Source organism: Tetrao urogallus (genome assembly GCF_951394365.1).
Source record: "Tetrao urogallus genome assembly, chromosome: 19".
NCBI classification, from domain to species: Eukaryota; Metazoa; Chordata; class Aves; order Galliformes; family Phasianidae; genus Tetrao; species Tetrao urogallus.
Genome location: NC_136832.1, coordinates 4,844,932 through 5,054,673, shown reverse-complemented (window position 1 = coordinate 5,054,673; position 209,742 = coordinate 4,844,932). Strand labels below are relative to the sequence as shown.

At 49.1% G+C, this 209,742-nt stretch overlaps 4 protein-coding genes across 4 annotated transcripts; 1 reads left to right on the top strand and 3 right to left on the bottom strand.

Annotated features, from left to right (window-relative positions):
• Nucleotides 1-67: 67 nt before the first annotated feature.
• On the top strand, nucleotides 68-21,535 carry SLC25A25 (solute carrier family 25 member 25; the record flags this gene model as incomplete). The annotated part of the gene is given in 13 exon segments (XM_079544529.1): nucleotides 68-158; nucleotides 161-654; nucleotides 16,758-16,884; nucleotides 16,973-17,060; nucleotides 17,520-17,555; nucleotides 17,868-17,932; nucleotides 17,935-17,978; nucleotides 18,698-18,856; nucleotides 19,607-19,759; nucleotides 19,869-19,976; nucleotides 20,199-20,366; nucleotides 20,769-20,919; nucleotides 21,351-21,535. Coding segments are annotated over 13 exon segments (1,869 nt in total).
• Nucleotides 21,536-25,048: 3,513 nt separating this feature from the next.
• On the bottom strand, nucleotides 25,049-27,743 carry LOC306953720 (alpha-1-acid glycoprotein 2-like; the record flags this gene model as incomplete). The annotated part of the gene is made up of 6 exons (XM_079544692.1): nucleotides 25,049-25,153; nucleotides 25,761-25,864; nucleotides 26,640-26,750; nucleotides 26,930-27,003; nucleotides 27,086-27,225; nucleotides 27,618-27,743. The coding sequence occupies 6 exons, from the start codon at nucleotides 27,741-27,743 to the stop codon at nucleotides 25,049-25,051; spliced, it is 660 nt and encodes a 219-aa protein (XP_079400818.1).
• Nucleotides 27,744-28,664: 921 nt separating this feature from the next.
• Nucleotides 28,665-30,056, bottom strand: LOC306953801 (alpha-1-acid glycoprotein 2-like; the record flags this gene model as incomplete). The annotated part of the gene is made up of 6 exons (XM_079544792.1): nucleotides 28,665-28,736; nucleotides 28,810-28,910; nucleotides 28,999-29,100; nucleotides 29,183-29,253; nucleotides 29,692-29,834; nucleotides 29,934-30,056. 6 exons carry the CDS (start codon nucleotides 30,054-30,056, stop codon nucleotides 28,665-28,667), a joined length of 612 nt encoding a protein of 203 aa, XP_079400918.1.
• Nucleotides 30,057-32,984: 2,928 nt separating this feature from the next.
• On the bottom strand, nucleotides 32,985-157,413 carry COL27A1 (collagen type XXVII alpha 1 chain; the record flags this gene model as incomplete). The annotated part of the gene is made up of 61 exons (XM_079544868.1): nucleotides 32,985-33,131; nucleotides 33,786-34,004; nucleotides 34,740-34,849; nucleotides 35,021-35,189; nucleotides 35,452-35,517; nucleotides 35,722-35,748; nucleotides 36,084-36,119; nucleotides 36,473-36,490; nucleotides 36,747-36,782; nucleotides 37,409-37,462; nucleotides 37,881-37,943; nucleotides 38,569-38,622; nucleotides 40,343-40,450; nucleotides 41,505-41,612; nucleotides 41,980-42,087; nucleotides 42,166-42,219; nucleotides 43,737-43,790; nucleotides 44,731-44,784; nucleotides 45,445-45,498; nucleotides 45,658-45,714; nucleotides 50,187-50,240; nucleotides 50,391-50,444; nucleotides 51,692-51,799; nucleotides 52,133-52,186; nucleotides 63,683-63,790; nucleotides 65,243-65,296; nucleotides 65,654-65,707; nucleotides 66,437-66,490; nucleotides 68,187-68,240; nucleotides 68,949-69,002; nucleotides 69,209-69,253; nucleotides 69,411-69,455; nucleotides 69,811-69,864; nucleotides 76,177-76,230; nucleotides 78,230-78,283; nucleotides 79,298-79,351; nucleotides 81,870-81,923; nucleotides 87,534-87,578; nucleotides 88,942-88,995; nucleotides 89,942-89,986; nucleotides 91,782-91,835; nucleotides 92,155-92,208; nucleotides 93,793-93,846; nucleotides 93,990-94,043; nucleotides 94,328-94,381; nucleotides 100,015-100,059; nucleotides 100,463-100,516; nucleotides 102,262-102,306; nucleotides 106,073-106,126; nucleotides 114,954-114,998; nucleotides 116,194-116,247; nucleotides 117,942-117,986; nucleotides 119,810-119,863; nucleotides 120,697-120,741; nucleotides 125,008-125,061; nucleotides 126,566-126,619; nucleotides 130,243-130,296; nucleotides 136,815-136,868; nucleotides 144,385-145,820; nucleotides 150,956-151,026; nucleotides 157,358-157,413. The coding sequence occupies 61 exons, from the start codon at nucleotides 157,411-157,413 to the stop codon at nucleotides 32,985-32,987; spliced, it is 5,238 nt and encodes a 1,745-aa protein (XP_079400994.1).
• Between the last annotated feature and the right edge of the window lie 52,329 nt (nucleotides 157,414-209,742).

The following is a 209,742-nucleotide window of genomic DNA, read 5'->3' as shown; positions in this document are numbered from 1 at the left end:
GCCCTGGCTCCCAATCTGATTGGAGCGGTTGTGCCTTTACCCTCGGTTACGCCTCAACGTTTAGCCAATGGCGTCCTGCCCTAGGATCTTGTACCGCCTTTTTCCGGCCGCGGCGGCGCCGCGTTCCGATTGGTGGAGGGGAAGGCGTCTGTCTGACGTCACCCGCCCACTCGCCGGGTGCGCGTGGAGGCCGGGCTGTGGGCGGCGGCGCGTTGGCCGGCGGGGGCCGCTCCCATTGGTCGGCGGGGGGCGTCACGTGGCGGCGGCGCCGTGTGGCGCGAAGGCGGAAGCGGTCCGCGTCGGTTCCTCGCGGCGCCGGTGGCGGAAGCGTCGCCATTTGCCGGCGGCGGGCGTGAGGAGCGGGCGGCCGGCGGGATCATGCCGGGGGCGCGGCGCTCGTTGGCCTCCCCGGTGGTGAGCGGCGTGCTGTGCCCCTGCGGCTCCCCGCGGGCCGCCGCCACGCCCGGTCCTGGCGCCGAAGGGAGCGGCGGCGGGTCCTGCGGAAGAGCGGTGTGCGAGGCTTCCGAGCAGGATCGGCGGCTCCGCGCCCTGTTCCAGAAGTTGGACGTGAACCGCGACGGCGCGCTCTGCATCCACGACCTGGCCGTGGGGCTGGGCCGCCTCGGGCTGCACCGCACCGAGCTGGACCTGCTGGTGAGCGGCGGCGCCGGGGCTGAAGCGGCGGGGGGGGTAACGCTGCTCCCGGGCCTCGGCCGGCCGGGGCTTGCGACGGCGTTCTGCCTCACCTGGGGAGGGCCGAGAGCGTTGGTGCCGTGCGGCGCTGTGCGTATTGGGCTCCGAGCTTCGGGGTTCGGCACGAGCAGCGTGGGTCGGAGCCGCGCCTGCCCTCGTGTGCGGCTCGTTGCTGCGCGGTGCCTCGGGCGCAGGGCCGGACGAAAGCCGAGCGCTGTCGGTACGCGTGGCTGCGGCCGGGGTTTGGCAGTGCACGGCACATCCTTCCTGCAGGAGGGCGGAGGGCACTGCTGAGTCCCTGAGAGCTGACCCAAGTGACAGCTGTCACTGCTCCCAGAACCGGGACAGCGTACCTCCTTTCAGCCCCTCTGTATGCATCCACCCATCCCGAAGTCGCCGCTGCCTTTCCAACTTTGGCTCTCTGAAGCCTTGTTTTCTAATAAGTGCTTCTTGGTTGGCATCTTCCTCCGGAACACTTTGGCAGCGTGAGCATCGTATGAGTGATTTACTTGTGCTGCTTCTAAAAATAACATCAGTGCCATGGTGATTTTCTACAGTGTGCACTTTGGTAACAGGACCTGACTGTGCCCCATCAATCATCTGCGTGCCCGTGAGATGCTGACTTGCTGCCACCCATGGGTGCCTGATCCCTTAGTTCTGGCAGCAGGCACTCACTTGCTAGAACATCCTGTGCTGATGCCCACCCATCTCACTTGGCATTCCCTCTTCTTTCTGAGCCTGTTATCTAATACCGCCTGAAGTTTTCCAGGCTGGGAGGATGCTCTGCGAAACAAAATGCTTTCTTGCTTTCCAGCAAAGCTGCTCTGCTTGCTGTGCTGCAGGAGCAGCAGAGAAGAAACGTTCTGCAGGGTCTGGAGCTGCTCTGTGCAGGGGAGGCACTGTGGACAGCAGTGCTGCTTCTGTGAGCCCTCAGCCATCGGGATTGTTCCTCAGCACTTTGCTTCCTCTGCTCACTGTTCAGCTGTGCAGGAAGCAGCTGGTTGGATAAAGAGAGCTGATGGGGCACTGCTGGTATTGCAGGGTTCCCTTCAGCAATGTGACAATTAGCATTTGTTAAGAACTAAGGATGCAGAGTTCAGGACTCCAGTTTGATTTGTGAGAGCAGCCCTTGGAGAGCTGGCTGGAAAACCTCTGCCTTGTGTCATCTTTTAGGGAAGATTGAATAAACTTCCTGTTTCCCAGAGAGTTCTATTAATAAAAGCATTCTTTTTTCCTTCTCTGTCCTTAGCCAATAATGACGCTCAGCAATGTGAAGTCACACTCAAGAAAAGTGTTTAAGGATCAGGGTGAAAACGCAGTGTTCGAAGGCCAAGTTAAGCATAAATCACATGGGTTGTGAGTAGTAAATGACTGTGGCTCAGGTACCTTGTATCTTTCTGTGTCACAGTGCAGTGTGCTGGATGTGGGTGCAGCCCTCCTGCCTTGTAATGCCATGTTGTCCACAAGCTTTACTGATCTCTTGGTGTCAGTTGGCCAAAAGTTCTTGCGGCAACAGTGATTGTTTTGGGCTGCAGCTTGAAAGGAAAATGAGCAATGTTTTGGCTCCTCCAGAACCTGGGAGTTCTTACTGAGATAAAGCCCTCTGCAGCACTCAGAACATCCCTGCCTCCCCAGGGGCGGCCTTCAGCATGGCCAGAGCAGGCAGCCACACATCCCTGCCTTTTGAGGTGGAATTTGCTGATGTCATCAGCGAGGTTTTTTTTTAAATTCCTGCTGTTATCTTGAAGCTGTTTTACAAATACAGGGCAGTGAGCCTTCCAGAGCACCGCTTGTTTGAGCTGGTTGCACAGAGCAATTCGCATACCTCACTTTGCTTGAGCAGTAAAGTGATAACCATGTGAACAACATTTTACAGGCTTCCTTGTCCTGCTGCATAAAGGGACGTTCTGCTGCTCAATTACATCTGCCTCTGGAGCAGTTGAGCTCATTTTACTACTTCCTAAGTTCTCCTGAAGATATCTCTGTAGATTTATGGAACTTGAAGTATGTGTTTAATGGAAATAAGGGTCGTTGAACCGGAACTGTTCTCTGCTTTTTATCTGGAGATATCTATGTGATGTAGCTGAAGGCTGTGTAGTCAGAGTATTTCTGCATGTGCTCATGTGATTGTTTTCCTGCTGACCCTGACCTGGAGTGCTGTCTGGAGCTTCCCTGCTGCTGTGGGCTGGGCAGCTCTGCCCTGGTGCAACTCATCCCTGCTGCATAGAGACAGCGGAGTGCAGCCCCTTCACAGAGCCGAGCCCCTTCTGGGGGACTCTGAGTTAAGAAACAGAGCAAACATAACCCTTGTTTCTTTGCAGCCATAACGGTCTGTGTGCCTTTGCTGTAACTGGGCTCTCCTCCTTGGCCTTGAGATGCTGTTGTCTCCTGGAGCCATGCAGATGGCTGCCCCTTGCTTCCTGGGTGTCAGCTCCTCCATCTCACTGCTGAAATCTTCACGTTGGCTTTCATCACAATGTTCTTTGCTTATTATCTCCTCTGCAATCTCAAAGCTCTATCCACTCAAGTTCTGCTTTCACCTGTACTGAAGGACCATAACTGTGCTGCTGCAAAGCTTGCTTGGCTCTGGGCTCCTCTGAGCAGCTTTATTTTTTGGGATAGCCCTTGGGCTGTTCCAGCTGCTGGGGAGCACCGTGCCCTCCTGGTCCCTGCTCAGTTAGCTCTGTTGCAAGTGATTCTGTGACAGAAGTACTCTTCAAGATTGTAATTGATATGATAGAAAGATTCAATCTTATTTCTTCACTTGATTTTTAGTTTAGACTCTTTATTTCTGTAACTGTTTTACTCTCTGATCTTTTGACTGCTCTTTACAGTGCATAACATGCCATAACTCTGAGCAACTGTACGGGACTGAGAGGGCCATTCCTGTGCAGTGCTTTCACCTCATTCCTACTGTCAGTCATCTGGAAATAGGTGACCTGAGTTCTTAGTGAGTCACAACACCCTGCTTGTGATTAAAAATGAGCAAAACTCTGTTCTGTAATCTAGACCAAACTATCTCTCTGAAGCCATACACATTTAAACAAGACACAAACCATAAAGATGTGCTGAACCCTGTTGGGGCAGTTGGAGGCTTGTAGCCAGGCCCTTGTAATTAATTGTTAAGGGTTGAGCAATATGAGGTCATAATCAAACAAATGGAGCAGTGTTACAGTCTGAAATTCCAGCTGATCGCCTTCCTGCTGCTGAAAGCATTTGCCAACAGCTCCCCAACCACCCACCTTTTACTGGCTGATCCTGGAGGACTGAGTTGGATGTCTTGAGCAGTCTGCAGGCGATTGCAGCTAGCGTTATAACACGTTAAATAACTTCAGATGTCTGTGGGTAACGTCCTCTTGGAACAGGGAGCAAGGAAGATGACGTTCGTTTGCTGCTCCGCAGGGAGCTGGGACCTGTTGCTCCTTGCAAGTTATGAAATGTGTGGTTTGAGAGCCTTGTTTCCACGTGTTTGGGAAATGTGCTGCAAGAGCAAAACCGTGGGTCAACGATTTCACTGTAGATAAACCCTTCGAATCTGTGGCAGGCACAGGAGTTGGTGGGCATTCAGTGGCTCAGATGCGCGGAAGGCATGGATGCATGCTTTGAAATCCAGCAAATGAGTTCCTGGCAGGTGCTGCGGGGCCTTGGGAGTGGTGTAGGGCAGGCTGGTGCCTGTGTGACTGGTGTCTGCTCACCAGGCATCGCAGTGCAGTCCACTGAGAAAGGCTGGAAGCGAGCTTGGGGTGTAGATGCATGCAAGGGGAACTCGCTCTTGCTGCGCCACTGCTCATTTCTGTGCGTGTAAACCTCAGCTGTTGCTCTCTGGTTGTGTACCTGCAGGACAGACGTGCAGCCCCTGAGAGGTGTGACCCAGCAGTGTCCTTCCAGCATGGTGCTTTGCCTACCTGGCAGCTCGTGGGTTTCTTTAGCTGGGACCTTTAGCCCAGTTATGGCCGATAAGGGCTGCAGGATTGCAGCCGGGCTGCTGAGATGCAGACACAGCTTGGGTTTGAGCACACTGATGGTTAGCACTGGTGTGATGAGACGCAGCCTTGCAGAAGCACAGGGCTGCGTTCTGCTGAATTCCTTGGGAAGTATAATGTGAAATGTCTCCTCTGGATCCGGGCATTGACTGTGGCTCAGCTCAGGGAGGGGGAAGAAAATGGAGTAGTTACTGAGAGATAAGAGCAGGTGGAAAAACCCTGAGCTGCAGAGTGGTTGGTGGGAGTTGGCTGGTAAAGAAACAAAGGCCAGTGACAGTTCTGGCCGAATGTGAGCCGAATACTCGAGTGGTTGACACGTGTTAATGAAATAGCACCAGAACTGCTGTGAGGACTTGGTGTCCTGCTCACAAGCCCTGCAACGTGGGGAGCGCTGCAGTTCTGTGCCCATAGTGTGGTGTGGTGCTGGCAGGGGGGGTGGGGGAGGGAGTGTTGCCACAAGTAGGTCTGAAAGAAAAATGGTAAATGAGTCTTTGTTCTTGTTCATGTCCTATGGCTATATTTGTCCCTCTGACCCTCTGAATGTGGGACATGAGCACGCTTTAATGATGCCCCAGACTTTGTCTCGAGTGAAGAAAGCAGATGCACCATTGCTATGGGACGGCAGTGGAGGTGCCTTCGTTTTCCTGCATTCCATGTGGTGAGCTGAGGCTCCAGGCAGGAGAACTCTGCTTTAAGAGAAATTGCTGAAATTGTTGGATCGTGAGGTGCTGGAAAGGCGAAGCTGTTTGGTATGCGAGGCCACATTGTGCACAGAGCCCAGGCTGGGGGGATCATTTCCCAACAGCCACTTTCCTGTCACTTTGGTACGTGGCATTCTTGTCCCTTTCTGATTTCGGGGTATTACAGATGCCCTTTCTCTTGCTCAGCCTCCATGTGATGGAACCCAGCGGTTGGTGTCTGCTTAGCACTGGTCCCATTGCCCAGTCCGTGGGCTGGGGCAGCTGGTGGCTGTGCTGGGGTTCCTGCAGAGAGGTGGCCAGATTTTGTTGCAGCGCTCTGTTGTGTCACCTCAATAAATCAACGTGGCTGAATGTCACCAGACAGCTTAATTATTTAAGCAGCAGCAGCCAAGATGTTTGGCAGCGCGCTGTGAAAACCCTGCGCAGCGTTTCTGGATTTTATTTCAGCTCTCTTAGAAAAAGTAGAATATCCTTACGTGAAGTCTTGTCTTTCAGGAGTGACGTTTGGAAAGATGAGAACTGGGTGTATGAGGTCAACCTCGGGTGCCACACGCGCCGCAGCCCCTGCTCGGGTGTCCTGGCAGCTCCTCCTGCCTGCTGGGGTCACACCAGGATCCCAGGAGGCGACCGCTGTAGCAGCTCTCCTGCACCGGGGGATGGGGATTGCTGCTCCCATCCCTCTGCCCCTTCCTCTTCACCCTCCCTCCTGCATTTTTTATGTGTGAGCTAGTTGTCTGCTCGGATTCTTGCTGGAAAACGCCTTGTGTTTGCTCAGGATTCTTCCAAGGGCCATCTGAAAGCAAGTATCCTGAGGCTGGGTTCTGCCTGGTGCCACCAGCATGAGGGGCACGGTGCCTGCCCCAGAGCTGAGCTGCGTCTGCAGGATGGGGTCAAAGAGCTCACAAAATACCTTGGTTTTGCTACTCAAAGAGACTTCCCTTTGCCAGCTTGCAGTACAAGGAAAATACTGCTTCAGCTAAGCACACGTCATTCTTTTTGCTCTTTCCTTTCTCCTTTGTCTCCATCTGGATGGATTGCATGGCTTCATTGCCCTCTTCTCCTCTGGTTACCCAAGGACGGCCCACCTCGGTGATGCTGGGCACAGGGCTCTGCTGTGGGCACCTGCTGCCTGCAGGTCACTCCTGCAGCTTCCCCCTCTTAAAGATCTCTTTGGTTCTTGGAAACAGCTGAAGAACCGAGGGGGGTGGGTTGGGCGGTGTGTTTTGGTGTGACCTGGGCTCGTGATTTCTAGATCAAATGAGTGTCTGTTCCTCATCTGTTCCCCTGCTCTGGTTCAGGCTGGACCCGACCTGCTGAGTTTGTTGCACCTTTTATGTGTGAGCGGCTGGCTGCCTGGTGCTGTCAGTGGGACAACACTTGCGTCCCAGCTCCCTGCAGGGAGCAGCTGCTTTGCCTCCGGCTATCATCATCTCTCCATTAGTCGCTTTATTGTTCTGACCTAATAAAATTCCTCACTTGGTAAAATAAATGCTTTTTTTTTTTCCTTCCCCTTTCTAAATATGATTAGAAAAGGCTGTGCTCTCCAGGAGCCGTGTGGATTAGCGCGGTGGAAGAATTCCTCTGAGGTTTCCTTCAGCAAGGACAAAGGCTGAAGAAGTGTTGCTGTGTTTCTGCTGTAATTGCACGCTAGACATGTATTTTCTTGCACAAATTACTATTTTACCATGCAAATTCTGCATGAGCAAAGGAAGATGGGGTCTGTGCCACGTGTACACCCCAAACATAAGCGCATACATCACGGAGAAACTCAGTGGTTGTATCCCACGGTGTTAACTGCTCTCACAGGTCTCTGTGTAGCAGCTCAGCACTGTGATCCTGAGTCCCACTCATCTGCTTTGCCCTCATGTCTTCACATCTGTACTTGCTGTGGGTCTATGGGCTGAGCTCCTGGAGCATCAGTGTCAGAACAGCTCGCAGCTTCTTGGCAGCCTGTAGCCTTAGGCTACTGAAGGCTGATTTTGATGAGCTGTACCAGTGCAGGACATCTGCTTTGTTCCTCCTTGTGGTTCAGTGAGAAACTTTAAAACATCACCTTAAAGGATCAGGATGGCAGTGTGGGGGATGGCACAGTCCAGAGCGGGGCTGTAGTCTTTTATATTTAAACTGCATTTTTTTCCCATTAAGTAACGCTGAAGCGTATTTGCAGAAGAATTCTTTCTTTTATGTGAAGTCTTCTGTGTGCTTGTCTCTTTTTCCATTACTCAGGTTGGTGAAAGGAATTCGGCACTCACAAGTTCCTGTAAGTGTGACGCTGAGTGTTGTCCTAAAAAACGGGCTGCCTGCAGCTTGGAGTTCTTCCAGTTTGGGCACGTACTTCCATATCTAATAGCTGTAAGACACAGGTTCTCTGTGGGCTGCTGCTGTCAAAGGTTAAGAAGTGGAAGCAGTGGTCTGGCAGAGGCCCTGGAGCTCACTGTGGGCAGGAGCCTCAGCATGGAGCTTTGCTTTGTGCTGCTGGGACCCAGCAGGAGAGCAGCGGTGCTGTGCAAGCGGGCTGTGTAATGCCGCCTCCTGCAGGTGTGGGGATGGGTAAAACCCTCGGGCCGCAGAGGAAACTTGAATCACAGAATGGCTTGGGTTGGAAGGGACCTTGAAGATCATTCAGTTCTGACCCCCTGCAGCATGGAAGGGCTGCCAACCTCTAAATCAGGGACCAGCTCAGGTTGCACAGGGTTCCATCCAGCCTGTCCTGGGCACCTGCAGGGATGGGGTACCCACAGCTCTGGGCAACAGTGCCATGACCTCCCTGCCCTCTGGGTGAACAATTTCCTTGTAATGTCTAAATTTCCACTCTTTCAGTTTAAAACCATCCCCCCTTGTCCCATTACTGCCTGCCCATGTAAGAAGTTGATTTCTCTCCTCTTTATCCGCTCCATCCAAGCACTGGAAGGCTGCAGTGAGGTCTCCCAAGAGCTTTCTCTTCTCCAGGCCGAACACCCCCGTTCTCCTAGGAGAGGAGCTGCACGGCGCTGTGTACTGATGGATGTGTGCATCGTTGGGCCGATCGGCGACAGTGAACCACAGCCTATCGGCCCTTGCGCACATGAATGGCCGTAAACGCTTTGCAAGCTCGTCGCTCTGAAAGCCAAATGGCAGAAGCATAATGCAACACCAAAGAGCTATTGTAGTGGAGGATGAGACTATAATAGAGCGGAGAGAGAGGGTGCAGCTCGAGGTTAATTCAGCCGCGGCCAGGAAAAGCGCTCATCCCCGCAGAGAACCATCTGCTGCCCGAACAAAGCCCCGCCGCGGAGCCCTGGGATCGGAGCGGCGATGTGAGCGATCGGAGCGGCCCCGAGCCACCCCGGGCCGCAGCCCTCCACCCTCCGGCGCGCTCCCCGCGGTGCCGGCGCGCTCCCGGCTGCGCGCTGCTCGCCCCGGAGCCCCGCGGCGCTGGGAGCGGCGATTGGCTGCGCGCTGCTGCAGTGGGGCACAGCCCGGCGCTCGGCCCCGTGTGCTGTCGGGACCCGCCGGCTCTCTGGCAGCGCCCGGTTTGAGCTTTCCTCTTTTTCTATCTTAGCGTCCTCCAAAGCTTTGCTCCTTGGAGCACGGGAGAGCTGGCGCTTTGTCTCGTTGCCGTCGGAATTGTGAGGCTCTTGTGCGATGAGCTGCTTGTCAGGCCGGGCACGACTGCAGTAGCAACAATTTCAAAAGGCAGGAAGCGTCTGCGGGAGCGGGGCTGCGCACAATCCCAGCCCGTGGAGTCGCCGGGTTGGAGCTCCCGCTGCCTGCCGTGCCGTTCCCATCCCGGTAGCGCAGCCCGGGCGGCTCCCGGCACACCGGCTTTGCTCGCCGGAGCAGCGATGCTGCAGAGCCTTTGGCGTTTTCTATCTAGCTTCCTTCCCGGGGCCGCATGCCAAGGTCCTGCTGATGGAAAAGACGACGAGGCCAGAAACGCCACCCCGCTGCCAGGCCCCGGGGAGAAAGGGCCAAAGGTGCTGGGGAAGCCACAGGACAGAGGGACTGACCCCACTGAGAGGAGACCAACTATCCTACTGGTGGTTGGACCCGCAGAGCATTTTCCAAAGGTAACGGGACATCCTGAGGCCGGAGCGCATGGTGTGCGGGAGCGCGGGTGTGCAGGGAAGTGTAGCTGCTGTGTGTGTGTTTTGGGAGGGGGTCAGCGATAGTGAGTGGGGTCTGATGTGTTTGCATGCTGGAAGCAGAGGGACCGAGGTAATGACTGCAAAGAGGTGATGTGACCTTGCAGACATGGTGTTCTACGGGGAAAAAATGAGGAGTCTATGGGTCTAGAAGGTGACTTGCAAGCAGTGTAACTCAGAGGGCTGGCAGTGATAGTGAAGGTTGGTGGGGAGTCCTTGAGCTACACCAGAGACTAGTAGAGAGTCCAACAGATCCTAAAATCTCCTGGTCAATCCCTGGTCACTCCTCATGGCTCCGTAAGGAACTAGTGTTATTAGGAGCAAACCAGTACTTGGTGTATGGCTGGAATGGCACAGCCTGCAGATGGCAATGGCTGTCCCACGGGAGTGAGTGGCATAAGGAAGAGACCTAAATCTGTGTGAGGATGGGAACTTCCCGGGGTGGGGAGGTGGTGGGTGCGTGCAGTTGGCAGAGGATAACCAGTAAGGCTTTGTCTGGGGGGAGGTGAACAAAAGCAGCTCAGTTCTCTGCTGGCCGCGTAGCACGGTGCTGGCTGACGGCAGCTCCAGGTTATCCTCGAGGAGGAGGGAATGCTGTCTGTGTCTCCTGAGGATGATGCAGTCAGCTCTGACTTCATGCGGGTTGTGACCAAGGGTGTGAGCTGAGATTATTGGGGAGGGGCTGAGTGATGTCCCCTGAGCAGCTAGGAGGGCTGCAGCACGCAGTGGGGTGACTGCAGGATGCGTCTGCTCGGGCAGGGAATCGGTGCTGCTGTGGGATTGCTCTCTGAACTAGGGAATGGACACGGTCAGGTTGCAGGAGGGCTTAATGCCCTTTGCTGATGCTTCAGAGGGAAGCAGCAGGGTGGCATCTCTGTTCCTGCAGAGCAGAAGCCACTCCCTGCCTGAATCTGGCTGAAACATCTGCAGGGACTTCTGCCTTCAGCCCTACTGATAGCAGCTGGCACCGTGCATCTCCTCCAGAACCTGCAATGTGCACTTAGAGAAGGAGAGGACTTTTGTGTGCAGAGGTCGAAGAAGGACAGAGGCTCAGGACTGAAGGAGGCTGTGGTGAAGGAGCAGGGCTGCAGATCTCTGTTCCCTTCTGAGGGAACAGTGCTCCTTCAGTCCGGGAGAGCCCATCTGTTCACACCTGCAAATGGAGCTCTCTGACACGGGGAGGGAGTTGATACTGATCTCTTGCCTGTATGACCCTGAGAAGCTTTGTTGCATAGGAACCCTAAAATTGGCTAACGCAGAAATAGCTGAGGGATAAGGATGTGATAAAATGGAGTTATTGCAGCTTAGGAAGTAACTGCCCATCTGCTGGGAGGTTGTGGCTGTGTAATTTTAGCCTGCCCTGATTGTGAAGTGAAACACTGAGTAAAGCTCTTCTGCTGAGGATTATGGAGATCTGGTTTACCTTGCACTGCAGACCAGCTAATGCTGCATCCTGTCGCCGTGGCTCAGCTGACAGCCAGTAACTTGTGAGCTTGATGATATATCTGTGCTCTGATTGCCCATCAAGGAGAAGCACTGCAAAAAGCCCAGAACAGCATAAGGGATAGATGATAACTCACTGTGCGAGCAACCTAATGCTACATGGTGTGTAAAGAAATTGGGGACTCATGGTTTCTGTTCTGCCATGGAACGCCGTGACCTTGGGATAAGTTAGCTGGGTGCCACGTTGTGCTGTCTGAGCTGCTGTAGGTGTCTGCTGAATCATCCCGAGCACTGCCTGACACTGCAAGCAACGTATGTGTGATCGACCTGGCTGGGGAGGCTTCATCCCAGCCCTTCTGCTCGGGGTGACTCCGCTGTGCTCCCCCTGCAGGTAACGGTTCCGATGAATAGAGAAGAAAATGCTGATTGAAAATGTCCCGTGTTGGCTCGGGGTGTGTGTGCACAGGACAGGGACGGCCTGCCCCTGATGTCACCAGGTGGACTTGTAACTTTGGATCTGTGTGTTGTCACTGCACAGCTCACCCCTCCTGCTCACCTTTACAGCACGTTCTGACGTTGTGGGTCAGCCCTTCCTGGCCGTTCCCTTCCCCTCGCACGGGTTTGGCTGACCGCCGCTCTGTGCTCTGCTGGGGTCTCTTCAATGATTAACTCCCCTCCTTCCTACACAAAGGGTGTCTTTGTGATTTGTGAGAACCTTCTGTCCTGGACAATTAATTATAAGCTAGCCTCCAGAAATGACAAACACCAAGTCAGCAGGACCAGCAGAAACTTCCAGCATAGGTGCACCTACCCAGCAGGCTGCTCTGTCTCCAGAGGAGGATGTGAGCTATGTGACTGTGACGCGTGCTGGCACTTGGTATTTTTAGAGTCCTTTTTTTTTTAGCAGAGTAAATTCAAAATTAAACAGCATCCTTGTATGGCTGCGTCCTCCCATCTTCGGGAGGTACCTTCTGGAGCCGATGTAGTTCAGCAGTGATGAAGCAGATGCCTAAAAGAGTAGAAATGACTAGGAATGTCAGCGTTGGAACAGCGGGGTGTCGTAACTCATGCAACACTTAAACGAGAGCCAAATCCTATGAATAAAATGGACAATGAGTTTGCAGGGTTCTTGACAGCAAGAAGAGCGAACATCCCATAGAAGGTGTGCATTTGGCTCTCCTGCAGCTGGAGGCATTGGTGAGGCTGCGTCCCATCCACGGCCACCCGCAGGTCCTGTGCCTGAGGCTCCGTGGCTGTGCACGTGCTGGGCCCTGGGCCTGCCTGGCTTTGAGCACTTCCAGGTTTACCAGGATTATTACGATTATTATTTTTGATGAAACCTAAAAACCTGCAAATGCTTTTTAAAATTCCCTTCATCATTATAACCTGAATTGCTGGTATAAACTTCACTTGTAATCCATCTCTCCTTCTCAGCTCCCTCTCCTGTAATTAATACCCTGTGTAAATCAGCTTTCTTAACATCATTACCTCTCTCCTTTCCTGTGACGTAGGCAGTAGGCTTTCTTCCCTAAAATGTGCAGATTCTACCTTTTGTTCTCGCTGCCAACTGGAGATGGAGTTTATTAGGAAAATCTGCATCATGTTGGCATAGCAACCGAGCTGCCAGCAGCTCAAATAGTGATGCTTGGCAACTCGTGGGTAGGAGCACGGAGGATCTCGAGGCTCGGTGGGCAAATCTCAGTTATATTTGTTCCTTTGGCACCCGCACGTGGGGTGGGGGGCTGCTCTGGGTGCTGAAGGCATTGATTTTGTCCGTTCCCCTCCATAGCATTGCAGTCGTGGGTGGACGCTGTGGGTTGGCGTGCAGTGAGCTGTTGCAGCTGATCCCTAAGAGGATCTGAAGCCTGAGAAGATCCGTTGCCGTGCGGGGACGTCAGCAGGAGCAGGTTAAGCCTGGTTAGGTAACGCGGTGGCAGGTGAGGTGCCAGAAGGGCATGGGAAGCCTTCACGGTCACGGCTCCCAACGGCACCCTGCTGCTGGCACCCCGTTTTAGTAAGCCTTAAAATAACCCCTCTGCTCGAACATTCCCACTTCAAGTCACTGCTGTGCGGCTCCACAAGCAGCTTGTTACAGACCTCAGCTTTCTTTACTCCTAAAGGACAAAATACCCTGCATGGACACCCCAACCCCAGTGCACCGAGGTCCGAGGAGGAGCACATGCTGGACTTTGTGCTGGTCGGCACTGTTTGAGCAGAGCAAACACGGGATAATGTGGCAGCGGCCGGGAAAGCAGTTAGCAGGGCTGGCTGGAACCAGTTTGACAGTCATGCTGTGTTACCTGGAGTGCAGATGGCATTGTGGTGTTTGGAAGCTGGCTAATGGCTGTGTGCTCTTGGGGCTTCCCCGTGCGACAGCTCCTCTGGCAAATATCAAAGCTCGAGCTTCGTTGTATGGTTTATGTTGGCAGTTGCAGCTCTGCATCCTTTGGTACTTTCGCCCCAGAGCTGGGTGCTATCCCGTACATTGAGTTCCACTATGTGCTCCAAAGCCTGTAATTACGTGAAGTGATGCATGTGCCACGCTCCCTCCTTTGCTGGACTTGTTATCCGTGAAGCCCAGACAGCTGCTTGCAGGGTGGTTACATCCACAGGGGCAGGAACTGGAAAAGGTGGTTCTGCCCGGGCCTCTGTTCTCTGTTAGGCCATAACCAACCACAGTGCTTAATTGTCACTGGGAGAGGAGGGAGGACAGGTGGGGGCTGCAGCTGCTGCGGAGGCTGGGCTGGGAGCAGCTGGGGCTGTGCTGGAGCTCTGGGCACGGCTTGTTTGATGGCAATCCTCTCAGCAACACCACTGAGTTCTGGAACGGCTCAGTGACCTCTATAAATGTGGGATTCCAGAGCTTTTCCTTAAGCCGGACGTTCCTGGGAATTCAGGAAGAGGAAGGTGGTGAAGCCTCTCTTGTCTCACGGAGGCAGAAGCGGTGCCCAAGGCCCTGCAGAGCAGCAGGCAGACCTGGGGTGAGATGGGCAGAGGGCAGGGCCAGCTCCAGGGGCACCGGGAGTGTACTGGGAGCCCAGTGCCGGTGCTGGAGGCCTCGTGAGAGGCTGTTGGCAGCCGTCTCCATTGGGGAGGGCCGTGGCTGCTACCGCTTGCCTTTTAAGTAGAAGGGCAGGGCTTGAGCAGCCAATCCCACTGGAGCCGGGGAGCTCATAGGCATGTGTCATGAGACACGCCGGCATTTCCTTCCCACCACGCACTGAAATTAACGCCGGGAGTCTGTCGGCGCTGCGTCCTTCCTGGCCTGTCCGAGCAGCGCAGCCGAGCGTGGGCCACAGGAAGATGCTCTGCCTCTGTCTCTATGTGCCAGTGCTGGGGCAGTCGCAGGCAGAGTTTGAGTACTTCGAGTCGAAGGGGCTGCCGGCCGAGCTCAAGTCTATCTTCCGCCTCAGCCTCTTCATCCCCTCCCAGGAGTTCTCCACATACCGCCAGTGGAAGCAGGTATGGCTGTAGGGGGAGCGGGGCTGAGCCCCTGGGCTGTTTGGGGTGCCGTGAGCTCCTTGGGGCTGCGTTGGATTTGGGGCTGCGTTGGATTTGGGGCTGCGTGCCGCTTGGTGGGGGGCTGCTGTGAAAGCACACCTCATTTTGGTTCTTTTGATTCCAATCTGAGAAGAGCCCACCGCTTAAACCGATCGACCTGTTTAAATAGGGAAAAAGGGGTTTTCCAAACCCTCTGCTCATGCTGAAGGCTTCATATCCTCTTCCTTTTCCTCCCCCGCACGCCCTGTGACGAGATGAGTGGTTTCTGCAGCAGCCACGTGTTGCTGGCGCGGGCTGTGCAGGGTGTGCTGCTGGGAGCTTGTGCAAGAGCCTCTCCATTCTATCTTACAGCAGCTGAGTGGGCCTGCTCTGCCCTGTGCTCTGCCCTGTGCTCTGCCCTGTGCTCTGCCCTGCGCTTTGCCCCGTCCCTGCACACCGTTTCCCAGGAGCTGAGGCTGAGCTGCTGAGCTGGCTGGCCTTCTTATGCCTTTGTGCAGGTGCACAAATGGAGATGGCTTTTAGATGTGGGGGGTCCCGTGTGTGCTGAGGGCATGCATAGTGCAGGCGCACAGAAACACTTGCAGTGAGCACCACTGCCAGCCAGCCGATCGCTATGCTGAGATGTCATCCTTGCTGTTAAATCCAGGAGCTGTGGGCTGAGGTCTGTTCGCCTCTCTTTGCATTCTTGTCCTTTACACATGTACAAGAACCCCTGCGGGTCGCTGCTCTACAGGGGCAGTGTATTTCCTGCCCAGGGCGGCAGTGGCAGCGTGCAGCCTCTGATGGCTCATTGCACATTGCTGCTGCTGGGGAAGCAGAGAGGTAGAGCACAGTTGCACAGTCACATCTCTCCTGCAGCAAACGCCTCTGAATTATTTGTGACTGTCAGCTGCTGGGGTTTGCCAGCGAGAGGGAAGCCCTGATTCAGCTGTCGGATGCCAACCCGCTGACATGTGAGAGGTGCTGCTCTATCTTTAGCCCACAAGGTAGATGTGGGGCCCTGTCTGAACTTTACAACAGTCATATGATAAATTGCAGATTAAGAATACTGGGCACACCTCAAAGGTCAGCGCAGCTGGGACGGCGCTTTCTTATTTAAGGCTGATAAGATGGTTAGAACTAATCCTCATAGCATTAGGGCTGAAAGGACAGGACGTGATGGGGTGAGAGGAAGACAGATTTTGAATGGTGAAGCATGTAGTCTTGAAACCATTGAAAACAGCATTGAAATACAAGCTTAAGGCTAATGAAGGAAACCAGTGTCCTTGGGCTGGGGAGATGCCACCATAGGCTTCAGAGGTAATAGATAAACCTGAGCAACCTTGAACAAAATACTGTGATTAGAGGGTTGGCCTTGGTTTGAAACCTCTGTGACAGCTCAACTGCCGCACACCTAAATGTTACAAGAATTACAACCAAAACGTAGGTGATGAAGTGCTCTGAGTCACACCTCTTGTAGTGTCACTCCCTGACCCGTGTTGAAAAAGACTTCTAGGCTGTCAAGGGCAAGTGACCAAGCAAGAAGGGAAATGGGAACTCCCTGAGCTGCATTCTTGCAGCCTGGAGATCACCTCTGCTGTCAACAAGTAGCCACGTGCCCTGAGATAGCTCAGTTCATCTGCCGTTGCCCCATGCTGCAGTGAGTTAATTTGTCGTTACCTCGTCCCTAGCTGTCTGACACAAGCTGATCTTGATGTTGGCTGTGTCCTACCTTCTCTTGTTCTATATGCATCTCGTGGAAACCTGTATAATTAAAGCACGTAGCTCCAGGGTGCCTAAACCAGTTCATAGGGGTTTTTATCTTTGCTGTGCCCACTGGGGCTGGACAGGCTTTTTCTGGTTGGAGTTGGTTCTTGCCAGGGATAGCATACTTCTTTAGGGATCATATTAGGCATGGCATTCTTCTCCTGTTCAGGCTTATTTTTTATTGCATCAACTTTGGCAGTTAATTTTCTATGCAAATGTTGTTGCCTCACACTTAGACCCTAAGGAGGCTCTCAAATTATGTTGTGTAAGGTGTTGATCAAGATAGAGGACTGCGATTCAATAATCGATAGTTGCAGAGTACCCCTGATAACAGTGTGAGGCATTGCATTTGGCTGACTTTGGAAGGCAGTTGCCTGGAATCAGGTGACCTTTCTACTCTCCTGCTTTCCTCGAATTTCCTGGGGGAAATTTCATAATTGTCTGTTGCTTTGTGAGGGGAGGAAAGCCAAAGCAATTTAGGAAACGATATTTAATTACGGTGGAGGAAGGGGCAGATCGTCAGAATGAACAAAGGAACTGATGTTTTTTGATTGTCTCCTCAACAGAAAATTGTGAAGGCTGGAGACAAGGACCTGGATGGGCAGCTGGACTTTGAGGAGTTCGTTCACTATCTCCAGGATCATGAAAAGAAGCTAAGGCTGGTCTTCAAGAGCTTGGATAAGAAGAATGATGGTAAGCACCTTTCTCTTGCTCGCAGACAGACAATTGCTTGCTTCAACTTGTCATACAAGTACTTGAGCTCAGTGCCGTCTCTCTGCAGGCCGTATCGATGCCCAGGAGATCGTACAATCTCTTCGGGACCTGGGAGTCAAGATTTCTGAACAGCAGGCTGAAAAAATCCTGAAGAGGTGAGGGTTCAGCTGGTTGTTGTGTCTTTCTGAGAAGATCTTCGAGTTGAGAGAAGGAAGCGTGCGGACAGGGAACGTTTCTCCTCTTTTCTGCCCTGTATCCACTTCCTGGAGACTTCAGCTGCTTCCTTTTGCCTGTTACTCTTTGTTTTGATTTTTTTCCAATTAAATAACACTTTTAATGCTGTAATTTATTGTGGAGAGTTGCTGTAAGAATGTCTTGCTTTGTTGGTCTTTTGTGGGGAAGGGCTTGCACCTGAGCTGATGGCATTTGTTCCTGTCTGACTGTCCTGCTGCCCTGAGCTTGCTGCTTTGAAGAGGGAATGTGCAGTTGCCCTTTGGAAATGCTGAGTGCGTTTTGCATGTGGCACTAACATGTTAACAACCACTTATTTGTGCTGTTTTTTTCCTCTTTCTTTCCTCTGCAACCCTCCCTCTGTCTGTTTGCCTGTGTGTCAGAATAAGGACGGGACACTTCTGGGGTCCTGTCACCTAGTAAGTATTTTTTTCCCTTCAGTTGGGAAACTAGTTGGCCTGACTTTGATAGGAGGGGGCACAGCAACTCCTGTGGTGCAGTGAAAGGGGAAATAAGGGAGAAAAAGAGGGAGGCCATGTCTATCTCTCTGCAGGTTTCAGTGTGGAGAAGATTTCTTGGCTTTGTCTTGTGTCTCTTTGGAAGTCTTTCAGTAGTTGCTTTGCAAAGCTTTTTTTTTTTCTTTTTGGTGTAGGTCTGAATAATCAAAGGGAAGGGGAGGAGAGATTTGTCACCCAGTGGGAGTCTGTACTCACTAATGATAATTTTTTTAGCATGGACAAGAATGGGACGATGACAATTGACTGGAACGAGTGGCGAGATTATCACCTGCTGCACCCGTGGAGAACATTCCTGAGATCATCCTGTACTGGAAGCACTCCACGGTAGGTTTCTCCACAGCAGCTCCTGGTCTTTTCCCCGGGTTCTCAGTGAAAGCCATAACCCCAGGGAGCTGCTATCAGCAGTCTCTATCGTTTTCTTCATGGTTCGATTGCTGCTTTGTAGCCCTTGAAGCCCAATTGCTTCCTGTCCTGTCCCTTTATCATGCCACCCATCACTGGCATTGCTTCTGAAGCCTCTGGCACAGGTGATAACAACTGTACATTCTGCAAGGAGATGTATGTTCACTTGGCTTGTACATCTGAGAGCTTGTACCAGCGGCCAGATCCTGCCAGCTTAGAACCTGTTAAGACTGGAAATGGACTTGACAGGCAGCCGTCCTTCCTGGTGATATTTCAGTGTGTGCAAATAGCATGTAATGAGGTTCCAATGAGGCCCAAGCTGTGTCCTTGTACAGCTGCCTACATCTTTTTTAAAACTTCATAGATACAGCTGATCATTCTGTTCATTACTGTGATCCAGTGTTTTAATGAAGACAAATGTGTAGCAGTTCCCAGCTTCCAAACAAATCTGCTAAACCTTGAGGTGGTGTAGCACAGGCAGTCCCAGCGGCAGACACAGCTGTTGGTGGTTTCAGATAAGCTGCTGTCATGAAGTACTGGAGATGCTTATTCCAATACTTAGTGCTGATAAAGAGAGGTAAAACTGTAGCAGTTGTGCTAGCTGATGAAACAAATCCTCAACATCATCTGTTCTTTTGCAGATCTTTGATGTGGGAGAGAATTTGACCGTCCCTGATGAGTTCACAGTGGAAGAGAGGCAGACGGGGATGTGGTGGAGACATCTGGTTGCAGGTGGGGGTGCAGGTGCCGTGTCCAGAACCTGCACAGCTCCCCTGGATCGCTTGAAGGTGCTCATGCAGGTATGATGGAACAGTTCCAGTTTGTTTGAATAGCCTGAAGACTGATCCCCTTAATGTTCTTGCCAGAGTGGGATCGAGGAGGTGATCACGTTCATTAACTTGATATAGCACTTTGGCTAGGGTCAGCCATGTAGCTCCTATGTTGGTATTTTGGGAGTCTTTTTGGGTGATTTGAGTGGTCAAATTCGCGTCAACAAATTATCCTTCATCGACTAGAAAAGATAGAGAGACATTTTTGGGAGGTAGGCATGTGAAAACTGTCAATAGTTGGAGAGTTTCGTGGTTCAGAGCACTGGATGAATTGGATTTTTGTGAAACAGGTTCAAGTTGTGGGTGTTAAGTGGTTGTAGTGGTGAACTGACAGAGCTGATGTTCCATGCAAGTATTGAGTGTTACAAAGGAGTTACAAAAACCCAGTTTCAGTTTGCCTCCTCACTGTACCTGCTCTCCAGTCATCTGGGAAGTCTGTTCTGTGCAGCTGGCCCTGTGCTAGGTATTGGAGATGGCTGCTTAACCTTTCCCCCCATTTCAGAGGAGTGTATTGATTAGATCCGTTAGTTAACATTGGACTTCACAAAGAGGAAGAGAAGCTTGCTTTTCTATTGTAGAAGTTATTGAGAGGGGATTAAAGCCTTGGCAAATCTCCGGGTAAATAAAAAAAGTGCCCTTTTGTCCCTGGATTACAGAAGAACGTAACGCTGTCGTAATCAGGACTGGAACTAATCCAGGTTCACTCTCTCTCTCTCCCAGGTCCATGCCTCCCGCAGTAACAACATGTGCATCATTGGTGGTTTTACTCAAATGATCCGAGAGGGTGGCACCAGGTCACTGTGGCGAGGGAACGGCATCAACGTGCTGAAGATTGCACCGGAATCTGCCATCAAGTTCATGGCTTACGAGCAGGTAAGGGAAAAAGCTTGGGAGGAATCTTCCTCAGCGGAAGGACGAGCTGAAAAGCGTGGCTGAGGGAAAGGCGGTGAAGCTCAATGTCTGTCTGCCTTGGCTTCCACAGATCAAGAGGTTCATTGGTACTGACCAGGAGATGCTGAGGATTCACGAGCGGCTGTTAGCTGGCTCTCTGGCTGGGGCCATCGCACAGAGCAGCATCTATCCGATGGAGGTGAGAGCACTGGCAGTGCAGCCCCTGCAGGGTCATGGGAGGGAGCCAGGAGGAGAGCTGATGTCCTGCCCGTAGTTCTGAGAACTCGTTAAGCAAGCTGATACCGAGTCATGCTGCTCACATGACACCCCTGCAGTCCTGACCGTCCTGGCTCTCAAGAGTTGCATCTTTTCTCCTGTTGATTCTCCTTAGATCTTAATGGCGTTCATTCTTGTCTTGTAGGTTCTGAAAACACGGATGGCTTTGAGGAAGACAGGACAGTATTCAGGCATGTTGGATTGTGCCAAAAACATCCTTTCCAAGGAAGGAATGGCTGCCTTCTACAAAGGCTACATCCCCAACATGCTAGGAATCATTCCGTATGCTGGTATTGACCTGGCAGTGTATGAGGTATGGAGCTGTTAATGCTTCTGTGGGGCTGTGCTGCTTGTGTAGCTTTATCAGTCAGACCAGGCTGTTACTACAGGACTTTAAATAACTTATCAAAGCTTTTCTGATCAGCCTTAAGGGGCACACATGAAGTGTTTTAGTCAAAATGGCCTAAAAGATAATCCAGTAAGATGGTTTTCCTTTCATACTTGGCACCATGCTTGATGCCATGTTTCTTTTTTGAGAGAATTGCAGCAGCAAATTTTCATTCTCCCAGGCCCCTAAAGGGGCAGTAACTTAAAAAGATCTGAGAAGCCTGGCTGATATTGCACGTACCTCCCTGGGCCTTTGTACTAGATCTTTTATGTAACTTGTTGTTCTTCTGATTGCATCTTCACTGCTAACATCCCTTGTTCCCTCCAGACACTGAAAAATGCCTGGTTGCAACGCTATGCCGTCAACAGTGCTGACCCTGGAGTCTTTGTCCTCTTGGCTTGTGGCACCATATCCAGTACCTGCGGGCAGCTTGCCAGTTACCCCCTGGCTCTTGTGAGGACACGCATGCAGGCCCAAGGTGAGAACTTGGGGGAACTGTGTGTGGTGTGTGAGCTCCTGCCACGGTCTCTGAGCAGGGTAAAGGTCCTCCGGTGCAAACATTGCGACAGCAGCCTTAACCGGCCGTGTGCCGAGCAGAGGGCCGCGTGCCACGCTGGACGGCGGACTTTGTGCTGTCCTCTGGACTCAGATGCTTCTGGGACAGAGCAGTCCTGCTTTCCTCAGCCGAGAGGTTTGGGCTGGTGGCATCTGCAGAGCAGTTTGGGAAGAGGGCTGTGATGTGCAGCGCAGCCGTGGCTCGCTGGCGAGTTAGCTGTTCTCCTCAGAGCACCTTTGGTCTGTGAGCAGCCGTGGGAGGCGCGTGATGCAGAACTGCCCCGTGAGACAGGCGTCGGCCTCGTGTTTGTGCGGCACAGGTCGCCTGACTGACGGCGGCTCTTTGCGTTGCAGCTTCTGTGGAGGGCGCTCCCGAGGTGACCATGAGGGGACTGTTCAGACACATTCTGAAGACCGAGGGAGCGTTTGGCCTTTACCGTGGGCTGGCCCCTAACTTCATGAAGGTGATCCCAGCCGTCAGCATCAGCTACGTGGTTTATGAGAACTTGAAGATGACGCTGGGCGTGCAGTCACGGTGACCAGGAGATGCCGAGGACTTGGAACTCTGAAATCTTGGGGCGCGATCCCAAGACGTGCAGTCATCTCTCATTCTGTGAATGTGTCGACACTAAGCTGACTAAGCAAAGCTGTGAAATCTCTGATAGTTTGTGAGTCGGGAAGGGGAGGGGAGGATCTGGTGTCCTTTGCCATCGTGCTGCTCGGAGCTCTGCAGAAACCATCACGTGGTCCTTTCTGTTGGGCCTCTGGGGAGGCTGGGAGCTGAACTCCTGTCCCAGTCTTAAGGCATTTGTTTGAGGTCAGTTCCCAGCAGTATGGCAAAGTAGCAAAGATTTGGGGAACAGTCTGCTTTCAGCATATTCGTGTACAGAGCTGTTTGCCTGCAGATGAGCACCTTCTGACTTGCTGGAAGAGCTTCTTTTTCCATTCAGTTGTTAACTTCCTACCTGTTGTTCAGATTTGTACAAACCTTGTGGAGGAGCTGCTGCCACACCAGGCTTGTCATTATGTTTACATATATTCCTTTGGGTAGGAGATATTCATGTTCTGCTTCCAAGACTTGACATGAAAAGTGATTTTTTTGAACTGTTCTGATTTTGAGGGCTGGTGGGCAGTGGTTTATCCAGTCAGGCTGAATGTTACTTAGGCCAGCCTGATGAAGGATTAGGATTATTTATTTTTTATAGATTTAAGTGTGTCTCATAAATCCACTAACAAGATGCACTTACTAACAGAAGCAGCAGCCTAGAGCCTGCATGCCTGTATCCTTTGCATGCCAGACTGGCTTGTCTTATACTCAGCAGGAGCTTGGAAAGGGGAAGGCTGGAGAGCCCTGGGTGGACTGGCACCTCGATGCATGGCTTCAATGGCTAAACAACTATTCCACAGCTCCTGTGCAGCTGTGCTCCCAGCACGGCACGAGAGCCCCTGTGCAGCGTTGCACGGACCTCTGAATTCCATTCTGCCTGCTGCCCAGGGTGCCTGATGGACCTTTCCAAGCCCCGTGCCCGTGCTGCTACCAATCTCTTTAGACCTCTTTGTAGTTTGCTGTTCAGGTTTGCATTAGCGGGATGGAGTCCCCAAGCCAGGAGTCTGTCTGCCACGGGGGGGGGGCTGCGAGGGAAGGGCTGGTTGTCACTGGGAGACGTCAGTTCAGTCCTGAAAACACGCTTGCTTTCCTTTCAAAGGGTGCTTTTCGCAGGGCTAAGGGAAAGAGACGGCTTTAAAATTTCTCTGTGTTATGGGCTACTTTAGTGGATGGGATCTGGCTGCTGAGGCCTGGGAGATCCTCATCCAACTCTTCGTTTTGGGCGAGATGGACCACCGTTGCATTCCACTGTTTTACTGCTTAAAGCATATTTATTTTGTATTTATTTGAACAGATTTATGCCAGACTATTTTTATAGACTTGTTTAAATATTGTTACTGTGCTTGTATTAAAAAGTTCTCTGTCTGTTTTCATACATCACACAGCTGAGTGGCGGGGAGGGCACTGAAGTCGGTAGCGTCCCTTATGTGGGGCACTCAGCTGCCTTTCCCCAGCGTGGGGTTGTTGCTGGAGGACCTCAGCCCAGAGAAATGCTGTAGCAGGAAGCCATGGGAGAGAAGGGAGCTGGTGAGGAAGGCAGGGATGAGGGCAGAGGGCGCTGCGGGGGTCGCCTTGCTTGGCATCGCCTCCACGCGTGGCTGAGAGGGTTTGGGGGGAAGTTGGGAAAGTAGGTGTGTGCATGTTGGGTGTCACAGGGGCTGAAGGAGAGCGATCCTGGGAATCTGTGAAGGGGGAGGAGGGAGAAAACTCGGCGACTGAAGAAAACTTTCCATTGAGGTGGGAGGGAATTTGCCCTGGGACCCGAGGTGCTGCAGTTGTGTTTTGGGTCAGCAGATCCTGCTGCTGAGTTTGGTTCATGGGGAGTCTTTCAGATGAGGCTCTGCCCTGACAGTGCTGTCAGCATCAGCTGTGTGGGAATCCCACCAACCCACATCAGGGGTTAAGAGTTTTTTCACACCTCCCTCTTTCTTTCTTTCTTTTCTTTTTTTGTTCTAAGATCTATGGTAAATTTTTGCAGTGGCTTCTTCCTACCAGTGTGGCCTAATGAGACAATGAATATCAGAATGCAAAAATCAATGCAAAATGACAACTGTCTTTGTAGCTGTAACCACAAATTGTTATAATGCAAATCTAACTCAGATTCTTCATGTAGGGAACAGTCTGCTAATAAAGGTCTGTCAAAGAGACCCCTCGTGTCCACGTCTCTCTATGAAGGGTTGGTGCTGCCTGGGATCAGATTTTTCCTCCTAAGGATGGTTGTCACCACGGATGCTGATGGTGGGAGCAGTTTCCCCTACAGGGACCTGGGAGAGCAGAACTCTTCCTGACGGAAAGAAGAGTGGAAATGAGATTTCAACAAAACCAATTAATGGTGGTGAAGGGTCAGACGTGGGTGCTGTCAGCTTAGCTGTGCGCTGCTGGGTTTTGCTCGTCTGTTCAGTGTGTGCACTCAGAGGGAGATGTGGGAACTGTGCAGTGCGCCTGTGCCCATGGAGGAACCAGGCTTTAGAGATTGTCAGAAGAGGTTTTGTTCCATTTCTGTCTTAAACAGTAACCACCTGTGAGCTGAAAGTGCCAGGAGCCCTCAGCTGGCAGCGCGAGTGGCCTCTGTGCCCAGCAGTGTGCCGCTGGGCTGGGTTGGGTTGCTTCCTGCATCTCCAATTGCAATTCAAGGCTCTCACTCATCCATAAATCTACTTACCAAGTGCTGCTCTTTGCAATCTGAGGACTGCACTCCGTGATGTCACTCAGGGTGTCCTCAGGGCACCTGGCAGCACCCACTGCCCTGCGCTTTGGCTGCCGGACTGCAGCAGGGTGAGGGTACGGCTGGTGGGCTTGTGTCAGCAGAGCGTTGGCAGCGCCCTGCCCTGGGACCAGGAGTGGATCTGCTCTTCTCGCTTCTTAGAACACTTCCAGCCCGGTTTCTTTTAGTGAAGGCTCAATAGAGCAGCGCTGCCTTGCAGGGCAGAGACACCCCAGCGCCGCAGCGGGGGGCAGGGCAGGGCTCTGCTGTTCCGCGTCCTTTTTAAGGAGATATTTTCAGTGCTTAATTGCTGCATGAGAGCTGAGCCTCAATTACCTTCCAGCTCAGCCCTGGCCTCGTTTAACCTCCTGCTTCCAAAACCACGGAGCAACCGTGCTGCCCGGGGGGGATGGGCTGCCAAGGCTGCACCCCGGCGCTTCGCCGTAACGCACCGAGCCCTTTTTGGAGAAGCGAAATCCCGTGGGATGGGTGAGATCCGCAGCCGGGCACAGCCTCACGAGCGGGCGCCGATTGCCCTCTCCTGGTCGGCCACCACCCTGCATGGATCTGCTCAGCCCGTGCCCAGCAGCGCCCGCCATCACCCACTGCCGGCTCCGCAGCCCTGCTCGCTGCGGGACGCCTGGTCCCAAAGGCCGGGACAACGGCACGCAAAACAAAGCAGATGCTCGGTTCGTTTTTGCAGGCCCTGCTCAGGTGGCGCTACAGCTCTGAGCAAAGCGTTTATTGCCGCAGGCTACCCGTCGGGGTGCTCGGCAGGGCCGTGCCTTGCGCTCCTCCATCCTTCCTTTCTTCCACCCTTTCCTTTTCTCCCGGTTGGCACAGCTCCTTCAAAACAGTCACCGACAAAGGGATGAATGGAGCTGTGCATGGCAGAGGTCACCCAACCCTCTGTGTTCCTCTGCCCTCATATCCCACACCTGTGCTGATTTCCCCCCACCTGGGCCTCTCTGTGCATTTTTCATCTCACCCAACGCTCTGCACTGCGCTGACCCCTCCGTGCCCCCACATCAGATGGGTGAGAGCTGTGCACAGCTCCAGGTGCAGCCCGTGGAGCCCCACCGCCCTCCTGCTGTCCCATTGCTGCCATTTGGCATCGTCCACCCACAAGTCTCCCTGCGCCCCCAGCTCCAGGCAGGGCTTCTGCTGGGAGAACTGGGGTGCACTGGGTGCAGCTGAGTCCTGCAGGAAAGGTAGGGAGGAGGCTGGCGTGTGGCTGGGCTGTGCTGGGGTAATGCTGGCATGGGTGCTTTGTTATTGGGTGGAAAATGGAAGGGAGAAACTCTGTTTTACAGAGAGCAGGTGTGGAGCTGGGCAGGCAGCAGGAGTCCCTTTGGGGGCCTTCTGATGTCTGGGGGGCTCAGGACTGGGGTTGTGGCCACGAGGAGTCTCAGGGCACCCAAACCATTGAAGCAAGGCAGTGCTGAGGACGCACCTTCCTCCACGGCGCATAAACCACAGCCCCTCTGCTCAGCCCCAGGTTCTCTGCATGCTGTCCCAGCTCGTCCTGCTGCGTGCTGCTCACTGTCCGATTGCGGGCTGCAAGGGCAGAGGGTTTGTCACACATCATCCCTGCCTGCATTTCATCCCTGTGCTCCCACAGATGCTGAGTGTGAGCCACCCATCACACCCAACCCTGAGCATCATTTTTTTGCCTTTTTTAACCCTCCATGCTAACTGTGACCAGTTGCACAGAGCTCACTGGTGCTGCTGGGAGGGATGCGTGCCTCAGGCAGGTGTAGGTTTGCCAAATGGGGCTTTGAACTTTCTGAAGTAATGTCTCTGCAGTTTAAAAGAGTAGCAGGGGTCTCTGTTGGGGGAATCTATGGGGGGGACTCAACTGGGGAGCTACATTGGTGATCTCTATGGGGGTCTTATTTGGGGAGCTTACTTGAGGGCTCTACTGGAGATCCCTATTGGGGAGCTCTACTGGAAGACTCTCTTGAAGGGATAAATCACAACCTGGTGTGCCTCCCTATGGGGCCATAGTGGGTGCAACCAGCTCTGCCCCTGCTGGTGCTTCTCTGCACTGGGAAGCAAATAGCAAAAAATCCCAGTTGGCTTGAAAAAGATGGATTTCACAACAATATTGATAGCAAACTGTGTGTGCTTCCTGTTCTTTGCAAATAGGTTTTGTCTTTAAAATCTAAATCTTTGAGCAGAGAGCGAATTAATGGGATGTTGATATATTCCTGCGATCCTTGTGCAGAGGACTCAGGAAAAATGACAGGTTGCTGTTGGAGCTGCTGTGGGTTTACCTGGCAGCTCTTTGTGTGCAACAGCTTTAGGTCACTCGAGGATGGGGTTTGCATACCATACAGATACAGAGCTGAATACGTTCTCTCCCTGTGCACATGGTGCTGGATGAGCAGAGTGTCCTCAGAGCTGAGCTTTGTCACCATCCCCAGGATGCGCTGCGTCTTGGCTTTGAGACAACAGAGCGTTGGGAGTGAGAGCAGCATCAGTGCTCTGAAATATGTCACAGCCCTCCCCGAGGGGTTGTGAAATGATTCGAGAAGCAACGTGGCCCCTTCCATCCTGGAATAGACGTTTGATTCACGCCCTCCCAACCAACGCACCCAGCCACGGCCCCACAGCACTCACCGTCCTTGAGCAGCGCCGTGCCGTTGGCACCGAGGAGGATGGAGGTGGAGTTGTTGGAGAGGCATCGGCCACCCCTGCAGAGAGCGGGATGCTGGAGCACACGCAGAGGGAACGGGGTGGGAGGAAAGGACTGGGGATGGAGAGCGGGTGCCTCACGCTGCCACGTGCTGGGTGATGAGCAGCTCCTGCCCGCTGCTGGGCTCCACACGAAGGTGGCCGTGATCGATGAGCAGCAGCTCCAGGAGGTGCTGGGGGAGCTGGGCAGCCCCGGCCACATACTGCCACAGCCCCAGCAGCTGTGGGAGAGGTGCAGGGTGCGTGGGGGGGGTCCCTTCCAGTCCCCCCTACGTAATCAATGAATATAAGGATGCTATAATTAAGAAATACACTTTAGGCTAAACAGGTTATCACCCTAAAGAAGAACGGGTGGAAAGCTTACCTTTACCCTAGGCTTGCTAAGAAGACTCCAAGAGGAGCAATCTCCAAAAGAGACCCTTCCCCTCTGGCAGTCAGCTCTTAAATGGGCTGTAGGAGAGGTGCAGCCAGGCTCCACCCCTCCCAGCAGCACAGGAGAATTGCCTTCACCTGTGCTCCCAGGGCTGACTCAGTGCTCGCCTCAGGCAGTCAATCAGAGGTTCAGGCTGCGATTCAGCAGTTCCCACACCCCCTGCACCCAGACCCTCCTTACCCACGGCATCGTTGTGTTGGCCAGGCTCGGGGGTGCTGTGGGTTTGTGGGGAGCGGCAGCTGCAGACAGCAGAGCTGTGAGGATGAGGATGAGGATGAGGGTGGTGGAGACGCTGGTTGGTGCCATGGCTGCTGGGGGGAGAAGAATGAGAGAAGCCGCCGTGCGGACGGACAGATGGACGCTGCTCCCTCAGCTGTTTGTTTGCACGGCAGGGCCTGTGATGCAATGGCGCTTTTCGGGGAAATGGCCCTGGTGGGAGCCAACCCAGCATGGTGCTATCAGTGGCTGGAGGAGGGGAGTGGGGCAAAGCACTTCCTGCAAGGAAAGATGAAATCTGACCTAAATTTCCCAATTTCAGCCAATGTTGTTGCTCTGCAAATGAAGAACTGTGCTGCTTACTGGAATATGGAGCATAGGGAGCTGCCAGCTCTGGGTCTGAGCCAAAATGGTGCTGGCAGGGCTGTAGGGGCTGCCCCAAGCAGGGCGTGTGTGCTGGGGACTCATCCTGTGCCTGAGTCCCAGCTGGAACTGTCAGCTCCACCACTGCTTCTCCTCACAGGTTTTCCTTTGTGTCTGATCTAAACCTGAAGGGTAACCCCATTTATCCTGCTCTTGGTCATGGCTGTGGGGCTCAGTAGCTCCTGTCCTGCTCGTGGCCCCCCACATCATCCCACATACCCACTAGATTGGACGCAGCACTGCTTTGGTGCTGCTCATGGAAGCAAACCCAGGGGTTGGATCACTGCCTTCCTGAGCCATGGCCCATTTTGGTGAGTGTGAGCCATCCATCCTCAGGATTTTGTCTGATTTGGGGCAGGGATGGGGCCCAAAGCCAATGCCGGTGCTGCCCACCCACACCCATCCCACACGTGGGCACAATGAAGGTGAGCGCACGGCAGGCAGGTGTCACACACAGCTTTATTCCAGGTCCACGTGAGAACAGAAAAGCAGCAAATTCCTTCTGCGAAGGGCATCGTGAAGACGTTGGAAGACATAAATCCTCATTGGGCCATCCCTGGCAGAGCGGGGCACAAGAAGGATGTGGGCTCACCCCTGCTGTGGCTCTGCGGTGGCTGTGCTGCCTTCGCCCACCTCCTCGCCAGCTGCAGGACAGGCATCCTGGGGAGGGGGCACAGAGCTCATTCCTGCACTGATTGCCCCCACAGGGAGCCCCGTGCCTGCAGGGCCGTACCTTGGGGGAGGTGATGAATGCCTCCTCCAGCTTGAAGCCGTGGCACCGCAGTTGGGCTTCAAATTCCTCCAGCTGCTCTTTGGTCACCTTGGGAGTCCGTGCTGTAGGAAAAGTGGTGTAAAAGCAGGAAAAAGGGGAAAATGAAAGGGTCTGTGTGTGTTGGGATGCTCGCCGGCTCAGTGTGCTCACCTGAGAGGCTCAGGCCCACGTGGTTATCCTTGAAGTGCTTCAGGATGAACAGGTCCTTGTCGCTGTGCATCAGCTCGGCCATGGACACCTCCTGCCCCTCCTCTGGAAGACAGAGGGGCCGTGTTCCCGTAAGGCAGCGTGGTGGTGGTTGGGGGATGGGTGTCAGGAGGGGCAGCAGCTTTACCGTGCACCAACGTGGAGTTGTGCCGGAAGACGTGGATCTTGCTGGTGTTCCTCACCACGCAGGTTTCGTTCCTGGGGAGGCAGAAGGTGAAACAGGACTCAAATCACTCCATGTATATCTAGAAGGTGTGCCGTCCCACACACACTGCAGCCTCCTCGGTGGGCTGGCCAGACCACTGCCACCTGTCTGTTCCCTGCCCACAGCTCAGGGGTGGCTCTGACCCGCTGCCTGGGAGCATCCCATCCCACCCCATCCCACCCCATCTCATCCCACCCCATCTCATCCCACCCCATCCCACCCCACCCCACCCCACCCCACCCCACCCCACCCCACCCCACCCCACCCCACCCCATCCCATCCCATCCCACCCCATCCCATCCCATCCCATCCCATCCCATCCCATCCCATCCCATCCCATCCCATCCCATCCCATCCCACCCCATCCCATCCCACCCCATCCCATCCCATCCCATCCCATCCCATCCCATCCCATCCCATCCCATCCTTACAGCCTCATGATTTCCGTCACGTTGAACTCATCCTCATGCCTGCCAGGGAAGATGGTGTAGGTCGCGTACTTCAGCTCCTTCATCTCAGCCACGTGCGGGGGGTACTGGGAGGCACCCATGATGTACACCCAGTGCCCCAGCAGCTGCCGGCAGAGCAGAGCAGAGGGTCAGGGATTGCAGATGCACTCCTGACCCCAGTTTGGGTTTGAGGGCTCCCAGGGACGGAATGCAGCACTTCTTACCCTGTGCACTGTTGCATTGTCCATTTCGGCGGGGACGAGCGGGGCGCAGGTGGGGGAGTTGGTGGCGTGGGCACGCACCAACCCCATGGTGAGGGAGAGGACAGGGATGAGGAAGGCCAGCATTGCTCACAGGGGGGCTGTGGTGAGGCTGCAGTGTGGGTGGGATGCTGCTGCGCGCTGGCACTTATATACAGCCCTGCCACAGCCTGCGTGCTTATTTAACCACGGGGCTGTTTGCTCAGGCATGAAGCAATAGCAGTTGATGGGAACTAAACTGGCAAAAGATTGCTTTCTTCTGGCAGAAAAGATGAAAAAAGCTGTATTTCACCACCGGGGACTTTTGTTCTCAGAAAGCATAACTGATTGGGCAGGCGTCGGGCCGAGTGCCGCGGGTTGGTTTGTGCAAGGCGCTGCAGGGCAGTGAGTGCCACTGAAGGCGTTGGTCCGTGTCCTGCAGTGCCTGGGGCAGACAAACACCCATCCTGGCACTGGTGGTGGCACAGCGTGGGGGCTGAGGGCTGTGGTTTGTTCTGCCCAGAGAAGAGGAGGAAGAGGGGGTCCTGGTGGCAGCACGCAGCTCCAAACAGGGATGGGGCCCGAGGGGATGGCATGGGGCTGCCGGGGGGGGGTGAGGAGGGGCTGGGAAAGGCTGCATCCCAGAGAGAGGTGAGCACAGCCCCGATGCTGGAGCTCAGGGAGCGTTGGGACCCCGCTCTCAGCCATAGGGTTGCATGGTGCTGTGTGGAGCCCTGGGTTGGACTCGGCGGTCCCTATGGGCGCCTCCAACTTGCAGTGTTCTATGATCCTGTTCTGTGAATCCTCCTGAGGGAGGAGAACTTGGGTTTCGGTCAGCTTGGAGCCATTGTGGTGTGATGCATGGTTCACCACTGAAAAGGTTCGTCTCTTCCTTTCTCCTTGCCTTCCTTTCCCCTTTCCCCTTCTCCTTCCCCCCTTTCCCTTGTTCCCTTCCCCTTCCTTTTCTCCCACACTGTGTCAGGATGGGGATGAGGATGAGGAACGTGCTGATGGCCACGGTAGGGGCTCACCATCACTTGATTGGGATGGAGGATTTTGGGGCTCCCTTGGCCGCTCACAGCAGCACCCACACCCCCAGCAATAGGGCATCGCTGCTCCTCGCACCCACAGCAAAAAAACCCAAACAAACCAAACCAAAACAACCCAACAACAAAAAAACCCATAAAAGTCCCATATTGTTGCCTCAGTTTTAAATATTTATTTAAAGTCCAAATTAAAAAATAATTAAAAAAAAAAAAAAAAAAGAGGAGAAGGAAAAAAAAAAAAAAAAAAGCATTAATGAGAACAAAGGGTAACTGCGGGCTGGAGCAAACACAGCACAGCGGGGTGAGGTATGTGAGATGGATCCTGTGAGCCTCAGCCGATGGCTGCTGGCCGTAGGAAGGGGACGCACAAAGAGAGACACGCATCCATTTTCTTTTTTCTTTTTTCTTTTTCTTTTTCTTTTTTTTTTTCCTCAAAAAAATAAAATCCATAGTCCTTAGGAGACGTGAAAACCCCAAACGGGCGCTGAAGCATTTCCGATACAGTACAGCTCCGAGTACATCAATATTATTCCTTATATAGAATTAAAGATTACCATAATTATCCTCTTTAAAAAAAAAAAAAAAAATTCCTCCAAATTTACATACAGAGACTAAATTTCTACACAACTTAACAAAACACAACCCCTGCGAGCCCGGCCGTGCTCTGAAACAAGGCATCATGCTTTCAGATGTGGCAGAGGGGCCCGGACAGAAGGGGAGCAGGGCTGGGTTTTACACACGGGCTCAGAGCTGCATGCGTGGCTGCGGGTCAACGTCAATACAGCAAAGGAGCTCGGGGGCAGCTGAGCCCACGCAGCGAGGCTTCACCCTACAGCACTGCAGGTGAGCTGCAGCCCTGCTGCCCAAGCGGAGCAGTGAAGTGCTGATTTAAAAACGAACAAACAAACAAACGAAAGGCAGATTGGCTTTCAGAATCGTCGCCTGAAAGGTGCACCTCGGACGCTCCGAGTTGTTGCGCAGCATTGGCACCCATGGCAATGGAAAGATCCCTTTAAAGGTGTTCCTGTGATTTAGCTGTAGATCGTAACCTCCTCTCTTCCTAGAGAGGTGGTCCTACGGGCTTTTTTTTTGGGTCTGTGGCAAGCCACTGTAGCACCTTCACAACCTTAAATAAAATCATATATATAAAATAACACACTTTTTTAAGAGCACCAGAGATTTCACAGTGAGAGGTAGAAACAAATCAGACGAGCCCATCCTCTCTCTCTATTGTAGCACCAATCTCTTCCCCTCTCCTCCTTCCATTCCCCCCTTTCAGCTTTGGGACTCTCCCCCACCCCAACACCATGCACATGAGAAGGGACGTTGGTTCAACTCATCCATGGAAGGAGCAACTTTAGTTTTTTCCTTTTTTTTTTTTTTTTTCCTTTTTTTTCTTTTTGCTTTAAATAATATTTTATATATATATATATATATATATATATTTTGTTTCTTCTAATATTGCACATCAAAATGGTTCCGGTGCGCAGAGCAGCCAGAGTCGCATTGCAGCTCCTCCTGGGAGAGCCCGGCCATCCAGGAGGCGCCCAGCTCTGCGAGGGAAGCCCTATCATCTCTGAATTACTTGTCAATGGGAAGAACATTTGGTAACTCGGGAACCAGGTAAGGCAAAAATAGGGGGGGAGGGTGGGGAAACCACATGCTGCGAGTTGCTTGAGGTTTCTCTCAACGTTTTCTTCTTTGGTCATGGAAAAAGCTTTGTGTGTGGAACCGCGCGACACCTCGTCCCCTGATCCCTTTGCACCGGTCACGTCCCAGCTGACACCCGCTTCCCTACGTCCTTCGTATTCCTCCTTTCAACAACCTGCTGAGTTCAGTAGATCACGGGTTGTTTGAGGCCTTGAGCCAAAGGCTAGAGCAAGAGTTGACCCAAAAGATACAGCCCAGCTGTCCTTGCTGCAGAGACCCTGTGTAAAGACATAGGCCAGAAGTGGGGTCAAAGCCTTGGAGCCCGGGTTGATGGCATTGCTCAAAGGAAGCACACGGGGCCGACCTCGAGGTGATATTGCTTTCCTGGCTCGGATGGGGGAAGGTTGTAGATGTTGACGATCGGCAGCTGCTGCGTGTCCTGCGTCCGAAAGGAAAAGAGAGTCCGATGCCAGCGTCCATCCTTGATCTGCACAGGGGGGAGGGAAAGACAGACAGAGCTGCTTAGCTGTGGGACAGATCTTACAATCAGACCATTACTGAGGTTGGAAAAGATCTCTAAGAAGCCCAACCACCGACTCATCCCTACCCGCTATGCCCACTGGCACAGAATCACAAAATCACAGACTGGCCTGGGTTGGAAGGGAGCTCAAGGATCATGAACCTCCAACCCCCCCACCACAGGCAGGGCCACCAACCTCCACTGACACGTCCCTCACTGTCACATCTACACAGCTCTCCAGGGATGGTGATCCCACCACTCACTGGGCAGTCTGTGCCACTGCTCCTTCTGAGAAGAAATTCTTCCTAATATCCAATGCAAACCTCCCCTGGCTCACCTTGGGGCCGTTCCCTCTTGCTGGAGATGATGAGTTTCACTGTGCCATACGACTGAAAAGCCCTGAGTAGGCCTAGTTCAGAAAAGCATTCTGGGGAACACTTTCTCCTGGCTGAGTAGAAGGTAACACCTTGAAATAGCATCACGGAAGAGGTCACCTAGACCCTTCTCCCCCTTTTTTGCAGGTGGCCATGGAATAAAAAGCACTGGCACAATCTCAGCCTTGCTGTGTGTGCTGGGTGGGTTCAGCCTGGCATTTCTCTCCTCTCTTTGGGCACAACGTACCTTGCAATCATCAGCTGCCACCTCCGGCTTGAGCTTCCCCTCTGCCTCAAACATTTGCCCGTTCCACGCCTTGAAGCGCACGGCTTTCTGCGAAGGTTTCTCAGCAGAGCCCTCCCTCCAGACAGAGGTGTTCAGGCAGTGGATGGTGATGTGCTGCACCACCTCAGAGCTCAGCAGGCGCAGGAAGTTCATCTGGACTCTGCCGATGTCAAAATCCAGCTGCAAAGGTGACAGGGGTGTTAGCAAGGCTGGGAGAGAGAACGGTCCTTCAGTGCAAGGGCAGAGGTGTTCCCTGCACTCTGTGAGTGGCCACGCATGGATGTCCAAGCCCAGAACTGGTTCTGGTGTCAGTATGGGCAAGAAGACCCAACACAAAGTTGAGCTGGATTGTTGTCATGAGGAGGCAGCAGGCCCTTTATTTTTTGCAATAAACACGCAAGCCCTTAAGCAGGAGGAAAATGATGAGTGTTCTGAACGTGCTCTGGGCACTGCAGATGGACCCAGATATTGCTAGGGGTATTTTTTGTTACAGGTACTTTCCCTGAGAAAAATCCTGTGGCTTCACTTTGGTGGACACTTGTGTATTTAAGCTGACCTCAATTTTTCAGGCAGTAGAAAACAAACGGCAAGAGTGACCTGAACATAAATTAATCCAACAAAGCCTTTGGGAGCAGCATGTTTGCTAAATTACCGGCCTCTGTTAAGGTTATGGGTTAATTAAACACTACTGGAAACGTACTGCTCTATCTTGCAAAGAGTCAACAACACCATCTTAGGTGTGTTTTTTAACCTCATGAGAGCAGTGCTGAAGGCCAGCAGCAGAGCTGTGCTCACTGCCACCAGGATAAGTGCTGTTACAGTGGTCACCGTCCTGAGCTCTGGCAGAACTCAGCCGTGGGTAAACATTTCATGATGTGTGTATGGGAGATGCTGCACAGGAGGAGCTGTGTGTACCTTGGAGACCGTGATGGGGCTGAGACATGTCTGTCCACCATTGGTGAAGTTGCAGATGACTTGTATGGTGTCTGAGGAACAGCCGAGATTTGGGTCGATCCAGTAGGTACCTGAGGAAAGGGAGGATGTGGGGATTAATGAGAACACTCAGTCTTTTCTGTGCATAAGCAACGACAAGCTTTGGTTTCTGCATGACTGCCCTCAGCCCGGGGAGGCCATTTGGGGCCATGTAAAATGGTCCTAGGGAGGGATACAGCCTTCTTGTACTCAAGGCTTCCTACCATCCTTCATCTTCTGTTCACAGTTCATGAGGTCTCGGCAGATGCGTGCGGGGTTTTCCTTGGTGCCCAGGGGTCTCTTGATGCTCTGAATGAGGTTGCTGAGGTAGTGTAGAGTCTTAAAGATCTCCCCTCCATGGTCCAGCATGAGAAGGTCTGGATGTTGGTAACCCTGGAATGAAAAGGAGGCACCTGGTACTGTAACCATTGAGGGTCTGCATGGGGAACTGGTGAAATGCTGGCAAAGTCATGAAGTTTGGAGCTTCAGAAACAAGGAACGCAGCAGAACCACACCCTTTAACCTGGTACTCCACAAAAACAGCAGACAAATTGAAGCTTTGCATATAGAAACTTCAGGCAGACAGAAACTTCAAGCAGACAGTGACCACCTACAGCCTCAGCAGAGGCCAGGCAGTTTGACAGAAGCCCCGTACCTCTGTCTTGAGCGCCGCGTTGGAGTCCATCAGTGTCTGGAAGGCGGCCCCAAAGCCATCTTGTTGCTAGCGTGGGGCAAAACAGACTGTGAGAAGCTGAGCATGGCCTGATGCAAGCAAATGCTGCTTGCTCTAGGGTTGTGATTCAAGCCTTGCTCTGCTAATGCATCTCTTGGTGGACCTGAACGTATGTTTTCAAGGTCCCTGCAGCGCCTGCCTCTGCACGACTTACTGCCATCATTAACAAATGAACAGAAAACAGCAACTTACAAACGAAGCTGAAATTCCTGGCGGTCCCTAGAAATCAAAGCAAAAAAGGGGCATCAGCTGGAATGCTGGGCAGCCACTGCTGCAAAGATATTCATTGATGTCCTTCTGAAACCCTCTCTCCCCTGGGGTCCCTCAATGCAGAAGAGTGAGACAGGCAACAATGCTGTCTCTATAAGATATTTGGAGATGGTTTGGACCAAAGCATGAGAAACACTGGTCCATTCACACACATGCATTTTTGCATACGGGGAACGGGGCTAAGCTGTAATTTTCAGTGAGTGAGCAGGCCCTCTGGAGGGTATCACTGCAGTAATTGTAGCTTGTTTCAATAATGTCTTTGAACTCTTTCCATGTATACGTACCGGAGGGCCAGGCTGTCCTCGTGGGCCTGGAGGACCCTAAAGACAGAGTGGCATCAGTCAGTGAAATGCTTTCAGTTTGTATTTCCACTCCTTGTGGCTATCACCAGAACCGAGTCTGTTCCCTGCTGAAATCCCCCCCATTTTTGGTGTCCCATAACATCCTCTCCCCCAAACACTTCAGAAGACTGCCCCGTTTCCTCCATCTCCCACCTCTGGGTGCACCTCTCTGCACCTGGTTCAGTCCTGCTGTGTCTCTTGTTCCCAGCCCTTCATTCTTTAAGCATCATGTTCTCTGTGTTAACAGTCACCTCCCCTCCAGTTTTATATTTGCTAGAAGTAACCGTTTTATTTAAATAAGAGATATTAGAAAAAGTGATTTAAAGACTCACCCTTGGGCCCTGAAACCCCTGTAGGGAAACAAACAAACAAACAAACAAGGGAAGAAGCAGTCAGAAGATGTTCAATTCTAGAAAGAAATCTCTCAGTATGACCATGTGCAGGAATGACCCCTGGTCATGCAATCTGGTGCCAAGATGGCACCTCGGTTCTTGTGGTACCAAGGAGGATGAGCAATATGTACCCAGTGTAGATGTGAGCACCTTGCCCACAGAGGAACCCAGTACCCAAGAACAGAGCTCCCTCCCAGGCAAGGAGCTCACTTACCACGTCCCCACGGCTGCCTTTGTCCCCCTTCGGCCCCTGTGAAAGTACACAAGATGGCTGTTAGTGACTGCAAGCTGTGCTTCTGGATGCTGTGCTGCTCAGAAGCACCTTACAAGGACCCAGCGGGACTGGGCTCATCTCCCTGGCTTTCCTCTCTGCCAACTCTGCCTCTTTGTGCTGAGCTCTACGTGACTTCATGCTCACATTGTTATGAAGCCCTGACCTGAACTGTAGTCTGTGGCATTTGGAGGCAGGCAGAGATTTTCAGCACTTCCCTGAATCCAACTGTGTCCAGTTTAGCACATTCATCAGATTATTTTTTTTATTCTTCCCCTGGGGGCTCCAATGCTGAGTTCTTTGGCAAATCCAGTGACTTGCTTAAAAAAACTGAAATCACAGTCTTGTCTTCCAGTCTGATCTCATCTATCTATCTCAAAACTTGCACTTCAATACAGATGTTCCTCACTTCTAAGCTAATAATCCCAACTACACATGCAGCTGGAGACTAACCCTTAACTAACCCTTAAGCTGCTCGTCTTAAAGACCATTTTGTTCCCGTCATCACAGAAGGACTTGGGATTTACTGATGCTGGCCTCAGGCATGCTGGATCTCAAACACTGCCATCTAAAATCTACAGGCAGAAGAAAAGGCAGATACTCACCAGGCTTCCCGTGGGACCCAGAATGCCAAGCGGACCAATAATTCCTTCTTTTCCCTAGAAAAGACAAGCCGTGCATCAACCACCACTTGGGGATGGAAGGACACTGCAACTCTGCTGCTTCTCAGCAGCATGATCACGGTGTTTTCTGTGGCTGAAATAAAACACAGGTCCACAGACAGAAGCCCTCGCAGTGTGGTTGTCACAGCCCATGTGAGGCCTCAGAAATTCCAGAAACAGAAGGATTTTGGCGTAGCTGGAGTGATCTGCAGCAGTCCTTATAGAGGCAGAAGAGGCCCGTGATCACACGGAAGGTGCAGATGTGCTCTGGCAGCACTATGGCCACAGATTAATTGCAAGGCACCCCTCAAACCAGACTATCGTGCTCATTATGGGAGTCTGCAGCCTTACAGATACACAGGATGGAGGAAGCAAGAAAATCTTCCCAAACCAAACATATGGAAAAATCACTCACCATGAGGCCAGGTGGGCCACGTGGTCCCTGAATGCCTTTGAAACCAGGGTCTCCTGGTGGTCCCTGCAAGCAAAAATGAGGTGTCAGAGCCCATTAATAAATGTACCCCACGTTGATGCTCTGGCTTACAGCTCTAGTATGTGGGAATTGCAAGGTCCCATTCAAAACATTCTTTTTCCACTCCTGTTTTGCAAGCCCTTTACTTTCTCCAGAAAACAGCCCGGTTCCCTTTCCCCATCAAAATTATATTTTGGCCAAATGAGCCCAAATTTCCAGTCAAGTCTCTCAACTGATGATTAGTGTTGGAGAAATGAACTCGTGCCAGTGAGCGATGTGGCTTAGTGGGCATGGTGGTGATGGGTTGATGGTTGGTTATTTTAGTGGTCTTTTCCAAGGTTACTGATCCTATGATTCTATGATTGAAATATGTTCAGGTGGGGGGGGGTCTGTAGGACATCCATTTTCCATCCGCAGCGTACCCACTTCAATAGAAATAGGTTTTATCAGAGCATATGTAAATGCATACCTGAGGATTATTTGAAGATACATACACTTCACAAAGTTGGAATCACAATTGGGTTTCAGTAGTTTCTGCAGAGCTACTGCCAAATAATTTTCAATAGGCATTGCAGTGTCTCCTCCCAGCAAAGAGACTGGGAAGCCAACTGGTCACCAGGTCCCCTCTTACCTTTGGCCCAAAGATGCCCGCAATCCCTGGGAATCCTGCCTCCCCAAAGTCTCCCTGGAAATAACAGCCAAGACAAACACAAGAACAAAGAACAGCAGTGAGCTCGTGCTGAACCGGTCACGAAGACACGCCAAGATTTCAGCAGCTTCAGAGAACGAGAAATCCATCAGTATTCCTCAGTCTAAGCAGGACTGATGAGAAAGAAGTATGAGAGAGCTCTGAGGAAGGCATCACACAAACACAGGGTGGAAGCAGCTCCAGAACATCTCACAGACTAAACCTTTCTGCCCCCAAGATGAGAGGCACACCTACAGTATTTCTAGCACATGCTTGGCTAGCTTGGAGGGCTTGGAGCACAGTCAGCAGAAGCAGGATGAAGAGCTTCTACTCTGAGATTGACCCTAAAGTCCATGCTCCAATCCCATTTTATTTCCAATACCAACTGGACTGCCCTATGAAGGACAATTTCAAATGATGCTTATTGGTGCTGTCCAAAGGAGTGTGTGTTCCTACAACATCACCTCCCATTTAAAACCATGAAAACCATACAAATCCCAATTCTTTTCCTACACAACACTGCAGGATTTTGTTGTTGTTGTTGTTGGTCCTTAAGAAAAACAAAATATTTGCAAGACCATCAAGCTTGGATTAGCATACAGCCTGCAGTCTGAGAATAAAGAGAAAACACTGGGTAGCACGTCCTTGCATAAACACCCTCATTTTACCACGTTTAAGATGCAAGTCCTGTGAGATTTCTGGGTTTCTCAGCTATCAAAATGCAAAGTGATGCAACACTAAAAAAAATGGGACGGAAACATTGGCCAGATGATTCATTCACAGCCACAGGAACACAAGAGATGGAAAAGGCTCCTTTGGCCTCTCAGCTGGACTATGTGACCCATGCTGGATTGCACATTATGGGATGTTTTACAGCGTCTTGTTCAGCCCAGTTGTAAATGACTCAAGTGATGGGGTTTCCACTGCCTCTATTACAGGGCTATGCCAGAGTTAATCTACAGCCCTTACTGTTAGGAAGCTTTTTCCTGCCATGACAATGAGAAGCTGCTTGGCAAGAAAGGGTTTAGTTGGTCTTGGTGGAGTGTTAGAAACTTTCCAAGCACACAAAGTGGTTTAACTGCCCATTTATGGATCCTGGAAAGGAAACAGGCTACTAAGAGAAGGACTATGGTCTTTCCTGTGTTACAAGAACCAACAAGCCTTCTTTCTGGAGGAATTCAGGGCAGAAGTAAGTGAGAAGTCAGAAAGGTTTTAGAGCAATCTAAATGCCAGACAGTCACCTTTTCTGAGGGGACCTGGTCAATACTGATGCAGCAAAACAGGCAACAGTAAAACTGGGCAAGGGAACTTGCCATGTGCAGGAACACGAGGCAAAACAATGGTGTTGGTGGTTACCTCTCCGTGGCTGGAATTCTGCTGCCAAATGCTGGGCAATCCCACCAGCACAATGAAAAACCACAAAGAGTTTGGAGCCTGCCCTGGAAGTAGGTATGCTCCTCCCTCAGCATGCTCTGAACCCACAGCTCCACCACCCTCAAACCTTCGTGGTGACGCCTACATCTCCTGGGTGTCCCTATGGAGCTGCAGCCCCTTCCGCACCTTTGGCATGGTTTGCAATGGATGGGTCGTTTCCCATGGTAGGACTACCAGCACACGTGGTGGCCAAATCATAACAACAGGCATGAGGGTGCTGGGAGCAGTCACAGGGTTTTGGGGAACGCAGGCTGCTTAGGGGTCCCTGCCAGGTGCTACTCACAGGCTGGCCTTTGGGTCCTGGATCGCCAGGGCTCCCTGGGAGGCCCATTCCTCCCACTGATCCTCGCTTCCCTGTTTGGCCGGTCTGTCCAGGCAATCCTCTTTCACCCTAAAAATAACAGAATTCAAGTAATTCCAAAGGACGGGAGCTAAATATAACAACGTTCAGCTGAAATAGCCATAGATGGAAAGCTGGGAAAAAGTGGCGCATCGGGATGAGGAATGTGCCTCCATTATGAGATGCCTCAGGTCTGCAGGGGCAGATGGGTGCAGGATGGTGGCATGGCAGCAAAGGTAGTGGGTGCCCGGCATGGTTGAGCAGGAGGACAAGGGGCAACCGATCTCCCAAGAGGATGAGTGTGGCATAATTCCACAAGGACCTCTCTGGTCACTTCTGGAAGCAGCTTGTTATTCTACCGAAGGCAGCTGGAGGGCAGCAAGGGACAGTTTTAGGAGTGATGTGCTATAGGAGGCATAGTTTAAATCAGTCCTGATAGCCTCTCCAAACCCCGCTGGAGTTTTCCTAATTGCAGCCTCTTTTTACAAATGGCTGAATTGCTGTTGGAATGGTCAGATCCTGCGGCCCACCTGGACCACTGCAGGGACCAGTAAGAAACCCCACTGACGTTAAAGCAGCTTTTCCCTGCTTCCACCTAAGGCAGTGCCTGAGTCACACTGGTTCCAGCAATCCCAGCATGATAAATACGTGACAGAAACAAGCTGCACAATTTTCCTGCACCATTCAGGCTTTGCAAGGCAGCAGCTGAAGGGCATCCACGCTTCAATGCTCATTGTGGGTCTCCTACAGGCAGGCTGCAGCAGATCCCTTGCAGCTTCTCTAAGGTCACATTTCTTTATCCAGGTTTCTAATGAAAGGAGTTACGGCGTTCGCAATGTGGGTACAGATATTTGTACGTTCCTGAGCTGGGAGAACTTTGACAAAGACAGAAAGCTGAGATGTTCAGCTGATATGGATGGATGGATGGATGGATGGATGGATGGATGGATGGATGGATGGATGGAGAATCAGCTGCTGAGCCTCCAGCTAAGTGAAAGATGGCAGCAGGAACTCAGGCTTTGTTGGACCTTGGTGAATTCAAGCTCTAGATGCACCAGGCTAACAGACTGCATTGCTCACAGCAGTATCTTGAGTCGAAACTCACCTTGAACCCTGGTGGTCCCTGTGCCCCAGGCAGTCCTGGCACGCCGGGGTTCCCTCTTTTGCCAGCCATCCCTGTTACTCCTTCTTCCCCATCATCTCCCTGCTCTCCCTAGAAAAAAAACACAGGAGAGGTTATGAAACAAAGCGCTCTCTCCAGCTCTGCACATCTTCTACGGGCATGGAGGAGTGGTATGAATCTGCCCTCAGCCAGCAAGCATGCATCTGGGCGTGGGAGGACTTGCAGATACGTGCATGCAAGAAGCTGTTTGTCAGACTGGATGCATTGGTTTGTTTACGGACTTCACCAGGCAAAGGTAAAGTGAGACACAATGAGCAACATATGATCCTCTCTGGGTATATGGAAACTGGGATATTTGTAGCTGGACTACATCCATTTCTCCTACGTTACCTTTTGGTTTTCCAGCTCTGAAGTTGCACTTGCTATTAATGCTATGAGGTTACAGCTGCAAACTCACCAGCACCCCAGGCACGCCATCCTTCCCAGGCACTCCATCCACTCCAGGAGCACCCTCTTGGCCCTGCCTTCCCACCACTCCTCGAGGACCAGGTAGCCCAAGGATGCCCTAAAATCACAAATATGTCAGTGATGGGGCTCCTAGACAGCATTTTTGGGGCAAAAAATGGATTTTTTTTTAACCTACCGGTGAGCCTCTGCTCCCTGCACTGCCTCGTGCTCCTTGCTTTCCTTTTTGACCCTGCAAAGAAAGAAATACATCTAAAATTGCAGCAGTTCCAGCACAAGTCCAGTTGGGCGCCTGACTTCAGGGTGTGATTTTGGATAATGGTTGGAAAGAGTTTTATAAAATGGAGATTCATAAAGTCAGTTGCTCCAGCACTGGAGAATGAACTGCTATTTGGTTTTATTACAAGTGATTCTTCGTATGCCTCGAGAGTTCTAGGGCAGGAATGAATAGCTAGAAGGCAAGGACCTACATTTTTCCTAATACAGAGCAGATGAGGACAAATAAAGCAGGATGAACTCGAGGGAGGACTCAATGCACTGGCAAACATTAGAACAAGATGCTCGAAACCTGCATCCTCTGTCAGCTCATTGAAGCACAGCACAGACCCACGGCACTGGCAAGTCTTCTGCAGGCACTCAGTGAGAGCATTTCTTTCCTAAGCAGCTCCCTCTTATTTTGGAGAGTTAATGGAAATGAAAGGGGTATCTTATGTCTGAAATTTGCAATGCTGCTTTGTGAATAAAGACATAAAAGAAATACTCCTGAGGGTTATTAGCTGTAGAATGGATTAATTTCTGTGGAATGAATGGAAAACTCAGCCTCATCACCTTCACTAGGACTCTCTTAGTCAGGTCACGCATTAAAGCACTTTCAAACTGAAGCACTGCTTTTCCTGTGCACTGTTTCTCCATCTGCGGAGGACTAGGCAGGACAGCTACATGAAATTCATACTCCTGGGGGTGCTTCCTCTGCTATCCATTACTCCCAAAGGTAGTTCCAGGTCATCCAGCGCTAGGTAGAGTTCATTAATCTCATCAGCTGGTACACTCCTTGCCAGGAACACCTACTGCAGACCATCTTCTGCCATTATCCCAGTGGGGTCGGATTAAAAATCCTGACATCTGCCATCAGGGAACAGGAATTTGCTGAATATTGAGGACACATACTTACATTTTAGCAAATAAAGGCCCTATCTGTGAGAATAATTAGCATGCTGTCATTACAACCAGATGTGGAAGTCAGAGTAGGTACCACACTGAACCTCAAAGGAGCTGTGTGTGCTGTGTTTTCTTGCTCAGTAAAGGCAAGAAGTTAGAAGGTCTCTTCCAGGAAAGAGAAGAACAATATGGGCTCTGAATCTGGAAAGTTTCAAGCCAGAAAAGTTTATGGTTCAAGTGAAGGAACTTGCCTGGCTCAGATCTCCTTAGGGGCAGACCAGCTAGCTGTGGCTGTAGCAGCACATGCAGGGTTATGGGAAAGAGAAACAGTGATGGCCATGACCAAAGACGTGCCCCAGATTCACCTTCCATTTGGAGCTGCTATTGTCTTGGTCCACTCCAGCTCCATGAAGCCAACCAGCCATTGGGGTTGGACACTTAAACGCATACTTGCAGCCCTCCCACTAGGGCTTCCCACAGTCTTTCAAGGTACAGACCTTTGGCCAAATCACACACAGAACATTCGAGTTCTCTTAATCAGACATTTTCTTCAAACTTAGGATGCTACAAATCCACCCTGCTGAAACCTACCACATCACCTTTGGATCCCTTTGCTCCTGGCTGGCCTGGTGGTCCAGGATTCCCCTACAAAACACAAGCATGAAAAATCTGCTCGAAATTCTCATCTGGCAATATCTTGCATGAAGTAGAAAGAACAGCATTTTTTTGTGCCCTAACAACACTGACCGTATGGAAACAATTCACGGGAACAGCCTGTGCTCAGACAGGCCTCCTGGGGGAAAGAGAGCAAGGAATTGTCTCCAGAGAGCATTTAACAGGGTATCAACTGGAGAAGAAGCAGCGCTACCCCCTCACTTGGGTGGTGCTCATGTTTGGGGAATTGGTTTGCTGAATTCCAGACCGTGCCTGGAAAACCGTGCTGAGAAGTGAGGAGGAAGGAGCCTGGTTTGGGAAAGGCCCTGCAAAAGCTACGTGCAGAACGAGTGCTCCATACGGCGAGCACATCCCCATACTGGTACTACCTCTCTTCTGCATGCTGCAGCCCTTTCCTTGGTTTGGCCTGGATGTCAGACATCAGGGAGCAACCCTGATGGAGAAGTGAAGCAATTCACCATCGCACATCCCTCCATCCCCCATCCCCCATGCTTTCATCCCTTCTTCTGGCCTTCTGGATTTTTGTGTGCTGAGAGGAAATGCTATGCAGGCTGAATGAAATGGCCCCACACTGGAGCAGCTCTCCTCAAAAGCACCATTTCCAAGTGGACCCTTCCAGCATCACGGCCATCTTGCACTGCTCATCTCCTAAGCTTTCAAATCCCTCCTGGCCTGTTCAGAAATACTGTTCCAGGGGTAGGCTATTGGGGGCGCCTCCTGTTCTATCACCTATTTTTCGGTCTCAACACATGGCTCAAATTGTCCATTTCAGAGGTGTGGGTTATGGAAATGCACACGCTGCATGTCACAGCTCAGCACACATCCCCTACTACAGCCCTTCCTACCCTCCTGCATCTGTTTTTCACATGCATGTGACACTGTTAGCTTACAATAAAGCAGCATTTCTTACAGGTAAGCCTTGCTGTCCAGGTTTTCCTCTTTCTCCATCAAGCCCTTCTTGGCCCTTAAATAAAACAAGAGAGGGAACATTTGTTTGTCCTCAGATATCTTTGTGGCAACGATGAACAAACACAGCATGCAGAGCAGGGCAGGGGAAGGTAAATATATCTGCATTCTGCTAATGCACAAATGTTGAAGCTCATGGGTAGTGTACATGCTGCTGTGGATGCACACTGGAAAGAAGTAGCTCAGAGGAACTGCTTGTCACTGTGTAAGCAGGAAGGAGTATCTTCTAATACACACAGCATCAGTTTAAGCTAACAGTTGTAGGCTGCTGTCCTACGAAATACAGCAGCAACAGTGCTGCTCTGCTGGGTTCCTGGAATGGGTTGCTCTGATCAATTACAGCAACTGGATTTTGGATGGAGGTGAGAAAGCCCATAGAGCCTTTTCAGATCAACCCCAGTTACGTCCCACATAAAGGGAATGCTCACAGCTCTGCTTTTGAGAGAAATCCTGTTAAGGTTTTGGAAGCTTCAAAATATCTAAATTAACAGAGATCTTCCTGTGAAACAATCTGCAGCCATTGGCACATCAAGTCTTGAGTTTTGTCTGGCATTACATGACCTGTCTCACACACACCTTCTCCAGGGTAATTTCCTTGATAACCACAAACCTTCCCAAGACAATCATTTCTGAATCACATACTGGGAATACGACTCACAGGATAACCAGGGTCTCCGGGCTCCCCTCGATCTCCTCTGTCACCAACAGGACCCTGCAGCAACACAACAAAGGCATGAGTTAGACGTTAAAAGTCCTGTTATCTGCAGAATCTCGATGCCTTTTGTATATTGCATAAGTAAAGAAGCAACTCAGCTCATCCCCTGGCAAAACCCAGGCCAGCATTGATTAGGGAAGGGATTTAATATCTTACTCTGTCTCCGGGTGGTCCCTGCGGGCCTTCCACCTTCCCGTCATCACCTTGTTCTCCCTGTGAGTGAAAACGCTGTCATTAACAGGCTGCAGCTGATATGGCAGATGCTTCTGTCTAGACCTGATCCAGTTTTCTCATCTCATGGGCCTCCTCACTCAAAGTCTGTGTCGATTTCACCAACTTTTCATCCACACAATGTCAAAATTATCACTATTATTTTGTTTCACGTCCTCTAGCATGCTGACTGTTCATATTTCTTCCCTAATTTCTTTGCTGGTGGTTTCTGCCCAGTCTAACCATCCTCCCCAAGGAACGAGGTACGCAGAGTTATTCTCAACAATTCCTAACGCGAAGCAAGAAGCACGTAATTAGGAAAACATGGGAAACAGTTCTGCCTCTGAATTTTATCACCAGCAGTCAAACCAAACTCTTTAATCAAGCACTTCTCCAGTCTCACTGAGTGCAGCCATGACTGCCATGGGAACAGCAGTGGTCTGGTTGGGCTCCTGCCTTCTGTGACCCCACCGTGGGCTTCTCTGATCTTCTCTCACCTTCGCCCAGGTGAGAGGGTCGGTCCCTTACACGCTAATTGCATGAGCATCTCTGCTCAGTGATGGCACGGCTCCCAGCAGGAGCCCAGAGCTCATGGTTTGGGCTGGCAGATAACTGAGCTCTCCCTAAAATATCCACAGAGAGACCCCTCAAGGGTCTCCACACAGAGGCTGCATTTCAAAATTCAATTGTGTAAGTCACTTGGGGTCACGGTGCTCTGTTTGCTCTGGAGTTTAGCTCAGACATGGCTGTTTCTTTGCTTCCCATAGAAGATAGCTATATTCCAGCTCCTCTGGTTTTTGGCTGCTCCCTATCGCTGTGTCTCTGGCACTCTGGCTCTTTGGGACGAAAGCATCTCGCAGCTCCTTTGATGTGCAGCTCCTGGAGAGAGGAGGGCTGGGGGATTCTGGCACCGTGGATCTGCCGTGTTTGCTCTGCGCGGGGCTCCTGGCACCTTCAAAGCCCAAGTCTACATGGCTATGCAGAGCCATGTTTCCTTCAGGCTCCTGCAATCCTCAGCAGCTGGATCACCCTTTCTGTGTATTTATGACTGCCTTTGAGTTTCTCTCCACTACTCTCCTCTTCTGCTGGTGTTGGAGCTGCTGATGGTAAGGATACCTGTGAAGTCTGTCAGTGGGAATTTCTCTGGGAGGTGCTTGGGTGCTTTGCTTATACGTGAAGTTTGGCAGTAACACAACTGGAGCAGTAAATAACCAGCAGGGAGAAAGATCTTTCATGGTGATGCCAAGGCTCATTTTCTTTAGGAACTGGGCACACTCTTTGGAACCAGAGCAGTACCACTCCTGAGAGATGCCGAGCCACTCTGACTTCTCATGGGGCTGAGCACCAAGCCTGAACTTTGCAGCTTGACAGAATGAGACTCGAGATTTGGCAATCTCTTGCAGTTAACCCCAATAGGCAGAAAAGAGCTCAGTACATCTCTCTTCGTTACGTGCTTGATGACGGTGGCATATTCTTCCTTTGCTGCTTCCAAATTTGTTGGATGAGCACTGCCAGTAACTCCCAGGTGGTGGTTATGCATGGCCATAACAGATCACGAGATGGGTGGTGAACCCCAGTCTTCTTGGAGGAATGTTGGTAAATGAAATATGCACAGAAACTGTGCCAGAATGGCTTAAAAATATACTGCTGAGCAATATGGATGGAGAGATTTGGGGGCAGAATAGAGGAAAAGCAAAGCAATGCCTAAAGACTTCTGCCAATGGTTTCCAGTGCTAAAGAACTTGCTGGGTGAAGTTGGCAGCAGAAGTCCTGGCAACTGGTTCACTTTCAAGCCACTATCAAAGGAGTGCAGGAGAGAGGGGAAACAAGGACACCATTTCTCAGGTCTCAGAAAAGAAACCAAACCAATCCCAGCAGACATGTTATGGTACAGCAGTCTCGGCACCAGCAGGATGTGAACACCTTGCCATGCAGAGCCGAGGTGGCTGTGATGAACTCAAGGAAGGCTCACAATTCTGGGCAGTGCCAAAACTCACAGACTCTCTCCCCAAAATCCGAGTGGCAGTTCTGTGTCTCCTTGAGTCTAATTGCCACTTTGTGCTTTGTCTTCAGAGAAAATCCTGGGGCAGTGGTCAGCTCTAGGGCTGCGAGACAGAGCTCCTCCACGACTTCCTGATGCCTCAGCTGCTCGAGAGGGAGATGAAAGGTCTGCACTAATTCTTTGGAAAGTTGCAGTGAAAAAAAGTTAGAGTAAAGGGCAGCAAAGTAAACATGTTGGGATACAAATGGAAAATGCATGGAGAAGAAGGGAAGGCTTGTTATTGTTGGCTTTCGTCCCAAAGTGAGATACGCCAGTTTGTAATTTTTAAAAGGATCCCATCTGGACTGCTTTAAGCAGCTGCCAAGTGCAGGCGTCTGCTCAGAGCAAGGCCTCTTTGAGGAGCTGTAAATGTACTAAATGTGGCCTGGTAGCTGGTCGGGATGGCACAATGCAGCTGCGTTTGCAACAGTGCCTTTCTCCACCCCATTTGCTGCTCTGGAAAAGAGAAGACCTTCCCCACCATTACGTATTCTTCTTCTTCACAAAAGCTACACTTAAAGCATAGTTTGAAGCTCACAGAGCGGCCACAGTCCTATTTCCATTTCTGCTCCTGTTCTCAGATTCAGGCTTCCATTTTAACGTTCAGACGCTTGTGTGAGGTCAGAGATGTCCGAAGGGAAGAAATCTGTCCTTGGGCTGGGATCAGCCTTAGGAGATAAGAAGGAAGGATGGGTAAGAAAACTTCTAGGTGCAAGTTTTGTGGGGCAGCTGGGTGGTGCAGCAGGTGTTGCTGGAGGCTGAGCAGGTGGCACCGGGCTCTTCTGGTTTGGCTGCAGCTGGCAGCCTGCAGCCCTACCATCCTGCAGGGCCAGGGTGAGATTTGGCTATCAATGGCCACAAACAGCTCTGACTGCTCTCAGCAGGATGCTCTGGAGTCTTTGCCAGGCTTCAGATTGGAAACTGACAATTAGAGTTTGTTTACTCATTCTTGGATAAGCTGTTACATGCTGCTGCTGAGCTCTGACAATAAAAGATCCACAATGATGGTAATAATACAAGTCTCATGTTTGGGACGATGGCTTTCAAGAAGATGGCACGTTTAAAAATGTGCAGAGATCAAGAAAAGAAAAGCAGTAGTCAAAATTTAAGCAACAGATACATATCTGCACATCTCTTCCTGCTCTAAAGCCAATGGTGACTGTGCTTTTGGTAGTCACAGCTCTCAACTTTTGCAGGATGTTCAAGCGTCAGTAGTGGGGCTGTGAGAAGCCTCTGGCCAGGCTGTCAGCTGGACAACGTGCTTGGCTGAGAGCCCTTGCATCACCCCGGGCTGTGCTTGGCTCCCATGAGTGTACACGGGCACGCTGCTGCAGGAGGCAGCAGTGCTACTGGGGAGGGCAGCATGAGAAGAGCTGGGGGTAGAAATCCAGCAAGGCAGTGATAGAGACGTGGATGAAGCAGCAGGAAACGAGAGAAAAAGCAGCATGTGCTTGTGCCTTAAGCAAAATTGCCGAGGCGGGGGATGTGTGATAGTGGAGCACAACAGCTCGCCCTGCCACATCGCCCCCTGGCCACCAGCACGAGGAGTCTGAAGGCAGAGCAGTGCGACACCCTGAAGGCAGGGTGTCCTGACACAGACACGATGCACGCGGAGCCCCGGCAGAGACGCGCCCTCGGGATCTCTGAGTCTCACTGTCTCCTTTTGCAAGCAGCAAAGCTGCTGTTTGCGCACGTCCGTCTGCAACCACCCGCAAAAACTCTCAGCTGCAGTGCTGGGGAGGTGGAAAATGAGCAAAATGAATTCACACATCTTTCCGTTTCCCTGGGACCCCGGCACTGACCGTTCCCAATCTCCACCACCTCCCTGCCCCTAATGGGGGAAGGAGCATTGCTGCTGCTACCGCGGCACGTGAGGGGCTCCAGCAGCACCGCGCGGCCAGCTGGGTCGGTTGGCCTGGGAGCATCCAGCCCTGCCGACAGGAAACCATTACAGCGTGAGTCACTGCTCCAGCCTGAACTGGTTACGGCCGCGCTGACTCAGCAAAAGGGGAAAAACGCAAGGGGAAAGCCGGTGTGCAGAGAGAGCTCTGAGTCAGCCCAGCGCCCCCCGGCGAGCCCCTCGCTGCAGCTGGGCTGAGTCACAGCAGCGAGGAGGAACGCGGGGCAAAGGCGATGGGGATCAGCTCTGCTTTGAGAACCTCCCCGGCTGGCTGTAGCGTCGGTGGCAGCAAATCAAGCACACACGAACTTGGAGATGTGGGAAATCTAGTGCTGAAGATGGCTGGGGCGAGACCCTCTTTCAAGACCAACACCGGCACATGTTTTCTTTGCTGCGGGATACAACCATTTCTACCCTTGCCCAGGCTGTGCAAGCCTCCAGGGGCCAAGCTTTGGTGCTGATGCTGTAATGGTGATGCTGCAGAGCTGAGCAGTGCTGGTTTTCATGCACTGCAGAGCTGCTTTGCTGCCTTACCTTCTCACCCTTCGGCCCCGGTGGTCCAATTGGCCCTGGTGGTCCTGCGTGTCCCTGCAGAGAGCAGACAGTGCGTGAGGAGACAGGAAGGAGCAGTCTGAGCCAAAGTCCTGCTTGGATTTCTGACATAGCCACATGCTGGAGTGGTACATTTGTTACAGCTAAGAACTGTTAGGAGATGGAGGATGAAAATGAAGCTCTCACCTGGTAACCTTTCAAGCCAGGCTCCCCCTGAGCACCCATCCTTCCTGGAGCACCCTGCAGAAGCAAGCAAAGGAAGAACCATGAGAGCAGCCTGCAGGCGTAACCCACAGGCGTGGGATGCACTGGGTATGAATTCTTCATCTGCCCTTTTGGACATCTTTATATCCAGATTAGCATTGTGCTAGGGAGTCCACCAGTGAGACCAATCCCATGCGTGACCTAATCCTGAACTGCAGGGAGGAAACCTTTCGGTGTGGGTTCTGAGGGCAGGAAGGGAGTTTTCTGGGTTGCGATGAGGGCGTTGCAAAAGCTCTTTGTTGCATCTCTATCAATCTGCACAAAAAGGTTTAAGCCAGATCATCAGATTAAAATGGATTGCAACCTTTCCAGATAAACCCATTTAGTGTGGAAGAAAACCCTTTCCTCAAGACAGGCTGCAGAGACGTGCTCAGTCCAACGCACTGCTGCTCAGACACTGCTCGACTTGCTGTGAAATAATCCATGGAGATGTTGCCAATGAGTAGAGAAGACATATGGGGTGGACATAATTTCTGATGCAGGAAAACACTATCAGCAGAACCCTTATTCCATCATTCATTTGCTACTGTTCTGAAACATCACCACCATTCCTAGTTCATAAGTAACTCCTGATTTACACTGAGTTCAACCAAACAAAGTGCAAAAAGTTTCCTTACCAGCCTGCAATACATGAGGAGGTTCTTGTTACTTACTGCTGCATAATGAATTCATTTGTTTCACATAAATTAACTTTCTTCCCTCCCTGTCATACTACTGTTGCTGAAAACCTCACCTTCAGGCCCCAATTCAAACTCTTTCCCATGCTATATTTCCTCTTGTTGCAATTATTTTAGATAAGTAGATCAAGAGTGGGTGTAGAAACAGGGCAGAAATCCAAGGCAGAGTTCCTTCTATCAACACAGTTTGACTTAAAAGTGCACTGACTGTGCAGTCTCAAAGGGAAATATCTTAGCAAAAATAGCTGTCAGACCACTCCATTTACAAGCAAAAATCCCCAACATTTCATCCTGTCTGGGGAATTGTACAGAACCACCACAATGCAGTGTGAGCTGGGGTCACGGGGCATCATTGCCACCATCATGGAGCCTCTCCTCTGCTGCTCAGTGCAAGTGTTATGCTCTTTCGGTCTATTTAACATCTGCCATCATTTCACTCCCTCTGATCTGAAGGCCCTGTTGGGCTCTCTGCTCTCTAGGCCCACGCCCAGCACAGCTAACCACATTTCTGGTCTTGTGTTCAACCATTTGCAGAGCTCTTCTCACCATAGGTCCCAGGGTACCTCGGGATCCTTTAGGGCCTTGGTTCCCCTTCGGCCCCTCCTTCCCTGGAGGTCCTGTCTCGCCAAGCTGCCCCTGGTAGCCCTTGCTGCCCTGCAGAATGAAAGCACACAGGTTAACACAGGACAACACAGCTTCTACAGACAACTACAAGGGTGCTGAGGCACCAGTGTGAGGGTGGTGAGATGCTGGCACATCCAGAGGAGTTATGGATGCCCCATCCTTTGAGGTGCTCATGGCCAGGCTGGATGGGCCTTGGCAACCTGACCTGGTGGAGGTTGGTGTTCTGTTCATTGCAGGGGGCTTGGAACTAAATGATCCTTAAAGTCCCTTCCAACTCACACCATTATATGATTCTATGATCAATGATGAGCAAAGAAAATGAGATCCAGAGGAGGAACTGTTATCAGTGGCAGATGTTCTTACCTTCTGGCCAGGCTTGCCCTTTTCCCCCTGTTTTCCTGGTTTCCCTTCTGGTCCCTAGGGAGTACAAAAAAAAAAAAAAAAAAAAAGCTATTGGAATGAGAAAGCAGATAAATCCAATCCCAACCAGCACGCCGTTCACTTTGCTGGTGCACGCAACCCTAACAGCATCCTTACCCATCCTGTTCTACTCCCAAGGGAGCCAACAGGGTGGGTAGGCAGCAATGCAGGCAAGGACACAGTTCCCAGGTATTACAGCATGGCCAAGTTCATCTTTGAGTTGCTCCACCACATGGATGAACAGGAAACCTCGTGGCTTAGAGGAGGACAGATCTCTGTGCCCAGTGACTACAGAACATTGCTGCAAGGAGATGTTTTTCATCTGCTCATATCAAGGACCTGCGGGTGATGGAAAGCCATCACATGTCTGTCCCTGAGGATGCAAAAGGGGAATTTCAGTACTGTTCAAAACATGGGAGCCACGTTTCCTCTGACCCCTACACAACTCTTCCTCTGGCCCATGAGCAGGGCAGCCATCTGCGCACTGCTGCTCACAGAGCCGTACTGCTCACCACCAACTGATGCACTGAATTGGATGTCAGTACTCTGATATGGCTCTAGAATAATGGCAATGCAAATACTGCTTAAGCAGCAATTCTTTATCTTCCGTCTGCAAAAACAGACAGTTGTTTCATTGTCTATCTAGCTGTCATACACAACTTTTTGATTACAATGCAAAAGCTCTCCCTTTATGCTATTATTGCAATAGACAGCACACAGAAATCACAACATCCTGATCTCAGCTAGAAATAGGTTGGGATGGGAAACTTCAGGTAGGAGCCACAGTGCTGAGAGAGATGCTGGCCTGTTTTGTGCACCTACATGGGTGCCTCCATGCAGCAGACCCTGCCAGCCATCCTTGCAGATGACGTGAGCTGTGGCAAGCACAGAGTTCAGCACACTCTCCTGAGGGAGCCCAGGGAATTTATTTTTTCAGTGTTTGGCCCCGCTGGCTGCAATGCAGACAACATATTTTGGATCTGGCTGAATCAAGCAAAAGCACCACTGAAGAAAATAACTCATAATTTTTGGCAATCGTGACGAACATTTCAACAGCATCTACACACCAGTGCAGCATCTCTCCCTCCGCAGGGTCGGGTAAGGCGTAGTGCCAATCTCTGCTGATGTTGCAGAGAGCTATTGGTCTCTCAGGTGAACAAAAGCAACTTACAAATGCAACCATGCCTGAGGGGTTCTGCTCCGATCTGAAACATGGGCCTCCTGAGTGCCGGCTCTTAACACAAAGGAGCAATTCAGGCTTCTAATAGCCCTGAAGAATCGTATCACTCCTTCACCTCCCCAGAGGGAATAGCTCCACTTTCGGTAAGCACCTCAAGTGCACACCTTGCCAACACCTCCAGAGCTTCACAAAGGATGGTTCACAAAGGATGGGAGGACTCCACAGGTCCTGTTCTTCTCTTCCATTTTGCTTGAGGCTTTGTTTGCTGTTTTCGTGCTGCCCTTTTCCAAGAGGACACTTTTGCAATTAGTTTCCCACAGGCGATGAAGTGAGGGTCACCCAGAAGTGAGGGTCACCCACATGCTGTACACTGATGAGCACAAAGCATCCTCACCAATGGCAGCATCCAACTGGGCCACCCCTAGCTCATTGTGCAGCCAACCCAACACGGGACGAGGAACCAGACACCCAACTGTGCCATGTATACATCACTGGATATATCAGATAGCTACTGGATATTATATATTTTGGGTATATATATGTCATTGCACAGCTGACCTTCTCTGCACCAATACTGAGATGCTTATTGGCCTGAAAATTTGGAGACTGAGTAGCAGTATCACTCACAAAACAAGCCGTGAAGAGTAATGATGCAACTGAGATTTCTAATTAGTTGCATCATATTTTTTCTTCATGGAATGGGCAGTAAGATTTTTTTGGAATTACAGGCAGTGGATATTTCTTGTGAATTGGAGAAAGCCCATTTTAAGCTAAATCTGTTCCTGGCCCTGGTGATGGCTGAGTTGCCAATCTTCTCCAGCAGAATAATCCTGCACATTGAGATGTGCTCTTGAATCGCTGTGCTGCAAAGGCCCTTGAATCAAAGACTTCCATGTTACTTGTACTTGCCTCCCCAGGATCAGGGTGTGTTACACTTTGAACAAATGCAGGCAGCAGTGCATGGATTGGATGAACCCCTTATAAACGTGCAGGGCAGATGGGCCCTTTGTTCCTGCAGGAGGTCACAGGGATCCCATAGCCAAATTGAAGGGGTTGTTTGTTGTACAGCCTGGTTCCCACTCCTGATGCATCTCCCATAGAAGCCATGACTGAAATTCGCTTCTGCCCTGCACCCAGAATGTCTTTGCTTTCTGGGAAGGCAGGTTTGGACCTTCACTCTTCCTCCTAAGAGACATTTCCAAATTGCTCCTAAAACCTGCATTCAACGCTTGAATCTTGAAGTGCAGATATAGGACTAGAGTCACATGGGAGAAGGGAAAAGCAAAACGAATCCCATCTTCAACAGCCCAAGTCCTGTCCACAGCATTAAACTCGTCCACAGGAGACTGTGCTGTGTTCACACAGGGTCTTGCTGTCCCTAGTTGTTCCAGACCACCTTTCCATGTTGGTGGGGTCTCAGCACAGATATGGGCTCTGATAAACTGCCTGGTGCTGCAGTGACCTCACTGCGCAGGGATGTTCACCATCTCCAGAATGTCCTCCTGACTCCTCCAGCTGGGATGTGCTCCTTCTTCATGGCTGGGAATGAAATCTTGGCAATACCTCTGCCTCTGGTCAGCGATAGCCGTGAGCCCAGCTGTCACTTGTGGTCAACCAGAAATCATCCCATGAGGCTCTCCCACCGAGCCAGCTCTTGTTGAAAGCTTTGCTGGTATGAATAAATGGGTTCAACCATGCTGGCAACACTGGCAGCAGAGACATGGCTTGCAGATCCTGCAGTCTCAGCCACCTCCTCAAATGGAGCAAGCTCTATCAGCTAGGGATATTTCCATGCTCCACCAGCACTGCTTTCTAGGACTCTGGCCAGAGGAGCTCTGCTGGTGAGCGGGAAGCCTACCATATGTCTGATATTCCTGGATGTGCTTTCTCCAGCTGCACAGGAATTTAGCCCAGATGAATGTAGAGACAGCTCAACATTTGCCTGGGGTTCCCAGAGATGTGGTATCTTTCCTTGTGTTGTTCCTGATGCTGAGGATGTTTGTTGCAATCCCAGATATGTCTTGGTTTGCACAGTTCCAAGAAATCACTGCACTGACAAATGGCAGGGACACACAGGCCATGGCCAGCCCAAAAACCATTTGGTCGCCTTCAAAAAAGGTCAGATTTCCCTTTTTCCCATTCTTCTGACTCATTTATCCAGGAATGGAAAAACTGGGGCCAGAAGAGGGGAAAAAAACCCAACACTGATAAATCAAATTCCGTAGGACAGAATTTGTTCTGAATGCATTCTGTGATTCGCGCAGGGTCTCCATAGCCTCTCAGGGATCTGGCACCTTTTGGTGCCTATTTCATTGCAACGTGAAGTTTCCAGGCTTCCCACTGTCCTGAGCAATGAGGGGCGGAAGATGGAGAGGAGTTTATACATCAGAATGATTCATTCCAGGTTCTTTTTGCTAGATTCAGATCAGCTGGGTTAGCGTGCCAAGGCACTAAACACTTGATGCCTTTATTTTTGAGGTTTGTAGACATTTTGTTGTATGAAAAAGCAAATCTTCCTTCCAGGCTTCTTCCGTGAGCAAGATTACTTCTAAATGGTGATTTTGTGTACTGCGCTCCTCATTAGAGAAGCATGTTAGTTCCATCTGAAGATAATGGTATTAGTGACGAGGAACAGCAGAAGGCAGCAGTTGTAACAAATTCACATGCCTTAAGGTATGCTAAAATATCCCAGGGAAGCAAAATTCCATTGCCAGCTTCAATAAGGACCCACTTCTTTAAGGTCTTGTAGTACAGCATGAGACGATCGCCTGTGGCAGAAGCCGAATGATTTATTTTTCAATGCAAATTGATGAGTTTTTAAGGACAAAAAAAAGGCTCTGGGCTGCTGATGGCCTTGGCAGCAATGTCGGCTCTCTCGCACAGCACAGTGTTAATGCGAGCAAACAGATGCGCAGCCCAGCTTTAAATTCTCAAGTCATCAACAGTTGAAATCTATGTTACAACAACAGCACAGAGAAAAACAAAATAAGGAAGTTGAATGAACTGCAGAGAGATATGCCCCAAGCAGAGCCAAGCAGGGCTCTGCTGCAGACCCAACTTCCCCTACGCTTTGCGATGCTCCGCACATACGCAGGGGTGTCAGGAAGTGATCTCAAGGACAGCACTCACCAGCCTGGTTGGAGCCAAGGAGCACCACGACTCCTGGTTCTTCAGAGGGCAACTTTCCTTTTTTTTCTTGCAGATCACAACTGGAAGAGAGCATGGTGCCTGGAAAGACACCTTCCCAAATCCCATCTCGGATGGGTTCAGCATTACTTGATGCTGTTATGCAGAATGCTTCCAGATGTTTTGCCTGTCAGTAAGTGGAGGTCTGAGGTCACTCCTTCCTACCAAATATGAGGCAGGAAGAAATAGAAGAACCAGAACACAGCCAGTGAGTAAAGAAAAGAAAGTGCCAATGGTGATGGGAAAGATGGTGATAGTTGGAGGCACTGGAAGCAGGAAGGGCAGAAAAGCTAAAGCGGTGAAGGTAGTAAGCATGAAACATAGGACGACCATGCCCATATTGTTCAAGGCCCAGCCAGCCAGCTCATTTAAAGGGAAATGAAAAAGCCCCGTATCATTTCCTACTGCTCAGCAATGTCTCCATATGAGAACCTCTACTTAATAAACTTTGATCGAGAGAAGCCTGCCCCGTATAGGACAGTTCACAAGCACTCAGGAAATTAGTGGGATTATTGGGGCCGGGCATTTGAAGACATAAATGTTTTGGATTTATAAGAAACACATTTCCTAATCTCTATGCCTAGCCGTAGTTTGAAAGCGGAGGAAACACAAGAAGCAGCTCCTGAATGGGTATGGGGAAAGAAGAAAGACTCAACTATTCCTGAGAAGAAAGACCTGATTGTATTGCAAGGTTCAGAGGGCTTTGCTGGGAGCACTGGGAAGCAATGGGCCATTGGCTTGCTTGCAGAAACCCAAGTGGTGAGTGCAGGTACAGCTGGCTGGTTGACTTCAAAGAGAAAGTGAGATGGGGAAACCCTACAAGAAGACGTTGGATGGAGAAACTATTCTTAGCATTGCCATGATCTTCTTTCCAGCTGAGTTCCTCAACTTAGAATACGGAAAGCAAACAAAAACCTTGTACGCCAACCTCCCTGCTTCAGAGCGAGTCCTTGTCTGTATGCAGACACTGCTCCAAAATATTCAATTTTTGATTTTCTGGATGGGAACATTTATTTGACTCACTGTTTTCTAAGCAGTCGTAGCATAAGGTAGCAAAGAAGATTGTGCACAGAGCTGTGCTCTGAGTTGCTCTGGTTTGGGCCAATAGCTCTGAACTCCTACTCATTTGTTGTCTCTGGAAGAGCCTTTTTTCCCCTTTCTTCCTCTATTTCCACATCCCTAAGGCAGCCCATGAGACAAAGATGGTGCCTTGATGGATGGATGGGGGGTGCAGGAGAAGTGCAAGCCCTCAACCACCGAGCTTGGAAGCTCCCACAAAAGATGTTATCAAAATGCCCCAAAGAATTGGCCATTTCGGAAGCTGACAACCAGGAAGAAAGCAACAGAGAGAGCACTCGGTCAGCATAACTCCTATTTATGACAACGAGCACTACTCAGGTCATTTTTCCTTCCTCAAACAACAGGGGTTAACATCTTCCTTCTGAAGGACACAAACGCCCTGGGGTTGTGGAAGAGGAGGGGAATGAAATCCTCTCTCTTGCAATAAGGAGGGGAATCTTGGAGTAACTGCACAAAAAGCGCGTCTCCTTCGTCTGAGTCAGGAAAGAAACCGTGCCAAGTCAATGGGATTTATTTCAAATTCTGGCTCATTTCAACTCCTATTAACTCTAAATGAGGACCAGCTGGGAGCAGCCTCCTTCCCAAGCGGCAGAGGCCATGCAGCGCCGACCAGCACGCATCCAGGACCGATGGGATGCAGGGATGGCTGTGGCACACTCTGGGGGGCTCAGAGCATCGGGTGGGCTCAGCCATAGCACCTAACTATAAATCTTCCAAACAGCAAAATCCACGTACCTCCCCATCAAAAGGGATGTTTAGATTTCCACAGAAGACAAACCTGGGGCCATTGGAGAAGCAGCTGTTACTAGAGCTAAAGAAGGACTGCAGATGAGGGCAGTGTTGCCCTGGGATTGCAGCACTGTTCCCAGAAGGAGAAGGAGAACCTGGGGGGAGCTCTTCACCAACCCTCGCTCCAGCCCGATTCAGAGCAAAGGGCTTAAGCACGTTTACTTCACTCCAGAGCTGCCCCATTCTCCTTTGATTTTTGATGCAGCTCAGCCAAGGACAACCCCATGTCCACGAGTTTAAGGGGCTTCTTCCAGTAGAGGCTCCATGGACCAGTGCACAAACCTTGACTTTACCAGGAAACAACAGCTCAGCACATTATCAGAAAAACCCCACAGCTTCCTGTGTGGACAACTGAAGCTGAAGCCAGAAGTGATTCCAGGACCCAGTATTTTCAGAAAGCTGAGTGCCATGTCACTGCAGTGGTGCTGCCATCTGTGGCTGAGCTCATGTGTTCACAGTGAATGGCTGGACTCCATGAGAGCAGAGCAAGGAGCTTTGCTGCAGAAAATCTTTGAATCATGTTTTCAGTGGCAGGAAACAGAAAAGAACAAAGAGCAAAAAACCACTCTGGGACAAATTCGGCTGTAAGTGCTGTTTGGACAGCTTTATACTAGAGCAGTGTGTTGGATGAGAATTAGCTTCTGCCCAGCTCACTCAGAAACCAGTTCATCTCAGCTGTGTCCACAGTGCGGCGTTTCTGGAGAAAAAACATGAATTCAGAGCTGAAGGTCCATCCTGAGCAGCACATCTTCCTTCCACTTCAGGATTTTAGCTTGTAGATGATGGGGAAACAAGAAGAGCATGTGTAAGCCAACGGGAGAGATACTGTCCTCAGGACACCACCCAGGGCTGTGCGTGGGGAGTGACACAGCTGAGCCCACGGGGCTGCAGCCAGGAGCCACGCATGTTCCCGGTGCTTCTCAGCTGGAGAGTGGCTTTGCCCTTTCCAAAGCACTCTGAGTTCCCTCAAAAAGCCTTCTCAGATCTCCACCCTGGTCCAGTTCTGTCACTCAACATTCTGGAAGAGCAAACAAAAGCACTTTGACCATGTCACACCCGAGCAAAGGGATTTACCAGCCCTCGGAGCTCCTCCGGTTTGTTGATACACATCTGCACCATACAGCACACACAGCCAGATTTGCTCTGATGTAATTGTTTATGGCCATTTTTACCACTGGAGCATCTGGCTCAAAGCTCTCTGCGTCCTGATGTGGCTTGAATGACACTGCAGATAGAATTTCAGGTTAAAAAGGAAGTGGGAAAAGAAAAGAGCTCAGCTCCTAATTTTGCTGAACAATGAGGGATTTTCTTATTTCAGAGCATGTTGCATTTCATTACCTACAGGCTCTCCAATTGCTTTCCTGGAACTGTAAAAACCTTGCTATCAGATGTCGGCTTTGTATGACAACCAGCACATTATGAAAACCACAGAGCGCAGCCACGGAGCAGCTGGAAACCCACCGCCTGCCTCCTGCCAACTGGCCTGGGCCCTTCGTGCAGCCAGCAGCGGGTCAGTCTGCACTGCTGGCTGCAACCTCTGCTTCCTTTCATGCTTTATTGTAAAGCATGCGATTGTCAGGCAGTCAGATCCTTTGGAAATGCACATTATTCTTCAACAACGCTCAACACGCCCAACGTTGGTTGGGTATTTTGGACTGCATGGCACTGTTCCCCTTATATGATTACCAGCTATGATGAATTAGCTTTTCATTTTGGTGAACTACACGGGTGCTTGCACTGCTGATGAACACCCTGCTGGAGCTCAAAGAGCTGCTCCATCTTTCATGCATCCCCATCCTGCCTTGCTGACGCTGCAGGGGACAACACCTGCTCCTCTCACTGTTGACCTGGACCTACATCTCCAGTCTCCAATGGGGGATGCCCAACCTGCTGCTCTGCAAGGGGAAGAGATTACCACCTCCTTGTTGTTCTCACTTGGTCAATCAGAGGTCAAGTGGCCAAGTCTGGAAGAATCAAGATGAAGTGACAACAAAGAGTAGGCATTAGAGGAAGTGGGAAACCACTGCAAAGAGATATCAGGTGGGACAGGAGCTCAGAAGGGATGCACATCTCTGATGGAAATTCTGAAATCTCAGCTGGATCCTGCACTTAGCTGTACGTTGGTGTTTCAGATGCTTTGACTCCTCCCTCCCTACCAGAGGGACAACTGGCAGAAGCAGGACCTAGAGCTGAATGGAGCAGTGTGAACTTGGACAGTGTGACCAAAGATAGAGGATACTTGTGTGTCACAGCTCCAGCTGCCTCGAGCCCTGCCAGCCACAGCTGGGAGACTCACAGGCCATCTCCGTTTGTTTGCTGAAATCCACTGGCTTTGAATTGTGCACAAACTATCCCTGGAGACTCAGTTGGGGCCTCCCTGCTGCTTTTGTTTGGGATTTAAAAACCGGATTGCTAACACGGGGGATGGCTGAGCCAAGTTCAAGCTAATGATCTTTGAAAAACGTTTCCTGAGCACCCAGGGAGGCTTGGGTGCACTTGGTCAATAATGTACCAGCTTTGGCATGGCTTCCTGGAAAACACAACCTTGCTCACAAAGCCAGACCTGTAGGACCAATTGCTGGGTGAAAGCCTCTTTCTGCACGACCCAGTAGAACTGCATGGCTCAAAGCAAGCTCTCTGCCTCTTCCCATTTCTCTTGCTGCTCTGTCGCCAAGCGGTGTGTGAGTTCCTACAAGCCCAGCCAAGTCCTACCTGCTCTGGGGCCACGTGAGGAACTGCCAACACCAGGTCTTTCCCCCGGGCCAGTATGTGCAAAGCAGGCTGAAAATGTACGGCCAGATCCTCATTTCCTACATGTGTCCAGAGCATACAATGCTGGAGAGCCTTTTTCCTTTAGACATAAGCAAGATCAAGATGAAGACTAAACATGCCCTTGGTGTTAAGGAAAATTCTTCAGGAAGTGGTTTAGCTGTAGTGGTTTGCAGAGCGAGAGCCAAGCCAAGGTGCTGGAGAAGTTTGTCTATGGCTGTGCATGAGCATCATCTTCCTCGAGCCAATATGAACCTCTTCCAGCAGCAGAAGGTGAGCTGCACAGCCCCACATGCAGGTCAGTTGGTTGGCACAGTGAACCAGCTGGATCCTGGCGGCCCTGCCACTAACAGCACGGAAGCATTAACATCTCCACTATCACCTCAGTAGATGAGCAGGGTATCTCAGCAGTACTGGAGCAGCTCCTTGCAAATTCTGGTCAGGAACTGGTCACTGTGCAACCTTCGCATTTGCCCTTGTGTGAACACGTTATGGTTTTTCCCCTGGTTAGACTTTTCTTCTCTTTCTCTATCAGCCTTGAGAACGTCCATCCATGCCTGGATGGTGGTTGTGGTGTGCCTTGAAGAGATTGGTTTGATTTTTCATTACAGCTTCCATTCCTCACTTGGAAAGGAGTGGGTTGTAGGTATCACTAGTGGTTTGCATCTCTGATCCATGAACTTGGCAGAAATTTAAGGAAGATCCCACTAACACTTTCACACTTTGGTGGTGATGGATCAACAGTTGGACTCAATGATCTCAGGGGTCTTTTCCAATCTTAACAATTCCCTGATTCTATGACTTCCTCCATGGGAAGCGAGGATGAAAAACTCCAAGAAAGGAGAAAAAAAAAAAGGAGAAAAATTATTTGTACTTCTGTCAGAGGACTTCCATCTCTAGATTACCTCAGCAAGCATGGAATAGCAGCCTGTGCATTAGGTAATGGCCCGACGCTTGGCAGCAGGCAGCGCTATCTGGAGCCCTGTGGTCTCTGAAAGTCTGCTCGAGTTCAGACATACGGATATACAAAGGAACATATTAAAATAGTAGATGGAAATATAGCACTTTGCAGTAAAAAAAAAAAGAAAAAAAGGAGTGATTATGAGCGGGAATCTTGGCTCCGTGGACTTTTTTTTTAAATAAAACAGAACGGCATCATGTTCCCAGGGACATGCTGGCAAACAGTCTGCGAGAATCTATATTTTATGTGCTATAACTTAATATGACTTTTGCATGATTTTAGCACTTTTATTGGTTCTTAACTGTGCACAATATAAACACGTGGAGCTGCCAGAAGCTGTACCCACCCTGCTAAGGGCTCCCTGCGGGCTGTGGATGCATTTGGGGCAGGATTACAGCCTTGTCCTGCATATCTATGGAGTTTCCACCTTCTAGTCAAGTCAGTGCTCCAATTCCCCATCTCAGCCCCAAAACAACACAAATCCAGCCCCTTTGCTGCCTCACACTTTTCTTCTTGCCTTCCTTTTAGCCAGCCCCAACATCACCAAAGGCACAAACGATGTGCTCTAGCATTGAGCACCCACCCCATGCTCAAGGGCACTGCAGGAATTACGAGAAACAAATCACTGATAGGCTCCCCACTTTGGGTAGAAGGATCTGGCTTTGCTGCAGAGCAGCCTGCTGGCACTGGGCAGTGTTGCTCCACACCTGGTACCACTAAAAGAGCCCCAGGCTGGATCCTGCCCTACTCCTCCAAACAGAAACGAGTGAGGGCAATTCAGGAACGAGTGAGTGATCCACATTTTGATGACCATCCTCCTCCTATTTGCATGTTCTTTTTTTGCAAAAACAGTTTACTGTGTGCCAACACTTGCATCGAGTCATATCTTGGACAACATCCTGTCCCAAGCAGTGTCCTGGTTCACTGCCTGCATCTCCCACTCAATCTGCCCCCACATGTTTTGCTGCAAGATGGCATGTCTTGTCACAGAGTATTAATATCAGTGGTAATGGCTGTCCTTGCAATAATAAATAAAATGATGACTTAAGAAAAAGCATATTTTGCTTTTGCTAGGGTTTCAGTGCATTCCAGCTTCCCAGACACAACACTGCATGCTTTCATTTGTGCCATAGCTGCAGAAGGCTCTCAGCCCTTTGTAGGAGCTGGCTGCCTTCTGCAACCCAGGGCTCACTGTGTGCCCCACATCTGAGCAGGGGGACACAACAGAGAGCCCACACTGCACATCTAGGCCGTGCTTCAGCCACGAAGGTGAAGCTCACCCTACACACAACGGCTAGAGACAAGAGCACAAAGCACTCGTTGCTGACCCCCCTGGGGGATCACCCCCAGTTTGGGATCACTCAGATGGCCCTATGGAGAGGTGCAGGAGCTGTGCTGGGCTCATGCACCCACCCAGCTACCTGCAATACACACAGGCTGCCTATGCAGCCAGGAGGAGAGCTCTAGGTGCTCCAGGAACCCCATGGACCGGCTGGCAGAGGTGAGCAGGATGCTTTCTCAGACTCACTCGGACACCTGTGATGCCGGGATATCCAGGAGGCCCTTCTTTTCCCTTCAGCCCTTCAGTGCCTTTTTCTCCTTTCTCTCCATCCAGGCCTTGCTCTCCTTTGTCTCCCTGTGGAAGAGAAGAGGTGGGAGTTTGCATACCCACACAACACATGGGTCACCATACATGGCTCTTGAGAGGAAAAAAAACACACTCCATAATTAATATTTCAGGAGTCCGGGAGGAAAAGAGACTGCAAGCAAAAGGATGAATGAGGATGAGTCATAATACACTTGACATTTAACAAAATGAGCAAAACCATGTTTTTTTAAAAAAATCTCTTGGCTGGAGGAAGAGGAACTCCCCCATTACATAGGGAAATGTGAACTTTGCTTCTCCTGCAGTGAGGCCTGAACCTCCTACATGAATGAGGCAGTGAACAAGATCTGAAAGAGTCCCCTGCCTCACCCAGGAGCCCCGCATTCCAGATGCTAAAGACTGAATGGATGTGATGGGCTTGTCTGGAGGGGCACCTGGCTCTTGCAAGGGCTGGGATCAAAGTCATGAAACTGTCACCTTGCCCTGAGAGGGTCTCGTGGTTGGAGCAGTGGATTATGGCAAACCTCTGCTTCTCTGCTTTTACAGCTGATGGCACATCTCATGGAGATGATGAAAAGGGCCAATTCAGCCTTGATGCCAGCACTGACAGCCAACTGGTCGTGGTGGCTTTGTTACCACTGTGCTAGAGCAGAGCCACGTCTCTTATGGTCACACCAACATCTCTGCAAGAAGCAGTGGCTCTTCTGCTGCCCAGAGACACGTTCAGGTTCGACTAATCATCTCCAGATATCCTTTCCAGTCCTTGTGGTTCTGTGAAACCTGGTATGGTTCAAGAGCTCTTAGGATGGCAAGAGAAGTCAGAGGATTCGATTGTCTTTAAAGGTGAATCTTTTGGTCCAATGTTCAGAGATAAGCAGAAATGAAGACATATGGCAAAGCTTAATCAGAACAAAGCAATAAAGTGCATTGTTGTGGGACCGGCTGCTTTTTCTTTCCATGGAACAAAACAGTTGGCCTGTTTGGAAAGGCTGGCTGTGCAAGGACAGAAATGGAATGCTGTTCCAAAGGCAAGGTAGCAACTCACAGCAGTTAGATAAAGAGAGCAACGCAAGCTCTGAGCACCTGGGACTTAGCCAGGAGGAATGGGATCCAATTTCTTTCCTTGCAAACAATGCTCTGGTCAGCAGTACAGGGGGCAGTGATGGACAATTTTTCTGATTTCCCCTGCCAGGCCCAGGAATTTCTAGTTAGTTGGAAAGTTAATCTGTAAAAACTCAAATAAAACAGACGAATTGTTGGAAACTATATATTAAAGAAGTTGACCTTTTTGGAGATTTGATCATATGCCAAAAATGTGGGTAGAGGAGTGAAACACGAGGAGTCCATTATGTGTGTCTGCAGAAAAAAATATCCTGACTTCTGATTTCTAAATAAATTAAGCCATCAAAGAGGCAAGGGGGTAAGGGAACACTGCACCAGAATTCCCTTCCTGCTGCAGAACCTATACATCCCAAAATTTACCTTGGCTCCATCTGGACCAGCTGGCCCACTGTCCCCTTCCAGCCCCATTTCTCCCTGCAAGACAGAAGCAAGTCACATTAAGCTGTGCCCAAACACACTCTTCCCCCATGCTTTCATCAGATGACTCTTGATCTTAGCCTGAGAAGGGACAAGAGCCACAGCCAGCTTCAGGCTCTGCATTCATCCCCACTCCCTCCCACAGAGCAGCCAGTGTCTCCCTACTTGGTGGAGCATCGCGAGCTCAGCTCAAGCCAATGGGCTCCATGGGGAAGGCAGAGACTCAAGCAGGGCTGGGAGGGTTATGGGATGCCTGGGAGAGGGGCCTATGTCCACAGGCTGTGGGTGAGGAGGGACAAGAGCCTCTGAGGAGCTGATGAGGTGGAGAAGTGCCACCAGAAGGTGGGTACTCACTCTTTGACCAATGAGGCCTTGCTCTCCAGGAACTCCCAGCTGGCCAGGATCACCCTAGAAAGAAGGCATCACAGACAAGGAGATGAGCTGCTTACTGATGGTGAGCATAGGGCACTGAATGCCTGTCGGGGCACTGAGGGGTGATAGAGGCTGCAGGGCTCTGGCAGGGGTAAAGAGGTGCTTTATGCAAACCATTGTGACCTGTTCCACTGATGGTGTGGAGGGACAGCCAAGTCAGGATGCCATAGACATGCTAGCTCTGGTGAAGCCTTGGAGGATTTGCCAAGGAAAAAGAGGCAGGGGGTAGGGACTGAGGAACAGCATAGAAGAAATCATATTTAATCCCCACAGAGTCTGCTCACAAGCTCTCTATGTAGGAGCAAACTTTCAAACCAAGCACTAGGGGGGGACAAAATAAAATTAACCTCCCTGTGAGCTGATCTGCACAGGGACCTTTATCAAATAAAGAGATGTTTTCTGAAAGCCTTTCCGTGTAGACAAGAAGGTGCATTCATGGCCCTGAAGCAGAGCACCCTCCCTCATAACCACTGAAGGAGCTCAGTCCCCACAGAGCTGAGGTTTGGGAACTGGTGGGACTTTGTCTGAGGGTATTTTTACACTTGAGACCTCGGCTCTTCTTGTTCCGTGTTGGAAGCTGCCTACATCTCTGGTCTCAAGCACTTCCTTCTCCACTCAGACTTGGGGCTTATGACAGAGCTGAAATTCATTGCCAAGCTCCTTCTCAAGCTCTGATAGGGAAATCGCACAAAGGGTTTTTCTTACCTTCATGCCAGGTTCACCTGGGAGGCCAGGTTGTCCCATTGGGCCAGGCGGTCCCTGTGAAAAAAAAAAAGAAGACAGACAATGAAAAAAACCTTTGTAACCAAGCAGAAAACAAGATCAAAGACATTAATTCCTTTAGCAGAGACCTCCCGGGACAGCACAGCCCTGGTTGCAATGCAATCACCGCCCGGAGCTGGCTCAGGGTATGCAGCATCAAAGAGGCACAGCCTGGCTCCTGCGAGGGCTCTGTTCATCTCCCACGCCCCCATTCTCCCCTGTAACTCCTTCCAGCCCTCTGCTTGCTATGGCTGCTGATCCTGGCAGAGGGGCTGGCACCCCACTGACAGCCAAAACCTATGGGAAGGCATGCAGATAGAGGGAAGGTGTTCTTCCTTGATGTCACAGCTTTGCAACAGTGGGGCCACTCAACATCTTTGGCACCAATGCCAATTGAGAGCTTGAATCTTTCTACATTTTCTACTACCCTGGGAAGAATGACAATCCGTAAGACAAGACCAAAGCCTGTCTTTAAAGGATTCCAGGGAGTTATTTACTTAGGATATTTGCTTTCCAGGCAGCACTCTCCTTACTCTTTGCAGTATGGAATAAAGGAAAAAAGAGCACATAGTCAAAGAGAGCACTCGGCTGCCCAGGGAAGAGAGCCAGTTCCTGGCTTGCTGCAATGGATTCAGGCAGAGGAGGGAGCAGGGTGAGTGTTGGGTTTATTAACGAATGGTCAAGTCACGCAATGAGAAAATTCGAGCTCCAATGAAAGCAAAAATCCTGCTTTGGTTTCTCCAGAGGTGCCAGTGCAGAGAGAGGCTCCTGGAAGAGACATAGATTTGAATAAAGCTCTGTACTTTCTTGGTTGGCAGTATCCATAGTGGCTTGGTAGCAGCTTTCCAGCTCCCCAGTGTGGTTTACCATGCTCAGAGCCCGCTCCATCCAGTCTAGCAGCCATGAGAATGGAAACTTTCATGACTCATACACTTTGCAGTAGGCTGTATTAAAAGGTACCTTTGCTGCTGTTTTCACAACCAAGTGAAACATCATGGCTGCTTTACAGTTTCCATACAGGGATGTATGGAAAGGAGCTACCAAGGGGAACTGGTACACTCAGACAAAAATGCTGATATTTCATGGAGAATCAAATAGAGCACAGTCTGTAGATGAGCCAGGGGGAAGGCATGGGGCATCTCCTGCAATCCATCAGGACACTGTTCAGCAGCTGCTGCTGCTGCTTTGGTTATGGTGTGTTTGTGCCATTGCTTCATGGCAACAAGAACCCAAAAAGCACTGTCAGCAGCAAAGGTGTTTCTCAGAGCTCCTTTCACTGCCTGCAGTGACTTGAGAAGGGACTACCTTGGCCCTCCACAACTGTGCCTCGCCAGTGAGCAGGACAGAAAATACCATTCTGAGTTTGAAGGCTACAGTTTGTTCCGGGCTCTGTATTGTGGTATGGTGTGGTGGTAAAGCCATGCCTGGGATGTGTTTGTGAGAGCTTTGAAATGTTGCCCTTGTTGTGAAGATGGGGACGCCCAGATACCAGCTGTGTGTCTATGGCCTGAGATGAGAATGATGTTTGAATTTCTGTCTCTCACTGTTTGCTTTGGAAGTTGAAATTCAGCCTTGAGTGAAGTCTTTCTTGCTCATGTCCCTGGGTGTGGAAGTTTGCACCTCTGTTACCTCTGTCAGAAGGTGCCTCTCTTTAGGTGAAGGAAAAAGAAATAAGAGCCAAGGCCAGACCTACCTTATGGCCCATTTCTCCCAAAGGTCCAGGTGGTCCCTGTGGTCCTTGTGGACCCTGGAAAACGGAGACACAAGGTCCTTCTCATACAACTGTTTTTATTTCTGAAGGGCACCATTTCCTGTAAGGTAAAACACCGGTTCCCTCCCACATCACAGCAGAACTATGGGCAGCAAGATGGAAAGACCATAGTGGGTGTACTGAGTCACCATAACAGTTCAGAAGGCCCTTCATCTCTCCCCCACCTGTAACAACTGCAGTTGGTAACCTGGAGGTGTCTGGTATGCTTTCCTGTCTCTGTCCTGATCCGTCCCATAGACACAGATGGCAGGAGATAACTCTCAGCCTGCTTTAATGGGGCCGTGCCCTTCCCCAGGTCTGTGTCTTCATCTGACATCTCCCAGTGCCTCCCCCAAGGCTGGGGACTCACTTCTGGCACTGCAGCCTCCCTCCTGGTCTTCACCCATCCCAACTCTCATTACATCTGACTCCATCTCAGACCCAACCTTGCCTTTCTTGCCTCCATTTCCTCCCAAAATCCAGCCTGCTCCAACACTCTCCATGCTGAGCCATGCCTCTTTTATGCTTTTCAGGGATCTGACCTCATCTTTTCTTGTGCCTTGTAGGGCTCTAGTCAAGTCTTTCACATCTCTGACCTCATTGCAACTGGCAGAGACAGAGAAATTGGGAGTGGGAAGGAGTAGGGACAGAGAAAGCAATGAGGTGTCTGTGTGTGACAGATGTAGAGAGTCGTAAGGCACTTGCCGGGTCGCCTGGTGCCCCTTTTGTTCCTGGAGGTCCAGAAGGCCCTTGGATACCCTAGGAAAAAGAAACACACCAAGGTCAGCTCCAACCCCACGGCAACCTCCTGGCAGTAACATGTATCTCAAAAGCTCCAACAAAGAGTGGAGAGGTGGTCCTGTAAGTATGAGATGTCCGAGTCTTTCCTCCAGGACCAGGACCCAGAACTTAGGAACTGGAGTGAAAATGAATTTCTAAAAGGAAGCACTCTCATGGACACTTACTGGAAAGCCACGGGATCCTGTCTCCCCAGTCTCACCCATCTTCCCCTGTGAACACACAGTGACAGATGTTAGCAGCTGGATCTGTGCTCAGACACCTGTGGTGCTTTGGCCACAAGAAGCTGCAGGTCCCTGGGCACTGTGTGCATCCCCGGAGGGGTTTGACACCTTGCCACATTGGGCAGGTGCTGGCTGCAGGACGTACCTGCAGCCCATCTGGCCCCAGCTTGCCTGGCTCCCCTGGACGGCCCTGCAAAGCAAAAAGACAAACACACGTTGGCAGGAGCACAAATGGTATCGGTGATGCTCTTCTGCACCAGCCTACCTGCTCTTGCATTTTTCTGCACCAGATATCCCCTCCAGATCCCTGCAGCTCTTGAAAGTCTGACTGCCCAGCACCCTGCCCTGAGGAGCACCCCAACCAGCAGGCAGTTTGGGCAATGAGCGACATGACCCAAGTCTCTTTGAGCAAACACTGCTTTGGAGGAAGGTTTGCTTTTGCTGCATAAAGGACTCGTTCCTGCCGGCTGGTGCTCACGGTGCCATTGTGACCTTGGTCTGTCCACAACACAGCCTAGAGCAGTCTCAGCCAGGCTGGTGCTCACCTTGGCACCTCGTGACCCTGGCTCGCCTACTGGTCCTTCAGGCCCTCTGGCACCCTGGAAAAAGGCAAAAGAGAAGAAAAAATGAAGGTATGGCTCACTGGGAAGTACAGTAGCACCCTAGCTGTGGTCTGGGGAAGCCAATCATGTGTATGGAGGCTGAGCAGGGCAGTCCAGGACTCAAAAGATCCCTTCTGTGCTTTGTTCTGTTTCATTTCCAACCATTTGCCAACACACAGCACCAGAACATTTTTATTCCCTTTTAAACTTAATTACCAGCTGCAAACCAAAGCCAGAGGAGAAAGGCGTGTGAGGAACAGCCTTACTTTCAGGCAATGCTTACACAATGACGGCTTTGCAGTGCACAGGCTCACAGTTCTAGCCTTATTGATATCAGATCTCTTCCTTCCTATAAACGCTGCTTTTCCAACTGCTCCTTGGCATATCACACTGCTTCGTGGTCACAACTGGGACAATAAAGCCTACAAAATGGTGGGGTCACCACCCTTAGAGGTTTTCAAGAACCATGGAGATGAGGCACTGAGGGACAAGGTCAGTGGGCATGATAGGGCTGGGTTGGGGTTGGACTTGGTGATCTTAGTGGTCTTTTTTCCAAGCTTAGTGATTCCATGATTCTATGACAAAACACACGGAAATGTACACGAGTTCCCAGCTGAAGTTACAGCTCCCTGCTCTTTAAGGAAGGGGCTGCTGTCAGGAATCAGGCAGTGCTTGTGCATGTGCATGCCAGAAGAAGAGCAGCTGGCCATGCCTGCTTTGTCATCTCTGGTCTTGTGGCCAGCATCTGTACCTGGGTGGGTCCAAGAGGCAAGGGAGAACTGAGGTGCATGGGACACCCAAGGTGCTGGTGGAACCTACAGGAGCCCAGGTGCCAAGGGATCCCGGTGAGCTCAGGCGTGCTGCAGGAGGGGAAGGTGTTCTTCCAGAGGGTCTCAGCTGTGAGAGCCCTGGTCTTGCAAAGAGGACCCATGACTGAGCTTCGAGCTGCAGCAGAGCTGAATGCACAGCCCTCTGCACCGCTCGAACCCCAGAAACCCACGTCACACTGATGGAGAATAAACAGAGCCGTGGTCAGGCAAAATAAAACAGAATAAAAAGGGAATACTGAGAGACTGTATTAATGCACGTCATGTTCACAATCAGGCTGTGATCTCAGCTGGGACTCTCAGGCGCTACTGCAATATAAATAATAAATAATAACACAGAGCGGTGCTAGAATGTAATGGTAAGAGGAATTCTGAGAGTGGGCCAACGCGGAAATAGAGAAAACAGGAGCCAATGTGCTTAATCGGGATGCGAGCCCAGTGCCAAAAGTAATAAGAGCATCAGGGAGCCAACATGTTAGAAAAGCAACTCCAAAATGACAGGCACAGGGAGAGACTCACAAAGAACGGCAGTGTAACAGCCGAAGATGCGCAGGAAACTTGGCCAAATTGTTACAGCAGACAAACGCTGTCAATATAAAATAATGCAAAAACTTCCACCGTGCTTGGCAAAACCCCGTGCCGCCAAGCACACCAGAGACAAACTAACCAAAAGCCTGCACTGCATGTCAGTAAAACACAGCTCTGCCTGGGCTGCGGGACGGACGGACGGAGGGACAGTGCCCCAGCACAGCGCTGCAGCCAGGGCTGTGTGCCGTATCCACGTTTCCTCCAGCAGAGCCCTGTCAGCAGCATGGCAGGACCTGCCAGGGCAATCTCCCTTCGCAGCAGTCACCTGGCTAATCCCATCACAACACATCTCATCAGCGCCTGACCCAAAAGAGGAGAAAGTGACCCCGTGTTCGCAAATGCATGTGGCAAGCTTCATCTTCCCCAAGCCTCCTGTGCTCCGACCCAGGATGAAGGCTTCCCCTAATTCGCCCTGACAGGGAAGGCTGCATTCAGCCAATTAGTGAAATCTTCAAATCTCTCTTCTCCTGACAGCGCTGGTTAGAGAGGGGTGAGCGAGGTCCTGGCAGCTCTCCAGCCCATCCTGTGCCAATGCTGCAGGGCACGGCACGCTGCCTTCCCCGGGCACACGAGGGCACGCAGGGCACGGACTCATCTTGAGAATGGGGTAGGAAATGCAGTGAGAATGGTTTTCTTGCTGGTGTCAGCATGTGAGGGATAGGTTAGTGGGCAAAGTGGTGATGGGTTGATGGTTGGATTTGATGACCTCAGTGGTCTCTTCCAGCTTTACTGATTCTGTGATCTCCAGGAGCCCATGGAACAGTGAAGGAAGCTTTGCTTTGGTCCATGTGAACATTTGTATGGCAGTGCACAGTTCAGGGGAGGTTCTGCTGGGCCACGGCTGCACACACAGTGTGAACTCTGAGCAGCTTTACAAAGCAAAGAGGAAAAAAAAAACGGGGTTAGATGGAGACCTGTCTGCTCCTTTGGGCTGTGCAGAGAGATGCAGGTTCAAGCTGAGGGAGATCTGAGAACCTGTTAACCTGCTGGGGTCAATGCTCAGTGGCATTGCTATGTCCATCCCAAAGCAGCACATCCAAAATCTGGTCTGGGGCAGTGCCACCAGACCAGATGACACCTTTTATCCACCTACTGACATTTCACTACCATGGTCCAGCCAAATGAAAAGCAAGCAGATGCCCTCACTGAAGATTGGAGACATCACCAGCCACAGATCCATAACTAACTCTCTCTCAAACATGCTCAATGCTTTTTCAGCCAGCTAGCAAGATCCCTGGGAGCAAACCAAAAACACCTCTGCTATTTCTCCATAGGCAATTTTTCAGCTGGGCCTGGAATAAACAACCACTTCCAGGGTGCTTACATAACACCACAAATTCCTTGTGCTTATGAATTCCTGCAGTTTGTGATGTGGGGATGGCTGGCAGGGAGACAGCAGTCCTCCACCAGGTGCACAAGTCCTATCTCCTCTCTGCAGGCTGCACCTGGGCAATAGTGACTGCAGGATGTGGTGGCAAGCTAGAAAAGAGAAATGTTGCTTGGGACTTGGAAAGCCAGCATCCCATCCAGCAAGAGGAGAATACTCCACAAATATGGCTACTTTGACTAGAAGAATGGAGCACGGCCACTTCACAGAAGGTTAGGCACGTATCCAAGAGCTACACTGAAGAGGGATGAAAGGAAGGAAGGCTGGACTTTCAGGTCCCAATTCCTCATCCTTTGGGAATCAAAGAGGGAATGTCGTGTCTGTGGAAGCCTGCTCAGTATTGGTTGGATGTACAAAGCAAAGAGATGGGGAGGAACAATGCCTTGTCATGACTGAAAAGAAAGTCACAGTTCTTTAAGGATATTCTTTTCAAAAGTTGTACTTCTATCCTGACAACTCAAAAGCTATCACAACATAAATACAGACCCCAAAAAGGCTCCATTGTTCTTGACAATCAAAACCATATTTGCTATTTACGTTTTCTTCAAAAGTGAAATTGCTTTAATGAAGTCTCCACAAACAGAGCTCATGGAATCCACAAACATCTGGCAGAGGCTGCCTTCATGTTTCCACTCTGAATTGAATTACATCCCTTCTGTAAGCGGGGACAGACAGAGGGTAACGTCTGAAATTACAATTGGGGACCATTTCCCCATCCTGAGAAAACCAAGAGCAAGACAAAGCAGGCAAACACAGAAATACAGTGTGCCTGGAATATCTTCTGAGAGTACGAAGAGAAAGAAAACGTGAGAGACAGAGATACAAACCAGAAATCCTCCAGGCAGGAGATCTGCCGGTCCTTACAACAGCAACTTTCCTGCATCATATTCACTGAAATCTGTAGGATCCAAATTGTCTTTCTCTGCTGGTGTTCTTAGAAAGGGTGCCCGTCTTGCAAATTCCACAGGGATTGTATTACTGTGGTTCTGGAGAGGAAACACAGCCCATGGCTGCCAAGCTGAACATCTCTGACATGTTGTACATCACTCTGGGGATGGACATCGCTGGCGGGAGTGGTGTGCTGCAGGATTGCTCCTGAGGGCTTGGCACCCCACCTCTGCATCCAGCTATATCCAAACCCATAAATCCAAACCTGTGCCAGCCAACCTTTGTCTTGGGAACTGGATCCAGTTTGGCTCTTGCTTTTACGAGCGTGATAATAAATACCCCCTTCATCCCTCCTGCTGGTATAAGTGGAGCTTGTACCAAAACGGCCCGGTCAGGCATACCTTCCTGGTGGCTCGAGGACTTCAGGCCAGGAGATGTAAGAAGCTGAAGAGGATTGGACTTGATGAACGTTATGGGTCCCTTCCAGCTTGGGTTGTTCTACGATTGCATGACAAGTCTTGCACAAGTCAGAAGCCCAACACTGTGGCTGTGCAGCTGCTGCCATGAGGACAGGCTCAGTGCTGGCAGCAGGGCAATCCCATCCCAGCGCACATCAGAGCCTCTGGCAGACATACCCAGTGTGCTCCCACCTCTCCCAGAGCCCTCACAGCTGGCAGCCTGGGATTCATTCAGAAGGCATTTCCCGTTCAGCTCCCTGCTGCACTTTTACCTTGAGATATTTTCCGCCGTCCACTCAATGCCTCCCGCAGCGGAACGCCTCCACTTTCTCATCTGTCTGCTCACGGACAGCCTGGACAGCTCAATTAATCACTGTGTAGTACACAGAAACCAGGATCCCAGAGGTGCTCTGAGAGCAAGGACACAGGGAGCTTCCTCTGATGGGAGCAGAGATGAAGATGTTCTGCCCAGCCCTGAACTCAAAGATGAATCCCCATAACATCTGCTTGGCTTGGATGTCATTGGTGCCCTTCTAGCTATGCTTCTAAAGCATAGAGATGTTCCAGGGTACATAACTGTGGTTATAGTGCTTTCTAGCTGGTTATTCCATTTCCTTTTGCCAGTCCCAGCTATTCAAATGGAGTATTAGCTCTGGTGTACAGAAACATATGCAGCCCTGGGATGTCCCGAATTCCCCAGGCAGGAGTTGCAGTAGAAGCAGAGTCTGGGGGTGGGCAAAATGTTTAGTTTACTTCAGCCTACGTCTTTGAAAATGAAACATGGAAACAGATATCATAAGGTCCTTGGAGGGAGAAATACAAAATATGTTGTTACTGGGGCTTTCAGCAGAATACACGTGTGCTTGTTATTAATACTTTGTAAAGCAGCTGGATAAGGGGAAACAACCCACAGCAGAGATGCTCCTGCAATGAATGTCCCGTTGAGGAAGAAGAAAGACTGAGGAGCTCAGTGGGACGAGGGCTGGAGGACACAGCCAGGAAAACAAGCAGCTTTGGCAGGTCTGGAGGTCATTCTGCTGTCGGCTGTCACCCAAATGGAGCAGGAAGAACCACAGCGAGTTGACACTGAGTGTTTGTGAAATATTCACCCAGTGCAATGCGCACTCGTAGCACTGTCAGCAGTGCTCAGCAGCGCCGTGCCCCAGTGCCAGGCTGGGGGCCAGCTCTCCCCAGGCAGGGCAAAGGTTCACACGTGCTTCACGCTGGTGCTGATAGATACACACGGATAAAGTCAGGGCCTTGTGTTATGGGTTGGAAAAACACACAGGAAAACACAGGCTGTGCTTGTAAATGACAGTGCCAAACACACCTTTCTGACAGCCCTGCAGAACACGGGTAGCACAGGTGCCTTTCCCAGTCCTTTACAAGCATTCCTTTCCCCAGCTGTGACCCACCCTCAGATGACCAAATCTTCACATCCTTACCAGAAGCAGCCACAAACCCTGTCTGACACTGTGGGAGGTTGGGACAAGGCTGAACTCCTTTCACAACAGCACCCTCAGATAACCTTCTGCTCACCCCCATCACTTGCATATCACTTGTTTCACAGCATCTCAGAAATGGGCCTGCAGAGGTGCTGCCCCAACCTCTGTGAAGATTTGCACCCCAAAACCCATCAGCCAGATTCACAGAATCATAGAATTGTTAAAGTTGGAAAGATGATGTTCAGTCCCAGCCCACCCCCATGCCCACCGACCCGTCCCTCAGTGCCACATCTCCACAGGTCTGGAACACTTCCATGGATGGTGACCCCAGCACTCCCTTGGCAGCTGCGTCAGTGCAGCACCGCTCCTTGTGAGAAGGAATGTTCCCCAGTACCCAGCCTGAACCCCCCAGCACTACGTGGGGCCAACACCTCTCATCCTATTGCTGTTCCCCAGGAGCAGAGGCCGACCCACCTCACCACAACTCCTTTCAGGGATTGCAGGGAGCGATGAGGTCTCCTCTGAGCCTCCTCTGCTCCGCACTGAGCCATCCCAGCTCTCTCAGCTGCTCCCCACAGTGCTGTGCTCAGACCTCCCACAGCTCGGTTGCCCTTCTCTGGACACTCTCCAGGGTTTCAACGTCTTTCTTGCCTTTCTTGATCCCTCTTCCAAAGGCCAGAAGAGAAGAGGCATTACAGCCTGCAGGGAGCACTTACCCGGCGGCCCTTCACCCCTCTGATCCCTGGTGCACCACGGGCTCCTGCCGGACCCTGCAGGGAGAGGGAGCACAGTGAGGATGTGGGAGGTGGGCAGATGATACCCCGTGTCCCCTCATCAGCCATAGAGCCCCTACCAGCAGGTGGGCTCCTGAGCTCCTGCCAACCCACAGCCACGTCTACTTGGCTGCAAACAGTCTTTTTCCGAACGCACTGATTGTCCCTCGGTTATCAACATTTAAGCAAGGCTTTCTGGCTGAGCTCTGTATGCTTGAGCTGTCTGTGTAAGTGGTACCGTTTGAGCATCCAGTTGAGCATCCAGAATTCCCTCCACAACTATTAAAAGCAGCTGTTGCGCCGTGTCAGCACAAAACATAATAATAACCAGGACGTTTTCTTCACTTATCCAAATACAAAATCAGACACCTCATCTTAGGTATCCAAGTTTGCTTTTTTCAACCTAACTCTGATTTTATTTTTGGGCAATTGTTGCCCTGTGAATGCTGCACAAATATATCTGTGCTGGCAGACAGATGCTGCTTTCATTCAGACTATTGGTGTCCCTCTCACCTTTACAGAAAAGCTTTGGGTCTTCTTTGTTCTCTCTTGATTCATTGAGTGCATATGTGAAATACAGAAGAAAATGTAAGAGCTTTCTTTGGTCAAAGTGTGTATCAGATTTAGATATGAGGGATGTGTTCAATTAATAGGACTTATGTCTATATTACAACTTTAGAAACCAATATATGAATTTGGTGCCTTTCTGCTGTCAGAAAAGAAAACCTCAGACTGACACACTCACTCTCTCAAAAATTCCACATCAAGTTTGCTATTTATATATTAATAGTTTCTGCCAACTGCCAATGCTGCAAGCTGGACTTGTGAATCTCCCTACTGCTTGTACCACTGCTACTCATAAAGATCTTGCTTTTGGAGCTGAGTTATTCTGCATGGCATGCATGTCCAGAACACAAACACTGAGCTGTCTGCAGTGAAAATGGAAAGGTTGGTTTATGGCAACTCTACTTGTAATCACAGTAAAACTTTGGCTGATGAGGTCAGTAGTGGCACGGCAAGCAGTAGATGTGTCAGATGCCTGCTTTATAGAGATTTTTATGATAAACACATACTGAAATGAAATTCTTTGTTGGTACTTGGAATATCCTACTGAAAGTCTTGGGCTATCCCAAATAGCTCATTAAAAGATTAATTGAGGTGGCAAAATTTGGAGGGCAGAAATTAGATACCATGCTGGGAATGTGAAGAAAGTATTACAGAAGATGAGTAACCTTTAGTTACCTTTGTGTATATACCTCATCTTCGAAACCACAAACTAACACAAAAAGTATACCATGATGGTGAGCAGGAAGGGGGAAAAGGAATTCAGAAACCTCAGTGAGCTGAAATCATGGGCAGAGTCTCCTACTACACCTTTGCTTCCCATTCACCCTCTGCTGAATTAATCAGGCTCACTGGCTAGCTTCCTCTTGAGGAGCATAACAGCTGAGGACAAATAACAACAACACGCCACAGGTCTGGCTGCAGAAGTGAATAATGAAGGTTGTTTGATGGAGAAACAGGAAGAAACAGCTGGAGCTAATAAGAGCAGGGATTTAATATTAGCGGATTATTTGATTTGGTGGCTTTGCTGGGAAGTTTGTCTTATTGAATTATGGCTTTTTAAAATGCAACCTTGTAGGAAACATTTTGCTTGGATGAACCTGTTGGTCATTTGCCTGCAGGAGAACAGGGCACTGAAGGATATGGAAGGACCGCTGCCTCTGGTGGGCGCTGAGCATCCCCACGCTCCCACACTAGGCAAAGCTGCCATGAAGCTGAAGGCCAAACCTTTGGCACTCCCCACTCCACTCCTGTAACCTTCCTCCTGATTCACCACAACGTGGCAATTCACATGCTGAGCAAAATTGGTTCATAAACTGTCCTTCAAACTCGAATCAGCTGAGGCAGTTGTTTGATTCAACACACGAACACCCAAGACACGGGATGCTGACTGCTGGTGTGCACTGTTACAGGGATTATAAGTTTTACTTACTGCTGGTCCAGGAATTCCGGGAAAACCCACTGCTCCTGGTATCCCAGGGTGCCCCTGCAAGGGAAGGAAGAACATCTGGTGTGAGTCTCTGGAACGTGCCCAGCCCTTTTCACCTCCAAGTGAAAAGACAGAAAATGAGGCACTGCTGCTGCTTGCAGGTCAGGCAGGGCTGTTATTTGCTGAGGTAAAAGAGCTTATGAGCAGATGGCCCAGGCCAGGCTGTCAGCCCAGCCCCAGCTTTGCTAGCAACTGAAGCAGCTAGCTTTTCTGAACAAACCAGAACACAGTGGGCTGAATTACTGCAACAATCTTTGGGTCCTGCACTAGGGTACACAGGGGAAGCATATCAGAGTGAGACAGGAATTCATCATCCTTCCTAAACAAGCATCCCCAAAGAGAAGCAAACAGCACAGTAAAGCAGCGTGGTGTAAAGCTGCCCAAGCAGCTCCACATCTCCAGCTGCCTCTGACAACACAGCAGGATGTGAACAACAGAGGTCTGGGAATCCCTGCTCCCGAACCGATCTGTTCAAAAGCAGGATGCTTGGGAAAAGGTCACCATGGAACTACAGAATCCTTAAGGTTGGAAAAGATCTCTAGGATCAAGCCTAACCATCAACCCACCCCACCATGCCCACTGACACGTCCCTTAGAGCCACATCTCCATGGTTCTGGAACACCTGCAGGGATGGTGTAGCCACCACTCCCCAGCAGTCTGTGCCAGACTTTCTGAGAAGAAATTTCCCTAATATCCAATCTCAATGTTCCCTGGCACAACTTGAGGCCTGCAGGTAATCCTTCAGGTGCCACAGCTTGAGCCTCCTAGCTGTCTCTGTTTGACACAGGTCCTCAGCCGTGGAGATGCAGAACACACGTAGAAACCCAGTGTTTCTCTGCAAGAGAGACTAAGGCTGGGGAGTGGTGGATCCTCAATAAACAATCAAATGGCATCCCCATCCTACAGAGACAGGAAGGACTTAGCTATTCTCATGCAAACCCAAAGACCCAATTTCCTAGGACAGAGAGAGAGGCAGCAGCAAGAGCAAGAGAATGCAGACTTACTCCTTACCATCGACCCCTTGACTCCAGGAGGGCCTGGAGGTCCCACTGAGCCACGGTCACCCTGGGAGAGACAAAGGTTTGGAAGGGAAAGTGAGGAATTATGATCTACACATAATGATCTACAGCAATGAAATAACTGAAAGATCCCCACATTGCAGTCTGTGCTACCAGATTTCTGCCAGGAAGGTTTCTGGCACAGAACACAAGTCATCCTCTTTCAGGTTTCCATTTCATCAGAGCAGCTAATGGACAACAACAAGCATGAGCTGACCTTCTGTATCTGAGGAGATGTATCTTCAAACACTGAGGGATAAGAATTAAGCAACCAAGCCCACCTTTGAGACCCCACAGGGCTGAGGCTGGATCCCAACCATGGCACCACATGACTGTGTGCTACACCACCACCACCATGTTCTGATGATTTCAGGGACGTGGATTGGAGAGCTATGGACTTGAAGGCTGAGAATCACAGCGATAAAACATAAAGAGACTGCCTGGAATGGGTGGCTTTGATTTCAAGAGACCGCAGGCATTTTTGGGGGACCCCTTGTCCTGCAGGGCACACACTGAGACCACAGCACAAACAGCAGCCATCTGCAGACCTGTGTTTTTGGGGAGCCAGATGAAGGTATCAGCTCTTTTAAAACAAGCCAACATTTGGCATTAAAATAAATAACATACCCCACCTGCAGAACGCGTCACTTCTCCAAGCACACCCTTGGCCAAGGAGGGGGGATGAGGCACAAGACTGTGAGCATCACCATGACCACTGGTGCGGCCATGGGATCTCAACTGCTTCTTTTTTGGGGACAGCAGCAATTCCCACCACCACTGCCCCCACAGCCCTGGCAATGCACAGGGAATTAGGTGTGTAATGCCTGTGTGCTCAGGGGGATGAGGAAGGAGGAGTCAGCAAACGCTGCCAAGCAGTTTACGCCCAAATTCTGACCTACCTTCCAGCAGTTATACTGTAAGGGGAAATATTTTCTGGGCTCTAAGCATCTTATTAAAAACAAGCTCCAGAGTGTGTGTTGTCACCAGTTGGCCTTCGTAAACCAACATACTTTTTTTTTTCTTTTCTTTCCTGTGAATGTATGGATTTTATTAAGTATGTATTAACTGTATTGTTCTCTTTGATAATCTTTGGATCCTACTGGCTTCAGCCTTAAGTTTTGCAGCTCTCAGGGTAGGGATTGCTGACTCAGCTCTGTCTAACGAAAGCACATTTCCCACTTCATTTAGCTCGCAGCAACATAGTAAGCTGCAGGACGCTATGCCAACTGGAGGCCTGGTTGAGGTTTTGATTTGATGATAGCTATTTTTGTCATCCCTAAGTTTGTGTTGGTAGAGAAGGAGAAGTCTGATAGAAATCGCAGCTGTGCTGAGGATCTCCTAGGGCAGATTTTCAAGGGGTTTGCCTTGACACAAACGTAACACGGCCATGTACAGAGTCAATCTGTAGCAGAAGGATAGCTCACGTGGTCATTGGCTTAGGAGTCAGTAGGGCCAGATGGGAATTTACTTCCCACATCTCCTGCATGGCAGCCTCCTCATTCCTCACTTAATTCAGGGCAGCAGATATAGCTCTCAGTCACTGAGAGACAGCGACTCGGATGCTCCACGGCTTTATTCCTGTTTTCCTTCTGTAAAACACAGCTCACACCACATCCTCCCTTTTACTTCTTGCACGCTTTGAGAGTTTGGACTCAGCCTGCTTCTGCTACTGCCCTGACACAGCAGAAAGGGCACAGGGCTCCCAGGGCTGCTGCAGGCAGCAATGAAATGCACCTACAGCAAACACAACATCATGTCACAGAGGTGTGACATCATTACCCAGAGGACAGTGCTTGGAAGGACAGAAGAGAGAGAGCTGAAGTGTGGAATGCATCATATTGCACTCTAATGGAAAAAATGAATTAATGGGCATTTACTTCTTTTTTATAGAAAATAAAGTCGTTTTTCCTCCTAAAAGAAGCAGGTATCAGTACTGCACAGCAGAGGGCACCAGCCCTTAGCAGCATGCCCAATGCAACCACCAGACAGGCAGACAGCATGGGGCTGGTTAAACGAAAAGGGGAGGGGGTCTGGAGCAGCCTCTGCTTGGGCATGGGTCTGCACTCTCACTCTAGAATCTGGTGAGCCTCCCTGCTGAGCACAGGCTCAGCCCCGGTTCTGTGTGCCCCTAATGACAAGGCAGCAAGCACATCTCTGCACACATCTGCAATCTGGTCTCCTTGGACTCACCCCCTGACCAGGAACCAGTGCTGATGGTTCCTTTCATTCAGCTCCTTCATTCCCAGAAGAAAAGGCAGAACTAACTGTCAGACACGAAGATTTCTGGCAGATTATGAATGAATAAAACTTAAAAGAATTGGTGTTCTCAGAGAATATTTAACAACCTCTCCTTGGAGGGTAAATGCACGCTAATTTGCCTGGCCCAAGACTAGCTCAGACATCCTGGACATGCTGCATTCCCAGCTGGGTGTTGCACAGAAAATTAAACCTCTTCAATACTCCCCCATCCCAGTCTCCCTCATCCTGCAAAGTTAGAGCAACTGATTCATTGCCAACAATCTTACCTTTTCTCCCACTATTCCAGGCTCCCCTACTGGACCAATGAATCCCATTAGACCCTGAGGCATGAGAAAAGCACAATTAATTCTCCGTTCCACTTGCTGGAAAGTAAACAATTTCTTTGGTCTGCCTTGCTGGTTAAGGCAGTCCAGCATCCCCTGTGTGCTGCTCAGCAATTCCTACTGGCTACCAGAGCAGACAGGGTGCTCCCAGTCATAGCACCATTGAACTCCACAGCTGGTTTTGCTTTAGGCCAGCTGGGACAGCAGCACTGGGATCTGTGAGAGCCACAGTGCACACTACAGGGGATGAGTTAAGAACATTTCCTAAAGAGGCTGAGCTTGTAGCGTGGCTTTGTTTTGCAAGCATTTCCCTAAATGTCAGCACAGCTTCCCCAAGAGCATTGATAGTGGGAGCTCCCGGGTTGCACACACTGGGAGTCACCATTATTTTCACTGCTGCACTGGCTAGATTTCCTCTGGGTTAATTGGACCTTTGTGCAAACTCATTTTGCCTTGGATAGTGTCACATTATTGGGATGTTGGCAGGAAATAAAGGTCTGAGGGGTCAGCAGGGCAGCAGGTCTGTCCCAGTACTCACAAACTATCTTTTAACATCATTTGTCAGCATTTAACAGCATTTGGGATAATGAAGAAAACACAGACCTGCTGTTAAACAGGGAGATGGAAACATGCCATTTCAAGATAAGGTTCTGGAGCATTGACGTACAGCATCCTTCCTACTAACTTAGCAGGTTTCTGGCTCTGGAGATTTAAAGCATTGTCCTCTGTGCCACCGTCAGCTCTCACTATGCAGCCCTCATGATTTTGTCCCCAGTCTCAGCAAGGCTTGTTGGGAGACAGATATATTTAGGTAGTTAATCCAGTGAGTCTGTGATGGAGGGGATCCATCTGTTGGAACACCTCACAACCTGCCCACGGCTGGCAGGGTGGTGCCAGTTCAGCCATGCTCCAGCTTGTTTGGTTCTGGGAGGGAGCCTGAGTGCTGGGAGGTGACTGCTGAGCAAGGCATGGACGGAATGGATTCTCCATTGGTACTGCCTGGATGAGAACTCCAAATGCTAAGAGACTTCATGCGTTAATGTTCTTCCCGTGGTACAATTAAATGCCATCCTATGAGCACCACTGAAGATGGGAGCTCCTCATTGAGGCACTGATGGGCTCAGCAGAAGCACTGAGCAGCCACACATGGCTCCGGAGCTGCAGAGTCCTTGTCATGCTCATGGGAGCAACATCCAGGTGAGGAGTGTTTGGAAAAACTCGGGAGAGCTCAGAGCCTGGAATGAGGTGCTTGCACTAGAAATTCATCCAGGGGAGATGCCCTAGGCACCTGCCATGCCACTGTGCCGTGATGGAAATATCAGTTAACTTTGAGAAGACATCCACTATCAGGATAGCTTTGCTATCCCAATGCCACCAACCCTTCCAACATCAGCACAGGCTGCACTGACAGGAGGACAATGGAGACCCAATGCAGGAACCACTGGGACAGCAGGCAAATGCTCAGCATCTGCATAAGCAAGGTTGCCACTGGGTGGCATTGCTGAAGGCTGATGAATCAATTACCCATCCAATTAGGCACAAGTGCACATACTTAGCTGATAACTGCTGCAGATCACTGAAGTTTTCCAGTAGCCCAAGGCCATGAAGAAAGCAAATGCTGAGGCAGAATGGCATAGCAATGAGATGAAACAAGGAAATGTATGCTGAACAAGAAGGAGATGACAGAGAAAAAGAATTAAGAAAGAGTCCATTCATTCATTTCCAGTTTCTCAAAAACCTGCAGAATCCCTCTCCCTGGGAAGGTATCTCAGGGTCTCTTCAGTGACCTTCAGAAGAATGGGGACTCGCTGCTTTTGCAGCAAGTGTTGTCACCATTCAGAACAGTACTGAGCAGGGACCCTGCAGTGCAGATGGGCTTCCAGCACAGGAGCTCTGCAGTGTTTGCAGCCAACGCTGTCTGCTCTAGGCTACATCAAGTTTGCAGGCAGCCAGAACACCAAATGGACATGCCAAGGTAAGTTACTGAAGTACCTGAAACAACTGGGGGAGATAGGGTAATGACGTTCTTCACTAGCCAAAGTGGTAGAGACACAGAGGGAGCACATGCAGCAGAATGTTTAGATATAAAAGCCAGAGGAGTCATTGCTGGCCAACATTAAACCAAAGCACAGATGAACAGTGGACGTTACACTAAAATGGCTGCAGCGTAATGTATTTTCCCAGGTTCCTGGGGCTGGAAAAAAGCCCTGCACCACACACAGCTCCAGGCAGTGCCGTGTAACGGTGCACGTGAAGTCCCAGCAGCGGTGGCTGCGCAGCACACAGGCAAAAATGTAAAACATTTATATGAGAAGGAAGGTTCAGCATATCGCTGTGATTCTGGCTGCGCTCCCCAGCCAAGGGCACGGCAGAAAAGGGATGGAGATTGTTAAAACATTGCTTGGGGCTTTGGGGGATGGAAAGGGGGAAAGTGGTGGGCTGCAATTCCCAACTCCCGTCTGGTTTTCCCCATTTATTCTCCAACGCTGTCATAATTAAGCCCCCCTCGCCCCTTGCTCTCATCAACAGAGAGCAAGTCGGCACTGAAGCCCTGCATAAATCATTGCCCATTTGAGAGAAAGGACGGAACGGCAGCGCAGCGTGAGCGGGGTCTCCCGGGGACAGCACCGCCAGTTGCTCCCAGCAGGATCTGATCGTGGCCTTTCTGTTTTACTGGTTCGCCAGAACTCAAAACAAAACAAAGCAGGGACAAAGGGCGGGAGGGAGTAAATGTACAATCCTCCCATTCAGATGAAAGAAAGGGAAAGTAAAACAGTAAATATTGCATTTAAGGGAGGACGCTCTGACCCGCACAGAGGAGCCATGTGGTTTAACCCCCTGCATGCTGGAGCTCAGCCATGACGCGGGGCTGCGTCTGCTCCACTCTGGGATGTGGGTGAAGGGAACGTGTGCCCTTGAGCACCTCTGGATCCCTCAACGGGGATTCCAGAGAGGGCTGCAGCTTGGAAAGATGTCGGAGGGAGAGGCGGATGCTTTGGGAAGGCACTGCTCAGAGAGGTGCAATTCTCTGCTCTGTGACCCATCCACCCCTACCTCTGTGCCAGATCCCACCTTCAGAACTGATGCACCTCCCTCCTTTGTGAGAGCACTGCGAGGAAAACACGTTGCAGAGTGAAGTGATGGTGCTGGTTTCCTCTGACAAATTATTTCAGAGTAACCTTGGCTATCAGGGCAATATGCTCCCTCCAAGGAAGAGATGCCCCATGGGACTGCTGTTGACTGTCCTTCTCAGAGGGGTGTGAAGGGGATGTGGCCATAACATCGCCATGGGAGCTTCTGTTATAGGAGGTAGGACTCCAAAAGCTGTTCTGCCATGATAAAAATTCATTCCCATGAAGGAAGTGGGTCATCCTTAGCCTTTTTGAGCTGGCACAGATCTCTGCTGATATTCTCACTCTCTAGTGCAGAGCTGGTGAGTCCATGGGTTGGTGAGACACTTCCCCAGTGTGCTGTCTCAGGTGAGATTGACCTGCTTGGTGTTCCAAACTTCAGGAGGGCAGCTGGTGACTCTTCATCATATTATTCTGTCTCTATTCACTGGCAAGGAAGGGTTAAATCACACATTTTCAAGGTGCAGAAGAACTCAACAGCTGGAGTCCCTCCAGCATCTGAAGGCAACAAGCATCTTATGAATGCGATTTCAAGTCAGCGTCCTTGCAATGGAAAAACAACGTACCAGAGACTGCCCTGTGGCTTAAATACTGCTCTTCTTAAACAGAGCTCAACTGCCACTGGAAACCTTACAGAAATTCCTGTGTTTGCCTCAAGAGGTGTCCACGCAAAGAGAAGGGAGCTCCACTGGGATGCATGGCAGATCTTTCTGCATGCTGCCCTGCTGAGCGTTTCCAGCCAGATGGGACTGCAGGGAGGTCTGTGCAGCAAGTCTGGAGCATCTGAGCACCAAGATCTCCGAGGAGAAAACAGGGATAAGCTGAAGGTTTCAGCACCGAATGACCTTGTTAGCTCAACCCTCAGAGCTCTGCAAAAACCAGCCCTGCCTTACCACCAAACGCTGGAGTTCAGGTGGAGGAAGGAACGAGAAGGCAACACTCCAGCATTGTCCAGCAAAGGTGTGATGGGAAGGGAAGTTATTTCTCACTAATCTGGCATGACATTTTTGTTCTAATGACTTAACTGGTATGGAAATGGAAATTCTTTCTGGGTGTTATTTCTAGACAGAGACTAATTGACTAAGAATAAAACAGGCAGCTTTCATACCACCGTGCTGGTCTCAGTGTCAGCAGAGGCCAGCTGTGTTTTCTTTTCAGTGAACACTGCCTACAGTTTTCATCCAAGGTCAGTCCTGAGGGACATTAAAGCATAACAATCCCAACCATGGCTTGTCTTTCAACGTCTTGTATAAGTTCTCAAAGCACTTCTAAACATTCCTTTTTTAACTGTGATACAATAGGTGCCTCCTGAGAACAGGAGGCATCGTGGTAAGCACTGCCAGAGCCAGGTGTTTTCTCCCCTCACTGGGCCCTGGACCAGACAACAGCTTTGTGTTGTGTCTTCCACAGGAGGGGAAACTGAGGCATGGAGCAGAGGAAGGCACTACCCAAGAAAAGGTGCTGAAAACAGCACTTGGGCCCCAACTTCAGGTGTGAGGAGCATCTTCATTTTTCCAGTTGTTGCTCTTCATGGAGTAAATTATTAACCAGAATATAGAAACAGTGCTCATTTCCAGACAGAAACAATCATCCTTGACTTATACTGAAGCTTTGGTACTGAAAAGTATAGGATCCATCATGGCTTGTTGGACATGCCTGGTTGGAGACCCATGGATAAGCAACCCCCAAGCTGCTGATTCAGGGGAATTGGACAAGTTAAGCCCAGCCAAAGTTACCAGTCATAAGCAGGGAAAGTGCTGTGCTGAGCAGCACCACTGTCCTTGCCAGGGCCAGCTGCTGCCTCCAGCGTGGTGCGGTCATGTAGGAATGCAGAGAAAACACTGGAGACTCCATGGCTGCAATTTCAGGGTTGGTGGTGGACAAGCTGGTCGGTTTCAATCATAGAGGCATGGGGATGGTTGTTTCTTTTTCCTTGATGCCTGTGGTTACCCTGAAGCCTACAGGGATGATGAATGTCCCCTGGTAATCCAGCAGAACGTTCTCTCTTGTGGTACAATGCAGAAGTACAATGTGCCTCTCTTACCTAGCACTACCTCCTCTGAAAGCAGCACAGCACATCAGGGCAGAGGTGCTTCTACCCATATAAGCAAAGCTGAGAATTTCCCTTTGGGAAATAAGAAGAATAGGCAGAAATCCGTAATCTCGTCAGTTTCCATGGCTTCATCTTCAGAAGCACAGCCATTCCTGTGTGCTATACTGAACTGTAACTTTATCAGACCACCTATGGGAAAACATCCAATTCAACACAGACCCCATGGCAACTGTCAGTGCTGTTCACCAAGAGCTTCAGCCTCACTACACGACTTGTTTCTCACAGCATATCTGGAGTACCAGGACCACAGCCAGTTTCAGGTAGCCAGAAACCCCTGGCCGCAATCCTCTGCCTGCACCCCCATCATCCAAGAGATGCTGAACACAGGAGATCATCAAATAGACATGAAAACAAGGAGTTTACCTGCTCACCAACTTTCCCTGGCCGGCCGTGGTTTCCTGGCTCGCCCTGTGTGAAAGAGAAAGGAGGGACATGGTTACTCAGTGCTCCCAGTCAGTCCTTCAGTACAATGTCAGCTTTCAAGGATCATCCAAAGCAAGAAACACAGCTGACATGAACACGGAGGAAACATTCACAGTTCTGGAGTGAGATTCCCATAAAAGCAGCTGGCCCAATAACTCAGTTATCTAAATAACTGACACAAAGTCAAACTCGGCCATTGAAACACAAGCTGCCTGCCTTCCTGTAGCACAGCCTAGTTCTGGGTGACTTATCCCCATGGTTAACAAGGTGTGAGTTCTTGTTGGGGATCCTCTTGAAGCAGGGTGTTTCTCCCATACCATTTCTATCAGAACAACTGAGTAAAGCAACAGCCCAAACACATCAGCTAAGGGAAGAGAGAAGGAAAGGACCATGATTAGCCCAAGGATCTGAGCAGAATCTGATGAAAGCAAGAATATGCGACACTGCAGGGAGGAGCAGTTCCTGAATGACATAAGGGATGTAGGAAACTCTCCTGCTAATGGAAGAAACAAAAATAACAAAAAGCAACTCGAATATTCCCAGGCAGTGATGACCTTGCTCTTGCTCTTGCAAAATCTCAGCCATAGGCACATTACTGTCACACGAAGCATGAAAACCACAAGAACGACTCACATGAGCTAAATCATAGTGTAGGATCAGAGAAATTCAGAGAATGAGAAAAATGAGGGGTGAAGTGGAAAACAGGAGAAAGGGGAGCATTTCAGATCTGCCAAGGATAGAGGGACAGCGCTGAAAGCCAGCACCGTGCCCTGGATGGGCCATCCAGAGGCCACTCACCACTAAGCACTATTGTCTCTGGGTGATGGCAGCTGTATTTTCTCAGTAGGCAGATACTCCAGATGTGCTGCCAGACCACATTTTTGGTATTTACTGTTTGAAGAGGTTGTTTTTGTTGGGTTTTCTCTTTCCTTTCGAGTGTGGGTTTGTAGAGCGGGCTGCTCTGGGGTACCTCCTGCTGCTAATTAGGCAGCAGAGATAGGAATGATGTGCATTGTTTTAGAACAAAAACGTGGAGAAACAACGGAAAATAAGATGAAGTGATGGGGGGGAAGATGTTAATATAGAAAGAGGAACGCTCTTATTTATAATAAAGCACGTGGCTTAAAAAATGCACCATCATAGTTTTTGCTGAAAATCTCAAGTGAGATCCCAAGTCTTAAGTGAGATCCCAAAATTCAGTGAAAAAGAAAAACCTGAGTTTCCCTTGTGCTCTCTGAACTGAATACCCTAGGCTTGGGGAATGGTGAGGTTGAGAACAGAGGCATCCCTCTATCTGTCCTTTCTTCCACTCACTGCCTCTCTGATCATGAACAAACACGTTGCTCACCTTGGGACCGTCAGGACCGGGTCTTCCTGGAAATCCCTTCCGGCCAGGTCGACCCTGAAATACACATAAGAATAATAAATACAAAAAGCGAAATAATAACACTCCTGTAGCTTCCCTGGGTTACAGCAGTGTGCCTATAAACCCATACGACAACGTGCAGCTTTACGAGCAATGCTCCTGTGGGTCAACTCCATTGCTTAAACATCACACCAGAAACATTAGGCATGGACTATAATCCACCAAGCCAAGGGCCTTCATAATGACCCTTCTTATCGATCCTTCCCTCTAGCTAGGACAACACTCATGTTCTTCCAGGCACTGTTGTAACTGTATTTGTTGTGTTGCTCCAAGAAAGGAACAGAAACATCTATTAGAAAGGCAGGAGAAATACAAAATAAAATATTTATTTCCTGATCCACCCAGAAGCTGTCAGCACAGCTTCCAATTTACAAGATATTTCACTATCATGCAATGACAACCATGAACACAACCACTATAAAACCCGGAGCTGGCAGGCTCAGAGATACGACAATACTCTTGTTGCTTCTCCTAACTGTGTTTCTGCAATACATCACTGTGTTCTTCGTGATGTAGATGACAAAAAAGGACTCTGCTTCAATATCCTGTCTTTTTCCTTCCTTTTCTTTTTACTCTCATTGAAAAATACTATAAATCAAGGAACCAGTCAGGGCTGCTTAGGGAAATGGATCCCAGTTAAAGCACTTTATCTAGAGAGTGAACAGTAGAGGGTTTTTCAAGGTCTGAGACCTTAAACAAGTTATAAAATCAGAATCACGCTCAACACCTTGTGAAATACTATTCCTTGACTTTCAGCCACCCTGCATCAAGAAACTGAACCAAGCTATGGACAACCCATTATTTTCTAGAGGGGCAGACAACTTCCCGAACCAGAAGGTCTGAAGCTTTACGTTGTTTTAACTACAATTTCATTGCAAGGTGAATGGAGTTTATAGTAATTGAGTAAACCACTGAAACCTACCTCTGAACCAGGGACTCCCGATGGTCCTAAGGGTCCTTCATCTCCCTGAGGTGAAAAGAAATTAAAATAATGAGCAAAGTAGTGACAAGTAAGAATGAAAGGTCTGCGGGATGAACAATGGTTAAACACAGGCTGTGTGCTCAGCTGTCACATTTTAACAACGGAGTCCCTCTGAACCCTAGAGCAAGCAGCTCAGCATCTCTGAAGCTCATCTTTCCTCATTTCAGAAATAAAATCTGAAGTCAAGACCTGCTGGCAAAGGCCACCCAAAATTTGACCGAAGTCAACATCAGTAGTGTGAGCTTCTCATGGCTGGATTTAGCCCATGGGATACACTGGACATGCTCACTGAACTCTACTTCATCTGATTTGGCAGTGATATGGATGCGGCAGAGCTATCTACTCTTCTTCTTTTATTTTCCACAAAAAGAGCGTTGCAAAATTTCCCACAGAACCACTTGGCAACAGTATGGAGGTTTCCCTTTTGCCTTCAAATGGGACTACACATGCTGCAGGACGGAGCTATCTCAAAATCTCACACAGCAATTGGACTCAGCTTTCTCCCTTGGCTCTACACCAACTGTGATAGAATCTAGGAGGCCTTCAATTAAGCTTCACAAAAATTATCTGAAGTGTTCAAAACCAACTGCCAAGAGAGAAATTAAAAGCGCCCTTGGCTGCCGCAGTTCTCATTGCTCTCATTTTGGTGGTCAAGCCGTGGTAATGAAGTGGCACGAGCTGGTGGGCTGAGGTTGGGGCTGGAAGTCGGGCACCCAGCTCAGCAGGCTCAGACGTACACCCACACTGCTACAGGTGGAACTCACAGCCTCGGCCTGGGCTAACAGCAGCACTGCCATGCTCTGCTGCACATCCACAGCCCTTCAGCTCAGCTCACGTCGAAGTCCATGTCCATGTCTTCAGTCTTACTTTTATGCTTGCTAACTGGAGTAAATTGAAGGCAGCTTGGTCATGCCTGCCTGAACCTGGAATGCAAAGCTTTCATTCCCTTCATAAATTGCCTAGAATTTTTTCTTTTTCCTATTTCAGTGCAAATAAATGAGCTAATTTGCATTAATTGCATTCAGAAGGCAAGCAAAAGAATTCCCAGAAAAAGCGAGGATGGTAAGTGCTATTACACCGAGCTCCTGCCCATGTGTGCACGGAGTATGTTTTACAAAATGTTTCATGACTCCAGACAGTGGTCTGAGAAGAAACCATGCTGAAGCCACCACATTATAGCCATGGAAGCTGCTATATAGTATGTGCAGTTCCAGGACAATTAAGTAAGTGGCAATTGTCCTGTTTTAATGATTGGAAGGAAGTTTCAGGTTTTCCCAAGCAATGAGAGGTGAAAGCTGCAGGCTCAGAGGTGCTAGGGCAAACAAAACTTTGCAGAACAGCAGTTTCAGCTGATGTGCTCTTTTTACAAATCTTATTGCTCCATCAAGAGAGAGGAGCCTGCAGGTCTCACAGTTGAAAGAAAACATACTTAAAAGGAGCAGAAAGCAAAAGCCAGGTCAGGGCATGCCCTGCAAAGGGGTGTGCAGGGAAAGGGGCATTAACATCCGTTTGAAGTGCGTGTGGGTGTGGGGCAACAGACTGAAGGAGAAAAGCCAACGCAGTGATTCAGGTCAAAAGATGTCAGCCGGGACTGGAAGCAAAGGGCTGCAGCCACTGGAAGCTCCTCTGTGTGGTTCTGAGTGGCGAATATAAGCATTTAGTTCCAGATTCAGAAGGAACGGAGGATTTCGGATCGCAGGCACCACTGCAGAATGCATTAATCTTCAATATGCAACGTTATTCTCTGAATCCCACATGCTTTTGGTCTGAGGATGCTCACCTCTTGTCCAGGCAGCCCTCTTGGCCCAGGTAAGCCCCGCGCTCCCGGCTTCCCCTGAGAAAGGCCAAAGGAAAAGACACTGAGAAAAACAGTAACATAAGCCCAGAAAGGCCATTAGAAGAAGAAATTCTCTTTTACAGCCACAGGACATCATCCAATGTCAACTTTGTTTCAGAAAAAAAAAAAAAAAAAAAATCTTAAAAAAAAAAAAAGAAATATGAAAAAGAAAGTATGCCCCACTCTTGAAGGGATCTCAAGTCAAACAGCCCAAACTGGCCAGAGCAACCCAGGGGGACCTGCGGGGCTCTCTGCCCTCCCTTCCAAGCCCTGTGTTTTCCTGGCTGCCTCCCAGCCCGCACAGAACTCTGCTCACCTTCGGGCCTTCGGGGCCGTTTTCTCCCGGTGGGCCGATGTCCCCTGGGAAGCCCTGAAGAAAACGAGAAACCACTGGGTCACACGTTGAGGATGGCTGCAAACAGCAGCCTTTGTGAGAGCCTGCAGGAAAGGCTGAGCGCTCAGACATCGGTCCGTGTGTGGGCCATCCCCAGGGAAGGCCGGGACACAATGGAGCAGCGATCGGCATCGCAGCCCTCCCTGCCGCTCCCTCTCGGTCCATCCTCAGAAAGATTTATTGCTACGAGGCCTTCCTGTCATCGTGCGGCTAAAAACAGCAATTTGGGTTTTAATTAATCTTTACGAGTCAGCACATAATCTCACTGCTCCCAGAAAGGAACTGAGCGCCTCGGCGACAAAGGGCGGCAGGCGGGGAATTAGGAAAGGTGCTGACACGCTCATTAGCTGGGCGGCTCCTGCCCTTTGCTGAGGACACAAAGGAATCTGTGGTTATTTCCAATAGCATCCCAGCGAGGATTGCTAAGTGGCAGCACTTGACCGAGAGCCCTTCCAGATCCAGCAAAATACCAGAGCGCTGATGAAGGGAAAACAGAGCAGCCGCCGCGCTGGAAGAGGCTCTCCAGCATTACGTGGATGTGATTTGGTTGCTTATGTGAGAGGAAGAATGAGATACGCTGGGAGAAGCTGATCCCGAGTGTAAGGTATCACCACAACAATTATTTTTGGTTAGGGCAGTAGGGGTTGTCTGCTTGAAATGGGATTTTGCTGAAAAAAGCCTTCAGGATATCCATGACAAATAGAAGAAGGAGAAAAAAGGAAAACATGAGATGCAGGATGGGTCATAAACCTATTTTGGTCCTCGCCTCTCCAGAGCCACACATCTTCCATTCATATCCTGGAAGAGGAGTGGAGAGCCCCAGGCTGAAAAGAATCACGGAATCATGAAGGTTGGAAAGATCTTCTGATCCCCAACCCATCCCACTGCACATCCCTGTGTCACATCTGCACTGGAACACCTCTGGGATGGTGACCCCAGCGCTCCCTGGGCAGCTGTGCCACTGCATCACTGCTCTTTGGAGAAGAAATGTTTCCTAATATCCAACTTGAAAGAGGAGGGTAGGTGGAAAGTGAGGGCAAAAATCAATAAATGAATGTTCTGCCCCAGAAAGCAGTTGAAGAGTCAAGAGAACATCATGGTGGTTAGATAGAGCAGAGTCCATGAGGATGGACTGGGGACTGGCAGACAGCCTGGGGCTCTGTTCCAGTGCACCACTGGCTCTTCTCGTGCGTACTGGAATCCCCCTTTACTTGAGTCTTCCTTCCACAAAATGACGGGATGTCCTGCTTTGTACTGAGTGTCTATCTGCCAAAGTATTCAAAGTGAAAAATGAAGAGAGGTGATAGACGGTGGTATGCTGTTTGCTGGGGGAAAGGCAAACTTTGGGGATTGATTTTTCTGAAACCGAAAAAGCTGTTACATATGGGACTTGAAAGCAACAGTAACAAAAAAAGCTTGGAATAGTGACTGGAGGACAGGTGAGGAGGGCACAAAATAGACAGTTTGTCCAATTTCCCAATCTGAACAAAAGAGGGGAGTACATGGGCTTGCTGAAGAAAATAGCAAAGGAAAGGTGGAAGAAGAGGTGGTGGGACATACCTCAGGGCCAGGTGGTCCTGGAAACCCCATCGGACCTATGTCACCAACTTTTCCCTGCAGAAATCAGAAACAAACACAGAGAGAAGTGAACTCGTGGCTGCTGGCTTTTCTTTGTTTAGAAGAACACAGCTCTGCCCAGTTGGGTGCTGGACCTCTGGAAAGGGACACTGGGGAGCAGAGGACATTTGGTTACCTACCACAGGGCCTGGTTTCCCTCGTGCCCCAGGGACCCCAGGCAAACCATGGCTACCCTGAAATAGGAAGACAGAGGATTTTTCAGAAAACACAACAAAACATCAGAAAATACCAATTTTCCCACCTCCAGTCCTGTCCCATCATTTTTATTATCACTTATTTTTATTATATCTTTTTTTAATTATGAATAACAACAAAATTCATGAGTTGTAGCAGAGTACTCCAAATGAGAGCTATCTGAAGAGGAGGACCTTTTGGCTTGAGGAACCAAAAAAGCTGATGACCACACAAACTACTCAGGCAAGGAAAAAAAACTGATGAAGAAAGGGAAAACAATTACCTTGTCTCCTTGGAAGCCAATATCTCCTGGAAGACCTGCTCCTCCCTGATCACCCTGGATACACACCACCAAAGAGAGTTAAAACAGACAACAGCAGTGGCCAAAATGCCCAGCTCGATGATATGGTGCATTGTATAGCAAAAGTCTCATCCCTAGTTCCATTCAAAACTGGTGACAAACTGTAGATCATATTCACTCTAACAATAATCCTAAGCACTGCAGGCATTTCCCAACACTGCTTCTGAACTGGAAAACGAAATTGCAGGGAAAGAAAAATATGAACGTGCAAGCCTTGTGTTTCCATGCAAGCTGCAAGAAGAGTGGCACGTTCCTCTGGCTAACAGCAACCATGAAGGTGGTGAAATGTTTAGATTCAGCTGAGCGGAAGAGTTAGCTACGTTTTTGAGAAATTGACCTTTTCTCTCATAAGGTTCTAAAGCAAGAGAAACAATACTCAGGAGTCCTACTGTTGGCACCACAGATCAGTCCTCTTCCAAAAGCAAACAATAGTAACTTGCAGTAATGCTTTAGAACCACCCCACTGCCAGTATCTAGGCTGAGATTTCCAGGACTGTAGGCTGCTGTACTTTGGGATGGGCTCCCTAACTTCGAGCATAGCACCAGGCACAGTACTTTGTAGCTGAGCTCTCTTTCTCCTCTTCAGGACATTCTAACATGTTCTGACTCCCTAGGCAGAAGTATGTATTCCTATTCCTTCGGGAAGGATTTCTGGAGACAGCAGGCTATCTTGTGTTAACCCTTTGCCTTGCTCTGTGTATCAGATAACCTCTGGAGAGCACTTCCAACCTCATTTATTGAGTGATTTACTTAAGTGAAGGGCAAGTCAAGGATGGGGCAGAGAAAGGAAAATTCTACAGGGGAAGTCATAGGAGGAATGACAATAAAAACTTGGTACACTGACACTACCCAACCAAAATAACTGCTGGAGGAACTCTGTCCCATGCACAGCACATGCTCTGAACTTGGCTCCCCAGTAGGGGAACAAGCCATGCAAGAGCACAGAGCTGTATGGTTAAATGTACTTCACATGGAAGACATATGGATGTGCGACAGAGCCAAAGTCTACAGAGAGATGACAGAGGAAGTCAGTTTCTACCCCAGCAAAAACCACCCACGTGTTATCAAAGAGTTGAAATAATTGTAACTACTGTGGTAACTTGCTGGGGATAATGAAATTGTGAATGGTTTCTACTTCAATTGGGAAAGATTTGTTGGATGCAACTTTTCCAGAAGGAAAATACTAAAGCAGTGTGCAGATTCAACGGCGGAAACATTTCATGGCTTCATGCTAAATTAGATGTTTTGGTAAATGTTCTGAGAACATTTCACTGAGCCATCTTCAAAACAAGTCTTTTATATAGCAAAATTGAAACGCTCTTCTAAAAAACGTTAAATGAATTTTAATCCTTTTTTTTTTTGTTTTTAAGCCTGAAGTATTTTAATTTGAGTCAAACAACCGACATTCTGCTTCATCCAAGCTACTTTCCATCTCTTCCTTTTCTTTTGGCAAAGCATGCAAATGGAAAAAATCAGCTATTTACACAGCTCCTGTTCGGATGAACTGCAAGTATCAGAAGCAGTAGAGATGGCCAAAAGAATACTGCACGATCCAGCTCATTTTACAGCCATTGCATGATTTCTCTCATCTTCTCTGAATTTTCCACTTATTTTACCTACTCCATGGCTTAAAACACCAAAATCATCAGGCAACCAATTCTGCCAGAAAACAGCAGGAAAACAGGGTTTTTTTTTAAAAGCGAAATCTTTGCTCTGAAATCAAAGTCTTTATCACCTCTACTGAGGATGAAAATGCAAATCTTTAATCTTTTACACGGACAGTGTGAGACATCAAAGGACTCTGTTGGTGGGGATGGGAGGAGGCACAATCTGGAACTGCAAAGAGGATCTGCCCGTGGGACACTGCCTGTGCTTCGTGTTTCACCTGTAAAACTACGGCAGCTCCAGAGATACGAGGCCCCTTTTAATGCAACGCTGCACACAGCGGGCTGTGAGGAGAGAGACCAACTGCAAACCAGCAAGATGCAAAGGTCTCTGTGCAAAAACCCTATCTTGCTCTTGTTTGGGCATTTCTGCCATTTACTTGGCACTGTGAGGGGAGCTAACAATGCAAGCCTCTAAGAGGCATCTTACTGAGCCATGCCTTTCACCAGCTGCACATGTCCTGATTCATAAAACACCTTCCAGTGAACCAGCAGCTGGCGTTTCCCCTCATTCTTCCACCTTTCCTCTGTACTCATCACCTCGTGTGGTTTCTGAAGACCACTCTGTTTCAGGCTTATACAATTTCATCTCTCCCACTAAGAGCAGCCCTCTCTGCCCCTTCTCCTTACCTCCATGGAAACATATACATGGAAACATAAGAAAGACCCTTTTTGTGGGAGAGCTCAAGCTGCAAAACCCACCATTAACTTACATGAAGGATGCAGAAGGGGCTGCCTAGCCCTGACATGCTCTGCACTTGCCTGCCTGAGTACATAGACGTGATTTATGCAGGAGTGAGACTCTGCCCCTTATTCTAGTTCATACCTGAGCATGTGATGCATGCATTCGGGTTAGAGAATGGCACCCTGCAAAACACTGACCGAGGCAACATAGGAAATAAACCCTAAAATACAATGAAGGAACCCTACCATGGCAAATGGCAACAGCAGCAGCATTCCTGAAGAATGCAGCATTGCAGGGAGCATCTGTGGAGCCCCAGGACCCTGCACACCCCACCCAGCCACCCCACACTGCATTTGGGTTTTAAAGATTTCTGATCAGGATGCTTTTAAATGAAGGGAGTTTTCCTCAGCTACAAAAAGACAAATCTGCACAAGGCCACATGCTTGGCACGTGCCCAAGGCAGATGGGCCGTGCAGGGGACTGCTGACATCTAATTAAAGCTTCATCAGCACATCCACAGAAAGAGCATCCATGAGTGGTGGCCTGGGCTGTGCTCCAGATACCCAGAGGTGCTGGTTGCAGTGCAGGCAGCACTGCATGGGTGTGCAGGACAGGCCGAGTTCTGCAGGAATATAATGGGAAAACGACCATCCCTTAGCAAGGAGGATGTGGGACACTCTGAAAACCCTGGCCGCCCCTCAGGTGTGGGTGAGTCCAGGAATGGTGGTGTATGGAAGGCGTGAGGCCCCTCAGGGATGCTCTCATCTGCTTCAAGTTGCTAATTACAGATGGTTAATGACTGATGGCAGCATGAAGTGAGATCTGTTGATCTCCACGTCTGCTGATCATAGAATCACACAATCATTCAGGTTGGAAAAAACCTCCAAGATCCCCAAGTCCAACCCCAACCCATCCCACCATGCCCACTGACATGTCCCTCAGTGCCACATCTCTACTAGAACATCTGCAGGACGGTGTGCCCACCACTCCCTGTAGCTGTACCAATGCATCACCACTCTCTGGAGAAGAATTGTTTGCTAATATCCAACCTGAAGCTCCCTGCACAACATGACAACATCATCTCTCATATTATTGCTGTTACCTGGCAGAAGAGGCTGACCGTCACCCTTCTAGCACTTTTTTTTATGCTTGAAGTCTAACTGCGTTTACCAGCTTCCTGGCACCACGATGGAACAGAAAGTTGCTGTGCAATGGCTGGCTGTGACTTCTGACTAGTTAGCTAAATTCTACTTGGTACTTGCACTCTGAACGTCCAACAGGGAAGGGAACTCTTATTTGGGATGTACCCAGGCTATGAATGAGGATCTCTGCAGAGGCAGATTTGCAAACACTCATTGTCTGGAAATGTATCAAGAATGGCAGGAGGCAGACTTTCAGTCTGAGAGACAGAGGGAATGAATACACGATGCAGGCAGGTTGTTTATGTTTCTGGTCAGAGCCGAAAGATAGCTCTGTCTGAAGATGATGATGGAGAGTTATAGTGAAGTCAAAATCTAACAGGCAGAAAAATAATAGTAAGCAATTAGGGAAACCAGTCAAGATTTTGCAACCTAAAAATAACAGCGGCAGAAACCATCAGTGACAGAACTGCATTTAGACTGTGAGCCCCAGAAGGCAGAGATTTTCCCTTGCTACAGACTGAGCAACTGCAGCAAGAGCAGCTGCCATTTGCATTTCTCAGTGGTACCACAGCGTAAGCAATTAAAGCACAGTGTAAACAAGCTCTGAGAGGGGATGAGTGTTTTTGCTCATAAAGGCCAAATCAGAATGAGAGAAAATAAAATGGCTTAAAGGCACAATTCACTAAAGAATCACGGGAGTCAGTGAAAGCCAAGAAGGGAGACTGTCCTGTCCAAGGGAGATGCAATGGGAGAGGGAGCAAAAGATGGAGAGGAAAGCTTCCCATCACCCCAGCGCGGAACCTGCAAGACAGTACAGGGCTGTAGGGGGTGGTGGATAGTTCTGCTCTTGGGGCTGTCACGAGGATGTGAGAGATGCAAATTGTTTGTGTAACATCATAAGAAGAACTGGAGAAATAGCGGGGATAAACACAGTGGTCTGTGTGAAGTGATTGAGACTGCACTGGCCATGAAGGTTGATTTTGCTAAACGCTGACTTAAATGCTGTCCAGTTCTGATTACATTCAGCCATTTCTTCCAAGGAACAGACAGAAGAGATGAAGAGATTGTGGGCATGGGAACTGGTGATGAGCCAAGAAAGCAGCTCCAACATCTTAAACTTGTCCTAGAGAAGAAGACTTTCTCTTGCTCTCTCATTCCTCTCTACAGAAGTGAAAAGGCAGCACAGGAGAAATGGAACTGCAGACAGGAGCCCTGGCAAAGAGCTTCTGTAACATAAGGAGAGTGGAAATAACTGGCTTGACACCACTTCCTCCATCTGCAGTTCTGGGCTGCTAAATCATTCTCTAAAAGCAAACATCTAATAAGAGAAAAAACGTCACACAGAAGGAGGAGAATACAATTAACGGTCATTGTGCATCGCCCTCCTAAGCAATCAGAGCGATGGCTGCACCTCCCACTCCTTTAGACCAAATAAATCCTGCAGCTGAATATCTGTAGGAGGATGGTTCTCATGACAATGAGACATTTACACACGCAGATTCATGCTGATTTAGCTCAAGCTGCGTGTTTTTGTGCCAGCAGCACTAAATCATTGCAATCAATGCCCCTCTCCTCTTCTCTTTTTCTAAAGTGATTTATATCAGTTTGGCATAAGGCAATTTCCTCTTGGCAGGAAGCAGTGGTGAGGTGAACCTCTCGGAGCAGGAGCAGAGATACTGAACACATCCTGGGGACCAGCGAGCTGTGCTGCTTTGTCATATCATGTTTCCCCCAAATGCATTAATGCAAACCCACTGTCAGTGCTGTTGGGCTTTCATCTTCCTCTCCATCCCATCACGTAACCAACATAAAAACATAAAAGCCCAGCAAAACACCAGACGATCGTATGGCTACCAGCACTCCCACTGGGACAGAGAAGCTCCAAAGAGCTCAGCATAACCTAACCTCTAGGGCTATGTGAAAAAGAAGATGGGACAGATATCACAGACCAAAGAGAAATCAAAACTGCACTTTCAAGAGAGCGGAAAGATGGAAGGGTGGGAGAAAAGAGAGCCAGAGCGGAGGCACTACCATGGTGCTGAATGAGAAACGGAAGCTGGAAAGGGGATTTCACATGCAAAATTAAAACACAGTGCAATAAGGGAGTATTCAGATCACCTTATCACCTTTCAGTCCATGTTCTCCAGGGTTTCCCATCAGCCCCTGAAAAAAAAGAAAGCCCAGAGTGAGATCGAGCCATAGCAAAGACTTGCTCAGGTCCACGTTCCCGGTGGTACTGGTTGCTCAGACCCTCAGCACTGGCCCAGCACAGCCCCATGGCCCCATGCCTGGCTGCTCCCTAAGCACACTCCTATGAACCTTCTTCATATAGTTTGCTCTGGAGGCACACGGGGACAACACCCCTGGCATCCTCCAGTAACTTACAGCTACTGCAGACCATCAGCAGGATGTGGGTCCAGCAGTCTTGTGCCTGGGTGAGGAGACAAGCACTACTGCTGCCCATCCTCTCCCTCAGGATGGTCACTGCCACCCAAGGAAGGAACAAAATGATCTTCAGTGCTGCCAGGGAGGGACAAGAGCTCCCACGGCACCGCTATTCTCTCACCTTTAAGCCCTTTGGTCCTGGATAACCAATAGGTCCAACAGAGCCCATGTCACCCTAGTGAGAGAAAGAAAACGGCCAAAGACATTAGGTTCAAAGCCAATGGGTTCAAATACCTCTCCCATCCAGTCCCTCGGTATCCCTCAATTCTTCCTGATTTCTGAATTGATTTTCTTTTCCACTGTTTGAAAAATTAGAGTATTGGACAAGGCTGCCCTAGCAGCATGGCCATTCTGCTGCAAACAGACAGCACAGCATCATATATTGCGACCTGCAGAAGAAACTACAGCCCTGGAGGACCCTGGAGTTCACAGCGCCTGTGTGTACCTGCATGCACACGTATAAAGGAAAGCCTTCAGTGGCCGACATTTAAATGGGCTTTGATTGCCCTCAGCCCATGAAGGGAGGCAGTGATATGCATGGCCACGTGTCAATAAACAGGGCTGGCTCTGGCCAGCCGTCAGGGCCCCAACAGATGCCCTTTTCATGCCTCCCAGCATAAAGGCTTCTTGTAGAAAGGCATTTACTTAAAGCTTTGCCCGCACAGCTAATTAGGGGAGCAAGAGGCTCTAGTTTTGCTTAATTCTGCTCTCCAGCCTCTTTCAAACAGTGAACCCAAACACCTGCAGCGTGCGGAGGGAACAGCCCTTCCCTGGGGTGCTGCTGCAGGGAGGAAGGAGGGCGTTGAGCACGGGCCAGCCTGGAGCAAACACCCAACGCCTCTGCAAGCCCTACAGAAAGCTTGGGACAGGAGATTTGGGGAGAAGAATGTGGGGGGAAGGGCCCCATCTCCCAGCAGGATGGAGGGGGTCACCCTTATATCAAAACTGCTGGAGCACCATATTTGAGGGATGTGGTCAGGGGGTATGGTGGTGATGGGCTGATGGTTGGATTTGGTGATCTTAGAGCTCTTTTCCAAGCTTAATGATTCTATGATGCTAGGATTTTCTCTGCTTTTCCTGCACTGAGTCTAGAATTCCTGGGTTGGGTGCTCTATGCCTATATGAATGCATCTGGGACCTTGCTTTCAGCTGGCTCCTGTAACTCAAGTTACAGGAAAGGCATAAGGAAAGGAAAGGCATAAGGAGGGCTGTTTTCAACCTTCATGGCAAATGAGTTTTTCATGGATGATCACAGAAAAGGAGCAATTCTGAAAGCTGTAGAGCTAACAGGACCTACCAGTTCTAGTGCAGGGAATGAAATATCTTAAAAGAACTTGTAGGCCCTAACTTTAAACTCTAACACGTTCAGCTGGACATTCCCTAACCCCAGCACAGCTGCCAGCAATGAGCTGCCACCCTTGCTTATAGACATTTATTTCCTCCAGGGAAAAGATGGAATAAAGGATGGAATTTGGCTGTGCATGTGGTTACCTGGATTAGTATTGGGATGGTGGGAGCATGCACGACATTCCTGTGTACCCAGAGAGCAGACAGTTCCTGCTTGTGGTCTCCCCAGTGAGCAAAAACTGTGCTCCCTTAGGTTGCTGCTCACAGGGCCTTGCTTTGTAAAAGACAACAGATTCTGGTGTGGAATTAATACTGCATCTTTGAAGAAATACCCTGGTAAATGCTATTAAAGGGTGAGTTATCTAGCAATAAGTGCACAAACAGTAAATATTGACTCTGTTTCCTTTTTGCTTAGAGAGTATTTGCTCCTCTCCACCTCCCACCCTCCAGCCATCACACCTCCCCCACACACAGCCATCCCTTGCACAGGAAGGAGAAAATCTGTGTGCAGTTATGCACCCTGAAAGGGTTAAAGCCCTGAGAAGCCAGATCTCCATTTGTTTTTATACTTACAATGAGTCCAAGGACTCCAGGAGGACCTGGGGCTCCCAATTCTCCCTAAAAGGAAAGACAGACCAACACGGTTATGGACTCTTTGTAGACAAACAGAGGCTGAAAGGCAGCTCAGTGTTTCAAGGGCTTGAGGGCAGGGAAAACACCATCCCTCCCTCCTCCTTCTGTTCCCACCCCGTGCAACTCCTTCCTCCAGCCAAAGTGATGGAGAGCATCCATCGTGTGGCTGCTTGGCCTCTCCAGACACTGGGCTGCTTGTTGCTCCACAGCTATTTGCAGCTGCAGTCCCCTCCTGGATGGATGAAAGCAGCATTTCACACACGCGGCAGGCAGGGGAGAGACTGGAGCTGCCCCAGGCAAGGGGAAGGCTCAGGAAGAGAGGGGTCAGCAAGGTGAGGATGGAATGGAAAGGCAAGCTGCTGCTCTGGAGTGGAAAAGGTGAGAGGTTGGGGGTGGTTAAAGAAGCATAAAGCTTGTTGTAAAGGAAGAGCACAGATGAAAATTAAACTGGGCAATTTGGGGAGAGAGTATGATGGCTTTTGTGCTGGCTGACGGGGCCTGGAAGCGCATTTTGCACATGGGGTAATGTGAGCTGCTCCGCACTGGGAGCACACAGGTAGGGCAGGGTGGGGAGCCAGCAGCCTCCTCTAACGCTGTCTCACCCAGCTGGGCTCAGAGAAAGCTCTCTGGGCTCCCCATTTTGGGCACAGGCTGCTCTGACTTCACAGCTTCACCACAAACCCTTCTGTGCCAGCCTCCCAGGGGCAGGCAGTGCCCAGGGTGCCAGCAAGTGCTGGTGGCATTCTGGGGGGAGTGCAGAAGAGAAACTGTGTCAGACCCACACCGAAGTAGGTTCCCAGGTACTTTAGCAATCCCTATGGGATCCTCAGCCAGTCCCTCGTCTCCCTTGCCACATTTCCAACACCCTGACAGCGGTTTGTTAGAGCAAGGCCCTGCCCTTGCACACCTCCATCTCCAGCAGTGCCTCTCCAAACAAGCGCATTGGAAATCCTAAACTTCCTGTTGGCTCAGACAGCCCTTCCCCTGCTCTGGATCACGCTGGCTACTCTGACAGAGCAGCTCAGTTTACAGTGCACATCTGGTGGAGTCCCCTTCAGTGCAGTAAGGCTCCCCTTTTAAGGGAAGCTTTGCCTATTGAGAGAATGAAAGAAAAGGGGACACAACGTGACTGACCGTGCTCAGCTTTCTTGTGCAAAGGGTTACGTGTGTTTATTTTATGGGAAGTGGAGTAAAGGACTGTTGGGCAAGCACACACAAAAAGCGTTTCATAATCTCAACCAGCCAAAAATTGCTTTTTTATGGCCAGTTCCTTTCCTGCATACTTGGGACATCTGTGGAGCAATTGTTCCTCACGGGTGGGATTTCTGTGTCCTCAAAGCTACTGTAATAAGGTCAGCTTTGAGCATTCAGTCACAAGCTGGTGCTGGCAGAAGAGGGAACATCTCCAGGGATGGCACAGGAGCTGTTCAGTTCCCCAGGAAGCTCTGCAGGCTCTGGAGATGGCTGGGCTGAAGAACACGTGGACGCTCAGCTCTTGGTCTCAACAGGCACAGGTGGGACTGCCTCGATTTCTGACTTATCTCACATGGGTATTCCTCAAGAGAAAGGGTAAAAGTGGAAATGCACGGCCTCGTGCCTAATGCAAAAGGATTTCCTCTTGGAAGAGGAGGGGGTGGATTCCTCCGGGAACCCAGGCAGGACCAGATGTTATCTGAGCTGTTCCCTAGCCTGGGGAAGGGGGATTTACAGGTGTTCCCTTCCCAGTGGTCAGTCAGGACATGCTGAGTCCTGACTCGCAAGAGGAATCACGCTCCATCCTCCTTTGCAGCACATGAGTCTGGCACAGGGACAAGAGACAAGAAGATGAATCAACAGTCCACTTCTAATTCCTGTGAGTAAGAGACTAATTGGAGTGGCTAAAGTGCTCCGGGAACCGAGATCTGGAATGCAATGGCTCAACAGTTCTCAGCAAGCTGGTAGGAGGGGAACCACGTCCTGTGGTTGTGAGTCTTTGCTCTGTCTGGTGGTGATAGAAAGAAGGTGAGAGGCTGTCGGCTCTGCCATCCCCATGCAACAGCAGCAGCAGAATGGAGCAGCGTGGGACCCACGGCAGCCCGCCCACCATTCAGCTGCATACCCCACCTAGCAAACTCAGCATGTTTGTCTGTTCCACAAACAGACTTTCTGGCATTTTTCTGTGTCTGTGACTCCGCTTGTGACCCTGTGAACCTCCCTTTAAGTCAGCCCAAACAGTCTGTTTTCATTCTACGATCTCCAAGGCACATTAATATTTAAAGGCTGTTGATAAGATGAAAGAAGAGCGATCCTTCTGGATGAATTAACGGAAGGGACATTTGCTTCTCCGCGATGCTCTGGGAACTGGCATTCAGCTAACTCTGAGCCCATATTCTGAATGGATGTAAGACTATTTGCAAATTTAAATGAAAACAAAACAAGTTATTTGGAAAAACAGGGACTCTTTCTGACCTCCCTGCTCTTCCTGGTGGGCTGGTTGGAAATAGCAATACAATCTAGAAAGTTTTCAGCTTTGGGACTACTGATTCCACTCTGACCCATGGCTTATGCTGATTGAAGGATGGGAAAAGTCCTGCAGAAGCATTCCTTGGGAATCTAGTTCTTTCAGTTCACTGCAATTGTAACTCTTGTGCTAAATTCCCACAAAGGCTGTAGCATGGCTGAGCTTGGCTTGCTGGTTAGAGTTGCTTGGGAAAATAACTTTTGTCTGCATTCATGATGAATGGGAACTTAAAGACACATAAGGAGTGGGTTACCTCACACACTGAACACCACGAGTGATTATGTGTGAATAACCAAGACAGTATGAACTTACAAGATGAATCAGAACTCCTCATCTGCTAATTGAAGAAGAACTGAGAAAGCCATTCAGAAAATTCAGATAGTTAATACATGTGGGAACTTATACAGTCCAGAAGAGCACGTTTTGTGAGCAGCGGAAAACACAGCACGCGCTCAACTATTTGGTATTAAGTGCTAAAAGAGCAAAGCAAAATAAATCTCATCAGCATCCAGCTGCTTAAACGGTCCTTGGGACCATCCTGACCCAGTTCCCAGGAGACACATCTCATTCTTAGAAAGTCAGCAGGGGTTAGATAGAGACTGGAGAGAGGTCAAGGACTCAGGGGCCTTGAGATTTCTCCCAGCACCATGCTGGGCCAGCTGAGATCCAGGCAGGGCAGCAGGAGCCCAGAGCACCAGGTCTGCTCCTCAGTGCACCCAGGCTCTGGAGCAGGCAATTTGGCACTTCTTGCACTACCACTGATGTCCACTTCTGATTAGGAAAGGTACTGAGCTTGAAGCACTATGACAGTGCATTCCTCTGTCTGTGGGCCCTGTCCTGCTACGTTCTTATAAAGCTCCATCCAGAGCTTGCTGGAACCAACAAAGTGATTCCTGTGGCTCTGTAATAAAGGCAACACCTTCCAGCCGTGGCTTGCTCATCAGGAGCAACATCCCAACCTTTTCTCATCTAATTTTTCTTCTAGTCACATAGCATCTATTGAGACTGAGGCACAGGGAGGGCGATGGAACAAGGCAGAGCTGAACAGCACAGGATGAGCTGGCAGTTACAGGATGCTGAGCTGAACACAGGAACTGGGAGCACGAGCAGGGCGTACCTTTGCTTTTCAGGAGGGACAACAAAATACCAGCAGCTGCCACCACACCAAATACCTTCTTTCAGCTCTACCTAGCATCACATGGCAAAGCATGCTGTCTACCACAATGGAAAGAGGAAAAGCTGTGAACTTACTGGGTTCCCGTCGATGCCTGGAGGTCCTCGTTCCCCAAAATCTCCAGGAAAACCCTGAGAAAAGGAGGAAAATATTAGTGTTACTGGTACCAGCTTAAGAACTGCTCCCCTTGCATTCAGTGCAGCACTTCAGTAGCCAGCAGATCAGAAGGAAGCCCAGGCCAACAGCCCCCTGGTCATACCCCACCCACAGCACACTCAGCGAGCTGCTCTGCAAGGCCAGGAGTGCTTCCCTCCCCTCTCCTGGGGCCGATGAAGGGTAATGAGAAGTATTTTACCAGGCTCAGCCATCAGCTGTGCGTTAACCAGTGGGAGCCTGGGGAGGAAAAGTCAACGAGGAAACAGGAAGGCTTTTTGCTTGGCCACGCTGTGGAAAGCAGCCATTGCTGAGCTGCTGGGTCTGATGCGTTCACATCAGCCTTGCCTGTTCCTAACAGTGTCTGTCAGCCCTCAGCACGCTTCATACAGCAGGCAAGGCTTTGGCAGTGCCATGTAGAAAGTCAGTGTGTGCATAGGGGAGAAAGGTGAAAATCAGTGCTTCTGTTCTGGTTCACCCAAGTCCTTCAATATGTCCCAACAAGGAAAATGCAGTCCTGAAGGTTATGCTGTATAGTTGACAAATGAAGTGTTAATCACACGTTTGCAAGACCAAACTCTGCATCTAAAGATTAAGAAATGTTCTACTGATAAACACAGTGCCTCCTTTAAAGTCGATCCTGAATCATTTATATTCTGGAAGAGTTCATAAACCTTGCTGCAATGACTGTCATCCTCAAAAATGGACTGTCAGCCTGAATTATTTCCCACTGGTGGCAATCGTTTTAACAGTGTCTCCTTCTCACAGGACAGATAAATGGCTTAATGCCTGTTGGATCCCATAATGCTTAATGGAGCTGATCAAAGATGCATGGAGAATTCTCTCCTGTGCACCCACGACCTTGCAGCTTGCCAAAGGAATGAACAGTTCCGAGCTCATGATGGTCCACACTCTGGAGCCACAACGACCATGTTTACTACATGAAAAAAGTCACAACTTACCAAAAGTCACCATCCTAATTTATTACACTATGCTGACTGTGGACATCAGGATGGAAAACTAAGGACTATAGTCAGAGCCAGACCTCCATTCACCAACACAACCCTGGCCAACACAACCCTGTAGGAAGATACCTGCTCACAACCCAGGTGAAATATGGGAGACCTGTTTAAGACAACTAAAATTTTGTTACTGGCTTCTGAGCCAGGATTTCACCTCTATACCACTTCCCTGTGGTAATCAGTACACCCTCATGAATGGATGCAAGCTATTGCTTATTTGCTTGGATTCCATAACTCTATTTTACGAGCATCACTGCGAATGGAAAAGTTGTCTACCTTTCCAGCTGGGCACTACATCCCTTAAACCTGTGCACAAGCCAAGAAGCTGTGGTAAGCAGCCACTGCAACAGCCTTCTGCCACCTAGAGACAAAGATGTCAAATATAACAAGAAGGGGAGGGTTGGAAGAAGGTAGAATCTTCTTTAATAAAAAAGAGAGGAAAAATAACTGCTACATGCTGAATCAATCAGATCAGAAGAGATATATGTAAGGAAAACTCATTGCTCAAAAAAAAAAAGAGTGCCTTGTAAGGTTTTGCTGTTTACAGTCATACAGCTGGCCAAGGAAAATATGAGCAGGCACAGACTGATACTGTACTCACACTGCTGCAGACTGCAGTGCCAGCCTTCAGCAGTCCCTCATCCTTCTTTCTGCAAAGGGCACAGCTGGGCACAAAGGGACCCACTGATGCCATCGGGCCCTGGGGCTGCTGAGGTGTCCTGTATGGAGCCAAGGCCTTTTCCAGTTGGGAAGGTTTCACTCGTTGTAAGTGGAATTAAATTAATATGGCTACAGCTGCATAGTATCATCTAGTGAAATCCTTGCTTGATTAAGAAATTGGGGTTAAATCTCTTCCACAGTGATATTAGCACTGCACCCTTCTGCCAAAAAAAAAAAAAAGTATCCAGATAAGAAACTATTTAAATTCACGTTTCCCACTAATCTTTTTTTACGTCTCAGTTTCTTGTTCTAACCTCACTGCTCAAAGACAAAGACATTTCAACAAGCAGATGATTCCTGTCTCCAAGGCAGAGCTGTGCACCCAGATGAGGCCTCTTGGCCAACCCTGCCCAGTAGAGGTTCCACAACCAAACCCCTTCATGGTGCACTGTGGTCCCCATCGTGCAGCTCTGTTTTCTTCCCATCCTCGAGATGGAAAGTGGTGAAACTGGCACGAAATTGAGAACTTTCTCATCCTGAGCCCATAGGTCTCTGGGATGGTGCTCGGTCCCATGATATTTTTTGGCTCACAATGTAAAATAAACCCAGAAGAGGAGACAATGGAAAAAGCAGCTTTAAACCCCTCACATCCTCACCCAGGCTTTGAGCTTGGCAGCACAAGGATTAGCACTTTAGCACATTAAATGAGACCAAGGCTGGTGACTGTGGCATGAAGGAGGATGTTTCAGCATCCCTACAGTCTCCAAAGGCTCAATCCGGGTTGTGAAAGCTATTATAGCACAGTTCTGGTCACAGCAGGAGGCAATCAATCTGTTAAGCACCTAATGAAAAGAAAGCACTTTCTTTCCATGGGGTAAGCAGTAGCAGCTTAAACCACAATTACCGTTCCAGTGACCACAGTGTCCTAAATTCATTGGCTCTCACATGTCTGCAAAAGCTGTTTTTTCAACCCTCCTGCCTCAGCCTTGAGGACAGAGATGTTCCTCGGGAATAAAAGCTGTGCTATTCAACCGAAACAAACAGCCTAGGAAGTACAAGAGGACTTTGTTATCCCCTTGGTTCCGTCCTCCTCTTCCGTCGGAGAGCAGCTTTGTGCCCCCTCCCCTGAGCTCTGCCCCAACGGCCCCGAGCCCAACCTGGTTGGGAACACACGGGTCGGTGGGCTGTCTGCTGCAGGAGGTTTGGGAGGGATTACAGAGCCCATGCTCTCCCGACCTTCCCAAAGTTGGGTGCAGAGGGTTGGGGTTTTTTTGTTATTGTTGTTTTTTTTAGGTTACAGCATAATCCATTGTTTTCTCAAAAAATTGGGATAGCAAAGAATAACACCCTAGTGGAAAACATCCAGCTGTGCATCCTGAGCTGTGCATCCTGAGTGCTCCCAGGGATGCGTGGAAAAAGTCAAGGACTGGGAAGGGACAGCAAAGGGCAGCAGAGCTGGAGGGAAACGCACGCTTAACAAGTTGTGCCGGCAGGGAGCCAGCTCCTCCGCAGTGGCTGCAGTCAGGTATGACAAAACTTTTGGCTCCATCTCTCAGCTGGGAAATACAGAAGGTAAAAAAATAAGAGAGAAGCCCAGCTGAGTGGATTTCACATTGTCTGAAGGAGAAATTCAATGAAAGAAGCAAGGTGGTTCTTGAAGCGGGGTTGGAGAAAAGCCATACAAGCAGAAGCAAAACCCAACAACCCTGTGCTTCCCTCTGTCCCAACCCCATGCAGTGGCTGCAGTTTGTCCTCACATTGCTGGAGAGGGAGCCGACACAAAGAGATACAAGCTGGTTTATCCCAGATAAAACCAAGAAGTCTGAAGCTGAACCAGTAATTAAATCTACACTTTTGAGGTCCCATAGCTGTGCCTCAACTCCTGTTGAGGAGGGCATCCTCTCCTACACCACCAGACAGACACTGGAATCCTTTGCAGCAAGGGATAACATCCCCTTTTACCTCTCCTTTCCTTCTTCCTTTGCTTAAAACAAACAGAGCAGCCTGCCCTTGCTTGCTGTCGTCAGCCAGAGGGCTGCTCCAGGTCTGAACACATGGCACCAGCTCTCATCCCTGCAAGCCACTGTCCCCAGGGAAGCAGGGCCAGGTGATGCTCCGAGTCCTTTGCTTCCCAAGGCCTTCTCAGGTGTGCACCCCTGGGTGGGTGTGTTGTATGCGTACAACATCTGATTCAGTTTAGAACACTTTTCCTGATGGAGTAAGGGAGGCAGTCTGGCAGCTGCTGCTCCGAGGAATCCTGGCAGCTCTGCACGCCAATAGAATCCTTCTCCAAAAATAGGATTTTATTTTCCTGTTGGCTGAAGGTGAAACTGCTCAAACCAACCGGCTCTCCTGTCTTGTCTGCAGAAGGCTGCATCTGCCAATTGGCTCCATCCAGGTAAGTCTCAGCCCAGGAGCCTCCACAGGGATGGAGCGTGCAAGTCAAACAATTTAAACAACAACAAGGGTAATGGTGGGGAAGCAGGGCTGAGGGTGAGAGAAGGTATTCACTGGGAAAAAAAAAAAGAAAAAAGAAAAAAAAAAAAAAGAGGGAGAATAAAATAAACAAATGGAGCTTATGTTGGCAGCATCCACCTCTGAGAGCGTTCTTGGTGGAGAACGCAGACGTGAGCCCCGCACCGGCGGGCACGAGGGCTGGCTCGCACCCAGCAATGGTTCCTTGAGTGGCCCTGCAGGGATCCTGGCAAAGCCCCCATGCCCAGCCCACTTGCCAGCTTAATCCACGCAGCTACACAGCCTTTGCCTTTTGCTCAGTCTGGAGCTGGGACTGCGGCAGCTTGCATCCCAGCAGAGAGGGGAGGCGCCACCCACAGCTGGGGACGGGGCTGGTGGCCTTGCTACTTCACATCTCCATGTCACATCCTCTTTGGATTAAGATTTCATGGCAGTTTTAGAATAACTGCCCTTCAGTTCCACCTGAACGAGAGCCAGCGTCCACTGAAGCCCTTTCAGCCAAGCACCACTGAGGTTAACTTGCAGCCCTCCACCCTCCCAACCTCCCAGCTCACTCCTTCACACACGTACGCGCTCTCTTCCCGCTTCTGTCGAGCTCTGATAGAGTGCAGATTACACAGACTCAATTACCTAATGCTCAAGAGCACTGAATCTGCCAACACTCCTAATTATTTACGGCCAAGATTTCCAAGTCTAGCAGCCTCCTATTTAAGAAAGTCAAGATCAAAATGCTTTCAGAGTCGAATGTGATAGTCGCATTAGTTTATCTTATTTCTAATGAAAAACACTTTTGGTCTTCGCACTGATTTATAAATGAACATTTCCCTAATGGAAGAAGGATGCTCTTGTGCTTAGGACATACTGATGTAATTCTTCACAAGCTTTCTGAATGATGATGGATGTTCTTGGAAACAAACAGCTGAACCTGACCTGGGACAGTGGTTTGAGGAATCCTTTGTGGTCTGCAGAGCTCACCAAGCACTCTGGTGGCTCAGGTGCATCAGCCTGAGCAGCTTAGCTATGGAAGAGCAGGTATTTTCTGAGGATATATATACTGATCATAGTGACAAAACACACACGGCTGGAGTATTAGCAGCTCATGTGAGCTGTAGGTAAGAGCTCTTAGGGTGTAATCCTAAGTCACGTTCTTACAAGGAAAGCCATACGGGCAGCCTTTCTGCACCCTTGGGAGCCCACTCAAGTGAAGTACAGCCTGGCAATTATTTGTTAAATAAGAGGTACTTGGAAATGCTGTCACTAGTTTCCCCAAGTCTCAGCTTGTATGCTTTCACTTGGTTCTCTCCAAATGCAAGGAAGGACCTTAGCTGCGTCCAAAGCAGAGAAAAGACTGGAACAAGAAGAGAGGAGAGGCTTAAAGCCTCAGCCTCTGCACAGAGGAGCCAAATTTGTTTTCTCACTGATTTGGGTTATGCCAGTCTTTCTAGACACATGGCAAGACAGATCTCCCCCATTGTTTGCACGGACAACAGCTGTGGCTGTGTAACTTGGCATTCACCACTGAGTTATCGCAGCCATATATCAAAAGGTTGGAGGAGGCTGTAAAGCGACACCTTCCCAAAGTCTGCCCTGCTTTTTGCTATTTCAGATGATGCAACAGTCTTCTCATTTCAGTAGGGAGTGCACGGGTACTGCATGCTCTTCTAACAACTCATCAGATGGAGAAAAAAGAGTATTTTAAGGATGAGTGTTCACTGGAGGCAGAAGTTAAGACATTAACGTCATAAGTCAAGATGGAAGAAGACAGCAGACATGAAAAATAGCCTGGCAAGACGGCTCTGCTGCATTACAAGCTGAGAGCTGGCAAGGGGGACCTCGGCTGTGGTCAGCTCTTGGGAAGCGGATGCCAGATTAGGCAGCTTGCCACCATACTGATGCTCACAGCAAATCCTGAGGCCATGTCAGTGGCTGCCAGATCACTGCTCGCCCTCACAACCTCCATGCTGTGGCCAACAGGCAGAGAGGAGGAAGTTCTGGCATCACCTGTGCGCTGATCCCTGACACTCAACACCCGCATGTTACTTCATAGATCCTCTTTGCACAGCACCTGCACAGTGGACCTGAGCACACAAGGAGACTTCATGTGGTTGACTGAGGTCCAGGCGTGGGACCAGCAGCAGCAGCAAGTCATTGGGAGGAGAGAAAGAGACCACGGATGTCTTTGCTCAATTGTAAACAAGCTTCAAACAAATCCAAGTATTACTAAGAATGTAATGGAACAAAACTTGCCTTCCTCTCTCTTTTAAAATAATACTGCTAAAAAAATCACATTATAAGCTAAAAGCAGGGATGAGTGTTGATAGTCTATATATGAGAGAAAAGGACGACACACAAGCTCCATCCATAACAAAGGTGAACCAGAGAGAGCTCAAACCTCTTCCAAAATGTTTCCTGAAAGTTCTCCTGTAAGTCTCTCTCTCTAGCAGGACTTGAGACCTTCTGAATATATTACATTCTATTTGAGGCTTAATACAATCTGCACTGCAGCTATTTCTTGCCCAGGGGTCAGCGGTGCCCAGCTGCTGGAAGCACATCTGCCTCCAGTGCTGCAAGGAGAGCCGGGTGGGAGCTGGAGCTGCCTGCTTCTATGAGAGATCCACGATGTCCCTCATAGTTCTGCAGAACTTAAGTTCCCTGGAATGCTTTCAAAATCTGACTCATGTCCAGTTCGTCTATTTTAATCATTTGCTCTTACATCATTCCAGGAGGCCCACGGTGTCACATGCAAGCTCCCCCAGCCCCCTGCTCCTCTTAATCCGCTGCTGCCTCATACCAAGCAAAACTTGGTAGGGAAACGTATTTGATAACAGCTCCTTCCCTACTCCCAGAGCTTTAACCAGCCTTGGATGGTAGCTAATAAGGGCTTCCAAGAGCTCTCCATCGCAGTGACAGCACTGAAGCAGAACAGAGCCAGCAAACCTAGCAGAGAAATCACAGCCGGCTCACTCACACTGCAGCCCGGCTGGGAGACAGCAAGGGCAGGAGATAAGTGCTGGAAAGGGAACCACGTCAGCTGCTTCCTCCTTTCCATTCTTCCAGTGATTTCCTGAGTACCTCTGGATGCCACAGAACCTCTTAGCTCACGCTTGGAAGTACAAATTGACAGCATCTCTCCATTCAAGGTTTCCTGCTAAACCTGCTATCATGAAACAGGGATGGAGCCAAAATTCTCTGAGCAGAACACAGGCCCTCACTTCTCAAGATCCCAGCCCAAATGCCTCATTGGGTGAGAGATTCCCCACAGATCCCAGGGGATCACCAGACACAAGCTTTTCTTGCCTGGAAGACCACGAGCAGCAGCCAAACAACAGCTGGAAGGCTTTGAGCCTACAGCGTGCGCTGCACAGCGAGCAGAGAGCCTGTACCTAACGACAGTTGCTTTGTTTGTTTTACTCTGGTCAATGAGTCATCCTTACATTGCCTGGCTCGCTGCACTTATTCATCGCAGAGGCTTCTGGTACAATTTGTGGATTTAAAGCTGTAAGATTCGGTACAGATTTCCACCACTGCTGTCCCCCTTTCCAAAATCTGCTCCATCTCCCCCCATCCCAGCAGGAGGAGAGCTGCCAGCCCAGATGAGTGTGGCACTGTCGAGCTGAGCTGTCTGCACAGCTTTCACTGCAGGAACACCAAGCAGTGGGTGTGGGATCCTAGAAAGCACGCACTTGCATGCAAGGAGGACAAGGGGAAAGTGATGGATTTTTCAGTGTGTGGGTGAGAGGACATTTTACAAGGAGCCTCTGAGTGCAATGATGTCAGGAGACCGAGAGGCACTCAGGCCAACACGAAGAACAAGGTGCAAAGGCAATGAGAGGCACCAGAGCACGCACACGTCTGCTCTCTGCACTGCCTCCTGGAGAAACAGCTTGATGCAGTTTGGCAAAGGAAGCATGCAGGAGAGCGTGGAAGAAGGCTGAAATGGGAACAACTTTCCCTTCTGCCCTTTTCCTGTTTTCTCTGCTCATTTCTGTACTTTTCCCACCTACTACAGGCAGCACAAAACCCCTTCTATGCGTCTTTCAGCTCCACCTCATATTCAGTCCTACCTGTGTCACCTCTCCCTCCTGGCCAAGCTCTCGGATTTGCCTGGACACAGCAAATACCTCCTTATCTCTTCTGTCATTGCTTTAATTCTGCTCCACCACCAAGGGCAGAAAAGTCTCTACACCAAAATGCACTGGCATTATACAAACCAGGACAGCACAAAGGCTGAAGAGAACCACAATCAACAGAGGCAAATATGATGGGATGGGTGAGAGCACAAAAATTAAATGTAACAGAGCAACAGGGACCCAGGTGCTGCTGTCACAGCGGGGAATTAAAAAGCACATTTAAGGAAGAGGCTGTCTGGAGGGAAAGTATTGGAGAAGAGAATCTGAGCAGTGTAGGATCCAGGGGAGCATGGAGAGAGTGCAACAAAGAACAAAAGGGCAGAGCATGAAAGAAAGGAAGAGAGCAGCATTTGTATCTTCGGCTTTCTTCCTGCTCGAAAAAAGAGACATGGAAAGGTTTGTTTGATCTCCCCACTTAGTTCCCAGCAGAAGATATCAGGGGGCCCAGCCAGAAGCCAGATGTTTTGTTTTCAGTTTCGTTCAGCAAAGTCTGCATAATAGACGAGGAAAAACTTTACCGGCCTACCCATCTTGCCCCTCTTCCCAGGAACTCCAGGGATCCCCTGCAAGGAAAACACAGAGAAAAAAAAGAATAATAGGTCTGGTTGAGAAAGCAAACAGTCAACCAACAATGCAAAACCAAGCGAGAAGAGAAAGGGGAATGCAAAACAGGCTAATGACTGCGGCATTGTTCGGGAATCAAAATGTCAGCTACTTGCAGCGAGAGCAGAAGACAATTAACCTTCACCCACTAACTACGGCCCTCCCTGGGGACGCACGCAGGCAGCATCCACACCCAGGGCTACAGGCTGAAGCTTAATGCCTGCTGGAGCAGTCATTAAGCTACTGGGCTGGAACCGACTGAAGGCCACCGCCAAGGCACTCGCTGGAGAACTTCTGTTTATGTTTCTTATTTAGTTATACAAGCATTAAATCAGCGACTCTCGAGCACAGGGCAGTCCCCTCCCAGGCAGGCACACTCACTCCCACATGCTCCTGGGGCCTCTCTGGTTTTTGGAGCTTGCGTTTGAGGAGGAAAAAGTGAGAATGAAACAGTCTTCGTCTTACAGTGCCCTTCCTTAGGAACTCATGCTGTGGGAAGAGGGAGTCCTTGGGTGGGTAGAGATGAGGCAGGTGGGAGTGCATATGGGAGAAGAGCAAAACAGCAAGGGAGGTTCTGTGAAGCTCTGAACGTGTAGGTTTGGAAAAGACACGGGGGGAGGGGCGGGAGGAAGGGAGGACACGTGGGGACAGCAGCCACAGGGACTTGTCCTTCCATGGGCTTGACTGCCCAACTTGATGCAACTGGAATGAAAGCCACCATCAGAAAACCCCAGCACTGCTCTTCCCAAGAGGCAGACAGCTTCAGCTGGACACCCAAAATGCTGGGGTACAGTGGCTGGGATGTTGCTCATGCGGGCACAGGGAATTCCCACTTATGTTCTCACCATTCCCAATTCAACTAAGATGGACTTAGAAGGAAGAGGAGGGCAAGCTTGGAGTGAAGGACAATACAGAAAAACTGCTCCCCAGTGCATAAGCATAGTCTGATGATCCTGCCTAAAGACTTGGTTTCCTGGAGCCAGTGTCATACAGGGAAAATGGTCTTCTTACAAGGGCAGAGACAGGCTGAAGAATGCATGTTCAAACATTAGGCATGCTTGCCTCCTTTCTCAGAAACAAGGGGTAGAGGTTACAGCAGGCTCTGAAGAACTGTATTCATGCAACACACCAAGGTTTTCTTCACAAAATACTCACTCGTTCTCCATCAGCCCCTGGGAGCCCAAATAATCCTGGAAGACCAATATATCCCTAAAGAAAAGAGGAAACAAGTAGTCAAATACGTTTCTCCATTAGCAGCCAGTCAATCTATCATCCCTGAACAGCAGAGCATCCTCCAGCGTTGGTCAATGGCAGCCGTGATGAAATAAACCTTGAGGCAAGTGTATATGCCCATGGACTGCATGGTGCTGGCTTCCACGATGTAGTCCAAGGGCACATACCCTCACACCAGGGATCATGAGGATTCCAGGGAGGAAGAGCCAGCAATAAGAGACCTTACCTGGGCTGGCTATGAGTGTACCTGAGGGAAACGGAGCTTGGTTCAAAGTTAGCAAGAGTGATAGCAAGAGTAACCCGTTCCTTTCACAGTCACCAGCGATTGCTGCATTTTCAAGCATGCAATGTTTCTGTCCAGCTTTGGGATCCTGCTCAGACAGGACGCACTGCATAAAATGCTACATTTCCTTTCCCTCTCAACAATTGAAGCCTTGTGTTTAATCCTCTTTGCTCAGCAGTTAGCACAAAGTTACCTTGTGTGCTGGTCCTTTGCAAAGGACCGTTTGTGCCAAACATGCAGAATCGAGAGGAAGCGAATTTCAGCGGGGAGCCCCCTCTGTGGCACCTTGCTGTTACAAGAGCCAAATGCTAACAGTGACTTTCTCTCATCTTTCTCTCTCCATCATCACTAAATCTCTTACGGCCAATCCCACCACATTCTTTCACTGGCCCATCACTCCCTTCGGGTCGTGCTTCCTTTGGGGATGACATCCCGCTGGGAAATACAACCGTATCAAAGGATGCTGATATCTTTGCCTCCTGAGCACCAAGACAAACCATCCGACTCCTGCTGGATTGCACTGTAGTGGGTGCACCAGGGAGAACAGTACAGAAGGAAGGTGAGCAAGCTGTGCTCCCCCAGGCCTTCCTCCCTTCCTCCCTTCCTCCCCAGCTCAGCAATACAGCTAGCTAGAGGGTCAGCAGTTGTTTATGCTTTGCAGTTTTTCTAGTGATGAAATCCAGCTGGTTGAATTTATTGCCTATAGAGGAAGTATGACGTGTCAGGGAAGGAGAGGATTTTATTGGGTCAGAAGCTCGTTGTGAATTTATAATTGCGGGAAAAGACCAGAATTTGATTCATGGAAGTCGTAATTGTTAAAGAAAGAGAACAAAATCTTTAGCAACGAGGGAGAACTCCCAGAAATTTTTTGACGAGCAAAATGGGGAGAACAGAAATACCAATATTTATATTTGCACATGAGTTAAAGACGCTGGCTTGCTCTTCTGCATGATGATATAAATCAGTCCCAAACTCGGGGCCGTACCCAGAAGAGTCCATATTCAGCATGATGGAAGACCACTGAGCCACACTTACTGAAATTAAATTGGCCTCAGGGAGCTGGGGCTTGTGGGAACTTCACAATGAGCTTCTGTAGGAATTTGGATCCTGTTCCTCCCTCTGCTGCACCATAAAGGGTAGTGACTTCACATCCTCAGCACTATCAGTGATCTTTGGTCTTGGTACATTCAGAGCTTCATTTCAAGAATGTAACAGTGCCTCAATAAACAAGTAAGTTCCTTGAGGGCCTCTGTAAACAAGGTGTGGAGTCCAAATCCCCCAAATCCAACGACTTTGAAGAATTTGTCTCAGGATTAAAAAGTTAAGCGTAAAAGTTCTTAAGAAGCCCTTAGTAAAACCAAGCAAACACAAATCAAAGGCTGCTTACCCGACTGCCTTTTGGACCAGCTTCCCCTATGGGGCCAGGTAAGCCCTAGAACAGAAGGGAGAAAACAAAGATGAATGTGGATGGGCTTCCATTTGCTTAATAAGCACTGCCAAGTCCCCAGCACTGTCCCTGCGTGGCTCTGCTTCTGAGTCCAATGCTCATCAACAAAGGGGAAACGAGACAAAATGACACCAAAATCAATTCTCCTGCAGCTGGGGAGCTGTGGTTCTGCACACTGTGAGCCTTCCCTGGGGCTGAAGGAGCCCTGATGCAATGAGAAAGCCCTTCTGATTTCTACAGCCAACAGAGCCGTGTAGCAGTGCAGGTGCTGCATATCTCCAACCCTTTTGCAGCATCCACAGCTATGGAAAGAATTAAAAATACATTCCCCATTCCCCTTTCTGTCCCCTCAAAGTGCAGTGAAAAGGAAACCTATAAAAAGGCATAATGAATTTGCACGTTTATTGTCCTCCAGCAACTTTCCAGATCGATACTTCACCAGTTCCAAATGCTGCTGGGGCTTTTTTTTTGGAAGGAGGAATAGTAACGATTAAAAAAAAGCCAAGCCTGTATTTTCCTTAGCTGGCAGCACTGCAAGCTCAGCCTGGGATCTGAAAGTCATGTTGTGCTCTTTTCTGGCTCATGCACTGTTGCCAGTCAGAGGTTTCAGCCATTGGGGCGAAGCGAGCAGCTCTGCCAATGATGCACAAATCAGAGCAGAGCCAAACTCTCATCGCACAGCAGAGCCAGCACAGCTGACAGCAGTAACAAGTAGTAAAATCTCATTAAAGTAAACAGCCCTGATGCTGGATACACACAGCATTCAGATACGCTGGAAAAAAAGCTCCTTTTTCTTTCTTTCTTTCTTTCTTTTTTTTTAAAATAAAATAAAGAGTGGCTTTCTTGACCCAAACCACATCATAAGAAAGTGCTTTTGTCCCTCATATGTCAAGCGCAAATATTTCACCCGGCCTATCTGATGGGCAGCACACAGCTGTGAACTGCTAAGCAGCATTCATTAGCCTTGTATGTCCATTATAGCTCAGGCTACATGAGCCATCTCATGCACGTTCACACCTAGCGTGCAAATCTCTGAGCGCCCTTCAGCACGCAGTCAGGTGCACACAACTCCCACCCGGTCCCACCACCCCTACGTGCCGCCTACCATCAGCCTGGTTTGGGATTTAGGGCAGATCACGCTGCTGACTGTGGGTGGAGGGCAGTTGCTCTGCACGTCTCGCTCGCACTCAGTCCCACACTCAGTGCATCGGGGTAAGAACTCGCATATGAACTCTCTTAACATCAGGAAGAAAACAGAGGCTCTGACCCCGATCTATTTCCCTTCACACATTCCTCCAATCCTGATGTTTTCTCAGAGCCTTTTTTCAACGGAAAACAAAGACTTGATTTTCTTTCATCTTTTTTTCTTGGCAGCTGCAAATGACTCACATATATTGATGGTCTGTGTATAACCTTATACAGATGAATATATACCCATACCAGCAAATGTGAGATTTCAATCAAACCTTTTCAATCAGCAGCTTTCTGCCCCAGGTTTCTAACTTGTTCATGTCATACATGCAAGGATTTGCCTAAAAGTGATGGGTCAGCAGCTCTCAGGCACGCTTTTCTGCTCTGCTATGTTTTAATTTCTGTTCTTTTTTTCTCCCATTCCTGTATCAGGCAGATTTTGCTACAGAAATTCAAGTTGTATCCATCCTACGCACAACATCCTTTCTAACACGTGAGTGAGGGGTCATGGTATCACTGCACTGACTTTCGTGGGCCATGTATGCAGCAGTGCATGTGTTCACTGCCTGCACACCCACAGCCCTACTCTGTGCACAGCACGATGAGATTTACTGCACCTGCCTGCCAGGATAACCTTTGGCACCAGGGCTGCCGGCTGGTCCTCGTTCACCCTTTGGAAAGAAAAGAAAAAGAACAGGGTAAGGGGATGGCCACACACCTGGGGAGCATTTTAGCTGCTTTGAACTGGGGTGGAACGGATTAGATCTGTGATTTAGTCATAAAGCTGTGAAGTAAATCTATAGAGACAAAAATGTGAAAGGCAAACGGTGGAATAAACGGACGGAGCAAAAAGCAAGCAGGAAAGCAAGGCAACATCATCCACACGTCCAGCACGTGTCGGTCTGTGCCCTTCTCCCTCCATCTGCAGTGAAAGCAGCAGATAGTCTGAAACAAGGAGGCTTAGAGAAGGTGTAAGGCTGCATCTATATCTGGCATATGGAACCGTTTTGCTGCTGGGGAAGCACTGCCAAAATTCTTCAGAACTAAACGGATTCATGTATAATATCCTTTAACATCATTGCTAACAGGGCCTGCTATTCATTGCCCTTTTTTTTTTTTCCCTGAACTGCAAACATCAGACCTAACCAAATAAAGGGGGGAAGGGGGAGTGGGGAATGGGCTCTGGGAGGGAATTACATGTTAGTACTTAATCCGATGCAGCTAGTAAACTCCAGCTGAAATTAATGTAAGAGAAGGAAGGGGGAGCAGGGTAAGCTGGTATTTTTTCCACCACACAGACCTAACATGGTTGAGCAATAAAAATTAGAAATTAAATTTAGAAACCCCGAGGCAGCCTCCTCCCACCGACATGCAGACTGATGTGCTGTGCCTCCCATGTGTGCACGGAGCTCCCTGCTCCCACTGATGTTGTACAGCACCCAAAGCAGCGACAGTCATCCCAACCCTCTCTGTAGGATCAGGGCTGGGAGCTGGGAAGACTCACCTGGTCTCCAGGGTGACCTGGTGGTCCAGGGTAGCCTTTGTATCCCTGTTGAAATAGGGTAGAAAAGATGAATAAGAAAAAAAAAGAATGGTTTTGGTCTGAAGTTCTCTTTGCAAGTAGGACTGATGTTCAGGGAAGAGGCAGTTCTTTGGGTTTGGAATGGGACCACACCACCACAAGCTTTTACCACGCACTGCCCAAATCTTGCTGATGTTCTCAGGCTGTGCTGGAGGCTGCTCAGCAAGGACTTGCTCCATCCACAGCCAGAGGGCTGCAGCTACACTCAGGTTTGTAACCCACACTGTTCCCCTTAATCCTTAGGAAACCACAGGCTTATAGGACAGAGGGTTTGGGCAGGTGCAGAGATGTTTGCATCTCAGCTGTAGGCCGTGTAGCTGAAGGCCGTGGTGAAAGCACTGATCATTTCTGTACCGTTTCACCCAGCCATCCTTGCTCCAAGCCCTACACATCACAGGTCTCTTGCATTTTGGAGAAAACCCTCACTTTTGTTTTAGAACTGGAAATGCCACAGGAAACACCAGCAAAACCATTTACTATCACAGGAAGCTTCAGTTTGGTTTCCAGCTCGAACTTGTCTCACTTCCAGCTTTTCTAATCTAATTATTATAAGGTGTGACAAGATCCAGAGCCCTTCCTTATGGAGCTACCTAAAATGGTGAGCAAGCTGTCTCTTAACTTGCTCTCTTCCAAATTGGAGTTCCTTTATGCAACTTGCTAGCAGGCAGGTGTTGCAGGCTTCAAATCACTCTCACAGGTCTTTCATAAATCTGCTTCGGTTTTTCTGTATGTTTTTTTTAATGCAGGACAAAGGCAGCCTGTTCAGCTGCAGACTGATCAGCGTGTATTTGGAGTCCTCTTTCCCCAGGATTTACCTACAGTCTCTTTCCAAACACCAAGGAAATTCTGCACATGGCAGGCACGTCAGGTTTTTTGCTCTTTCCCTGAATCTGTTGCTTCAGCTATTTAAAACTCATCTCCATCAGGTGGAGTCAGAGCAGATGAAGAGATTACAGTAGGAGTGGTGAGGCACTGGGATAGGGTCAGAGAGGTGGGGGATGCCCCAGCTCTAGAGACACCCAAGGCCAGAGCTGGATGGGTGTCTGAGCACCCGGTGGGGCTGTGGGTGTCCCTGTTCACTGCAGGGAGTGGGACCAGATGGCTTCTAAAGGTCTCTTCCAACCCAACCCATTCTATGATTGCATTCAGTTACAGAGGTGATTAGCTGGGCTACTAGAGAGATTAAAACAAGGCAGAACATTAAACTTGAATCAAATGGAGAGAGAAAATCAACACAAAACAATCCTTGCACAAATACTACACAAAAAAAAAAAAAAACCCACCAGAACCAACAAACCCAAATGCTTTCACAGTGGGTTGCAATTGCTCTTTGCTGCTCTCCCCATCCCAGCCCAGAGCATCCTGCACACACTGGGAGCACCCCATGTCTGGAAGCTATGACCAGGTCTGGCTTGGTCAGCTCTTGGCCTCCTGTTTCCCTCACCAGATGAACCCAGGGCTGTTTCTGCTCCCAGCTCCACACCTCTGCTTAACTGCTTTTTTATTCTTCCCCTGGGCTATTCTAGACCTGCAGCCTAAGCCTTTGCTGGCAGAGGTATGCAATGTTCTCAGCCATCCTGGCTACTACCCACTCCCCTTTGCATTCCTCCTCACTTGTTATTTCAGACATTTTGGCCTGGAAAAATGTCGATTCCCTTTTCACCCATTCTCCCCTGCTCGACCTCGCTGAGGATCACGGCTTCTCCTTCTGATGGAGCTGCACTCCCCCAAGAAAGCACTGGTTAACCTGAGGACCACTGGGCTACGGGCTGTCCCTTCTCTGGACCTCCAAATGGCCTTTTCTCTGAGTGCTGTTTGCATGTTTTTGTCAGCAGCTCCTGGAGCAGGACCAGCAAGGTGGGATCTGCTGGAGATGGGAACCTGGCCCTTGAGATCCCACCTTGCTGATCTGCTCCCTGGCTCTGGTATTCCCTCACTCTGAGCATCCCCTGAGCTCATGTCAGCTCCAAGCACTGCACTGCTCTCTCTGTAATGGCAAGTGAATTGCACTCTAGTTAGGTACGTACTCTACTGCTGTTGCATCATATTAAATACACTCCTTGCTATTTATAGTGCTCTGAATGTGTGGTTTTTTTCACAGTATACTGCAGTTATTTTTGTCTCGGGTTAATTATAACGAGGAGAAAACAGAAAAGCTTGTATAAGCTAAAGTTGGCAGGAATGTGAAAGCATTTACCTGTTAATCCTCTTCAAATAGCACTAAAATGACAGGGCAGAGGGTATGAAAACAACAGCGTTTGCTCCTTTATCCAAACACTTCCTGATGATTACAGGGTGTTCGACACATAGGACTGTGATTCAGAAAGGAAATTGCACTCCAGTGAAAGATGTGCTCATCTGTGATGATATTTATAATCCACGCTCTCCCAGCTATAAAGGGCCGTCCTGCACTCCGATAGGAAATAAGGAGTGAAGAGGGCAGGGAATGAGATCTGCATGACAGGATGTGTTTGCAAGCACTGAGCACCTCCCAGCTCTGCCTTTAGTCCCCAGATGACTTCAGCAAAGCTTCTAAGAATCACAGAATCCTTATGGCCAGAAAAGACCTCTAAGACCACCAAGCCCAACCACCAGCCCATCATCCACCCCATTAGCCATACCCACTCTCTCCCTGCTGCTGTCCCACACAGTCTGGCGCTTTGCTGCAGCCATGGGCTCTGCGCAGCCCTTGTGGCCGATGGCAACAACGCAGCATGATGCTGAGATGCATCTGCGTGGCAGATCAGACTCTCCAGCCCTACAAGGAGCAAAAGGTTTGCATCCAGAGGGCCGGCTCCACACTGCAAGTCCCACTGCCCAAAACCATCTGCCACTTGGTTGTGACTCCAGCTCATCCTACTGAGACGTGTATTTTATGTAGTGAGAAAAGTGTTTTCTTTCTTCTGCCTCTTTGAAAGTTTCTACAGAGAGTTTTCAGATCAAAGCCCTCAGAATTGCCCTTCCATGCAGTGAGCGGGAGGGCCGTCCATTTCCAAGGCGTTCCTGCTTGCTGGTAGCCAAATTGTGTTGCCTATTTTCAGCCAAACACCAGCATATTTTCACTGGGAGGATGCCAGCAGGGAATCCAGATAAAAAAAGATTTTTTCCAAACATTTCTCCAACAGCTGTAATTTTTTTCTTAATGCAGGATGCTAATAAAAGCCAGGTTACACCAAAACCACTGCCAGGCTAGAGCTACTGGGAGGTGCTTTTTTAAGCTGCACCAAAGGAAAAAATTCAGCATCCAACTTGCTCGTTACAGAGAGAAACAGAAGCATATCCCTGCCTCTGCCCTGTCCTGGGGGAGCCAAAATCAAATGTGAAGGCCATGTGCTAGACTCAGGAATGTTGGTTCAATCTCCTATTCCGTCTCCACTTTTTCCCACCATGGGACCTTGCTCTCCTGACATTGTTTTGCTGATTGCAACCACAAGGTTTTGCTTTATGAGCTGTTATATCAGGAAAATGATACTCTTTACACTGCGTTTGTTAGAGTTTGTGACTGCAAAAGAACACTAATTAATCCCCATACTGCTCCTAGCTCCACACAGCACTCAAAGCACAAGAGAGAAGAAAACAACCCTAGCTTCTACTTCTTCCAATTTCATCCCAATATAAAGCATACAGTGAGCATGGAGAGGGAAGGTTTCTTTCAGCCTTCTACACATCTTCTTCCTCTCCCCAGAGTCTTAATGCATACATGAGTGGGTGTTTGTATGCAGCTAATTGGGCTATGGAACAGCAGCACAACTTGAACGGTTCATTTACCAACGGAGTACCCATTTACTGATGGAGTACTTGAACCAAGATGCTAGTTTTAACCATTCAGCTTTGCTATGTCAGCATCGGCTCCCTGGGGAGGGCAGTCACATCTGGTGAGCCCAACTATCAAACAACCTGCATAGCTTCTAGAAAACCAACCCAACCTACCAACACAGCCTGGAACTGGAAGGTCAACTCAAGCGTCCTTGATATAGAAGAGCTATGCTCTCACACTCAGCGTATGGATTGCTGAGTGCTGCTATGTGGGTTTGTACACTTGGACATATGCACATGCTCTGCTGCAACATAAATGCGAGGATGGATGTCATGTTCCAACCCTGTGAGTGCTTTTCTAGGTGTAGGCATATTGCTGGTGATGCTAATGTTGAAACAACAGTGTGGTAGAGTTACAAGAGGACATTTTGAATTAGAAATCGTGATTTCGTTCACTAGTAAAGGACAAATGCTTACCTTTCTACCAGGTGGCCCAGGGAACCCAGTCAGACCAGGTAAGCCCACATCTCCCTGCACAAAACAAGACACTTGCATTAGTTTTCAGCAACATTTTCCCTGTGCTTAATGTACTGTTACTGAAGTTATTTTGCCTACAGCAGTACCCAACTATTGGCATTTCTAATTGCAACTCTGCCTGGATAAGTGTATATTTGAACGCCACCTCTATTAACTGGCTGATATAAATAATAGACCCAGCTAATCAATGACAGCTGCTGCTGGAGTCCAGCTTAAAATGCTTAAAAAAATAAAAAAAAAAAAGATCTCATTCAGTCACATGCTTCATTTGCCTTTAGTTGGGTGTTTAAATGGCCAAGGCAGGAAAGATGCAGCATTTAAATGCAACTGGAACAACAGGTACCTCCTGCCAAACCCCGTGGCTGTGCTCCACACTGGCTCAGCCCACAGCTCAGTTCAGATGACTCTGATGGTGGAGTTACTTCACCTACAGAACATGAGCTGCACCTCTGTGGGCTGCTGGGGGGAGAGATATGTCAGTGACTTTCTGGAAAGTCCTTCCAAGCATTTCCCTTGGCAACCAATAATTATCTTTTCCAAAAGAATCTGGCGTACTGCAAATCTCACCTCCAGCTGATGTACCCAAACCATCACAGAAGTGAGAAGCTCTTTGGTGTGAGCATGCTAACATCCGATCCATTAGTTCAAGCCCATTTGGGCCTCCTTTGATTAGAGTGAAAAAATCCTTCCAAGATTCCAGCATTGTGCCGTGCCTGCTTAGTGAAAACACTCTTGGAGTATCGAGCTTGAAAATTAGGCATCACTCCAAACTCCTGCTGGAAATTCCTTGTTTCTATTACTGCTAACAGGAACAAAGCCTTGTTAACATGAGCTAAAAGCAATCTGGATCTCTCCCCTTCTTGCAATGAGCATGCTTGCAAGAAAACAGTTCCAGATTGTGCGGGTGGATGGTTTCCATGTGATGCCATTGTGATACAGCCCCAGACATTTCCAAAGGCACCTCGTGCTGTTAAGTTAAACGTGTCGTTTCAGACTCAGCCACCTCAACGTTTGTGTCACCCTGAGCTCACAGCCCCACAGGGCACTGAGGCATCTGGTTTCAAACAGAGGGTCTGAGCTCTTCATGGCTGATGCTTTCTATTAACGGTGCATTTATAGCAAGGCTTATGATGAGAGGAAGAAAACCAGGCCTCTCGTCCTGGATGTGAATTACGAAGTATTGTGCAGCCACTACGGAAAGAACTAATTGAGGTAGATACTGTGAAGCCCTGATTGCCTTTCTATTCATTCTAGACCTCTCTGAGGCCTTGTGGCCTCTGTAAAATTCACTCAGCTGTGAAACTGCAAAAATGGGGCTTGTCACTCATTGGGAAGAATTGGCAGAGCGCATGGCCCTTAACTCAGCTAACCCGCTTTAGTGCTGAATCCAGAGTCCCAAGCCTACACGAGCAGCTGTGCTGCCCATGGCTGCAGCATGGACCCCCTCCACGTGCAGGCACAGGGCTTGAAGCACAACGTGACCTCAGTGCCACCTCACCTTTGGTCCTCTGCGAGCTTTTCCAGGCGACAGCCCAGGATCACCTTTCTGACCCTGAAATGAGAAACTTAAATTAATGACGTCACCCACAGACCCGACTCATAGATGTGGTCTTGCTTTCATCAAGCCCCCAACTTAGGCCCACCATTTGGTTTCACCTGTGTCTTCTTCCCATAGCTCAAATGCATTAAAGCCCTCAGGAATAGCTCTGTTTTGCCAGGGCTGGTTTTGACAAGTTAATACTGCTGCTAAAGCGCTGAGTTTTAAATAGTATTTGACAGTATTAAATTGACTAAAAAAGGATGTCTGGAAGAAGGCGATGTCAGGACTTTTGATACTTATTAGATCAGACAGCTGTGATTTCTTCCTTGCCTACAACTACCATCACAAAAATAATTACCAAGCTATTATTGTGGATAAACCATCCTTAACAACTTCCTAGCTGCTGTTGTTTTCTTTAACTGTGGGGAACAGATGAAACTGGAGAGAAAGTTACACTAATTAGACACCATCAGCAGCCAGAGCAATTGGGAGGCGTTCAGGCTGGCAGAGGAAGAGGCACACTTTATCTTAAGTGGCAGTATGCATTATTTTCCTGTTTAACAGCCGTGACAAGAGAAAGTACAACCAAAGGCTGATCTTCTGATAGGATTTCAGCAGCTTGTCAACAGCTAATTCCAGGAGAGTCCTTGGAAAATCCCAGGTTAAAGTCTTAAAAGGTGGAAAGGTGGGAAAAGAGATAGAAGCAGGAAAAAGGGGACGAGATTTGCAGTATGCCAGATTCTTTTGGAAGAGATAAGTATTGGTTGCCAAGGGAAGTGCTTGGAAGGACTTGAACCTTACAGAAGAATATTATTATCTGCTAATTGGTGTTTCTCATTAGCAACATGAAGGTCTAGCTACGGCCAGCTGAGCAGCTTCTCCATGCAGCATCACTGCATCTGACACACCTTGCACCCCCCCTCCTCCTCTCCCACCATCCACCACAAGCTGTAAGGCTTGGGGAGTGAGACGGCTTGGCTATGGACTGTAGGGAGCGCTGCCAGCTCAAGGCAGATGAATCTGTAGTTTCTGAATGAAGGCTGCCTGGTTTCCAAGCACTACATGAAGTCATGCAGACAATCTTGCTTTGCATGCAGCTGTTTTCAGGCAAGTCTCCCACCCTGAGCTGTCTGTGGGTGCTTGAGATCACAGCTACTCGCTTCAGCAAAATTACTGTAATGCTGCAGGTAGACATCCACCACCTCCACCAGCCTTCCCAAGGGCTCGGTGAGATGTCTCTCACATCGCTCCCTGGTGAGGTCCAGATCATGTTAGCTGTCTGTGCCTTGTGTTCTATGCTTTACACTGCTCTGATCCTCACACTGGTGGGGAGATCAGCCACAGTGGGATCACACTTTCCTAAGATTAAATAACAAGAGTGCATCGGGGCCAGCGAGACAGATGGCTGATGTTGAGGGCTGAGGCTGAGGAATGCCCAGCTCCTCCTGTGCAGCAGCCACACGGTGACATTTACCCTAACCTCATCCATCAGCCCCTGCCTACAAGCCTTCCCATCCCAACCGACGGAGCACATTTCCTTGGAAAGGAAAATGCTTTCTTCTGTTTTTATCCATATCTGGGAGAAGCCGACAGCTGTGAAATTTAAACACCTCCGCTTCGCAATCCCACTAATAGTATTTCAAGCATCAGTGGCACTACAGCCAAACCATCCGCTAAAAGGAAAATTCAACTTTGCCTACCGCAGTAATGAGGAAGATTCCTCTGGAGCAGCTAAGCAAAACACACTAACATCTGGGGCCAAAGGCTTCTGTATGAGAGGTACAAACCCAGTTGCTGTGATGCCTCTGGAAAACACAGCCTGCTGGCGGGTACCTCCCAGTCCTGATGCTGCTGGGCATCCTCACCTCCACTGTACTCACGCACTGTCTGACCTCATGAGTGCTCTGTTAATTCAGCTGATAAAAATTATGCCCCTGGGTTACTTCCTCAGTGACAATACTTGCTGTTAGTCATTGTTTCCAAGCCCTATCTATCTGGGAAAGTTCAGCTTCCTTTTTGAGCTGCTTGTTTTTTCCACGTGGTTAAGGGATGCTGAGGGCAGACAGAGCCCACTTGCAGGCACCCAGCAGTGGTTCTGCTTGGGGTTGCCCTTCCTACAGGCACAGGCCAGGCTTTGGCCATGGGCTGGGCATGCTAGGAGGATAGCAGGTCCCAGGTGCAGATTTGTGGACCCTGGTGAAGGGCATTTAAAATGTAAGGGGATGAAATACCTTGATTTTCCGTGAACTCCAGTTTCTGGGACTGGTATAGCAATGAATAAAGGGAAGGAGGGAAATCAAAGCTCTGGTAACCTTACAAAACGTACTTCATATGCAAAGGTCTTGCAATAACATCTTAGAAGGCTCTCATTGATAGAAGTGGAGTTACAGCTGGTTCTGTTACACCAGAGCTGCAGCTCTCCGCTCCCATTGCAAGCCCAGTGCTTCTTGTGACACAGCATCATGGAGAACAGCCTAATCCTGCAAACAGTGTCAGGGCAAAATTACGTGGCATAGTGCAGACCAGTGGCCCCACATTTCTGCTGCAGACTGCTACAGCAATTCATCCACCAGAGCCTTTTAAGCAGCCAGCCAGGATGGGAGAAAAATACGTATAGAAATGTTTTATTTCTAACAAGAAGCCAGCTGAATACAGCTTTATGGCCATGTGATGATTTCTGAAATTGGGCTAACGTTAAAAAAAAAAAACACCCATAGCACAGAAAAGCATTTTGGCTGCACAGATTGGATCAGGCTGAATTTGCACGACTAGAAGTTAGGTAAAAAGGACTTTGATTTGACTTGTAAAACTCAGCAAGTGTGATCTGGAAGTCACCAGTGGAGAATAAATGCTGAGCACTGAAGATATAGAACTTTTACAGCCTCACTTTTCAGGCCATACAGCTACACTGCAGAATTTAAAACAGCTGCTGTTCACCAGCAGGTCTCCAGTGCCTAATTTTTAATCGCGTAACGGCAGCGGGCCAAGTTTCCACAATCTTTTTCCCAGAGCATCAATAGTGCTCATAATATCCCTGCCTACTGATGAGATCATAAAAAGAAAGGATTCTTGCTTGCACCTACAGCTTGCTTGTGCAAACCTCTGCTAAGCACTGCCCTTCAAATCTCAATGACTTTTCGGCCCCAGAGGAGACCTCATGGGAGAGATGAGGACGTGTAGGAGGCAGCCATGGGATCTGATGGGGAAGAGTTCCAGCTGCCCAGAAGCTCTGCAGAGGGAAGGGGAGGTGAGGGAGGAGGAAGCGAGAGGAGAAGTGGGTGCTGCTAAGCCCCTGCTGCTGATGGATGCTGTGAAATCCGTGAGAAATAGAGTGAAGAAATGAGGATGTGGTGGGATGAGTGGTTCCACTGCCCTCGTCCCTGCACAGCAGCTTGCTCCCTGCCGCAGGCATAGCTCAGGCAGGATCCTAATTAGGAAGCGTTTGAAATTAGAGAGAGCTGAGAATCGAGGTGCACAGCGGGGTCTCCTGTAAGCACAGGAGAAGGCTTTGACTGTGTCCAAGCAGAGGGGAGGGGATAAATGCCTTCAGCTACATTTTGTTCTGCTGAGAGCCCCACTGGGAAGTATCAGAAACACAAAGGTAAAGCTCCTCGTGCCCATCAGTGCACACTTACTTTCAGGCCTGGGGGTCCAGGTGAACCTGGATTTCCGTGGGGACCCGGAGGACCCTAAAAAACACAAAAAACACAAAATGAAGTCAAGAGGGGTCAGTAATATTCATCAGCACCGGCTCCTGCCCACCCTTCGGGAAGGCAACACTTATCTGTCAATGCAACATCCACAATGACCGTGAGATGGTTCAGTGACACTAAATATCCCCCCATCCAGGCACAGAAATACCTTGGGGTCAGGGGAGGGGAAGCTGTGCAAGGAGCCCCAGAAAGGGCAGGAGGTGAGCAAAGGGCAGTGCAAGTGGGTGGGGGTGGGGATGCTTTGTTGGGTAAAAATGAAAGAGGATGGAAGCAGTTACTAAAGGGAAATTTTAAATGGCGCATTATTTATTTAAGATGAACTCTTTTCCCCTACAAGGAAAAGAGATTTTTGTCTTTAGAGGGAGAAAGAATGGATGGCAGGACGGTAAAACAGGCGGAGTGGAGGCAAGACCCAATTTAAAAATAAATACCATTTAGATCGGTGTTTCTGCATAGCTCTTACAAGGCAATGACACTGTTAGGGCATCTACCTTAGACACATGCACCAGCATCTCCTTTTACATCACATTTTGAAAGCACTTTACATACTTTCCAACGGCTATTTAAGGAGTTATCTGGAACAAACGGCCAAGGATAGTTTATCCCAGGATTGTATATAGCACGAAAGTTCTGTTAACCTTTCAGGCAGAAGTAGTAATAATTCTAAGTCCACTTGAACACGTTCCTGAGAGATGAAACAACCTGAAGACTTAATTCCAAGGGCTTCTGTTCTGCCAAGACTGTGTGTGAGCTTCACACCACCGTCAGGAGCACAGTAATGTCTCTCCAGTTAGGAGGAGGATGGGCTGGGGGACAAAAAGCCACTCATGCACTTTCTCAGTAAGCTCAGCTCTTCCCAGTGGACACTTCAGAGGACGTGGGGCCAAGGTCTCCAGGGTCTGATGTCCAAGGATGATCACTGCCATTAAATATGCAACTGGCACCCAAGTGCAGAGCTCTTGACCTCTTTTGGAAGAGTACCAGCAAGCTGATGTTTATTCAGTTTTGTTTTTACTACACTCTAGTAGGAAATAATGGCTTTTTTTGTCTAGCTATTGTATCTTGTGGCACAGACAGCTGATGAGTGCTCCGTGCTGTTTCACAACCTGTGCAGCTCTGCTCTCCACAAGCTGTTCCATCAGAAGGCTGAGGCTCAGCTTTCCAAATGACATCTTTTACCCAAATACTTTCATTGTCCCTTTCTTAATTCCCTCCCAACTTTTCAGCCTGAAATTCCCCTGTACCTTTAAGCCTGGCTGTGAATTTTCAACAAAACTGAAGGAGTATCAAATGGTAATTTGAAAACCCATACAGGTGCTATAACCAAGTGGTCTCCAATAAATTCATTTTCCCACTAAAGTAAGGCACTGTCTGTTGGTCTCATTGGGTGGGATGGAGGCTTCATGTACAAGCCTGCAGTAGCAAAAGCACTTGAACTCGATTCTTCCAGGTCCTAAATAAGGATGAAAATCAATACAAGTGGCAGAAACCAGAGCAGTAAAGTCTCTATAAAAGATGGGTTCCTAAAAAGCACTTATGCATAAGCAATAATCTGGGTAGCACTGAGCAGAGTTCATAAATTCTGACTGCTGTTAGATTTGAGGAGGGAATTCAGCTGTTATTCAAATTTGGAGCAGGGCAGCTTGGCTCATAGCCCACGTCAGTGCAGTTAGCTGAAATCTGTGCTTTGCCATTGCCTGGGGCAGGCTTAAAAGAGTTAGGCTGGAAGGAACAGCACGGTTTGGTGACTCCTAGCTGACAGGGAGAGTTTCCAGGAGGAAAGCTGGAACGTAGGGAGCTGGGCTGCCCACCAAGAGCTCCTGGTTAGGAGACTCGTTGTGCCTCCAGCCAAATTTGGTGCAGACTCTTCCAGACCTAAACCAAAGCACAATGCAGTCATAAGGCTTTAACCAAAAGTGGGCTGGTAAAGGGGGGAAGACCAGAGAAAGAATCTGGTCCCATTACCCAGTGCTAAAACATGTGATTATGAGAAAACACGGGCTCTTGACATACAAGACAGAGGATTTACCGCTGAATTGAGTGAGACTCGTGGTGTGTAATCCGAGCAAAGGAAGAACAGAAACCCATCCTGCTCCCAGAGACCGATGTGGTCTCATGCTGGTGAAAAGCAGCCACATCCTGCTGATGAAGTTGACAGTGGGAAGTCCAGTCTGGCACACCAGTGGCTGCTGTAACCATGTCTGGGGATTGTGCTAGACATTTTAAACTGCTCTCGTAACTGCGGAGAGAAAAGGGCGTAGCCTGGCAGTAGTCCTAAAAATGGTAAAAATAACTGATCTCGATGTGTTCCAACACGGTTAGTCGTGAATCTACGCTTCCACCCACATTCTTGGCAGACGAGGAAGATGCAGTGTGGTACATTGAGTTGGGCTGGGGGACAGAAGGTGTGGGACAGCACCGCCTTGGGAGCTGTTAGCAGTACAGCATCGTGTAAGTGAGGCTCCCACATGAATCCACTTATCTATCTGCAGACCCCAGTGACTCATCATGCGCCCTAGATACACACACTTGTTCTATTAAACCCACTTTGACTTTCATTCCGCTTCTCCTATTGCACCCAGCAGAACTATCCATCTCCAGTCTGTGCTTCCTCTCCATGGAGAAGCAATTCAAGAATTAATTGCTTCATAGTTCTACAGTTAATCACTATATTTTTATCACGTTATCTTGGATTTAGTTCATTTTCTCACTCATATCTAGAAATCATGATTCTCCTAAGAATGTTTATCATCATTTACAGTCATCTTTGAAGGTAGCCAGGCTGGACGAAGCTCTGAGCACCTGATGGAGCTGTGGGTGTCCCTATTCTTTGCAGAGAGGTGGACCAGACGACCTTTAAGGGTCCCTTCCAGCTCAAATGATTCTGTAATTCTAATACATCAGTTTTGTTTCTCTCTTCTGTACTCAGGATGGGACAACTTTGAGATCAGTCAATCAAAAAATCCCATAGCACATTTTACTATGTGCAATTGTGCCTCTCTTCTCATTCTTTTTGTCCCCCTTCTAATAGCTGAACCAACCGAGTCTAGAGACAAGCTAACTTGCATCTGAAATGATCCAAACCTCACACCAGAAATGCCACAGAAAATGTTATCCCAGAAAGCAGCAGCCCAAGGCTCAGTGACAGAGCAGCCAGAACAATCCCTGAATGTGTTCTCCAAGTGATAAGGGCTTCCCAAAGGTGACAGCTTTGTCATCTCCCTGGAATGTAATCTACATGAATGGCAGCCACTTGGGAGCGGCACTGCGCCGTGCAGCTCTGGGTGATGTGCCTGGAGATGGGGCCCGGCTGACAGAAGTGCTTTTATGCACACTGCTTCACAGCCCCCCCAAATCAACAAAAGTGCAACTGTGCACAGCTGCCTTCACTGCCTCAGCATTCACAAGGGGGGAGATATCCTCAGAACTCCTGCTAAATGTGAGAAAGCTTCAGTCAGAGGAACGGCTGCTCATTCAGGACTCATTACGCCTTGGGCTTTCCCTTTTCTCTGACCTACAGATCCCTCTCTGACCTTTGGCTTGCTGAAAAACGAGCAAAATATTTGAGGTGAAACCAAACAAACTGTTTCTTTAAGCACTCCTTTTCAGAAATGGGAAAGTCTTCCTCGAGGAATGAGGGTACGGGGAACCCGAACAGCTGGCTGACTCCTTGCTTCTTTCAGGGGGAAGCACTGCATTTTGAAGGCAAGGGAGACTTTCTGCAAGCACAGACCAAATGTCGCAGGGATGTGTCACAGCGGGACCTTGCAATCTTTCAAGGTTCACAGGAGCGTGGTAAGAGCATCCTGAAGCACATGTGAGTGCATTTCTCCTGCAGCCATCTGACAGGTCAAACAAGAGCAATGGCAGCGTGTCAGGCTTTGTGGCTTCACTCCAAACTCTGCCTCCGGCCTGTTGGGTGGCCAGGGGTAAAACACACTCCTTGGGGAAAATGTGTCCCCAGCACCTGAGTTTGCTCACCTGTGTTAAATGGGAATATTGAGTTTGAGCAGACCTGGGGGTGTGTTCAGGTTGGATATTAGGAAGCACGGGATCCCTTACACGACAGTGAGAAACACCCAACTTTTATTTGGTAAATCCCTGTGCTCCTTATGGCTGCAGAGAAGGGCATGCGAATATTCTGGCCATTCTGTGATTCTGTCTCCATGTGTATCTGATGCAGAGCGACTGGCTGTAGCATTCACTTCACTCTCCTAGAATAGGGGTAAACTTAAAAATCAAGGAAATGTCATTTTTTAGAAAACCTTAGAATCCATCCGGCTTCTACTCTGCATTGCATTTGAGCACTGTGTCCCACACCCTTTTTCAAACCCTTACAGACTGGCATTTGTTACTGCAAATCGGGGGCAATTGCTTACATAGAAGAGCAACTTTCTGGCTGTAAGGCGAGGTTAGAGATATTTATCTGCTGGAAACAAGGAGACAGACTCATGGGAGCAGTCAGCTTTCCTTACAAACCATCTCTGACCACAATCTCACCCTCAAAGCAAAAGCTGATCTGAGCTTTCATTTAACTCTGACCAACACGGGGGGAGAAAGGGAAATAAAACAGAGGGAATACAGAATTCAAAGGAGTGGAAATACTGTGCTACATCAGCAAGACAGCCACTTCATGGGCTTCACAGCTACAGAAGGTCATGAGTCAAATGCTGCAGCTAACAAATAAACCAAGTGATTGTTCAAGCATTAATAACGTAGGAATTATGCAAGCTACAACAAGGACAGTCATGTCAGCCATAAACTGCACTGGTGACAAGAAGAAACCCTTCTTTTCCTCCAGCATCCAGCACTGCAAAGCTGCATGCAATGCTCACCTCCCCTCAGCAGTCCATGCTTGGGGGACACCTTATGGAGCACCCCATGGATTACCCTTGGGATGGTACAAGAACAAGTCTGCTTTACTGGAGGATCAAGTGAAGCAGAGGTAGAACATACCCTCAGGCATGCTGCACATTTATTTTGATGTGACTCATGCACAACAAAAGCAAAAGATGCAAGAATTCCCCTAAGCCTATCTTCGTTTCTGGCAGGTCCTCTTCCTTGCAGTTAAGTCCTTAAACCCTGAAGAACCACAAGAAAAAAAAAATACTAAAAACACGCTACAAAGTCAAAACAACTCACGCACAGAGCAGTACTGTCTTCAGTGCTCCAGGCCAGACATTTACAGAGTGACCCTCTTGCCCCCTCCCAAAATTAGCACAGCCTCTATGCAGCAGCCTGAGCCAAGCCAGGCTCAGCTGTGTGAGCACTTCCTAACTGGGAACTCTTCCCTGGGCTGATTCTCAGCACCTCTGGCAGGGGCTGAACTCAGAGATCCTCTGTTGCTTATTGTCTTTCAGGGGATTGTCTTAAATATAGGATGGGGAGCAATGCCAAGTTGTGACATGGTTTTCCACAACGTTTTTTTTTTCTCCTAGGAAAACTGCAGTTTTGGCAGATAGTGGAATTCGGAGGTAGAGGTAAAAGTTGGTCATTCACACAGCTGGGCCTCCAGACGTGGAGCCTGGTTTGCACACCACAGGACTGCAAGAAGTAACACCAAACAGCCGCGTGGGGTTGGGGCTGGGGTAAGAACAGCCCTGCAGACTTCACGGGGACCTGCTGATAAAGACAAAGCCCAGGCAATGTGCTGATGTGGTTTCTGCTTAGGTACTGGTACACAGAAGGCATCGCAGATGCATAGCCAGTTGTATTTCACCAAAGAACATCTCTGATGTGGAACACATTATCTTGTCCATAAAACACAGCAGCCTAAAGCTCTCTGATGCCTTGGGGCCCAAATCTGTATTCAGGTCTACTGACATCCATCCTATGCTGCAGGGGGTCCTGTTACTATGACAGAAGGAAAGTTCATTTACCCCCCAGGACCATAACAAGTGTCCCCATGAGCACACAGCCTTCTCGCTCAGCCTCATGGCTGTTCCTTAAAGACTTTACACAGGATTGACTTTTAGCCAAAAAGGTCTGAGCAAATCTCCCTCTGCTGCCAGGCCAGGATGCTGCCTGGATCACGGATCCAAGCATTCCAGAAGTACAGCCTCGTACTCCTATATCAGCTGATTCCCAATCCACATCAGCTCAGTGCTCAGGACCCAGACTCCATAACTGTACCTTGTGGGACGGCACCTTGCAACCATGAAAATGGTGCCAGTGCTTAACTGTAGGAGTAGGGCATGCTGCCTACTGGAAACAAAATGAGGCAGGCAGAGCTCATCCTTCTGACAGCCATTTTAAAACATTCTCCCCCAGCCTTTGCTGCTGTAAAATCATAGTTTGGAGAGGCTGCAGATCACCAAAAGTTGCCTTCCTGGAATCTTTAACAGGGAAGGAGAGAAAGGAGGAAGGGCAGACCCCACTGGTAGGTCTGAAAGCAATCACTGCCCAGCCACAGGACCACACAGTAGCCCTTGGAGCAGAAGGTCAGGTGGCAATAGGTACAGATGGAGAGAAATAGAAGTTCTTAAAGCACTTACTCGAGAACCCCTCTTGCCTGGTGGTCCTGGTAAGCCCGGCAGACCTGGTGGACCCTAGGAAAATAAAAGTAAACGTTACGGATTGCTCTAGAAAATAAACTCAGGATGATTCTCCTGAGTGTTTCAAGGAGACCCATTTGGATAAACCAGGCAACACAGGCAAATTATAACAAAGTGCCCAGAACTCCCCTTCAACTTCTGCTGTTGCTGTAAAAGCCTGCAAGCTGTGCACAACAACATCTGCAGAAGCATCTGTTTGCAGAGTGTTCACATCTTTCCACCACGGACCACGTTCCTGTGAGCACAGCAGTGCTTCACACTCCATTTCCCAGACCAGTGCTCTACCACAGCAGTAATACAACTGCCTCCAGCTTCAGAGTTCCCTGCTACGTGCCAGCACCCACCACCAGCCACGTGTTGGCACCACAGTGAGCAAGGCACGCTATACATTACTATATACCAAGATTTCAGACAGAGAAAACTTGCCTGAACCTCATTCTGATAAGAGACATCCATCCAAACCTTGTCCCTGTGGGAAAAAGCCTGGGGGGAGAGTAAGCAAAGCCCAGGGCCGGTCCCTCTATGCTGCTAAGTTGATAGGACATCAAAAGAATCAGAGCATTTCTTTCTGAAGCTACTTCTATCAGCAGTACAGGTAACTAGGAAATGGCTGCTTTAAAGGTGTAAGAGTCTACACAGCACAGAATTGGTAATTCTCCACACTGAAGATGCACAGTGCTGCACTTCTGCTGCTGCACTGTTCACTGCTCCTACCCAACACTGCTCCCTGTCCTGGGGATTTCCACTCTCTGCAGCCTGGATCAATTGATCTGAGCCCTCTGCAAGCTGCTTGCTGCTGGCCAACACGGTGCTACCAGTCCTTGTATCAGCAACACTCACAGCTGATACAGCTGACCCTCATTTTAGCAATACACACGTCATTTTATTCTGCCATTGTGCCAGCCCAGGCTCCCGTGCATAACACAATTATACAGCTGTGCCAACAGACAGTTGTTCTTTCTTTTCTTTTTTTCTAAGTCTTAAGTAATTGCTCTCTAGAATCCAAACTTTTATTTTAAAAAAATCCTCGTGCCCTTTTAGTTAGGAAGATAACTATCAAAACATGCACCCAACGCAACTGATACAGCTGAGTTTTAATGGAGCTTACCACAGATTAATTCAAGTCCTTAACCTTTTCTCCATCAGAAACCATTCCCCCGTACCCCAAAAAGAAGATGTAAAGGAGAAGATGCAACTGCCTGAGAGCCACGTTTCTCAAGTACCAGACAGGAGGTGACCTCCTCCACCTTCCTGCTAAGCAGCTGCAATTGCACTTGGCCACATGAGTAAAAACGTTCTCCAAAAATGTGCACTGTTCAGAATAAACTGGAGCCGACAAAAACAAAGGAGAGAGTTAATACCTGCACTGGAGTGGGGATATGGAGTTAGGGAAAGGCACACAGAAAAACAGTATGTAATTCAGGAATCCCTACCACTTTGGTTTAATTTACTGCCTCTCCTTCAACCTTTTTTTTGCTTTCATGAAAACAAGAGGGATGAAGTGACTGCGGGATAAGTATTGCAGAACTATAGAATCACAGAACAGCTTGGGTTGGGAAGGATCTTAAAGATCATCCAGTTCCAACCACATCCCCTGCTGTGAGCTGTTTGCCAGTCAGCACACCAGGCCCAGGGCTCCATCCAAGTAGCCAAAAGGCATCACAACATGGTGGTCAGCATGCATACGGCAAGGGCCCATCCACAAATAAATAAACACAGCATGGTGGAGATGACAGAGGTAGCTGGATGAACACGTGTAGTTGCTGTGAAACATGACACAAGGCCACGCTCCCGCTCCACACATGGTTCTTTGCGAGCTGGGTTGGATGGGACGTACACCGTGCCTTCCCAGTGACTCATCCCTCTTCTGCCTCGTGCCCCATGCACAAGGCTCTGTGTCATCCAGCTCCGGCTTTCAGACAAGAGGCCCACGTCAGACAACTGGAGAGAGCAGCGCTGAAATACACACGGAGAAAAATGCACATCCGCAGAGGCAGCCAGAGAAGAATAAGGCTGGAGCACGGCCCAGCTACTTACAGACGATGGATGCTGTCCCACTTCAAACGTAAAGCTCTGAGACGTGAGAAGAAGGAGACATCCATCAGTGCAGCATGCCTCTAGAGCCTGCCTGCAGGTTGGGTATTATGAGGAATTTCTCCTCAGAAAGAGCAGAGGGGCAGTGGCACAGGCTGCCCGGGGAGAGGTGGAGGTGCTGCCCATGGAGGTGCTTCAGGAAAGGGCAGGTGTGGTACTGAGGGATGTGGTGTATGGGCAGCGTTGGTGGTAGGTGGACGGCTGGACTGGATGATCTTACAGATCTTTTTCAACCTCAATGATTCTACGATTCTAATGCCTGTAGTGTCCCTACACTCGTTGGAGCATCTCCCCCCTCACCCTGCTCACAGGGATGCAGGGAAGAGTTAAACCACGCAGAGCCTGGGCGGACCCTCGAGCATCCCTGGGGAAATCCATTGTGAGCAGTGGGAAGTGCTCCCAGGGGCAGGAAGGTTTCCTCTTCCTGGAAGCTGGAGGAAGATATCACTTCTGCCCTCTCCTTGCATGGACGCCCTGTGGGACCAGCAGAGCTGACAGCCTCCTCCAGCAATTTGCCTCTTGTCTCTGGCTTCTGTCCTGCTCCTCACTGCAAACTGATGGTGGAGAACACACACACACTCCGTTATCACACCAAGCAAACTCAGAGATCAAGGAGTAACATGGCAAAAGCAGATCCTCTCTCTTCTCGAGCCAAACAGCAGAGCTGTGAACCAGCCCAAACAGCTCCGTGATCAGCTCACGGCAGCCACATGAAAGTTTAACCCTTCTGGGTTTCCCACGGTAGCGTTAGCGATGATGACTGATCCCACCAAATGATTACAGGATTTATTCTAAGCTGCTGCTGGGAAACTTGCTGGCGCAAAAAGGATGCTTTCTGTAGCTTTTGGAGCTTCAAGTTGCACATGGAAAATTAAGCTAGGTTGTCTGAAAGTGAAATACATCGGACCCTGAGGACAAGCGAAATCTCACCGCTTCCTCTTGCTGCTGAGATCAGCTCAGCTCATCCTTCCACCTTTCCCACATTCATGGCCCTCCCCACAGCTTCCCCTGCCCGCAGCAACACCCCTGGGAGCAGAGCTGCCTTCAGATCTCAGAACCTGAGCAAGGCTGAACCTGTTTGGGGAAGGTTTCAAGTGAATTGTAATCGGTTCAGGAATCGGTGCTGGCGGTGTGGGAAATGATTCTCTTCCTTTTGAATGGTTTCGAATTCATATCGCTCAGGTTGCAAACTATTTCTGTAATTGCTCCCCCAGGGGCAGGGACTCAGCCTAGCAGCAAATAGCTGATGGCTGCCCAGGACATGATTCAGCCACATTCTAGTGCATACTGAGAGATGGACATGCCTGTGATTTAAGGTCTCCCCACTGTACTTGTGTCCCCCACACTCTGCCCCTTGAACATCCCATAACTGGCTGCACGTCACAGGAGGGCATGCTGCTGTACGCAAACAGGAGACGAAAGACTGAACGTTATTCCCTCTCAATTGCTAATGCACATGGTGAAAGCCACCTTAAAAGTGACTTCAGAAAATGCCTCAAAAGCTTTTTCCTATGCTAGCACGGTAAACAGGGATGTTTTTTACCCCTGCAGACAGAGAACCTGCCCTGCTTTCCTCCTGGAGGAAGTCAAGGTGCATTTCTTCCACCAGCTCTCTGCCACAAATCCATTATTTAGTATTGCACATCCAGAGAGCGGTGGCACAGAGGGACTGAACAACTTGAGGGACAGCACCAGCATTAGATTCTCCCTGCTCAGGAGAATGGAAGATGAGAAGAACTCATCCCAAAGGATACACCAGCCCCTCTGCATCTCTCTACCCTTGCCAGCACTGTGCAGAGGAGGAGAGAAGACCCAAACCCTTGAAATTCTGGCACAAACCAAGATGCTGGCAGAAAGCCACTCCTCTAACATGATTTCTGGAAGAGAGACAGATGTGTATTCTGGGTTTGTACAACTATTGCAGAGAAGTTTTGTCCACAGCTGGATTCCAAATTGTGTGGCAGCATTATACACAGCCAAATATCAGTATGGCAGTTTGATGAAAACAGCTTTTCCACAGACATGGCAGGAGCAGTCTGTGCATGAGAAAGTCAGTCTTGAGCCATCCTGCAAGGAAGCCTAAAGGGGCATGGAGAAATAAAGGGATCCCATACTCCATCACCCACTTTCTGTTCCTAGAGGTTGATGAAACACCTACATGTGCGTTTATGGGATATACCTCTGCATCCCGTGCTGCACATCTGTCTCAATTACACTCTCAACTACTTTTCAAAATTAACTTCATCTTATGCAAATAGAGCTCTCTGATGCTTAGTCATTTGCCTACAAGATTTTTTCCCTTTGAGGATAATTCTGGTTAAATTAGCAAAAAACTCTGATCCAACGGCATGAGTGAAGCTCAAACTTTTCCCATGTATTATACAAAGCATGCTGTTTCTTCCTTTCAAGAGAAAACATGACTCATTCATTAGGAGACATTCAAACGCACTGTGTGTTCTTAATTTATCATAGCCTGTCAGCTGGAGGAGCCTTTTCTGCTACAAGGAGGACTGGAAATAGGCCCTTCATATCTGATCGGTGTTCCCATTCACCTCTCTCTCTCCTGAACGCTGATTTCATTGGCAAGGATCACTTCCCTGTGAAAGGAGCCGCACTCCAAAACAAACCGCTCGTGTGGAAGATGGCAGCTGGAGCAGTCTAGACTTGGGATGGGCTCAGAAACATCTGCCTTTGCAATGATGCTGCCTGCCAAAGCCTTGCCACGCCTCTGTCTGGGCTGCTGCCACCAGCATTCGGACCCAGCGACCCAGACAGAAACTGGATGATGGTGCTGCTGTGTGCAGGGCTGGATGATAAGTGCGCTCGCCTGGGCACTCTGCAACCCAGCTGTGCAACAGCAAGGCCTTGCTACAATTCTACGACATGCACAGAGCACATCTCTGCTGATGGGGAAAGTGAAGGACTGCAGCACTCTATGCCCTGCAGCAAAGCTCAGTTCCTGCACCCTCCCCAGCCAGCAACACTTCCCCATCCATTGAAAGACTCCAAACATCTATCCTTGAGAGGGCTTGAGATGCTGGCCCCCAACTCAACATCAAACATTATTTTCCTGTTGTGGCTGCCCTAGCTGCTCTCAGCTGTGTGCTGGGGTCATGCAGGATGCTGGCCAGCCCCAAGTAGTGCCCAGGTACTGACCTAGCGTGGCACTTGGGGGCTCTTTATGCTATTTCCCCTCCTCTCCAGAAGAAATTCATAGCAGAGATCCCAAATGCTTGTGGTTATTAATGGTTCCCAAGCAATTTTTCTTTTTTAAGAGCATATTATCCTCCCTCGCAGTAAACCCAACATTCCTGAAGCATTAATGCTCTGCATGTGAGACAGTGTCAGCGCTTCCTGTTGTGCAGCACCGTGGTGGTCTTCTAGGACAGATGAACCCGCAGGCGGTGCTGTCTTTCGGTTTGAGGTACGTGCATCCCTTTAGCCTCCTGATTGCACTCCTCTAACCATGCAGACGCTTCCCTCAGCTGTGGGGAAGAGGCCCCTCTGCATGGCTGAGGTTACACCACAATTATTTTGGTACCGCTCAGAAAAAGCACAGAGACCACAGCGCCTGAGTCATCACTGCCTCGTCTCCAGCTGTCAGTCACATCCTAATTTTGGGATGATCAGGATGAAGGATGGTCCTTTCTCCTCTCTTGGTAAGATGGAGAGCCCAAGAATGTCTCTACACATACATCGTAGCCGTGGTGCTCCCCCTTGATTTTCCATACATCCTTCTCTGCCCATTATGGGATACTGGATCTTGAAGAGACCTTGTATCAGGCAACACAGCCAGGCAAAGGAACAAACCCTCCTGCCCTCCCTGCTTTGTGCTCCACGCATCACATCCCAGCCATCTCATGCAGCACCGTGACCAGCCCAGAGAACTGCCCTCACCTCACCAGAGCATCTGCCTGAGCACCAGGATGCTGCCAGGCCATTACTCAAGCACAGAGCATTTATCAGCACTCTCTCTGAACACACTTGTCTGGCTGTCGGACTGCTGCATTTCTCAGTGTGTCAGCCCCATTCTGTTCTTTTCTCCCTTTTCTGTTCCCACGTCAGAGACATTCAAGGAACCATTGTACAGAGATCCCCGATGAGTCACAGCAGCCAGCTCCAGCCATAACCTTTCCTCCCTAAGTGCTGACTTTGTTTCCAGCAGTTGGAGAGCACGGGGCCAGGCAGAGCCTCAAGATGTTCTCCTTTCCCTCAATTCAAGACTGCAGTTCTCGGACCAGATGGAAAAACGTCGCCATCTCTTCCCTCAGTCCTCACAGCCTGAATCAGTTTCTTTGCTATGATTCACAAGTTGAGAGGGATTTTCCACTCCAGTTCAATAATTCGCTCTTTAAATTGCAGGGGGATGTGGGGACTTGGAGCCTGGTCATCCTCAGCACAGTTCAGTCTAAGACTTCTCTGGGCTCAGCACGGGCCACACAGATGTAGCCATTGCAGGTAAGGAGTGTTTTAAGAGAAGTTCACAATTGCTGAACTTCTGTTCTTGGATTTATGCCTGAAATTTTACTCCGTGAAACACTGCCCACAGATAAATCTGCAGAAGCTCATTCTGCCTACTCAGGGATTTTACAAAACATCTCCAAACGCAATGACTACAGCAGGGATGTGCCTGTGCAGCCAGGCATCCTTCACCTCTCCCACAGCTGGGAACCTCGGAACGAAGCCCCTCAGTAACTCCCCCAAAACTACCAGAGAGAACCAACACACTGCTTTGAAAAGTGAGAGGCAGAACGTGAAGATGAGCAAAATATTGGGGGCTCACCAAAACACAGCCCTTGCATTTTAGGGGTTGCAACAACGCGCAGCACATCTGCAGTCACAAGTGCTGTTGATTGTGTTCCTGGAGCTTGTCTCAAATTTTCCATTGTATACCCTTCTTTCACTATTTTAAGAAGTCAGCTGTAAAAATTTGCTCTAGGCTGGAACTTGGCAACCAAAACCTCCGTCTGGGAGAAACTTATACATGTACAGCCCCTCTCTCACATATATATTACAGCAAAAGGCTTGGGTTGGAACACCAAATCCTCCTGAACGTTGGCCAGATTAAAGATTCTGTTTGCATTCTTACATTAAAAAAAACATGTTAGCAGATAATTAGTGTGGCCTGACTGCTTTTAGTATTACAAAATGTGTGTATGCTCGCCATGGCCAAGACACACACACCCTGAGAGCACGTGGAATGCTGTAGTTAAATTTATAGAGGAAACTCTTTGGGTGTTTTAAGGAATAAATGAAAAACAAAACAAACAAACAAAAAGCCATTACACAATGCAAATAGAGAAAGGTTTTTTGTTTGTTTGTTTTAAATCCCAAATCCATCTCGGTATTTGCTTTTCTGGAAATGCAAACCCAGCTGAGCTGGACCTACAAAGAGTCACGAAGTGCTCAAGCTTACCTGAGGTCCTCTGTCTCCTTTCACTCCTGGGTATCCCAGTAAAAATGGAAACGGAGTGGGCCCAAGGGGGTCGAAGATCTGATAGCCATCGGTTGCAGCTGGGGTGGTGAGGTTGAAGGCCTGAGCCTGGGCTCTGGAGACAGGACGGGCAGCCCCCAGGGGTGGCTTGGTATACACCAGAGGGACGTTGCCAGGATCCCCTTTCCTGGTGGGGGGCGACACGTGCTTCTTTGGAAGGGGCCCGGCGGTTGGGGTCTGTGGGGTTTGCTTCAGGGTGACAAAGTGGACGCTGCTGGTTGTGTTGTCAGTCCTCCTCCTGGTAGGCTTTACAGTACTGGGCGCTTCAGAGGACTTGCTGGTTGATTTTTGGTTGATCTTTTTGGTCTCTTGCTTGGTCTCTTTCCTGCTGGTCGTGGCAGGGCTCGGGCTTGCTGGCAGGGCGTTTTTGGCACCAGGCAGGGGAGTTTTCTCCGTGTGCGTGCTGGAAGTTGGCCGAGACACCCTGAGGGTCGTCACCGTCCCCCGAGACAGCGAACGGGCGGGCGGCTGTGTCCCAGGACTCGATGGAGCGGGAGATGGGGCCACTGCAACCTTCGTGGCTTTGGTTGTCTGTCTTGGAAGTGGCGGCTGCGGTGAGACCAAGGCAGTTGTAGCACCTGAACCCCGAGTCTTGAGGGGTGCGGTGACCCTGCCGAACGCCAAGGATGGGGTGGCAGTGGTCAAGTTTTTCAGACCCTGAAGCGAGGGCTCCATATGCTGTGGAGTACCTGGGGAGGCACTGGGATCCCTGGGCAAGATGGGGATGAGCGGGGGAAGGTTTGGCCGGTAAGTGTCTGCTTGCCTGCAATGTTTTTTCAGGTATTTACAGTAATGATGAGCTGCCTTGGCGGAAGGATAAATATCAAACTGGCAGATGGCTCCTTCAAACTGCACGGAGTGATGGTTCATCTTCCCAAAGAGGAAAGACCCATGTGGATCCAATGCCTCATCCTTTTTAAAATGCAAATCCGCATGTACTCTGTGCTTCCCACAAGAAGTAAATAAAGTGACTGTCTGGCCACGGATATTGATGGCCATATTGTGCCACTGGCCATCGTGAACATTGTAATCAAAATATACAGAGCGCTTGTGGCCCACGTACACTATTATCTTCCCAGGCACAAACTGAACCCCCAGCTGCAGTTTTTTCTTTTTGCTCTTGACTGCAAAGAGGAAAGCGTTGTTGATGCGGTGGGAGCACAGGCTCAGCACTAGGAGCAGGTCAGTGCTGGAGCCTGCAGGGAAGATGGTGCTGATGGGTGCTTCGACGCGTGCTCGCTGAGTAAAGATAACCCCTGATTTGAGAGGAATGACCCCTTGAGGAATGGCATGTGATAAGGACAGTCCGCTCGATGGCCTTCTCCCTCCCAGGCCCAGCCTCTGAAGAACATCCACATCTGAAAGGGAAGCGACAAGAAAATGTGAGTTGGTGAGGAACCCAAGGGCTGGATCCGTGTAAGATGGCTATCAAACCAGTCCATGCAAAAGTGCAACGGGTCAGAAGAAACCTCTGCCATCCTCTGACAAAGGCATATCCGCGTAATCAAAGCTGAGCACAGACAGTTCTTTCTCCTGCACACAGAGTGAAAAGCAAGTGCACGCTCAACTCAGTCATCGGCAATTGCCAAAATGCATCAGCTCCATGGCGGATCTGCCTAGCTGTCCTGTCCCACCAGAGACCAGCTCCAGATGTTCTGGAGGGAGCTGAGCTCACGGCAAGGCAATTTCCCACCAAGCACCAATATTCCACTTCTCTGAGATGCAGTTCTGAGCACTGACCACACAGCTGGAAAGGAATTTGAACAACAGGCTGAGCAAGCATTGCAAAACGTTATACCCCCAGAAGGCAAGGAACAGAGCTGTCAAAGGGAGCAAAAGCCTTCTATCTGTCTTTCTACAGATCAGTAAGCAGCAGCTTTTGATCTTAGAGACTCTGGAGAGTTTTGGGAAGCAAAGGTGCCTCCCAGCATGAAAAAACTGCACCTACATTTCACTGAACTTCTTCAGGTTCTCAACAGCAGTGCTTTTTTCCCAGCAGATCGTCTTACAGCCTTGTGTTATTTCAGTAAGTTGGAGGGATCAGGCTTGGATTGTGGAAAGCTGAAAAACTAGCTGTGATTGCCATTGAACAGGTGGGATTTGCTGGGTGCATTGCTCAAGAGAAGACAGGATGCTCGCTGTCCACAGCATCCATCTCTGTTCACTGGCTCTGGGAGAAGCCTGTAGAGGACGTGCAAGCAGAGTCCTCTGGTTTCTGGCCCTGAAGTCTAACAGAAGTCACACAGCCTGGAGTCCAAAGCAGATTAGCAGGCAACAGCAACACAGCCTGGAGCCAGCTGGCTGCAACTTCAGCTGAACTACTTCACTGGGGAAGATGCTCAGGTCTATGTGACAAGAACTGCAAAGATAAATGTGCCCAGACCTGAAAAAAGGGCTCAAAAGCTCTGTTCTCTTATTCCAACTCCAACTTTTAGTCTAATAAGGGAATTTAACTGCATGGTAAAGACACATAAATGTAAGGCTAGAGTGACGAACATGATGTTACTACTGTTGAAAAGAAAATAGAACAGCTGTTTTTCCTTCCCTCTTCCCTGCCCAAATGCAATGCCCGTTACTCGATGACCATTTAACTCCATCCTTAAGTGGGGAAAAAAGCCTGGGCAAGTTTCTTGCTGGGCTGCCTAATCTGAATCCTGATCTCCCAAGGTAAGAACAAAATGATCGGAAATGCAGCAGTGCCACTCATGGATGCACATCAGTTAACACCATGGGATCACAGCTTTCCCATAGGAAAATAAAAGGCAAATGAAAGGTTGTCCAAAGAAAAAAGCCAGCTGCTTTTCTAGAGGGGCTTTGGAACTTGGCCGCCTTCACCCTCAACTATTAAACATTCAGCACAATTCTCAATATTTGGAGAACCAGCACTAGAAAGAGATCCTCAGTTTTGGCCAGAGGGGATGTAGACTGAAGCCAGTCTGAGGCCTGTAATGTCTCTGGCCAGGAAAGGAGGAGAATAGCGAGAAAACCTCCGTTCTTTGACTTTGGCAAAAACAATGGCTATTTCTGTACATAAGAACTAGTCAATCAATATTTATTTTGTCTGAGAATGGCTTAATTCCCACCTCCCTTTTACAAGGCAGCTGAACTCATTTTCTAGCAGAGACTATGCTGGAGAAGACGTGTCAGATGAGCAAGGGGATGGAAATTTCCCCGCTCCATGCAGAGGGGATAACGCAGCGCACAGCTCAGGCTTAAAAACGGTCCTTCTCCCACACTAGGGAGAAATCCTCGGTCCCCCACTGTTTCTCTGCACTATTGCTCTCCAGGGTTTGTCCATCAGCACAGCAAAGGTAGAGTCTGTGCACCGAGGGGAGGAATGGCAGCCATGTCTTCAAACTGGATCATTTCCAGAGCCCATGAAATGGTAAAGGCCAAAGCCTGGCTCTCGCAAACTCCAGTGGGACCCCTGCCACAGACTTCAAAGACACCAGGGTTCAGCCCTAAGGAAATAAGTTCACTGCTCAAACTGGGAGCTAGACACCAGCTTCCAATTTCTGCGTGTATTTTTAGGTTCTGTCCCAGAGACAGACTGCGGTGCGTCTCCACTGGGCAGAAACGCTTCACGCTCTGAGTGCTATTTGCTCGGTAGCTGCTCTGTGGAGACATAAGGATGTTTCCCTGCTCAGAGAATTCTGCTACTGTTTGCAACACCGACCCAACTGCCTTTTTAGCAACTGCCTCAAACAGTGCTGCTGAAAAAGGAAAAAAAAAAAAAAGCAAAAAAAAAAAAAAGCACGATCCAGCCTCTCCTCTCCCTAAAAACCCACAAAGGTAGAGCCAAATTCTTGATGCTTACGCAAAAGAATCTGAATCAAGCAGACCTCATGCAGGACACGGGTGTGGATTTTCCAGCCCCAGGTCCAGGCACTCAGCTCCAGACTCCTGCACACCACGGCCGCCCTGGGCAGGTGGGGCACATCCCCAGGGATGATGGGATGTCATCGGCTAATGCAAAACGCAAGGTAATTTTTGCTTCTTTAAATGGCTCCAAGTTGAGCAAAGCATTTTTTCCTCTTTTGCTTTTCTTTTTTTTTATTTTTTTTTTTTCCTCCGTAGACTTTTTCCATCAAAACACATTATTTAAAAAATCCGTTCACTGAGAGCTGCCTGCTCCCAGGTGCCTTGAACCTAACTGCTGCATTCCTCCAGCAACACTTGAGCAACAGGGAAAATCTTTTCTAAGTGAGATGCACAGAGGTTCCTGCACAAGCACATAACTGCGTCCAAAAGAGGGGATAAAGGCTTTCATTGCTGTCCTGCTCCTTTTTCACCTATGTAAAAGACTTTATCAGGAAGGAAGCCAAAATGCAGAAGAGAAATAACTTGGAGCTTCCCAGATTCCAGCAGCTGAGATCAGATGCCCACAGCTAAAACTGGGTAGGATAAGCTCTACATTTCCAAAAGTTCTGCCCAGTGCCTTAGTCAGTGCACATCAGATGAACTCACTAACCTCATGATCTTTTGGATTTGTAATGCTTAGGGAAAAAACCACCCTCTGTGCTCCCTGATTTTCCACTGTGCAGGCGGATCTCTACACCTTACAGTAATAACTGTGGTCTTTTCAATATCCCACAGCACTGGCTTAATCACATCCTCATGTAGATCCATGAACAAGCTCCTACTTGATTTTGTAAATCTCATATTCAAAAATCCTGAGCGATAACACAGTCTCAAATGGCCAATGTTCCCTTACAGCCTTCCTTCCTTGGAAGACTTTGGTTCCCAGAAGAAGAGTCTGACTCCAATTATTGGGAAAATGAGCAAAAATGTTTAATGATTATCATAGGGGAACCACCTTATTGACACAGGCTGCCAGGGAGTGGTGGAGGGGGCACCCTCCAAAGAAAAGGTAGATGTGGTACTGAGGGATACGGTTTAATGGGCCATAGGGGTGGATGGATGGGCTGGATGATCTTAGAGGTCTTTTCCAACCTTAACGATTCTATGATCTCAGACGGGATGGCATCTACAAAGGTAATGTAGCAAAGACAAAGTGGAATAGTTTCCTTCGAATTGTTGGCAACACTAAAAAAGATGACACCATCCCATAATTATCATGGGACTAAAAGGATGGATAAAGATGGATCCAAACAGCATATTAAAATCTACTCGAAAGAGAGACGCCAAGAGACAGTATTTGTTCTGCCTCTTTATGAGCTGACATAAAACTTGCTCTGAAAACTGCTTGACTAAGTAATTCAGCCAGATGTTCACCTCTTCTGCATTGAAGGAGAATTCGGAAAATATTACATTTTTCAAAATTGCTGATGGCAGGGATGTTATTTTATTTTATTTTTTCTGTAAGAAGTGCTCCGTGGGCTGGCTTACAGCTGAGCACTGACCAACTTTCTATTTTTCCTTCATGCTTTGGAGACTGAGAGGAGAGCCCTGGAACCTGCTAGTCCACTTATTGTTGTCTCCTGGTTGCAGGAAGCTGCTCGGTTCCAGCATGCGCCCGTGTAAAACATCCATGTGGAAGAGGTGCTGCTATTCTAGGAGCTGGCTCCCTGACAAACAGATGTTGCAGAGATGCTCGGTTACCACTATCAGCTGTAAAATATGGATTTCTTTTGTTTGTTTTTGTTGACTCTAAGCTAACTTGTCATTGCAGGGGTTACTGCAGCCCAAACTCTTGTCCTGTCTCCAGCAGCACCAGGAAGGGATGCCTAGAGAAGACGAGTAAAGGTATATGGTCGCTCCCTATAGAAGGCTCTCCCTGAAGCACAGGGGCTGAGGCAGACACAGAAATTCTCCTGTCAACCACCCCTGTGGGATGCTTCCTCCTAAAATTTGCTTTTCATAGAATCATTAAGGTTGGAAAGGACTTCTAAGATCATCCAGTCCATCCATCCACCTACCACCTCTACTGCCCACAAACCACATCCCTCAATACCGCACCCACCCTTTCCTTGCATACCACCATGGATGGTACCTCTGCCCCTGGGCAGCCTGTGCCACTGCCTCACTGCTCTTTCTGAGAAGTTCTTTCTAACAGCCAACCTCCTCCTTTCAGAACTCTCATCATTTCTACATGCACTGCATCCCATGTATCTGCACAGGCACGACTGGATTGCATCCAAGTCAAGGAAAAAATCGTTTGCCAGAGACTCTTAATTCCTTAATGGCTTGGTCTTAAGGGGCACCTCCTAAAAGTAGTTAAGTGCGAGCTAATGCAGGTAGATGCCAGTGATATTTTAGATACACCAAAGTGCTTCATTCCCAGTTGCTCCACCAGGCAGAAAGGCACTTCTGAGAGTCCTGTGGGGCACGTAATCACCTGCAGAAACCCAGTTCCTTTGCCAGCTGTTAACTGCATCATCTACATCATCAGTGCTGCAATGATCAGCAATAAATGCACTTAATTCTCCACACTGGGCTCTGGAATTATTAAATGTTTGGCCCTAAAATTATATAAAAGCCCTCGGCTTTCAATTTGATTAAAAAAGGAAGAGGGGAAAAAAGTGTGATTTACCTTCAGAGTTTCCCTGTGTGAATCCCAGGAACCAGCTAAAACATAACACAGTCCAGACAAAGCAGAATCCCCTAAAATTGGAAGAGAAGAAAAAATGATGAGTTTCTACAACACTGGTACCAGACTCAGCCCCGCAAATGGGCTTCTCCTGAATCCTCATCTGGTGGCAGTGTCCACGTTCTGGGATAATGGGGGCTCAATAGAAGGGATTGGGCAAAGCTTTCTGTCTTAGCTGAGCTTTAAGCATCACAATGCCATTGAAAAAGCAGCAGAGAGGAAAAGTTTTAGCAGAAAGACATCTGAGCCCCCCCCCATCCCCCGCCAGCTTCCCTGGTTTGTGGCCAAACAACGAACATAGGAAACTCCTTGGTTAAGCTCACTTAAAACTGTCAGTGGAAAGTTTGGAGATTGAATTCCCTCGTCTTCGAGAGCTGAGATTTAGCAGCTTGATCAGCAAGGGCATTAGGCAGCTGGAGGAACGGAGACAAAAATGTAAACTACAGACAGTCCTCAGCCAGAGGAGTGCGGGACGTCCACCGGTTGTTCTTCATCTCAGCCAAACCAGCGCGAGCACTGGGATATGCAGAGCAATGGCAAAGTGCTGCTCGCTCCTCTCTGAGATCTGGCAGAGAGGAATCATTTATCAATGGGGATTAGAGACCACTCTTCTCCTGCCATCAAGTCTCAGGCTTTAGCACGGGAAAATATCCTCTGAGACGATGCGTTGCCCCAGGCCAGATCCTCACCTACTGCTGGAGACCCCTTCTCACAGCTCCAATGAAGCTGCAGTGATTTACGCATCAGCGGGGAAACCTGGCCTTGAACGTAAAGCTCCATGCAGGAATCCAGCCACTTAGTTAATATTTTAAGGCTTGAAGGGACAAAATACTGGAGCAGCCCCACAGATGAGACGAATCACATCACTTTTGTACTGTTTCCATTACCCTGACACCAGGCTGCGCATTTCAGGAGCTCTGGGGCTGCTGTAGTTCATGCATGAAGGAACGGCGGCTTGGAACAGCAAAACCTTTCACCAAGTCCTGTAGCCAGTTATATGCTAACCACAAAAGCTTCCCTGCACTCCAGAGATCTCCAGTGGGGAGATGGGGCTGTTTTCTGCTCACTGCAGCCCATAAGATGCAGCTCTTGGTACTGCAGGCCTGGGAAGTAGGAAGGCAAAGGGAATACAATGACTCCTCATGGCCACCTCTAGCTGAAACCTTTTTATGACTGAAATGAAGCCAAAATCTACATCATAGGAAGACTTGCACTTCTGTGCTCGCCTCCTAAGGACCAATGGAGCATCGGGACGTGGATGCCATTCCCACACGTGTGTGGAGCAAAGTTTTTATTGGGTGCCACCAACTGGGCTAAACTGCTTGGTGGGAAGGCGAGGGGAAGGGATGACCAACACAAGGTTATCAGGAGGAGCCCTGGGCATTAAGAACACCTTTGCTGTGGTGAGGATCTGATTTGTACTGCTCTGTGCAAACACTTGGGCACACAACGCACAGGTTTCGGAGGGGTGCAGGAGCACCTTCACAACCCAAATCTGCTTCCTAAATTCCTGTTGACCAACACGGTGAGGGGAACGAGCCTCAGGGAAAATCCAGCACATAATTCCATTCTGGTGACAGCGACGGGGCCATAAAGGAGACGGAGGCACAGGATCCAGCTGGCCCCAGCCCCGCTCCTGGACCCCGCGCGCTGTACGAGCTGAGAGCAGGGCCGAGTGCCAAAGCACTGAAGAAAAACACTTTGGCAAAATTTACCAACTTAATGGAAAAAGCACAGGCAGCTTCCAAATGGCAGACCTGTGACTGATGGGGCTGTTAATTATTGCAGGATTTTATAAAGCAAGCTCTTTTTCCGTTACAACTCCGCAGCGACAGGATTGCATAAGCAGCTTGAGTAGTAATAGTGAAGGCTTTTCTCCTTATATAGAGCTATTGAACCCACCTTGCCTTCATCTCTGCCTCTTGCCACCACCAGCGATTTCCACAGAGACTCCAGCAAGAGGCACCCACTAAAGTAATTCATTTCTTTTATAGCACAGGGCCTTTGAATACCCAAATGAGGATCCCGCCACTGTAGCTACCAGGTGAAGAAATGCCCTTAAACACCAATGACCTAAAATCACACTAACCCTAAAGGTTTTCCAGCGGAGACACAAGCTCCCTTTACAGCAAACTGAAGCTATGGACTGCATTACTTTTGGCAGATGCCAACGATGAGTCCGTGAGAACAACACAAGAGTTGAGAGTACAAGACAAGAGAAGGACTGAGAAGTACAAAGGCCAACAGTGGCACATCTCAGTCTATGGCAGTGACTTCAGCATTCCCCAGTGAGGGGGTGAGCATGCAGGTAGCAGCAGAACAAACACGATGAGGAGTTCCTACAAAAAGCAATCAGAAGGTGTAGGACCACTCACGCCAGGGCTTCTGGATGTCAGGAGATGACTGCATCATCCCAGATGCCCCTTTTTGCTTAAACAATGTGTCAAAACTGAAACAAAACATATTACAAAGGACCAAAGCAGCATTTTTATTTATTTATTTATTACCTTTTTGCACTCATTTACAGTGCAAAAGTGCAGTTTTGGGAACTGCAATGTTGAGATTGGAAAAACAATTCCTCCCACTCTCTCCTATCCAGGTGTATTTATTTCTGTTCAATAGATCAGAAGACCAGCTGGGTGCTGCAAACTGCTTTTCAAGAAAGGCAAATCTGCGTTTCCAACTGTAGATCAAATAATAATTCTTAAAAAGAGATCATTTATGTGTCACTTAAGATCTGATGCATGTGAGTGGAGGTGACTTTTAATAAGACTTCCAGGCAGTTCTGCAGCCAACAGGAAACAGAAATCACAGCCTACATATGGAGGCTCCAAACTGCCCCATGGAATGAACCCCACTCCCAGCTGTTGGAGGTGGAAATCTCATTTGGTGTGACTATTGCCCTTTGCACAAACTGCTGCTGTCTTTCCAGGACTTCTGGAAAGGACAGTATTCCTCTGAGAGAGAGGGATGGGAACCTATCGTTACGTGGATGTCCCTGTTTTGACCCTGCATGGTTCTGTGGGTTGTTTTGTGTTTTTTTTTCAACGTTAAATATACATACGTACATTCATATATATATATATGTACAACACAACCAGCTCCCCAAAATATCCAGCACCAAGTTCACAAAACAATTTCATCCAACCCACTGCTCCTGGTTACAATTCTATATAACCCCAGCTGCAACTACAAACTCATTGCATGCCTAGCCACAAAGATGAAGGATCAAGAAGAGTGATGGAGCATTGGTGTGACTGACCCCACTCCTTCTCTTGCAAGGGTTTATGCTGATACCCGCAGATGAAGGGCTGGTGGGATTCGAGCTCCCAGTCCCCACGCTTCTTCTTGGGAACCAGAGCTTGCATATTCATTGCACAGCCCAGCCCCAGAGCTTCTCTGAGCTCCTGCTGCTGACAGCCTGCTTCCTCACTTTGTGGATGAAGGACAGACAGGCTGATGAGGCTGTGATGACTCAGACACCCTTCCAGATGCCTCCCAGCAACTTCCTACAATAGGGGATCTTACTGACAACACGCTCCTTCGTCTCCTCTTTGCTCACCAGCCCTGTCTGAGTTGTTGGCTTTGCTGCTGAACGATGTGACAACGCTCACTGCAGTCCTTCCCTTTGTGTCCTCAGCTAATAACTGGAGCAGAAGTGCTAAGTGTGATCTGTCACCCAACTCCTTTTTTTAGTCCTTCCAACAAACACCTTTGCATTCCTTCATGTTGTGAACGGGATTTGGCAGAGCATATGGCATACAAATGGCAGAGCATATAATTCCCCATTGTTTCCATTTGCACTTCACATCCACCTTCCCCTCATGCCCCCAACAAAGTGGCAGAGAAAAAAAATCTCTGTTCTCTCACTGTTTAAAGATTTCATCCAACCCCTTACTGCAAGGCCTGGGAGTCCCCTGGTCTTTAATGCAACCTCAATGAGTGCAGGTTTCAAGCAGTACAGATAGGATGAGGCTGGAAGCTGTATCAGAGTGGCAGCAGGGGAGTGACCAGCTGCAGGACCTCAGCCAATGCCTTGGTCACAATGCTGTGACCCTGATCCTAACCATTCCAGGACACATCTCCACAACGCTGTGCAACCACCTTCTCTTTGCTGCACGTCCCATTGACCTGCCTGCTGCTGAACGTGCCCAGTGTTGCTGTAATTTGTCCCAAATTGCTTGTCCTGCCTGCAGATCCACCTTGTCCCCTTGAAATGTGGGCAGCACACAGCGCTGGGACTGGAAGGGGCTGGGGGTAGAGCACAAGTGGTGTTGAACACACACTCAGCTCCCAGCCACCAGCCCTACGATGGGGATGCCAGAGGAGTGCTGGGACATGTGGAGCCCCAGGGACACGTGGGGACCCAGCGCTTCATGCGAAGGCATCAGAGGGTTCCGGGAGTGTTGCTGAGACTGAAGGCCTTGACAGGAAGAGCCAGCAGGGGAATGGCAGGATGCACAGCACCGCTGCGCCAAGCAAGTTGAATCCCAGCACCGAAAAGCCCATCGGGAGATAATGTAAGAGCAGCAAGCGACCTCTGCCGAGGAAGGAATGGATCAGCAGCACGCTGGCAAGGTATGTAACCCAGAGCAGACCCTGGGAACAAAAGGCTCTCATATCCAGAGTTACCACGAGCCCACAGAGCACGTTTCCTATGGCACTGCTCAGTGGTGCAGACCCAGCCCTCTCGCACGCACAGTCCTGCTGGTGCCCAGCCCCTAACCCAGCCCCTAACCTAGCATCAGCACAGTGCTGGGACCCGAGCAGGATCTCCCTGCCCACACCTGCAGTGTGACCACAGCTAACCCCTCCGTCCCACTCACAGCGCAGCATGAAGGCACCTCCAAGGATCCCCCCAGCATTGTGGCCCTCTGAACACCCCACTGCATGGCTGTGCTGCTCTCAGTCCTCTGCAGCACTCCTCATCCCCTGCTCCCCTTCGGCCTTCTCCATTTTTGACAGACAGCCACACTTGCTCGGACCCAGGCAGGCGCTGCACTCTGGTCGTAACAGTGTTTAAAAGGTGCAAGCGGGAGATGGTACAGCTACAGCATCTCCTGATGTGCCACAGCCACGTCTGGGCAAAAAACACCCACTCTACAGCACTGAAATACAGCATAAACACACACACACGCTGCTCCAGGAGAGCTGAGTGCAGGCTGTGGGAGCGGCTGGGATCACACGCGGAATCCTACACACACAGACACACTGCAGGCAGAGCGTGCGTCCAGCCTACAAAGGGAGCTGCACATTCGTCCCGGCTCCAGCACCGCACGTGGGGTGGCTGCAGGCAGAGGGGTGACCCTCGGGGTGCCCCCAGCCCCCCACCCGTCCTTTTCCCCCATCTTGCACCCATCCGGCTCTGGCAGAAGCGCAGCGATCCTGTACACAACTTTTTCAAACTGCCAGGCAGAAGAATCCCAGTCCTTCCAAGGGAGTGTCGGTAAATCATCATTACATCCGACAACGCAACCAGAGGGATTAACCCTTTGCTCGGCCTCAGGAGAACAACAACAACAACAACAACAGCAACAAATTCAACGATGAAAATGACAAAAGCTGCTCCTGTCTACGTGAAAAGGAGGACAGGCAGGCTGCGGGCTGTGATTTTTGAGCTATACGTGGATACAGATAGACAGAGACCTTTGTGCGCGCGCGTGTGCGGCGAGCACATGAAGAACATGCCACCACGCACCCGTCTGCCTCTCGGAACGTGCCTCAGCCCTCCCCATAGCTCTCCCACTTTTTGGAGGACCACAATACTGCTCTCCAGGTACCGGTGCCCCCCATCCCGCGGTGCAGGGCTGGGTGGCGGCGCTTCCGTCCTGCTCCTGCGTGGGGTTGGGACCCTCCCCGTGCCCACCCGGGGCAGAGGTGCTGGGGGCACTGCAGGGAGGTGGAATCTCCCTCTCCGGCATCTTGATGTGGCTGTGATTCCTGTGCCCTCCCTGCGGATCAGTCCCTGGTCTGGGAGCCCCTTTCCCTGGTGCTAAGAACTGGGGGTCCCCCTGCCATCCCAGCGCTGTGTCCCCCTCCCCACTCCGCTCCCCACCGCCGCACTCTCACCCCCGGCTGCACACCCCAGCCCCATTCCCACCCTTCTGCTCCGGCTCCAGCGTGGCCTCCCTGCTTCCCAACCCATTCTCCTCTCCAGCCCAGGAGTTTTCACATCATCCCCTGGCAGAAGGAATGTCTTCCCCCACCCCAACCCCAGCCGCCCCAGCGTGCGGGGCTCCCTGCAGGCACGCTCTCCCCTCCGGAACCCTCCCGGCACCCCCGGGACCCCGTCCCCACCCGGGATGCCCTTCCCCAGCGCCGGCAGAAGCAGCACTTTGTACTCACCCCCTGCCTGCTGCTGTAGCTCTGAGTCTGGAGACCGGCTCTGATTCCGGCTCCATCACGTTTAGTGCATTGTCTCTTTCGGGCAATTTTTGCAGCAATCCATCAGAAAAAGGGGAACAGGCCGGTTTGTGGGTACATCCTTCCCGGGAGCTCAGCTCTCTGCCTCTCTAAGGGGCTCAGCTGTGTCAAAGACACCCCCTGGCCCGGACGGCTCACTCCTTCCTCCTTCTCTTCTGGGTCCTTTTGCTTACACAGATCTTTTAATCCCATTTAACTCCCTCTCGGCAGACTGCAATTACCTTGGGAAAAAGGAGAGAGAACAGAAAGTACATGCTAGGAAGCCACGCTGGCCCATGGTCGCTGGATTTCTTGCCTCTCTCTCTTTTTTTTTTTTTTCCTCCTCCTTATTAATAGCACAATTTCTGTTACTTCTGGTTTCCAAAATCCTTGATTAGTGTTATTTTTTTCTTAGCTGTAACTTTTTGTTGTTGTTGTTGTTGGTTGGGTTGGTGGTTGCGATAGTTATTTTTATTTGCAGTGCAGATGTGCCTCCCACCCCCCCAAGGATCTCTCCTCTGGACTTAGAGAGAAGAGGAAAAGGCAGATTTTGAGAAATGAAAATTATTTAAGGATGTCCCCGCTGCCTCTCTCTGCTGCCCTCCTCTGTAACACCGAAGCATTTGCAGAAAGTAATACAACGTAAATAAATAATAAAACTCTTCAGCCAGAAGAGCTGCAGAGGAGGAACTGAGGATCCTTTCCGGGCTGTGAGGAGCGAGAGAGGAAGACTCTGTGGAGAAAGGCCCCAGTGTGGGGAAGGCTGCTGATGGAGATCGCTGCGGGGCTGCAAACCCTGTGTCCAAAGCAGCTCAGACCTACAGCACCGGCACAGCTGGGCCCCACATTACAAGGTACCCAATGTGGCTTCTGCTGGTGTGGGGCTCGGGATGGGGGGGAGGATGGGAGCGCACAGAGGGGCTCAGATATGCAGGACCCTCCACGTCCTTCCTTGCATTGCACTGCTGCCATGGGGAGGGAGGGAGGGGGACCCCTGCACCCCTGTACTCCCACCACCATGTGACAGAAACCCAGAAGGCAGGGAGGTGGGGATTGAGATCTTTTAGACAAAATCCATCAGAGCAAATCAGATCCCAAGTCACTCAGGCAGCTGTGCCACGAGAGGGGACTCAGTGCTGGCCAGCATGGGTAAAACTCACATCCTTTTGCTCCCTCCTTTTCCAACAAGCCGGGACACCCCAAGCCCTGGCTGCTATGAACAGAACACCAGGAGAGAGCAAACCCTCAGCTCCGTGGGCAGCGCTGGCTCCTGCCTCCCCCCACACCCAGGCTCCCCCAGCCCTGCCTCTCACACAGCAGCTCTTCTTTGGGCACTTACTTTGCAGCGAGGAGAGAGGCTGTGCAACGTCTCCTTGCAGCCCCACCTTCATTGGCATTCATTTGTCCCAGCAGCTTACAACAACGTCTACTTCTTAAAAAAAATTATTAAAGTAATAATAATAATAAAAAAAAAAAAAGAAAAAAGCAAAAGGAGCAAAACCAAACCAAAACACCTCAGGCCCTTTCCTGTTTCCTTCCCCTTCAGCCTCAGGGTTTCTCCTGTGCTGGAAGCCAGCGGGTGCCTGCCAGGCTCAGGGGTCCCCACAAAGCCTGGGTCCCCCCGAATTCAGCAGGTAATCCTTTCCCGGTGTGCACACGAGCAGGTTCCCCGCGGGTCGCTCCGCTCGAGGATCATTGATGCTGCCGGAATCCAGGAGAGGAGCTGGGTTGGGAACGGGCGCTGGGAGGGACATGGATGTGAAAGAGGTGGAAACGGTAAGGCTGCCCTCGTCCTTTTAAATAGCTGCAGCCAGGGGACTCCGCTCGCTGGCTGGGGTGCCCCAGGTATCCGGTTTCAGCAAACATCAGCTAATGAGCACAGATCCAGCCTCCGAGGGGCAGGTTCAGCGCCGCCGTACCGCACGGGAGGATGGGGGCACCGGGGCTCCCCGGCGGGGAAGGAGCTGCGGGGAGCGGGCACGGAGCTCAGCATCGCAGCTCAGTGCCTCCGAGGCTCTCCCCACATCCCCCACAGGCGCTCGAGGAGCGGCAGAACCAAAGCCTGTCCGTCTGATTGTAGGCACCGACCTCGGGTACCCCCCCGAAATAAACAGAGCCGCCGACCCGCGTCCCTGAACCTGGAGAGGAACACTCTCATGCTCACAGCACACAACTCCAGGACCCACTGGTCTGACTCAGCAAAGAGGGTTTCACTCAAAAAAGTGACCCCAGAATGCAGCCAAAATGCTTTGCCCCCATAAACCAGACCTCCTGCATACATGATGTCTTCTATTACCATGTGTGCTGAGGACTTTTCCTCTTCAATATGTGCCTTTGGCTGAGCCATGCCTGCACGCAGGGGCTGTGGTTTTGCATCTCCCAATTTCTATAGGCACAAGATTTTATTCATACCTTTGCTCTGAAACATCTGCATTTCGCTTTCTTGCTATAGTAGACAAAGCTTTAAGTAACAACAATAGAACACCAATGAGCTGAAATAAGCCACGTTAGAAGTGGGGTAAACAAGCAGCATCCTCACGGCCTGCTTTCCTCCAGGGAACCTGTCCAGAAGCAAGCAGCCAAATCACACACATCCACAAACCTGCACAGAACTCTGCACAGCAAACCCTGAGTGCTCCCCCAGCCCACCCTGAGCAGCTCTGTGACTCTGGGGACAACAGGCTCTCACACGCTTGTCAGAAACCACATCAAATTTCTATTTTCTCAGCTATTTTTTTCTCCCAGCTGTTTCTTGCATGTTTTTCAGACATGCATTCTTTGTTCAGAAACACTTTCTAGCCAAGTCTAAGCGTTTTATTTAATAAAAAAAGAAAAACAACCTATAACTTTGCAAAGAAATGTGTAGAATCGAGAAAGAAACGCGTGCTGTTGACTTCACATTGCAGCCTACTGCTCTTTCCCACCTCTTCCAAAACCAATGAGTATTGAATCATCTCTCTCACCCCTAAACGAGCCAGGCTAACCCAAGGAGATCAAGGCCCAGCTTCCCAGAGCAAGGGACAAGGAGGAAAGCAGGAAGGGTGCTACAGCTCTTTGCAAAGATGAGACCAAAAGCAATGCCAATATTGATGGACGTGCTCAACTTTGCTCGGATGAGCAGTTTCAATCCAAACAGATGCAGAAGGGCCCTGTTGGCACACAGGCATCAGCATAGCACAGCAGCTGGGATAAGGGAATGAGTTTAAAACAAAAGGAAACCCAGTTTGTTGAAGCCAAGAGTAGTGCCAAGTGGATTTGGGTCCAGAAATTAGACCTCGTTCTTCAAAAAGACAAAAAGCTGCAACATATGAGCTGAAGAGAAATATATTTAGCAGATTTATTTTCCTTCCTTTCCATATTTAAATGGAAGCTGCTTTAAAATACTAAATAAACTGCAGCAAATTGGCACAGCGATGAAATTAAATAAATAATAATAATAAAAAAAAGTGGCAGTTCTAATTTAATTAGCCAAAATAAGAACAGTTACAGGGGGGAGGAGATGCCACCGGAACCACACGGCACTGGGAACAGAGCATTTGCTTTGGACACTGGGTATATTTAGATCAATGCCTCCTTCAGAGGTAAGGCTGTGGCGTGGCCGCAGAAGGCACGGGCAGTGTGAATGCAGGCACAGGAAGGGCTTGTGGGAGGGATCAAACAAACAGGGAGAGGGGATAAAGGGCCTTTCACGATTTAACCCGGAGCTGTTTGGGAGTGCTGGGCAGAGGGAACCCACCCTGGGGAGGTGCCGACATGGAGAAGCTCTGCTCCTATTTCAGGGACGGCTGTTTAACTTCTATTTGGTGATGCAAAACCATCGCACGTTGCATTTCTTGTTCCTCACATGGAGAGCGTCAATCATGCAAGAGATGTACGGAGAGCTCAGAAATCATTTGTGCAACCCATGCTCTGCCCTGCACTTTCCTCCCCCCCTCGTCCCAGCCCGTGCCATAGGCCAGCAGTGACATGTTTGAACTTCTGCAGCCGTTTGATGTAAAATGTTTTAAATTCTTTTGGGGAACACTAAAGGCTTTTGTCTCTTGACCAGTGCTGCGGGGATGCCACGTCTGGTAAAGACTGCTCTCACAGCGCTGTTCAGCTCTACCAGATCCCATTGGGCTGCCCGAGAGCTGAGAACCACTGTTAATCATTACACATTGGAACCAAGGGGAACACTACACACTGATGCAAGCCCGAGCGCACCTTCCCTAAGGAAATGCTGGCTGCTGGTCACAATTCTGCCGTGCATTTCCCTAAAGAACTGCAGCTTTACAGGATGGCTGAAAGCTGCTACAGATGAGTGGCGGCCAACCATTAAGCCACAGCAGAGCAGAGCACTGCGTGCTTTAGGTACGAAGGTATTACATCTCCTAAACCTTGACCACCAACATTGAGGTGGGCAAAAGCTGTCTGGTTATGGTAATGTCCCTTTCTATTTCCCTCAGTTGTCCATCTGTTCTTATGCTGAATTTGAGTGCTGTTTTAGGGATGATTCAGTCACCAGTGCTACTGGAAAATACAAAAGTGAGCAGCACTCAGCAGCTGTGAGCAGCATCCCCAGGTCTAAGCACCAGCCCAGGCTGTTCTACTGTTTTTGCCATTGGGAGGTGATCCAATACTACATTTTGTTCACAGATAACCGAGGCCAGTTTCTCTCTTTCCCTTCCAAAAAAAAAAAAAAAAAAGACCCACCATCCAAACCAATGCTGGGTTGCTGCACGTGGAGCAGTAATTCTTCCACAGTTGGAAGGTTCGCTCGTTAAGCACCGCAATGCATCGGCAAGCACTGATGTTCTGCCCAGCGCTGCACCAGAGGACCCTGCTGGGGTGGTGGGGGTGGGCATGCGCTGAACTGGGCAGGATGGGTGATGCAATCATTCTCTAAAGGAACAGAACATTTTTTCTTCATGAAACAGAACCACCCTGAGAGCACCTCCTCGTGCAGCAAGGACGGACATGAGCCCAGAGCTTCAAAGAACCTGCTGAGCTGCATTGCTTCCTGCACATGAAGGATGGCTGTGGCTACAACAGCACGTTGCTGAGACAGGGAATGTCAACCAAAAGCCTGGGTTGGATTCTCAGTAGTTTCAACAGGGAGGGGAAAGGAAGAGGGGCTTACATAAAGCCAGACCAACATTCTGGTGCGACACGGTGCTTAAGAGCAATGATATTTAAAACAGAATGATAATAAACGTGGTTTGGTTTTGTTTGTTACTGACAAGTTGAACATGATGCCTCTTTGGGGTTTCGTTTGATGCTGGAAGCGTGCAAGGAAAGGGTAGGTGTGGTACTGAGGGATGTGGTGTACGGGCAGTAGTGGTGGCAGGTGGATGGATGGACTGGATAATCTTAGAGGCCTTTTCCAACCTTAAATGATTCTATGAAAGGAACCATTTTAGCTGAGACAAGGAGACACCTCCTGACGCTCACACACACATGTTACGTTAAGGAAATCTTGCACTCCACTACATTATGAAGCACCAGCACCAAAACAACTGCAGTGTGATTTGTGTACAGAGTAACTTCAAGACACAGATCAACCAGAACAAGCAATTGCTTAACTTCATCTTGATAGGACGGGGGGAAATGGTTTCAAGCTAGAAGCGGGTAGGTTTAGTTTGTAGAAGACTTCTTCCTTATACCCATCAGGGCAGTGAGGCACTGGCACAGATTGCTCAGAGAGATTGGTGAACATCCCATCCCTGCAGACATCCAAGGTCTGAGCTGGATGGGGCTCTGAGCACTGATGGAGCTGCAGCTGTCCCTGTCTACTGCAGGGACCTGGACCAGATGGCTTTCAAGGGACCATGCAACTCAAACAATTCTATGATCTAAGCTAAAACACGCTGCAGTGGCACTGCTTCCTTCACTGTACTCAGCTGTCTCCGCAGCCACATACTCACTGCAGCGTTCTGCTGCCTCCAATGCAGAGTGCTGCAGGTGGCTGAGCAGGCACCTCGCTCCCTGGCAGCTGCTTGGCCTGGGGGTGACAGCCTGGATGGAGCCATGGCCATTGCAGGGCAGCTAAGCCAGATCCCAGCAGGACTCATGTTTGGTTTGCATGATCCTGGTGATCTGCAGGCTGACCTGGAGCAACAGATGCCACTGCTTTTGTGCCGTTACTTTTCTTGCCTCTAGAGCGGAGCTCGTGGTATAGATCATTTTATGTGCAACGGTATTTAAGGCCATTGGATGCAAAGCACTGCCAGTAAACTGTTACTACGTTGCTCTGAAGTTGGCAGCAGGCTCTCCTGCAGGAAGGAGTGTAAATCTATTTCCCAACCAGCTTTTACATCCACCACAACCTGCCACTGTGCAGACACACAGCTCATTAGGGACGGTTTAGCTTCATCTGGCTGAAAAAGGGCCACAGGAAAAAACCTGCTGATTAAACATGCAATTCAAATACATCTTCTGGAGCACAGCAGACAATTCCTAGCACTTTATCTGCACCGACTGAAACGCAATCTGTGCCACTTAGAGCAGAACAATACTCGATTTCCCGATACTCCTCTTGAATTGTTAACACACAAAGCAGAAACACAGCCCGTTTTCACAGAGAAATTCTGACATACGACGTTAACTGAGTGTGTACAGATCTGCTTCAAAGCTAATAGGCTCCTTTCCTTCCAGCAAACACACTTCTTCACGTCTGCACACTCTTGCTCTCTCCCCACTTCAATAATGATAGCATATGGTAAAGCTCTCCAAACTGGAGCCACTGCAGAAAGGCTGTATTTACTCATGTTTGAGTAAGAACTAATAAGAAACCTGGTTGTGTCTCGGCTCCTCCAATTCCAAAAGGAAAAAAAAAAACATCGAGTCAATATTTATTCACCCATAATGTGGTGAAATAAATCCCCTCCTCCCTGGAGGAGAGGAAAATAAAATGTAGTGATTGAAATGGGTTTCATGGAAGGGGATTTTTATTTGTTCGCTTGTTGGTTGTCAGAACTTGAGAGTTTTCTCCCTCTCTCCATTGTGATTTGAATGGAATAGGAGTGAATGAAAGGCATCATAGCAACTTCACAGTGGGATTTGCCATTGAGGACCTGAAAATCAGGAGCCTTTGTGTGCTTCCACTGATGGGTGCAGCACTTGTGTGCTCCATATCACTCCTTTATCCCCTTATAGGGGGGATAATAGAGGCATCAGGTGCTCCAATCCCATTGGTGTGTCTGCTGAAGGCAGTTGGTCTTCCAGCAGTGCCTGGGCCAAATGCCACAGGTCTTTAAAGCACAGAGACTGGAGCAGCTGTTGTAGTGCAGTGTTATCAACCTTGCCAATGCTGCTTAAGAGCATAAAAACTGCCCGACTCATTCTTTGTCAAATGTAAGTGGTCAGAGTGCCATGACTGCTAGTGGGCATCCCCCATTCACATGTGGGGGAACTGGGAGCAGATTTGCGTCTACCTTCAAACAGAAACACACACACAAATACTGAAAACACTCATTAACTCCCTCTCCATGCCCTAATAAGAAAATACATGCCATGGAGGAGTGGATGTCAGTAAAGTCACTTGGACTTCACATTTCAAAGCATCATGGAGACAAACACAGTGAGTTCTTGGTAAATTGTCTCCATCCAAGTAGGGTAACTTCTGCCACTTCCTACAGGCAAATGGATGGGGGTTGCATGAGCAGCTGAAGACACAGCACAGCACTCCCACTGCAATACAGCAGCAACAAATTTCAGCTGCAATCTATGTCAGCACAGTGGCACAGAGAATTTGACTCTTAAATACTTGAGAAGCACAGCCAAAGGGGCAGGTCCTCGTTCACACAGCAGCATCACATAGAGGGGCTGTTGTACAGACCCAGCTGAGGCATTTTTAAGCCTGTTTCCCATTTCCCCAAAGTCTCTGGCACTGAAGAAGTCTTGTCACTGACCTGGGTTAGATGGGGGTCAAGGTTTACACTCCAAAAACCAAGAAAGAAACACTGTTTACTCTCCAGTTCCTCAGAAAACAGTCAAATCCCTCTTCATATGGAACATCTCATTCGCGTGTCATCAGCAAACATTTCCACTGGCAAACTCACTGTGCTTCAACATTTTCTTCATACACAGACCAACTGTGTGCTTTATCAGTGCCATCTTGCTTCATGGGCAGCCAGACACCTGCCTTTCTCTTCCTGCATTGCTTTTCTCTGCCATTTCTTTATTATGAGCTCACATTAAATGACTGTTAATGTGAGGGGTGAATCCCCTCCCTTGAAGCACTCAAGGCCAGGCTGGATGGGGCTGTGAGCAACCTGGTCTGCTGGGAGGTGTCCCTGCCTATAGCAGGGGTTGGAACTACATGATCCTAAAGGTCCTTTCCAACCCAAACCATTCTATGATTTCTTGTTTAGATTTGAAAGGGCAACTTTTAAATGCTCTTCTCCAAACGGCACTGTTGATTAAGACTCTTCTCCCACTAAATCCCACATTTAGCTCATGAGCTGGACCAAAATGGACTGCAAGACTTTTCATTAATCAGCAGAATGGAATACATGAGACTACTTAGCATTTTACATCTCCAAAGCCCTGAATAAGCACCAAGGCTCAGTGAGAGACATTGGGAAAGGAGAAGCACAGTGCTCAGCAGGGCTGGCACACACGTGATGGCCCTAATGCTATGGGGTGAGTGCAGCCCTGGGCACCCACTGATGTGGGCAGCATGTTCCCACCTCAGAGCAACAAGCACAGGGCCCCGAGCCAACCCTCCCCATCAAATGTGCAATGAATAGGGAGGTAGTGCAAGAAAACGCTTTGATGCACCCAGCACACCTTTCATCATCGCATCCTAAAAGCACTTGGCGATTATTCACATGAGCCCTAACTCATCACCACCCACATGGTTTTCCTTAATTCCCCAGCTGGATGCACAGAGAGCCCTGGGGTACTTAAAGGTACCACTCTGAAAGAGAAGAACATGGGGCTCCTCTGCTGAGCCACGACCACATGGAGCTTCCCCCCCCACACACACACTCTGCATTCAGCAACACTGCAAACTGCACCCCTGTCCTACACATGGTCAGCAAAGGGAACTCACAGAGAAAATAAAGTTTCTCTCTTCATCTTGAGCTGTTTTTAATTTTTTTTTCCTGACATGCCATTATTAGACAACAGGAACAAACTAGTTTCTGTGCGAAACTTTCCCTGAAGTATTTGGAAGATAGAGAGAAATGGCAAGCTTTCTATTTTCCTTCTTCTTTAAAGGAGAAATAGCACTGAATTAATATAAACAGCACTGATCAGCATTTCATTTTCTAGCTATGACTTAATTTTTTTTTAGTCCTACAAAGACCACCCTCTCCCCATAGCAATGCTAGGAGGGGACTATGCTGAAAATTATAGTTTCCAGAGTTTGCAAGAGAACCACAAACGCTTAATTATAGTTATTGACATAGCAAACACCCACTGCAGGCTTAATCTTCTCTTGGCCAGAAATAACCACACCAAGTGAAGGTAGCAAACCGACATCAGCCCCAGCCAAGGACAGCTCAGTAGTGCACAGGCATGAGGACGTGCCTTGCTCCTGCACAACACCAGGGAGCCAGCAGCACTGACCTGGCATGTTTAGGCTGGGTTTGGTGTGAGCTGGGTTGCTCCTTAGGTGTTTCATATGCCTTTCTCCCAGTTAAATCTTGAAGAGCTCCTCTATGTGCTGAGAGCAGTAGCTGTGCTCTGCACCATCAATGCTCCGCACATCCTTGCTGTGAGCATCCCATTCTCAGTGGGTGCTGGTGACAGTGGTCTGGAATGGAGGCAACTCTCAGCTTTGCAGTTGGAGGTGTGACAGTGGGAATGGGCAGATGTGGGCACTGCCTCAGCCCCAGGCCCATTTGCTCACTGGCTGTGCTGGCAAACCCTGAAGGAGCAGTGCTGGTGGGCAGCTCGCTGCCCTTTGGGCAGACTTCACACCACCAACCGGCTGCAGTCACATCAAAGCTCGTATGCCTAAAGCGATGCTAAAAGGGTTAGAGAAGGTGAAGCATCAGCTGTTTTTTCCCAGGGAGCCACAGGAGGCTGCTGAGTGTTGATGGAGCATCACCACGTGGCACTGGCCAGGCATGCAGCTAACAGAGCCCCACAGACCAACAAGATGGCCTTGGAGAGGAGCATGAATAAGATGGGAGATGAGGTGCAAGCCTTGCAAGGATCTGACCATTGTCACAAACAGCTGGGGTGATAAAGCACTGAGCTACCAGAAATGAACCATGGTGCAGCAACGTGGGAAGTCCCCATCTTTCTCCCAGCAAACCATGAGATGTTGGGGGATGGGAGAGGGCAAAGCAGCCCAGGTGGCACAGAGGCCCTGAAAACCCATCACTGAGGTCACGTAGCTGCATTTGTGCAGCACTGCCCTTTCCACACAACAACAGGCTGCACCACAAAGCCCTCATTTAGACCAGAGTGGGAGCAGTCATGTAAAAACATTAAAAAAAAAAATTGCAGCACAACCTTTAGAACCCATGGAAGTAAACAGCTGGTGGTGGGAGCTTCACACCCATGCTTTGCACGTGGCTGCCGCTGAGCTTGGTTCTCTCCATTACAAAAGGGATCATAGAAACCTTTTTCAGTCTGGAGGAGAGAAAGAGAACGGGATAAAAGCTAAATCTGAACGGGTTGGTTATTGAAAACAGAAGTGCTATACTTATTTGTTTCTCATCTCCTATGCACCAGCTTTAGTTTGCTGAATAGCTACAGAATTCACTGGCATTATTCCTAATTTTACAATGATTTGGTAGAGAGGGGACAAAGGCAAGCAAACAAAGCTAATTGCCTTCAGTGTTCTGTTTATCTGGTTTTTGTTCAGCCAAACAAAGAGGACGTTCAGGTCCAAGCTGACTGTGGAGCCCACAGTTTGCAGTTTTGGCATCCAGCATCTTCAGCAGCTCCCCCTAGCAAGAACTTCCTAGTCTCCATCTGGTCACTATAGAGACTCTAGCGACTTCACTGCTATTACTACAGATCGATCAACCTTGCAAAGTCCCTCAAAAAAGCAGGACGTCCTCCAAAAGCCAATCCTTTTTGTCATAAAAAGAACAAAGCCAGGACTAGATTAATCACTGGATGTTATTTCCAATACAAAAGTCCAAGCAGAAGGAGTTCCAGTTCTAATAAAGCTATGCATTCTCACCCATCCATACCAGCATGCTTTTGTTCTTTGTGCCAGAGAAGAACACTCTGAGCAGAAATGTAAATAATACAGCATGCTCTGCAGGGAGAGCACGCTGCTGGAAGCAAGCAGCAGACTATGGGCTATATCAACCACAAGCAACCAGTTTTGCCAGGCTCTGCATTAGCCAGCATCTATGATTTCCCAGCACGGCCTGAGCGAGGCTGCAGGGCTCCCTGGCAGCACGGGGTTGGAGCAGAGGAGCAATGGAAGGAAGAGGACAAAACCCCAAGCTGCTACGATTTTTTGTGCCAAGGGTGCTAAGAACTGACATCACCTATATGTGCAAAGTCACCGTCCCAGAGCTGTTCCAGAACCATGGAGATGTGGCACTGAAGAACGGGGTCAGCGGGTTGAATTGGGCACCTGAGAGGTCTCTTCCATTTTTTAATGATTCTATGTTCACAGCTTGGTTTTTGGGGGAATGGAGGCTGCAGAGCCGGGGTTGAGGATCAGCAGCTCTCTACTGCTGTCTCAGAAGCTTGCAATAATGGAAGTTTTGTAAGGCCGTGGGATGGTGAGTATCCTTTTCTCACTCAAAAAAGGAATGAACAGTGCATGGGTAGCAATTTGTATCTCTAGAAGAAAAAAAAAAATAAGCTACGCATTTAAGACAACCACTAGAAGACTGAAGCCAGAAGGCAAAGACAGGAGCCTCAAATCTATCAGCTTCATTATAACACCGTGAACATAACACTGGGCCGTCTCCAAGGAGGCACTACCAAGCACTGCCCTATGGACACCAGCACAGGCAGCAGGAGCAACTCAGCTAGCACTGCTCAGACAGCATCCTACACCCCAATGCCATGGGATGACACTGAAAAAAATCAGCCTTAGATTCAGCAACCAGCTGGAGTTACAGCACACTTTCCCACCCCTTGCTCTTCTTGCTGGCTTGAACACCTTGCTCAAAACAGATCCTGAAATAATGACTCGAGTTACAAAGTTTGGAAGTTTGGGGATAATTCCTGCTGGCTGCTTTTACCTTCCTTGAACACAATAGGCTGTCCTGGGGTTCTGAGCAGAGGATGGAGTTGGATGAGTCTTTCAACATCCAGTACAGACAAGACCAAGGGAGCCAAACCAGTTCAGGACTTGCAGCTCAGCAACCAAAGCTGTTACAGCACCTGCTCTGCAAGAATTCACCATTCATCCCTCCAGCTCAGCTGTAAGAGAAAGATTTGCTCTTGTAAAATATATATATATTTTTTTTCCTATCTGCACAGATCTTTTTCAGAGCAGACCCACAAGGAGCAAGGAGAAGCCAATGCAGACAGATGCTCCAGGACAGACCCTTTGAAAATCAGGAAAGTTTTAAGGATTTCTCTTTTGAGCATCCTTCGCCCAGCTTGTGTCAGGGAACCAGCTCACAAAAGCCAAGGGAAATTCAAATAAATATCAGCTGAAACCCCTGAGGTCAGTCATGATCCTGTTCCAAAGGGGAAAGTTTCTGCTAAGCTTGACTGAAATATGAGCAAGATAGGCTTCAAATAAACCAAAGGGAGAGAACATGCCGTTGTTCAAACCCATCAGCTTTTACAACGTTCAGGAAAATGAGTAAGAAAAATCAGATGCAGAGCATCACCTAAAACACCATTTCACATTGGGATGAAAACCAGGAGGGGGAAAAGAAAGCGTCAAGTTGGAGCCAGATCTGCATTTTGACAGAGAGATTTTTGGGTCCCTCATTATTTGTAAAGCTCTTAAAAACCAGCTTTCGTTTACAGAATGGAAGCAAAGCTCTTCATCTCACTTTGTAAACACAGAAAGAAACTGCAGGTTAAAGGCAGAGGTTTGGAAAGTGGCTGGTTCAAGGTGCTTCCACTTCTGGAACCCTCTTGGTGACCCCAGAACAAAAGCCATTGTTTCAGCAGCTTCATTTGCCAAAAGCATTTCACATTTACACCCACAAGAACCTAGCCATTTTCCTATGCATAGGAAAGCATTTCCTACGTCCAAAAATATATTCTTGATATCCTAACACTTTCCCCATCTTCTCCCATTCCTCATCTATTTCTTCCCACCCAGCTGTAAGACTGCTTGGAAAACATTGCAAATCATTTTCACAGCCTTCTATCCCTTTTCCTACACTGTGAGATTCCTCATTTCCAGTGACACCAACAATCAGCAGGAAACTCAGCATCCCAATACCACAAAGCAGCCTGGCTTCTGGTTTTCCAAAAGGAAAAGAAGTGACAAGCTGGTCCACCATCTCCAAGCCTATTGCTGAGGGCTGCCCTCACCCCTCCTTAGAAACTGTTCTCCAAGGAACTGGGTGCTCCCCCGGGTTTGACCAATGGTGTGAAGACAGTGGCTGCTCTGCTCAATGCCTCGGATGGCTTTGGAGGATCCCTGCTGCATCCCAGCTCTCTGCCCTGGGAAATCAAAGCGTGTTCTGCACCATCTACCCACCATCTCAAGCCAGATCAGGGCTTTGCCTCAGAACATCCAGCTTCCCTGCCTCGCACGCGGGGTGCATTCAGGCACAACCCAGGTGTTTCCTCAATACAGTGCTTGGCAGTTGCAGCATCTGTAAGTTTCTTCCTGGCTCGCACATCCCAGAGCAAGCACTGACATGGATTTATGGGAGCACAGAGATCATACTGGATGGCGAGAGACATTCATCATGGATTTGGAGGCTCCAAACAGAACTTACACCTTCTTTCTGGACTTGCAGTAATTAGCATTGCTTTACATACACCTCTTCCTCACTTCTGCAACTTTGTTGCTTTTTTTTCTACTACATTCATCTTTTTTTGCACATCCTCTGAACCAGGATAGGTTTTCTTGACTTGCTATTACACCGTACACATCGACAGAGATTATCAGTGTCCTTCAGGGATGCATACAGAAAAACATACCCCCTCTACTCTGTGCAAAAAGAAAGCTAGTCATATCCACCTTTATTCCATTATTCAGCACTTTATAGAAACTCCATGCACAGCAACAAAAATTCAGGCACCAAAATGCAAACACAGAATTGGTTCCACCATTGCAGAATCAAAGGCAGTGTGGGCTCAGGAGGTGGACACTCTGGTGCTGTGGGGAACAAGCATCCCACAGAGCTGCAGGCATTGGCTGCACCTTACCCCAGCCCATGGTGGGCTTTTGGCTTGGCTGCAGGTTCATTTGCTGTGAGGATGAGCATGGAGTTCATCCGTGCTTCCTTGCTCATTATGCATTCCTCCCTCCCTGTTCCAAATTAATGAGAGTTTCTGCTCACTCAGCAGAAATTAGATGGATCTGCTTTTAAAAAAGGGCAATTAGCTCAGCAGAACCAGTGGTTCCTTCCTGCATGCCAGGTGAGAACAGCAAGCAAGCAAAGCTACAGCTATGGGCTCCAGGAGTCTCTAGGCACCTGGCTTCTCCAGCAAGCAAATTTCTTGTTGGGAAGTGCCAGGATTTCTTCCCCACATAACATTTTCTTCAGGCTCATTTACCTCATTGTGCTCAAGTGTGAGCCCAGCCTGTGGATGTGTGGCTGGCAGCAGGAGGAGGCTCCCAGCACACAAACCCTGCTGCACGCCTCCTGTCCCCGACCCGTGGGGATGCCTAAAGCTTGTCTGTTTGCTCAGGCTTTTCCTGATCAAAGTGGGGAAGGCTCTTTCCATTCTTGGAGCCGGGAAGGAAAGAACTACCAGCACTGTCGGTGTTGCTTGCCAATGCAATTCATCTTTTGAGGCTGTAAAGCTGTGGTTGTAAGGACGCAGAGGGACGTGTCATGCCGCTGGAACGAGATGCTCATACAGATGTGGAATCAGTATGGTCCAAAGAGCAGAAAGGGGAGAAGGTGGGGAAAAGCAGCCAAGATCTCCATTCAACTTTCCATTTTAGAAACGCAGAACACCACATTTCCTACCAAAGGGCACAGGGGGAGAAAGATGTTCGGCACTTTTGAGAATTAATCAGCGATTTCAAAATAAACAGAAATTAAGACAATAACAACTCAATACGAAGCTCACTTACGGGTATTTTCAAGTCCTTACATGACTGCTGAAACCCCATAATCTTCTACATCGCTACGTAAACATCCTACGTAGAAGATCACTAGAAAGCTTCATTCTTATTCCAGAACTCTAATTCCATCCTTGAACAGCAAAAACATGAACCTGTCTTTAATTATAAATGACTGTCTCTCGTTAGCTTAACAGTACTGAATTTATCATGAACTAAAAAGGTTTTAGCATTGGCTGGAGGGAAAAAAATGGAACCAAAATGCCTAAAGAGACTGCTGTAATGGCCCTAGCTTATTATTTCACGAGTTTAGCAGACTTCAGTTAAACCCCTGGACAAAGGGAGAAGCTTTGGGATTCCTCCCCTATTCCCTACAGAAGGGGGCTGGAACCTGTTCTCACCTTGCCAAGACCCGACTCCAGAGCCTCCTGCCTCCCCTCCAGCAGCAGTGAGCCCCAAAGGGAGCAGACACAGTCCTGGGGGGGTGAGAGGAGATTCTATGGACACGAGGGCTCACAGCTCCTTGTGGACAATTAAAGCTTTAGCCATGGGTGCCCCCTGGTGACTTGGTGAGTAATTAAGCACAACCGTTGGAGTCTAAAATGGCACAACTGATAGGGGTGTGTTTGAGACACACGGATAACGTGCTGGTGCTTCGTGGAGAGCAAATCTCAACTTCCAGGGAAGCCACGCTTGAGTACCGTTGCTCTGCAGCAAGGTTTGGAGGACCAGCTGTCCATAGCATCCCCCAGAACACACCGAGGCCATGGATCAACAGAGGTTTGCTGTGACCAATGGGTGCTTTGCTCAGCCTCCCACAGACAATCGCACCTGAGGGAAGCAACCAACATGGAAGCAACTCGGAGGGTGGTGAGGCACTGAAACAGGCTGCCCAAGGAGGCTGTGGATGCTCCATCCCTGGAGGTGTTCAAGGCCAGGCTGGATGTGGCTCTGGGCAGCCTGGTCTGCTGGTTGGCGACCTGCACATAGCAGGGGGTTGGAACTGGATGAGCACTGTGGGCCTTTGCAACCCAGGCCATTCTATGGTTGTATGTTCCCAGGAACAAACCTACCCCTGAGGTCCCTGATGCTGTCAGATGTCCCTCAGACCTAAACAAGAGCATAGCACACCCCCTCCTGTAAGTAGTGTCCTATATCTCAGCATTTCTTCCTAAACTCTTCATCTACTTTATGGTCACCCATTGGCTCTCTCTCCAGAAGGAAAGTCCAGCATCCAGCACAATTTACACAATGTGTCAGGATGGAAGCAAGCCATGCCCACCATCAGCATCTTGCAGGACAGCATAAAGGCCATGCAGGTTGCCTATCTTCACAGCAGCATCTTGCAAGGCATGGCATTTGGGCACAATTAAAGATGAAGTTTTCCTCTGCTACTACTTGGCAGCTCATCATCTGGGGCTATTTGGTTGTTCTGATATTTCTGCTGTGTATGAACACTCCAGCTACTTCAGTTCTGAACCTCAACTGAGACTTAAATGGGCTTGATTTTCTAGCTTTTGATCAAAAAGTCTTTAGAACAGCACATCTTCAGATATTGCCACTGGAAAATAAGCAGAGAGAATAAGGCAGAACTTTTGAACAAGACAGAACCTTTGCTCCCTCTAATTCATAGCTTCATCTTCATCTCAGGAAAGCATAAATGGGTATTTTGTCTCTCAGAACCCTGCACAACGTGCAAATTCAAAATGTGAGATTTGTAGTCCAAGCTGAATTTAGCTGTGACCAATTGCATGAGTCAAGTTGTCTCTTTTTGGTACCTCAATGAAGGCAACTCTTTTTAATGGTGGCAGCTTGGGAAAATACACCAAAATTATAAAACCACCCATAAAATAAATAAGGAATTCCACTGCTATTTGAATCCCTCAGTACATACAAATGAGAGAAACAGGGTTAGGAAATGTTAGACTGCTTTTATAATTCCTTCAGGACCAACCAGACAGGCTGTGCTACAGATGATTGCTGGAAATATTAGGATCATTATAGGAATACCTTGCAAAGATTAAGTCTAGTGGATACAGAGTTTAAAGCACTGTTCTGTGTCTCCCATCACCAAGTCATCGTACACGTACACGGCTTTAGCTGCTATAGGACTCAACAGAACCTCACCAGGTTTCATTGCTTTGGTACCAAAGGAGTAATAAGATGCTTTGGGAAACCAGTTTCAAGACCACGTTAATGAGCAGCACCATCGTGGAGGATGTTTGCTTCCATTTGTTGAAGCAAAGCTGTCTTAGTTACATCAAGTTCTATGCAAAGCTGAAAAACCACAACTTCTTTACAAATGTGGAAATACCACAGGAAAAGCTCTATGAGTGCCATCAGCCCATGGCACAGATGTACTGTTCTCATAGGCAGTGCAAGTGCTTGGAGCAGGTGAGCTCCAATGGTCCCTTCCAGCCCAAACCATTCTGAGATTCCATGGTTTCAGAGTGCCAGAACTTTCTGATCACTTTCAAAATTCATTTCAGAAAAACAAACAAACAAACAAACAACAACAAAAAAAAACACATTAATTTTGAAATGGAGACAGCAACATTTCAATGTGTAAATACAGGTTTGCTTCAATTATTCTTTCTCCAGCTGAAAACTACTTAGAATTGGGCAAAATTCAACAACAACCGTGCTTGACCCGATGCAAACAACTCTTAGCATGTACATTATGTACATTACAAAGACGGCTTTGCTCAGTTCCAAACATACACATCTTCCACATTGTTTTGCAGTGCAGGTGGACCTGCAGCTAAGAAATGTCTATATGAAGATTTCCATCAGTTACACACAAGGCTCCAGACCTGCATTAGCAGGAGGATCAATTCCCTGTTGCTTTGGCCTCGGTTTAGGGGCTGTTGCAGAGACAAAGCTGATGCCTGAAGCCCCAGAGGCTGAAATCAGGCTTGCTTGCATCTCTCCCAGTTTTTTGGGGCACCAAACCCACTCTGAGGTCCACATCAATGGGTCACCATTTCACCATTCTTGCTGAGCATCATCTCAGGAGGCTGCAGCATCAAATAGGGGGAGGGTTTGTTCACAGGTTAGCAGTTAACAGCATTCTTCTGGAGATGTGCACCCAAATCTTCTGTTCCTCGTTAAGATTAATGAAAGGTTTGGATTTGAATCCCTATGCTTCCTCGGAAACCTCAGTCATTGTGGTTCAGAAGTCATCTCTGTCCTACAAACCCTCCCAGGATGATTTATGAAGTGATACACGCATTATTTATTTATTTTTAAAGTCACAGTTATTACTTAAAGCTAACTTGCACTTTGGGGTAAAAAAAAAAAAAAAAAAAAGAAAAGTCTTCAGGATGCACTTACGGAACAGATTCAGTGAAAGGGATTACAGCATTTCAGAGCCCAAAGCACCAATGACACAAAAGCAAAGAGAGATGAAGCAGCTGTGCTGAGCGTGGGGCAGGCAGACAGCAGGGACTGCTCAGATCTGAGCATTCAGATTTTGTTTCAACACTCACAACACCAAGAGAGGAACCAAGGAACAGCAGCGGGAGGAGAGCGCTGGGTCTCTCCTGTGCTCAGGGACAGTGAGCACGTCTCCAAAAGTTTCTGTCAAGCTTGTGTTTTTGACACATCCCATCCCCTCCCCCCCAAATGCTCATGTTTTCATAGCAACCATTCATCCAGTCCATTTTCCAAGAGCTTCTCCTTCGCACCAAGCTTCTGCTCAGAGCGGAACATGAGTGACGTGAATGCTAAGCAGACTCAGGCTCCGAGGGTTGCCATTACCTAATGCTGTGCCATTACACAAATGTCGTTGTTAGGAATATTCCAAAGGCTTGGGAAGAGGCTTACAGGAGCTCACAGTGTTCCTGCTGCCCACCACAAACACTGCCTCGATCCATGGAGGAACCACGCTTGTGCTCCTGCATGGAAAAGCCAAGGAATGACAGCGAACCTCAGAAATGTTGAGGAGAGGTTCCCTCAACCCCCGAGAAGACTGGTTCAGTATGTTATTACCATTCCCTGGAAACTGCTACGTAGGCATCACTGGAGCATAACATGTCATCAGGAGCCTCCGAAATATCCCGGAGTATACATGCTGGGGAAGGCAAAAAAGACCTCGTAGGCTCAGAAGATCACAGAAAACCTATTACCTACCTGCAGCACCAAAGCATCGATCTGTCAACACGGAACCTTTTGGAGAGCATTGCAACCAGCCAGTAAATGGGTTTTTGATTAGCCACGGTATTTAAAACAACCACAGACTTTTACGGCAAATGCGGGGCTGCCAGGCCATGGGTCAGGCCCAAAAAACTCAGCCCAGCTTCACTGCATTCTTCCACTGCTTCTGGGCTGAAGTTCAAGTGAACTTCTTGATGGGGAGATGGGTTTAAGTTTAAAATTGGCAACCCTGCCTGATTTTATCACAAGTCTCATGACGCTCGGCACATTGCTTCAAACCTCAGCTTTTGGAAACTGGCACAATGAATTCAAGCTCTGCTCACAAATCCCCAACCTCTACTCCACGTAGATACTGGACATGAATCCTACACACAGACGATCCAGAAGGAAAGGACTACACATGATGCTTCATCCGTCCCCTTATTTTTGGGAAATGCACTCACAACTTTTTGAACATCTGGGATTAATAGTTTGTTTCTGGAATAAGAACATGAAAATTTTCTTTCAAAATGGACTAACTTGTTTGCTTTGAAATTTTGGAGATACTGGCTCAAAAAATAAAGATAAAAAAAAAAAAAGCAAAAGAAGAGAAACAGAAACGAAACAGCAAAGGACGTTGAGATGTCTTTTAAGAAGCAATGAACTCCTTGGTCCATCAAACAAGTGACTGCATTTTATTCTGCAGTATTTTTTTGCTGGACAAAAGACCGTAAGCCAGGGTGCTCCCAGCTGCCAATTGACCACGGCAGGTTGGGCAGGGCGTGGGACAGGACGGCACAAACCCACCTCCAACTCCAACTGAATGATCTGCTTTAGAACAGCTTGCAGTCTGACCCCAGGTAATCCCACAGAATCTGCAGCAGCAACTGGACCTGAAGGCAATTTAGGAACAGTGACCACAATTTAGGCTCTAACAGAGCAGTACCTGTGATCTCCTCCTGGCACCTCCACCACCATTTGCTTTCCAGCGCTAGTATTATCTTTCCCTTTTCATCCTTCACTTCTCCCCCTTCCTCCTTCCTCATACAGTAGCTCTTTCAGCTGCTCTCAGTAGGTGCTGCTTTACCTAATTAATTGACGACTCAACAAGTGCACTTTCTAATTAAAGTAAATAAGCCCACGCTTGGAACAGTGGCTCACAGTGTTACCCAGCACTCATTCCTCGGGAGCAGGATATTATGGGCTCCACCTCCTATGTGCCAAATTAATGCATTAAACTAATAGAGCAGAAGCAAATAAAAGCTTCCTAGAGCATCACTTAGGAGCGTTATTCCGAAACAAAGCGATTCCCCGTCTTGAATTGCTGAAGCCAATGGGATCATCTGTATTAGCCAGACTTTACAAAGAAGGGGAAAAAGAGCAGCTCTTTCAAACCAAAAACTCAAACCCAAATTTCAAACCCAAAGTCCCATCTGGTACTTCCAGTGCTGTTGTTGTAGATGATTTGTGTTGGGAAGAACTGAGGGAACAGAATCTCAGGAGGTTCTTTGTTCCCTCTTATGGTGCCTGAATGACTCGGTCTGTCCCGTAAAACATCCCTTATTAAACACTGCCCTCCTCTTCTGTGCCACACATTTAAGATGGGAATCTTCCAGACAGCCACACTAAATCTTCACCTGTGCTCACCATTTCATCTGCCCTCACCATTCCCACGTACCTGAAGTTATGAGAGTCTCACCCTGCCGTTAAGCTGGTGATGGTATCTCCTTAATGCACGCAATCTAGCGTGCGTTTAAACCCAGTTACACCTCTTCCCCCTGCTGGGTGAGGCTGGCAGGGAAGAGCCCTGTCCTAGTACAGGAACCAGGCACGTTTTGGCTGCTGAGGGAACATCAGAAGCGTTCCCTCCCTGGGAGAAGCCTGCATTCGTGATGTCCTATTTGTCAGAAACATCAGGACAAGGCTTGAGACACAAAACAGAACAGCGAGGCCAAATGTGTCACACAATGTTTTCACAAGGAGGAAAAAGAAAAACCCCTTTCCCCCCCCAGTGCAACCAGTTAAATGAAGCAGCGGGGTGCTGGGGAGGTGGTTGGCATCCAGTTCTGAGCACACAGAGGGATCGGCAGTGCGATCTGCACGTCCTGTGAGAACCCCAGCAAAAGGTACATTCCCAAAACAAATCAAACCAACCATCATCTTCCTCTATTGTTCAAGACTTTTTTTTTTTTTTTTTTTTTTTTGTAGCAAAAAAAACAAAAACCAAAACCCACACCAAAATTCAGAGGATCTCAGAATATTATGAAAACGGTCAAAAGTGCTTCCAAACCAGCATTTGAGTTGGTGTCTGAACTTGTTTCCACAGATGGGCTGGGAGCAGGGCCGTGTTAGTTTAGGCCTTACGTACTTAGAGTTCATTAAGTCAAAAGAAAGCTTTGTGCCTTTGAGCCGTTTTTGGATGAGCTTACAGGTTTCAATAGCCTGGACAGTGCAATGGGGAAGGGCTAATGTGAAAGGAGGAACAGAAGTGCATTGAGAAATGAGGAGTGTGAAAACGGGGTGACAGAGCTGCATTTTGCATCAAGTCACTCTCAGCTTGTTGCAAGCTCCTGGCTTCGAGCAATTAGCTCAGAAATAAAGATTTGTTTGTGTTTTCACAGTCACTCACTGTTGTGGAAACCAGACAGTAAGCCAAAAAAAATGGGGCTCTTCCCACTGCATTTCCTTCAGCAATAAACACCTTCTTCATTTCTATATATATTTAAAAAGAAAAAAAAAAAAGAATTGGAGCTGAAATCTCATTTAGTTACGTACAAAAATCGCACCAAAACCACCCTTCACCAAAACAAACATCTCAATTTTTGAAACATCATTTCCAAGAGATCAGGAATGACTTTTCAGCCGCCGTTGCAGCTCTGCTCCGTTTTCAGGAGGAAAGCTGCTCTTTTTCAGCAGGTCGGAAGCCTTAAGTTACCCCTACAAATATGCATCCACTTGCCTTTTTCTGGCTAGAATTACAGAAGAGAAACAGCAGCTCCGCTCCAGCCCCTGACATCCTGTGCTGTAAGAGGAAGAGGTGAAGCAGCTGAGAGGGAGCGCAGTCACACTCAGACCCATGCCCAGCAGCTCCACCAACTCTCTGCCCTTTATTATTGGGTTAGTCACTGGAAGCATTACACGAACAGCAACATTTTAGTGGCATTATGCTGTTCATTTGGCTAAAAGCCACTGCCTTTTCCAGATTGTCTTAAAATAACCATTTTCTACTGAAATCTCTTCCTTTCTCCCCAGCCAAATAACAGAAATAGTTGGGTTTGGGGATGCGGGGGAGAAAAGGGCCCCGGGTCGCTTCCAGTTTTTAAACCCATGGAAACTTAACAGAACGTAGACCAAAGAAAATGATGAAAATCCAAAGGGGTGGACAAGTTCAGTGCTTGTTTTTGTCTCATCCCTGCCAAGGCAGCAGCAGTTGCCCGTTCTTTCCTTGCTGCCTGGCTGCTGTATGGACAAGCCTCGAGCCGTGGTACCACCACAGGGCGTTGGCATCTGGACACTGCCCTGCTGTCCTGAGCTGATCCTTTTATTCCATGGCCCTCACCCCAGATGTATTTCAGCTGGCTTGGTGGCCTTGCCATGCAAGTAAAAACCTGGATGAATCACCATCAGTTTATACACAGAGGGAGTCACAAGTTTGCTGCTCCTGTTTGTCCAGTGTGCCAACACACCCACCCAGTTCTGGGTGTTTCAGCCACTGGAGTCACCAAAAAAAAAAAACAACAACCCTCCTCCAACAGGGTGGACTTTCTTACAAAGTTCACTTTATCCTTTGAAATAAAAATCCTCACCTCTCCCTGTGGGTTCTCTCCCACGAGCTGCCTGCTCACTAATTTTATTATCCAAGCCACATTTCCTTGGAAATCCTTTCCATTCATTCAGTGCTGAAGCAAATCATCATCATCGGGTTATTTTGGTGCTGTAAACACTGATATTTGCTCTTGCATTGATCTGAAGCACATGGAACAGAAAGTCAGGAGATCCCAATCAGGACGTACTTCGGATTGGGCTGTTTGATGCCTCCTTACCAAACCCAGAAGTGAGGAGCTTCCTTTTGTCAAAGCCAGACAATAACTTTGAGTCAGTCTGATCCCATTCTATAGGTAGTTATTCCTGCTGCTACTGAAACATGGCCTTGTGATCCTATGGAAATATGGCTCAGAAATCACCCTGAAGCCCCAGTGTTTTGTCATCATCTTAAACAGAGCCAGAATTTTCTTCTAAATCCCTCTGTAGTGGAAACAGATTTGTTCTGCTAACAGTGAGACTGTGAGGCTTGTAGAAGAAAAGAGGATTATCAGTAACACCTCAACAAAGGCACTGCATTGAAGAGTGACACCTGGACGTGACCCAGCAAAGGTGAAAGTGCAGCAGCAAATGTAGAATAGAGATAGCATGTGAAAGAAGCACTGAGAGCTCAATGCAGCCAATGTTTGTGGGACTCATCCTAGGGTAGCAAGCAGCTATTGATGGACACAAAGCATTGCATCCAGCAGACAGGCTAACAAGCTTGATCACATCAATACAGATCCGCACAGCAGGCGTAGCTCTGGTGAGGTGAAAACAGCCCTACAGTATCTGAGCAGCAAAAGGTTGTGCTATGGGACACGATAAGGAACAATTGGAAAAACCTGTTGGCAGGTGTTAAATCCAAAAGGCAGCATCACTGGCTGAGGAAGCCCATAGAGTGAAGCTGGTGGAAAAAAACCACACATAAGGAAAAAGTTATGGCTGTATAAGGGTCATTACCCTCTTCCTGGGTAATGCTTTTGCTAGGGATGAGAGCACAAGGCTCAGCAGAGCTGTACTCCACCCTCCTACACTTTCAGGGTCTTTGACCCACACACAGAGACTGCCTTCACTCCAAATTAGCATTGCTGATTTTTCTGAACAATGAAAGTTGTGCTCCTGCCATCTGACTTTGCCTGGAGCCACATCACTCTGCCTGCACCATGAGTGCAAAGCGTGGGGCATGGCACAAAGGGGCTCACAGCCATGTGAGAGCAGCACCATCACAAACACTGCACTTGTACTTCATCTGGCAGAGCTCTGCGGGTTTCTTCTCCAAGCTAACACAATCTGACCCAAAACAGTTGAACAAATGCAGCACCTTTCATGTGACACAAGCAGCAGACAGACCTCAAACCCCAGCTTCTTGAGGGGCTCAGGGAAAGCCACGAGCACACAGTGCAGGAGGGGCACCAGCAGTATGTCTGTACGTCACCTGAGCACAGGTGAACTGCTGTCTGCATGGAGACACAGGGAATGGGAGAGCTATAGGCTCTGGTCACTATCCAGCATGGATTAGGAAACCAACTACCATCCCCAGGAAGAGCAAAGGCTTCTTGAGCTGCAGCCCCCACAGAACACTAAAACCTCCCGATTCAGGTCACCTCTTTGTCCTTGCCAGGGAGCCTCTTTCTTCAAATAAGCAGAGGACTGCTCAGACTGATCCTCCACATTCCAGAGTAATGATGTAGGTACATCAGGGGGCTTTAGGGACACAAAAGGCCTTGAGAAATGCCAAGCTGCTGGCTCTGGTTGCTTCCTGCTTGGACTGTGCTGTTCTGAGCAGCTCACCTAACTGGTGCACACTTTGCTTCCAATCCCACAACAATCAGCCTTGAGACCCTCAGTGAAACAAAGTCTATAAGCCAATACTATTCTGCTGCATCTTTCAGACAGCAAGTGAGCCAACACAGCCATCTCCCACGTGAGAAAAAGGAGTCTGTACTTGAGGTCTTGCAAAAGCACACGTCCATCACCTGAAGGAGGATTTTTGGATGCCCTCCATCGCTTTGGCATGGCACAACAGCTGGAGATGGCAATGGGATTTGCACCAGCCATCCCCCCTTCCTACCACTCTGAGGCCAATAAGGAGATTTCTTGTCTGGTGGCTGTGCACCCTGCTGCAGAGCTCAGCCCCCAAAAACCCATCTCCTCTTCTAGCACTGATTTCCCATGTGCCCTTCCCAGGCTGCTCTGTCTTCTAATCTACTTCTCAGAGCCCTTTAAATATATATATTTTAAATTCCAACCAGATTCTTGGACTTGGCAGACAAACCGTGCGTCCCATAAGAGTCATATTTTCTTTGAAAGCCCTGAATGAAGCCTTTATAAAAAACTTCATTAATATTGCTACCTATATGCCTGCTCCCCACTTCCTGTTCAAATCCAAACAGATTCTCCACACAGAAAGACTTTTGAAATTTGCCTATTTACTTCCCCCAAACAGTGAGAGTGTTACTGAGGAGTTTGTGGTAGAGTCAGTCCACACGTGTGTTGTCCTGCTGGAGTTTATAAAAGATGAAGACTTCTATTCATTGGAGATTTAAAAAAAAAAAAAAAAAAAAAAAAGATGCAAGAGGAAAGCTCATAAAGCCAGGGAGATCAGGGCTCCGGAGTTCTGTACTTTGGATTTGGGCCATAGACAGAATTTGGTCTATTTCTGCAATTAGATTATATGACAGTAAAGAGTCATAACACAGTACTGTGCCTGTAAAGGGTGTTAAGGCTCTTCCTGCCAGCAATAGTCAAAATTAGTAAAAGAGCTGTTTCAAAAGTACCAGAGGTTGTATTCCCCTCCCATACACACAGCATTTTCCTGCATTCAGCAGCAGATGCTCAGCTCTCAACACGAGCCAACCACTGAGCCCCAAGTGGAACCCACAGAAACTGAGTCCTGCTCCCACCACAGCCATGGGGTGAGCTCCCTGTGCTGAGAAATGGGATGGAACTGAGCTGGGATGCAGAGGAAGGAGCACGTACCAGAGGAAAACAAATCTGACCTCTCATAACATTGCCATCTTTAAAAGTCAGCTCCTTTCGGGCGGGAGGTCACCACATTATCAAAGTTTGAACAACAGCAATCAGCTACAGTCAGAAAAGGGCAATGTGCAGACACCAGGCTGGATAAGGGAGAGACAGCCGGACAGTGGGAGCTGCCATCTGGGATGCAGTCCCAGCTCTGTCATTTACCAAGCTTTCAATTTCTCTTTTCCAGCACGAGGCCAAAAGCTCTTCTGAAGAGCTCTGCAAGCTACAGCCTACATGCCATGCCATGCAAGTAATCTCTCTGAAGGCTATTTAAATGTTTAAAATTATTAGTGTTTTAAATATATCACAAGGAAAACAGTTAGTACAAGAGGAAGGTAGTTAAATCTTCCAGGCTTTAACACACACCATGTAAAACGGGCTGCAGGTTGGGCAGCCAGGTGCGCACATTTGCAGACCTGCATTTCCATTTTGTTAGAGCCAGCACCACCCAAGGATGAGACCCAAGAATATGCTGTCCCACACCTGGAGTTCTCCTCTCCTTCGACCAGGAACAACTCGTGGATGGCTTCAGAAATTCTCCTTTGATCAGAACAGTCTCAATTATTGAACTACTAAAGCGCACTGCAAGCTCGTGTATTTGGGCAGGTGCCTGGAAGTGGAAAAATCTTCATTTTAAAAGGCTTAAAGATGGAGGATATTTTCAACATGTCAACAGGACTTTAAGGGAGCAGTTTGTTTTAAACTGGGCTGTTTTAATTAAAAGGTGGCAAGCAAAGGAAAAACAAATTAGGGAAGAAAATCCATGCAAGTTTTCCAGTAGAGAGTTAGATCTCACATAATGAGTCGTGTGACCTCTTCTTCCAAAGAAACACCAAAAAATTTCTGAACAAAGCCCAAAGCATGATTACAGCTTCCCAGGAGAAATGTCAGTTCGTTGAGGTCTCTCTGCTCCTCAGCAGGCAGCATTCCCAGCCACAACGCATCCCTCACACTGCGAGGGGCTCCCACGATGCAGGGACACATTGGGGAGCACCCAGATCAAGTGAGATGCCCTGCTGATGAGCAGCAAGAGCACAATGCAAAGCAATACAGAGGAACTGGAATTTTCTGGATTTGAGATATGCCTCCAAAAAAAATAATCCCATTGGGAAGGAGGACATTTTCCAACCAGATCTTGTTTGTAGTTTATTTGTCAAGGATAGTCACAGCCCACTCCAATTTAGTTTGCGTACATAATCAGAATTAGAATTGCATCAGATTTTGGCTGCAGTGAAGGGATGCAGAGTAGCTGTTTCGACACCACGCAGGGAGAGCTTTCTCTCACCCTCTTATCCCAGTGCTTCAACCAACTCACCACGTGGCTTGTGCTTGCTTTGCCTTTGCACCATGAGGCTGGGGAAGAGCTCCTGGGAGGGCTGCAGGCCCACAGTGCACAGCTGTCACCTGCCCTCAGCCGTGCAGGGAACCCACTTCCAGTTTCAGGACTTCTGGATTATTAGCGATGCTTCTACATCACAACACTAAGGATGAAGTTTGTTTCTTTGCAGCTGGAAAGCAGCCCAACCTTCTTCCTTGGGAATCACAGGATAGCATGGTTTGGAAGGGGCCTTCAAGATCATCCAGTTCCAATCCCTGCCATGGGCTGGCTGCCCCCAGCCCCATCTGTGGCCATGGGCACCTCCAGAGATGGGGCATCCACAGATCTGGGCAGCACTGCCAGGGCCTCATTGCCCTCTGAGTGAAAGACTTCCTCCTAATATCCATCCTGAGCCTCCCCTTTTTAGTTTAAAACCATTCCTCCTTGCCCTCTGACTCTCTGCCTATGTGAAAAGCTGCTCTCCCTCCTGTTTATGAGCTCCCTTTGAGTACAGTAAGGCCACAACATTGTCTCCACAGAGCCCCACAGAATTACAGAAGGACAACAGTGGTTGGAAATAGCCCTGAAAACCCTCTTTCTTCTATCACATCCTTAATGCTAGGGATTATGTTGGAAGATGCTCTAAATTCGATCAGAAAGCCTCTTCGGAGCACAGGTTTCAACACGTAGCACTCCCATACCAGAGCACCACAACAGCTACCCATGACACATGCTCTGCCCCAGCATTGGGGATGGGAAATAACACAGCAGATTCAAACTGCTACCATTTGGGGTAAACGTGCGGTTTCTAATGGGAACCCACTGTGATGAAAGAGAAAACTCCAGTGCTATCTAATGCTTTAAAAGTACTGAAGTATTGCGGGCACTAACATCTCAGCAGAGAGCATGAGAAGGGTAAATACCCACATGCAGCATAGCCAAAGATCATTGTCTAAAAGCACTCAACAGATAAAATGTTCAAAGATTAAGAAGTGTGTGATTTTTTTTTTCCCTCTTTTTTTCTTTTTTTTGGGGGGGAAAGGAAGAAACATCTGTGGGAAGTATTTATGAGATATATAATGCACCTCGCACAGCACCCTAAGGGCCATCTTCAGGGTGGAAAATAAAGCTTCCATACTAGGAGTTTGTTAATATTGTGGCAGGAATCGCATGCAAACACAAAAGCTCACTTGTTCAGTAATGACTTGCTGAGATAAGTGTCCCTTATCAGCAATACTGTTTTCTTTTGGAAAGGAAGGGACTCTGTGTGTACAAGCAGGGGATGGAAGTCAATGAAAACAGAAGGCTGGAGAGGTCTGAATGGGTATTTTGTACTGTAATTCTAGCTTGGGGCTGCTTTCTTGGGTGTGGAAATATCAAACCCTGACCTCCCACTGATGGTCCTTGGCAGTGGGATAAGTCACTCATTTATTTTTACTCAGCCACAAAGCTGCTGTGTAACATGGCAAGGTCCTCGCAATGCTACACTGGCCCAATACATCTCCCAGGCAAACAGCACCCAGCCCTCACATGCCCCTGCCCAAAATATCACTGAGCCTGAGCCCACAACCAGGTGAGCCCCACAGCACTCATCAGCAGCTCTTTCAAACTGGGAAGAAAAGATGATCTGTGCAGAAGGTTGGGGTGGGAGAGGTAAAGGATACCGTAGGCATCCTCTGTTACAGCCAACAAAGCCCTCAATAGCAGGGACCTTTGGTGGTGCAGCTCTCCTGCTTATAACCTGGGAACCCAATATAGCCCAGGTTGAAATTAGTTGGAAGCATCACATACACAGGAAAAGCAAGGTGTGCTGGAGCTTTCCACTATATAAAGTAATCACAACATTCTTCTAAATGAGGAGGAAAGAAGGGTTTACAGGGGGGTGGTGACCATCTCTGATTTCAGGCTTGCTCAACAGGAAGGCAGCTGTGGGCTCTTCCAGGGCTTGGCTCAGGCCTGCTGCCATCCACAAGGAGTTCTGGCTTGATCTTGGGCTGCTTTAACACCAGAGAATGCTCTGCTATGGGCTGATGATACATTATTAAAGCGAGAACCTACATGGGAGAGCTCAGCTTTTCTCTTGAGCAATGCAAACTTCAGATATAAACATGTGGCGTCAAGATTCAGGATAAGTGAGGCAAGAGCATGACCACAGAGAGTTCTAGTCAAGTCTCATCAGAACAGAAATAATCCCAGCATCTGTATGCCCACAGGAGGTCAGCAGTCAGACCTCTCTGCTGCATCAGGGGGTGCAGTCAGAAGCCCTAATTGCTCTCATCACAGTGTTGGACATGTAGGAGGCTGCAGACCCTGACAGACACCTCTGGTTTAAATACAAGGAAACAGTTTTGATCACCATCAACATATCAGTTAACACCTTATTTCCCCACTGGCTTCACATACACAAAGTACAAAACTGGAGGAAACTTCCAGCATCACCCTGTTAGGTGACAGAAGTCAGCTTACTGCAGCCAAGTCAGCATGGATAATTGGCCAAGACACCACAGTCAAAATTTGCCTCTCATCTGCAAGGCTGCCCACCTCAGCCCCACTCCACCTCCAGAGCAACGTGAGCTGCAGCATCCTCTGAGCCATCCATCAGGATGTGACTTTCTTCGACCTGTGTCAAGTACAGCCAAAAACATTTCTGCTTGTCCATTGCTAATTCAGTTACTAATACCTACACAGACTCTGCTCCATAAACAAGTTTGAAGCCAGACAGGGGGATCAAGGGATTTTGCAGGATTCATACACTTCAGCCAAGGAATGCTCCATCACCACTGACCGTAGACAAGAAATTAAAAAATAGAAGAAATGACAATCAGCAAGAAGGCACTCATGCAAAGGAATGGTTGGAGCTTGACGCAATTGTCACCTTTGGGTGCATTTCCTTCTGACATGGATTCTGAACTTCTGAGTCTAGAAATCATGGAAAGGCAATCATGAAAGAAATGGGTTTCAAATGAGTAAAGGCAAATCCCCTAGATGGAAGTCCTCCTAACCAAGCCTAGAATGTCTCTGTCAGAAAACTTGCAAGCAGGAAAGGAGAACAAACTAGATGCCCCCAGTGCCTCCAGCCAGCTGGGTATATATATAGGGAGCAGCTGCTGGCTGGGGCAGGACAGGGGATGGGAGGAGGCTGTCAGACCAAACCAAGGTCTGCTGTGTGCTCAGTTGATGCTTAGCACCAGTGCATGCTGGTGCTAAACATCAGAAGTCCATATACTTCTGGGCATCTCATTTAACTGCGTTTTATGGGCAAGTTTATGGAATTTGTTGGATAAACTCCGCAAGTAGGCTGACAGGAGGCTTTCTGTTGGCTGGCTGGCATGCAACAAGATGGCTTGTTGAGGCCTTCTGGCTATAAACCAGGAGCAACAAGAAACACAAGCTTTCTGGTGCAAACTTCCTCTCTTCTGTGTGACTTTGATGGTAAAAAATAAGGCTCCACAGTGCAGAGGTGACAGAGTGTGCTTATGCACTTTGTGGCAGGTGGTGGAGGAGCTGAAGGATGACGTGCAGTCATGCTAAATACACAGGCAGGAGTGCACATGGCTATCTTGGCTGGAAGCCTGCGAGGGCATATCTGTCCATGCAATCAAGGCAATGGAGTTAAACGCTCAGGACACGAGAGGCATACAGGAATAAGCAAGCTTCTCTGTCTCCACGTAGCTGGCATCTGTTTGGAGAGCTATGAGGCTGAGAAAGTTCATCTAAGTTAACTTATCAACTCCATACACTTATCTGTCTCGTCTCAAGTCTGCAAAGCAAGACTTCATGGGAACCTTAAGAAGTTTGCTTAGTATCTGACATTACAGAGGGACATTTCAGCAGATGCAGACAGCACTAGTTTTTACACAAAGCATTTTACTCAGCAAGACAAAACATTTACATTTTGCAGCCAGTTCCTGAGTGACAGCCAGTCTGCCCCCCAGGAAGGTTAACATTGCCATGCTGGCTAAAGACACAGGACCCCTGGATCTCTGGTCTTCTGAAGGAAGCTCAGGCATGGCTGAAAACTCAAACTATGCTCTTGGAAAAGAGCAAGACAGAACCACTTCATCACAACCTGAAGGGATCTGAAGAAGTTCCCAAACAACAAGTGCAAGCAGTTACATCCTAGGCACTGCCAGCAATCTGCTAGAAAAGAGTAGCTGAAGACTCCACTGTCGCAGCACTGGCGAGCAGCAGCAGAAGGAGCCATGGCTGCCAGATCACATCATCTTCCCAGCATTCCTGCCAAACAACAGCACAAAAGCAGGAAAACTCCAAACCTGCTCATCTTGGTGTCTTGAGCAATTCTTCTCAGCTTGAAGTGTGGTACCCTCGCCTCTCCTCCCATTGCTTGGCCATTTCTGGGGACCTCTGGAGAAACCAACAGCTCTAGATCACCTCCTTGTCACAAACTGATGGCTGACCCACTTTACCCTATTTTTCCTCCAGCAGAAAATTGGGTCAGTCATTTATGGAGGCCTTGCCCAAGCATTGGAGCCAAAGGGGACTCCACAAAAACAGTGCTTTGGTGGCTGGGTGTCTCAGCATGCTGCTTAACCTGTCCCTTCTTTTCACAGCAGGACAATACCTTTCATCCACACTCAGTCTGTGATTCATAACAATGTTGGATTATTTCCTGCCAAATCAGAGCCCAGAAAGTATTCCCTCCTGCAATCCCTCAATGGACTGCTCCCAAATACACATATATACACACACATGCACTCATCCATGTTTTTAGGGAATCACTCAGGATTTGGTTTTCATTTAGGAGGGATTATTTCAAGATCAAGCTGAAAACCATCTCCTAGCATTCTTGAAACCCTTCCACTCTTCTGTTACTTGCAATGTTTCTAAGACTATGTCCTACTCTATTGTTCAGTTCAATAATGAAGATACAAAATGGTCTTAAAACCAGGACAAAACTTCAAACTTTTTTTTTTTTTTTTTAACCACCTTGGAACCTGATTTCAAACCTCCCACATGGGAGGTTTGAAGGACCTCCAATGTGGTGATATGCTCCAAAAATAATAACTTGGAAAAATGAACTACTTCATGCATACCACGTCACATTGCAACCACGCGTTTTTTGTAGCTCACTCACTAGAATACCAAGTTACAAAACATCAAAAACTTTATCTGCAAAATCAGTCAATGCTCCTCTTCCCATATTCTCGAAACAAACCTGCTTGTTTTTGTGGGATGTGTTTCTGACAAGGCCTTGATATCTGGAGGGTAACTCTGGGCAGGCACAAGCCATTCCTCTAGTCCAGAAAACAGAGGTAAGCTGCGGTGCCTATTTTCCCCTCCACTTTTCAAAGCCAACTGCGGGGTTAGCCTTACAGTTCTGTGTAGCCTAACTCATCCTCAGGAGCCCTTGAAAAGAGTCAGGAACAAAATGGTGCTCAAAAACCTCTTTGGCACTGCTCTGAGTGCTTCAGGGTGTTTTATGCCAGGCAGTGATCTAAATACCTCCAGTGTGAGCCCACTCCCTCATTGATGCCTGTAGAGCATTAAGTGGAGTGGCAAAGGCACAGGGCAGCTCCCAGTTAACTGGGATTATATTCCCAGTGTTTCTTTTGCATTTACACCCTTCGTAAGTCAGTCTTTAACAAACAACAGCGACCAACTGAGACAAATGACAAAAAAAAATCACTGTGATCTGGGAGGTATGCAAAGATACTGGTGGCCATATGTTCCATCTCCAAATGGTACATGATTTATGCTTCCCGTCAAAAGCTGCTGCTTTGGAAGCCTTTTCTACTCAGTTTAAACCTAAGCAGTCTCAATCTCTCTGCTCCCAGCTAAAGCACAAGAACAGCATCTCCTCGCTGGGAGAAGGGTGTGATCTGTGGTCAGGGAGGGGCAGCCAGGACATGACATACACACAACCCACAGATCCCATCCAAACCACAGCCATTCATGTGGAAGCAGCCCCACAGTGCTCAGCTTGCTACAGCAGAGGGCACACAGCTCCTCTGGAGTGCTGGAGGAACACCGCAGAGCCACACTAGTACCATGACATCTCCCCATTGCCTCTACATTTATACTTTCTTTTCCAGCTGTGCTTTGGTGCCCATCATCCACAGGCTCCTGCAGAACTTTATCCTCAGTGCCAAGTGATGGATGCAGGCAGCCCGACACGGTTGGATGTTTTCAGCCTGGTCTGCACGCACCTGGGCACAGGCCAGCAGCACTCCCACACTTTCCTCTCGTTGCTAATCCCTCTCCTGCAACGAGGCTCAGCCCAAACCTCTGATGAACAGAAGGGCAGTTCACAACCACCTCCACCAGCATTTAATCTTTAGCATCTTCTTGCCTCGTGGAACACATCAAGCCATTTTGGGTTACTTCATTATCATGATTCTCCCACCTACATCCTGCAGCACATACACAGCTCTCCACCCAGCCCTACTACAGTCACCATTCTCCATCTCTTTCCCTCCTGCCCCCCGGGAAGCCTCCCCATCAAACCTCCAGCTGTGTCGTGAGCCAGCAGCCTGCCCACAGCCACAGCTTACCACTTTGTGCCCTGCTCCCATATTAGAGCTAAGCACAACAGGGCTCCCTGCTCTGAGAAGTGGGCCCCTTGCATTCTCTCACCCTGCTGAAATCTCAGTTGAGATCCATGTGCTCACAGCCTGGTTCCTGCAGCCCGTCCTCAGACTTGGCACGCAGCCTCACCTCACTACGTATCTGCCCGCAGTGGTGCCATTGAGATTTTGTTTAATCTGTTTGCTTTTCCAAAGTAATGCCTCCTCCTGCACTTATCTTCTGGTTTTCTCATCCGCATCCAAGCAAAGCCACTCCTGTGCACTCTCAAGGACCCATCAGACTGCCCAACCACAAACAGCAGCAAAGCATACCCCTTCCCACCCCCAAAGCCCTCTCAGCTCTTTCCTATAATATCTCGAAAGCCCTGAGAGCAGCTGGGGTGTCGGGTGCCCCAAGGCCATCGTGTCTCCTGCAGCTCCCTGCCCTGCTCCTAGCAATCTGTTTGCCCACACCTTATCTCAGCCCATGGCAGCGTCAGGCTCAGGGACAGACCATCACTTTTCTCACCCAGCCCCTCTCTGCACAGCCCTAACACAGCTGATAACCTACAGCTTAGGAAGATTTGTGCATCCCAACAATCCCAAATTTCTTCCACTTCATCTTTCCAAAGGAAAAAAGCGATTTCTTTTTACAAGGCCAGCTTTTACAGACCCTCCAGCTCTCGTTATGGAAAATAAGTGGAAACTCCTGGCAGGGGATTATAATTTTTGTGTTTTTTTTTTTCCCCCCCCCCCCAATATATGAGCAAAAGCATATATTATATTCTGCCTACGTAGACTTTGCCAAAAAAAATTGCTGATGCTTGCAGAACTATGGGACAGTTGTCCAAATGCCTGCCACTTGCTAGTCATAGACAGCCATGAATTGTCCTTCTTGCTGACAAGTTAATGTTGCATCATAAACTGCCCATATGAATTTTTGTTTCTCTAACACATGACTGAATTCAACACGTCAGAAAAAAATGATTAATTGCCCCTGAGATTTGGATCTTTAAAAAAAAAAAATAGCAGAAATTCAAAAGCCTGATGTTCTTTATTCTGAGGCTGGTAGGATTTACATCACGGTTAATAAGGAACAGGCTTCCTTCAGAAATTAGGTCATTAGATTATTCTATTTGCAAACATAAAATGCAATCAGATGGAACCAGTAAAGTCTAGGATATACAGACTAGACAACACTGACATCTCAAATGCTTGCAGGGATTATTTCAGGGAAATCTTGGTCTGACTTTCAAGTGTCTGCAACTTCAGATGCTTTCACATTCAGGGCAACATGGAAGAATCAGAAAGGTCCTTTAAAAGGACTCAGAACTCACATCACAAAACGTTGTACATCTCAAAGAAGAAAACCTCGTGCTGCCCCAGGTGCCATAGCTCACAGGGGCTGTGCAGATCAGTGCCACCAACCTGACCACGCCACTCTGTCAGATGATTTACCCCCACGTGCTTCTCACTGGCAGCCAAACAGATCTATATATTGAACATTTGGGATCAGAACAGCAAGAGGTTCTTCTGACCTGTGATTTATGAATCACTGCTAGAAACATGCTCTGATCTCACCTATGAAGAAAGGTTGAGGGAACTGGGCTTGTTTAGCTTGGATAAGAGAAGGATCGGGGGAGACCTCATTGTGGCCTTCCAGTACTTGAAGGGAGCGTATGAACAGGAGGGGGAATGGCTATTTGTGAGGGTGGATGATGCTAGGACAAGGAGGAATGGTTTTAAACTGAAACAGGGGAGGTTTAGGTTGGATATTAGGAGGAAGTTTTTCACAGAGTAGTGATGCACTGGAACAGGTTGCCCAAGGAGGCTGTGGATGCCCCATCCCTGGAGGCGTTCAAGGCCAGGCTGGATGCCTCTGGGCAGCCTGGTCTGCTGGTTGGTGACCTGCACACAGCAGGGGGTTGGAACTGGATGAGCATTGTGGTCCTTTTCAACCCAGGCCATTCTGTGATTCTTTTCTCCATGTTTTGTTGCTTTTCCTTTAGCAGTGATGCACAGAGACGTCATGTACCAAAGAAGGAATCCAGAACTGGGTTATTTGCCAGGCTCATACCCCAAGTGCTTTGCTGAAATATGCTTGCCATAAGAATTCACCACCTGCTCCTCCCTGCAAGGTGTCCATCTGTCACCAGCTCACCCTCTTCTGCCCCTCAGCCAGCATGGCCATGCAGCACCATGAAACCCAATATCTCCCAAAACTGAGCCACCCTAACAGAAGGACAGCAGATCTTCCCACCTCAACAACCTTGTAATCCACCACTGCACCCAAAGTGGGATGCTCCCAATGGGATGCCAGGACAAAGTTGGAGATGGGCAGAAGGAATTACCTGCCCCTTTATGGGTCATTTCCATCCATTTGCATGCACCTCTGTACAGAGAGCAGTCTTCCCACACTATGGAAAGAGCTGCTGTTGCCAAGAGGTGCAGAGAAAAAGCGAGAGCTAATTATAAATGATAGCTAATTTGACAGCAAGGACTTCCAGCACACTCAGCTACCAACACACTGAGTCAAACCCAGTTCTCATCAGCCTTTTGTGCAATGCAGATTACCCAGCAGAGCTTACCCAAGCTGGGGCAACCCATGCTCCAGCAGAGCCTGACCTCAGGTCCCCCTCACCCAGCAGAGATTGATGCACAGCATCTGCAGGGAGCAGATGCAAATAAAGTAACAGATATCACCATGTGGTACATTCTGCCTCAGCTGCATTTTTCAAGATCCCTGGCAGCGCATGAAGAATTAATATTCCCCAGTGTGTTTGGGGGCTGCTTTGGCCACTTGAAAGAGAAGGGTCTGCTTTGTCAGGAGCACACTTTCTCCTGAGAGCAATGGTGAGATTTGGCACCTGAACACAACTGACCGAGTAGTTTTGTCATAATACAGAACAAGGTTGGGTGACAATTTAAAATAAGAGATGCATAGAGCCAATGTGAGACCTCATCCGCAGCAACAGGCACAGGGGATGCTGCACACGGGGCTCCCCATCGCTCTGCTCCAGACAAGGGCTTTTTCCTCATTTTACCTTTAAAATGTCTCTCCTCATTCCCTATGAGCAGAGGAAGGTCAGTAAATAGAACCTGTGCTAGCATTGGAACACAAACCCAGCCTGTGTAGGTTTTGTTTTTTTTTCTTTTAATAAAATGCTCTCTACTGAGCTCTTTCTGTTCCCTCCAGTCTCCAGACCAGGACCCCAAGCTTTGGCTGAGCCTCTGCTCCTAACACTTTTATATTTTCTTAAATGGACTGAGAAGTTCTTTCATAAAGTTCACATGGGGAAAGCACTTTTGTGGGCTCCAGGCAGGTTTTCAGCTCAGCGTTCACTCACACCACCACCTTATGACAATGCCTGGGCCCCCAAGAAGTAAAGACACGCACAGAACTCCTTTCTGCGACGTTCCCTGCCCATTTGGGGCTGTTAGGGGTCCTTCTCACAGCCTGGCTACAGAACACACATGAGATGCTCCCTCTGCTGACTGCACAGAGCCTCCTCCAGCCTGGCACTGAGCATCTTAGGAACAAAAAGAATTTAAGATCTTCTCTCCCCCACACTATTCTCAGGTCTGGGCACCTAAATGGGAATGCAAATACCCAGTTTTGTGAGCACTCCATGGCTTTTCAGCCTCTGAAAACATTGCATTGGAAAAAAAAAACAAAAACCCAACACAACAGATGTAAGCACGTCTGTATCAGCAGTGCTTCAAACTTGGGTTATTCCACACGATAACTAGCCTCCTATCAGAAGGATATTTCATAGAATTCATAGAGTCATTAAGGTTGGAAAAGACCTCTCTAGTCTGACCATCCACCTGCCACCAATGCTGCCCATACACCACATCCCTCAGTACCACACCTGCCCTTTCCTGAAGCACCTCCATGGGCAGCACCTCTACCTCTCCCTGTTCCACTCCTCACTGCTCTTTCTAGGAGAAAATCCCCCTGATACAAACCTCTTCAACTTTCCTGCAAACTCATCCACCCAAGGACCTCAAAGCACTGCACAGTCTTAGGGATGTTGGACACCCCAGCACTGTGAGGTGAGCACCATCCATCCACGTCAGTAACTGGAAGGGAAAAGCAGGCAAAAGCAAGTGAGAACTGGAATAAGAACTCAGAACTCCTCTGAAAGTCTCCTTTTGATGGGGTTTGGTAGGGAGCTATAGTGGGGAAACAAACCAACCCTCCTCCGCTCAAAGTTCCACAAGCGAAACTGCTTTCTCACCTCAGGTCTCATTGAACACAGAAACACCATCAGAAAATCCCAACATTCATGCCCTATTTATTTCCCAACACAGCAGCTAACACTATTAAGATATTATAGACAATGCTCAGGAGCAGAAGCAAGGAAACATTCAGAACACCTGAAAGATCAACCATTTAAAATAAGAATCAGTAAAATAATTAAGCCTGGTAAAAATTAGGTCTCTCTCCTGATAACTCAGTCATAGGCAGCTCCCAGGATTCAGGAAACACCCATACAGGTGGAAATGGGTCTCCCAGCAGCCCCCCGTCAGGAGGGATGGGCACAGATAAGAGCTGCTATGCATAGAGCTCCAGAAACCCTCCTTACAGACACCCCTATGGGAGCTTTGTTGCTGTGTGAGTTACCAGCACAGGGGAGGCTTCAGCTATTTGGGATTTCTCCTCAGTGCAGAGGAATCCCAGGAACCAGAAGCAAAGCTCAGCGCAGAGGTGGAGCCTGTCTGAGAACTGGCACCATGCTTCGCTGGGCTGAAGGATTTCAGATTTCACATGCTCCATTTTTCCAACCCAAAAAGATGAGTTTTTCCACAGGAGCAGATGCTTTTCTTGAAAGATTTCTTTGAGTAGAAACGCCAAATTCTCCATCAGGAAACTGTTCCGAGGGAAGCATTTTCGACAAGCCCTGTTTGAGGTCTATTTCAGGACTGGCCTTCCCTGGCTCACGTCAGTCCTTTTAACTCATCACAGTGTGTAATTCCTTCTGTTACCTACCTCCGCTCTGTTCTGACTGCACTCCTGCAGCTATTTAAACAAGTCCTTATTCTGAGCTGGGGCTGCTGGGCCTGGTGATGCCCAGTGCTGGAGGCAGCTATCCTCAGGAAGCTCTTTCCCCATGGGATGTGCTATTTTCCATTTCCCCTCTCCCTCTCTCTCCCCCCACCCCCCCAAACCAACCCAGCCATTTAAAATTACTCTGAAGGTCCTTTCTGCTTACCTCACCCATTACCAGAGCAATGCTTTCTATGTCAGGAGAGTTTAAAACCACTGCCTACTTCCATGGAGTCATTTCCACTCACAGTGCTGGCGGTGAGCTCAGAAGTAGTCCTTTGTTTTAATCTCCAGCCTGTCTTGCTCTGCAGTCACGCAGCATCCCTGTCCTTCAAGCACAGGAGGAGGAGGATGCAAAGCACGACTTTCGGCTTTGAATGGCCTCAAGAAGCCTGGGAAGCTCCACCACACCCCCGTATCTGGGTCCAGAATTTGGCCAGTGTTCCCAGGGAGGACTTTTACCAAATCTCTCTTTGCAGTTCTCATTGCTGCAGTGCGTCCAGGCCATGGCCCCAGAGCACTGCTCTCTGTGCCAACATGTCTTTTCTACAGGGATGGGGCTCACGCCATTTTGACTGCATGAAAACTTCTAACTTGTCATCGCTCCAAGAGGTGCGGCAACATCATCCTAACAAGTTCTGCTTGAAAATATTTCACTCCTTTATTTTCAGCAGTTTTCCTTCTTTTGGTGCTGGCAGACATCAATTAAAAGGGCAGACCCCCATACAGAACACAAACCCTGAGCTGACAGCAACCCATATAGCAGAGAAATAACCAGCACGAATGGAGCCAATGCCAACAAAATGCTTCCTATAGAGAATCAGCGTGGTTGTAAACACCTCCAACACACACTGCCACCAACCCTGCTCTGTGCACAGAGGTGGTGGCTATATTTTCCAACCCGTCATCCTTCCTCAGAGCTCCTACAGCATCTGCTGGGCTGGAGCAGAGGATTTGCAGCCTCAGGATGCCCTCTCGTGGTGCAGCTCAAGTGAGGTACTGCAGCAAGATGCAACAACACTCAGCGTATCCTGCAGCCCCCCAAGAGGAGCAGTTCTTTGCATGGTGCATTTGGACCTACTGACACGAACCCATTTTTAGCCACCTTCCTGCACTCCTCCAGGCTGGCAGGAGGAGTCTGCTGCACCAAGATCAACACAAAAACATTCTTCCACTCAATGCTGGTTTTCATAGAAACAATTAAAAAATTTGTGTGTAAGGGGATTGGATTTCCAATAAAATCTCAAGCCAAAAAGCTATTTAAAGTTTTCTTAAAAAAAATAAATATCAAAGCAGTCTATGCTTTGCCAAGAACTGAACCAAGCAGTTATTCTTGTCCCTCCACAAGCAAGTCCTGAGAAACACTAGACTCCTTTGGAGCAAAAATGAAAGTCGCACCACAAAGAAAGATTACTTGTATTCACTTTGATCCTTTCCAGTTGCAAAGACACTTAATCTTTTATTGGACCGGGTCTACATTTAAAACTAAGGTTTGTTTTTAAAATGGGAGCATTGTTCTTTTCACTCAGCAGTATATGAATACCGTGGGGGAGCCTGATGGTGCCACGGGCTGCAGGGAGCCCTGGAGCAGCTTTTGGGCTTAGGTCACAGCCCTACAGAGGGTGACAGACACCAGACTGCTCAGCTCATAGCTGCTGCTGTGCTGAGGCTTCATTTGGCTGTCAGGAGGAAATTCTTTACCCAAAGGGCAGTGAGGCCTTGACTTTTGCCTAGAGCTGTGGGTGCCCCATCCCTGCAGGTGCCCAGGCCAAGCTGGATGGGGCTCTGCACAACCTGAGCTGGTCATTGATTTAGAGGTTGGCAGCCCTTCCATGCTGCAGGGGGTTGGAACTAGATGATCTTTAAGATCCCTTCCAACCCAAGCCATTCCACGATTCTATGACTTCAACACCATCTCTAAAGCTACCACATGCAGTCAGGCCAAAGACATCTTCATTTGCTGCTGGAAAGACTGCATTAACAGCAGACAGTCCCAGAACAGACACAGCTGCAATTGTCCCTCCTTAGGAACAACCTCATGACATTCTGCCACTTAAATACATGTATTTCTCGTGAGGAACACCCTTAGAGGACTAACAGTCCCACTGCCCCAGCTCTGCAGACCATATGGAGACAGTCCCACTGCAAGGACTGCACAGAGCAAACCTGTACATCTCTGCAGTTCTTCAGCTCTCTTTAAAGCTGTAATCACTCTGAAAAACCTAATGACCCTGATGGGTGAAACAGGACATGTTGGGCATCCTTTAAAGCATCCTACACACTGCTGAGCACACCCCACACCCAACCTCTGCTGGCACCATTGGGCACAACCAAAAGATTTTGCCCAAGGAGGCTGTGGATGCCCCATCCCTGGAGGCATTCAAGGCCAGGCTGGATGTGGCTCTGGGCAGCCTGGTCTGATGGTTGGTGACCTGCACACAGCAGGGGGTTGAAACTGGATGAGCACTGTAGTCCTTTTCGATCCAGGCCAACCTATGATTTTATGATTTTCATGCAATCATCACCTGTGAGTTCTCACCAACCCAGGCAAGAAGCACAAGGCAAAAAGCAAACAACAAAGCCTCATGCAACAATAAGTACAACAAAATCTGCGCATCTCAATGTCACAATTTAATGCAAGATACCCCGGTGAACAAATAACTTACAAGAGCTATGGTTGGGTGGCTAAGATACTTCCTCCAAATTATGCAGCCTCCAGGTAAACGAAACCTGCTTCAATCAAGTGCAGTGCAGAGCCCAGAGCTGCACGGGCTGGGTTGCACAGGAGGTAAACCCAAAAGATTTAGTAGCTGCCTCTGGCCTTGAAATCTGCTAAAAGCCTGGGAATTTCAGAAGGAATTTCCTGAGGAAATCAATGGAAATGCAGTGGGATGGACGGCTTGGAGGCACACCAAGCACTTCAGAAACCATCAGTGCTGCAGATCGCTCCCAGTCTCCAAGTGAGAAGCAGCACGTTTCGAAGCCCGAATCGCACAGCAGTCAGGGTGCTCTGCTGCCATCTGCAGTGCACTGCTAAAAGCACACGCAGAAAAGCCCTGCGTGCCTCATCTGCGGGCAGACACCACACGTGCTCTGCAAGTTAGAGGAACACACCGGCATTTGCTACAGAGGGTCAGTTTGTACGCTGCTTCCTTGCAGCCATCTCCCTGAGCAGCTCCTGCTGTCACTGCTGGGGTCCCTGAATGGGGAAGACATCACCCAGCACTCTCTGGCAGCCACAGCACTGAGCTCCCAGCAGGACACAGGTGGCCTTTTTCAGAGTTCCATCCATCAATCAACCAAATGAGGCACCACAATGAGTCACGTGCATGTTCAGACCAGAGCTTTAGTCTCCAGCCCCCACTGAGCACATTAAGAGGCTTCAGTGTGCCTGGAGCATCACCCAGGCTCAGCACTTTCCTTCATCTGGACAGGCAGGAAGCAACGCACAGCACTGCTTTACTCCCCCATTTGTTATCCATCAGGACACCAATCTGAAGCAGAAATAAAATTAAAGAGAAAAAGAAACAGCAAATCCTCATCAGTATCTGGTTCTCTGTATTCATGGCAAGGATTTAGGAGTTCCCAGGGGCCTCTGACACCTCGAGGCTGAGCTGCTGCTGTAGGGCCACATCTCCCTTGGCTCCTTGGTTTGTAGGGGCCTCTGCATTCACCTTCAAGTTTTACATTCACTGCTGCTGAATTGCTGCAATGGGTCAAAATTCTACAAAGCAAACACACCCCACAAAGCAGATACACAAACTCTTCCACTGCTCCTAAATCCCCAGCAAGGTGGTAGGGCTTTAACCACCAATCCAATCCAAACCCTTAAAGGCCCTCTGGTCCGACATCCTGCAGAGAACAGGGACACCTACAGCTCCACCAGGTGCTCAGAACCTCAGTCTACATCATGAGCTGCCCACAGCCAGCAGCACAGCTGAGGGGCTAGCAGGGAGAAAGGAGCTTAGAAACACCTCAAGTTTGCAACTTCCCTATCAATTCAGCATCAACTTAGTGCCTATCTGCTCATTCAGCATCAAGGATTTTTATAAATTAAACAAACTGGGAAGCTTTGCATGTTAACAAAATACAGAGCACTGAGAGAGACAGAGGAGCCTTTGCTACCCTAAGCAGCCCTGATCCCCACTGAATGCCACTCAACCTCAGAACTTGGAGCTGGAGATAGGTGCCCCACCAGGACAGGACAACACTCTGACCCCCGGCCCCTGCTTGCAGGGTTGTATCCACCCCAGTACCAGCACTCACTGCCCCATCTCACCTTGTCTTCCTGTAGCATTGCCCACAGCAGCCATATGCCTTCTCTCCAGCAAGCCTGCTCAGATAGCCCAGCGGTGAAACTAAAAGAGCCAAGCTCCCCACAACACCTCCTAAAGCACATCTCATCCTGCATGTGCTCAAGAACAAGTGCTAACCCAGCTGGTGGCAATTCAGCCCTCATCACAGCTTTGTGATCCAGGACACCTGTGTCACTCCCAGCACCATCTGCTCTCCCTCCTGCCTACCCCAAACACCGGTTGGCTTTTTTTTCTTTTTCCCAGGTGTTTCCTATTGTTGCACCTTCTGCTGCACAGTGCGTGCCAAGGAGGTCAGCACTGCTCCAAACCTGAACCCCTGGGGGCTGCAAAGGATGCTTTGTTTGCAAACCTCCATTTCTTTGTAGCACTGCGCTCCCTTGGCTCTTAAAAATAATAAAATAGTTTGCAGCAGGGAAGGAGCTTCCATAAGAGACCAGAGCTCAAGCAGAGAGCTGCAGGGTTTCACCCAACACTGGTGTTCTATGTGGCTATTTTGGAAGGGAACCAGACAAGAGCTCACCAGAGGGGATCCTGAGAGGACCTCTCCATCCATATGTGCGTGGAGGGAGCATGGCACAGGAGCTGCCACAGATGCTGACTGCCCTGTAGAAAGCAGGACCCAACATACCTGCTAGTCCCTCTTCTTCCAAGCTCTCCTGTGTCTCTATGGACTGGACTGATGTGTGAGCCATCATCTGAAGCCCCTGTCCCCAGGTTTCCCTTTTTTCTCCAGTTTCTGGCCTCAGCCCACCTTGCCCACATCAAGCAGACGGTGCCCCGAGCCTCGTGCAGGGAGTGCTGTTAGCCCAAATGAAGCGTAATGCTCCGGGTTGTCCCTAACAATGGGGTCCTCTGTTTGGCTTTCCCATGAGGGTTATTATAGCCGGCGTTTACCTTGGACTGGGGCCAAAACATGCATTAGTGCTCCTCATCCTGTGGGTTTCTGCACACAGCTCAAACGAGCGGAGGGGCTCCCAGACACGGAGCTGAGGTGGGGGAGAGGTTCTTAGGGAGTTGCAGCCTTACTCCTGTATATGCTCAGTGAAACTGAGAAGGTGTGGGCTGGCTCCATTCTTACCCATCCACGCCCCACTGGCTGTGGGGCAACCTTACCACGCAATGCCATTGGGGGATTCCAAGTGAAAGCAGCAGATTCCTGCTGTCCTTCCTGTCAGAGGGGATGTGCCATGGTGCTGGAGAAGTATGACGACTCCTTGCTTCCCCCAGAGGCCCAGCACAGCTCAAACAAAGCTGACACCCCAAAACCTTCTCTCTTTCTGCCTCCAGATGTGTTGCTCCGTGGAAGCTACTACTGCTTCAGTGACCTCGTTCAGGAGAAGACCTCAAATTGCTTTTTGCAGCCTCAGCAGAGCGCTGGGCAGCAGCAAGCACAGCTCATGGGGAACACAAGCCCAGCTGGCATCTGAATGCCGGTTGCCCCACATCATAGAATCATAGAATGGCCTGGGTTGCAAAGGCCCACAATGATCATCCAGTTCCAACCCCCTGCTATGTGCAGGTCGCCAACCAGCAGCCCAGGCTGCCCAGAGCCACATCCAGCCTGGCCTTGAATGCCTGCAGGGATGGGGCATCCACAACCTCTCTGGACAACCTGTTCCAGTGTGTCACCATGCCAAGCCATCATTGCCACATCCCCTATATTACCACAGCTCCAATGGTCCACCAGGCACCCAGGGAAGTCACTGGGCACCCCGGAGCACACAAATGAGCCCAGAGCATGCCCTCAAGTGCCTGGCAGTGCAGCAGCACGTCCCCGGCTGAGTACTGAACAGCACACAGCGTGCATCTGCTCCCTCTGCTGGGCTGTAATTAGGAAACAATATTATTAAAACCCATTCCCATCTCCGCTTTCCTTTCATCTCCCCTCCTTCTTGTTGTTCCTCTATTCTCCTCACTCCACAGGCTGTGGTCTTTGGACTGCATGCTGATGAGCTCTTGTTTGGTCTAATCGGCAGCGCTTGTTAACAGGGCTGTTAGTGCAGTTTCCAACCACCTGCTCTGCATTTGCTTCCCCTGAGGCCTGACCTCGAAGTGGGCTCAGCTTCTCAGTCCCAGAGCCCCTTTCTGCAGTGTCACAGGGCTTATTGCTGCTTTTAGGTCAAGATGCTTGCAGGTGCCAGTCTCACTGCCCACAACACTGAGCGTAGGGCTGAGGAGGGAGGAGTGCAAATGAAAGACCTTTGAGGAGGGGTTTTGGGGTTGGTGGTGCCCCTCTGAAAGGGAATGTCAGAGCCACCAAAACAGCACACTCTGGTGAGGAAATAGCTTCTACCATCAGCAGTGTGATCTCTGGCAAATCACTGCATTTAGGTTTCCAGCTGTAGGCTTGTACCTGGCTGTGCACCTTTCCCTACTGTTACTTGTTGCCAACAGGAACGCAGCTGGAGTTGGCAGCAAAACCCACGGATTCCTCCTGGCTCATCTGTTCCAACACTCTGGCACCATTCAGCATAAGGATTCACACAGCCAGGTGTTCAGCTTTGGGTACACCTCCCCATGGGCTGGGCAGTATTCTTCTCAGTGGATCCCTGGAGGCATTCAAGGTCAGGCTGGATGAGGCTCTGGGCAGCCTGGTCTGCTGGTTGGAGACCCTGCACATGGCAGGGGGGTTGAAACTAGATGACCATTGTGGTCCTTTTCAACCCAGGCCATTCTATGATTCTATGATTCTCCCTGCAGCAGATGATGTAGGCTGGGTTTTGGAGGTCTCTCTCATTTCGGTGCCTCATTTTGGTGACAGGTAGCTTGGAGATGGGGGTTTGCCAGGAGATGTAGGAAGCAATTTGCCAAGCACAGTGATGGCTTTGAACCTAGCAACTTGCAGACAATGGCAGTCTTTTACATGCTAATAGATAGCATTGTTCTTCAAATGTCTGATATTTATAGCAGTATAATATCTGTGTGGAAAAGCAGCCAGTGAAGGGCATGACTTCCCAATGTGAGCGCTGAGGAAGCAGAGGGACAGAACAGGAATTAATATACGAGATTTGTGACTGAATTTCACTCAGGGTTTCCTCCAATTGCTGACATTTCCTTCCTGTATTTCACAGCTGATGAGCACCCTGAAAGGCAGTTCACAAAAAAAAAAAAAAAAAAGAAAAGAAAAAGAAAAAGAAGAAAAACCTGGGTAAATATAGCAGCAAACGGAGATGGGCTGTAAATCAGCAGCATCCACCTGGAGGCTTTGCTGGCTGCTCTCCAAAGGCAAAATCAGGGGCAGGCCTGAGCAGCCCTGCTTAATGTCAGGGAGAGACAGCAGGCTGGAATGGCTGCCCGGAGAAGATGTTTGCTTGAACTGGATGAATTATGAGTAAACTTATTGATATTTATTATTGTTCTTAAGCAGTCTGTCTCGCTCTGCATGTTAAGATGGATTTCAACCTTTCCTTATTGTGTCTAATAAGTGCTTGTGTCCAGATGTGAAATGAGGAGACCTTTCCCCAGGGGGTAACACTTAGATCAGTGTGTCCAGCACTGTGATCTCCCTCTGGCTGCATCCCTTGTCCTGGGATGGGACCCATTCCCACATCCCCATTTCCTGGGGCAGCCTGTGCTGGCCTCCCTTGCTGTGGCTATAGGGCTGCACCTATATGAATCAAAAGCTTCATACATATGGAGTGTGTTTGTATTACAATAAATGAACCCTCGACCAAGGGCACAAGGACCACAGTGTTCTGTCCTAATGGCTTCCTAAACCCTTGCAGGCACTGAGGGACGTGGTTTGATGGGGGTGGGTTGATGGTTGGACTTGATGATCTTTGTGCTCTTTTCCAACCTTAATGATTTTATGGGTCTCAGTTCCTGCCCCGAGGTGATCTTGGCTGAGCTGAGAGATGCCCAGGGTTGCAGTGGTGCCTGGGGCAGGAGCTGGGAATCATAATCTCTTGTCCATCTGCCCACTTGTTTGCATGGATCCAGCACCTTGCAGGCAGCATGCCCAGTCCTGAAACCTGGATGACCTGCTGGGAGGAGACATGGAGCAGTTCTGAAGGGACAGTGATGAGGTGAGGTGCAAGTGGAGGAAGACGTAGAGCACAGAGCTGGCAACTGACCCCAGTTCTGAGCGACTCCTTCTGGGTCCTTCTGGGACATCACTGCTGCATTCCCAAAGGACAGGAGGACCTGGGGAGCAGCAAGCCTTACATTCCTAGCACGAGTTCTTGGCTGAGAGAGGAGCACAAATGTTGCCATGATGTCTACTGAATAAATATGTGCTACTGTTGCCCCCATTTGTCTTTGCAGTTCTGGAGGAGATGCAGATGGCCCTTTAAATACTTGCAAGGCCTGCAACTTTTCCAGAGTGGATTTTTTTCCCCTTTTTTCAAGTTACTTGACTCCCTGCTGCAATTAATATTATCTAATAAGGGGAATGCAAAGCAAAGCTTTCATATTTGAGATTATTCACATAAACAAAAATGTAAATGGCTGTTGGAAACATAGGAAAGAAAAGGGCTTTGGAACGGAAATGGGGCAGAAATCTGTGCTGGGTGTTTGGGGCAGGGACACGGAGAGAGAGAAATTGGAAAGATTCAACTTTCGCTGCTAGAGATTGGGAAAATATTTTGTGTTTGCATTTTGTTTTTGTTTTGTTTTTGTTTTTGTGTTGAATTATTTGAAATCCTACAATTAGATACAAAGAAGTGTTTCAAAATGGAGCAGCTCCAGGAACCCCTTCCATAATTTGGGAAGAGGATGCGTGACTCAGCAGCAGCAGCAGTGTCTCCTTCTGACCCTGCTACGGTGTTTGGGTGTAGAGATGGATGTGGCACTGTGATGTTGGAATGGATGCAGCCTTTAAGTGGCTCCATTTCCACACGCTCCCATCCGCCAACAGAACAAGAGCTCCATCCCTTTGCTTTTCCAAGCCCCCGTTTAGATGAGAGCTGTGCTTCTGCTCTTTGCAGGCAAGATGCTGTGGGCACATCACCATGGATATTCCTCACATAGGCACAGCCGTGCCAAAAGAGGAGCTGCACATTGCGGGGAGCCCACTTCATGTAGCTTCTCCTGGCTGAGGGAATTCTTCCCAAGTTGGTGCTGGAGTCACTGAGCAAAGCTCTGTGCGGTGCTGCCCATACTGCCTGTGTTACCCACGGTGCACAGGTGATGAGGGGTGATGCACAGCTGGTGCACGGGTTGATACACGGGGTGGAGTGCAGGGGATTTGAGGTCTCTGCCCCACAGACCCAGAGCTGCCATTCAGCTCTTGTTTTCTTGGTTTGCACGATGGTTTGTTTTCTTTTCCTGGGGACAAGGAAAGGGGTGTGCTGCTGATTTGGAGGATGGCCTCTGCTTCACAGCTTCCTGAGCACGTCAGGCAGCGTGAAACACCTGCATGGCCTTCTGGCTGAGTGCAGAGCTCAGGTATGCAGCCAGCCAACGTACAGCCTTTGAATTCAACACCTTCCCTCACCTCCAAGTCAACAAAGGCTTTGTTTGGTTGTGGTCAGCCCAATTTCCACTCCATAAATCCTCCTACCTTTGCCAGTACTGATACTTCACTAAAGCAAAGAAAAATTGCTGCCTTTTTGGCTCCCTTTGCACAATACCATGGTGCTGAGCCTGGAGCTGAGCCTGCAGCTGGGGATTTAGGGGGCTTCCAGGGTTCTCTTTCCTTCCCCACACTGATATGTGTTTTATTGAGGTGATGGACACAATGAGGAAACACGTTGCCAAGGCAATGGGAGGAAAAAGCAAGCCTCATATTACAGATTTCTTCTTCAGCAGAGCCTGGAGGGGATGGGGGGAGTCAACAACACAAGTTACTGTTGTCTTCAGTGGAAGGCTCTGAGGGGCACTGAGCACCCCATGCTGTTATCCCTGGGGATTATTATCCACAATGGAGCAATTTTTGTCTCTCTTCTGCATTTTTAGAGGGTTTCTTTGTGCAGTCAATCCTTTATCCTTGCAATAACGCTGAGCCAGACCCCACGGTTTGGGGGATGCTGTGCTGCACATGGGGCTCAGGAGGGTGTGATGTGCAATGTGCCTGCACTGGATGGAGCAACACTGCAGTGCTGCAGCCACCAGCTGCCAACCCCATCACCCCATCACATCGTCTGCAGAGAATTCAGCCATTTCCCAGCAGAAAACATCCCAGCTGGGAACCTTCCTCGCATAAAAGCAGCATTTCCTATAGAGGAAGCACTGGGGTTATAGGGCAAGGCAATGGACTGAGGGAGGTAATTTAGGCTGGCTTTTCTCTATGAAGCCCCAATGGGCTGTAGTGAAGCAGAAGCAACATTTCTGCAGGATCTTCCTGGTGATGGATGAAGCTTCAGCCAGAAGACTGAATTTCATTGTTGGGTGTGTGAGAGGGGAAATGGTGCACAGGAGCTGGGAAAGGACTTTGTCTTTTATGAGCCTGGAGAGACTGATTTGGGAATTTTGCAACCAATTCAGGTGTCTGTGTTTAACAGAGGGTGGTGGAGAGCGTTGAAAAGAGCTGCGGAAATGATGGAAGGGCTGGAGAAGCAGCTGTGGACGGGGAGAACTTACAGAGCTCCATCTGTTTGTGTGATTAAAACAAGAGGTTGAGAGGTGACCCGACGACAGCATATAAATACCTGATGGAGGAGCAGGCTGGGTGCTGCAGGGCCTGTAGTCTAGCAGGGGGAAAACACAAATGGGAGGCTGGAAGTGAGGGCCAGACAGAGTCAAACTGGAAATAAATCACCTTCGTTGTTAAAAAGAGAACAAAACCAGGTGTAATGTTTTGGAGCAAATCCAAAGGGAAGTGGTGCTTTTTTTTTTTTTTTTTTTTTTCCCAGCTTTGGGGTCTTGAAACAAAACCTGGGGGCTTTGGTGGAAGCTGTACATTGGTGAAGGCAGCCAGCTGGTGCACAGTGGTGGATGAGATGCCCCATGTGGGCATCGCTGGGTTAAGGGTTGCAGGGACTCCCTGCCTTGCAGTGCCATTGGGAAGGTGTGATGCTGCAGCTCCCCTTGGTCAGAATGAGCCCCAGGCTCCATACAGGCCTACAGGGTTCCATTACCACAGGCACACGTGGAAAAACAGTCAGACACAGAAAGCTTTGTTTCACTCGGGCGGCCCCACCGAAGCCTGCCCTGCATCCCAGGCGCTAATGCGCTTTCAGCATTCGGTGACAAACCCCAGCCTTGGACTGAAAGGCAAAACGCGTGTCTGTGGCAGAAAGCTGCAGAGATAGAGAGTGTTACCAGTGCTTCAGGATGGGTAAGAGGAGGAGATTTGCTGCAGGGATCTCGAAGAAAAGCCCTTTTTCAAAGGAGATGCATAATCCCCGGTAGCTCAGCATCTCTCATTTGAGGACTTGCCTGCACGATCCGCCATCAAACAAGGGGAGGATTTGCTGCTCCCTTCAGTGGATGTGCAGTAGGGAAACTCTTCCACCCCGCTGTCAGTGATGCTCTGTGCTTCCCAACCAGTGCCAGGGCTGCTCCTCTCTGTGCCCTGCAGTGTGAATCAGGGCACACAGAGCAGCACGGGGAGGTGCCTCTGCACATCAGGAGTGCACATCCCTGGGGTGTGGTGGGAAGAGCTGGAGGTGAGGGGGAATATTTGGGTGTGAGATGTGGTGTGCGCATGGGAACTCACAGTGCTTCCCACTATATGGGACTGCATCATGGCAAGCACGGTCACCTCCATCCAGAGCTCTGAAAGTTTTCATTCTGTGGGAGATTTTGGGTGGATTTGGAGGCAGAAGCACAAAACAAAGTGGCATCAGTTGCCCTTGGAACACAAATTCCAGATTCTGAGCAATCTGAGTAAGCAGTACAGAGCTGTTCCAACCCAACCTCCCAGCGAGCAGCGAGAAATGTTTGTGGCACTCAAATTTATTCAGTCTTTTTCCACTTTTGATGTAAAAAGGAGCTTAGCTTTCCATGTGCATGACCTTGATGTACCCTAAGTCAAGGCACTGTTGCGTGCACAGCTGGGACCCACAAGGATTGCTACCACATCCCACCCACTGCCACCAGCAACTCCTGCCTTTATTCAGGTAAAATTTTATTTCACCTGAACACAGAGCTGTGCTGGCTCTGCTGGTGCCCAGGTTGGGGTTTGGCTGGGGGGGATGCACTTAGCTGGGAAGTGGCAAGAGAGGTGCCAGCTGTGGGACAGAACAACGATGGTGTTTGATTTCTGAAGCATGCAGGGAACACGTGTGCTGTGTTGTTCTCTTGTTGTTAACATTAAGCTTGGTCATGAGAACAGAGGTATTTTTTGGAATGAGTTTCTTCCCGACACCCATGCTGTTACATACACACAGTGCTGGCTGCAGCAGTGACGATAAAGCCGCTGCTTTTGCTTTATGTTTTCAGCTGGTTCCTGGTTAGGATCAGCATCCGAGCAGCTGCTTATTAACACTGTGCTGTGATGCACTCCTTCCAGAGGCTCTGGGGAACCTGACGTCCCCTCATCAGATTGTTGGATGATTTAAAAGATGGTCAGTTTGCATGTGGAATAATGAAACAGTTCACCCAGAAAGGGCAGTGTAGGGAATGTGCTGCTGTCCCTATGGGGCTCTGCTGGCAGGATGGAGGGCAGGATGGGTCCTGCTGGTCCCTGCAGTGGCTGTGTGCACGTTGGGGAGCTGCCTGCCCAGGCAGCACTTAGGCCCAATGGGAGCAGTGCAGCACAATGCTGCTTTGGAAATGGAGTCAGCGGTGAAATCTCGTTACTCCTGCATTGCAATTAATGAGAATTTAAAAAAAGAGGTTTTGTATCTTGAGTCCTTGTGGGTATCAGAATTAACATCTCATTGAATTATCAAAGCTTTCCAGCTGTGGGTGGTGAGGAGAGGCTTGGGGCTTGCAAATAGGTCAGAGAACACCGGTTGTTAAACAGCTCCTGGAAACTTTCCAGTGGGGAAGGAAATCTTGCTGATGCGATGGAATAAGAACAACTCCAGGGGGATGCTGATATCCTCCAAACCTGAGCTCGCTCCCGAGGACGCACCGTTCTCACTTTCTGGTTGCAGACCGAACGCAGAAAGGAGGTTGTGCCCCACGGAACGCCGCGCGGAGCACCGCTGGG